The sequence below is a fragment of the Meleagris gallopavo genome, chromosome 5 (genome assembly GCF_905368555.1).
Source record: "Meleagris gallopavo chromosome 5, MGAL_WU_HG_1.1, whole genome shotgun sequence".
In the NCBI taxonomy this organism is placed as follows: domain Eukaryota; kingdom Metazoa; phylum Chordata; class Aves; order Galliformes; family Phasianidae; genus Meleagris; species Meleagris gallopavo.
This window is the reverse complement of record NC_139408.1, coordinates 55,092,244-55,343,018: the sequence shown is the minus strand read 5'-3', so window position 1 is coordinate 55,343,018 and position 250,775 is coordinate 55,092,244. Positions and strand designations below refer to the sequence as shown.

The 250,775-nt window shown below is 44.3% G+C and overlaps 4 protein-coding genes across 13 annotated transcripts; 1 reads left to right on the top strand and 3 right to left on the bottom strand.

The window, feature by feature from the left end:
* Window positions 1–26,736: 26,736 nt before the first annotated feature.
* On the top strand, window positions 26,737–47,390 carry NAA30 (N-alpha-acetyltransferase 30, NatC catalytic subunit). The gene is made up of 5 exons (XM_085225858.1): window positions 26,737–26,880; window positions 27,162–28,100; window positions 35,309–35,432; window positions 37,249–37,304; window positions 44,085–47,390. Exons 2-5 carry the CDS (start codon window positions 27,165–27,167, stop codon window positions 44,220–44,222), a joined length of 1,254 nt encoding a protein of 417 aa, XP_085081984.1. The 5' UTR covers window positions 26,737–26,880; window positions 27,162–27,164; the 3' UTR covers window positions 44,223–47,390.
* A 12,438-nt stretch (window positions 47,391–59,828) lies between these two features.
* On the bottom strand, window positions 59,829–66,359 carry CCDC198 (coiled-coil domain containing 198). Its single transcript, XM_010712096.4, has 6 exons — window positions 66,179–66,359; window positions 64,695–64,780; window positions 62,987–63,073; window positions 62,547–62,645; window positions 62,124–62,286; window positions 59,829–61,093 (listed from the first exon to the last, which is right to left on the bottom strand). The coding sequence occupies exons 1-6, from the start codon at window positions 66,357–66,359 to the stop codon at window positions 60,840–60,842; spliced, it is 870 nt and encodes a 289-aa protein (XP_010710398.1). The 3' UTR covers window positions 59,829–60,839.
* A 1,369-nt stretch (window positions 66,360–67,728) lies between these two features.
* SLC35F4 (solute carrier family 35 member F4) lies at window positions 67,729–170,916 on the bottom strand. 6 transcript variants are annotated; one of them, XM_085225854.1, is made up of 9 exons: window positions 170,838–170,916; window positions 170,328–170,488; window positions 89,102–89,290; window positions 84,767–85,064; window positions 77,770–77,989; window positions 71,770–71,895; window positions 70,274–70,466; window positions 69,002–69,091; window positions 67,729–68,166 (listed from the first exon to the last, which is right to left on the bottom strand). In XM_085225854.1, exons 2-9 carry the CDS (start codon window positions 170,428–170,430, stop codon window positions 67,925–67,927), a joined length of 1,461 nt encoding a protein of 486 aa, XP_085081980.1. In that variant the 5' UTR covers window positions 170,431–170,488; window positions 170,838–170,916; the 3' UTR covers window positions 67,729–67,924. The 6 variants fall into 6 exon arrangements, with proteins under 6 accessions (XP_085081980.1, XP_010710394.1, XP_085081981.1 ...); XM_010712092.3 differs by lacking the exon at window positions 170,838–170,916 and having other exon boundaries at window positions 170,328–170,613; XM_085225855.1 differs by lacking the exons at window positions 170,328–170,488; window positions 170,838–170,916 and adding an exon at window positions 100,847–101,146.
* Window positions 170,917–198,803: 27,887 nt separating this feature from the next.
* On the bottom strand, window positions 198,804–250,458 carry ARMH4 (armadillo like helical domain containing 4). Of its 5 annotated transcripts, none has more exons than XM_085225849.1 (9): window positions 250,350–250,458; window positions 243,785–245,181; window positions 242,070–242,282; window positions 240,620–240,838; window positions 230,711–230,962; window positions 206,962–206,993; window positions 205,625–205,729; window positions 203,375–203,509; window positions 198,804–203,167 (listed from the first exon to the last, which is right to left on the bottom strand). In XM_085225849.1, the coding sequence occupies exons 2-9, from the start codon at window positions 245,124–245,126 to the stop codon at window positions 203,099–203,101; spliced, it is 2,367 nt and encodes a 788-aa protein (XP_085081975.1). In that variant the 5' UTR covers window positions 245,127–245,181; window positions 250,350–250,458; the 3' UTR covers window positions 198,804–203,098. The 5 variants fall into 5 exon arrangements, with proteins under 5 accessions (XP_085081975.1, XP_085081977.1, XP_085081976.1 ...); XM_085225851.1 differs by having other exon boundaries at window positions 198,804–203,164; XM_085225850.1 differs by having other exon boundaries at window positions 250,304–250,410.
* Between the last annotated feature and the right edge of the window lie 317 nt (window positions 250,459–250,775).

Genomic DNA, 250,775 nt, shown 5'->3' with positions numbered 1-250,775 from the left:
TTTCTCTTTTTTCTATCTTTTTTTCCCAGTGGTAGTTAATACTTTGGCCATTTGTTAACAAGTAAACATTGAAACAACAAAGCATTAAACATTGAACAGCAGCTTTCCTCTATTTGTTCACGCCTGCCTAGAAATTTGCCACACTTAGTCCTATTTGTACAAGCCCTGCTGAGTTTCAAGTCATAACACAGCTTGTGGGTAAGCCCATGTTTGTCCTTCACCTCATTTGCTGTCTCCTTCATCACTGCCTCCCTTTACCCTTGTTCTCTCACCCTATTGCTATAGAAAACCCCATTCCTCTGGGCAGTCTATTTGAACTACTGTTCATAGCCTCCCACTGCTGTTTGGTCCTCTCTTTCTCATGCCTGGAGTTTCCCAAGCTATTTTTACTGTCACCATCTCGCACATCACCCTCCGCTGTCCTTTGGCTCCTTGTTCCACAGATGGGGCTCTAGACCTGGGACTGAGCATTCAGCACACACAAAATGCCAGGTATTGCCAACACTGCCACTCAGGTTGCCCAGAGAGGTGGTGGTGCCCCATCCATGGAGACACCCAAGGTCAGGCTGGATGGGCTCTGAGCACCTGATGGAGCTGTGAGTGTCCCCGTTCATTGCAGGGAGTTGGACAAGATGGCTTCTACAAGTCCCTTCCAACTCAAATGATTCTGTGATAAGGGTGAGAGCCACCTGTGGTTGTGTCTGTCCTGAGAGCACCATGGCATGCAATCCCTGCAGCCTTCAGACCTGCATGAGGCAGCAGATCCCAGTGTGTACACCAACATGCACGGGAACAGAATGATGATTCATGCAGGGGAGCAGGATATGAGACAAAAAAAGAATTCTTTGTGTTGCTAAAAAGAAGAATTCTTTCTCCTGTGAACAGACAGGCCGTAAAGGTGCCATATCTCTCTCCCCTGTACGCACACCCACAGGACTAAGTGTTCATCTCCTTCCACGAGACAGAGCACACAGCAGTGTGTTCCCAGAAGGCTTTCAGAAGACACGAGCATCCTTGCAGCAGAAGTGCTGAGCCCTATCAGGGAGGGGCAGCTGCTTTCCAAACCTCCCCTCACTGCCCCACATGGGGCTTCCTTGCCCAAGCTGCACCTGCTCCTTGGATCACCCTCAGCAACTCAAGCTGATTCCTGATGGGGAAGGCTGAATCACTACGGAGTTTTCTTTCAGCGACTCACATCCCACAGTACGACTGAAAACCCCATATTTTAGGGCAAAAGCCTTCCCTCTTCCCCTTCACAGAGCCTCCTAGTAACCTGGCTGAGCTCGGTACATATATATATTTAAAGCTCAGGGCCATCCCTGGCAACACAAAGCAGCAGAGAACCCAACCCAGTCCGTTTTCTCCCCATGGAGATCAGCTGGTGGCACTGCGGTACTTTTGATTTTCTCTAGAAACCTGTCTCTTCAGGATTTTTTTTTATATATATATATTTTTTTGAAGTCAAAGTCTGTTTCCCGTTTGGTAGGTGACCTGTTTAATGTTTTCCCTGTGTCTGGGAACTCCTTAGTGTAATTAGCGACCTTTGAACTCCACAACTAATCCTGAGCTATTTTGTATTCCTTACTCATCTTTAAGGCTGGACCTTTCTTTTCTTTTGAGTCCGCTGCCACAATTAAAGAAGAAACAGCTGCATTTCAAAGGGATTCCAATTCCAGAAGCTTAATCGTGATTGACATGTTCTTATTCTAAGCTATAAGAAACTCTAAGAGTCCTTTCTTGGGTTAAAACTTCAATCATTTTCTAAAAAATTATCTCAATATGGATTTTATTCATTTTCTTTGATAACCATTCTTTGCAATTTTTTTTTTTTTTACTTGAAAGATGCTTTGAGTTTGCAATGAATATGAACTGCGCCCTCTGAAAGAATGAATGGTGTCAGGCACATTCTAGATGCAGCAGTGGCTAAATTCCATTTATTGACAAAATCTGATTATGAAATCTGATGTCCACCATGTAGCTTGACATCCTCCCATACACCCAAAAGGTAGGAGAGGTGGAAGGGCTTGCAAATGGAAGGCAACAAGAAAGCACCTACCAATAATCTACATTTTTAACTGCTTTCTCCAATTTTTATAGCACGGATTATCAAGCCATTGCCTGACAGCCATGGAAGAGCCCTTCTCTCCTTTCCAATGTGAATAGATTGTCCATACACACACACCAAAAAAAAAAGTCACGATAAAACATAAGTAATTCATTTGGCTTAAAAGTGTTGACACAACTGCACAACAAGAACCGAACTTGGCTGATGTTGGAAAACGATGGAAGCTCATTGGGTATGGTTATTTAATTATTATCCCCGTCTCCCTTACATTTTACTCATTGGGACCTCAGAAAGACAGGCTGGAAAAAAAAAAAAAGTCCTGAAAATCTGTTTGTGCAGATAAATAGGTGAGATGGGCATACAGCTACGCGGGCATCGCTCACAGCCCTGCGGATAAAGCTCTGCTGAATGAACGTGGAGAGCCCTGGGGAAGGCAGCAGGCACGATGCGTTGTTTCTAAGACAAAGGTCAAATAAAAAAAGGATGTTAATAAACAGCCCTCCGGTTTAAGGGACTTTTTTTAAGGATTACATCTTAAATTCCAACAAATCAGATTTAGGAGTTACTGAAAGTGAAATTGATCCATCCCTCAACCAAACTTTGCAATACTTTCCTGTTCTGACATCATTTAGATAGTTAGCTGCATTATCAGATTAAAAACCATTGTACAGGGCCGCTGAAAGGCAAAGGAGCCAAAAAGCTAAACACTGGATGAATTCCGAACCTTTTAACCTGGCTGAAGTACGCGGGTCCCTGTTATGCAAATACCTTCAATCCTCTGCTAAGTTCAGTGGAAATAATTTTCTTGAATGACAGGTTTATTCAGCACGGATTCAGTTGGCGATTAATCCCCCTTTGATCTAAGGTATTTCACTTAACGACCAGTTACCTCGTTCTGACAAAGTGCAACTGAGATTAGCGAGATCACTAGAACACGACCAGGGTGTGCGCTTATTCTCCACAACCTTTCAAAGCGAGGGCCAAGAATGCAATCTATTTTCAGTATTTGAAGATGTGAAGTCCTGTCTGCCGAGTTAGAAAGTCAATTGAATGCCAAATAGGGTTTGTTTCTTACGTAACGGGACCGGCGGCTCCCCTTGCTCTTTAGCAATAAGGATTCAGGATGCCGGCTGCAGAAAGGAGATATTCCCATTCCAGCCAGCTGGAATTTCTGCTACTTGACCCATCCGGGACCGTGTTTTGCAGCCGGGCTTTTCCTTGCTGGTACAAAGCTGCTGCTTTATTTCAGATTAGTACACGGCGCATGTAAACGATCTTTCCTTTCTGAAAATCCGATAAGGCGCAACATTTCCCCATTTAATCTGTTCAAATATTGTTCCTTAGGATTCGCCTTGCCTTTTTTTTTTTTTTTTTTTTGGCTAAAAATGCTTTTTCTCCTTCTCCAGCTGCAGCCCTATGAGAACGGGAGCAGTGCTACAACCTTTTCGGGAAGGAAATCACATCACGAGAGATTACAAAAATCATTCTCAAAAATCAAAGATTTCAGGCCGCCCAGCATCTGAAGCAAGATGTGTTTTTCTTTGCTTTTCCCCTCTCCAACACGCTGTCTTTTTGCTGAATTATTGCATCGCTTTGCCCCGAGCCCCAGCAGCAGTGAGGTCCCAATCCATGCCTGACCGATGAGCACGGCCGTGCACAGAGCTGGGTGTCCTTCCTGCAGGTGGAAGGGAGGGACAACATCATCCATGGGATTGTTCATTTGGTGAAAGCGGCTGCCAGGATTTTCACCCAAGCTGCCTCATTTGAGGATGTTTGGTTGTATGTAAATGCTGATTATATACCCGAGAGGGGGAGAAAAATTTTTTTCCACTTATAGGATCTTGCCCACCTTTAGATATTAGGTAGTTGCCTCAAAGTATTCCCTTTCTATTAAATCACTCTCCTAAAGCTAAGCAATGCATATATTTTATTGCAGAGCTGAGTCTGAATTTGGGATTTCTACATTCCGCAGGCAGCCTTTAAGCCATTCACCACAAACACTGTGTGTGTGTTCACTTTCTTATGTTCTTAAAAAGTGAGCACCTCTTATAAGGGGGTCCCTGACTTCATCCCCTCTTTTTTCCCCCCATCTTCTATACACTTCCAAGCTTCTATACACTATACAACACCTCGCTCACAGCAGCCACACAAACCCCCCAACTCATCAGCAGCCCCATCACACTTCACTGGGGCAGTGATACACAAACTAAGAGGGATTTTCACTTTAGACAGTAACAGCTCCTTAAGAGCCATTACAGTGCCGTGGGTTTAAGAAAGAAATCCTTTTTGAGAAATGCCAAAATCTGGAGTAACACGAAGTCTGTAGGGAGCATTTAGGGCCTTTCTGGTGAATATAACGTTGCATGTCCTCATGATTCAGTGAAAATCAAGAGGGAAGATTTTAGACTGTTGTATGTATTTACCACCATGACTGTATGAACTCCACAAAAACACCGAGTGGGAGAAAACTGAGCTTTGATGATGACCCAAAACGTTGCCTGCCCAAAGTTACAGCACAACACAACACAGTACCCATTAATTGTCGATCCAACAAGCAGAGAGCACCGTGCTGATCCCTACACCATTCCACTGGGGATGGTAACTGATGACTTGATAGAGCTAAACACTGGGCTAAATTATTTAGGAAGATCGGGTTGAATTTATATGTGATACAGAAGATGCCTCAATCACATCACTTGTGTATATAAGCAAAAACAAAAGTGGGGGGATGATATGTCTTTGCAGTGCCTATGTGTGTATGTGAGTACAGTGCATATAAGTATGTATACAAATACGGAAATGCAACACAGAAATAAGATGAAAATTATCTGACAAAATATCTGGAGGGCATTAATTGGTTTCACTCACAGTTTTCCCCAAGTTGAGCAATAACAGATTTCCACCAAACGATATTGCATACATGATATAAGACGATATTCTCTTCTGATTACATTAAAGGCTATTTCCTAATTAACCACTGCAATCTAAATTTCCTAGCAAACAGCTTTTGTCCACAGAAGAGAAGACTGGTTCCCCACTCTGATGTTGCTGCTAATTTCCCTTCTCAGAGCATTTCTGGAGCACAAAGACCTTAAACCGCCTTCCGCTGCACAGCCTTCTGCTCAAAGCACCATGTGCACGACAGGGCAACCCCTTAATTTCAACGAAGGGTAGGAATACACGGAAAGGAGAACTTGCTTTACTTCGAGAAGCACTGCAGCCCTAATAGGAAAGGCTCACATTCAGCAAAGGCCTTTTCTGCCCTCCGGTGGTGACACCAAACCACTGCTCCAGCTGCAAAAAAAGCCTTGCAAAAATAAATCAAGGCTTGGTGATGGCGTGGTTTTGTGCTGGCTGCCCCACAGGTCATCGGTTCATGGGTGCATCTGTGTAGCTGCACCTTTGTATTTCATAAGCACAGCAAAACTCATTGTTTTGTTGCCTTGGGTTCTGCTGTCCCATCCCATTCTTACCCCTTTTATTTTACTCTTTCAAATGTTACTCCTCTGAGCAGGTGTGGGGTAGGGAATGGCTTTGTGATTGCAGCTTGGCCGTTGCAAACACCACACTTTGGGTCCCAGCAGCCCCAGTCTTCTCTGGCACATCATCAGTTCAGGCCACAGCAGCTCACAGTGTGGGTGAACAGGGGCACTTTTGAAATAGACTCAGGGTTATGCTCTCACATTGCTACAAAACGGCTCTACCATTTGCAGGATTTCTCTAAGGTTTCTTTCAGATTGCAGGTTCCACACCTGCAAGGCTCAGGTGTGCTTTCACCCCTAAAGCCTATTAGAAATGCAGTAGCAAACATGAGCTATGGTTTTCTTTCCATTAGTCTGGAGACGAGGATGCCCAGGGAAACCGTATTGCACTTCACAAACCCCTGAAAGGAGGTGGTGGAAAGGTGGAGATCAGCCTCTTCTTCCAGGTAACAATGATGGGATGAGATGGAATGGCCTCAAGTTGTGCCAGGGGAAGTTCAGATTGGATGTTAGGAGATATTTCTTAGGAAGAGAGGTGAAAGACAGGCACAGCAGCCCAGGGAATGGTGGGGTCACCATCCCTGGAGGTGTTCCAGAAGCATGGAGGTGTGGCATGGGGGGACACGGTCAGTGGGCATGGTGGGATGGTTGGGGTTGGGCTTGGGGATCTTGGTGGTCTTTTCCAACATTAATGATTCTATGATTGAATGATTGATTGATTTACCTATTTACTGATGGAAGCATGTTAATAATTAACACTATCCTTAACGGAAAGCCAGCAGGCTTTGCTGTAGCATAAGAATCACAGAACTATAGAATCAGAGAATGGAAAAAGGGACCTGGGAGATCTTCTGATTCCAACAAGGTCAGGATCCAGCTGATAACATCACTGGTGGAGCTGAGACCGCAGACTGAGCAATTAGAAAAACAGCACTTTGCATTGCTAAAACAAGCACATTCACCCTCAAGTCACAGAGACAAGCAGCACAAAGCACGTCAGCCCATTCCTACAGAATCACCTTCTGAATCACTGCGCCTTCAGTCCTTTTCCCAGCTCCACGATTGTGATCCACTGTCCCAAACCCCAGGTTGAAGGAGGGCTGCTGCAGGGAAGTTCCATTGTCAGACCAACCCGGGAAGCAAATCGGGGGCTATCATCAGGGGAATAAGTCACCTCCAAACATTTCTTCACCTTCTCAACAGGTGCACATATCTGTTTCTGCAGCCGAAGGGAGCGGGTTTTCTACATGAAACCGTAGATCCGCAGGCGAGCTCCTGGTGGCACTTCTTAATTCAATTAACTTAGTCAGTGGAACTACCGGAGAAACTAAATATGAGGAGAACAACAGGAGAGGCTGGGCCAAATTAATAGAGCGAGATCCTTTTACAGGCTCGCCCGCAATCCTGATCAGTAGCCCTGAAAAGCAAATTGGAACAAGCAAATTGCTGTTGAAAAATTCTTTCAGCACTCTGCCGTTGCCACTCAGGCGGTCATGGCTGGGAGTCAGAGGTTGAAAAATCCCGGGTTGGGGCTAACAAAGGAGGCATTATTATGACAAACATTTACATTTTATTTATTGAAGTGCTGGAGATAGATTAGCCTCATCTTCAACCGCTCGGGCCAGGCTGCCCCGCTCGGGAGGAAGACAAGCGGAAACAAGCGGTTTATTGTGGGGAAAAATGTGTATTTCCCACTCCCAGCTCAATGAAAGGAAATTCAGTTCTTGAGGACTGCACTCAGGAGAAAGCTTTCTTTCCCCTGGCCCATTTCTTTTTAGGAAAAGTGCCGTGCGGGGGATTTTTCCTCCTTCCAAATCGAGTTCTCTTGAAAATAATGTCATTTTGTGCATATGGCTGACTTGACATGTGTTTTATGCAACAGTCCTGCTGATTTGCTTCGTGGAGTCCGGGGTACGCAGCGAACAAACAGTTCAAAGTGTCCAATAAAAGCCTTATACAGATGCAGACTGGTGTGTGGGTATTGTTTAAGTGGTTGTGTAATTGAATATAGTGATCAAATATGCATGGGATATTCGTTAGCCTGTAAAAAGAATAATTGCGTGTTCATAGCTGCAATTTCCACTGAACCTTTTGACTTTGAATAAGCAGAGGAAAGGGAAAGGGAGGGGAAGCAGAGCTGGGGGAGCAGGGACAAGAAGGAAGTTATATGCACATCAGGAGGCATCCTGCTTCAGATCTATGTCCCAGGTTTTACTTGATAGACAATAAAGCACTAATGCACCTGCAGAATAAATTTTTTTTTGGGGGGGATAGGGAAACCATAGTAGCTAGAGTCCAATGGAATGGTTTCAGCTGGAAGAATAATTGCAGCTATTAAACACAGTAGTTTCTCTCCCTTGTGGCTGTGCTGGCTTTGGTGCAGCGTTTCCCATGCCAGAATTCATGATTTTGGACTTCAGATATCCAAATGAGGGGCACCACCACCAGGACCCTGACCCCACAAGCTTGGGGACTGCTGCTATAGAGAAGCAACTCCCACTGTCACCCCATTCCTTGGCTCTTGTGTGATGGACTCACAGAGAGAGCAGACCTAGTGCTGGTGGGCTTTGCAGGAACAGCCTCAAATCTAGCTCTGTCCTTGTCAGTTACGTGGGAAAGCTAAGCTTCAAACAATTTCATACCCTTCTGCAGCTCATGTCTGCAGAAGGGTATGAAATCTAGGATCAGCATCTAGGAGCTGAGGGAGCTCTTGCTCACGGAAAGAGATGTTCTTCAGCTTTTCTGTGGTTTCTATCTCTTCTCCTTCACATCTGGTGGCAGAGTGAGAATGAAAGTCCATGAAGGGTGGCAACCCTTGGTCCAGGTGTGTGCTGGCCCCAGTTCCACCTCAGCACCTCACCTGCCCTCAAGGGGCAGGATCTGCACGTTGAGTGTTCTTGGCCAGCACAGCTTGCATGCTCAGGTCCAGGTGGTGAACTCCAGTGATCTTCCTCTGCCAGGAGAAAGCATGTGTTCAATCTACCTTGATGTGTTGTCATGATGTCAGGTAGGGGCTGTTACACCGCAGTCATAGTGGGACAAGAAAATATAGGGGGAGATTTTTGCCTACTGATCCTGAAGATGGTCACTCTGTGGACCTCTCTCCAGCCCCATTCCAGAAGCAGGAGAGCAGTAAGCAAGGTGCAAGTTTTAGCAAACGTCCACATCCATATCAGATTGCCCTCTGGCTCTTCCTAAACAGCAAAGGCTAGGACAAAACCTTAGCAACACCAACTTGTGCTAGAGGTTTGATGCAACTCCCAGCCAGCCTTATGATCTGGGATAATGGCCAAGGTCCATCTTGATCTCCAAAGCTAAACCAGATCAAGCTACAACAAGATCACCCTGGAGAGCAAAGCTGCTGCTGCAATACTTGGGTACCTACAAGGAGGTGCTGCTTCATCTTCTTGGAGCATGTTCATACACTATGAGTGGGTGCAGAGGAGAGATGTGCACTGCATTTCTTCTGCATGATCACATATGGAAGGGAGTATTCCATCCATTTGAGCTGGGAATAGCAATAACACTTTACTTGTCCCTGAGGAATGGCATTTGGACTGTGCACCACTGTAAGCATAAGGCTTTCCCAGCCCTGTGAATAATGGGACTACTGGCACCTGGTCCAAAGAGCAAGATCACTATATTAAATTTTAGAATCATAAAATCCTTAGAGTTGGAAGGGACCTTTAGAGGTCATCTAGTCCAAAATTCTTTGCACCCTTGCAGTTCCAGTGACTTTATTTAGAGCATTCCATACTTTCTGTCATTGTTTCCACTTATTTTTAGCTGTTCTTTCACGGTCAAATATATTGAAGCTGACATAATCATCACTGACTTTCCCAAAGACATGTATTTACCTACTTGTTAAAAGGCTTTTTCCATGCTGCCATGCTGTTGCTGTGACAAGATGACTTTGAAGGCACAGTAGGTAAAATAATATTGTATATTGCACAGCAACCCCAACAATGAAATATTAATTTAACCAATAAAGTAACCACATCATAATTATAATAATCATTATTCCTTATCTCTTAACGGAGCTAAAGGTTTCACATTTGCCATGGAGTGCTTGTCAGCTCTGAAATTACTGCAAAAATCACTTAGAGCAGAGAAGTCAGTAGCCACACCATCTATAACTGATGGAAAGTGAGTAAAGGATTCTCTGGAGATCAACGTGGTTTCATAGCCATCGTCTTCCTCCTGCAGCTCCAGATTCAGCTTCCCATCCTGGTACTACTGTCTTGTCAATAAATGGGATTTACTTGGGAGGAGCATACGTATTTGTACCTTTTTACCATTAAAATCAAGACTCAAAGCAGCTGTGCCCAGGCAGGTCTTGCTCTTGTAGCCCAGTCACCCAGGAGATGTCCCAGGATGTGCTCTCCGATCAGGTGATCTGAAATCAGCCATAGGATGTAGCCATCATTCCTTTGTGCTTCCAAAACACTCAGCTGGCTTTGAATGAGGCAACGAGAGAAATTAAAAACAGAACCATAATAATTTTTGTTGTGATATAAGAGCTTGGGTCCACACTAGGGTAGTTTTTGAACTTTCCCTCAGGATTTTTGACTTTACAACTTACCTTGGAATCATAGAGCCATAGATTCATTGGAGTTGGAAGGGGCCAGCCCTTAAAAGCCATCTGGTCCAACCCCCTGTAGTGAACAGGGACACCTACAGCTCCATAAGGAGCTCAGAGCCCATCCTCTGACCTTGGGTGTCTGCAGGGACGAGACAACCACCACCTCTCTGGGCAACCTGTGCCAGCGCTTCACCACTCTTAGTGTAAAAACCTTTTTTCCTTACATCCAGTCTAAATCTCCCTTCTTTTAGGAGTCATCACTAAAAATTAACATATCTAACGCTTGCTACAAGCAGATTTTTGAGATTCATAGACTTTCCTCACCTTAAAAAGTCATGGGAGGAGCAGCATTTCAAGTAGCGTGGTGCAATAAGCCCCGATAACCACTGGGCTGCAGTCCTGAAGCTGTGCTGCTCAAACCACCCTGCACAAAAAGCAGCATCTCCTTGGGAGAGCCGTACCCATTACAACCCGTGGCTCAAACTGTCCACTTGAACTATAAACAAAACGCATGAATCTATCAAGACATCTCCTATATGTCCTGTTGCTGCTTCCAAAGCTGCTTTTTCTTCTTTATTCTCTGGGGATAAAGTGAATAAAGCAGGGGATGGACACTAGAAAATTCCGTCTAGCCACTCCATCCTCTACCCCAGCTAATGAAGCAATGTTCCGGTAACTCCTTTCCCTGCATTAAAAGAGAGGGGTTTAAGCCATCTCTGCACGCCTTCCCGTCACCCCAGACTCCCAAAAGCATTTAGCACCAAATCCCCACCACACATGGCATTTCATAGGTCCCAGTGGTGAGAAACGCTCATTGTCACTGGCAAATGCCACATTGTATGTTCTGGGAAGTAATGGCAAGCAAATGCAAGCGTGACTCTTTTTAATTTTCTCATCAGGTTAGAGGCATGTACATCATAGGGGTTAATTGTCAGGAACTTTAATTGTTACCCTATGACTCCTGCTTCCCTTGTGTGTTAGTGGCACACAGTCGGGGCTAATAGTGAGAAAATTTGACTGCAGCTCTACCACACTCTCTTCATTAGGCTAATGGAACATTTTCCTCTCATTTTCTCCCTAGGGTAGCTGTAGGAGTGCTACCTTATAATTGTTGCTCTTACTGTAATTGGCAGTAGTAGGAGTATGTATAATCTCATTGTCTTTCCTGTGCGGTGGTAGATTTATTTATGCCCTATTGACAATTCCCAGCCAGCAGCTGCAGCGCAGTGAGTGTTGCATTAGCCTTTCCCCCCCACCAAAGAGAAGGCAACGCAAAGGCTGTTATTAACAGAAAGAACACGAACCCGAGATGTCCCACGGGACCAAAGATCAACTTCAGGAACTGCTGACAAAGGTGTTGCTGACCCCAGGGATCCGTAGGTGGCACTGCCAGGAGTAGAGCCAACCTTTGTGGATGCAATGGTTTCAGCACCCAGGATCAAGACCTGGACAACAATGTTGGACTGTGCTACAGCAGCTGTGGTATGGGGCTGCTCCACTGCCACCTATGGTGGAGCAAATAAATAACCATGGAATTACAGAATCGTTTGAGTTGGAAGGGATGCTAAAAAGCCACCTGGTCCAAACCCCTGCAATGAACAGACATCCCCAGCTCCATCAGGTGCTCAGAGCCCTGTCCAGCTTGACCTTTGCTTTTCAACAAAGCAAAGGAAAGAATAAAAATAAAATACAATACAATACAACACAATGCAATAGAATAAAAAGAAGGATAAAAAGAAAATAAAAAGAGAAAGGAAAAAAAAAAAAGAGAGAGAAGAAAAAGAAATGCTGATGCAAGTTCAAAGGCAAAGCAGAAATAAAAGAAAAAGGCGAGGAAACAGAAGATATTTGCAATCTGCTTCTGCATTAACCTCTACAGCTAGGGTCCTGTTCATGTTCACATTGACCAGGCAGGTCTATTTGTGCTCCCACTTGTTTTGTGTCTGGAAAAAGCAGGGCTGTAGCTGGCCAAGGGCATCTCTTAGCAGGCAGGGTACCCTCTCAAGCAGGTGTTTGCCAGGCACACCCCAGAACGTGAGCAGGTAATGAGCTTTGCACTGGTGCTACTGTCCAGAGAGCTGTGGTTGTCCCACTCCTGGAGATGTCCAACATAAAGCTGGATGGGGCCCTGGGCAGCCTGAGCTGGTGGGGGGCAACCAACCCATGTCAGGGGGTGGTGCTTTTGGGGCTTTAAGGTCCCCTCCAACCCAACCATCCTTAGAATCTATGAAATCAAAGAGGGAACAGGCACTCAGCCTCCTAGCCACACACGGAGCTTTCCAAGTTTGAGATTTCCAACCCCTGTGAACTTTTCATGCCTCAGCATAGGGACCACCCTCACATACTCCTTAAATACTGCCTTCTCCCCGCACTGAGCCTGACCCATGCTCATGCCCTGGAGCTGATGCTGTAACAGAACCCAAGGCTCCCAGTCTGAGCCCTGCTGGGTGCCATTGGGAGCTTTGTATGCCCAAGAAGTAAATACTACCCTTATCAGCACAGGATCAGCCCACAAACATTAGCACACAGGTATCGATAGATGGAATGGATTTTCAGAGTCAGAAGAGAGGTTTTGCTTATCATCTGCTGCACACAGATGAGCTTATTATAACAAAGTAGGTCAGGCATATGCTATAAGAGCACAATCTGTGTAAAGGACCCTGGGAGGTGTTCATTGTGCAGAGACACCTCACTCCTGAGAGATTTATTCCTCTTTATATAGGATGCTCAGCTGGAGTCAAATCATCCCAATAGAGTTGAGGGACAGCAAACTCCCCATTCACTTCAGAGAGACCAAGACTGCAGCATCATTCACTGATTTCTAAAGAGATTATTTCATTTGGTCCACAAAAAGAAATATTCTGTCTCTGGAAAGTGTGGAGGGAAAGAAAAAGGAAGAAGGGAGGGAGGGAGGGAGGAAGGAGGGAAGGAAGGAGGGAAGGAAGGAAGGAAGGAAGGAAGGAAGGAAGGAAGGAAGGAAGGAAGGAAGGAAGGAACCCAGCAAAAGCCATTTTTCCAGCTTATGAGATGCATATGTGATGATGCTGCAGAGTTCACTCCTCTCTATTGCCCCTCACTAGTGGGCAGCTGGAAGAGGTTCCACTTTCAGCTGGTGCTACGTCCAGTAGAAGTCCTCTGCCTCCAGCCCAGAGATAACTTCCTTCTTGCTCTTGTACTCACAAGAGTGAGTCCCCATCTGGAGTACTCTGTCCAGACCTGGGGCCCCCAATACAAGAAAGATGGAGAACTCTTGGAGTGGGTCCAGAGGAGGGCCTAATGATCAGAGGGCTGGAGCACCTCTCCTGTGAAGAAAGGGCTTGTTTAGCTTGGAGAAGAGAAGGCTCCAGGGAGACCTCATTGTGGCCTTCCAGTACTTGAAAAGTGTATAAACAGGAGGGGGAACGGCTGTTTGTGAGAGTAGATAGTGATAGGACAAAGGGGGAATGGCTTTAAACTGATACAGGAGAGGTTTAGGTTGGATATTAGGAGGAAGTTTTTCACCCAGAGGGTGGTGAGGCACTGGAACAGGTTGCCCAAGGAGGCTGTGGATGCCCCATCCCTGCAGGCATTCAAGGCCAGGCTGGATGTGGCTCTGGGCAGCCTGGGCTGCTGGTTGGCGACCTGCACATAGCAGGGGGTTGGAACTGGATGAGCATTGTGGTCCTTTGCAACCCAGGCCATTCCGTGATCCTATGATTCTGTGTGCTCCCCAGCGACCTGCCCCATCACTGTTATCAAACCCTGCTGATTTGCCTGGCTGGCTCCTGCTCCATCAGCAGCTTATTTAGAAAAGTCGGTTTGCTAATTGGGAAAAGTTTAATGAATTTTTGTTGTATGAAAAAAAAAAATTATGATTATATTGCCGATGTGTTCATTTGAAAAATTCATTACATTTATGTATTGTGTTTTCATGTAAATACCTCTTCCAAAATGTATTAGCAAAGAATACAATATTATGGTTCATGGTTCATGTGGTATCTGAAAGGAATAATTGTATAACTAATCAGTGAAAACAAAGTAAATGTTCCTCTTGAGCTTGTACAATAAAAAACTGAATTAAAACTATTCAGGCTCAAAAATGCAAATATGCCGTGTTTTCCATCAGCAAGAAAATAAGAAATTAATATTTTGAAGGAAATGGAGGGTCTCCAGAATCCTATGGCCCAGCTCAGGCTGGACTGGGGGTGTTTTGGAGGCTTTTATGGCAACTTAGGCACATCTGCATCTCAGACCAGCTGCAGGGTACAGGAATTTGGTGGACTTGTCATTCCTCCTGCTGCTGGAGATGTGGTGCAGGATCTTCCTCTTCAATCAGTGCCATTGATTGCAATGAAATCTGCCATGGCCAGCTGCAAAAATCAGGCAGAAAGGTGTTTTAATATTGTGAAGCCATATATTCACATGTGTGTAGCTCAGAGTGGAAGCACAAGACAGCTTTTACCACTGATTTCACAGGGATCCCTGTCCTTACTGTTTTTCACAGCCAAATGCCAACACCTTTCTCATTACTCAGGTGCCAGCAGGTCTGAGGAGCTTTGTTCCTATGAAAAGGCAGCTTCCTTCAGCTGAACTACAAGAAGCAGAGGCAGAGGATGCTCAGCACAGCGAGGCCAGCTGCTGAGATTGTGGGATGCAAGATGGAGAGGACAAAAAAGCATGAATGGTGACACAAATCCCATCCACCACAGAACAGCCGAGGATGGCAGCAGCTCTGGGTCCACCCGACCCAACACCTGCTCCAGCAGGGACAACCAGAGCAGGATGCCCAGGACCACGTCCAGGTGGCTTTGAAGATTTCCAAGGACATCTCACAGCCTCCCTGAGCAACCTGTGCCAATATTGTCACCTGCACAGCACAGAAGTGCTGCCAAATGGTCAGAGGAAACATCCTGTGCTCCAGCGTGCATCCATTGCCTCTTGTTTTGGCACTGAGCACCGCTGAACAGAGCCCAGCTCCTTCCTCTCTGTATGTCCCTTCAGGTATTTATGGATGTGGATCAGCTCCTGCTGAACTTCCTCTGCTAAGCAGCCCATCTCTCCTCGCAGAACTGCTCCCTGGTGGCCTACATCGGACTCTCTCCAGCATGCCCAGCTCTCCCTTGTACTGGAGACCTTGAACCAGACCCAGCACTCTAGGTGCAGCCCCACTAGAGCTGAGCAGGGTTTAAGACATGCCTCCCTCGACCTGCTGGTGATACTTCACCTAACACAGCCAAAAATAGCATCAGCCTTCTTAGCAGCAAGGGCACACTGCTGAGTTGGGACCCCAGAACTCCACCCCACAATCCAGCAGCTCCAGTGCTCCTTCTCCCAGAAGTTCTTTCCTGCAGACAAGTTAATAGCTGCAGTGCTAAATAATTAACTTTCTCTGGACACACAGCACAGCACTGAGCTGAATCCAATTAGGAGCCCTCATGCAAGCTTTTAAAGCATTTTGGGATTTACTGCAACAGCTTGGGTCATTATGAACCTGCTGGCTGCAATTCACGAGCTGGTGCCAGCCCTGAGCAGGAGGAAGAGCCCCAGGGCCACCCCTTCTCCACTTGGCTACTGAGTTTGAGTGTGCACTAGCTGCCTTCAACCACAAGAGTGTGCCTGGATCACAGATTTGGGAAAATGTTAGCATTTTCCTAAAGGCTGCTGCAACTCTCCTCCTTCCATACCAAGGACCAGATGCAGTGTAGGCTTGGAGAGAAGCAAGAGTATGGAGTGGGGTCTTTATGAATTGAGGATCTCTGTCCCAAAGACATTTTGATATCTCCAGGCATATAGCACTGGACTATATGCTCCTTAAAGCTGTAAGTTCTGCCGATGAGTCCCTGAGTCTGCAGGGCAGCATTCTTCTCACTGCTATTTAATGGGTCACGAAACTGCTAATTTCATCTGAGCTGCTTACCCAGTCCTTTTAAGCAGTGGGAAAAATAGGGATTTATGTGGCAATACCCATTGGACTGCTTCAGCTGGTGGCTGTGGCATGTTCCAACCCACAAACAAGGAGCCCTTCTGTAGGTGTCTGTGCCTGCAGATGTTGGTTCTGGTCAGTAGATCTCACCTTCAATGTCTGGACTTGATATGTGTTTGTTTGATACTTTTGAGTAAGTTGTCTTCTGGGTGATTCTTTTAGGGAAAAATAAATTGATGTGGCAATTCCCTCTTGCTGTTTGATACTTCCTTTCCATGCAGGACAGGCACACACATATTTCACTCATGTAGCTGGGGGTGATCACCCCTGAGCAAGGCTTGATCTCAGATTATTTGAGCATCAATCTGATCCTTCCCTGCAAACGGATGCTCTGACCCATCTGGTGGGCTCACACTGAGCATCTGAGGCCTGAGATGGACACTGCCATGCCATAGAATCATAGAATTATCAAATCTTCTAGGCTGGAAGGGACCCTTAAAGGACATCTGGTACTCTGCAATGAGCAGGGATACCCACAGCTCCAACAAATGCTCAGAGCCCACCCTGCCTGACCTCAGGTGTTTCCAGGGATGGGGCACCTCCCTAGGCAACCTGTGCCAGTGCCTCACTGCACCTATCATAAAAACCTTTTTCTTTATATCCAATCTAAATCTCCCCCCCACTCTTTTAGTTTGAAACCATTTCCCCTTGTCCTATCATAACACACCCTGCTAAAGCATCTGTCCTCTTCCTTCTTACCGCCCCTCTTTAGACACTGAAAGGCCACTCTCAGGTCTCCCTAGAGCCTTTCCTTCTCCAGGCTGCACAGCCCCAGCTCTCGGCCTGTCCTCGCAAAGAGATGTTCTGCTCCCAAGACCATTTTTGTGGCCCTCCTCTGGATGCACTCCAACAGGTCCACATTTCTCCTGCACTGAGGACTCCCCATCTGGACGCAGTGCTCCAGATGAGGTCTCACAGCACAGTGCAGAGGGGCAGGATGCCCTCCCTTGCCCTGATGCTTTGGATGCAGCCCAGGGTATGGTTGGCTTTCTGGGCTCTGAGAGTAATCCACTGGTCTATGGGTAATATACTGCAGGAATCAAGCTGAGCTGCTAAGGCTCAGGCTTGTTACAAAGATGGGCTTCCTCAAAGAAAGGTGATGGGGAAGATGGATTCAGGCTGGTGACAGCTTCCTGTCATTTTCCATTCGTGAACAAAGACTGAACTCTTCTAGCAGCTACCATCTGTATTGACCTACTTGGGCTCTCAATGTGGCATCCAGGCAAAATATGAAGGTAAACATTTGGTTCAAAACATGCTCACAAGCCACCAGGAGCGAAATGACACATTGCTCAGCTGAAGGCCAGGGTTCCTCCTCATCCATCACCTAACTGTTCCAAAATGGGACCTGTGGCCTGGTCTGGTGTTCGGTGGTCTTAAAACCACCTTTTCTCATGCATATGGGAGGGAGGAGGGAGAGCATAATAAATGGAAATATTTGAGCTGAGGACATTTTGGGAGCTACCTCAACTCTTTGAAAGGGTAGATAATAGCAGGACAAGGGGAAACGGTTTTAAGTTGAAGAATGGAAGATTTAGGTTGGATGTCAGGGAGAAGTTCTTTACTATGAGAGTGGTGAGGTGCTGGAACAGCTGCCCAGAGAGGTTCTCCAAGTATCCCACTGTAGGAATTATGTGATCCATGTTGGCACTTTGCTTGTCAGAAACAGCACTGCCAGACCATGGTTCCCAGAGTATTCCTTACAGCACCTAGCATCATAACCACACTGAGTCACACTGATTCGACCAACACTTGTTTTTATCTCATCTCCAGCACTGGTCAAAGGGAACACCTAGGAAAATTACATGAACTGGATGAGTATAAGGTGGTGTTTCCTCTCATGCTATCTCCATCTCCAACAATTTGCCTCTCAGGAACTTCAGGAGCCAAAGATGTTTGCAGATCTTTAGTAATCATCAGTGAATGCTTCTCTCTGGCCTCTTGAACCCATGTAAGCCGTTGTCATTCACAGTTTCACCTTATCTATAGCCTTTTGTGATCCCCCTATGCATGTATGTACACTCTACACGCACTGAGGGACCAGAACCCTGGTACTCATGACAGAGTGATTCAAAGATTTATGCTATGGCATAAAAATATTTTAGAAGTGCTATTTCTTTCACCACTTTTCATTTCTCTGGTAAGTACCACTGTGTTCGTACTATTTTTGGTTAAATTTCTGATGCTTTGTTTCCTTTTACAAAACACAGATTTGGAAATTTCACGTTTTTCTATCCAGGGTGGTTCAAAAGATGCTGGAAAATATCCAAGATTCATTTTCTCACTTTGTTTTTTGGGCAGATTTCAGTGTAGCCTTTTTTCTTTAATGCGAATTAGAAGATCACACAACAGGTTACTTTTCCTTCTGCTTTATTGCTTTAAGTAATTAGTTTAATTTAGGCTCCTCTCGTGCTCACTTTTCACAGACTTTGTAATCAATATGCTTACCACCAACAGAATACATCAATGAATATACGTGTCTATTAGAGGATAAATGCAGAAATTGTTTTTAATTCACTGACATGAGCATGCACACCCACAACATGCCTTTTGAGAGTTTAATCAAGGAGCAAAAACTTGTGAGCCCAAATAAAACATCTTTGACTTTCTCATTTCAATTGCTAAATACTCACCCAGGCTGCATATGAATGAATTGCAGACCAGAAATTATGTGCATACATTATTTGGCAAACAAGTCTGAGTAACGAACAAATGTGGATGAATTGCTGTGTTGGGGAAGGGAAAGCAAGGCATGATTCATTCAATCACCAGCTCATTATGGCTGATTCCCAAGGCTCAAATTAGGTGATAATCAAGGATCTGCGGTGGTGAGCCTGCAGACATGGGATCTGGGAGCTCCTGCACAGCTGGGGCCAGCGCCTCCAGCACCTGATGCTCGTCCATGGCACTGATGTGTCCGAACACTCAGCCACCTGGGATGAGTCAGGGAATTACCACTCCTGATTTCGCTTCAAAACACATTCAGGTGTCTCTTTCTCTGTGCCAAATATTCGGCCTAATCCACACCAGCCACTGTCTTGTAGTGCGAGCAGGGCTTTCACATATGCACAAGTAAAATGTATCCCCTGTTGTATCCGAGTCTCAGTGCTTACACTGGATACAGAACATACCCTGAAATCTAATGCGGATGGCTCCTGCAAACTCTGCTTCCAGTCTACCCCACAGGCTAAGCCCAGCAGGGTTTTGTTTGCAGGAAGCCCTGTCCTCCAGAAAGGTCCGCTCCAAATACCCATCAGTAATCCTCGCCTTTGCAGAGTGGCATGGCAGATGGATGAGGGCTCTCAGGATGTGAGCCTACTCCTCCTGAAGCCTCCCTGCAGTCAGCCTGGCTGGGAGAAGCCAATACTCATGCTGGAACAGCCCCACCATGCTGTCAGCATGTACTGCCCCAAGGCTCCCTATCACACTCTCCCAAAGGTTTAAAAAGGACTTGGCAATGGGTTTCCTAGGTGCTGTTCCAAGATATATTAACCCTTTTTCTGCTGTCTGCTGTGGGATGACTACATCCTGCACAAAGGAGCAAGAGATTCTGTTACCATAACGCACATCCACATTCAGCCATTACCTGAAAATGTGAAAATGATGTATAAATCAAATCAGATCCTGTTGTTGTTGTTGTTGTTGTTCTTTTTTTAATACAATCATAGAATATTCCAAGTAACAAGGATCACTGAGTCCAGCTCGTGGTTCCCTACAGTCCCAACTAAACCCAATCCTACATCTGTGAACATTGTCCTAATGATCCTTGAATGCTGGCAGCTGGGGGCCGTGGTCAATGACCTGGGGAATCTGTTCCATGCCTGACCATCCTCTGGTGCAGAACAATTATAGAAGAGGTTTAGGAGTGGCTCAAGAGAGCTCTCTCTCTTGAATAACAGTCCTGATCAACCTGTGTGCATGTTTCTGATGTCTTGGGAGAAGCATTGCACTAGGTGTGCTAGACAGGTACTTTGTGTGTGCACATATAACAGAGCCTATATCCAAAGGGCAAAGATGACACCAGTGATCAACAGAGCACCCTCTGTCCTGAAGCTTTTCAAGAAAACACACATCCAACCAGACTTTCGGCTGTCAAATTACAGGATGTCACACACACTGTAGAGAGAACAGCAGGTGGATGTTTTCTATGCAAACACAGGGCTAGATAGGTTGTCAGCAGTAGCAAAAATGACCTATGCTCTCCTCTAGTGTGTCCCCAGTTTGTTTTCAGGGTCTGCCCCTGAGGTGCCTATGGCCATGGTTTGACTCACAAAGCTCACTTGGTGTTTAAGCAAGATGGAATATATGTTCACAGTGACTTGAATGAAGATGCTACCTACCATCTGCATTTTAAAGGAGAGCAGATATAAAAGCAGGAAGATTAAAAACAGAAGTCATGTTGTGGATAAACAGGCTTCCACTAGACAAGTCCATTTGCATATTGACAGCTTTACCATTAAATATTTGCTGTTATTTGCCAGTCATTTTTTCCAGTGCACAGATTTTAGATCAAGATGATGACTGTAAAACTTTTATCAAAATAATGAAAGTGCATCAGTGAAAGAACAGAAGAATAATATTCAGAGCACAAAAGGTCCCATTATTTTTCTTTCAGGAAAAATACATAGCCAAGAACAACTGAATATTAATCTCAATTTTGATTGTGCTGACCATCAGAACAAGCCCAAAGGTGAGATGTCTTGGCAACCTCTCCTCCTCATCCAGCCACCCCCACTTTCCTGAGTAGCACTAACAGGAGATGCACAAGACGCTGCCAACACTCACTTGGAAGATATTTTTGAAAGCATTACAAAAATTCCCTTGAACTTTTGTGAGAGCTCAACAGGCAGCACTCATCTGCTTCAAAAAGAAATCTGGACACTTTTATTCCTACCAAAAAAAACAAAAAAAAAAAAAAAAAAACCAACAAAATATATCTGGCCCTGTCTGAGCCAACCAAGCCTCAGCATAGAATGGGCAGTACCAGTTGAATTCTTTCCCTAGGAAAATCAGAGCTGAGTTATTGTTCATCAGCATCAGGATTTGATTCAGCATGAATGGGAGAAAAATCAAGGCATGGCTATGAGATCCCAGCCAGCAGTGTGCTTCAACTCACATCCAAGCTTAAGGCCATGAATAGTCCCAAATCACACACAAGTACCGTATGTACTGGTCTTAAGGGAATAAAATGGGTTCATGCATGCACAGCAATAAGTTCTAAGAAGGGTGATGTTTTAAGTTGCCTAATTCCTGCAGGATGTAGGAGTTTCTGTTTCTAGTTATCTTAAATATCTATATCATGACTAAGAGAGAGTGACAAGACCAGCAGTGTAGTTAGGAGCATGCAGAAGTTTCACTTCTCAGGCCAGACTTCTCCCTCTCTCCTCCCCCAGAAAGTCCCATTGGAGGGGGAATTTGGTAGTTCTATTTTCAGTGCCCTGCCACTGAAGTCAACAAACGGAGTGATGTGGCATTATCTTCCCATTTGACGCATGCGTCTGTGATTTAAAATCCACTTTTGGCAATAGAACATACTGCAGAAATTTGAGTAAAAGCAGGGCAAGAAGAGACCTCAAGAATCCTTTCTAATTTATTCATCCATCTATGTTTTCTGTTCTTAAAAGCTTTGCACAAGCTTCTGGAGCTTGTTGCAAGATCTCACTATCTTCACAGTTCACATAATTCTCAGCAGCTTAATCAGAATTCTTAATCAGAGTTCTTGTCCTGCCCACCATGAACATGAACAAAAACATGATTGTGGCCCATGTTAATGAACCCTTCTGTAAGAAGCCCAGTGTGCTCACCTTCCCATCACAGTTGTTTTCGAGCCTTCTGCCCTTTACTGGTGAGAAATTGAGAATTACTCTCTGAAACGCATTGTATGCAGCCCTTTATAATTTCATATTTACTGTGTTTCCTTGGCTTGCTTATGAGATTGTCCTGACAAAAGTCTAACTAATGTCAAGGCTCGTGACTTGAACTGTTTCTCTTTTGTCTCAAAGTCTGTTGCACTGTCACATAAGGAAATGAGATTGGTTTAACTTCATTTATTCTTGAGAAATCCACACTGATTGTCCCTAATCTCTTTGTTTTCTCTTAAATGCTTACAAATTGTTTGATTATTTGTTCCAGGATGTTTCGGGAAACTGAAGGGAAGCTGGTGTGTCTACAATTCCCTAACTCCTCCCTCCAAACCTCCCCTTTTTTAATAGGTTTCCATTCCCATCTTCCTCCTTTTCTACAGTTTTAGAGGTTCTTACTCCTCTAAATATTTCCTACCACAAGCAGCTCATCAGCAAACAAAGAATAGCAGTTGGCAGAGGGCCTTCTAAAAAGACAACCATGCTTTGATGACCAAATATGCTAAATCATATTTTAAGCAGTTTTAAGTAGATTATTACTGGGTTTTTCAAAGGTCTGTAGCATTGGTCTAACTCTGTTCTTGCTGAAATAAATAACAGATTTTGTGTTGGCTCCAGTGGAAGATTGAAGATTTTGAAAACATTTTTCCCTTGCTCTAGAGATGTTAAGACTAAATTGAAATGGTAAATGGTGAATCTGGTGCCTATTGTATAGCTGTCAGCAAACTTGAAATGTTACAGAGTCACGTGATTTCCAAATATACAATAACTACATTTTCTTTTTGCTTGACAGATATAAAACAAACCCAGCTGAAGTGGTCAAAGTGACCCTGAAACTGTGAGATAAACTTATTGCAAGGAAGTGTGCCTGAATTTCCTTTTGCATCGTAACGTAGGATGGGGCAGAGCATGTGGGTGAGCAGTTCATGCAAGAAGATCAACATATTGATCTGCTCAAGTTAAAATATCTCCTTGTGCAATACTGAGAGCTCCAAACGATGATGGAACAAGCAACCAGCTGGATGAGAAAACTAAAGGTGTGTAATTCTCAAGCACTTTTTCCCCTGTGCCAGAGGCTGCTCTCAGAAGACCTGGGCCTACGAGATCTCATCTACCAGCTTTAGATCTGCGATAATCTATTTAGTTTTCTCAAACCTCACATCTGTACCTTCCCCCGAACTCTTCCTTCTCTGTGCCTTTTTTTATAAGGAGTATGGAAGAGAAGAGCTGTGTCTGGCTGTTCACAGTGAAGCACATCATTTTACATCAGCTCCACTGGCCAGCTGCCAGACACTGTGGAATCATTCCTCTTCCACGAAATCACCTCTAAATAAGTAGCACTGCTCTTACATGCGTTTTCATTTGATTCCTAAGCACTAATCAAGCCCTGGTATAAAAGAAAGGCAGGGAGATTCCCTTTGTGCTCTCTCTACTATTTCTCCCACTGCAGTGTCCCCATGAAACTGGGAGACGTGAGCAAAGTCACAGCAGGGTAGCAAAGGCAGAAACTCTTCCTGAAAGGCTCTAGAGTTCCCTACTAGGAGTGCTCTTGAATGAGGCTACTTTTTACTCCTGCTGAGCCGTGACTTTTTCCTCCCCAAAAGACCAGGTACTAGAAAGAGCAGCCAGCTGCAGTTCATTATCAGGGACTCATGTGATTTCACCTGTAGTAAGGGAAAAAAAAAAATAAGACTAAGAAATAGAGTAAATATCTTCATGGTTGGATCATCCTGCACAGGCCCCTGTCTTATTTTATTTTTTATTTCCATCCCTGTCAAATGTCCCTCTCTATCATTTCACACTTGGTTTCAACGTTGCTGCAAAGGTGGAGACGGCAATTTCACTGCTGCACTCATCTTGACCCCACAAGACCCAGCCTTGCACAGAGACAGAAGTCATCCTCCCAGGACTGCTGCCAGAAGAGATGCAGGCAGTGACTCTTGAATCTTTCAGCACAGTGCACTTGGTTTGCGGCACAGGGTCACCGCTGCGCTGTACAACAACACCCCCTTGTGATTTCTCTTGCTAACAACACGCTAAAGTGCAGTTCTATCCGGAGGGATCATTTGGCATGAAACATTCCCTTTCTGAGCAGCACGAATCCTACCACTGTACAGCCAGTGTCCTCAGTGGGAACCGAACAACACTATTTGATACTTACACATACATTTTATTTTCAGTGAATTCCTCTTTTCCTATTTATGATTCTGTACTTGATGCTTCAGGAACTTGGACAGACCTGATAGTCCCATCTCTGCACATGTTGCACCTCTCCTCTGAATGCAGAGTACAGCGCAGAAATTCCAGAACTGCTTGTGTATGTTTGCTGACATCTTGCATTTATTTGAGGTGTAGACGATCAAGGCCAGGACGCTCTAATTGAATGACAGCATCTTTGCCCATGCAGTTCATGGTTCAGCTGGTGCAGTTGATGCAGCGCTGCGGAGATGCTGATCCACCTCTTGCCCCACTACAGCTGTATGAGTGAAGCACTCATCGTGAAAAACAATGGCAAGCAGGCATGGTTGTGCTGGCAGCCACCGGCTGCACTGTCTCACATCAGTCCCTAAGCCCAAACAGCTGGACCCCTAAGAAGGGAGATGTGCTCAGGGCCACAGCAGTAACACAGCTCACAGAAAACTGCATGTGCCCTCCCGAAAAATCAGACTGTAAAATGTCTCATCTATAATGGACTTTGACAAGTGGAAAAGAAAGAAAGGCGTTTTATTACTGTTTTGTTCATCAGCAAACACTCAGGTGTTTGAGTAACACGATCACTGTAACATGCAGGGTAACTGTTTAAAGAACCATTGCTAGTAACTGAAGAACAATTTGTCTTCATTAAGCATTGGCTGCTCTTCCTGTTTGTTGCCCAAATTAAGTGCAACTCGACATTCTGTCTGCAACATTGTGGTGCATCTGGGACGACATCTTTACTTTGACAAGAAACAGAGTATGTTCAGATGTCAATTTTCCACCATGGTTTCCTTGATATCTAGTGTAATATGTGCACAGATTCCCCTAAATACTTCAAAGAAAAAGAAGAAGGGCATTGACATAAATAAGAAAACGATACAGGAATAGTTTCTTGAGTGATCTCTTGATAACAAATAAATCAGCCACAGAAACAGGTAACAGAATTGTTGAACAATGAACTGGAAACAATGAGACTTGCATTCAACCTCCATCCCTCCTTCAGAAAAAGGTGTGGTTTGCAATGATGTGAGGCTGCTCAGGGTTGCTGGAGATTCAAAAAGCAGTGAGGGAAATCTGAGGAATGAAATACACAATTTTGGTTCAGAAAGTTTACTTTAAAAGCAATTGTCATCATAATACTTATAAGAAATAAGACAAATTTAAAGACCAAGTAAGCACTCAGACAAAGAACATATCAACAGTAGTTCTAGGACACCTTTCATCTAACTTCAGACAGCGTTAGCAGGGGTATCTGAGATGAACCAATTATGCAGAGGTCCCTTTATTTAATGGGGTGACATCACTACCAAAGCAAGATTTACCTGCTCTGTTTTAGAAATCTAAAAGATTTAGGACAAGCTGAATTCTACCACTTTTTCCTCTCCATTTGCTTTAAGGGGAATCAAAGACACGAGCTCAGAGCTCAGCTGCCCTATTCATGCCTACCTTTGGTCAGATGGATCCTATCTGTGGACAATGAACTGTTAACATGAACATCAGAACAAGGAGCCTTCCAAGACTGGAAGTGGGACAAATAGAGCACACAGTAGAGGTTTTTTTTTCCCATGGTACTGTAACCTCAGTGCCAACAACACAGTGTGTTTTCATAACATCACCCCATCCCACAGCTTTTGCTGGATCATCTTCCTAACACAGATACCACCATAATATGTGGCTCAGATGCTTTCACCACTGTAACATGACAAAGGAGAATTGAATTTTAGGCCATTACTATGCTAACATTTGTTTGCTTTTTCTGTTTAAAATACTCGAGGACAGTGAACCTCACTGCAATATCAGTGTGCCAGAGCAATTCAGGTCCACAGGAATACTTTCATGCCTGAAAACACACACACACACACACATACACACACACAAAAACACCACTAAATCCTTAAATGAAACTATGTGCATGAACACCTTCACAGAGCAGTCTAAAAATCCATCTGCAGAGCAACTGCAGAACGCATAAATGCAACGTGAATAGAGATTAGACCAATTTCAATCTCAAAATCTGAGTATTTCCATCATCAGTTGCTTTGGATTAAAGTTTTATAACTCGTTCTCTTTCAATCAGGTGGGTGGTTGTTGGTGTTTGTTTTGTTTTTTTTTTTCTCCTTCTTTACTTCAGGACTCTGAAGTTTCAGACTGAAACTCCACAGCCTGTTTCCTTCCTAATTACAGAACCCTGTTAGGGCACGCAGAGAAAAGGCTGGATTTCCCTTTTAAGCCCAGGCCTGTCACTTCCTTGAAAAATAACTGCAGCAAAGGAGAGCGAGCAGCCCTGCAAGGCTTCCTGGTGAGACAAGGCAGAATTCAGCCTTCCTCTGCATTTCGAGGGCTGCGTGTGTGTTTTAAACAAAACTTTCCCGTTTAAAGGGCTTTTCTGTTACGGTGAGATCCAGCGGGGCTGATCAAAAAGCGAAGAGTAAAGTGAGCGCTGCTGGAAAAGGAGGCAAGGCAATGGGTGGCAAAAGGAGCGCTCTGAGGAGCAGCCACGCGCGCCAATCTCAGGCCTGAACTCCCCCAATATTGAGCCGCGGGCTCGAGCTGCGAGGTCCCGCCCAGACCCGTAGTGAAGCCCGCCCCGCCGTCGCTAAGCTCCGCCGCCAAGGGAGGAAACGTCGCAAAAGCTGACAGGAAACTTGGCCGCGCGTTACGACAGCGGCGGCCGCGCTTGGCGGCCGCTGGATGAGCGGGGAGTGGGAGCCGCGGCGCTGAGGAGACGCGGGGTGAGCGGCGGCAGCGTTGGCGGGCGGGGGGGCCGCGGCGGTCGCCCGGGGCCCGGGAGGGACAGGGCAAGGGCCCCGGCGGCGACGGCGGGGGGAGCGGGACGGCAGGAAGAGGCGGCGGCGGGGCGGCGAGGCGGGGCCCGGGCACCGTCTGTGCCTTTGTTCGTGGCCCCCCCGCCCCCCCCCTCGGCCGCGGGCCGTGAGGCCGCTGCCTCGGCCTTTTTCCCCCGTCCGGTCTGACGCCCTCTTCCTCGGTGGGTTTGTGTCGGTCTCTCCCGTAGGATATGGCCGAGGTACCGCCGGGGCCTAGCAGCGTCCTCTCCCCGCAGGGGGACACGCTCTCCCCCTTCCCCGGAGGAGGAGGAGGAGGGGGGGGGGCTGCTTCCTCCTCCTCCTCCTGTTCCACCTCCTCCGCCGCCGCCGCCGCCTGCACCGGGGCCCAGGACGAGGAGGCCGAAGAGGAGGAGGAGGAGGAAGAGGAGGGACCCGCGGGCGGACGGGAGCAGCAGCAAGGAGGAGGAGGAAGCAGCGACGGCGGCAAGGGGGGGCCGCAGCAGCACCGCCTCCACCACCACCACCATCACCCCCCGCACCACAACCACCAGCTCAACGGCCTCATCAGCCCCGAGCTGCGGCACCTGCGGGCCTCCCTCAAGAGCAAGATCCTGGGCTCTGAGGCAGGGGCGGCCCCCGAGGGGTTGGAGAACAAGCGAGCCGGCAAAACAATGGGCTCCGGACAGCAGCAGCAGCAGCAGCCGTCGCCCCCGGCCGCAGCACCGTGCTCGTCCCCCCTTCCCAACCACCTCCCTCCCCAGGGAAGGACTGCACCCTCTCCTCCTCCTTCTCCCGCAGCAGCAGCAGCAACAGGGGACAGGAGCCAGCCTGCTGCCACAGCTACGACTGCTGCTAAGACTGCAGCCCGCAATGGGCTGGCAGGAGGGACTGGCTTGGAGGAGGAAGAGCAGGAGGAGGGGGATGAAGGTGGGGAGGAGGAGGAGTCCTTGCTGCTGCTCTCTAGGTCCTTAGCAGCAGGCTGCAGTTTGAAAGGCTCGGGAACGGACTCTCAGCCCGAGGAGGACCTAACGATACGATACGTCCGATACGAATCAGAGCTGCAGATGCCCGATATCATGAGACTGATCACCAAAGATCTGTCTGAACCCTACTCCATTTACACGTATAGGTATTTTATCCACAACTGGCCACAACTTTGCTTTTTGGTAAGTGCTGAGGGGGAGAGGGCAAGAATTGGGAGTGGTTTAAGGCTGGGGTGGAGGCATGATTAAAGGGCTGACATGTGGAAACGCTTCTAAAATTCTTTTTATGGCTAAGAGGAAAGGCCAAGCTTTTTGGAAAGTATGTAACACTAATGGATTCTCCTTCTCACCTGAGCCTGTATAAGCAAAGCTTATGTCTGAAGTTCTTACACACCTTTTTCAGTGGTGGGGAAAGGATTTGAACACAGGGCTAGGGTCCAGGAATTCAAGGCTTCTAATCTTGGTGTTGACATTGACTTCTGTGACCTTTGGTAGCTCATTTTGTTATTCTGCCTCAGTTCCTAGGTTTGTATTTAAAAAAGAAAGTACTTAGTCCACCGGTATCTTGTGAGTGCTTAGTAATTCTTGCACAATGGTTCTCAAACTGACTTCAGCATGACTGGCATACGAATGTTGACGTGAGTAGGGGCACTGTTGAAGGTTTTGTAGACTTTTTGATCTGCTTGCTTACCCTGAGAATTTCAAGTGCAACTATATAACTTTTCAGGTGTGGTAGTATATGCACTGTACAGAAATTCTCATTTTGTTCAGGCTGTCTTGCAGTACTAATGCTACCCTTACTGTTGTGTTCTTCCTTCTGCACTGTCAAAAAGATTGTTTTAGTTGTTACCCAGACTTTCTAAATATTTAGCACTTCTTGTGGAAAGAGAACAGCCAGACCATTTTGGAACGTGTGTCTCAGCTGACAAGCGTGCTGTCAGGATAGCTATCCATGCACAGGTATATGAGACTGAGCATAAATTGGTCTGAGGGATATGTATGCACAAGAGGGGGGCTTAGCTGTGTTTGATTTACTCATTGGAAAGTTTCTCTGTCAAACAGAATGTTTTGGGGAGCGTGTGGTGCTTCCTCACTCAAGTAAATGATGAATTCTTTTCTCTTGATGCTTCAGTTAAGGCAGGACACCACTCTGACAGATATGGTTTAGCCAGAGTCAAGATACCCTTTTATTCAATGGTACCTCTGTAAGATTTTAATTGGATAGGAGTACAGAAGGTGAAGCTAATGGAATCCATCTGGCCTTAAACTTCCTAAATGTTCTTAGTTTAGGATGTGGTGTAATTTATAGTGGGATTTATATGATTTATAGGAGGGTTTTCAGAAATGTGCCTCTTACAGTCCTGAAGAGGGAATACAGTACGATTGATTACAGGAGGTTGACCAGAGTGTTACCATCTGGAACAACATAAAAATAAAAAATTTGAAAATATTCTTCAATACGTAGTTGTGCTGATCAGAGTAGAGTGGTAATTTTTCAAGTGTAGTGCCTGCACCTAGCTATGTGTGTGACTGATTTGCTTCATCTTGGAAAGAAATGCTTTTGAACTACAAATGTCTGTACTTGCAGCATCAGGTGTGCCTTCAGTAATGCCGGCATGGTGTTGGATACTATTAGAGCATCATGCATCTCTTTACTTTGCCACTCAAGGAGCAGTGGCAAACTGTTCAATTGCACTAAAACAGCTTATTTCTAATATATTTTTGATTGCATTCCAGGAACAAGGTTTTACTCAAGGAAAGGAAGTTATCCTAAGTCTATTTTGTAGCGACAGCTTCTTTTAATAGTCTTAAACAATCAACAGAACTTTATTTGAACTCTGTAATTTTACTCAGTTTTGCCATTTTTTTTGAAGGGTGGAACGATAGGAAGCGTGTAAAACAGTAGAAAAGATGTCTAAAGCTGTTAGCAAATAGTTTTACGTGCATAATAATTTGAAGCTCTTCCAGTATCCTGAGTCACTTGATATATTTCTGTGACTGATTTTGGTGTTTTTAAGGCTTGTTTAGTGGTTGTCATGAAGACTTTCTGTTCTATAAAATTGAATTTGTTTCTGCAGTTAATGGATTCTCGAACTACTTCTATCTAATAACTCTTTAAAATATTTATCTTCAGCAGGAACTGCATATTCCAATTAGCAAGAACAATGTCAGGTTGGTGCTCGGAAGGATAGCACCTGATCCCACAGAATCATTTGTCTTTAATGCCTCACAGCCTCATACCCTTCTGGTTTCAGGTTTTGCTTTGGCTTTGATTCTTCTTGGGTACAGGGCTTAGACTGTAACTTGCTTGTATTTGAGGGGAAAAACTGTAGTATTTCTATCAGTTTAGTTACTGAATTTCACCACTGCTGCTGTTCTTGAGGTCCTCTAATGCAATACTCTGAGGTCTTCATTGCACTGTGATGGGGTCCCCTCCTCAACAGCATGAGAGGAAAGAACTAATTCTGTTTAAATGGACAGGATGTCTCTCTTCCTTAAATGATCAGCAGTTCTCCCTTGCTGATGTATTCAGTAAACAATCTTAAATGTTGTAATTCTGCTATGTGGCATTTTAGATCCCTGACAATGCAGAGCTTTTCCAGGCGAATTAATAACATTATTCTTCTGGATGATGACCTCGTGGGTTTGAAGCTTGCTGAGCTTTGGCTTGGCCTTTGCAAGGTGATGTGACTTAACAGCTAGTGCCAATCATAGGGCTGCTTGCTGCTTCTGGTTCAAGCATCTTGTCCTCACCTGTGCAAACTTTTAATTTATCTGATTTGAGAAGTTAAGCTAGCTCCAGTGCCCAACCATACATTCATACATGTGTGTTTGAGGGGATATAAGTGTCTTAGAGTTAAGTTTCAGCTGGTTTAGCTCTCTAAACATATTCATAGCAGTATGACACAAGCACTGGTGTTGGTGCAAAGAAGAGAGGTGAGAATACACAGCTGGGGGGAAGGCTGGGACCAACCCTCACCAATCGCTAGCATGGTTTTGCAGTATCAAATCATTTCCTAGCTATACACTCAAAAACAAGTTCACATTCTACTTTTAAAGGGTCTAGAAAACCATCAAAACCCATCATTTAACATCAGATGAATTTGTGTAACCATATTCCTGGCCTTTGAGTTAAAACATTGAGAGTTCGTGATAAATAGCTCTGGTATGGGACACTGCTGCATTATCTGACTGAGCTGTAGCAAGATAACAGCCTTCTCCTCCGTAAGTTGTGACTGGATGCTTAAGCTTAGATTCCTCCTGTCTTTGGAAGAGCAGGTGTGGGTGTGCTGGGTGTGGGTGCCCTACAAATGCTTGGGTTTTATTTGTTCCCAGGAGCTTTGTCAGCCCATTTTCTCTTCAGATGACCTACAGTAACCACTGCTGTCAGACATGAGAGAGGAGAGGGCTATCTTTCTGTTTCACTCTTTAAGCATTGCCACAGCTTTGTCCCTGTATTGATTGTAAGTGCATCTTTGAAGCTGTAGCTGTGTTTGCAAGTGTTTTTGCAGATTCTAGAAAGCGTTCAAACTCCTTCCATTTGGAACTGATAAGTTACGTATTGAAAAAAAAACTGTTTCCCAAATATTGTAGCGTGGGAGAGGTGAGCTTGGGAAACCTTGCTTGTTCCAAAGTTTGGGTAAGAGAGGATATAATAACAGTAGAGTTCTGACTGAGTGTTGTAATCTCTCCTTTATTCATAGCTGCAGAATCACAGCTCTGTTCAGCCACCTTTTAAGAAAAATCTGGAAAATGCATGCTTTTATTGGGTTCTGAACTTTGCCAGTAGCTATAGCAGCGATTATAATTTAAACTTTAACAATTTTAAAATAAGCAATTAATTCCATATACGTGGTCTTAGATGGGCTGTAAATCCTAAACAGCCATGGTTAAGATCCTTTTTTTTTTTTTTTTTTTTTTCTACTGATACTTCACTTTTTGTCTCATTGGATTTCATTTATGATTTTCTATGCTTCACGTTCAAATTAAAGACTTATAATAAATCATCTCTGTTTTTTCAGTTTTAGAATGCTTGGGGGAATAAAAGAAGAACCAGAAAAGTTAGGGAACTGCATGGGGAGTCCTACCAGCCTCATGGCAGACCTAGGAAGGCATTCTGTCGTATCCATATGCACTGCCAATTTGCAAACTGCTGCAATTCCTCTGTATTCCAGTTTCCTCTTGGGAATGATCACGGTTTGAGACGCTGTGCTGCTTCTTCCTCCAACAGGCTTTGTGAAGGGTTCAGACTTTGTAGTGTATGTGTATTTAACAGCAGCTAGTGGAGCTCTTTTGGCATTGAATTGCACAGGAAGGAATTACTCGTGTCCAGTTTCATAGAGTGGAAGCAGGGAGAGTGACTTTGTGATTTGCCCAGAGCTGTAAAGAGCTCTGACTGAACTGCCAGACTGCAGGTTAAAACCATTAGCCTAAATGTATTCCTTAATAGCATTTGGTAACATGATCATTAAATGTAAGCCAAAGATTCGTACCGAGCTGTTCCTGTGATACTCTGGGATGGATTTTAGTGCCTGTGTGGAAAAGGAACCTGCAGTAGTGCAGGTTCTACTGCATTTGAATTGCAAACTATTCCTCTTTTAGGGGCAAGTTGTTTGGTTTAGTCATCTTTAAGTGGAACTCTGAGTCCAAAAGGCACACTGAGGCAATGGCTGACAGATGCAGTGCCACCTTTGCCAATGAAACTGGTGCCAGTTGTTTAATTATAAGAGAGGCAATGTTCTTGCTGATTTATAAACATCTGTGTTAACTCTGGTCATGTGTGGTTGCAATACAAAGGTTTTAAAATCTAGTTTGATTTGAACTTATTCATAAGAACAAAGTTGATGTAAATATTAGATTTGAATATGTGTGTGTTAGTGTTGCTGAGAACTTAGGACTGAAGTAAATCTTATAGCACTCTGTGGGGCTTATGATATATCATGGTAAGTTGGGCTGAATTCTGTTTGTGGAAACCTGTGTGCTTAGAAGTATTTTCATGTACTTGAAAAGAATATTTGTCCTATGATAGTCTTCTCATACATGATGTTGTATAGGAACTACTTTTTCTCCTTCCTTCCCACAACTCTCATTCTTTTTTCTTTTCCCCTGTATTTACACAGCTAAACGTTTTTCCAAAGAAAAAATATGACCAAGTTTTACTTCACATTTTAGATTTGTTTCCAGCTTTAGGTAAGGTTGGAGAGAAGGAGAAAGGAGAAGAAAGGCAACAAGAAAACTCAGGCTGCAGTGCTCAGTATGGAAGTGGAGCAGTCAGAGGTGAAGGGGCAGACTCACCTGCTCCGAGACAGAAAGACAGATTTAAGTGTTCTAGGAAGTGGTAACGAAGTGATACTGTATGCAACTTTGTGGCAACATCAGTGGGAATTTCCTTTGATTGCTGCAACAAAATTATTTGCTGATCATTTAATGTTTAATGTGAGTACATGTTTAATGAAAGTAGGTTTTTTGGGAAGTAGTTCTAACAAGAAAAAAAGCAAATCTGCAGTTGTCTGAGATGGTGCTACTCCTGAATGGTGAGGAGGAAAAGAATCAAGTGCCAGTTCGTGCTCTTTTTTTCTTTTAAAGCAAAGTATAAGATTACATCTAGGTACTCAGCATAATTATAGCAATGTTATGAAGTGTCTGATGATACTCTTTAACTCCCTGCTTTTCTCAGGTCTGAGCAGGGATAGATTTGCCTTGAGCTGATACTTTGCATGCAGTTTTTGTATAAGTACAGCTTTTCTTTTCTACGAAATGAAGGTGTGTTTTAGAACAAACAAAAGACTGCTTGGAGGCTGTGTATTTCAGTCCACTTAGATCATGTTTCATTTGTTGTTTTAAAAATTACAGGTTTAGATTGTTCAGGGTTGTTTTAAAAATTACTGATTTATATTGTTCAGGGTTGTTCTCGGGTGCTGTTAGAAAAATATATATTTTTGCCAAATGAAAACTTAGCTATATTTATAATTATGTTTGCCTGACGAGCTCAAACCATATTAGATGTGTTGTTAGGCTCACGCTGCATCATAGTGTTACAGAACTGCAGCTCATTCATTTGGGGCCGTTTCCTGTCACCTTCTAATGGGCTTCTGGCTGACAGCTGGCTTGTTTAATAACCCACTGTCCAAATGGGGAGCTGGAAGCCATCACACTTCAGGCAGAAAACCTGCGGATTGGTGCCTGTGGTACCATCTCTAAGAGCCTTCTGCCTGTAGATTCTTATCCTACAAGCTGCACAGTGAAACGTTCTGTTTACAGAGTTCCTACCAGAGACTTTGGGGAGACAAGCACTGGAGGCCTGGTAATACTGGCTCAGGCAGGTCTTTTTTGTTTGATGTCTCTTAGTGCTGTGAATTTGGATTATCCAGAAGCTGTTGTGCTAGCACATGCTTGTGCCAATCATGTGCTGTAGGCCTGGTTTAGGAGGCACGCGTGAGCGGAAGGCTGGTTCTCCCTGCAGATACAGGTCTCAGAGTTCTGAGGATCCACTTACACACCATGCATGCAATCTTCAGCTTCTTTTTTATCTGTCAATCTTTCTCTGAATAAACAGTAATAATTCATACTCTTTTTGGATGCTGCCTTGCTCTGTAGCATTATTTACTTTACTGCTGTCGGTTCTAATGTCATTAGTCTCTCATGCTGCCTAGTCATTCAGTTAACATATGACTCTAATGTATTTCATGGTAGGTTTTTTTGTGTGTGAATGGTTTGATAAGGGGAGGGGTTAGGATCTTTGAGTATTTTTTTCTTCTTATTATTTCAGAATGTCTCCTTAACCACACATTTTGTGATGATTGGATCTGTCAGTGCATAGCTCGTAGTAAATAAAATCTCAGAACAGTGAAAATGTGTGACATTAACTGGATGCTTTTGTTTGTTTGTTTATTGCTGGGATGTCCCACGACTGAAAATGACCATTTCTAAAGATTAAATGCAAAGACATTTTTCTCTGATGTGTTATGACCATGACATAAACACCAGATAAAACTTAAGCATATTACCCACCCAGCCATTGCACTTGAAAATTCAGATCACAGTAAAGAGCTTTTTACTTTGTGGCAGCACATGGGGAAGGATCTATGTCTTAACCTGGTCTTTATCTCTTTTCTACCCCGTTCTGTCCCAGATGTTCATGTTGGTAGACTTCGTAGAGTAATACTGCAGTTCTCTCCTGGACAATTCGTTGCCTGTTGATGGACTGTAATTTTATTTTAAGATGATAGAGAAATAAGTTTGTAGCTCTGGAAACATTCTTAAAACTGACTTGGTTGTTGTACACAAGCAAATTTTGTACAGCTGTTTCATTTTAAATGTACTGGTTTACTAATTCTGGTAGCACTGCAGATCATAAACTGAGAATACATACCTATATGTTTGTCTTTAAGGCCATGGTAGGGGAAGAGTGTGTAGGTGCCATCGTCTGCAAGCTGGATATGCACAAAAAGATGTTCCGCAGAGGTTATATAGCCATGTTAGCAGTGGATTCCAAATACAGAAGAAAAGGAATTGGTAAGAAGAGCCTTTTTGTTGTTATTTCTTACTTATATCCTACATTGTTGGGGTAAACATAGGTGCATAAAGATTGAAGCAGAGCTGCACTTCTAGATGTGGTGGTTTGCTGTCATCCTTGCCTTGCTCATCTACACAAAGTCCCCAGTGTCTTTTTCCATTCAGCTGAAATAACCTGAAGTGCCCATTCCACACGAGCTTTACATCTGGTTTATGAAGCTAAAATGAAAGGCATTCAGCAGCCACTTACCTCTGCAAATTACCACCATCAAATAACTGCAGGAATTGCTTTTCATTTTTATATGTGCTTTCATAACTTTGTCTTTGTTGTGTTCAGTGTATTCATATATATATATATATATATATTTTTTTTTCCCCAGTGGATATGTCCCCTGGTTTTCCCCTGTGAATTATGTATATATTGCCCACTGGGGAGAACATATGTAGTTCATTGCTGTATTAATGCTTGAAAAATAGTTGTGTATTCCTGCTTGAACAACCAAAATGGAGAGCTGTTTTGATGGGAAGTCACACAATGAAATAAACAGCTCTTGGCAGAGAGATTTGCCTTCATTGATCACTTTTTGCTCTATTGGAAGGGATTTTCCTCCTTTAATCAAGCCAGCTAGGAAACGTGGTGTTAGGTTTTGAGTTTGTTATTATGAAGTTACATTTTGTAACATCTTTAACTTGAAAATTATCGTGACTCTTTTGATGCAGTTCAGAAGCTCTTCTTGGTGTCTGTAGTGGAGCAGAAGGAAGAGGATAGTGAGAAATGGTTCTCTCCTTTCCTTTTAGCTGAGTCATGAAGCAGCCTGCTGTGTTTTAGTTGCAGGTGCTTGGATTCATAAGTAAATAAGAACTAATGCTGTTCTTAAGATCTCTACAAGATTTTTCCTTTGCTTTAGTCAGATCATTATTTTTAGAGTTATATAAATAAAATTTATACTTAACATTTTGCTTACTTTAGTATTATGTAAATGCTAACATCTATCCTGCATTTATCATCTTGATGTTGCTCAAAGCATGCTGTTAATCTGAAGGTGTTTTATATGCAGTTTTGTTCAGTGAAAACCTTAATTGATTAAAGTTCTGAGGATACTTGAAAACAATCTCTAGATTCCTTGGGGTTCTTTTTCCTTTTCCTTAGCCTTCTTATGGAAGTGACATTTATGCAATTTCATTGCACAGCAGTTTTTTTCCAGTAATAACTTTGAAATCAACTTTCAATTTCACCCCAATTCTACAGACAGGTAGGGATATCGCATTCGTAGAACTGTCGTGAAATAGATGAGAAATAATGATAAATAATTCAATTTAATGCTTGACTGAAGGGAAGGGGTGGGCTTCGACCACTTTATTAGTTACTGGCAAATCCAAATGGGGAGTGAGCTGCAAGAAAAGTGGTTTCATAAGTTCTGTTGCTAGTAGAAGTATTTGTTTTAGTAAGAGGAAATTCCCTTGGAAGATGAATGCCCTTCGAGTACATGCCAGCAGATTTTGCCTTTAAATGCAGCAAAAGGGAATGAATCATATTTTGGAAGGCTATATATAACACCATGTTAAACATAGAAGCCTGTTTCTAATATCCTTGCGTTAGAAGACTTTTGCATTCAAGCTGAGTCTCTGGATTACTTTAGAGATGATTTCAGTATTCAAACTTGAGACTGCAACTTGACTGCAACTTCTTGTTACATTCTTTCCTCCCTAATTTCCCCTGATGTCACAGCACGTAGGTAGTACAGGTTAGTTGTGTATAAACTGACATTTCTTGCACGTCCATTCTAATTAATACTTACTGAAATCTGTGTTTCAGGTACAAACTTGGTTAAGAAAGCTATTTATGCTATGGTCGAAGGAGATTGTGATGAGGTAAGATCTCATAATTAAAAACTTTCATATTGTTTATGGTTTGTGTTTTCCCATGTATGAATTTGTTTCACAGATTTGTCTTTTAATTTCACAGGAATGTGTTTTGGGTGGGAGGTGAGTTGGTAATGCGCTCTTTCTTTTATAATAGAAGGGAAAAAAGCCTCAAAAACATATGGCATAAATAAAATAACTTTCTAAATTTGTCATAAATACTCAAGTGCAGTGTTTCAGGTTCTGTTTTACATTGCAAAGCTGCCTCAGCCTTCAGTTGTTGGCATATTTTCTTCTTAAGAGTCAACTTTAGGTTCACTTGACCAGTGTAACTTGCATGTTGTTGTAATATTTCCATGCTTTCAGAATACACAAGATATTGGAACAGTACATGCTGTAATAGTGCAGATTATAGTTTTATTGCAGCAAGTAGTCAGGTTACTTCAACAATACTGAAGCTGTATCACATAGCACTGAGTTCTGATGATTTAGCATGGCAGTGAAGGAAAGTGACTTAATTACTGTCAGGCTTTTTCTCTGGCCTATTTGTTAGTCTTATCTTTTATCAGATTATAGTTCTATGTGGTTTTTTTCTTATTTTTTTTTCTTTTTTAATGTATGAAGCAACTATCTTTATGTTCCCTGTTTAACTTGTGAGGAACTCCCCTTGTAACCAATCTCCTTAATCCAGTTAGCTGATTCTTTAACTTCCATCTGCTTGCTACAGTGCAGTTGTTAGCTTATTCCTGACATCTGAACACTATGTCATTTCAATGTATCATTGTTAATGATCCTTTGTTACCTCATCTCACTCCATTCCCTTAGTTGTCCATAGAATCATGGAAATGCTCAGCTTGGAAAAGACCTTCAAGATCAAGTCCAACCACAAGCTAACCATACTACCCTAACTCTAACCACCCTCTGCTAAATCATGTCCCTGAGCACCACATCCAAACTGTTTTTAAACACATCCAGGGCTGGTGACTCAACCACCTCCCTGGGGAGCCCATTCCAGTGCTTAACTACCCTTTCTGTAAAGAAGTGGTTCCTGATAGCCAACCTAAACTTCCTGGTGCAACTTGAGGCCATTTCCCCTTATTCTGTCACCAGTGAGAGGAAACTAACCCCTCTCTCACTGCAGTCATCTTTCAGGTATTTGAAGAGAGCAGTTTTCTGGTGTCTTTTTTTTTTTTTTTTCTTCTACCATTTGTTGTATCCAGGCAGTGTACTGCAGTCTAAGAGTTCTGTAATTGCTCAAGTTCTTTGTTTTGTCTTGATGTTCTTATCATATGTACTGTGCTTTTCTCTATTTTCCTACTTGCTACCTTGAACACATCTTTTCCACTGCTTTCCACTGTGGTTTTGAATTCATTTGCAACTGCTACATATCTGAGATTTGAGGAACGAAGGGGAAAAAAAAGTCTATCAGTGTACTGTCATCACACTGGGAGAAATAAGATGCAGGGTCTTGAAGCCTGCTGCTGTTAGAGAGTCAGTAGCTGAACTTTGTGTCTCTACCCAGGCCACCAGAGTTGCAGTGCTCCCTGTATTATTTATGTGTGTGTGTGTACTACTTCTCCCATAGTGTTGTTTTTATACTGGACTATCTTTGAGGTATACACTTAATGAGCTCTCCTGTGTCATTTTTCTTTCCCCCACCTGCTTTAATAATAATGCAAGAGTCTTTCTTACCATTACTTAAAATAGACGTGGTAAGGATTGCAGGCTACTCTGCAGTAAGACCTCATTAAGCCTTAGTCATAGATTTTCATCTTTAGTCTTGTGTAAATGCTTATAATAAAATCTTGGGTCATTTTTCAGGCTTTTTGCTGTCCCTATTTAATCAAATGTGCTTCAGTGCAAGCTCTTTAAAGTGTGTGCTGGACGGGTGCAGGCATGTTTCACTCCCAGAAATAACATAAGTGTTTGTGGCATGATGATTCTGAACTAATCATGCCATGCTTCTTGGGGGCTTTTGCATCAGCCTGGTTTTATACTGGTACAAACTTTTGAAATGGGAACTCATGTCCAGGCAATGAGGAGCACAAGCAGAGTGTATTTCTGACTTCCTATAACACCAGTTGGCAGAGGCATGCCCAGAGTAATACAGTGTGTTAATGCTTAACATACAGGTAATGTACAGCCAATAGGAAGCATATTCCTTTCCTTTAGCAGAAACTATAGGTTTCTTCCTGGTGTGTGGTACAACAATACCAGTGTTTACTTGTTGCATGTGGTAGATTGCTGAGAAATTGTCAGTGGTGACCAGGATTTGAAAGATCCAGTTAGCCACCTGCTATTTAAAGCTCTCAGACAGAGCTGAGAAATTTACCTTCACCATTTATTACAGCAGTTGCTGGGGGGGAGGGAAACAGTTTCTGTCCATCTGATTGATGCCTGGCTGATGAAGCAGTGTGTGACAGTGACTGCTCTTTGTGAGGTGTGTAAATAGTTTCTCTCTGCTGCTTTTAACTTGTTTTTCTACATCCCTTCATAAAATCAAAAGCATGATGGAAATACGAAGATGCTGTTGATACAAAAGAGATTCCAGAGAGTATTTTTGAATTGCAAACTCGCTTAATGATTTTCTATCATTAAAAACAGGAACATGGACCTATGATTGTCACTGAAATTTTCCAAAAGCTGTTTGTAATCTTTTCCCTTCAGTCTAATTACAGAATAGTTGCAATCAATTATTTAGTAACTTGTGACGTATAATCTGATAAATACTTGGTTCAGTGTAGTCCTTCATAAAGTATCACAGATTTTAGACTTCCTGGGAAGCCTTGCAAAAGATGTGTGTGCCAACTCCAGCAAATAGAGCATCTGGCTGCCTGTTGTACATTTGTTTGGCCTTTATGACAAGCACTTTTCTTAAGTTATGTTACTTAACATTGTCACACGGAGCTGCTCCATCCCTTAATCAGAATAAGGAAAGAAAGAGTTGTTTGTTCCCATGTAGACTTTCCATCTGTAACAAATGACTGTAAGTAATCTGCATATGATTATTTACCTCATGTTGCATTATTTTAGCACCATGTAACTACTAACCAATCAAAATAAGACTTGAATAAGTGGAGCTCTTCAGAACTTTTTTGGCAAAGCGTGGAAAGGAGTTATGACTTCTTCTGAGTATTCCTATGAAACTTTAAAATGTTTTAAAGTCAGATTTTTCAGACTTCAGCACCAGGTGTGTCTTTCTAATTCAGTGTCATGCTTCTAAGAGTGATGGATTTTTATATAATCCTATTTGAAATTATCAAACTCTTGGCATCTTTAGCTTTTTTGAATCTACAGATCATTTTGTATAAGTTTTATATTTGAGATACTGCCTGTCTTTAAATGGTAAGTCAGTCAATCTGATGAAGGATGCTGGACAAGCACCCACAGCTTGAATCTCACAATAGGCCAAGCTTATTTGTAGGAATAGCGGCCTCTTCTGTGAGTGCTGAAAGAGTTATTTTCCTTATTAGTTTATTTGATTTGGCTGTATTATGTGATTTGGTTTCTGAACTTGAGTGCATTCAGGATTTGAGCTGAAAAAGCAAGGAAGCTTGACCTCCTTTTTTTCCTTCAGTTCAGGTAAACTAGGTACAAGAAGGTAATAACAGGAAACATTATGTTCCATTCTTATAGGATATTCCTTTTTTCTAAAACCAGTTAAAATTGACCAGAGTTGAGATGGTAACTGTAAGTTTTTCTTATTTTGGGCATAAGAGAAAATAATGGCCTACAAAAAGTTGCAGAAAATCGTGTTCCAACCCGGTCAGACCTTACTGATCTACAGGAGTAGATGGGTTGCATTATGAGAAGACTTAATAGGCACGTTTGCAAAATAAAATAGACAAATATTAAAGTAACAATTGAAGATCTTGAGCTTGATTGAAGAGAAGAATCCTTCACAAAATCAGACTAACAGCGCACGTATAAATCTTAGGTGTTTCCTTACTAGATCCAGGAGTGTGTCTTAGCCCTCTGTGAGATCAAGGCACTATGTTGAGATCAAGGAATTATTGTTCATTGTGCTGAGTGTTTCTTAGAAATACCAGAACAAATCTGATGCATTAGCTTTCAAGATGAGCACTTGCTAGGATTCCAGCAAACCTGAATTTCAACATATAACCCCTCCCTTGGGTCTGCAGTGTTGGAAGTCTTCTAGCACTGCAAAGTATGCAAGCTTGCAGTTGAATACAGACATGTTATATCACTCTGCCAGAATAAAGAACTTTAGTGCAAGTGAATGCCATTTGTAGGCAGAGTTCAAATAAGAACTTCCTGCATTGTGAATTTACATGGGTCACATTTCCTGTTTGGCATAATGCTTTCTTTTAATTTGAACTAAGAAGTTGTACAGTGTGCAATACTCGTGTAGAAAAGAGGAACTCTTCAGGTAAACTATTGCATTGCCATAATTGGTGATAGCTTGAAAGTTATTCATTTTAATAGATTGAAGTTGGTAATAGTAATCAATCAAGTTGTAAGGCCTGATAGTACTATTGCATGAGGTGCCAGCAAGAGAAATTCAATCTCTAGTTCTTTAAGACAAGAATTTGCTTGTCTTAAGAGTGCAGGTACAATAGACTATTCTGTAATTTAAGAACTACAGCTATTAATATTTTAGTGTTTGTTCTAGAAAAACTTCTTTTAAGTCTTATTTTCCTCCAGTGTGTGTTGTTCACTGTTAGCTCACCCTTGCAGTTCTTACAACAATCACAAATTAAAAAGCACAGGGGGAATTGTCCATAGGAACATCTGAGTGGCTTGAAACTTAAGTAATGCTCAAGTACATAAAGAAAGCAGATTTTTCAACCTTACTGAAGGAAATCAGTGTAAATGCTAGTAACCTCAGATGCAAAGAGCAAACATGATGGGGAGAAAATTGAGTTGTTTTTCTGATAGTTTGCTTTATGAAGTAGCTTGGTAGTGAACCTAGTGAGCTGGCAGAAGAGCTGAGGGGGAGTGGAAATGCATGCCTGAAGGCCAACAGTCTTCAAGGTAGGTTAGCTTAAACTGCTCTACAAATACAGGCTAGCATTTTTAATTTAAAACAGAACAACAGCAACAAAAAACTTCCTCCTTTTGGAAGGTGAGGGAGTCTTAGGTTCTGAGATAGACTAGTTTACTTTTTTTTTTTAACTGGGATTTTTGTGTAGAGTGGTGGGCATCAAATACTGCTTTAGGTGTAGCCATTAGTGGTCTTGTACCTGCACTGCTCACTGGCTTGCTGCATAAATTTCTTGGAATGTCCTTCTACAGTGTCCATCAGCTCTTGTTTAATATGTGAATGTAGTTGTCTGGGGGATATTAGTATCAGTTTATTAGTTCTGCCAGTGTTCTTAAGCAGCTGTGGTCAATCCTTAACAGTAGAATCTCTCAATAACTGAGGTGGACAGCAGTGAACAAATTCTCAGTGGTTGGAATGGGTGTATTGCTTACCAGGTGAGGTGTGCCATAGCTCTGTTCATTGTGTTTGGAAAAAAATTGGCAAAAATAATTCAGAGGGATGTACTTCAACAGTTTAACTTCTTGTTAAACTGGTCTGGTATGAAATGTGGAGGTTGGAGGCCCTGCCTGTGGTAGGGGTTGGAGCTTCATGATCCTTGAGGTCCCTTCCAACCCAAGCCATTCTGTGATTCTGTGATTGTTAATGCCAGTGTAGTTTTTGGGCAGTACTTGAGGCTGCTGGGACACTTTTCAGTCTTTGCTTTCCATGAACTACACGTGGGTTTGGTGTGAGCTATTGGTGACAAGCCAAAAGAAAAAAAAAGAAAAGATATAAAAAGGAAAGAGCTGCTCTTTCTTCCTTGCCAAGCTAGTTGGGAACAATAAATGACCAAGAAGTTTTAATCTTCTGAAACCAATGCATTACTTGAAATGTAATGATGTGCCTTTTACTTGCTCGCTATAATCAATTACTTCCAGCTCAGGCCTCTCTTGCAACAGCTTTGCTCTCTGTAAGTTTTGATGTGCCCATTGGCATATGAGGAATTTTGGTATGGGCCATCCAAGAAGCCCTGAACAGGACCCTGTGAACCTGGGATCTGCCTGGTGTGTGCATTCTGGGATGAGTCTGAGTCCTTGTGCTGAGCACAGATATGCATTATAAACATTAGATTTGATGGCGGGGCACAGAATGAAGGAGTTTGTATCTAGGTCTAAATCCTTCAAATTAGAGGTGAGAGATGTTCAGGGGTGAAATATAATTCACTGCATACCAAGTTCTTATAATGTGTAGAAGTTCTGGGCAGGCTGGTGTGGTGGTTGGCGACCCTGCACATAGCAGGGGGTTGGAACTAGATGAGCATTGTGGTCCTTTTCAATTTTCAACCCAGGCCATTCTAGGATTCATTCCAAGTATGTGTTTGTGTTCAAGAAACGTGTAGTTGTTACACTGAGGGATGTGGTTTAGTGGGAGATATTGGTGGTAGGTGGATGGTTGGACTGGCTTTAGAGGTCTTTTCCAATCTTGGTGATTCTATGATTTGGACCCTGCACTGTTCAATTGGTATTCTTATTTTTTCTTATGTTTCATTGCTATCAGATAATGGTTTGAAACGCTGTTCACAGCAAACAAAATCTTGAGATGAATGAAACTTGCTTACAGCTACTGTTAACTGCTATTTTCTTTTAAATGTGAGGATTGAAGGGGGAGTTGTTTGTATAAACGAGGACTTGAAATATTGATTCCAGCAATTGCTCTGAAGTGTACCTTTAAATACCAACTTTGGGATTTGTTCGGTTGTGACGTAACAGCTTTCTCATACATGCTTTCTCTTTTTTCTCTTGAAGGTTGTATTGGAAACAGAAATCACAAATAAGTCTGCTTTGAAACTTTATGAAAACCTTGGGTTTGTGCGAGACAAGAGGCTGTTCAGATACTATTTAAATGGAGTTGATGCACTGCGTCTTAAACTATGGCTGCGTTAAAAGAATCCATCACATCAAGCAACTGACGTCCCAACAGCGCAGAGTTGTCCTTTGCATGCAATGCAATTTGTACAAAATTGCTTTGCAGGTGGACTTAGTAATTTCCATGCAGCTCTTATCTGTCAGTGTCTCATTTGAGTGTCGCACATATTTGTTGCACTTTGGCATGGCGCATTTGTTCCGAATTAAAGCCGATTGTTTCAAACTTCGAGTTCTTTTGGTACCAGCAAGATGTGCCACTTGATAGCCAAGATAGGTTTGTTTATTTGCAAGTCTACTGACTGTATTACATACACAGTGAACATTTTATTAAAGAACCTGTTATGTGGAACACAACTTTTGGTTCCCGAAAAAAAAAAAAAAAAAGCCAATGTAGATTGTAAAATTCTATAAGTATACTAACATTTCATACAAAAAAAGAAAAAAAAAATTGCCATAGTTTTCTGGAAAAAGGCTTCAATTTTAGGTTTTATTTTTCAATATTGAATTTTCCATTCTTAAATATTGGTACCTCAGTGATTAGTGAATGAAAAAATGTATTGTAGGGTGGGGTGTGTGTTACAATGAGTAACAGTAACAATTAAATTGCGTCTGCCAGTGCCTGTATAGATAAGTATATTTGTCTTCACCTCTAAGTTTGGAGTGCATGCTTTTATTCTTTTACTTTCTTCAATTGTCTCTGCAAGAAAAAATTCTGCTTTTATTTAAATTCTGGATTTGATAATAAATTATTTCAGATTTTTATGATTTGGATACTTCTCCCAAACGAGGGTTTGGAAGGCCCTTCTTTTCTTATAGCAGGAAGTGTAAGCTATTTTGAAATCCTTGAGTAGCTGCTAAAAGAGAACCTGATGTTGCCAGTAAATCTCTGCTGGTTTTGGATGCACTTTTTTCTTTAAAAGAGTGAGGGACTTTTAAAAGAAGATATAGAAAATTAATGTAAATTGGTATGATTTTATTTAATCAAAATTATCACTAGAAGCTCTGAAAAACAGCTATTTTAAAATAGTTTGAACAATTTTTTTTTTTTTCAGATTGCTTTGCTTCAGTGTTCTAAAATGCTTCAATCTTTGGTTCTTGGTCTTGGAAATAAATTTCAAGGTGTATTGTATCCATTTTTAGCTGCTCTCATTTTCTCTAAACTTACATGAGCTAAATTATTGGGGGATTTTTTTTTTCCTTCCAAAATCAAAGCGATGGGGAAGAGATTTCTCTTTCTCTTCCTCCTCCTCTCTCTCACTTTCTGTCTCAATTGGGCTTACATAGGTTTTACCAATACCCATCAATCTGTTCAGTAATTACAGTGTCTAGGCTTTCTTGTTCAGCGTGACTATATAGCTCAGTTCTATGAATCGGTTGGTTGGGATTTTTATTTTTATTTTATTTTTATTTTTCCTCCACTTCAAAATAAAATATTAGTTGACTTCTGGAAGAGTCTGGGGGGGGGGGGAAAAAGGATGAGCTTTCAGTGAATCTGCTCTTTGGTAGTTGAGCGTACTCTTCAGATTTGCCTTACTACACTTATTTTTTTTTTTTCTTAAGGGTTTGGTTTGAGTCTTTTTTTGTTGTTGTTTTGTTTATATTAATTACTGTACATTAAAAAAAAAAATACCAGAAACAAAAAAAACCCCTACCTCCATTAACATGTGGAAAAGATCCCTGTGCAGGAAAACTGGATTTAAAGGAAAGCCTTATTTTGCGCAGACCGATCGCAAGTGGTGATGGGCATTTCTTACCAAGTACCAATGGTGAGTTGTATTTGAAAATAAAGACTTTTAATAGAAATTGGCCCTTCTGAGTTTTCTGCCTGGAAACCCTGTGTTTCTGAGAGGGCTTGTTTCCCCTCAGTAAGGAAAACTCGCTTAAAATGGTGCCTGAATCAGTGCTGTGAACTGGAATCTTATTTGCAGAGTTCAGAGCAAAGCCTTCTGTTCAAATTTCCCTAACCCCTCTGGTTTGCCAGTTATTTAGAGCAGTTCTTCAGGAGGTGAAGGCTTAAGTGTTGGGAATGCTGAATTGATGGAAACAGGCTTTTCCCAGATGTACTCAAGTTGTCTGGGAAGTAACGCCTGCTCTGGCTTGCTTGAACTAAGGAGGCAGATAAGAGAAGCTTCGTTCCTTGTTAGCAGCTGCTGGGCTGCAAACTGCAGAGTAGGCTATCTTGTGTGTCTGCTGATGTTTAAAAACTGAAAAGCCAGACAAGCAAGTTTTCTGGAGGTTAATATTTAAGCTGTGGGTGTCTTGAGTTTGAGAGCAGACTTGAAACTTAACCTACGTCACTTTTTGTGACGAAAAATACCAGCACTGCTGAGCAAACTTCAGATACAGTTCTGTTTCTTGTAAGAAGTAATTCATTCTTACCATGCCATCTTCGAAAAGGCTGCGCAAAATAGGTGTGTGTTTCTTTTCAAAGAGCACATTGCCTGAAAGGTTCTCATTTTGCTGCTGTGTAACACACAGTTCACTACGGAAGAGACTGAAGCTGTATGCGTTGGCTTATATTAAATGGAACAGATTTATTCTCTGTGTTGCTTGGAATTGGGTCTCAAGTGGGAAGTCAAGAGTTGCAGAGAGATGAAAACAGATGTTCAAAACGAATCTAGCAAAAAGGAGTTTGGTTATTTCTCGTGTCTGTTGTTAAAACACAGTCCACTCCCCCTTACCTTTTGCATTGACAAATCTAACTAAGGAGTTTTTATTTGGATTTGCCCAAACACTGCTGTTTGCTGACATGTCAGGTTTGGATATTTGCGTTATGTTGGGTTTTTTTGTTGTTTTTTTTTTCTCCTTTTTTTTTTTTTTTTTCTTTTAAGGAAATGATCAGGTTCATCACCTACAAGAAAAGAAGAAAAGCAGGCATAGTCTAATTGGCATTGCATAGTGCATCACAAACTTTTCCAGGGCACCACAAGGCATTGCTCAAACCGAGTGCTTTGTTCAAAATGTTCAGGTCTTGTATAAGCATTGCAACCTGTATTGGAGTTCAGGTATCAGACGGGCATCTATGGAAATAACAAGTGTATCTCCAAATACTGGACTGCTGTTTTGAGTGGATTATATTCTTCTGTCCCTTTTTCCTTTTTGATGAGAACAAAAACAGTGGGGTTATGAAATGTACAAGCTGTCTAAATACAATGCAGTCAAATAAATGGTTAAGTTGTTTATCTATTTCCTTTTGGATGGAAATGTTCATATGGTTGTTTTGCTCTGTCTATAAAACAGTGAATGTGCAGTGTTTGTATGAACTTCAGTTTCATAGCTGAATTGAGATGGAGGCTTTTTCCACGTGTGCTGAGTTATGCTGAATATCACCGGACTTTTCCTGGTTTTATTATTATTTTAGTTGTAACAAGCGGGAGTTGGGAACTGCTTGCAAACCTTGCAGAGATGAAAACAGGCTGTCTTAGAAATGCATTGGGAAGCCTATGGGTTTTGGAAATCCTCTCTGCTTTATTCCCTCTGCAGTTGCACTGAGGTTCCTAATACCTGCCAAGAACTCAGCAGCAGGTGTTGCACATGTTTGGCCTCTGCTGGAAGTTGCTGCTCACCTGGCAGCAGCACCAGGTCTGTCCTTTCAGCTGCTTCCCTGATTCCTTACAACTCAGCTACCTGATCACTACAGTTTGTTATACTACTTTTCCATTTTCCTGTGGCTTGCACTGCAGTGTATTTTTAGGCCTAGTACGTCTAGTTAGTCCATGTGGGCTAGAATAGACCTGGAGAAGCCTAATATTGATTTCAGTGTGAAAAAATAAGGAGTACTTTTCTAACAGACAATCCAGGCAGGGCTGGCTGGGTAATATTTTTAGGAATGAATGTTTTATGTATTGCCCACTCATGCAAACTTTGAAAATCTTTAATTTCTTTAAAAATAGAGTGCAGAGGGATTCATACAGGGAAAAGGAGAACGTTCTCAGTGCATGCATGTTTGTGGTGAGGATGCTGAGGCTCTCTTCTTCCTATTGATATCTGATTTCCTGTGGGGAAGGCAGAGCTGTGACTACGCTTTGCTCTTGATTAGTGCTCTTCATTGTAAGGCTCAAGGGTAAGGTAAAAACAAGCAGTAATTCAAAGGGGTTTAGAATAAACAAGATATTGATCTTTTCAACTTGCTGTCCTCTGCAAGTCAGTTCTCCTTCAGCAAAGCTTGCCTGAGCCCCCTTCATGGGAACTTGTAGATGCTGGCAGCTTCTGTGTATTCAAGGGGAGGCTTCTTTAGATGATGCCTTGTTAGGTGATTACTGGTTCTTACACCTTGCTAGGATTGCAGTTGTGTTGATCCATTGCTGAGGTACACGTGTTTTCCTCCTTCACTGAACATCTGCTCTCACTTAGAAAGCACAGCTAAGGAGAAGAAATGTCCCCTCTGTCTCGCTGCCAGCAATTCCTATTGATCTTTCTTCAGCTATATACGATAGGAAAAAGGTCAAATCCAAGTTATGATTTATAGTCTGCACGGTCCTCTGCCAAAGCTTGAGAGCAGTTCACTGTGTGCTTTTCTCATAGCTGTTTCTGTTACCTTAAGCCCGCAGGGCCTTCATTTCAGGTAATTATGAGTAAGAAATAAGAAATTTTCCTGGTCTGAAAAGACCTAAGTAGGAAAAAAAAAAAAAAGAACATACTGAAAAGTTGTAATTAATGTTTGTTTCTTTTTTTTCTTTTTGAAATATTTTTAGGTTCCAAAGGGATAAAAACAGAAAACAACAAGAACAAAAAAAAACAACCCAACCTCTCAGATTTTGTGTTCATTTTAAGCAGGGATGGAGAAGGGATTGATTCTCTGAGGTTTTAGCCATTGCCTTACAGGTTGCTGAAACATGTAATTTGGAGATACGGGTTTAAATTCGACTTCTGCACTGACTAGAAGCTCTATCCCAGACCTAGGAAATTTTCTGGCAATCAAAAGGCAATTGATAATACCATACAAAATATTTCTTGAACTCTTTGTGGATATTTTTCCTTTTATTTTGTGTGTAACATGGCAGACTATGACAGATCCCAGTTCCTTACTTTGGTCCATAGAAAGGAGTGAACCACGAAGGAAGCAGCAGAAGAGCTCGGTAGGAACTACCAGGTGTGAAAAAGCATTGAAAGTGAAAGTTGAAAAAGTAAATGGTGGAGCAGCTTTGCCAAGGTAAGAAAGCTGTATGCAAAGCCCACATAACTACTGAAGGAGGGGACCAAAACTCTGTTAGCACTGCAACCTCTCCCACGTGGGTCTTAAGAAACACACTATCTGTCCATGTGGATCCACTCCTCTCCGTGAGTAATTTGGAGCAGACAACTAATTGAATGCTCTCATATTGCCACGGCTCCTTCCCTAGGGGTGGATGCACTCAGGAAGGCTCTTAGTCTAAGTCAGAATTAGTCTTTAATATCGGAAAGAACAGACGTTTGATGAAAATAGTTGATGTGCCATTTCTGAATTGAGCTGAGTGTGCTTCAGCCTCATTGAGTTGAAGCATAAGGGCCTGCTGGAGGAGCTAATTAGAGTGAGAAGAGAACCAGCTGCTCTTCAGCCAAATTAAGGGTGCCCTTCATTCTCCACTCAGCTGCGGATCCTGCAGCTTTCCCAGCAATGAATGGCAGTTTCAGGTGTGTAAAGCTGCCTTCTGCCTAATTAAAGACCTGCACCACTCATGGTTAATGCTGTTGTTTAATGACAGAGTTTGCCAGAAAATGTATCTTCATGTTTTGGGCAGAATTGAGCCAGAAGCCTGTAGGTTGCCTTAGGTCTGAAGTCTTTCTTTCACAGGGCTGGCACATAATGTGTTTCTGTAGCGTTGAGAACAGGAGACCTAGACCAGGATGCAGTTGTAAATTACCTCCAAAAAGTAAATACACAGCTCACTCTGCAAGTAATGTCTCCTGTTTATTTGCATGGGAATGACAACAGCTACAAAGAGGACAATAACACTAATTGATAAAGCAAATTCTCAGCAACAGAACGTGTTGGAATGTTGGTGGGAATGTTCAACCTCTTCTGCCATCCCACCAATAATGGGCTGACATAACAAGATAGGAGGCATTCCTTTTGGAGCAGCCCTTGTACATTGGAAAGCAATGCAAGCTGCAAATGGCAGGGTTCTGTTCTGCAAATAGCAGAGATTTCTATCATGCTGTTTGAAAGTGACATTCAAAGAATTGCTCTCTTGGGGCTGGAAAAGAAGTTCTTCATTACAGAAAGCAGGGCTGGCTATGATTAAAAAGAGAAAATGTTCTCCTTGGGGGTTTTTTGTTTTATTGAAGTGAAAACTGAAAAGCTGGCAATCTCTGGACTGTCCAACCAACAACGGCCTGAACGGTTTCATGTGTAAGTTAACAAATGAAACATACAGAATGCATCTACGTAAATATGTTACTTTGCCTCTTAAGAGACTGCATCAATGACTGTTACATGCTCAATCTTAAATACATTACTGAGATATACCAAAAATATGGTTATTGAAATTCCCCTGTTCATCACAGGGCAGTCACACTATAGATGATCTTAATGGTTCCTTCCAACTCAAGTGATTTTATGATCCTATGAGATGTGAAACATCTATGTTTGGGCTGCTTCCATGTGGGAATAGCTTTTATATCTCTCAGCAGGAATTCCGTAGTTGTTCTGTGATAGTTTTGCAGCAATCTGTGCTTTCTTGGAAAGACCTTTGGAGGAAGAGTGCTCTGGAAACCTTTCCAGTGTCACAATCCCTACAGCCACCTGCAGAAAGAACCCATTTTCCTCCTTGGAAGTGGCTCCTTGTGGCTCACCAGCTGAAGAGCTTAGTAAGTACTCAACCATGGAAATACAACTTACTTACATCACAGGTTTGGGAATGTATTTCAGAGCGTTCCTCAGCTCCATCCTTCTTCCAGTACTGTCCGAGCTTTGCAAACCTTTTGTTTTCAACCTGTCCTGGTATTGAAGGAATGAGTCACTGTAAGGAAGCTTTCTTTGGCAAACAATTCCCAGGGAACCCCTCAAATTTCTTCAAGCTGTGAGCTTCTGATCCTTAAAATTAAAAGCTTATTTTTGAGGTTTCTTTTTAATTATTTCCAGCCTCAAAAATATCTTCTGTGGTGAGTATCTAGCAGGGCTGTTTTATATATATGCTTCTAAGGTGTTCACCTGTTATTTCATGGTGCTTTTGGAAGCACTCCCTGGTGCTGCAGAGGCAGTGCTGCTGGAGGTGGGGCAGTATCCCACCTCAACTCCATGAAAAGAGTCCCGTGCTGTTGTCATGTTCTGGTGCACAAAGGTTGCCTGGCTGTCATGCAGGCACGAGATGCGTGATGTGCCATGGGTGTGCATCCCTAGGACATCTGCAATTTTCATCCTCTGTGCAGCAAAGGAAGGCTTTCCCTAGTATTATTCTACTTGGAACACAAGGTCATAGAATCACAGAATATCCTGAGTTGCTCACTGAGCACTACCCAAATCCAACCCTATATCTGAGAGCAGTGTCTCAGCACTCCCTGAGCCTCAGCATCTCAGGGCCATGCCCACTGCCCTCTGGGGCAGAGCCTTTCCCTACTGCCCAACCTGAGATCATGTGCTGGTGGAGGAAACACATAAGAACAGCAGTTTGTAAGCTATCCTTTATCTGTGCTTGGTTATTACAGGAGCATGATTTCATGGACTTGCCCCAGGGCAGGTTTTGCTGTGGACTTCCTGCAGAAGCAGGGATTAATCTTCTAATCTGGTTCTGACACAGAGGAAAGAGCTTCTGCCTTCACTGGCTTGAGGGCTGGACTGCCTCACTACGCTGAACAGAAACCAAATCCTTCCTTAAAATTAGTACTTCAGGAGGAAATGGTGAGCTGCAGTAAGTTATAGTATGCTGCAGATGTGTGGTAAGGGCATTGAAGGAGATGGGGAATAGCATTGGTTTCAAAGAGCAGCAGGAAAATGGAAAGCAAAGGGGGAAAAAAAAGGAGATTTGGGGTTCTTTTCAGCATCCATATTTACATCAGGTGTAGATAAATCAAATCCTCTTAATGGAAAATCAAATCTTAATTAGAAATCTGCCACTTTCCTACCTTGTTTGGCAAGCTGACTTTCCTCCCCAAAATTTTCACATCTCCATGCTGCCCCAGCCTAGCCCTGCTCCTCAGTATGTACATGTGAATTTAAGCAGTGAATAAAAGCCAGAAGAACCTCCTGTAAACATGAGGCTTTGTATGATTTAAATGCTGCCTGCAGCCCACTTCTCCTCAGACCAGCACAACTTGCTTAGAAATGAATAGACTTTTTTAAGTTGGAGGCTAAGGGAAAGCTGAAGCTTGCAGTGCACTCAATGCACAGAGTTTTCCCACTGATGTGTGACCACTTGGCTCACAGCAGACATTCAAGTGAGTGAACCTTCCCATAGAATGGTGTAGATTGAAACACTATCCTGTTCCACCCACCTTCCATGGGCTGAGTACCCCCCACCAAATCACACTGCTCAGGGCCCCCATCCATGGCTTTGAGGATGGAGTACCACAGCTTCGCTCAGGTGCTTGCTCTGAATTCAGAGTTCTCAGAAATGTCAATGCATGGACCCCACACAAAGAATTTCTCCTTCCAAGAGACTTCTCACACACAGGAGAGCAGATTTAGCCTCATATTATCCAGACACCTTACAAAGGCAAAATTCACCACAGCTCAAGCTTTACCCCTCGTGAAAGGTTCTGTACATCTTCCAGTTAACTCACAGCTGGCTGTACCAGTGGCCGAAGCATGGGGCAAGGACCCAGAAATACTGTATTTTCAGGCACCAAAGACTTCACAGGAGAGAATTTCACAGGTTATTTCAGTGCCCACCACAGTCCCTGTCCCAGTGTGCACAAGGCCTAGGCCTGCAGTGGCCCCCTCAGGTGGTTTAAGCAGATGGATAGATGTTATTGTGTTATTGAGAGCATGGATTTAATCACAGCTGACAAATCCTTCTTGGTAAAAAGCATTAGGCTCTAAGATCCCACCTGGAGGGCTGTACCCAGCTCTGGAATCTTGTGTAAGGCTGTCATGGAGCTGTTGGAGCAGGTCTGGAGGAGCCTTTTAGCAGTCTTTCCAACCTTACTGATTTCATGAGGCCCCTTGAAAGAACCTTGAGCACAAGACCACATACCTCCGGAAAACCACCTTAGGAAAAAAGACATGGCTATAAATGAGCAAGGACCTTTGGCTGCTAAGCCTGTAGGAAATGTTACACTGCAGCAAGAGATGCTACAGCTGTGTAGTCCTGGCAGAAGTGAATAACACAAACCAGTGTCACCTGGATGGACGGGGACAAAAAGCACCCACCCCATCCTGTGGTTCCTTCAGACCAGGCTCCACATTCCAGCATGTTTAGCCCAAGATCTCCATCTATCTGCAAGGAAAGTCCGTGTTTCACATTGACAGATTTAACTGCATCAGTCATGTTCTTGCATCTCCAGGTCTTTGTTACTCACCGCCCTTTGGAAGCAGAGATGTTTCTCCTCGAGGTCATGAGCTTTGTGTGTCATTCAGCTCACTGAAGCAAAACCTCTCCTCTCACCGAAGCAGGAAGGCAGCAGAGCTTTCTGTGCTGTGAGAAGAAGGATCAGTACAAAACATTGTTGGCAGCGCTTTGTTTTACGTTTCTTTTTGGGATCTTTTTGCTTGTCTCTCAAAGAAACGTCATCTTTCCCAGTCAGCCCTTTGAAACACAACACATGGATGGGTAGGTGCAGGAAGCATCCAGTCTCAGAGCATGCTTTGCATGCTAATCAATGAAACCAGCACTGCTGAACCATATTATGTTGGGACATCAAAACAGGCCATGAGGAAGCAGCTGGGAGAGACCTGATAGAAGCCACAGGCTGGCACTGGAGGCAGCTACAAGTGGGAGGCACAGCAGAGCAAGGCTGGGGCCTCTGGCTGGCAAAATCCTCTGCTGAAGGGATTCTAACTTCAGGAACGCTGCTTTAAAAGAATTTCATTGATTTTCAATACAACAGAAGCCATCTGAATAGAAGAAGTTTGGTATGTTGAGACAAATTTTGTATCAGCTTCCTCTTTGATTTTGTGAAGCTTCTGCAAAAAGAGCTTCAAAAATAACTTCTGAAGACCATCAGTGCCTTGAAACCCACAGGCAAAGGGCTTCATTGAAAGGCTGAAGTAGCAAATAAACAGGCTGGATTCCCATAGCAAGGTGTTTCTTTCTCAAAAAAGAGCCTGAACCTGGACACACTTGGCATTAGAGTAAAGATTTCCTTGTAGGGTTTTGTTGGCACGATTCAGTCCCCGATGCAGATCTTGGTGCCCCTCTCTGGTTCCTTCTGTGAGCACAAAGGCAGGGCTCACAGTTCATAACAGCAACATCAGTCACAAAATCAGAGCACTCAGAAGCTGGGGAGAGGTAAGACTGCATTCACTTTAACTATTTCCTCATAATCATAATCACTTACATGGCTTTTTTTTTTTGACTATAAATAAAAGTTTTTTCTATCTCTGCGGCTTCCTAATTCCAATTCAGACAGACACTGAAAGTTCTTTTCTGTTTTTTATAATTGATATAGATAAATATATATATATATATATATATATATATATAAGTTTTGAAAGCTTGTAATTATTTTTCTTCTTCTAACAGAGGTGAAGACCACGCTTCTGTAATTTGAATACACAGATCATAAAACTCACCAGTGTGTTGAGTCAATGGCATGAAAATAGTCAGTATGCTGGTGTTACGTGCAGCTGGAGAGCCACCTTCCCATGGTAAATGAAGATGCACCATGCTGGTTGTGCCCAACTCCATCATTCCCCCATCCAGAAGTGACACCTTCCTGTGGAGGACACGACCCTACAAAGAGGGGACCTTGGTAAGATGGGTCCCTGCCATGGTCAGGTGTAGGAACAGTTGGAAAGGCAGCAGCTCCTTGTCATGAACATCACTGCAGGTAGTAATTAAGTATCATCATCATTTGAAAGATGAAGTTGAGGGAGAAAATAAATAAATGAGAGCAGGACGTAACATGCCCAAGGCAACAGGAGGAAGTGGTTATCAACACCAGGAGTAGTAGCAGTTTTGTTCCCTGCCGTTTTCAAAGGGAGAGGGAAAAGGGCACTGGGGCACACACACAGCCTCAGTGGTGGCTGTGACATGAGGTCCTGGTGTCCACGTGCATGGAGAGATGGGGAGCTGCACTTAGGGTTGTTTTTTTTTTTTTTTTTTTTAAGACAGAAGAGCACTGTAAGGCAAATCTGCTCCAGTGAGAAGCTTCACAAGGGAGGCTCTGTGTGGCAAAAAGCTGTATTTTTAGGTCAGTTTGGCCAAGCTGAATGAGGTGGTTTGTGTGGTAAATAGAAGGGGTGCCTGGCTTTGAAACTCACTATTTTCACAGTACAGAAGTCAGTTGTAAGCCACATCGAGTATTCTGGGGTGGTGGTTGCAACAGGGACCAAATGGTGACCAGATAGAGGCAGATAGCTGGCCAGAGAAGTTCAGTGAGAGCACAAAACTAACAGTGCCCTGCTTTGCTTTTCTCCCAGAAGAGTTGTGAACCAGCATTTTAAGCAAGTTCTGAGTTAATGCAGTCTGTTCAGTCGTTATCAACAAGATCATATGCTGCATAGAGTCTGATTTGATTAAAAGGGTCATTTGTTGTACTACCAGCTAATAAATGCCAGCACAGGTAACTTGGTGTCTCAGAGTGACTACATAGGAACAGGGAATTCAAGGCTGGATCAGCAGCATGGCAGTTTTAGTCTATCCCATGACTTAAGTTGCATGTTAGCAAACCATAGTGCTGATGGAAGCTAAGAACAAAAGCTGAAATGAATGAGTGAAAGCCCCATCTCTGGAGGCATTCAAGGCCAGGCTGGATGTGGCTCTGAGCAGCCCGGTCTAGTGGTTGGTGACCCTGCCCACATTAGGGGGTTTGAAAGTAGATCAAATTTGAGGTCCTTTGCAACCCAGACCATTTTATGAACAGACAAAAGCGAGAGGAGCTCTGAGTAGATGAAGGGGGGGTCTCCAAAACCAACACAAATTGGAGCACTTCATGAGGGCTCCCATTTCCACTAAGAGTCACGGGGAGGCCAAGGGTGACCATGCTTAATAAGCACAGAGTGGACTCAGCTGAGCTGAGCTTTGTCAAACTGCATGAGAGAACAAGAGCCACAACAGAACTGCCCACAGAGATGACACATCATCTAGCATCTCCAGAAAAAGACAACAGAAAGTACTCTTGGCTCTCTCACAAGTTTTGAAATTCACTCTGAGCAATGAGTCAGCACTTTCAGCATCCTGTGTTGCTTAGAGCATCAGCAGAGGATTTAAGTGAAGCTTAAGCAACGCTCAGGATCCTGCAGAGAGCTTCGGGCCACCAGTAAGGAGGAGGAAGATGCCTTGGGCAGGGGCCAAAGTCAGCAGAGAATTTAGGAGTAGGTGGAAGGGAAAAAAATAGAGGAATAGGGGAAGAGATAAAAGGAGAAGAAGCCAAATGGAATGTCAGATTTCTCCCATGGTGCTGCTCTCTGGAAAGAAGCAGTAAGAAGTACTCAAGGTATGGGACAAGGAGGGAATATCCTGAAACCACAGGATGTCCTGAGTTTGAAGAGATCCACTGGGATCTTCAGCTCCTACATAGCAAGGAACAACTGATCAAATGCATCCTGCTCTCCCACCTGTGTGCCAAGGGAGGTATCTGCTCTCTTTTTCATTCTTCTGGACTGCTCAACAGACGCTGGCTGCACGATCAGGCTTCATGCAGGGATTTGCAGGATGAGCCATTCCCACAGCTCGTCAGTAGGTGGCAAAAAGCTACAACCCTATTGCTAAGCAAAGAATAAATGCTTGTTCTCTTGAAGAACAGGAGGGATCTGTGAGCAGCTCCATCCCATCAGAGATCATGCGCCTCCTGGCCAGCAGCCCAGCACTATCAACAGGGTGTGACACCCCAGAAAGTGCACCATCCCTTCATACCACCCCTCTTTTTTCCTCAGGGTCCCCCTGTGCCATCACTTGACCTTCCTTGAGTAACTTAGAGTCATAGAATCATTCAGGTTGAAAAGACCACTAAGATCTTCTAGTCCAACCATCAGCCCATTTAGAAAAGCTGGGAACCCAGAGGGATTAATCAATACTTCCAAAGTTGGGAAAGAAGAGCTTTAAGGCTGTGCTTCTGCAGCACCATCTGAGGTTACCTGGTTGGACAAATCAAGCAGATGAGCACTCCATCTTCGTGTACAGCCTGAAACTGAGCTTAGTTTGGGAAGGAAATTGAAACCATCCCAGCTGCCTGTCACATGTCCCAGTGAGGGAGGGAGATAAGGGATTAATAAAGTTAGTGGAAATATCCAAGAGCTATCGATGGTGGGTTTTTTCATGCTTTTGAATGTGTGCAGGTGTCGGGAAGGGAGGATGCTGCTTGGTGCTAAACATCCACGTTCCTATTCAAGGAGGTCTAGTGCTCTGAGTACTGGGTGAAAAAAGAGCTTAGAAAGAAGAGAAAATGGCATAAACAGAGGCTGCATGGTGAGAGCCAATTACAGCACAGCACTGAGCTTCGTTCAGTTTTCTTTACCAGCTGTTGCTCTTTGCTAAGTGTAAGGAAGTTGTATTTCTGCTGAAGAACAAGAAGAGAGATATTACAGCAACCTGAGCCTCCAGACCTCTGCAATAGCATCTAGCTTTTTTAAATATAGAGGAAAAGTTCTTCAAGATTTCTTCTTTTAAGTGGCACATTTAATTACTAATGATTTAGCCAGACTGACTGGTGCTGACTTTCCCCAACTCTGCTGCCTGCGGCTGAGCACTGTCATTTTGTTCGGACATTTCAGCAAAATCAGTTTTGTTAATCCCAAGCAAGAGAAACTTGTCTCGCTCTGGCCATTTGTTATGCAATGGAAAGCACACCAGTGTCAGTAGCAAAGTCCCAGGCTGCAGCAGGTGAAGATTTGCTCAAAATGCAACAGTCATGGATACAGAAACAAAGAAAATAATCTGCTTACCTTTGGAAGACAACAGGTATACAGAGATCTCCAGTGAGATATCCTCATCTCTGCTGCCAACTCTTAAATGAAGTTTGGGAAGGGGTGGATCCTGGCTTTACCCTTTCTGATCACTCACTTGCATTGCTTGCACCTGAGCTCCCTTGGGTTGGCCCTGCCTTCTCACCAGGTGCTCCATCACTGCTTAAAGCTGTGACTTAGCATTTCCACTACACCATCTCACCACCACACTCATCCTACAGCCCTTTCACAGGGAAAACCCTATGCTCTTGTGCCTCGGGGCAGAGATCTATCTGACCTACATCTCCTAGAATCGTTGAAAGGACTTTTAGAAGTCTTCTAGTTCAGCTCCCCTGCAATGGATGAGAATGGACAAATCCCACTTCACTTCCATGCTGCGGATCCTTGCCTCTTGGCACCACCAAAATCAACCCCTGCTCATATGCTGTCATTGTAATCCTTCAGAACTCATCCCATGCCCATCCCTGGCAGTTGGCAGGACCTCTCACCTCTCCAACCTCTCCTTGCTGTGGAGGCAACCTCAGACCAGGAGTTTCTTTCCATCATGATTTTCACAAGCACCATGTGCTCAGTTCTGAGCAGCAAACCTCATCCCCTGCATAGCTATTTGTAATGACTCATCCTTCAGATGATGAGTTGGTATCAAGCATTTGGAATAGGGAGCTTTTCAGAGAAAAACAGCCTCTCTGAGTTGCAGCCCTGGCATTGCAGTGTTGTTTTTTCCCCCCTATCTTCTGGAATTTGCAGAAAGGTTTAAGTTTCAACTTTAGTAATAGAGAAAACATTTTCATTTCCAGCCTCTGAACAGATGTTAGGAAACGTGAGAGCAGGACGAGTTACCACCTGCCTCTCTCCAGGTCATGATGAGTTAACACAACTGAAAGCAGAACAGTCAAAGGACTTTGAGCATGAGAAGCAGAAAGAGGGCTTCCCAGCTTTGTTGCCTCCAGAAAAGCAAATTCTGCACACTATGAGTTGATAAATGAATGCTCAGAGTCTCCACGCAGCCCGTGCAATGGATAGACTGCTTTGCACACTCTCTCCACGGGCAGTGCTCTTCCTAAATGCTGGCAACGCCATTATCAGGAAACAAATCAGCTCCATCTGAGATAAATTGCATTTACACCAATTACAGCTCAATTGTTGACAGATGGGAACACAGAAGGGAGATGCGTCGAATCATTAAGAGGACAGGTGTATAAAAAAATGCCAGATTAATTGTTCCAGCCCATTAAATCATTGACCTTTCCAGCCTACCCTCAGTGCTGAATTCAGAGCTCTCAGGATCCTCCCAGCTCACACACGATGACCACGTTTACAAGAAAAGCACACAGGGATGCTTTTAAAACACGTACTCCAGACACAGACTCATTAGCAAGTCTTCTTTCTCATTAAAAGCTGTTTTCTTACTGTTTTCTTGGCTTTTCCATGCACTCACAGCAGCTTTCTCCCCAAAGAACAGACTTGCTATACATCTAGAGAGGTTGCAAAGAGCGAGGGGATGAAGGCAGACAGATCAGTGCTGGATGAAGGCTCTGGCTTTGAGTTGAGGCTTTGGCTCCGATTTCCAAATCCTGCTTTCCCTGGGATTTTCAGTAAATCCTGGGAGAGACAAATAGCTAAATATTGCTGAGAGCAAATAGGCCATGGGTGTCTAATTCCCCTAAACACAAGTAGAAGTGTGCCTCCTGCTGAGAGCCAACACCAGATCCACTTATTCAAGATGGCCTGGCTTGGAATTGCTAAGGTTGGAAAAGACCTTCAAGATCATCAAGTCCAAACACAACCTAACCAAACTACCCTAACAACCTCTCCACTAAATCATGTCCCTGAGCACCACATCCAAATGGTTTTTAAGCACACCCAGGAATGGTGACTCGACCACATACCTGGGGAGCCCATTCCAGTGCTTAACAACAGTTTTTGTAAGGAAGTGTTTCCTGATATCCAACCTAAACTTGCCCTGGTGCAAATTGAAGCCATGAAAATTAAGGGGATAAGATTTCCAGCAGAGGGAAATTAATGGCCATGAGGGTGATGGGAGGAAGAGCAAACCCACCTCTCTTCTCACTGCTGTAAATGTTTTACAGCAGATTATCCATTAAAGCTGGAGGTGCATACTGAAGGAAAGTCATACATTTCGCCACCTGGCACAGAGGAAAGGAAATTAAAAAAAAATAAAATAAAATTAGAAATACCAGAATGCTTATTAAAAGACTTCTGATCCAATCACTGTGCCTTTCAATTTGAATGGATGTTCTGTGGCTTAGAAAAGGATGCAGGGTTAAAAACAAGCAGAAAGGCCAAGTGACCTTAAGGCAAGCAAAACACTTTATTTCAGTTGGAACTTAATATGGGGGTTAACCCAGAATATTCTCCAGCTTCTGCTTGGTGGTTCTGCCAGCCTCCTCCTCCTCCCTCTGCCCCCACGTTGTTGTTGCTTGGTCCACACCACTTTTCCCCTCAGATATTCTTTCACATACCCAGACATGTCACTTCTGTCCACACATAAGCCACCTCATTTCCAGTGCTCCTCTCTGCTGTTCTCTGTGTTCAGAAATGCTGCACATCACAAACATCATGTCTATGCCACGGGTGTATCCAGAGCAGAGATCACGGCTTGCTCCTTCAGCACATCCCAAGCCATGCTGCTAGAACTCTTTATCAAAGAAGTTATCAAAGAGTGAAACTCTCTCTGTCCTGGTTCTCACCAGCGGAGGTCTGCGGTAAAGCTTCTTTTCCTCCCTCTCCCAGTCCTCAGAGTCAGTGCTGGAAGTGTCCCAGAGCAAATCCCTGCTGCGTGGCTCCTTGCAGAACCACAGCCCAACCTTGCTGCTGCTGCCGCTGCCCAGGGGAAGCCCAGCTCTGGCATGCTGCCCTGCAAATCCTCCATCCCCTCTGTTTCCTGAGAGAGAAAATAACAGTAATTGCAGTTTTCCTCAGAGGTATGCCCATCCAGCTGGTAATCCCTATGAGGAAGATCCTGAGAAATCCCTGCAAGATCAGAGCACGTGCCTGGGGCTGGGCAGACCTGGCACAGTCTATTCAGAAACATAATCTTGGAACTGAGTGGGCTTTAATGTCCCTTTCAACCTAAACCATTCTGTGATTCATTCTGTTGGGTGAATTAATCAAGTCTGGCATGAGGCAACTGGTTTAGTGCTGACCCATAGGAATGGATGGTGGGATTTGCACATTGTGTCCCAGGGAGCACATTTCTGCCTGAGATGCTTTAAGACTCCCAATGTATGTGAGTAAGTGAGTACCATCTCCAGTGCCTTCACATGGCACTGTCTGATCTTTTGCTGGTGGGAACCTGCTCCTCGCCCTGGGATCCTTGGTTCTGTGCCTCTGTGCCTATTCCCTGGCTTCCACGGGGAAACTGACTTAGAGTCATAGAATCATAGACTGGTTGGGTTGGTTGGGACCTAAAAGACCACTGAGTTCCAACCCCTGCAGTGGGCTGGCTGCTCCCCCCAGCTCAGGCTGTGCAGGGCCCCATTCATGGCCTTGGGCACCTCCAAGGATGGGGCACCCACAGTTCTGGGCAGCAGTGCCAGGGCCTCACCACACTCTAACAATTTCCTCCTAACCTCTAACCTAAATCTCCTGTTTTAATTTAAAGTCATTCCCCATTACCCTACCACTATCAGAGGTCGGTATTCCTCCTTTTTATTTTGACAACCAGAGAGCTTGTTTTGGGTTCATTAGTATGAGAAAGAAGATTTTTAAGAATAGATGCGCTCCTATAAAGCTCACTTTCAGCTTTTTCCACCAGGACCCCCAAGTCCTTCTCGCAAGACTGCTCTCAAGGAGTTCTGCCAGTTGTACACATAGCTGGGATCGCCCTGACTCAAGACCTTGCAATGCAGCTTTGTTGAACCTCACGGGGTTCAAACGGGTTTTACATCTCCTTGGAACATGATTCTGCTTACCATTGTTTCCATCAAAATGCAGATTGTGCTCAGCAGGGATGAGGTCTTGGCTCCTGGTGCTGTCGCCTCTCTGAAGTGTGTCAAGGACCATCTCCGAGTCCAATTCCTCCATTTTTTGTTTATTGATTTTTGCCTCCCTGTGGAGATCCCGCTTCAGCTCTGCCTGGGTTTGCAAACAAGTCATCAGCACAAGCAGCAGTGGAGCAAACAGGTTCTAACAGCTCGGCACAGCACATCATTAGAGAGCTGGCACTCAAGTAATCACACATCCAGGTAGCTCAACCAGGGCAAATCATGTTTGCCAAAATGAGCACAAGACAGAACGTGACCCCATGGGAACTTCCTCACCATGGGGGGAGGCAAAGAGATGGAAAAACCCTTCCAATAATCCTCAGCCTCTCCCCAGGGCCATCCCCGCGTTACCTCTCGGCGCCGGCGGGTCAAGTCCAGCATCTGCATCTTGTGCAAGTGCTGCCGTCTGCCAGGGAGGGCTCTCAGGCTCTGCCCCCTTTTCTCCAGAGTCTGTGAGGTATTAAAAGCATCAGTCAAGACACCTGCGTTAGCTGAAAGGAAAAGAAACTCCTGCTTGCCAACCCACACCCGGTCCCTCAGGTGCTGCCCAGGTGAAGGCAGCGAGCGTTTTCCTGTCTGGCCGATGTGCAGCAATTTAGTGTAGGTTTTCAAAGCACTCACAGCTTATCTATCTCACAGCTAAGGGGCACGATGGAAAGTTCTCATTAAAGTCATGTATGCCTGCTCCTGCTCCCAAGGTGCTGCTGCTGTGCGTTGTTCAGGCTGACATCAGGAGCTGCACATGGTCGATTGTGCCTGCTGCACAGCTTGGCTCTTTGCTGTGTGCTCACCTTGGCTTTTGGGGCTCCATCCATCACTTGCTGGCCCCGGGGCTTTGCAGCAGTGATCCCCCTTGGAGTGCCAGCAGGTTCAAGCTTCTGCAAGCGCAATATTTAGTGTTCAGCATTCCTCTTTTCACACAAACACCCAACCCGATATGAAGATACCTAGACATTCCTCCAGCTCCAATTCTGGCCTGGTTGCTTGGGATACAAGGAGGAGTTTGGCACATTCAGCAAATGCTCAACACACATCAGTCTCATAATTGAATACAGTGTCTCCTGGAAGGCCACCCGAGGCCAGATCCTGGTTACCTGGCCCTGAGAACCATCCCCTCCATCCAGCCAGATTCTTTTGGTGGCTAAGACCTTACTCTGCAGGACTGCACGTGGTATGGAAAGTCCTTCCTGATGGAATTCAGCAGCTTTACAGGCTGCTCTGAGCATGGATTTCATCTCAAGAACTAAGATATCTCTTTCAGCCTCCCAAATAACACTGGCTCACTTCTAGCCTCAATACTCCTCATTTCCCCACCTATGATGGGAGCTCAGCCTGGCTTCCATAAAAATTAAAAGGAACATCATAGAATCCTAGGCTTGTCTAGTTGGGGAAAGAGACTTAAGAGCATCAAGACCAACTATCAATCTAACACTACCAAGTCCACCAATAAAACACATCCCACAGTGCCACATCCCCATATCTCTTAAATATCTCCAAGGATGGAGACTCCACTGGGCAGCCTGTTCCAATGCCTGAGCACACTTTATATGAACACCGGTTGGATATTAGGAAACATTTCTTCTCCAAAAGATTGGTGATGCATTGGGACAGGCTGCACGAGGAGGTTGATAGCAACACCATCCCAGGAGGTGTTCAAGAACCACAGAGATATGGCACTAAGGGACATGGTCAGTGGGCATGGTAGGATGGGTTGCACTTGGGGATCTGGGAGTTCTTTTCCAGCCTTAATGATTCTGTGATTCCATATGTTCAATCTAAACCTCCCTGGCACAACTCAAGGCCATTTGCATCAAAGACTTTATCAGGAAGACCAATCTTGCACTTTATATGGGACATCATTAACCTCTTGAATGTGAACAAGAGTGTCTTCTGAATGGTGACACGACTCTGGCTGGCTGCACCGAGCTGCTGCCAAAGTCTGGGCTGTAATCTTCAAGGATCCTGTAAATAAATCATGGAATCACAGAATAATTAAGGTCCAACCATCACTGTATCATTATGGGAGATTAAAGGCAAAAGTAAAGGAATCCCATTTCAAGCCAATGCAACTGGTAAAGGTTAAAAAAAAAGCTCCCTAGAATTAATGGAAATTTTCTCTATGGGTTCCTATGTACTTCAGCTCTGCCTATGGCATCCCCATTTTCCACCATGCCTCCTCCATGCAGTGCTGCATAACGTGTGCTTTCTTTTCATTCCCCAACCCTGGCGCATGGCTCATGGTCAGCTTCTGTGCGTACAAAGCTGAACATGAAGCTGAAAAATATGGCACTAGATGGCAGCATGTGACACCACAAGCTGCAGCCCGGATCACGCATTGCTCACATACCACATCCCACAGATCGTTGCATCCTGTAGGAAGCAGAGTTTTGGGCTTTCTGCTCAAGTTGTGCCATGTGCTTAGAAAGCAGGATATGTTTGCTCCCCTGTCCCCAGGCCAAGCAAAGCAGCCCTATGTGAATTTTCATACATTCACCCTACCTGTGGTTGCCGAGGTGGGTGCAGCTTGATGATGCTGCTGCTGGCTCCGTTCTCTCCAACCAGCACAGTGCTGAAGTCAAAGGGCCCTGAGGGGTCAGAAAAGGAGAAGATGAGGTGAGGTCATTTTTGGATGTCTGCTCCTGGGCTTTACTCAACTATAGCTTTCTACCATATTTTTAATTGGCATTTCCCACACCCATCTCTCCCAACTTTTTGCCCATCGAGGTGCTGGTGCCCCATCCCTGCAGACACCTAAGGTCAGGCTGGATGGGGCTCTGAGCACCTGATGGAGCTGTGATGGGTGCCCCTGTTTATTGCAGGGGATTTGGACCAGGTGGCCTTGAAGGCTCCCTTCCAACTCAAAAGAGTCTATGATACTACTCCAGTAACAGAAGGTATAACTTATTGTTACCCACAGAAATAACACATGGATGTATTTGCATCTAAGAAACCTGTCTGCCACGTGCCTCTCTTCTCTTCTCCCTTTACAGCCCCTCACACAGTCCATACGTGACAATGACCAACCTCTGTGTCTTCTGTAGCACCTCTGGGGCCTCTCCTACGCTCAGCACCTGGCTGAACTCTATGGCCACCCCACTCTTTCCTATCTTGAAGTAGGGAACAGGCAAAGAACTGGACCTCTTTTTGCTGCTCAGCCACAAAATCACACAGAAGGGACCTTAAAGATCACCTGGCTACCACCCACCAGCACCTGTTACTTATTAAGGCAGTGCTTTAACCGAGCTCAACCTGCCCTGAGCTCTGTGCTGTTCCTCCTGGGGGCATAGGAGTGTTATTGCTTGCACAATTAGACATGCACAGTAACTGTTACAGCTTCTCTGTCCTCCCCAAACCTGCCCCTGGGTGTCTGAATGCCATTCCATGTGAGTCACTGAGCTTCCCATATTTTGGCCTCATGGGAGGGGATATGGGGATAAAGGGCTGGGCAATGGCACAGGGAGACAGGAAAAAAGGTTCTGCATTGGTGTTAAATCCACATTTAACAGTTGCACAAAGCAGGAGGTGCCCTGATGGGGCTGCAGTACCCCCAAACCCAATCTGTTCACCCCAGACCACTGTCACACCAAAGCTTTGCGTGCTGTCAAAGCACCCTGCTGTTCCTCCACAGACAGTCCTAGTGTCCCACTCCAGGTGAGCACAAACCTCCTTCACCTCTGGGTTTGGGTATGGAACATCTGGGGCACATTGCAGTGAGACTCACCTTCCTCCGCCTCTTGCTAGTGGAGTCAGCCTGGTGCCGTGAGGCTCTGATTTATTTTAATGCTGAATTTCACATCTAATTAAAGTCTAACTCTAATTAAGGTAATGATATGGCTATGCCCAGCGGTGCACGTTATGGGGTTGAGATATGAATGCTGTGTCTGATGCTGCAGGGGTGCTGTGAGTTGGGCTCTGAGACCATCTCAAAAGGCTCTGGGAAGGGAAACAGTTGCTGGGAAAAGCCTCCCCCCCTTGCTCCATACCTGTGAAGGCTCTCCCATACCCAGTCTGGCGGAGGGGTGGGAGCTGCCCGTGGGTTATGGGATGTCCGTGCTCCATTGTGGCTGTTGGGTGCAGGCTGGGCTCCCCCAGCACCTCCTCACTGCTGAGCATCGGTGCCACCTGGGTAACCCTGGGGTGCGTCTTGGAAGAGCTGAGACCCATTTTGTAGAGCTTGGGAAGAAGGAAAAGCCCACTCTGAAAGCAGTGCTGTGATGCAGAGCTCCCAGCTGGCTGCCGAGCCCAGGGCCGAATCCCACTGCCAAATGCACTCATGTGCCCTTCCCAGCTGGATTAAACATTGACACAGCCCTGGCCACTGCTTTGTTTTTACCTCCACGCGACTTTCAGCAGCACCGCCTCAGCTGGTTGAGCTGGAGGCATTTCAACAAGTGCTTCTTTTGCTAAACATTCAGCCTTTGGAAAGAAATTTGATGCTCGGAGTGCCCAAAGGATCACAGCATCTCCAGAACCTCCCCAGGTTTATGAAAAGCACCCCCCTACCCTTGCTTTATCTCCTGGAGTGGCATTGCTGGAGGTAAAAACAGGTTTATCACAAACCCACCTAAAACATCAAAGCCAACGCCAAGATTCGGGTTGGATATTAGGAAAGATTCTCCAAAAGAGCAGTGATGCAGTGGTACATCTGCCCAGGGAGTGCTGGGGTCACCGTCCTTGGAGAGGTTCAAGGACTGCGGAGATGTGGCACTGAGGGACGTTGGCAGTGGGCATGGCGGGGCTGTGGATCTGGGAGGTTTATTCCAACCTGAATGGTTCTATGCACCAATGGGGTGGGTCAGATCCTCATCTGGAAGTTTGTGTTTTAGGGGGCGTGGGGCAGGCAGAGTGGCTTTGCTGGGGGTGGGAGGAAGGCACGGCTGCAGAATGGCTGTGTCTGAGCAGACACCGGGCGGTGGGATTCTCAGTTTGTATTCCTCCAATGGATCAGCAACACGGCTGTGCAGAACAGCCCTGGATTTCACATTATTTTCCTTGCTGAATACTTAATGAGGCTCCTTGAAGGATCCAGTTCTGGGCCTGAAGACGCTGCCGTGAGGCTGTGCGCCAAAACGCACTCGTCAATGCACGCTGAAAGGAAACGCTTGTTTTCCCTGTGTGTTTGGTTTGGCAGGAGCTGGAATTTCAGTAAAACACATCTCTACAGCTGTCTGTCGGTGTCAATGAACGTATCAACCCCAAAACCGACTTGAGGTGGTGCCCTTCAGCTACAAGTGTGGCTGATCCCAGAAATGCTGGGTCAAAACTCCCCTGTGGTGACAGGGAGGGAAGTGGCCGGGTTGGTTTGCTTTGGCTTTTGAAAGGTTTTTCACTGTGGCAGAAGAGAAGAACAATTGTTTGGCCCATTGAAATGCTCTGAGAAATGGGATCTGCCATTTCCCAAGGGTGCTGGTGGTTCAGGGTACTCCATCTCTCATGAGAAGGCTCTGGGAGGTACTGGGCTCATGATAAAGCTCAGCACCGTTGGGTTCAGTAACACAAGAGCTTAAATATTTGTGTTTTTTTTTTTAATTAGAAAACATTTTATTGTGGTTATTTACATCCTTTCCTCGGTAAGTGTATAAATGTAAACATTTATTATAGATCTAACTCTCTTCTCTTACAACTCATACCCAGTTCAGAGTAAATGGCATTTTTAAGCATACAAGGAGTGAGGAAATTTAAGCTATATTCACAGAATATACATCTGCGTGCAGTACAGTCCACCAGCCCTAAGCTAGTGGTATAGACACTGTGCCATTGGCTCTACTTCTGCTTCTCGTGTGTACGCTGGAGTCTGTGATGTCGTCGGCGTGATCCTCACTTTTCTTCTCCTTCAAGCTGTTGATGAACCTCAGGGTTATTTCGTCCCATTCTTCGGGGAGCAGCATCAGCAGGAACCCAATGCAAATGATGATGGTGGCTCCCAACCTCACCACGCTGAAGATCATTTTGTGCTTCAACAGATCCACAGCTGCGAAGGAGAAACAACAGCACCATCAAAACTGCAGCAGCAAAAAGACTGTGGCAACAGATCAGCCTGGCTTATCTCATGACATGCATCTGAGATGGCCACGTTGTCTGCCATCCCCTAAAGTAACCAGATCTTGGACAGTGTAAAAGACTTTTCCTTGTATCTAACCTATTTTCTTGAAGCTTGAAGCCATTTCCCCTTATTCTGTTACCACAGACCCTGCTCAAGAGTCTGTCTCCTTCTTCCCTGTAGTTCTCCGTCAGATATTGAAAGGCTATCAGCAGGTCATGTCCTTGTGCCACATGGATCAGAGAGGGCAGCAAGCTGGAGGTGATGCCTCCAGGCCCAGCCTGCCAGCTCCACAAGCATAATAACAGCACATCTGAGCCCTTACAGGGCTGACAATCACATCGTGCATCTCTGTCCTGCATCCCCCTATAAATAGATGTTTCTTTGGAAATGTGCCCAGACACCTGGAGTTGCAGGGGGGTGGAGGAGGAAATCAGAAGAGCAGAGACAGCTACTGAAGAAGAAGGAAGGACTTTGGTGTAAAGTTCCATGTGTACGGGCTGCCCTCAACAGTCACCAGCTCTGGGGCTGCTGCCTGCCTCTCTGTGCTCAGTATGGGTACAGCCACCAAGAAAAGGAAGACAAAAGAAATGGCTTTGGCTAACCAAAAATCCCACCATCACCAGGAGCGTGCGTGGGAGCCAGGCAACATCGAAACCCTTCTGAAATACGTGGCAGAACATTTTGACCATTTAGACAAAAAACTGCTTCTGCTGTCCGCATGCTGATGTGCTTATCTTCCAACCAACGAGCACAGGACTTGTACCTGCATTCCCAGGGACGCTGAGCACTGTGCCAATGGAGATCAGAATGGGGTATGTAAGCACGACGCCAACGTTAACCAGAATGTTGAAGGCTGGGGAAAACAGATAAAATAATACATGATTATGCAGAAGAGCATAGAATGAGACTCTCCTCCTCCACTCTGACCCCAGAAGCGTGATGGGAATTCTATAATTACAGAATCATTAAGGTTGGAAAAGACCTCTAAGATCATCTAGTCCAACCATCCACCTACCACCAGCAATGCCCACTGACCACATCCCTCAAGATAAAGGGGCACTCATGCAATTAGGCTATGAAGTCAGCTGAGCAGGCTGTACTTAGACCAATTGTCTAAGTACTGGTCTTGCTGCAATGTTGAAGGCAGTACAAATGCTCAATGTGGATTTATGGGATGTTTGGGGTTTTTGTTTTTAATATAAGTCGTCCTAAACAGCAGAACTCTGGGTGGTAAGTTACCACTACTTTTTGTCTCTTTGATGCTCACGGAGAAGCTGCCATTCAGCTTAGGAATGGCAAGAGCTTTGCTCTCAGCACCTCAGCTGTCAGACCCACTGTGTTTTAGCATGGCTGCATTGATGGGCTGTGTACTGGCAATGACATCCTTTTTGTTTCCCTTTAATATACTTGTAGTGGAGACAAACCTCTACAATTATGAAATAATTGAGACTTTAGCAAAGGAAAGGATATTCTTATACCTGCAAATTAAAACACCCCTGGGCTGAATCCAACAGCTTTTCTGCCTGGCTAGAGGACAGCAATTGTGGCTCTGGAAGAAGAAGTGTTAGGGGAGAGTAGAGGGGAGGAGAAGGCTGCAAGAAATGAAACAGACAGCACCAGCCTTTGCAGACCCCCAAAAAGCTGTGCAACTTTTGCCCAGAGCCTGCAGCACCCCCAGAAACATGTCCTGCATCAGTAGGTCTCCATGTCAGTGCTGCATGCCTGCAGAGCCTGCCAGGAGCTGCTCGGCTGTGTGCAGCCCTTTGAAATTCCATTTTTAGCAACCAATCTGGGACAGAGAAAGTGAAATATCAATAACACCGCTGTAGGAATGCAAAGATGAAAAGTGAGCAATTAGTACGAGCGCTCTGTCTTTGTTCCCTTCTACTAATGTTAGTGTTAAGGCCTCAAAGGAAAGCGTTAATCATTCTTCAAGGAGTACCAGTGTGCACTGAGGTCAGATTCCATCTGGGAGAGCTTTGTACTAGGTGCAAAGGGATGGGACAGAAAAACGAGCACCTGTTTTTTCACATACCTAACCAGAGGCCAGCTACTCCACACAGGTAGCCCCATGGCACAGCAGAGAAGGGTGACCAGTATTCCACCTTCGTAAAATACAGTATGATTGGGGTAACAGAGATGAAAATTAAATTGAAGAAGCCCAAGGTGGAAACAAAGTGAGCAGCCTCTCCAAAGTTCGCACTGCCAAGAAACATCTTGAACAAAACCTGCGAAGGAAAGAGGGGGGTTTTAGTCTCGTGGCTGTTGTGGAAAGCAAAGTCCTCCTGCACAGCATCCTCCATTTCCTTGGGAAGAATGGGGCACAAGGACAGCCCTGACCAGGACAGGGTGTCACATCCCCCAATTCCTTCTTAGCAGAGCTGCCCTCAATGAGTTCTTCTCCCAGAGTGTACACACAGCTGGGACTTCCAGACCAAACTCCAACACCTTGCATTTGGCTTCGCTCAATCTCATTAGGCTCACATGGGCCCAACTTTTGAGTTGTCCAGGCCCCTGTGGGTGACATCCCTTCCTTCTGTTCTATCAACTGCATCACTCAGCTTAGTGTCAACAGCAAACTTGCTGAGGGTGCATTTGATGCCATTGTCTGTGTTGTTGATAAAGATGTTGAAGAGCACCGGTCCCAAGACGGACCCCTGGGGGACACTGCTTGTGACCAGCCTCCACCTGGACATAGAGCCATTGAGCACAGCCCTCTGGCTGTGACCTTCTAGCCAATTCTTTATCCATCTAATAGTCCAGCCTTCAAACCCATCTCTCTCCCATTTAGAGATGAGGATGTGGTGTGGAACCACATCAAAGGCCTTGCACAAGTCCATACATACAACATATCATGATGTTTATTATAAAATGCCAAAAAGAGAGTAACTCAGAACCCAAATACATAGCAGTCCATGTAAGGAGAATTACAGGAGTAAACACAGCCAGCTTAGCCCAACCTAGAAGGTGGGCTATTTCTAGGTCAGCCATGTCTCTCCTTTCTTCATCTCTCACTTCCAAGAGCAGCTAGTTCTTTCAAGCAGGAGTCAGAGCCCTGCTGTCTCTAATATACCAGGCAAACAGGGGCTCTGAGCCTGGCACGAGAGTGGAATACACAAGAGCTCTGCACTGCAGACCAGGGACGAGACGTCTGTCCCTGCAGAAGGGACACGGTGCTATCTGCTCTCACCCTCTCCTCCCTGCTGCAAATGGCCCACTTGAAACAGTGTCAACGAATGGCAGTGGCAAGAAATGGTTAAAACATGATCCTAAACTCCATGCAGCAGGATAACAACAGAGATTTCATCAAGGGCTCGTAAAGCAAAGGCAATCTGAATATTTGGCAGCTACAGACTAATTACTCTGGTAGTAAGATTTCTGACATTGTGACATCGCCTCGTCACAACACAAATAACACATGAGGGGTAAATAAATTGAAGCATTGAATTCATAGGGACCTGCTCTGTACATTCACATTATTAACATCTAATGCTAACTAAATAAAAATATTAATAAACAGTGACGACCCACCTTATACAATGCAGATGTAGAGGCTGATCCAACAGCATATGCTACCCCGATAATTGAATCACCCTGGAAACCATCTGCATATGCCATCATTACGATTCCTGTGATTGCCATTATTGCTGCGACTATCTGCACAGACAAAGCAAAGCAATGTGAAGCTCAGCACAGTTTCATTACACAGAAAGAGATTATCACTGTGGGGGGCTTTAATGAGTGTCACTAGCTATGTTCTCTGACTTCAGATCTTCCCGACTTCCCTTAAATAGTTGGTTATATACTGTTGGGAGAGATGTAAAACATAATGAAAGTGTATGCACTGAGAGTGATATGGATCTACAGCATTGCAAACTGTCCTGGGAGCTACTCACATAACATCCATCACTGCGTATTTTATAAGCTAAAGACCCACTTCAAAGACGTGACTCCAAGACCAAGAGATTTCTAAGATACTTTGCTATGCAAGAGGATGAATATTCATCAAAGCCATCACTTGGACCTGAAATGTAAACATTTGGATGGGAAGCCTTCCTGGAGATCAGCCCAGGAGAATAAATCTTGTGTTGGGGAACAGCTGTACATAACTGGGAGCTGCATACATTTCCCAAAGGCTGCGCCAGCTTTCTTGGACAGATGTGGCCAAATGTCTTTAATAAGCCTTTACCTTTCTGGTCAGGGTTTGTAGGGGTGGGTTGTTTTTTTTTTTTTTTTTTTTTTTGCCTCTTTTGAAAATCCAAGTCAGAACTTCTAAGAAACTCAAAGGAAAAAGAATAGAAATATGTATCTACGTAGTATGTGAAATCCTGGGTCCTGACTCCAGGAAGCCTCATGAAGTACCAGGGCTCACTCCATGCTTTATTCTTTGAAAAACTCCTCTTTTCCTACCTGCCCTCAGCAGGTAAATACAGTGTCTTTACCTTATTTTGCTTTCAAAGACGGTGACTACCTAACTTCCATGGACTTCAGAGGGAAATGTTTTCTCAGACCTGAGGAAAATCACAGCTTCATTTCTGAAAGATGGCTTTTTAAATGGATTTTAAAAAGAATAAGTATAGCATTAAACACCTTGCAATTATAAATAAAAGACTGTACTAGAGCTTGGAACAGTCAGAAGGTGCACAAATGCAGATCTCTAAAGTTGGCTGTGACAGAGTCATCAGCAGTTTGCAAGGCTAGATGCTTTTCTCCTATCAGATACCCATTAAATCGCAGTGAGGAGGACAAGGAGGGCCCTCTCCATCCATACAAACAAATATGGTTATGCTCAACAGCATGCCGTGTTGGAGCCAGCTCCTGAGCAACCTGCTTGGCAGGCAGGGCTTTCATAGAATCACAGAATCACAGAATGGCCAGGGTTGGAAGGGACCTCAAGGATCATCAACCTCCAATCACCCTGCCAAGGCAGAGCCACCAACCTCCACACTTAATACCAGCCCAGGCTGCCCAGGGCCCCATCCAACCTGGCCTTGAACACCTCCAGGGACAGGGCATCCACAACCTCCTTGTCCCTGGTATAACCCCAAACCAACACCAACAAGACATAAGCACTGGGTTAGGAGTTCTTTCTGGAAAACCTGACTTAGCTGCACATAAGAAATGGTTACCACCAGATAAACTTGAGTTTCACGTGCTTCACACACTCACAGGCAAAGATTTCTCCATAAAACCACCTGCCCTGCTGCAGAGCAGTTTGACTTTCAGTTCTCACAAAGGTTCACCAAGAGTCCTAGAAACCAACTGATCCTTGTACTGAGCAGATATGAGTTACACTGAGGCAACAAACACAAAACCCTCATAAAACAACTTCAACAGCACCACTCAGATGAGCAAAGCCATGTCTCAGGGGACACACAAGATGAGGACGTGTAAATGTGTCCATGCATGGGACACTACTGAGAATCAATAATCAACTCTTACAGTGAAGCCAAATCTCTGAGACCAGAGCTAAAATGTTAGCATTCCTAAATCCCAATGGCTGGAAGGTACCTTTTTACAGCCCACTGGGTCCCACCAGCTCAGGCTGCCCAGGGCTCCATCCAGGCTGGCCTTGGGCACCTCCAGGGATGGGGCACCTACAGTTTCTCTACGCCAGCATCTCATCACCTAATAGAGAAGAATTTCTTCCTTATATCTAATCTAAATCTCCCCTCTATTAGTTTAAAGTCATTACTCCTTCTCCTGTCGTTGTACTCCCTGACAAATTATGTAATAACTGTCTAATACTGCTATTCCTCCTTATGGTTTATCCTAGCATACCAATACCACAGCACCCAGCCTTGAAGCAGTGCAGAATCATACTCAGCACTTCTCTGAAATCAGCATGACACGTCCTGTGATTCTGCAGAGCTTCCCTTGCCCTGCTTACTGCACATCTGGTTTCATCTTGGACTGCATCACACATCCCACCTCGTGCATAAATTCAGATGCAGCATTTCAGCTGTCAGCTGGATCCTTCAGCCACAGTATTTCAGGCAATATCTCCCATAAGACAAAACAGGGGAATCTGATGCAGTTATCCCCTTCTTCAGATGGAAAGGATCAAGATTAAAACAACACTCTGACCCGGTAAGTGAAGCTTTTCATGGTTCTGATGACCAGTAGATTCATCATCCCCACAGAAAGGATCTTCCTTGTTGGGAAAATCATCTTTCCAGCCTGACTACATCCAATTCTGAGAAGCAGTTTCCTAATTTAATCAACAATTTAGAAAGCCAAGCACCTTTTCCCCTGAAACAACCACAGCAATGGACAGACATGGGGCATCATTTCGTAAGACTTCAGAAACATATGACCTGATATGGGAAAACAGAGAGAACATTATTTCAACTCCATGTACAAAGCTCTTCCTGCAAATCACACTGCATTAGCACAGCTGACCTTGTGTGTTTGCTTTAGAAACCTGAGCACACATCCTGCAGACAAGCAGCAGCAAGGCCACGGCCAGGCAAGGCTGACAGCTCGTTAAACAAGGCTTTTAATTAATGGAAGAGTGGAATACCTTTCTTTCAGATCTTTGTAGGTAAGGAATGAAATAAGCTCGCCTTTTTCTTTTTCCTGGAAGACAGCTAGGTCAACTAACAGTTAGGAACAATTGCTTTTCTGTGTGCAGCATATGGCAAAATGGGGTGCTGCAGTAAGGAAATCTGTGTTTGCACTCCAGCCAACCTTTCTTTGGGGGGGGAAAAATGTCCCCAGAGCACTCTGCACCTACCCAATAAGCTGCACTTACTCACTTCAGCTGCCAACTTCACAGAAGAAATACAACCATGGGCTCAAACTTGGGAATGTTTAACATGTGGCTACATCTAAGCATCATAAACCCACAGAACTCTTCAAAGATGAGAAGTCATTCACACATCCGTGCTTGCTCTGAGCCACGGCTGTCCAGCCTTCCACAAATCCCTATGTAACATGGACACAGGGTGCATCTTATTAATCTGTAAGGCATTCATAAGTGTCCAAGCAAACCAGGTTATGGCATAGTAGGGTCTGTGTGATGTTCCCTGTGCAGACAGTCACTGTGGCTAAGGGTCTGCCTCCAGTGAAACTCTGAATCCTTACTCTTAAGTAAATAGATACACATTCATTGCTGTGTATATCAGTTTCGTACAAATATTCTTTCTCCAGTGTGTGCTTTATCATAGAATCATAGAATGGTCTGGGTTGCAAAGGAGCACAGTGCTCATCCAGTTCCAACCCCCTGCTGTGTGCAGGTCACCAACCAGCAGCCCAGGCTGCCCAGAGCCACATCCAGCCTGGCCTTGAATGCCTCCAGGGATGGGGCATCCACAGCCTCCTTGGGCAACCTGTTCCAGTGCCTCACCACCCTCTGGCTGAAAAACTTCCTCCTAATATCTAATCTAAACCTTCCCTATCTCAGTTTTACTCTCTCTGGTTGCCCCAAGCTCCTTCAGCATCACTGCAAAGCACACACTGCAAGTAACTCAAATGCCAGAGGGCTGTGTGGAGCCTTCCTGCAGCTATTTAATGCTTCCCCACCCAAATCTATGCCACGCCATATGGGCAGCCATCACACCACACCTGTCCTTTTGCAGCCCACCTGAAATCCTGCCTGCAGCTGCATTCCACCCCAATGCAGTGCAGATATGCCCCACAGCTCCCAGGCTCTGACAGAACAAGTAGCTGAGCTCTGAAATGCTGGCTGGGCTCCAGGCTGCTGTGTGCTTCTGCATAGGGTATGCAATTACCCTTTTTCTTTCCATCCCCTTCATGTCCAAATAACCAAATCATGCCTGCTGTGTGAGATGCATTCATAATACCAAAGGCTGAGTCCACGCTGCTTTGCTGTGTTTTAGTTCTCATACACTCTCCTGCGTGGTTATTAACATCATTAAGTGTTACTCAGGCAGGAGGGCTGCTGGAAAACGCTGCTAATTACCCTTCCAGCACAGTGCATGCAGAATCTGCCACTTAGCAGCAAAAGCAGGATTTGCTGTTGGCTTCCTCTGCCGGCTCTTTCTTGTACAAACCTCACGGTGTTTACAGCATTAATACTAATGCATATTTATAACGACTTTGTATCAGTCAGTGAAAAACAGCTAATAACTGAGAATAGCTTTAGTATTTTTTACCTGCTTTCTTTAAGAAAGTGGGCTACAGAAATGCAGTAATTGTGTTTGCTCTTCTAGAAAGAGGTTGCTTTTAGGAAGAAAAAAAAATAGCTTAAGAGTCCCAAATTTCCTTTTTTTTTTTTTTTTTCCCCAGCTGGGCTCAGAATTACCTTATACAAGTGAGGAATAACAGCAGGAAGATGAGATGATCAAGGGACCGAGGGGGGAAAACAGCCTCAGAAGTCACCGCTCCTATTAATTGCTGTGCAGAAGAACTGAGGATTTCAAACCCTGCTTCTGTGAGCCAGCCATCAGCATGATGGGGGTATGGCATGCTTAGATATCTGAGTTTTTACATTTTTAATTATATATGAAATAGATATGCAGATGCCTGGCATTAGCACTGCAAGGTGAGGGGTCCATGCCCTTACCTTCATGGCACGGACCCTTTGCTGAACTCATCCAGCAACAACCCCTACCCAAAGGAGAGGTTCTCATGGGACAACATGCCCAATGCTCCATGTCGTTACAGACTGCATAGCCAGTCCTGTCCCTTCAGGAAACCCCAGAACTGTTTTACTTTAAACAATTCCTTTTTCTGTCCCCAAAACCTAAACACAGTGACTGGGCAATGTGCTGCTGTCTGCTCCAAATGCCTGTGAGTTAGGGTGCCTTCTCCTTTCACTTCTGAACCAATTCTATCACATTGCTAATTAAAACAAAGCTGTTGTCTTTGTCATTTTTTTATAAAAGCGGGCCACTTGGATAAACATCCTGATCCTTCAAGCTTTCCATGGAACTTCCACTCTATTGACCCTCCTGGTTATGGAACTTCCATTCTATTGATCCTCCTGGTCATAGAACTTCAATTCCATTGACTCTCCTGGTCCTAGGCACCAGCCTGGCCCCACACAGTCACTGGTGGGGCTCAAGGTCCAGAGGGATCACAACTAATGAGACCACGAGGCCTTGGACCACCACTTCAGTGGGAGAATCTGCACAAGCAGAAACAGAAGACTTGGCAGCTCCTTAGCCAAGCTATAGAACACAACCATTCAAACTGCTGCACATCAGGAGATCTCAGATGTGGTGGTGGTTTATGCATGTGTACTTGTGGAATAAATATGTATTTTACATATCGAGTACAGCTGCCTGCTCAAACAAGGAATGAAATCGCTTTGGCTAGAACCTAAGCATTTATCACAAGGTTTAAAATAAAATTAACTGACTGTACTTAGCCCTGTAACCCAATCAATGTGGGGGATCTTCAGGCTCACATTTGGGCCACAAAGCTAAATGGGAATGGTTTCATGGTATATGCATACCATAATGTGGTGTACGCATACCATAATGCAGCAGGACTATGGTAGTGCAATAGCTTATGGTTTGAGGTAAGGATGAAAATAAGAGAGGTGAAAATCAGGCATGCCATTACCCTTGCTCCCATGAACCTGTCTTTCAGCACAATCCAAGAAAGCAAGAAGACAAAAGCTTTGTTACAACAGAACAGAGCAGAGACGTCTGTGGCTGTCAGCTTCTTTAAAGCCAGTAAATACAAGTAGTTAGTCAAAGTCCACAGAATAGAAAAGGGAGCAGTCCTTTTAAGAAAGAGTTTCAGCGTCAGACCATCTTCACCAAAAATCCGACTGCATTCCCTAAGAAAAGAAAAGAGAGTTTAAAGCTCAGCTAGGGTTCTGCTTAGCATTCACTCCAGCACAGCAAACATTCATTAGACTTTTATCACACTCAATTAAGTGCTTTTCTTAACTACTCTGCACGCCCGTAAGAAAGTATTGTTTAATTCGCAGAGAGAAAATAACCAATATTTTTCTCAAAACAGCAGTTTCACAAATAGAAAAGAAGTAGCTTACCTGGAATAATCACACTCTAAGCAACAGTAATCCCAGAGGTGCACACGTAAATGAAGGTCATCTATAAAGCACTGACAGCTCTCAGCTTCTGCCTTCAAGGCCATGAAAAGGGTGATTATAACTGCAGTTTTTCTCTGTAGCTTGACAACTGTTCTCTTGCTTTGCTCTGATACCTCTTTTTATTTCTATTGAAATATATTCTAGTGTATGGCCAAGCGAGCTTTAGGGATTGCCTGAAAGATACCCACTGGCACGTGAAGCTGAGCCGATGAAACGAGAGAAGAGGGAAGGGCAGGGTATATAACTGCTGTATTTTACAACAGAGTGAAAAGTGTGAATGCATCACAAAACCAAAATGCCAATGGAGCAAACCAAGGTGCCACCAAACTGCAACACATCATTCCATGACAACACTAAGGGACTGTGACCAAAATTCTCCTAGGTCTTGGGTCCCCAGAACTTTCATAGCTTTGGACAATTCCTAAAATACCAACTACCTGGAACTAACTAGTAACTTCAAAGACTGCATTGCAAAATAAATCAAGTAAAAACTTAGGTTTTCTGTACTTTATTGGGAAGTGGTAGTGGGAATAATAATCTTGACTTAATTTCCCATTTAAAGAGTTGTGTTGGGGTCTCCTTGCCCACTGCTACTAACTCTGGGGAAATCTGCTGTTAAAAAGGTTTCATGTTTTTTACTATTGTGAATAGAAACCACCATTCTCCATTAGAAGAAAGGAGAGTAATTACATCTGTGTAATATATAGGATAACCTATGCCTTACTTCATAGCTATCAATTCCCTCTGCTACTAAGATGAGCTGGGGTACAAAGCAGTCATTTTTGGTAATAACACCAAAAGTGGGATGTGCACCGAGCTGATGATGCTCAGGTTCGCAGATCTGCCAATCCTCTCCTTCAGTCTGTATGAGCTGAATGCTCTCAGAAGTCAGCCTGTTTCTAAGGAATGTTCTGCACAGAAAGAGAACAGCTCATGTTGTGTACCATTTATCATTTGCTTTGTACCTCATTTATCTGAGGTAAACTGAGGCAAACGGATAAATGTTTCAGTTTGAATGCAGGCTGTTGTACCATTGCTTTCAACAGGAATTAAATGTGATGAATTTCCTTGTCTGGGAACGGCCTTGCTGGCAGCAGAAACTTGACTACTTGTTGGCTTGCAGATACAGCAGCTGTCACTTAAGAGATGTTTTTCTCCCCGTGAGACACAATGGATGCAGAGATGATGCTAAGCTCAGATGTGTCTCACTTCAGGCAGGTGTTGCTGACCTGGATGCACCAAACCTGTGTTAGCATTACGAGATGCCAGAGCTGGTATGCCCTGTCTTGTCAAGAACAGATCTGAACTGTGAACTATAGACCTGCATGGATCCTGATGTTCAAACTAGTGGGAATTCTGCTGTCCATTGAGATGCACAATTGGATTGTTACATGGATCTAAATCCAACCTGTCTCAGATGCTGTCAGAATCTGTCTTAGAGGGAACAAGCTTGTGCTATATTAAAATGAGAGAGATTGGTGCTTGGGCTGCTCAAAATAATGCAGGGCACAATTAACTATCCCAGTGCTATGCCAATAGCATACAAACAGCAAAATCATCCAAGTGCATCACTGTGTCTGCAAGGCAGCAAGAAAAACTCTCTTCAAATGTGCCATGGAAAATCATGTCCCCATCAGCCCTGCACCTGGCAAGGCAAGGCACTGAGAGCAGGCAGATAAAATGGAGCAGCAGCACAGCTGGAGAACAGCTGGACCTGAGTGATGCAGGAGATGCTGGAAATACACCCAGCACTTCTGCCCATCTATCCACAGGGAGGGGAGGGAGTTTCCAAAGCCAAAAAGGGGAAATGCCAGAATCACAGAATCATAGAATGGTTTGGGTTGGAAGGGACCTTTAAGATGATTCAGTTCCAACCCCTTGTTATAGGCAGGGATATCTCCCTCTAGAGCAGGTAGCTTACAGCCCCATCCTGCCTGGCCTTCAAAAAAGAATGAGTCAGGCTTTGTTGTCCTATAGATCTCCAGGATGTTTGCACCCAGACAAACACAGAGCAGAGTCAGGTCCGAAGTGCCCCAGCTGAGTTCGTGGAAGGAAGAAGCTTCAGAAAGATTTCTGTTGTTCTGGGATGGGCTCTATGGGCTGGCCAAAGTCTGGGAGGGACCACCAAAAACATCACTTATCTCTGAGTTCCCAGAAACAGTGGGAGGGATGCAGACAGGATCACAACTAGCAAAAGAAATCTGAAAATTCAGCGTCACATGCCCCAGGCAATGGACTGCTTAAGTACATGGAAGAGCCCTCATCACACACAGGAGGAAACAAGGACCAGGCAAAACAGAGGCCAGTGCTTCATCATCTCTCAGTTGAAAAAAGAAAAGAAGAAGAAGAAGAAAAAAAATGTGACAGGGGTGTGCTGAGCAAGAGAGAGACCTGCTGAATTCACTTCTGTGCCTAGGAGAACTCCGTGTTCCTGGTGAATAATGCTCAGTGAGTGAGGAGCTAGGAAGAATGCCTTCTCTTTCCAGCCATGTCTAGAGTCATTGCCTCGGGCTCTGTGAGGGCTGGTTGCTCTGTGGTTAACACAGCCTCTTTGGCATGCAACTAAAATTAAACCTGCAGAAGCCATCAGGACATGACAGTGATTAAAACCCTGTGCTCAGGGGAGAGGCTCCGTGGATCCACCCTGATATAGATATCTGTAGGCTGTTGACTTACAGACAGAGACATATCTAAGGGCAGCTGACCCTGAAACTATGACACAAACTATTTCCAAACGCACAAGAAGTCTATTTAAAACCTGCCCTCTAACACAAACAGCTCTTTTTATTTGCAGGTAGCCCTCAGCTCTGGGCAGTGTGCCATGCTCTCAGGAACTGCAGCACCTCAGGCAGTCGTGGAGCTTTTCTTCTGGGTCACACTACACACACTGCATCCCTCTCAGTTATTTCGATTCCAGAATTCTCATTCCATGCAGAAGAATAGGTTTGCTCATCCCTGACACACAGCAGCTGCTGGAGCGTAATTCAGCAGCTGGTTTTAAAACAGCTTACAGAGAACAGCTAACAGACACTACCTGGAGTAACATGAAGATGAGGACTGTAATGCTCACATCTGGTCCTTTTTGCTAGGCAACCAACTCTTCACAACACGTTCATCTTTCCTTAAGCACACCTACCAACACTGTTCCTACCCCGTGCCCCAAGGTTGCAGAGCACCTGCTGCTGTAGTATGGCAGTATTCTGGCAGAAAGCTGCTGAACACTACAGTGCAAGCTCCTTGAGAAGCCAAGACAAGCAGACAGGGAGGCAAATTTTTTTGACATTGGAAATACAGAATTATAGAACAGTTTGAGTTGGAAGGGACCCTTCAAGGCTATCTGGTCTGACTCCCTGCAGTGAACAGGGACACCCACAGCTCCATCAGGTGCTCAGAGCCCATCCCCTGACCTTGGCTGTCTGCAGGGACGGGGCATCCCCCACTAGTCTGGCAATAACTGTGCCAGTGCCTCACCACCCTTATCATAAAAAGCTTTTTTTCTTACACCCTGTCTAATTCTCTCCTCTTTTAGTTAGAAATCATTTCTCCTTGTCCTACCACAACAGATCCTTCTAAAGAGTCTGACAGTCAGTAGTTCCCTTCCACCTAACCCAAGCCATAAGTCTAACAGGATCCTAAGCCACAACTGCTATCAGCAGGGTTGGATTTCCTTTTGCAGAGCTTACCAAGCCTTGGAACATTTTGTTCATGGCTATTGCAAGGACTCTCACATTTATCATGTGGAACTGTTGTCTGCAGTACCAGGAAGGTACAAAGAGCTGTGCCTTCCACCTCAAGACAATTCTTTACTGAAATCCAGTGGGGAGGTAATAACTGTGAGTTAGTTTCTGAGACCACAAAATTTAATCTCTAAGGTAAAGTGTGAAAGGTAAGAAATACACAATTGCCAATCTTAAGAAAGCCAAAGTAAAGTTGAAGACTGAGACTTTTATCCTTCCAGGTGGAATTTATTTTTTTTAAGAGATAAAAAGCAACAGTGGCTCTACACAGCTTTACCAGCCTGGGGCAGCTCTCTGCCAGTCACTGGCATCATCATTGGTCTCTGCCAAGATATCATCAACACTGTTTGTTCTGATCCTCCGGGACTGTCTGTGGGGCAAAATGTCATTTGTCTTTAAAGCCTGTAGTGAGGGACTACATCCTCCAGAAATACAATCTCCTCTGGACCTGAGGCAGGCCTGGAACCGTTATACAACAGGCTTTACTGACAAGAATTACTCCGCAGAAATAAAACCATCAAATGAAGCGATAAGGAACCTTAGAAAATGCAATTTAAAAAAAAAATAATAAGGACTGTATCAAAAACACAAAACAAGCTGTTAACCAAGCAGTTGACCAGCCTGGAAATTAACCCTGCTGTGAGAAGGAGGCTGGATTACACGACTCCAAAGATCCCTTCCAAATTTCTATAACTCAGAGTTTAAAAACTCCAGAAAAATTTTCAATTCTTTAAGTCATCAGAAAACCAAACACTCATCCTGGAGAGATTGCCATAGCCAAATCCCAGCACAAAGAGCTCATCCAGCTGTAATGCAGCACAGACCAAGCAGGCTGGTGCCCATGACAGTCAGTACTTGCCAGCAGTCACTTCTCCCTGGGATCTGAATTCTCAATACATCTGGACTAGGAAACGCTCTGGAATGTGCCTTCCCATCACCAAAGTCCTCCTTGCACACTTCACAAACGTAGCTTCACATCTGTGTCAGAAGTTCCTCTGGGCATGTACACATGCCCTCAGACCTGGCTGAACTTCATCAACAGCTGGGGAAATGTACCTACTGTTTAAGCATGCTTTTATTAATCACTGCCACAAATGCTTTGCTCAAAACTTGGCTCTGGTGGATGCCAATCAACTAAATGCAGAGGCTCTATCTGCGGGGATATTTAGTCTCACCTTCTTCCTTATTTGCACTGCACTCATTATTACTTCACCCCATACCCAGAAGCCAAGCTGACGCTGTTAATGTTCTCACCAATACTCCAGAAAGAATCTGAATGAAGGCATCCTTAACACGCAAAGCACTGCGTTTTCAGAGGAAGACTTAATTAAGTGCAACCGTTCAATTTCAGTCACGCTGATTTGACAGAAATGATAAATTTAAGGCCAAATTATATCTCAGATCCTGGAAAAAGCAGCCAAGGGAAGGCTCTGGCCCTGCTACACTCCAGCCCTGATGGTCACAAATTGAATTCCTCGTGTTCTTGGGGACAGCTGTGCTGAGCCCTCCATCAGAGGGAACAAGGTGTGGGCCACACACTGTAAACATCTGGCAGAACAGATCACTCTGCTGCAGTCAGTAATACTGTTTTCAAAGCAGCTCTACAGTGGAGTAACAGAATAGGGTCCCACCTCAAAACTACTCTGTGAATACCCTCCCTTCACAGACAAGGTCTGGTATATTGTGACAAGCTGAATTTACCTCCACCCTTTAAAACAGCTTCTACTTCACTGTTGGATGAGTAGAATAATGGAAGAGGAGGAGGAATAGTCAAATTAATTGCCCCAGGAAGAAGTAGTAATTCCAAACCCTCAGATATGGCTTTAAGTACCAGCCAGGGTTGAACTGAGCCAGTCTGGTCCTTCTGCAGTCCTGCTGGTTGGACTGGATGACTTCTTTGGGTCCCCCCTCCAATCCTGAATTCCTGTGCTTTCAGGCTGGCCACTAAAAAGGAATGGGAATTTCTACATCTGCACTAATGCAGACTAATACTGTAGCAAACACTATGCATTCCTTCAGCCTTTGCACTTGAGGCTGGGAGCTCGAGTGCAACTCCCAGCCACGTGGCATATGGAAAGCCTAGAGTCGGAGTTGTTCTCCCTAGGCTCTTGTAAGAGAGAGGAACAGTTATTTCCATTCAGAACTTTACAGAAGGACAAAACCTTCTGTAAACATCTTCTCCCCAGCACGACAGCCACTCAGCTATGCCAACTTGCTCCTCAGAGTTACAGGCAGAGGAGAGCCAAGAGCCTACCCCATGCAAAAGAGCAGAGAAGGCTCCAGAGGTGTTCATCCTCCCGGCTGTGATCTAGCAGGAGGAGGAGGAAAAGACAATTTTCAAGCTGCAAACCAGCATAGAGAGCAAGCCATCTCCTTACCTTGAAGCATCTTTTATTCTCTACAGCTATGAGTTGCTTTGATTGCACCTTACACTAGCATTCTGTCAGGAGAGATTAACGGTCAGTGGAAAACTGATCCAGGCAAGAACACAAATTATAGAGATTTTAGATAACAGCAAGATTATAAGCAAATAATTGACCTTTTCAACTCAGTGAAAAAAAAAACCCTCTAATGATCAATTATCCATTTATTCAAGCATATGTCACTCATCTGTTAGCCTTTTAAAAATTATTTATGAATGTGATTCTCTGCAGCATGACCTTCGTTCTGTCTTCTGACACCATGGGTCAAACTGAGAAGTGCAGTGATTTCAGTCCAGAGCAATCAGGCTGCTTAAAAGTGATATTGCCACGATAAAGCCTACCTGAATTTTTTGATTGGAGACTGCTTCTCCTGTGCAGTTGCAAGGTGCCCAGAATAATAAATGGGAAATACCATAATGTTCCAGTTTGTTGAGAACCAAGTCATGAAAAAAGGACAGTCAAATGTCTCATAGGTGATTTTGACAAACTGCGTTGTCCCAACCCAGGAGGAAGAGACGGACAAAATGATCAGAAATCTCCAAATGAGCTTAAGAAACGTGGATGTGCAAGACTGGCATCGTGTCTGTCCCTCAGCTTCTTGGCTGCTGCTCTCCGTGTGCGCTTGTGTTCCTTCTTCTCCTGGATAAAAATGATACAGAAAGAAAGAAGAGTTGCACACATCATTAATGCATTCAAAACAATTCTTAGGAAAATCTCGCTTTGTGATTCAGCCAAGAACCACTCCGTGCCTCTTCTCATTTAATTCCTGCATGTCCTACAAACACCAAAATCCCACTCAGAAATACTTAATAATACTATCTTCAAGAGAATAGGAACAAAAGATAAACACAATAGAGGCTGGAGGTAACAGCATCATGGTTAAGCTGTCTGCTTTATCAGCCCTTCTTCCCCTCTGTCAGCCAAACCTCCAGAACACAGCTACCTCTCTTAGAACCAGCTACATTATAAAGTCAATTACTCTGCATGTTTGCAGCATAAAAGCTATCTGACCCTATACTTCTGGAGCCAGAAAAAAAGCTCTTATTATTGAATATTTTAACTCAAAAATCACTGTTTTCTTTGAGAGGTGAGGAATAAACAGTCTGGTGGTTTGATGTTCCAAAGCAAAGACAGGGATTATTTCAGTCAAGTTTCTGTATTTACACTTTTGAAGTTAAAAAAGGAAACTGAACAAAACTGAAGCTTGGCATGCCTGGAAATAAACCTCTAAAGATAAGCAAGAGGGAATCAGAAAGTTGCCATGTTCCATTTTCATACGGTACTTTTCAGACCCAGTCTCCAGATCACTGGAACCAGCACAGCGGAGCACCAAATCCCACTGACTGATGACTGGCTCTCCAGATTTACTGATGCAGCCCGTGAACCCAATTGTGATTTCACAGATCCCAGCTGAAAACAACGGATCCGACTGCAGCAGCAGTTCTCTGGCTTCATTTATGCCCATGAGCTCATGCAGCACCAATGAGCTCTGATATTTACTATGTTAGAACATAGCACATAGTTTGATAGGAGGAACAGGAGTTCCTTCTGAAAACCATGACCTGCAGCTATTCTCAATATTCTATTCTATTCTATTCTATTCTATTCTATTCTATTCTATCTATTCTATTCTATTCTATTCTATTCTAACTGCATCAATACAATGTGATATAGAGTAAGAAACTACAAAGCTGCTGATGCTAAGGGGAGTTATAGATCTACTGCAGTGAGAGCACCCACACACTTTTCTATGTTCAACCTAAACTCAGTTCTGACTTTCCTTCTTTACTACTGTTTCTGCTACAGTCATAAGGAAATGTAAAAGTGAGCTTTTGAGTTATTAAATTAGACCAACATTCTAAAACTGATTCATCATAACAGAGAGTAAAATTTGCAGTCAAGAATTTACCTAACTGGGACATGAAGCTTTTTGTAATTGTACGGTGCATTTTTTCCCCTTAAAAATAACAAGTATTTAGCTGCTCCATTGTTGTGTGATGAATCAAGAACTTAAATAAAATTACAGGCTGATTTAAAACATATAGAAGATAATCAGACAGAACTCTGAATAGAAAAGCACCACTGTAGCATTATCTTCATCTACTGGGAGAATACAGATATTTTGATAGCACTAATAATGACTGTTATCTTCTATTAAAAAGTAAATTGCAGTTTATTTGCAAGTTAAAATGGTTTAGAAAGAATGTATTTCATAACATCCTCTTAGGGGTTTTCCTGCTAAGCAAAACTACCATGCAATTAGTCCTTCTTCAGCTAGCAGTGAAAGCAATCACACAATGATGGAACACTAAAGCACCTTTATCTACACATTACATTTTCCAATTACCAAATAACACTGTAATTGCTGTTACAATGCATGACACTATCATTAGCATTTGACTTGGTTGTTACAGCACCAAATGTTGGGGAAAGGCACAGAAACATAGACTTTTTACAAGTCCTAGCTTGATTTAAAAGACCTGTGTGAGATTTAGCCTAATTAAACGTACAGTAGGGAGGTTTTGTAAGTGCTTAATTGACAGGATTCACCCCATGTAACGTAGTTAGCAATTGTTTTTCAGGCTAAAAATGTTGTCTAGGCTCCCTCTATACTTGGTGAGAATGGACAGGCATGTTGAGAAGGTGGCTGATCTCACCCTCATGTACCGAAGGGAGGTGGGATGTATGACCCACTGGAGGACCTTATCTTGCCTTAGACTATGTGAAATTCCAGGCAAAGTGGCACAGTAGCTTGACAATTGCTTTTGAAATCCATGAGATGCTTATACTGAAAATTTGGTCAAAGATCCACAAGGGAGAGATAAGAAATATCTTTAAAAGAATCACAGGACTTGAACTCAAAGAGGGTAGGGACATATGGAAAGCAGACACACAATTCACACTAAAAAGGCTGGAGAACTTTCAAGTGATGAAGTTGGGTCTGAATTGAGCTGGAAAGTAGAATTTGAGTCCAGACACTTAATGCTGTGCTGAGAAGAAAATGAATTCATGAGCCAAAGTGGTATGCAGATAGCATTTTACAATTAGAAAGGCCATAGAAATCCTTGGTGACTTCAGTTTGAAGCTAACCAACTGACTTAACCCGTCAAGAACATGGAAGCAATCTGAGAACTCAGTAAGGATGAAAAGAGAGGGAAAGAATGCAGGTGACACCGCAGGTGACACATGCAGATGACACTGGTCAATGGCAAACTGTGCTGAAAGTCAATGACCAGAAATATCTTTGCATGCTCCTTTTGTCTGTCAGTAATGTAACTTTTCTATGTGATATCTCCGTAACAAGAGGAACAATCTTTTTAGCTTTTGTTTTCAAAAGAATGAGATAAATAAAATCAAAACCTACAGTTTTTCTTTCTGAACTCCTAAGTGTTTCATAACTACATCCTAGAAAATGATATTCTTTATATTTGTTCACCTACCTGTCAGGTCAGTCATACTTACACCTCACTGACGAGGAAGATCTGGATAAAAAGGGGACTAAAAAACTACAAAATAAACATTTGGATGAATATGATGACACAGTACTATTTTTTTCTCAATAGGGCTACAAGTCCTTTCTTAACAAAAGATAGATTCTGATTTGGATGTACCCTTGTGCAAGTAAATATGGAATTATTCATCCTAATATCTGCAAAAAATGAGAACAGATGATTGGTTTTCTACTATCAGTATCTAAGTTCTTCACTGCAAGATGCTGTAACACCCACTCCTTGCTGCAATCATCACCTTTAGTGTCTTTCTGAGGGTTTCCATCAAAAGAGTACTCCTGGAGTACAAGATTCCTCTGTTTTCCATCCACCTCAAGGCAGAAAATAGCTGACTCTTGCTGCCATCAGTGATGAAGTGACAAGATAAAGGTTCATCTCCCATAGTTCCAGTGTGCAAGGAGATCCAACCTGCTCTTCCTCTCCTTTTTGCTCACAGTATCTACATACACTGTTATCCAAAGTACTTGGTACAGTTATATTATTTCAGCCATTTAACTACTCTTTCTTCAGCAGTACAATCCAGCACTCTCAAAGGTTTCTGGCTGCATCCTGCAACTGCTCCCATACCACCCCTGTTGATGACAGATGGACATCATGGTGAAGAAGCCAGCATTCTCCATACGTACAGGTTCATCTGAGCTAAACTTCTGCAAAAAGTGTGTGACACATTCCCAGTGGAAGCCCTGGTGTGCAGCTGCTCGATGATCTGAACTGTGATGGTCTTTTCTAGATATCCTTCCACCCGTCGCTCCTTCTCTTCCTCTTCATCAGATTGTCCAACGGTACGAGCTGAGATTGTCATTGCCTTTGAGAAGGTAAATGGCTGGTTTTAAGGGTCCTGGTCTCTGGCCAGGCTGAAGCTGAGGAAACACAACCATCTCGTAAGACTAATTGGTGCGCTAATGTTAATCATCCTTCTGTGCCAACAGGATTTCTCAGATAACGCGTTCTACGTTCCTACCGAGGCCCAGCACTTCCTCTCCCATCCTTGCTTCCTTCTTGCCTAACCCCAGTCTGCACACAGGTACAGGAAGGACTTTCACAAGGCCATGCAGTTTGCAGCACCGAAACCCAACGTCAGCACTCTGCACCGTCTTTCCAAAAACCAGACAGGAGAGGCCTTTAGCAGGCATGCTGCGACACCGGCAATGCGGCCGTTATGCCTACCTGATCTGCTCTGCCTCTCGACTCTGCTGTGCCGACAGATTCCCGAGGGACTTCGATTCTGCAGCTCAAGAATGGGAGCAGCAGAATCTTCAGCCACAGATAGAGGGGAGAGCTGCCTAGTCATGCCTCTGTGTCTGCTGGGGCAGTTGCCTCCTGGCTTGCATTGGATGACAGATGATCGTGAGGCACCTGAGAAGAAAGAGTTTGCATCAGTTTGGCTGTAAACTCCCTGGAAGAAAGCGGGGCTTTCAAACACTGTCAGCAAAATGCATACAAATGAGTCAGTGGGAGAAAGGAAGCACACTGCAAAAATCAAGGTTTCAGCTGTGGTCAGAATAAAGTAAATAAGTAAGTAAATAAATACTTAACTCTCTCCCCCCTTCAGATAAATGCTGCTGTACGAAAACCAGCCTTTCCCCTGAAGAAATGAGAGCCTTATGCTGCAGCATACTCTCAGCCATGCAGCTCCATCCACAGGGTCTGAACAGTCAAAGGAATTTGTACTCACGTGGGCCCCTCCTGAGCACTGACACTGAATGAGGCAAAAGGAGAGGTCACCATTCCCCATAGGACAGAAAGAAGGGCTGAGGAACAACTGGGGTTGGTGCTGAGAGACTCTCAAGGCAAGAGCTTCCCCTTCCATCCTTCAGAACCACTCTTGAGATTCTTGCATCGGATGAAGCCTTGCTCACTGATGGGTCTTTAGGATGCAGGCAGTTGCTAACTTACAGCAGAGGTCAGTTTGCAGGCTTTAAGTGCACCGTGTCATAATCTCCACATCTTCATGCATGTTGCTTTCTCTTCTGCTGTGAGGTGCAGCCACCCCCAAGACACTGCATGTCAGAGGGAGACTTTACAAAGGCACAAGGCAGTGGACAAGCCCCAGTTGCCAGAAACACCAGCAACACCAGATGAGAAGTTTGCTGGTGAGAAGGATACAGCATTTTACAAGTAAGTGCTTGAAGGACTGGACGAAGCACCAGAAAGAAACAGAACAGAGCACAGTGCTGAAATCTGGCCATCTGGCACATACTCCCAAACTTACTGAAAGGGTCCGTTGAAGAGGTCAGCATGTGAGCAGCACATCAGAGTTCTCTTCTGAGTCAGTAAGCCAAGATGACTGGCCGTTTTTGATAAGTGTGTGTGTTCACGGTCTGTTGAGATCACCCACCTCTTCTTTTGCAGCTGCAACTTCAGTTGGTGACCACTTCTCCCAGCCTGACACAAGTCACATATACTCAGAGCAGCCACTGATTTTGCCATGATTTGGAGGCTTTAATACAACAAACACTTGCCTCACACTGAAAAGCACAGAAAAACTGCCACAGAACTCATGTGTAAGGTGCTAAGTATGCAACAAATGCAGCAACAACCTCTTAGAAGGCAACACTCTTCATTACAAAACGAGCCACTTCAGTGTGCTTGGAGCAAATAACACCACATAACCAAATAACAACATGGAAGCATTTCCTAAAGCAGGGATTGTATTCAGGGTAACAGAGGAATCAACTCAACACTCTACTGCCAGAGGAGGCTGAGATTCATATAACTACACATGAATTACAAGCTGTGTTTGATTCACCTGCTCTAACGACAAAGACCACAAAGGAGACATTTAGAACACAGTCTATGACAGTATAAACACTGAAGTTGACTTTCAAGGACCAACACCTATATTGTTTCTAGGCAATAGATTGTTTCTCCTCTTTTTTTTGGTGAGCGTCAATATCTACAGAGCTTTTTAGAGCCTACAAGACATTTTCAAACCCTTAAACGCTTTTCATCTTCATATATTTACTTTTTAATGGAGAAAATATTGATCAAATAGCCACACAACTCTTCCTATGACCTTGTTCTACTCATTTCACAAGTCCAAGCCTTGCTCTTTCCACCTGTCACCCCACAAGAAGCATCATCACACCTTTATTTGACAGCTGAAAGTTACTTCCCATCTCTGCAAGGTTAAGACAAGCAGCATCTTCTGGCCTAAATATCCAAAAAGGCACTTCCAAATCTTCCAGTCCTTAACTTAGGGAAGTTTTATTTTCACTTGCTGACTGCCTGTCCTCCACCACCAAGGTGCATCAACCCAAACCACTGCTCACTTTGATCCGCATCATTTAAAGAGATTTCATTATGTTAAAAGACACATGCTACATCTCAATTAATGTCATTTAGAGCAAGCTCAGGATACTCAGCAGAAGTCTATCAGATGATCTGCAGCCAAAATTTCAAGGATGCCTATTTTTCTCGTATGCAAAAAGAGCTCAGAGTTATTTATATCTGGTACAATAAAGGAACACCAATCTTTTCCTGTACAATGAGAAACTCAGCAGCTGAGACCAAAACTGCAATTCAGGAGATTGCATTTAATCGAAAGTCACTGCTTGATTTAGTGAGATCTCCTTTTATATTTGAAAGCAATCAGATAGCACAGCAATTTATCAAAATTTCCTTGTTACAGCTGGAAAGGTTGGGCCATCTAATGCTACTGAATCTGATCATATTTTAAAGAGATACTTTGACAGGGAAGGTGAAGAGTAATATGCTGGGCTAATTTCTCCAACCTCAGTTTCAGCTGCAAGGACAACAAACCACCATTTACAGAGCACTCCAACAAAACCTTGCACGTGTGCTTCTAACCCACGTGTTAGAGGAAAGGAAAACAGAATGTTGTGTAATTAATTCCCATTCTTTGACTCACACAATAATTACTGGCGCTCAAGAAGGGATCCACTGAGACCCACCAAGCTTAGACAAAAATCAAGAGCAGCATTTCCCACTGAATTTTTGTGTATGTGAATCCCACATGCCTATGGAGACCTTGTAGCCTCAGGAGGTGAGAGCATGACCTCCCAGAATGGACAACAGGAGGGTCCTACCATAACACGGCACGTGAAAATGAAGGAACAACTAAAATGCTCCCAAAATACACTTCCACCAGAGCAAAAGTGGAGCAGCACTGTTAGGGTCACAATCTTTTGACTTAATATAGACGTAAACCTCAGGATGAGTGCCTGATATAAGGAAGAACAACCATCTTGAGTCGAAATATTCACACTGGGTCAGACTCAACTATTTACCTGATTTTATTTTTTTTTAACTGAAAGAAAAATCTTGCTGCTAGAAGAGTTCCTTGCCTGTTTGGAGCTTATAATTGAGTGCCAAAGTAACACTCAGCCCATACACTTGACAAAGGAGGGAATGGAAAACACGAAAGGGGCACAGGATCGTATCAAGCATTTAATGAATCAAATCCATCTGGGTGACTTTCCATTACTGGATAAAAGCTACCCCCCACTCTGCCCCATTTTTAAAGATTATTATTTTTTTCTATATCAGTTAAGTCTTTTTTTCCCCCCCTAGAAATGTAGACACTTTTCTTTAGGAAGTAAAGCAATTTATATATGTAGACTAAAGGAGACCAGCAAGGAGAACATGTGGCTTTCTGCATGCTTCTATCAGAGTCAGTCCATGTCTTATATTAATTACTATATACTTATTCCTGTGTCGTTCAATTTAGCAAGGTAATTATGCTTGTGACTAACCATGATTAACATCACTGAAGCCCATGCCTTTCCACATTCTTTAACACTGCTCTGAACTCAGGCTGATGGAGGAGGTGAGCCACCAGAAGCTGCTGCTGTCTTGGATCCAACCAGGAGCCAGCAGCATATGGCTTGTGTCCCAAGAGCCATTTTCACCATCCATCTATAACCTGCAAACAGCTCCCTTGCCTCTTGACTCTGAGAGATGTGAAGCAAGACTTGTGGCTTTCCATTTATACACGGACTTTCACATGCAGTTCACACAGTGAGAATATTTGTCCCTCCGTGGCTTCGGGCTAGACAAATCACTGTTATTATGCAGGGGGGTAGGAGAAAAGGGATTTTGCTTTGAGATTCAAGAACAGTGATTTTCAGATTAGTTTTGTATATGTGCAACATATTTATTGAGTGACAATACTGCTTAGAATACCAAAAAAGATGCCATTCTGCATCTTTTCATCTTTTATGGCCTCAAAGTTGCTACTAAAAACAAAGTGAATGGACTACCAGTAAAATAATGAATTCATTGTAAAAATGCAGCCCTGGGAAAACTTTAATGGCCTCATCAGCAGATAACTGATTTTTTTTTTCCTTTTCTTTCCTCAACAACTGCCCCAGTGGAAACGAAGAATCTCTCAAATAGATAATCAAATTCTTTCCATAACCTCTGCATGTCCATGATACAAAGTGTTTGTTAATTTGGAGACAGCAACATTTGCCTTGCTGGCATGTGCCAAAACATGTGCTTTGTTGGTTTGCTGGTTTTTCTTTTTATTACAGAACTAAATTGATGGCTAAATGGATGACATGCTTATGAGCTGGAAAGTTTCTTTTGTTTTCATAGTCCTGCAGAGGAGGGAGGGATCATCCATAGCTATCACTGTAGTCAGGCAGTAGGCAAGCTTTGCCAGAAAGTCACTCAAGGCATTTACAGTCTTTCTTTTACTCACACAGTATTAAAATCTGTTTATTCTACCGTGTCCTCAAAATCTCAGCTCCTAATATGTCATTGTTTGTGCATCGACAACATGATGTCTTCACGCCACTGCCGCGGAAACAATCGCTGAGCTTTGACAGATGGATGGAGGTAGAAGCCAGGCTGGTGCTATGCGAAAAGTACGTCAATCGAATGTTCCTGCTAAATTGGGCACCAGTGAAAGAATTGACAACGCTTCCTTTGTGTTGCAACCTTACCTGCTGGTGAGCATCCGCTGCAGTGAAGGACGAGCTCACACATCACCAGCCCACTGCTTCCAGCAGCCCGTGTGCACATGCTCATGTTGGTAACAGTCAGCACACAGCCATGAGGGCTGGAGATTCTTGCAGAGAAATTCTGGTCCTAATATTGTGCAGTAAGGAGAAGACGATGTAAAATTTGTGGCTGGAGAAGCATTGGATGAGCACAACTCAAAAGAAATGGGGACTGAGTTGCAGTGCCATTGTATAGGAAGACAGCTTCTTCTGTCAGTTTTATAACAAGAAAACCTCATCAGAGAGCATTAGCTATGGCTTTCATTGGATTGTTTGCCACTGCTACCACACAGCTGCGGGCAGGGCTACCTAGTGGAGTTAGGTCCATAGTTTGTTTAATTTCAGCCGAAGGGACTCAGTGTAAAATCAAATCCTGCCCTTCATTACACTGGTATAGACCCACAGCACCTGAGTACAACCAGCAAGGCTGTTCTGCAGACACACCACTGCACCTGAAGATATTACCACTATTAATGTGAAATTAGAACCCAACAGCAAAATTTCCCCCATTTTTAAAGAGTTCAGAACTAGCAGTTCAACTCAGGACATGAAGCCATAATGACATTTATGAAAGCCAAGCAGACCAACTCTAGAAGGAGAGTCTCTGCGGATCCTACTACACAGGATTCAGGAGCAAGCACCTCCTACTTTGCTCAGTGAAGATAAATTATTTCACCGTATCTCAGACCTCAGTGATGTTCTCCATTTAAAGACACCCTTTGGAGACACAGAGTTCTGTGTATCAGAGCTATGCACGTATGAGCAGTCAGAGTAATGCCCTGTTTATTCACTCTTTGCTAGCTTGGGAAGTTTTTATGTCTGAAGGGGATGAGAAGGTTATGACAATTATTTTTTTGCCCTGGGAAAAACAAGATTTTCACATCTTAATGAAAAACAAATGACTCAGTGATGGTATACAGCATTTCTCCTGTACTATGATTAACTGTTGTCAAGAGCAGAAAGCAAAAGTGCAGACATTTTTGTTGTAGTTCAACAGTGACGTCCATCTGCAATTCCTGCCAATTATCTCCTCAGTGTCTGCACGCAGCCATTCATTTCAAACTGACAGAAACTTCCCCCACAATTAGGAATCTCCATAATTTCAACATGCCCTCCTATCTTTGCTATAAAGCAAACAAAGAGGGAGCAAATAAGTTAAATTTCACCATCCCATAAATAACGCAGTGCCTAACGAGGGACGTGTCACCCTAAAAAGAGGGAAAAGCCTCACTATGGCTGTCATTAAGTGCCTGAAAAATGGTCTCACAGCAGAGACAAATGACAGAGACGCCCATCAGGTGTGATGAAGATGCATCTTGCTCTGCCTTAGAGGAGAGGATGCAAAGAACTTCCTGAAGTCACCATCCAGCCCTGCACCTCCTTGGCTTTGTGATGATAATAGCACAGGGAGCTAGAAGCAGCATGCCTAACGCTCCTGATTTAAGATATAGGCTGATGAACACCACCTCGATTAGACTTACATGCAAAATCTTGGAGAAAAAAAAAAAAAAAAGCATAAGCTAAATCATGTATAAACATACTAATTCATAATAACTACAGACTGAGGATGTATCTCAGAACCAAAGAGGAAAGATGTCTAACTCTAACTCTGCCAACTACAATATCACAGGTTAGCTTTGAGTGAAAGAAATATGAGTGCATCTGAACCTCCCAGTATGAGATGTGGCAAACGAGGCACTCAGAATGGAAGGAAAACAATCAGAATTGGGCAGGAGCATCCTCACATAGCACAAGCCACTTGTGGAAACAATATGGGATTCCAATTTGTCCTTGCACCTGCAGTGTGTGTTTCCTTCCAGCTCTTCTGATTGCTAGAGAGATTGCTACTGCCAATGTAGAAGTTTTGTCATGATCCTGTCCCAGTGCCTGATGTGGTTGGACTGCAGATTTCATCTGTGACATCTGCTCACATAAACTGCAAGGTCTGTGAAAGCCACCTGGCAAAGCAAGGTGCAGTGTCTGCACATCCTGGCTGTGCTTGGGATGGCAAGGACACGAGATGTGCACACAATGTCTGTGCACATGTACCTGCTGTTGCTGGAAGTAGCTACAGTGTGAATAGCATTGAGATTTACCATATGTATCAAAGGAACTTCCATTTAAGCTCAGTGAAGCCAGGTAACATGGGGTGAATATATACAGTTATTCTTCTTTTGCAAATAAGGGAAGATAGAAACTGTCGCTAAGCCAAGATGCACAGAGGTTTCTACTCATGCAGTGGTTGATTTTCATCTGCAAAGATCCTCATAGTTGGCTGCTGATCCCTTAGACTAGCATTCCTGTATCAATTGCTGTATAATTGCCTTGCTGCATGCCAGTCTGATAAACACGCCTGCAGGTCTGTACATCCATCATTCTGTATATCAGGTGCATGAAAAAGTCATTCTGAGATGCAGGCTCTTTGGCAAACCTGGGAATATGGCAAACCTGCATGGTCTACAGCTGCTGTGTCCTAAAACCTCCAAATGGGGACTGCAGCACAAAATGGATTCAGGCTGCAGCATCGTTATGTTCAACAGCTGTAACAATATAGAAAAAGAAAAAAAGAGCCCTCTGCAGGAGAAAATAAAAGCTTTTCTGGCTGTAAACAAACCTGCAGAATGGTTTTTGGAGAGCTCTGATGCATGAGCATAAGAGATAGCCATCTCTGGAGGACAGCAGAATTTGTTTCTTACTGTAGTAAAGGGCCACTGTGTGCACTGCTGTGCTTTTCCCTGTTTTTTCCTCCTTAACCACTTTATCAGACTTTTTTTTACCCACTTTCATTCCAACATAACTCAACTATCACTGCCTCTGTTTCAGCACAGCCAAGGAATCCCATTGATGTGACATCAGAAATCAGCACCAATCAGCACCAACGTGCGGGTGTCAGAACAAATTTTAGAAATAAGTTTATTCGATAGCATCTGAAGTGCAAACGGCACCTAGAGAGAGCAGCAATGTGTTCTGAAATGTCATGGCTACATATATATTACAGTTACTGGTCATAACACAGCGTATTTAGAGGTCCCTAGAGGTGTTCAAGCCAGATTGGATGGGGCCCTGGGCAGCCTGGTCTAGTATTAAATGGGGAGGTTGGTGGCCCTGCATGTGGCAGCAGGGTTGGAGATTCATGATCCTTGAGGTCCCTTCCAACCCTGGCCATTCTGTGATTCTATGATTCTTAAAGGATTCATTTGTGGCCCTAACTCGTATCAGTCCAGGACACTAAACTGAACAAAAATTGGAAAGAGCAACACAGCAACTCCCGAACTAGGCTTACTCCGGATATACAAATGTAGAAACCAAATCATATAGTCTATCATTTGCATTTGTACCAGGAAGAGTATCAGGAACAGTCAACTTTTACATTTTACTCAAGGATGGACAAAAATTTGGGAAAGCAGAGAAAGCCATGCAAATGACTTTTGTATGTTGAAAGTGAAAATTCTGCAACTTCTACAGAAAATGACCTATGCACATTTACAAAACATAATATAAAGCAATTATTGGGAGTGGAATATTTTGGATTGAATTCTGTCATCAGAAAACATTGCTGGCATCCCCATGTGCCTAAAAACACAAGGCTGTTGTGTGAGGAGCAAGAAGCTGGGGGTCAGAGGTTTTTGTTCTGGTGATCTCCCTCTGAATCATCATTAAGGTTGGAAAAGACCACTAGGTCGTGTAGTCCAACCATCAACCCATCACCACCACGCCCATGCACTAAGCCATGTCCCTCTGTGCCATTCATAAGCCAACATCCATCTGTCTGAGAGAATGACCATAAGGGGACTTGTGAGCCTTGGTGCCCTGAGTTCAGCTTCAGAGCAAGGACTTCATTTTAAGCTTTTGCTGACACAAATATTCTGTGTGAGATCACCTCAATGGCAGTTTCTGCCAGAGTCCTTTGAACACAACCAAGAGGAACATCCTTCGCTACGACACGTCCATAAGAATCATAGAATGGCCTGGGTTGAAAAGAACCACAATGATCATCCAGTTCCAACCCCCTGCTATGTGCAGAGTCATCAACCAGCAGCCCAGGCTGCCCAGAGCCACATCCAGCCTGGCCTGGAATGCCTGCAGGGATGGGGCATCCACAACCCCTTTGGGCAGACTCGCTTTTCCCCTGATATGCCAGACCCAGAACCAACCAAAACCAGAGGATTCTTGGGCCTGAGATGAGATCTATTTTTCATCACTTCAGCACTGACTGAGCAGCAGATAAGCATAAATCACTTCATTTGAAATCACATATCATTCCATTACAGAAAATCTCTCTGACAAACTTTGTAATAAATTACACCAGATGTGCCTTCAATAATTTCACAGATTTATATATTTTACTCTGAAATAAAAAGTTATGAATCTTACCAAGAAAGAAGAGAATCCTCTGAAATGCCAATGAATCTTGTCATTGCTAAAATGTAGTGACATTTCCAAAAAGCAACAGACATTATGAGTTAAACTCTCATTTTACTTTCACTGCAGCACATCGACAATAGCTTCAACAAAAGCCATGAGGCTGCTTTGACATAAAGTCATTGTACAAGGAGTTCAGACCCAAGACACTCCTGAAATCACTCATATGCATCTCATTATCAACTAATTATGAGATAGTTTCTTTTCAAGAAACACTGCAATAAATCCAAGCTGGTTCATCGGTCTCTTAAGATATGAATGTAAAAGCAGTCAGCACACTGACACATAACTCAATATCAAATTGCTTATATTCATCTCCTACACCAACTATTGCCTCTCCTGTCTGATGGGTGCCTCCAGAGAGTGATTCATTCCAGCTCCCAGCAGTACCGATCCAAGGAGATGAATCACCTTTCAGAGGCATCCATCTCTCCTGTTGGCTCCAGGAAGCTCAAACAACTTTCTCAGTACTTCCAGAGGCTTACACTGAGATGCATTGAGATGACTCCAAATCTGTCTGCCTCCGGCTTGAGGCAGCACTTCGGTACCTGCCATGCATTAAGCAGGTCCTTTGGTTTCTTTGTCTGACTTAGAGCCTATTTAAATACTTTTGAGGAGCAGTGGGGTAAAAGAACATAAGGCATTGCTCCTGTTCTAATCCCAGTACACAGGCTCAGGGCCCAAGGCCCTGTGGCATCCTCTCCACGTGCTCTCCTGATGCCTGTGAAGGAAGCAGAGACAGCTGCAGCATTTTTGGGAAGCTGGCAGCTGCCCTATCCCATTGGGATTCACTGGAAATCCCCGCTAAAATCTTTGCTGCTCTGTAAAACCAGCTGCACACACATTTCATGTCTAGGTTAGCAGGGCTTAGTATTAGTTCTGCCTGGTCAGCCTCATCCCCAGCAAGGACCTTTCCATTTTCCGTCTGTCGGCTATGACAAGTGCTGTCATGTAGTCACTTCCAGTCTATTGCCCTTTCTTCCTTCGATGACTGGATTTTCCTTCCCTAAGGTAACAGATGGTGCCATTTTTGAGCATGGGGAGCAGGTTAAGACTCCTGAACAGCTGGATGGGGCTAGGCAGTGGCTAGCCACTGTCTCAACAGCAGCAAATCACCTTGTTAACCAGCTCATCCCAGCATCTCCTCAAGAACCAGGTGAGGGCAGGGATTACTATTTCACACTTCCTAAAACCCAACAGCAATGCACCAACATAAGCAGCTAGCTCCATCCGCTCCTTCAGCTTTCTTTAGGGCATTTTTCCCCTCTAGAAAGAAACACCAGCTAAGTGTTCAGACTGCAGAATGCTCCGTATTGCACACATACTCCCAAGAAAAATGACAGACAGTTGCCTGCTGTACCAAAACCCAGTCCTTTTTGTAATTTAAGCTAGTCTGATCCAGGTAGATTGAAGAGCTGGAAGTCACGCTCTGCTGTGCAGTGCCTCTTGCTTTGCTTTTATGTAGTGCCGAATTTAACTCACAAAAAAAAGGAATCACAATTTTGCTGCTGGTCAGAATAACAAAAATCAGGACAGAGACAGCACACACCTTGCAATTTTCCAGCACGAACGTTCCTAAGAACACAGCACACCTGGCAGGAAGCGAATTCATTTCGGGCAGAACAAGCAACTTTGGGAAGCAACACTCAGCGCTCGGAAACGTCTGACACTGAGTGTAATAAACTTGCAACAGCACAGTTAAAGCCTGAGATTTCTACAGACAATAAGAAAACAACACCACGTTGAACCTGAACATTAGGAATATTTTTTAGAAAGTTTTCCTTTCAACTTTTGATTTATACTACACATATCCCTGCTGTACATTCTCACCATCCTAAGTGCAGCGATCTCTCTCGCTGGACATCTCCAAGTTTCCAGCTGACACTGAGCTGTGCTGTGAATTTGGCATGCACTCTGCAGGGAACAAGCCGTGTTTCTGCACTTTATGCTTGGCTGTCATGTCAGCGAGAGCACAGCATGGGCTTCACAGTTTCTATCTTGTGGTTTCAGCATTAAGGCATTGCTTCAGAGCTGACACCTCTGCAAATAAGGGGGGAAAAGTGCAAGGGAACAATTGCCATCTCGAGATAAGGGACAGCAGGCACAAAAAGTTGGTGCCTCTGTCTTTAAAACAACGATAGATCTGGGTTATTAAAATACTAACTAATACTAATAATATACTAACTAATAATAAAATCAATAGCATAGTACAGAGCTAATTTCCCAGCCTTTTGAAAAGCCAGAATGGAAGCACAAGAACTTTTTTTTGGCTGCCGTTCTTTCAACGTTAGTTTCTTCATCAGAAATCACTCACATAGCAACTGAACACACAAAGAAGAAATGCAACTGCACTTATCCCAGATGATATTACAGTGTGAAAAATGCTATCAAAGCATTAGTTAATTAAAAAACATAGAAATACATCCACACACACACTCACGTTCCTTTGCATGGAACACAGCAGGAGCAGCATGCAAAGTAAATTCCTGCCTAGCCTTAAATATAAAGGAAAAAAAGCATTTACCGTCTGACACAGGCGAATTTAATTCAGAAACACTGTAGGATGGTAACGGTGCCACTCTTGCTGAATGTTTCTTCATCCTTTGGAATTGCTCCTACTCACACGTTCCCTTGCCTTTGGTCTGCATCACTTTTGGTCCCAAGTACTATAGTAAACACGGCTGGGGCTGGTGGCTGGATGTTGTTCTGAAGATGCTGCAGTAGGCTATGAGTACTGATTTGCTGTTTCCCTGGGAAACCATTTGCAACACATTCAAACAATGCTTGACCTCTGCTAACACTTTTTTTTTTTTTCATTCGATTGTTAAGTATAGCAGATAAAATATATTTATATTTGCTATTGCTCTTCTCTAACTTGAAAGCACTGCAGTCCCTTTGTAGGAAAAGAACGATTCCACATCAGATATCTGCTCTGTGTTAGCAGAGCAGACAGGAGATTTCTCAGACAACTGCAAGGGAATTATGCAATGCAATTTTCTGGTTCCTTACACTGTGACAATGTATGTATGATTACAGTAGTTGTTTTAAGAAACTTTGAATAATGCAACTCCAAGAAAGCCACTAAACCAGAATTGCACTGGGCGAAAGAGCCAGTAACATCAAGCTCCTTCTTCATCAGATAACAAAGCAGTGGTAGTGCAGGAGTCTCTCCTCTTTTAATGCCCCACAAAAACTGTCACAACTAGCAGATATATATAGGCCACAGTTAGTCTAGATTCTTCCCCTGAATCAGCCAGGACATTTTAACCCTCTTTCTTCTAAATCCAATCTCTTCAATCTCATTATTATTTTTATTTCTACTATTGGATGTTGTACAGAGCAACAAGAAAGTTTCATTGAGCAAACCATTCCATTTCCATTCAACATATTTATTACAGCAATTATGAAAAACAAATTTAGAACAGATTTCCCAGACAGGTGGTGGCACCCCATCCCTGCAGACACCCAAGGTCAGGGAATGGGGCTCTGAGCTCCTGACCAAGCTGTGGTGTCCCTGTTCATTGCAGGAAGTTGGACCAGATGGCTTTTGAGGGTACCTTCCAACTCAAACAATTCTATAGTTCTGTATTTCCAATGTAAAAAAATTATGTTTGTGCCTTTGCTAACAACTGGAGCTTGGTCCTTCATCTCTTCCTATAGGGAGGAGTTATTGGAAGGCAATACAGGAAGGCAATAAAGTGATTTGAAAAAGACAAAGAATCTCCAACCCAGAAGATCACAGCTAGGCTTCCTAAAGGCAGTCAGCACGCATCTCAAATGTTTTACATTGCAACAAGAGCCTCTTTCTGGGCACAAAATAGTTATTGCAGGAGACATCAGCTATGGCAATTCCTCCCCTGTGTATTGGAAGGTATCAGTCCATGACATCACCATACCCACAGGAGATAGGAAGCAGCTTCAAAGTCTTCAGGGCAAAGAAGCCAGCAGTGTAGGATATTATCTTAAATGCACAATCTTGTTCTGCACATCTTTTACTTCTGTTTGTGTGATCTGCACTCTTTATCATCAGGAAGCAGTGACACAGTAAGAATCAATGGCGAACACTATGGAAAAGAATGAGATCTCAAGGCTTTCTGTTCCAGTGCAGAGAACAACAGCACTGGGACACGCTACATAAGAACAACAGAGGGAAAAAAAAAAAAAGATTACAGTCACCTGTTTTTCTACCCAGCACATCCTCTCCTGGAATGCTTGCAACTCTGCTCTAGTACCTTCACTTCATCCCCTGGGACTGATAAGTCTCACCACCCTGACAGTTTTTCCCAAAGCATCATAATGCATCCCATCAAGCTAACCAGCTTTTACTGCTTATCTGCATTCAGAAGATTTCCTGCACTGTGTAACAAGTGCTATTCCAAAGAAAATTATCTTCCCAATTTGCAGAAGGAATTTTATTCTCCTCTCCAAAGTGCTGAGAGTCAGCAGACTTTGTGATAGAGTAATCACAAGTTAAGTAATTGCTGGCTCCACAATCACAAGGCTATCTATTAATACACGTCTAGTCCTTGAGCGTTTATATTACATAAACAATACAACACGGATGGTTTTTAGAAAACCATTTCTGCAAATAGGAGTTTGTAATGGAATCATTAATGAACCCTAACAATGGAGAGGGTGAAATGCATGAGATGATGTCAAGCAATTTAAGACGTTTCTTTCAGATAATTTGAACGTTACCGGCAGAACGTGGATGCATCGAAAAATAGCCTGCTTGGTTTTGTTTTTTTTTTTTGAAGGAAGATCAGCAATTGTTTCAATGCAGTAACTCAGAAGACAAATTCAAATTCAGAAAAAAAACCTTTCAAGTATCTATTCCAGCAATCTCTGCTTTGTACAACAATTAGAAAAGAAGCAGGTATAAAACCTCTTCAAAAACACGTGACTGGTAAGACCCTAACCAAAGCTCTAAAGCCAGGTGAAATATCCTTTCTCTGGTTTTAATGTAGATGGTAAGCATTGGATTAGCGTGCTTGAGTTCAGCCTGCAGCCTAAGGATATTGGTTGAGGCCTAAGGATATTGGTGAAGCCTCAGAACCGCCTTCTGCCTGGTACAGGTCCAGTGTGTGCTGCCCACCACAGCCTCTGTCTCTCAGTAAATACTAATGCAGCCGAGCACGTGGAGAAGCTGCAAGGCTGCTGACTCATGCACCTGACAGCAAACCAGTGCTGCAGGCAGTTGGAATTAGGGAGTCTGAATTACATTTGCTGACGAGGGCTCCACACTCACACCAGAATGGGACTGATGCAGTCAAAACATCTACCATCCTCCTGACTTGCAACAGTAGCTAGTTACACATACTTAAGGGACCAACTCTAAGAATGAAGACTTTATTCTCCTTCACTAAAATTGCAACCTACATTCAAAGCAGTAGCAGAACTTTGAGTAACCCCAGGTTTATCTGAAGCGTCGGTCCTACAGAGACAGATGCTTGCTACACTCCAGTCTTGGATGTACTTGGTTCCTGCTGACAAAGCTGGTAAGAGACAATAAACCATTTGGAGGTTTATCTTGGGGTGAGATACAAATAATGAGGTCCCCAATAAGGACACTCCACCACCCTATGTCACTAGTTCATTAAGACTACAGAGAACATAACCCATAAACTCATCAAGCCATGCCAGGTTTGGTTTGGAGGCCTTTTTTTCCTTCATATGGGAAAGAACTGACAACCAAAATCACAGTGTTAATACAATCCCACTGAGAAGTGATGGAATATTTGATCCCAATGAAGATGACAAGTGTGCTATTGCCCCAGGGAGACAGAATCATCTCAGCTAAAGGAAAATAGCTGCAGAGGTACACAGAGCACTGAATTTCAACATAGATAATGGGATTCATCTCACCTGGCTTTGAACATTAAGGTCTGAAACAGCTACACCATAAACCTTTTAAAGGTGAATGGTAAAAAACTGGTATCTCTAGAGGACAGCTTGCCTGGTCTCCCTTACATGTCTGTTGCAATCTGAAATTAGGAACTCACTTGAATGCATTCATTTCTATCCAGTGAGGTGACTTGCTCACCCCTGACCATTTTAGATATTAAGTTAGGGCAGATGCTTCTAATGGGAAACACTGTTAATGCTCACTAGAGCTATGAAAAGACCTTCTTCGACTCTAATTGACTCTAGAACAGGGTTCAGATCCAAAACTGCAGTCACTGTTTGTTTTGAACAAAGCTAGTTACAAGATCTATATGCAATCCACTTCCCATAGGCCCTGCTGCCAACAGGTCAGTCTGTTCCCACTTACCAGACCATAATACTCTCATAAACACGACTTTACTGGCTCTTGCAGGCTGAGCGTGTGTTTTAAGACGACAAGCTAAAGGGCTGTTATCAAGCTCACTTTACCATGCTGGAATATAAATTAGATGCAAGATGCAGAAGAGATAAACAGTCAAACTGACATCAAAATGGATGGATCCTACAAAAAGCATTTCTATGTAAAAGAGAATTCAAGGCTTTAGTTTGAACATTCACCAGAAGCAAGAAGCTTCTGTTACTTGATTCAAACAGCAAACTCGGTCTAAAACAGCTTCCAAAGCATGCAAAAAAAAAGAATTGTAAATCTGTCTGCTGCGCCAAGTCGTATCATATGGATTATAAAGAATCATATCCTGAATTCCTTGTTTTGTCTTACCTCAGACAAAATCCTCACTGGCTTAAATACTGTTGGGTCCCAGAATATCAAGCCTATTCTGCTAGGAACCCTTAAAAACCTTAGTCATGATCCTTTGACCCCCACCCTACACGTGCACATATCATATGTGGACAAGACGATGCAAAATACTTTTCTGTGTGCTTGCTGCAGGAGCGACAATTGCTTCTGCACACATCCAGTGGCTGCTTGACCAAACACCTGCCTCTTCCAACACAGAAACATGACAGTTCATCAATCCCCATGCTCGGGTTGTGGATACCAGACTCACATGAGCCCAGGAGACGCAGGACAGCTCTGACTCAGAAAAATACTGAAGTGCTTGGAGGGTCCTATTCACTTGTTCAAAGCAATTGTATTCTCAAGTGCCTCTCTGATGAACAGAATAAAAATCAACACTGGTGAGTTCCTGGCTGTCATGTCCAAATCCTCCATCCGTCCAGGCCAGAGCTTGATGAGTGATTCTGCAATGGCATTCCAGCCTGGGAACTGCTGCTCCTAGCCATCCCCTGGCTTGTGGCAGAAAGACTGCCTTACCCTTGACTTCTCTATCATCAGACATACTCTATTTGAGAACATTCATACTGAAGACACACCGAAGTCTCACATATTATGCTCACTGACACAGAGATACAACTTCATCCAGCTTTTCTGGTGTTCTGCAAATACCTAGAAGCAGAGGACTCATTTCTGACTAAAATACCACCTAATCACCACAAGCAATATTGCTAAGTTTGAAGGAGATTTTAATTCCCTCGAGGGCTGAGTGTTTATATACTGATCTCCAGAGGCTCATGTTAACATGGGTTGCTATTTTCAACAAATCAGCCCAGGAATTCACTCTTTACTACCCACCATGTTTTCTAGTGGGAATAATAATAATAAAAAAAGCAATACATTCTATTTTTGGGCTTCCCAAGCAGGCAGTTTACAGAAATAAGATTAATGGCACCAGCTAAACATCTACTCAGAGATGATAATAGGAAGATTTGCAGTTTGCTGTCACACAGAGTAGGAAAGCTTTTCTCTGCTGTTGCAAGCCACTGCTTTTCCACCAAACCCCAAAGAGCTGTAGCTAAGCAGATGGCAGCTGGACCCTGCACTACTGGCTTGACAGCAGCATGACACCAGGAGTTAAAATGCTCAGATCATGGATGGACAGCTGTGCTGCAAGAGGCCAGCTCATATAATTTGATGTTACACATTACACAATGCTGTGCTGCTTAGCACCAAACCCAAATTATCTGATGGCTGCCCCAATCCTAGCAGCTCCCACCAGAAGTAATTCCACAATTCTCAAAGCAGGAGATCTGTTCCATCCCTGGATGCATTCAATAGCAGGATGCAGGGGGCCCTGGGCATCTTGATCTAGTGAATGACAGCCCTGCAGGGTTGCAGCAGGGCTGGAAATAGATGATCTTTTAGGTCCCTTCCAAGCCAATCCATTCTATGATTCCATGACTTAGAACTACTAACATCTGTAGCACTGCTTTTGGAAAGCTTTTTATTCACGATAGGATTTCATAGGCCTGACAACTAGTATTTCTGAGCTTTCCTTGGGAATAACAGGAAATTGAAAATTTCATTAATAAAATAAACTTCAGATTTTCCTTAGCCATGTGACTTGTAGAGCAGAAAAACCTTCCTCTATAATCATCATGAGATATGCACTGACGTCCCCAGAGCTGGCAATCAGGAAACACAGAATGGCTTGGGTTGGAAGAGATCTTAAAGATCATCTAGTTCCAACCCCCTGCTGCAGGCAAGGAGACTTCTTAAGTTTTTTGTTCTGTTGTGAGAGGAAAAGATCAAGAAATAATATTTTCAAGCAATTAAATAAGTTAAGAAGAAATACCAATGTTGAGCATGGGTAACTTTTCATTTTTAAAAAGAGTCACTCACTGTTTCATGGGAAGAGAGTGAATCTACATCAGCTTAGATGTATCCTCAGCTCTTTGGCATCACTGGAAACAAGACTTAGATTTCAGGCTGACAAAATTATTAGGTGTTACCTCCAACGTTAGGAATTCATTCTCGTTCATATTTGCAGAACAATAAGAAGTGCACAATGTAACCCAAAAAACGATTTGTGATGCCTGTGGCATCACAGCCTCCGTCAGGTTGAATCGATCCTGCTGTCCTAATCCTGAATCAGTAAGGCAAAGTTTGTTTAGCACTGCATCATAAATTGCAGCCTACAGGATTTTCTGAGAGCCAGGCACAGCAAAAAGCAAGAATCTTAGGAGTAACACACACACATTTCATTTGTAGCATGCATAGACCTCACCAGAAGGATTCAATCTCAGCATTCCCTGCAATCCAGCCTCCCTACTTGAGAAGCAGCACTGGCATAACTGTGAGCCTATGAGATCATGCTTTGAGCTTCTGAAGCACTGTCTGAATGAGCCTGGGCAGCCCTCATCAAAAGTCACCTGAATTTCAAACTCTTTGCAAGTCTAAGAGAGGAGAAGAAAGGCTCCCACTTCAGCTTGGCCACTGAAACCTGCTGGCGTAAAACAGCATGGGGAGATGTCCAGCTCAGAGTCTGCAGCAATAGCAAAGAGTGAGACTGCTATCAATTCAAATACCCAACACAGACAGAATAATAGTCAGAAGCTCAACACTTATTGGGGCTTTTTTTGTTGCTATTTGGTGTTTGTTGGTTTTGTCTCTTCTCACCCCATGAAAACAGTTTAAACGTAATTGCATGCCAGATTATTACTTGCCTTCCCCATGCATTATTAACAAAACTGCCACAAATGAAATAAGCTGTCTACGTTTTCTAATTCCACAATCATGAAATGCCTCTTCTTTACCACAGGAGAGCATTTGAGTTGAGACAATTTTCATTTCGAGTTTGTCATCATGACTGTGGTGCATGTCAATGACAAACTAAATCACTTCTCCTATTTGCTATCTTTTGTGTAGCCAGCAGTTAATGAGATTTCTTTAGGCTTTTTGTAATACCACTACCACATCAGAGCAGAAGGCTAGGAAGCCAGGGCTGGCTAGTCTCAAAATGCCACCACCAGCACTGCAAGTTCTGCAATGGAAGCAGAAGCTTGCACCATCCAACACTGCAGTCCCCACCACTCAGATGACAGCACAAAGGTCCTTGGGTGGAGAAACTCAGTATTGCTTAGAATCAAAGCATGGCTTGGAATACAAAGGACCTCAAAGACCATCTAGTTCCAACACCAAAAGTGAAGGAAAAATGACCAATTCTTAAGACAAAGAGATAGCATTTGTTTTCTCGGTGGTGGTGCTTCCTTACATTTCTAATTTTATATTTCACAGCCCCTCTAATTTTAAAGGCTGGGTGCAGCATTCACAGAGATTTTGAAGCAAGATCTAAAGCTTCAGAAAAGATCTGAAAAAGGGTAGAGGGATCAGAGGTTGAAATAACAGTGTGTGTGTGAAGATGGGAAGAACCGGGGTCAAGCACTTAACGAAGGCAGAGGGGAAACAGCAAAGCAGTCTTCATGTGTGCAAGAGGTCCCTGCATAAGAGAAAGGATTAATTATGGACAACTGTGTTGACAGGGCCAGGGACAAGAGACTTTAATTGTATTAATGAAAAGTTCTGTCAGCAGATGAACTGTTTAACAAGGAGAACAGTGAACCGCTAAATGGGATGATACCAGGTACAGAATTCCCACTGCTGGAGAGTTTTCAGATGAAGCTGTCTGCTGTGTTTGAAGTGGAGCTCATTCTACCTCAGAGCACAAGGACAGACTATGTCCACTTCCTATCCTAAGATGACTGTGAGAAACAGTTCTACCCCCAGTGAAGACCACAGCTCCAGCTAAACATGCATTTAGAAACTGGGTCCTTCAAAGTGACCACATTTAGGTACTTATATCCTCATGGCTGTGCAGGCCTTGGATTTCAATTTCCTTATCCCATTCATTCACTGAGTTTATTTTCAGCAAACAGCACTGCTCTAACAACAAAGAGGTGCTACTAATAAAACTAGCCATTATTAGTTGAGCTAATAATAAAAACTAGGGTGAAGGAAACACACTGCTAGCTCAGAATGGGTCTCAGAAGTAGGATGCTCTGCTGAATTCCCAGCTAAGCACCCCCTTATTGCAAGCAAGTCATTTAAAGTTGTGTTTTCCAACCTGTGTAGCACAGGCAGCTCAGGACCACTCCTAAGGACAAGCAAAAATGCTAAAAAGAAAAGCAAACACAGTGCCAGCAAGCCTCACTTACTATTTAGGATTCTGTGCCATTTTTGGAAGGAACTTAGATCTCTAAAAGTCAAAATAGTTTGACACCCACCAGCATCTGGCACAGGACTTTAGGAAATCCCCAGGCGGATGTGAAACCTTGCAAAGATTCCCAAAGCAGACAGTCAGGGTTTCTCATGGAAGGGACCCTTCGGGAGTTGATGCTGAACACTGTGTTGTAGTTTTCTAAGGAGACAAAGCAAGTCCTGATTTAATGGGCAATATATTCAAATTCAATTCTAGTTTAGGTCCTATACTAGATTAATTTCCTGGAGCCCTGATGGTTACATATAAAATCTGCTACCTCCCATTTTCTGCTATTTTATTTAAAAGCATTTTTATTTTCCATTTTTATTGCTGATCTGCTGCCAGCGTGGCTTTGCTTCTGCAAAATTCCACAACATTTATTTAGTGATGATGAAACAACAGACCAGAATCTCATCTGCAAGATATCAGTCTTAGTCTACTGCAGCCAGTGCATGCAATTAGGTAATTGTGGTTGTAAAGACTCAGCACAAAGTGTCTTCCACCACCTGCAGAACCCTTCTGAAATCAACAGTCTCTGCTGGGTGCCAAAGCCCATCCATACACTTCTAAAGGGGTACCACAGGGATGTTCATGTATCCCTAGTCCAGCCGAAGAAGGAGCTTAATTCTTTTCTTCTCCAGGAATTTGGGTCCACTTAAAAGCCACAGATAAATCAGATGGTTCCAGTTCTGTTAGCATGAGTCTGAAAAGTAACCAGTGCTGAAATTCAAGATAAGTCTTTTGAACAGTAGAAAAATTTTCAGTTTTACAGTAGAAGTTTTCTACAATTTTTACAGTACAATTCTTTTGTAATAGAAATTTTAAAAATTGGTAATAAAATCTCCAACCTTTTGTGAGTACTTCTTGTCTAATCTTCATATAATCCCCCCTAATGCCTTTCAGTGTAAATCTCCACTATGTGCAGCATCTTATTAGCAAGACAACGAAAATAACACAAGAAACCTCTATGGAGCAGCATAAGGGGATTAAGGAAGGATTAAACAGTAGCGACACAATGAAAATGTTGAAGCTGTGTATTCACTGTAAGTACTCTGCTTTTAACACTCTCACTGGTTCAGTTACCCAAGCCTTAGGATTGTCCTTCAGGGATGTGTGGTAGCAGGTCTCAGTCCTATATCTCATGAGTTGGGGCCAGTTCTCCAACACAAGAGGGATAAGGATATCCTGTTCTTAACATATATGAAAAGCTGAGTGCAAATGTAGCAGAAAATGATAGTAAAAGTTAATAGGTTCTTTCTAGACAGCAGAGCTTTGCATTTCTTTAGGATGATGAGACACTTTAAGCAATGTGAGGTTATTACTTGAAAGGTCTCCATCCCAATCACAGAGTATCTCTTCCAGAGATCCTTCTGGAGCTCACTCTCCTCAACACACATCTCCAGCAGGGGAAGCACACACAGAACTAAAGAGACAGATTTTGAGGTCCAGTCCCGTGCAAACCCATTTTGTCTAGCAGTCACTTGAATGATAACTATCCTCAGGCCCTCATTCCACTCACAGCATTCACTGCTGGTACTAAATGAAGTGGTTGGAAGTGGAATCGCTCAGATCAAGCCCCTTACCAACATCTCTGCCAAGGAAGAGACATGCCTTTGCTTCTAGCAGCTCCCCAAGCATGGGGAGCTGAGATCTGCAGCCTGTGCAGAGAACAGCCACCCCTAAGCTGCATCTGTAGCCTACAGCGGGCTCTCACCTTGAAAAACTGGCCCTTAATCCAAAATACATCCTTACTGAATACTTAAAGTCAAGCCTATTTACTGCAAGACAGCACACTATTGATCTGGCAATGGTTTAACTTGTCAGAGGTAAATCAGGGCCCGCGGCAGGATTCTATTAAGTTATTGGAAGACCCATCACTTCATTAGGGAAAACACTGTGCAATTAGCACTACATCCACAACACAAGTAACATGGCACCAAGTGTTCACGTACAGCCTTTGCTGGCTTGTGGCATCTTCGAGCTGAGGACAGCATCTCTTTTACAATAAACTATGTGTGCATCACTCACCAGCTAGCTCGTGGAGGGGTAGGAGCTGCCATCTCTGGTCATAGAATCATACAATCATAGAATCATTTAGACTAGAGGCTCCAAGATTATCCATCTTACTGCCAACCCACTCCCACCATGCCCGTTAACCATGTCTCTCAGAGCCACATCTCCACAGTTCTTGGACACCTCCAGGGATGGTGACCCCTGACCATTCTTTTGGAGAAGGAATTTTTCCTAATATGCAACCTGAACCTTCCCTGGGCCAGAGCAGGCCCAGCATGTCTGTCACTAAACTGATAACTGTGGGGGTTAAAAATGCAGAGTCTAAAACCAGGCACGTGGTGAGAAAACATGACCTAAAGAAGAAACCACTCTCCTCAGCAGGAGATCAAAAAGCCACTGCTAGGCATGGTATGGCTTCCTCAGGTGCAGTGGGCACTTGGCAAAGAGTCATCCATAACACAGAGCAGTATCAACGCTGCCAGCTTTTCTACAGAGGTCTCTTAGCAAGGTGGGGTATGGCAAAAAGGGCCCTTCGGGAGCACTGCTCCATGGATAACAGGAATGCAGTATCATGGTGCAGAGGCCCTGACAAGCACACAAACTTCTCCTCCTCTTGGCAGCAAAAATTTTTGCATCAGTTTTTTCACGCACACAAAATGCCTGCAGGCTTCACTCTGCGGGAGCTCAGTGCAGATGCAGCTCGCTGGGAGAGCTCACTCTAACTAAGAACCTTTCTTTTCCTCTCCATCAAAACTTCAAGTGTCTGGAAGAAAAAATAAAAAAGGAAAAAAGACTCCCATGTGTCTGCTCAACCCTCAAGCCTTTCCAGCCTGCAGATCGGCTCTGCTGCGGCTCACCCAGTGATCTGCATGCACTGCACACACAGCCTGCTCTAACGATGCAGCCTCCATGCACTCACCCTGGGGGAAACACACGTCCTTCTGTGTCACACCAGCTCCCTTCCAGGAGGCTCTTATTTGAGCTCCCCTGACCTCTGCTGTGCTCTTACTTAAACGGAAGCCTTTCCCTCAGGGATTGTCCCATAACAGGTATTTTGAACTCTATGGAAGACTCATTTTTACTGCAACACGTCGCCCAGGATGTCTTTCTCTGCTCTCAGGAACCCTACTCTGGCAGAGCTTTGCCAACTATCACCTCCTGGGGTTCGTAAAGAAAGAAAAACTCATAATGAATCTAACTAATTACTTCAAAATGATGCTGCATAGGGTTTCATTCATTGTTCTTTCATCTCTCCTTTCTCTTTTGTACGTATTCCCCTGTCCTCCCCTCTCCTCTTTCCACTGCTGGATTCTGAGTGTTTAGCTTGATTTCCACCTGAATGCCAAAAGCAAAAAAACACATGAAAGAACAGAGATACAAAATAGCCCACTGCAGACAGGGGTTCTCTACACATTACCAAGCTGGTCATTAAAGTAGAGTAGTGCTCTAGCTAATGAAAAAGGGTAGGAGGAGGCTGCATGGTCTTAGAGCAGCACTTCAGCTGTGCCCTCCTAAGCCAAGCCCTCTGCCAGACACTTGCTACACTATTAGCATGGCAGGGAATGCAGCACAGATAGGAGAGCAGCTCTCCAAGATAAACCTTTGGGAAGTCAAATAAGTCAAATTCTGCTTTGACCTCCTCTTCTGTAATCCCAGCTGGTTTAAGATAGCTATTTAAACACTCTCACCAAGGAGGGAAAAGCACATGGAAAACGCAGAGCAGAGCAGCTGCTCTCTCCCCAGTATAGCTCTGTGCAGCAGTGCAGGATGCCAAAAACTTGTCTTGGCATGTGAGCACACAGCAGGCTTTGGAGAGAGAAGCTGGAGGCTCTTGAGCTAACAAAGAAAAATTATTTTGAGTGCTTTGCAAGCAAACACCTTTCTACTGGATAGTCTATGTTTTGGTTTTCTAGAGCAGAGCCTTGGGTTACACAGCTGTAGAAATGAGAAATCTGGCAACCACATGCTCTGCAGCTTTTATCATCACCTGTGCCTTCCTAACCAGAGGCTCAGTTTAATTACAAAAGCTGTGCTAAGCATAGGTTCCAAAAGCACAGTCAAAAGCCCAAAAGTATTTTCCTGGTGGCAGATGAAGAACTCTCTCTTTGCAGATTCAAGAAGCATCTATCAGAGTGGCCTCTTTTCTGTCACTCCTCTCTGTTGCTCCAGCTGCAGGCAGTCAACACTGTTGAGATTTTTCCTAAAGCACAAAGCAAATTAGAAGACAAAAGTGCAGTGAGATCTGGCTGCTCGTTCCACTTGCAGAGCCCATTTCCCAGGCCAACTCTCCCAGCATGGCCAGGAGCTCCTATGGCACGTGTAAAGCAGTCACTGGCTTCACCTCCTTAGGGCCTTTCCTACAGAGCTCACAGATGTCCAGAAACTTGAAAAGATTGTTTTTTTGCCAATTTCCAGTACTTGCCTGGGTCAGCAGGGCTTGTAAGCATGAAAGCTCAGCCAGGTACGGAGTAAGTAATATGTCCTATGGTTATGGGTCAACGCAGGCTGCAAGCAGTGGGCAGAGTCCCAGCATCATCTGTCTCCGCTTTGCCATGCAGCAGCTGCACAGAATTGTTTGAGCTGGAAGGGACCTTTAGGGTCATCTGGTCCAACTCCCCTGCAGTGAGCAGGGACACCCGCAGCTCCGTCTGGTGCTCAGAGCCCATCCAGCCTGATCTTGGATGCCTCCAAGGATGGGGCATCTTCCGCATCTCTGAGCGTAACTCACCCCAACATGACTGCAGTGCACACAACCTCCCTCAGCAACAGTCAGATCAAGCTAACAGCCCCAGCATTTGACAAATGTCTACAATCACGTGCAAAACAAAGTAAACAATTAAACAAAGCCAAGGACTCATGATGTTTCACCATGGGAACAGAAGAGTGTCTGTGGTCACTCACTGGGAATCTCCTATCCCTTAAAAACAGAAGGGACCTTTCCAAAACTCCCATTGCACTCAGAGCAAATGACTGACCCAGAGCAGCTGTCAACCCTTCTGTAATACCCTGCTGGAGGTCAGGCTTTTCCATCCATGCTCAAGTCTCAAACAGAAGAGTGACCTGATTTCCAGGATTCTTAAGCACCACAAATTCCCATTGAAATCAAGGATAACAACAACAGTCAGCACCTTTGAAAATGAGGCCATGTACTCTTCGAGGTGGTTAGGCACACATTTAGAAGCGAGTTTGAAAATCTGGCCTGCTAATTTTACTTTCCAACAAACTGCTTCTTATTTATAGCTCAGACTGTATCAAGTATAGCACGTAGTATCCACCCAGGAACTGGGGTGAAAGGCAAGAATGAGGACAAAAACTGCAAGAGGAATTTAAAAGATTTGAAAGGAGAGAGGGGGAGGGAAAACAGTGATTTTCTTCAAGCAGAATTACACTGGATATTTGAGAAAAGGACAGCGCATCACTCAGGGCAGAGTCACAAAGCAGCAGAGGGGCTGCTGGCAGTGCTCAGCACTATAGACCGCCGGGTAACCAAGCAGTGCTGTTATCCAAAATGTGGATTTTGAGCTGTGAATGCAGAAACTGGAGGCTTTCCTTGCAGATCTATAAACAAATACTCCAAATCCTGTGAAGTCCAGAATAATTACATGTTCAGCAGTCACCTTGGAGGAAGACACTGAGCTGGATCTCTCACTTCCTGCTAAGTGTTAATTGTGAGGATACAATACAGGTAGATGCACTGCTTCTCCTTGGCGTGATTTTGAAGCCAAGTGTTGTGCTGTATGTAAAGCTCCTACTATGAGATAAGCAGCTATGCCCCTGCCCGTGGCTGGCCCTAGAGAAGAGACTGCAGAGTAGCAAGCAATGTAAAGGGCTCAGACTCACACAGCAGCAATTTGAAGCCACTGGCAATCTCTGCTGGTGAAACTAAACTGGTCCTAATGGAACCTAGCAAGGTTTTGGGACAATCTCTGCACAGCTCTCACATCCTAAATTCCCCATAAATGTCACTTCCAGGTTCAGGCCTGAGGAACACAGCTTACACAGCCCACATGAATGAGCAGGGTAACTCCTGTTCCCAAGACCAGCATTTTGCCCTCTGGGCCATCCTTTCTCCTGCACAACAAGCATCAGATAAAGGAACAACCATCTCTTATTTTTTTCCCCAAAGGAAGTAGTGTTCCTTTCCATCTTCCTCTCCAGCACACTCAGAGTTAACTGGCACCCAAACAGCCCCAAGGAACAAACACACCAGAGCCTGGTTTGTCTTTCCAGAGGCTGCTGTGCTCCAGAATTTATTCCTCTACCCACTCAGTATGCATTTCTGCCTGGGTGAACCCTGCTGCATCTCAGGAGAATCCATAGCTCCCTCTTGTGTCGCTACGGCACTGCTGGTACTTGCACCGAGCGCCTCCAGCCACCTCTGCATCTGTTCACCTCACCTTCAAGCACAAACTCACTTTGCTGGCACCATAAATTCATGTGACCCCCATGAAGCTCCCGCTTTTCTGCCTCCTGCCTGCACATGGCACTTCCCAGGCTGCAAGGTCGTAGATCAGTATCTCAAGGCAGCGCTGATTGGAGCAGAGTGAACAGATAAAGTCGGCTTCCCTCAGGATGCTCTGGGGCAGGCGCTGTATCTGGGTGTATCTGCAGGGACACAGGAGCAGTCTGCAGTGACATACCGCTGTGATGCTGCACCCAACGAAGCTGCTGGCTTGGAGGTTTCAAAAAGTGCATTTTAAGCCAATCAGAGAATAGCGTTTCTTACGTTTTAGGAGCCTAAATTATTCATTAGTCCAAAGAAAGGAGCTCATTTATTTATTTATTTATTTAAGAGTTTGGAACAAATCCAGAAAGAAAGAAATCAAATAAAGATGCTTCAAAACACGCTTAATTGAAGGAAAATATGTTCAGCATCCCACTTCTTACACAAGAGCTATCCGAGGGCCTGACCGCAGCTACCTTAACACGGAATATTTTCACCATCGTTCTCCCACTGATGCTTTTCACACCCTGTCCCTTTCTAACATTCATCTTCAGATTCAGAGGAAATGAAGGACCAGCTGGACCAGAGCCAAGATGCATTTGTATCCATTTTTCCCCATTTCCTCTTGTTTTATATCACCAATTATGCGGTACCGTCATGTATTAAATAGAATTAGCTTCTTGTTGAAAGGCAGTGACAGAAGGAAAAGAGATTTATACACTGCACTGTTTTCTGCTAAGCAGCTTGGCTCTGATGGATGTTACCAGATATCAGTCACCATCAAATGAACCTAATTGAATCACATGGTCACGCAGGTAATGAACCCTGCAGCAGGAACTGCTCTTCAAGGTGACACACCATCAGAACCACAAGAATAAGGAGGGATCACGGTGCCAAATTCATCTGAAAGAATCAGAGCTGGCAAGCCAGCAGCACCTTCCTGCCTTTGGTCTCTGCTAGGACACTGTGCACTCAGAGCCAGTGATGACATACACTGAGTGCAAAACCACACTCTGGGTTTTGCTTTAAAGGAAGTCTGTCGCAGAAGTCTGAATGCCCGGATGGGATTTTCAGTGAAAAATGCACACTCAGAAGAATACTGCAGAGTGGAGAAAGATGGTTACTTCTTCGGGAAAGCTTCATGTGACTTCTAGCTTTTATACTCAATTTTAGCTCTATTTACCCTTGAATCTTCTGTGTACACGTACAGCATTTTGGGTCACTGCCTTTAAAATGCACAGCTATAGGTATGTGCAAGCAGGGGGACACAGCTACTGTTTGCTCTGGGAATCTCCACTGAATTCCCCAGATTTGCTGCAATTAAAAATCTTAAATTACCTTGGAAGCAGCTGGCTTTTTTTTTTTTTTTTTTTTTTCTTCTATCATTCTAATGGATGATTCTAACTTTAGGATAATCCCAGGAGATTGGGTAATTATTTACCTTCTCTTTTCCCTTTAGGAAATTTTAAAGGGTGACTTCTATTTTACTTTGTTTGCACAGTGCTTTGAGTTGTAGCAAGAGAGCTGCTGTGAACTGATAGCTGGTGTTAATTACACACCACATTAAATCCTCTTGGAGTATTTAGCAGAAATTGAAAACTAAATTATAGAAGTTTGGTTACTTTCAGTTTTAGGATTCTATTAGTCATTTATCCACTAAAAATACTGCATGGAAATTGCCCAGCATTGAAGCTGGACAAATACGGACAGCATAACCCAGAGCAGGAAGGCAGCACTGATTTGCACCCAAAGGACAATGCACGAACACTACAATTCACCCAGAGCACCATCAGCTCGTTCCAGACTCCATTGGGAGCCCTTAGGAAATAACGAGTGTGACAGCTTGTGCAAATCTATATGGCAGCTGAATTTGGGCAGCCGAGTCTGGATGTTGGGCCTGGAACTCCAGAGTATAATCTCACTAACATGAAAATTGTCAATATAGGTATTGTTAATTTGACAGATCTCACACTTTGTGCTCCAGGACCATACTAGGCTCTTAAAACTCTTACATTTTACCTTACCTCTGCTTTCTGCCAGCTCCTTTTAGCTTTCTAGGACTCAAGCTGTGCCACCACTGAAAACTAAGCAGGTCTGCAGCTGTCACACCATGCAGTTTCTTGTCCCTGCTGTAACTCATGCAAGAGTCAAAGCAAGTCTCTGAGAAGAGAAGCAATGACTGCAATGCATCCCCAAACCATTCTCCTAGAGACATAGCTCTACCAGCTCTATACATTTCCCATATACTGAATGAGAAGATTCTTTATAAATTTCATGCAAGTGCCTGCGTGGTTATTAATAGGGAGAATTATTAGATTTTGAAGGAAGAAGGTTGCTGCATTTCCCATCAACTCTCTGCCATCTGATTTCAGCTGGTTTGTATGAGGCACGCTGGAGCCAGATCCCTGGGCAGAAAGTGGTTCAAGCAACTCATTACCATCTCAAGCACAGACACTTGATAGTCACAACACCTAAATTCGGTATCTGTTGTAAGCAGCCTACGTGAGACCTCAAGTCAGTGTGTGTGAACTGGGACAATTCAGCTGACAGATGGGCATATGCTATTTATCTGCCTCCTATGCCTGTAGGAAAAACCAACAAAGTCCCAGGAACTGCTTTGAAATCTACCAGCAGAGTCAGAAAAACAGCATTATCACAGTTTTGGAAAGAACTGGACATCCATAGGTTTATGGAGATCAAGGTACCAATAAAGTTATAAAGCATCATAAACCTGATCTTTGAATATACATCTAATGAGTCATATTATCCACATTTATCAGCTGACTATGTGAGTACTGTCTCAGAATTTACCACTGCTTTGAACAATCTTAGCATGTTCTTGCTAGCTTTGCTGGCATTTTAAGAGTTGCATTGTTTTCCTTCCAGATTTCCAGAACAAGAAGCACAGGTGCTTCCAGGCCCTCCAAAAGCCATCTTATCTGGCAGTGCTGACCTCTGTGGCTCTGGGCAGCCTGGTCTGCTGGTTGGCAAACCTGCACATAGCAGGGGGTGGAAACTAGATGATCATTGTGGTCCTTTTCAACCCAGGCCATTCTACGATTCTATGACTAAAAATAACCAAGAGTCTCATTCTCTTTCCCCTGATAGTTGTTACGTGTGACACCTGTTCCAGAAACATGTAAAGCATTGTACTCTTCTATCTTGGCACCATTTCATGCACTCCTGATGCACACTTTGCACGAGAAGAGTGAAGCAAATGAATCTAGAAGCTAAAGGGTTATGAGTCAGACCCCTGGAGTGGAGAATCATAGAATGGCCTGGGTTGAAAAGGACCACAATGATCACCCAGTTTCAACCCCCTGCTAGGTGCAGGGTTGCCAACCAGGCTGCCTAGAGCCACATCCAGCACGGCTTGTTCCTACTCCAAAGCACTGAAAGAAAAAAGAAAAGCCTCTGCCCTCCTGAGGTTGATGAGTTGCTGCAATTTCTAAATGCCTAGCATTCATCTTGCTGCGTTTAGGACTTTGACCCTAGATATCTTTTTCTGCCAGCTAGCATACTGCAGCAAGCAAGACGCTGCCAGTCAAAACACAACTTGTTCTTTGATTCTGTTTTTCTCCAAACTTTGGGAGGAGGAGGAAAGACAGAAGTGCTGCACTACAATCCACACATCAGTCAAAACAACAGCGAAGCTGTCCCAGGGTGCTCACTACATAAGCAAGGGCATCAAGTACCTGAAGTGCCTGCTTTAAAGATGCCTTCAAGGCAATGAGGGTAGCACAGCTCTGCACTACAAACCCACCTGAGTGCAACAACTCACTCACCTACAGTACAGGCAGTACCACTAGGGCTCCCTTTTCTGACCTTCTTAGAAATCACAAAGAGCAAAGTGCTTTAAAGCAAGGTATGTCAAAGCCAAACTTTTCTTTGTATAAAACATCCACAAAGCTCCACTTCATCACTGCCTATATTCAACCATGACAGTAGTTGGTACTGCAAGTACACCAAGAAGAGCTGGTTGCCAGCCCAGACAGGCTGTGTGCAAAAAGATACAAGAGAAACACATAAATTGGGAGATAGCAGAGGGATAGCTATCTTCATATCAGAGAGAACACAGTCTGACATTAAACCTTTGTGCCCTTCCAAAGATAACCACATACTTCATTCTCATCAGCTGAGAAACCAAGTCATTTTGCAGTCCCCCCACTCTTGACAAGGATGAAGATAGGACAAAATCAGAACCCCCAAATCACCAGGCAGTCTGAAAACTTCTGCACACATTCACATCTTCTGCTATCTGCAAAGCCCTGTATGAGCACATTGCACTCCTGTGACCGTGGGAAAATGAGACCCATCTGTGCCCCAGCCACAGGACCAACTGCAAGCAGCTGCTTAGCACAGCCATGCAGCTGTCCCTTCCTACAGAGATCTACATCACAGCATTGCAGAGGCACCCAGTAGTGGGACTGTGGCGACAGCTTCAAGGGAGAAGTTATCACACCTTTAGGGTTAGCAGCATTCAGCCAGGAACCTACTGGAGCAGCAGGTATAGGGAAGAGATGCTTGGGCTCAGAGCACAGCCTCAGCAGTGCCAAAGCCTGAGAGCTGTTCCCTGTAGGTGCCTGTAGCCAGAGCTGGGTGCATTTTTAAATCAACTTACCCTGTGCTCAGCTCAAAACCTCATGGATCAGTGCTTCAGCGAGAAAAATCTGAACAACTGTGGGGAAGGTGTAGTTTCAATCCTTCTTGTTTATTCACTTCAGTGCTCAGCTTAGTAATAGCCAGTGCCTGCTGAGCCGGTACAACAGTCTGAGCAGCACATCATATGCACTGTTTTGACTCTTCGTGCCAGGGAGCAGGGACTGCGGACACTCACCAGAAGGGAGAACTTCATTTTCTGCTATTTGCCACTATTGCAAGTTGACAAGAACAACAGCTGACAGGGAAGTGCAGGAGGAATTGAGGTTTTGATGCTCCCAGGGAGGAGGGACAGGGAGAAGTCTGGAGATGCACAGGAAACGGCTGGAGCCAGAGACATGACTGGCAGGAGTGGTGCTGCAGGAGTCCCACGATAGCCACGGTTGAGCCACGTTTTGCTTTGCAGTCAGAGCCTATTTCCCTGCCTTCCTCTTCTCTCCCCTCTCTGCCTCTTCTGTCCTTCTCAAAGTTTCTTCCTCACCAGAATTTGACACTGAGGTGACCTTCTGTAACGTTTACTCAAGCAGTTAGAAAGAAGACTTACAGGTGACTGTGCTGGAAATAGGAACCAGCACGCTCAGGATCATAGAATCGTTTGAGTTGGAAGGGACCCTTTAAAAGCCCTCTGGTCCAACTCCCTGCAATGCATAGGGACACCCACAGCTCCATCAGGTGCTCAGAGCCCGTACCCTGACCTTGGGTGTCTGCAGGGACGGGGCACCACCACCTCTGGGCAGCCTGTGCCTGTGTTTCACCACTGGATCTTGCACACAGTGGCAATCCAGCTGCAGAGATATGTCTTTACTTAGCAAGGCTTATAACTTTCTCTAGTCCTATTTGGGTGTCACTCTATCATACCTGTGTTGGTGTTGTGCAGCCAGTGGGCAAAGAATACAGCTTCACTTCAAGAATTAAAAGCTGTTGTTTTTTTGCTGGGATGTCTTGGCTATTAGCATTTTTCTCTTGTGGCCAAGAATCCCACTCAAGTCTGTACGTACCATTACAACTGACCTAAACGACCAGGTTTCTGTTTCAACACCTTCCAAGTGGAGTACAGTTCAACACCATTCCAGGATGTGACTGTTGTTCTGCTCCGGATGAACTCCAAACTCAAAACAGGGAAGCTCAGACAGAGTGTATGACCGTATATTATATTAATCTGTCTTACAAGGCAAACTCCACCGTGCTAACCATGGTCCAAAAAGCCTAGCTGGAAACATTTCTGATTCCAAGCAGGAGTTTCAAGTAACGTCTAATAAATTGATAACATTTGGGAAAACTAACATTTTCCCTTTTTGGTTTTTTGTTTTTTTGGGTTTTTTTTTGTTTGTTTTGTTTTGTTTTAAAAAACCACTTGCTGTGGAAATTACCCAGCTTAGTGCTTTTGATCTTGAAGGAAGTAAGAACAGAGCATCTGGTCAGTCCTGAGAAACAGTCCAATGAGTTTGCCTGTGAATATTATTAGGTGACAGGCTACAGGACCTGCTCTGGAAGTGAGCATGCACAACAGGAGATGAGATTTCTAAGCAGAGATCTGAGAATGAGAAGAAGGGTTGGGGCTGTTAGAGGATGCCTCCCTTGTACAAAGGGCAGCAGAGGTGAAAGAGTGAGGGTACTTCATGAGAAGTTGTTTTAAAAGCATAAAAAAGAGCAGCTCTGCAGAGCAAAGACAGCCAGGAGATCGCAGCCAGAAGCAGCCAGGTCAGCAGAGCCCTTACAAAGGCAGGCACATAATTTATGTCTGAGACAGGAGGAAAGAAAGGAGGTACAAGAACAAAGACGCTGTGGCTGCACCATTCCAGGACAGTGCACTTACAGCAGTGTTTGGAAGGGCACAGAGGAGGCAGAGGGCAATAGGCACTCACACAGATTCATCAAGGCTCACATACATTCCAGCTGCTGCAACTGAGTTCTGTCATTATGCAGATCTCTCCAGGTATCTTTCCACTCGCAGAGCTCTAACAGTGATGGATTTCAGCTCCAGACACTTCATTCACGACCAAGGTTAACCATGTTCTGTACTGTTCGTTTTTCTTCCAAAGTGCTGCTTGCAATGGCAGAACAGGTTATTTCTGCACCAGGCTCCTTCATATCTGTGTTTCCTCATTTCTCTCAGCTTACTGGCTCATGATGATCAAAATACCAACAGATCTGGTACCTCGTGACTGGTTTCCACAGATTTTTCTCTGGCTGTTCTGAAGTCAAGCCCAGCTAAAGACAAAAATCACAAGTCTGGTGCTCTTTGCTGTCCATACAGCAGCTCGAGCTTGCTCTGCTCTCTGCCTGCAACTCTGAGGAGATCAACAGTGACAACTCCTAAACGGCAGTGCAGAGCCCCTGCACAGCCTCTGACCCTGGCTCTGGCTGCTTTGTGCATCTCTGCTGCCACAGAACAGCCACGGAGTGGCAGACGTGGTATCCTGAGAGCACATCAGCACGGCCCCTAGATAGTGACAGCCTCAAAGCAACGTGTCTGCAGCACACAGCTCCCTGCTGTGAATCAGCAGTGCCCCAGCCTTCCTCTGTTCTCCAGATCTAAAAGGGATCAGCAGCAGCCCTAGGATAAGGCTAGATTTTGCCAAAAGCACCTGCTCAGCTAGCTTCCTAAAGCCAATGCTGTAATTAACCAGCAAGGAGTTGCCAGAGTGGGACAAGTGGTAAGGACAGCATCCTGCAAGCCTCCACCTATCTGAGACACAGCAGCTGTGTTCTTCAGAAAGCAAAAAACAAGGTGACCCCCAAGCAGGGGTCTGCAAACCCAGAAAGGCTCAGTGTTCCCCATGCTGTCTGGTTGGCCTTGCTGCTGGCACCCTGCTCAGCAGTACCCCAACCCCCAGCACCTTGCTCCATCCTGCAGCACCTGCTCCAGCTCACATCCACCTCCAGCTGCACACAGCCACCTCATTGCTTAAGCCACATATGGCTCCAAGCCACAAGCTGGCTGTGCTAACTGCAGGATTCAACCTTCCACAAACCCAGAGCAGAACTGGACATCTTTTCCCTGCCACACTGAAGGTGAATTACACATGTAAGCCCATAACTCAAATACCCAGTTTTTTTCACCTAGTCAGTGGAAAGAGCTGGCTTCAAATAAAAGCCACATTATCTTCTGGGAAATATCTGTGCCATAATATGCATGAGCCAGAAATAGACAGAAATAGCAGAAGAAAAACTGCCTCTGGTAACAGGCAGCTGCACCCTGCTCCAGCTCTATTGCATCTCTGCATTTTTCCACTGGTACTTCCCTGCTCAGCTGTCCCATGACAATAAGAACATGCTGGAATATGTTTCTCACCCAACAAACTTCATTACTTTATATTCTTTATATCACCTAAGTGTAAATTGGGGGGTTGGACTCAATGATCTCTGGAGGTTCCTTCCAACCCCTACGATTCTGTGATAAATATTAGGAGAGCTACATGAAATGGTATCTAGATCACATTTCATCACTCCTCTCTTTAAGGGAATCTAATAGATGCCTCATTTCAAGTCACATAAACAGAACGAGAGAATGCAGGCTGCTTGTTTCAACAAAACGACCACAACAACACAAGCAAAGAGCCAGACTGCAAATGTCAAAACAAGCGATTGGCTTTGAAATATGGGGAGAAGTTTGTTCTAATGATCCAAACAGCTTACATACTTATGCAATGCAAAGAAACAAAGCACCAAAAGCATTCTCCAACTTTCCTTCATGTAACGAGGTAATGGCAGATGCACAACAGAATGTCTCCCTCTCATCCCAGCCAGATGAGAAGGCAGCCTGCTTCTAAGATGCTCTAGAGTGGTAGGGAGCTTGTGAGGATTTTAATATCTATCTCTGCTACAAATGCTCTCTTGACTTTGTCATAATACATTCACATCTCTGCAACTGCCTTGTCCACTTGAGCTGGATGCTTCTGGGAAGGATTCATGTCTAAAAGTCAAACATATGAGCGTGGTTTCAGCACAACACACCTCACAACCAGCCTCCCAGTTGCTACTGCAGTAGAAAGAAAAGCAAATATCTGCTGTAAGCTTTCAGTACCACGGGATTTAAGTTGTCAGATACTGCTGTAAAAGCAAGTCAAAAAACTGAAAACCCCACAGGCTGCCCAGATGATAGCTGATCTCCTGTTCCAGCAGGAAGCCATCGAGTTAGCACTCCCAAAATGCACTCAGAACTTAAGGATGGTGCTGGCAGTTGAAAACACTGCTGATGGCAGCGACAGCCCAGAGCCAGGCTTGGTACAGGAGCTGGGAATGTGGGCTGGGACCTGAGCTGGATGCTGAGAAATGCTTCCATCAGGAAGGCACCGGCTGCAGACCATCCGTGCTCAGCCCAATGCAGAACCACAGGGCTTTCTTCCCTGGGTAAAATTCCAGCACATTTTTCACTGCTTCTTGTGAGCCAAGTAGCTCCAGTAGGTGATATAAAGAATATAAGTTAGGAGCTGGTATGGGCTCATACGGCTCTGAAGAAATAATTATTTTCCAAAATAATTTAAGCTTACAGTTAAAAACTGTTCGTTTTTCTTTTTTGGAGATGTTTACTTAATTTATTCACTTTTCACCCATGACTTGTTAAACCGGGACTACATAATATATTTATTTCATTGATTAATAATGGATTAAATTAGTCTTTACTTACTTATTGCTTAATGACCCAGCAAAGGCCTCAGAATTTGGCTTAACAACAGTGCAGAAGATGCTTCAAGTGATTAATTACGGCATAATAACTAACATCCTTGCAGTTGTCAGGCACAAAGCCCAGTGATGTACGAAGCCTCTGTGTACACAGGATAGAAATGATTCCAGGAACTCAGTTCAAAGTGCTTATGGCTGTGACACCATAGCTGACATTCAGCTCAGAATCATTAAGGTTGGAAAGGACATCTAAGATCACCCAGTCCAACCTGGACCCATCCCCACCATGGCCACTGACAATGTCCCCTTGTGTCACTGCTTTGTGAGAAACACAATTAGGAATGGTGGCAACTGATGGTATCCAGAGCTGTCTTTTAGTTGTCAAAGCACTTTCCTGGCCAGGTCTCCTATTATAGCAATAAGGAAGATTGTAGAAAAGTCCAGTGGGACTTAAAGATCCTCAGCTTGGAAGGCAAAGAATCATCTGGGTGTTTCTATTCGCTTGTTAAACAGTACAAGTAAAGCCAGAGATGGCCCAAGTTTCACTTAAATGGATAAAGACCATGAGACATGTTCAGCCAATAGGAAAAACAGCACAACAACATCAGGACAGTCTAAATTGACTGTATGCAGCTGAAACTAGCAATGTCTTCAACTCAGAAGCCTTTCCACTCAGAAGCCTGCATGTCAACCAAGTTCATTTTAAAATCTGACCTTGAACAATAGAAGAAAGTGTCCCTCTTCAAAAAAAAGAGTGGTTCACATAAATAATCTCAGCTCATTTGGCTGTAAAACAACTATGCATACACAGTTAATAGGGATTCTTCTTGGAAGTCATACATCTCAGAACTCCTGCTCTGAGGACGAGCCAAATACCCAGGGGTTCACTGTAAGGGCTATGCAAGATGTCCAGGGGTCCTCCAGACACCTTTCATTGATATTCCCCATGGAAAAGGACCTGGGAAAGTGTGTGGGGATGGGAAGGTCAGGGAGAAAATCTAGAGCAAATCTATACCAAGCAGATATTGAAATCCATCTGTTTTACCAAAAGCAGCAAAAATGAGGAAGGCAGTAACACACCTCCTAGAAACTGCATCTGTTGGAGTGTTAAGAAACCAGTCAGAGCTTCAAGACAAGGCTAAAAGAAGTAAAGGCTTGAGCAGTGTCTTCAAACCACGTTTTTCTGACCAGGATGGTTTGGCAATTTCAATACCTGGATAAAATACTCCATTGACATTGGTGTGATTGCCCATCTTGACTCACTGGTGCAGTTCCCATTCCCATCAGCAACAGCACAGGCAGCAATTGCCTGCACCTGCTTCCACCTTTGCCTAAAGAAAGGTTTAAATTCAGGAGTGCAATTTCTAAGAAAACAATTAAAATTGAAGCTTTGAGGCAGCTCAGGCTACCAGGGAAGCTGTCAACCATCATGATGCACAGTTGTGAGTGATCTTTCCAGCCAAAGTGGAGACAACTGCTGAATTCTGGTTTCACTCACAAATAGGACTCAATTGGCCTCAGCTCGAATCTCAAGCTGTCAAGGGCAGAGCACTGACTTGCTGCTCAGGCTTTACCATGTACCTGATGCCAGTACTGAAATTATGCATACTGGATAGTTGGTGGCTCTTTCAAGTATCAAGTCTGGCAAAATTCAGCCTTTTGAATGCTCAACTCTGAGCTCAAATAAGTCCTCCGCTTTCTTAAAAGAAGTCTAATGAATGAAAAGGAAGCTTAGGCATCCTTAAGTTTCAGGGATGATCCAGTTTTGGTAGCACTTTCCTCCCTGAGCACGCTTAAGCAGAACATTTAATCAATCCATTTAACATAAAGTGACAGTTTGCCTGCACATGCAGAACTGACAGCACTTTATTTTTAGGCTCAAGTGGTAGGGTTTTCAACCTGACAATGGGAAACATCACAGTGATTCAATGACCACGTGATTTTGGCCAACGGAGCAGTTTGCTGATATTCTGCTTGTAAATGTAAAGCAGATGCTCCTTGGCTTTCTTATAATGATCTTTAAAAGCAGAGATTTTAAATGTACCTATGACAGATAATGGGTCCAGAAACAACTGTGAAAACAAAAGAAAACATTAAAGAATACAAAAGACAGCTTTACAAATACCACCAGAATGGCTGTAAATGTAGTTCAGGATGTGACTGCAGGTGTTAGCACATAGGACATGTATCATGTAGGTCAGAAAGATGGAGGAGATGCAAGAGGGCAAAAGCAGAGATGCCACAAAAACTGACTAAAAGACAAGTGAGAGATAGCGGAACTTGGCATGAGAGATGAGTTCACAGAAAGAAGAGAGAAATGGGAAAGGAGAAGAAATTCTGAATGAGGATAATTATCTTGAAGAGCAAGAGCTCCAAGGGCGAGTTTCAGCAGAAGAATCTGCAGTGATTTTGCGTGTAAAGATTAGAGACAGAACACCGGAGCCAGCAAGTCAGAAGTCATCTGGGACCAGCTAAAATAACGTGTGCTCTCCCAAGCCCCCCCAGCACAGCAAGTAACAGTCCCATGGAGCCTCCAAGCACCGCCTTGTCGCTGCCCTGTATATATGCTGCAACAAATCCATTCCAGGGTAATGCTGCAGGCAGGTTTTGTACACCCCAAAGACGGTGCTGTCAGGGAGGTCCTTCAAAAGTAGCATTTGCTATAGCCATACAATGCACTATATAGATTTCATATCAGTCCTGAGGTCACCATTCCTCTAAAGATGTAAAGAAAGCCAAATATTTAAGCCTCCTTCCTTCACAATGGCAGTAAATTTGGGGAAAGGCTTTCCTGGCTCATGGTGTATTTTAGAAGATGCAAGCAGTTCAGTCATCCAGCTTCTTTCAGATAAAAAGCAAGAGCTTTTCTTGAGAATCTCACTCTGCTCTCATTCCTCCCAATCTCAGCTCACAGGGAGAAAGCAGCATTCAGTCCCCAGCCACTACTCCACGTTGCAAAGCATCAAGCAACACCCAGAGATCACCTCCCTTGCTGAGCACAAAATGTTCTTGCACCAGAGTAGCTGGCTCAGAGTTCAACCAGCTCTCCTACTTTGTGACAGGGTAACACAACATGTCTTGGGTGTAACACGCAAGGATGCTGTGTCCTCATGAAGATGGGAAAGCCACATCCAGCCCCGGGCTACACACAAATCCTCCAAAGCACCACTAGACATAAGGCCAGTAGCTCCCTGCACTGTCCAGAAGAGTGGATTTGGGGATTCTGACAGGACTACCAGCCATCAGCTTCCTGGCAGATGCCTGTTTGGCTCCAAATCCCATAAGCTATGCTTGGCTTTCTGAGACATTCTCCTTACGGTCATCCCTCGGTCTGTCACAAGTGCAATGTAACACATCAATATCACACCCAATTTTCTCATTTGTCTAGCAGCACGCCAAAATAAGTGTTCAGATGGATGGAACAAAAACATTTCCTACTCGATACCTAGCAGTAAATTTCCTAAGGTGTACTCAGAAAAGATAGAGCACAAGCATTGATTTTGGTCACGCTAACAACCACTCTCAGGGTGAAGTCTAAATGCCACTCGATCCATAGAGAACTTCAAAGGCAGACTGCCCCATCACATGCACACCTCAGCAATACCCCAAGGATAAAAAGCCTGTGAGACAGCAGTATCTTAGCAATGAAGCCCCAGTGCTCCTTCAACATTTATCCCATTGGGAAATTAAGTATTAAAGAGACGCATTTATGCCTATTGGCTTCAAATACTCAGAGAAGTACATTCTTCTTCTACTCCTTTTTTCTTTTTAGTTTGCAGTCATCTGGCATTAGGCAAAGGCCAAAGTTCTCTGTCAGAGAGGAGGTGATGTTTCACTGCCAGGTTTTTTGTTTTCAGAACAGCCAAAACACTCATTGCTCCAGTTCTCAAGAGAAAATGCTGTGAAGAGGTGCTGACATAGCAGGTTGTTCTGACAACACCTTGTACTCCAGGTTACCCTGGTTCAGGTGTCCCCAGAGATCTCCATGGGCTTCTCAGAGCACAGGGAGAAAATCCCCAGAGCAGATCAGAAAGAGGAATGACAGCTAATGGTGACACTCCTGTTCCCAGGATATAGGGACCATCCACAGCAGATCTTTGCTCCTTCTAATGAGGTCTCAGAGGAGATAAGCTGTGACTGCCTTTTGGGAAATACTCAAGGCTATTTTACAGGTAGCAGACTAGCCAAAATACTAAAGTTTGAAAGCTGAAGACCTAAAGTGCCTTTGGACCGAAGTGCTCAGTGCATTTTAAGAGAGTTATTTTGGCAGGAATCTTCATAAGAAAGGACAAATTGCAGAACCAAAGGTATAGCCCAAAGAATTGGCTGGTGGATCAGTGTCCCCATAGCTCTAGCTGATACACTGCAAGAAGGCCCTGGGGATGACTGGGGTTGTAAAGTTCCTGTGAACCTCCTGGCAACAACCATGGCTCAGGTGCGTATTGGGTTCAGTGTGGGAATAATCACTAACTACTATCAGAATACACTGATAGTTACAAATCCTCAGAGCCAAAGCTGCAAAACACCTTCATGCTGCAGCACAACAAATGACAGGATTCCTTTTTCAAGAAGAAAATGCTACATGGCTGACAGCAGACTTACCACGTGCAAATCACAGTAAAAATTAGTGTAAGGAAGTCTGCTAACAACATCACTCAAATCCTTCCTTGGAGATATGCTGTAGCATAATAGAATTTCTCAAACCTAAGATAGGGAAAGCAGGCAGTCTTCTCTGCATGCAGATTAGCTAGAAGGATGGCTTAATCTTCCTTCTGGGCTGCTTAAATCCACGTTTCTCTTCATGAATCCAGAAGGCAAAGTTAAACACAGATAAGGTCACTGTCAACATAAGCAGGAAACAAGTGAATAAAAAGCCACAAACTCTTGGAAGTGTCTCCATTAATTATAAATCACTGGAAAGCGTTCAGCCAGTTAACAGCTGAAAGCCTTTTCCTGGCTGCCAGCAGGGAAGTTTGAAGTTTACTTTGAAAATTTACAGAAAGGGAAAGATAGGGTAAGGTCTCCTGGCCATGACCAGCCAGAGCCACTAATTGCTTTAGAAGCCTCTGATTTCCCATCTTAACTGATGGGAGTAGATAGCGGCCAACTCATACAGCAATTCAAGTCATTGAAGGATGAGACACCATCACCCAACCAAGACTGAGAAAGATCCAAATCTTTCACAGACACTGGAAATAAAAGTAGACAGACTTAATAAACTTGGTCATGGACAGAGACTAACAACCCACAATTGTTCCCCATCTAAATGGGGGCCACAGATGGAAGGCAGACAATTTGCCTAAGCTTTACAGGAAGCTTTAGAACATTCCCAAGGTCATACGAGGTGCTTGTGGAACAGCAGGAACTGAAACCGAGCCGCACAGATCCATTTCCAGTCTCAGCCCCCAAATGATCCTTTGACTCTCCTGTAAAGCTCATCTGAACAGGTCCAAGATCATCTGCAAGCTTTAAATAGAGAGTGTAAAGAATGGAAAATAACTCTCAATGCTGGCAATATTGTCCCTATTTCGCTAACGAGTATCGATTTCTTCCTCAGCCACTTGAATGCAGATGAAAGCAGCGCAGATTTGGTTCTTTTGTTTAATTCCCTCAGTCCAATGAGTGTTACTGATGCTATCACCAGACTCTGAGGACTGATTACCCATGTGCTATTTAAAGTCAGAGAGGTGCTTACTTCTCATTTTATTTAAGACCAATGGGAATTGTAGGTTAGGGAAAGATTCTTTTTTTTTTTTTTTCCTCCTTTTTTTTTGTGTTGATAAAGCTCTCCCTTATGAAGGAACAGATCTCTGAGAAAACAAGCTGTTCTCAGAGCAACAGAACACATGGTGCCTTATTCTCCTACAGATTTATCCCTTTTCTATACCGGTGCAGAGAACGTGCTTCTCCTTTTGCCATGGTTCCATCTTCATGAAATTTTGGATAAACTATCTTCCACAAATCCCCTTATAAAACTCATTTCCATCCGTTTCAAGTTGAAGGAGCTCAAGCGGTCATACACCAGCTACAACTGAAGCTTTCCACCTGTGACCCAAAACAAGAAAGCAGCGTGGAAAACAACTAGTCTATGTATTGTTTATTCTTTCTCCTTCTCCTTCTCATTTTTAATTCAGATGCAACCTGTACCTGCAAGGTGCCACTCCAAGCCTCACAGCTCTACAGCTGAAGGCAGGAGCAAACTGTGGTTATTTTTTCCAATCTTCACAATTTACAGTCTTCTTACCTTCAAAGAATTGTCCATGGGAAAATCCTCTTTGCCTGCTCATAAATATAGGCTAGAGAAGCTAATATAGGGCTTTTTGCTTCAGCCCGGTTTGGGTTTTGTGCTGTGAAATTGAAGATATTAAGTCTGGATGTTAAGATTACAAGTGACAGAAGTTGACAAAGTGGGGAGGTAATACCTGCCTGCCTGCAACACACACATCCACCTGGCATCACTGAATCCTATATGGGCTCATGTACCAGCTGCATTTGCTCTCTCTCTGCAAAAATCTTCCCCAAAAATCAGGCGCTGCATTACTTGTTTCTCTTAAACATCTGCTAGTTTGCCACACAGTTCCAGTCCAGGACAGGATCACAGATGGGGCCATCACACAAGCACATATGTTAAGTTCCCAGACACAGCTGTCACCCTGCTGCAGCAGCACCCCTGCATTTCTGCAACAACTTCAAGAAATACAAAGAAATGCTACAAAGAAAGAGCAGCAGCAGAGAGCCATCTAAATTCTGTACCTGTCACCACACTCCTTTCTCACAGTTGTAAATCTATTACCAGTCATAGCCTCAGACACAATCTGGGCCACGTGCCTGACACACACGGCATCAGGCTATAAATAGTCAGATATGGACACTCACGCTAGATATTCTGAAGATTATTTGATTAAGCTGGGGCTTCTGAGCAGCCTGCGTTCAGCAGATACCTTGCAGAAGCTGGCTCAGACCAGCACAACCAGCTCCCAGGATGCTGAAAGCTGCAGATATACCTGGTGCCCCTGGGCAAGAACCAGTGGGGACCATCTGAGCATCCGAGCGGGACCGCCTAGAAGGAAGAAATCAAGAGATCTTGATACACACTGTTCTCATTTATCCAGTATCTTGGTACAACCTGAAATCTTGTGCATCCAGGGAGCTGCACTGCTCTTTTAGAAGTGACATGTCAAGCACTTCAGACTATATGAACCCCAGTCTGACTAGGCCAGCACAGAGCAGGTATGCAAGCACTGTGCTGACTGTGTGCTCAAATGCAGACAAAGCTGAGCAGATGCACTGAACATGTGTGTCATACCTGTGTGTTTACCTTCTGAGAAGAAGCAGATTTGATTCCCCACTGCTTTGTATTTAGCACTGTCACCCACACTACCACAAACCAGCATTTACCTTCTCACAGATTCACCAGAACACTTTTATCCCATATAAATATGACAAATTTTGCAAGCCAAGTGTAACAGACCCAAAGGCTCAGGAAACTCATCCAGATTCAAGGCAGGAGCAGCACATTCAGAGCATTTAAAACCCATATTTGAAGCCCAGACTGAAACTCCCAGCACGGAGCCGCTCCCTGTCTACAAACCATAAATTATATATAAACCAAACTACCTGCTGTGAGCATCCACAAGCTGTTGCAACTCACTCTACCACAGTTGGGGTTGCTTAGCTCAGCTGAGCTCTTGGCTCGTCGCAGTGGTGACTGCACTGGGACACAGCCAAGGGACAGTCAGGACAAGTCATGGCAGCTGTGGTTCTGTTGTCCACACCAAGCCCACGAGGCTGCAGAGGTCTGACACTCACACTAGGGACAGTTTGATAAGGCTTCTTGCATCCAGTTAGCCACAAGAAATCATGAAAGTGTAAAATACACCTGAAGAGAAAAAGCTGCTTGATCCACATACGGAATTCTCTGCACTCACAGGTTCAGCTTACAATTAGAACACACTGCAGATGGAGAACCAAAGGCTGAACTCACAGACATTGCCAGAATCCCTGGGAAAGCGAACATTACAAGGAAAATGTAGCTATGCTATAGACAGAATGGGAAATTCCTTGCAATAGACACTGACCTGATGAAATGGGCTAATGGGCCGTGCAAGAAGCAGTTTCTCTGCTTGCTGGACGTTTTCCCAGTCTGCACCAGGATGAAGAAATGACCAGCCAAAAACTAAAGAGAAAAAAAAAAATCCCCCCAAAACAGCAAAGGAGAGTCAGTATGAGGGCAGGAAACACCAGCCCTGTGGAAAGCCAAACAGCTGTTCCCATAAAATATTTCTGCTTCTATGGATAAATCTTTCCAAAACAAGAAAAACCTATCAGGACATGCCCTACTTCATTTCCAAAGCCTAACACGTTCAGATTTCAAATAGATGGTGTAAAGTTATCCTTCCAACACAAAACCAATACTAAGAGCCATAAACACTTCTGTTTGGCCTGCTTCCTGGCAGTATCACTAATCACATGCTGCAAAAAAAAAAAATAGAATCATAGAATAATTTGAGTTGGAAGGGACTAAGAAGCACAGAACAAAGTGACAAGTAAAACTCCAGAAAATTCAGAACCCTTTTCATAGCAGGAATTAACATACTCCTAGGGAAAGTGAATGTTCACAAAAGAACAATTCTGCCATTCTGCCATGTGGATCATGGTCCATGTGAGCAGAGGTCCACCTAGATAGGGAACCCATCTCCAACAATGGCTGATAGCAATGCCCAGAAGACAACCAGAGCCAGGTGCAGTGGGATTCATTCCAGCATCATCACTCTGTGATTTGGGAATTAATAGCAATAGCTTTAAAGACAAGATCCCAGTCTGCATTCAGTCCTTCATATTGCTACAACCAAAGTGTGAAATGGAACTAATCAGGCAGTTTGGAGTTGTTACATCCTGCATGAAGAATGCAAAGAGAACTTCAAGCCACCTTCTCAACATGAACAAGGAGAAAAAGGGAACCCTTAAGCAGCACAAAATACTGGAATATCTCAAGCCATCTAAAGAGTGCTCTGAATCCTGCAGGATACAAAGTAGATCCCCACACAGGGGAGGTGGAAACTGAAAAACATCACGTCCCATTTCTGTGCTAAGCACAGCTTTGGGATGCAGCTTTGTATCACGAATTTAAATTGTTTGATGTGAACCATTCAAAAGAAGCACAGCATATGGTTCCTTACTGTATTCAGAGCTCTGCTATACACCAAATTCTTCTTTAGCAAACCCCACAGATGAATGCAACTGCAATGCACAAAACAAACAGCCCTGACAGTTTCTCCAAGTGTGGCATTTAACTTGCTCCTAGGACCTAGAGCAAACCCAGGTTCCAGTTTCACTTAGCATCACACAAAGCAGTGTACACCAATTCAGAATTCAGGAGAGGAGATTTGTGATATGCACACAGCAAAACGAGTTTTGTATCTTCTGAGAAAATGAGTTGGAAAGAACTATTGTAACTAGTGTTTGAAAACCTTAAATGAACAGTCAACAATGTATAGGACAAGATTCTGAAGACATTCAGTAGAAAAGAGTTTAGTTAAGGCCAGAACAACACCCACTAATAACAACAAGAACTTGTGTGAATCAGTGTAAGAGAGCTTCTACCATCTATAATCCTTGGAGGGATGTGTCAAAATTGGCCTCCATTTTCTTACCATCTCGCCAGCAGTTAAAAAGTGACAGACATTATGGATGCAACATTCTGGTCTTGCAGTAAAAATATTCATTAGACCCAGGAAACAAGTTGAAGCTGTCATGGAAAACAGGGTTTTCTGTCCCCTGGAGAATCCTAAAGCATCAAGCAGCGTCAAACTCATTCAGCAATTCTCCTCGTTTGATACAAGTTCATTTCTTAGTAAGCTGCAAACCATCTGCAAGCAAACCTTTTAGAGAGAGCATCCTGGTTTTGGCTGATGGAGTTAATTTTCTTCGTAGAAGCTGGTATGATGCTGCATTTGGGATTTTTGATGAAAAGAGTGGTGATAACACACCTATGTTTTTAGTTATTGCTGAAGAGCGCTTAAACTAAGTCAAGGACTTTCCTGCTGCTCGTGCTGCAGTACCAGCAAGCAAGCTGGCAGCACACAAGGTGCTGGGATGGAACACAGCCAGGAGAGCTGACCCACACTGCCCAAAGGGATATTCCATATCACATGGTGCTGGGATGGCATATGGTAAGCTGGAGCAATGATGGATGAAGGGGAGAGCGTTAAGAGTGATGGCATTTGTCTTCCCAACAAACTGCTACACATGATGAGTGCCCAGCTTCCCTAGGAATGGCTGAACACCTGCCTGCCAGTGGGAAGTTGTGGATTAATTCTGTTTTGCTTTGTTTGAGTGCATGGATTCTGTTTTACCTGGCCATCTGTCTTTATCTCAGCCCATGAATTACTTTTACCTTTATTCCAATCCTCACCCCAACCCCATTGCAGGGGATTGAGTGAGCAGCTGGATGGTGCTGAGCTGCCCTCCAGGGATAAACCACACCAGAAGAGGTCCTGTCTGTCATTAGCCAAATGGATACACACTCATTAAATCTGACACTTGAGCACTTGCAGCTACTGAGGGTCAGGGATATTTTTAAAAAGTATCATTAACCAGAAGTTTCTCCAGCAAACCACTAATGTCTTTAGGTAAAGCAGCTCACTGCAAAGAGCAAATTGGACCCAAGAAGTTTCTGTCTTTCCACGTATTAATCTTAGTGATTAATTATTTTATTTAAGGCTTAGCAATATATATATTTTAAAATTGTATGCAATTTTTTTCTTTATCACGTTCATAACATGTTTGTGCAGCTCAGCACGAGCACATGCCCCATTCCCTAAATTAATAAGTTGTGTGCCTTCTTTTGTTAGCACTTGGAGAGAGATGCTGCATTCTGGGAACAGAAACTCATCATTAGGATCCCCAAATCCAATCCCCACCCTACCATGTCCACTGCCCATGTCCCTTAGTGCCACATCTCCATGGTTCTGGACCATCTCCAGGGATGGTGACCCCAGCGTTCCCTGGACAGCTGTGCCACTGCATCACCACTCTTCCCGAGAAGAAACGTTTCCTAGTACCCAACCTGAACCTCTCTTTGTGCAACTTGAGCCCACTACCTCTCATCCTCCTTTTCGCCAAGGATTAACTGGAGCCCAGAGGTTTTTCATCTACGTTTCCAACTTAAGAAGAGCTCAAGACCCCTGAAGTTTCCTCAGCTGCCTGAAGCAGCTCCCAGCACAGCCACATCTCCGTGTGTGTTCAGATATCTTCACACTGGGGCAGGAGGGGAGAGCACAGGGTGGCACTGCCTGTGCTGATTTCCCCTACGCTCCTAACTGCTTTCCATGCAGAGTAATTTATCAACAAGATTAATCGGAGCCATCGGAGCCTGCCTGAGCTGAATTATCTTCCAGCAGCTCTTCCTTGCAAGTTAGAGAGAAAAAGCCCGAGACAGCACATTAATCCTTAAAAAGTCAAAGTCTTCTGCACACATAGCTGAGCAAAAGCATAAATAAAACAAAAACCAAGTACCGTTTAACCAGCTATGTAAAGGTTAGACTTTTGGAAGTACTCAATACTTCTCCGCAGCCATTCTAACCATTACAGGCAGCGTGGCCATGACTGGGTAGCTGGGAAGTCTGACAGGAGAGGAGTCCTTTTGAGAGGACTGATTCTTCTCGTGGCTGCTGAGAAATATCAGGTATTTGGGTCACAGTCTGCACACAATGAAGAAGAGGAACCACAAGCTCCAGCATTACATGGCCGTGGTCCTTAAACCTGTACAACTACTACAGATTCTTCCTTTGCAATGGATCTGCCTGTGCTCCACTAATCCAGAACTGGCCTGTTTAGCAGCTGGTAGTAAAAAGAAAGTGCCAAGTCATCTACTTCCACATTTAGGGATGATGAAATGCACTTGAAAATGCTCAGCACTTCTGCAATAATTATAACAAGCACAAGTACTCACTTTGGGAAAGTATAATGTATTCTGGTGAGCAGAATGACATTGAAGTGGAAGCTTTCAGACACTTTAAGGAGGAGAATGTGAAGACATATATAGAGACAGATACAATTACCATCATGGTCACAAGTCCCTCTTAGGGAAAGACTGTAGGAAGGAGAAGCAGGTGCATAAAACAGAGGACATAATGCTGAGGCCATAAGTTGGCATAATGTAAGTTATTGCTTAGATGTGGAGTAAGCTGGGCTGCTACTGCAGCACTGCCACTCATTTTTCATAGTTTTCCTAACTTACGAGGTGCTGTAGCTATTCAGAAACCCCTTTTTCTCTTGGGACAGTGTTCCACAATTGTCTGCTTTCTCTGCTTCCTGCAAAGGGCTCAGAGCTTGTCAGCATCTCCAACACAACTACAGATTCTTCCTTTGCAATGGATCTGCCTGTGCTCACAGACTCTTCAAAGGTCTCACTGTGAGCCTCCATTTCCTCCCCCCATCCTCCATTTTGCTGCACACCAGCTGTGTCAGTCTGAATGAAGCCTCTGCCCCACCACCTAATGGATGCACGTGTGTACATGAGATGAAGTTGCATCTGCTGAAGCTTCTGCTGGCCAATCCACATTTGGAAAATCTGGCTAAGTCTTCATCGTTTAATCAAGATAAAAACTGGGAACTTAGTTCAATCAGCTCAGCTTCATTATCAATACCTGATCAGAAGTCTCATGTGAGGTTCCCACTCCATGCTGGCCTCTTGTGCCTGATTTCTGACGTCCCATGTGGAACAGAGCTTTCACTGCAGCACGGGCATCAAGCATGGCCTCCTCTCTTTGCTTAACAACTAACTACTCATGGAACTTATAGGACCTTAATACTAATTTGGAGGATTTAATAACATAATAATCTAATAACAAGATCTGGACCTAACTTCCTTGCAATAAGGCAATGGAGTTAAAAAGTTACTAAAAACAAAAAGAACTACACTTGCACACAGTCTTCATCATCACCAGGGAAACTAGTGTTGAAATATAACAAGGAAAGAAATTCCCACAATATCAACAGCAGTCTGAAGCCAGGAGTTATCAAAAACACTGCTGTTTCTCAGATGCATTTTCTCTGCAATGTTTCATCTAGCAATCAGTTCTTCTTCAGATTAAGAGCAGAGGTCACCTGCAGAACACTGAGGCTGGCAGCTTTATCTCCTTAGTTAACCACAGAATTCCTTTGCCTGGCAGACTACAAGCATGCAAAGACTAACAATATTCAACTGAGATGGGGAAGTGTTATCTTATCTGAATAAGAGGAAGGTGAGGGTGAGCCCAGAAGGGATAAAAGCACATTTGCATAGAGAAACAGCTCAGTCCTCCCTCACAACCTTTCCCAGACAGTCAGGGATTTTTATTTTTATTTTTTCCTTTAAAACCTCAGCCACAGAAAGAATGAGATGATGATGGCACCGTCCCAAGCTGAGTGCAGCAAAGATGTGTTCCTCCCTCATCCCCAACTGGCAGCTCTGCAGATTCCAAAGGATTTACAGCAAGGCAGCAGGTGGCCAGCTCCACGATAAATCACATCTCTACCCCTCACCCAACAGGTCTCCAAAGGGCTGGATGGCAAATCCAGCTCCTCATACAGCTGCCAGCTCTTCTCCTATTTTCTGGAAGCCTTAGATCCTAGCGCAAGGCACTTGTGAGATCCCCAGCTTGACCTGTGCACTCAGGTGCGTTTCTGAACTCTCAAAGCTAGGCACTGTCTGCTACCAGGAAAGGTTCCTACCTACCACCTGTTCCTGCTGGTTCTCCTATAGCAATCCTGTCTTGGATGGGGAATGGATATTTTAAAATGCTGCTACAGAAGAGGCAGAAAACACTTAACCTTGGACTTGGGAATGCATTGGACAAAGTAGGGCCACAACATCCATAGAACAGACAGCCACACTGACTGCTCATCTTCCCTTGTGTCCCATGAGATGGATGTATGGTCACTGCATCACCACCGTCCCTAAGGAGGACCTGCAGGAATTTGACCTGCTGGGGCAAGGATACTGAGAAGTCCTGTGGTCACCAGGATAAGACTCTGGCAAGGGGACTGAAGATAGAGCCTGATTCTGAGTGTTGGCACACAGAGATAAGGATCATGATAAGTGTGTGGCTGGCCCTGCATCATTAACACACCTGTTTGTCTGTATTTGCTGGACATAAAACACAGAACAGTAGCAAAATGAAATCCAAAAGAAGAAAACAGAAATTGATGACCTTCAGCTCTGTTGAAACTCCATCAAGTTTCAAAACACACGGTACATGATAGCACCACCTCAAAGACAGATGGAAAGTACAAGAGGCATTTCTCCTGCATAAATTGTTGCATTTCAGCCACAGGAGATGCTGCCAGTGGGAGGAAGAATGTTCCAAAAGGCAGGCGCTCATAGACAAGTTTGAATCCTTGCCCTGACACAGATTGCCTGGGTAACCTTAGACAAATTACTTCATCTATCTGGGGTGCAATTCCTCATCTGTAAGGTCAGAACATCAGAGGTTGCTCCATAGCATATCCCGGAACAGCCCAGAAGGACAATGAGTCACCAAAGTCACAGTTTTGATAGATGGCATCTCCACAGCATCAAAACAGCCTCAACAATCGCTGGTATGAGCACACTCCTACAATAAAGACCTAATCAGAAGAGAAGTGACCACTTGGATAACAAGACTGCCCTTCCAGGAAGAAAAGCAAGTCACGATTCTTTACTTTCTCACTTTACCATCCATAAATAAGTCCTTTAACTGGGAAGTAGAGAAAGCAACTGCCTTTAACCTGGTGCCAGAATTTGGCTCTCAAATCAACTGTGCAACAGTATTTCCTCCCAAAGCAGAGCATTTCTCAGTATTTCTCTGCCTCATATTTGTAACAGCTTAGTCATCTCAACAAGCCTGGGCTAAAGCCACCGTTTTGATTAGCATCAGAGAACGAGCTGGATGACAGGCAGAAGAGCTGCTCATTGGCGGGGCCATTTGGGGGCCTGTCACTAGCAGAGTCTTCCCTCTGAGGGACCAGCCCCCCCTCCAGATGCTAGTGAGATCTAAGGCATGAATTTCACACAGACAGCTGGAACCAGTCCATCTGGAGCATCTGCATTGTGTTTGCATCTCTAGAGGATCTTTCCATTGGCTCCTCCACTGCTGAGAAGCAAGCGCTTACATCTGGGCTCCTGGCTGTGGTTCTAGATGTATCTACCTGTCTTAGTCAGTCTCTGTGATAATCATTCAAATAATCACAGCAAATATCATGACAAAGACTTAAAATCTACTTTTGGTGAAATCTCCTGCAGGCGCCGAATAAAGTACAGGCTTGAGAGCTTTGCTGTAGCAAGCCCTAAATAATGGAGGTGGGAAGGGAACAGCATCTACAGCTCCCATAGCATCTTGAAAAGCTAAGTGAGACTTTGCATGAACGCTCAGACAAGACAGAGTCCAAACATAACTGCCTTGACACACTGCTATTCAAAGCCTAAAAAACACAGCAGAGAATGACACCACCATAACAGTGCAGGCAAGTGCACAGGAACAAAAACCTGGTGCATTAGCCCTGCCTCCTGTAGGCAATCAGTACCATAAGAATACTCTAAAAGAGCCCCTCCCTCTGCTCATTAAAAAGCAAGAGTAGAAGTGAAGGAGCCAGACATTCTTTAGTCTGGTGTTGTAATTCTGATGGTAGCTTATCCGGGGCAAAGGGAGAGAGCAATTTGCTCATTTCAGTCTGTCTTTCTGACCATATCCTGGATGACACAGCTGCGAGTAAAAAAATAAGGACATCTATACTATAGCTGTCAGAGAAAGGCAAGAACCAAAGTATCTCTTGCCCTTCAGGAGCTTCCATGATGCTTCCATCCCACACACATCCTACCTCCTGCCCTCACTGACTGTCTCTTCCACTCTACAGGAGATGTCAGCAAAGCACGTGATCCCAGTGACTGTTGGGGCACTTCTGAACAAGGGATTGCCCACCTACGCCTCAACACTTGTGAGGTGAGGCAGGCCAGATGCTTGGGGCCAGCTAAGTTAAGGACAATCTAAGATGCAAAGTAGAGGACAACTTACACAGACAAAACTACAGGAGGCCGTCAGGCAGGAAGCTTGTAACTGTCTAGCAAGGAATGTTACGTGACAAGGATTTCAGAGGTGACTTCTGTATTCATTAAGATGGAAATGAAATCACGTGGGGCAGTCAAAAGACAGGAAAGCAAACTCTGCTGAAGCTTCAGTATCCATGAAAGCCATCTCCCAGATCTTCCAGACTTTGGTCTTGGACCAGATGTTGGGAAGCCCTTCAAGCTACGGCACTTCTAGCCAGGCATGCTTGCCGCAGGGTTTTCAAAGTAGCACTGGGCCAGAATCTCAAAGCCATCCTGGCAGGGATTTGCCAGACTGAAGCACTGAGAGAAGAGAGTGAAGGCAGCTGGCTTACATCTCCAAGGCCATCTCCATCACCCAGGCCAGCGGGATCCAAGAGGTGAGCGGGGGGCTTGCTTGGACCAAACAGATGGAAACATGAAAAAACAAGGACAGAGAAAAAAGAAACTAACTTCTTCTCAACCGGTAAAACAGTATCAGTAGTTCCTCAAAGAGGCACTTGCAACAATAAATTCAAATCACACCATCCCCTGAGCAAAGAGGCTATAAAAACACAGATCATTAATGGCAAGCAAGCACTTCAGACGCAATTCAATCTGGGCTGCATAGCGTTTAAGCAAAAGGAGGTCATCTTTATTTCCAACTCTAAGTGTTTTTTTTATTATTATTTTTGCTTTTTATTAGCAGCGTGGGACAGAAGTGAAACAAACTCCCATTTTGATATGAACCATGCATATCACAAGCACAAAAGCATGAGGCCAAGCTGGGAGGACTTCAGCCCTTCCCCATTAGATCTGTGGGGTTGGGGCTAACGACCTGAGGCTGAAGTGTGGTCTGAGACATGGAGCAGTGCCTGGAGCTCAGCTGTCCTCAAGCCCAGCTGCTCAAAAGCAGAAGTGTAGCATGTCTGTCTGCCTCCCTGCCCTTCCTGGGCAGTGAGTCCCTCTTTTCTACAGGAGGAGCAGAAGCCCTAGCCCAAATCTCTGCAATAGCTGAAGAAAATAAAATAGGACCAAGCCTTAAATACAAGGAAAGCCTCACCAGGAAAACACTTTCTTCCATACCTCCTGAAAACACACAATGGCACAGAGCAGTCCTGAAGCACTTAAAACAACAAACTCCCTGGCAGACTGAGATCCAGAACAAGAAATCTCTTCTTCAGAGGTAATTTTTTACTAAGTTATGAGCAGCCTGAACCGTGACTATGAATGAAAGAGCTAACTCAGCTTCCACTGGAGCTCCAACACTGCAATGCCAGCATAAATTTTAATAAAGTAGCAATATAAAAGTAGTCTTTTTACTCCTTGAAATGTTGCTGTACATGGAATGAGACTCTCAGGTCTCTAAATAACAGTCTATCCAAGCACTACAATGAACTACTGTTTTGCCCTACTAAGTAGCTACTCTACTGCAGCAACCTGACAGCGATTCAGAGAGCAGCCTTTCAGTATTCAGAGTCATAATGCCACTCCAGATAGCAATAAATTGATTTGTCAGGTCTGCTACTACTATTTTTTTTGGCCAATTAGTCTATGCCCCCATCATCAAACAACTCACGAAGAGCATTAAAAGAACTTAAAAAACAAAACAAAAAAAAAAAAAAAAAAACCCACAACGGCTTCACTTCTTGCAGTCACTACACCAATTTAAACTGAGATCAATGGGAGAGATCAAAGATAGTTTAAATACACAGTGTTCCCTGTACCTGCTGATGCATCATAATGCAAACCAGCCTCTAACCAGAAGGGGAGGCTGACAGAAATATTATTCCTTTGAGGCAGGAATTATTGTGGGGTTTCCTGCATGCTGCTTTGATGGATCTGACCGCAGCCACTTTCAGACAGAGCCAGTTGTGCCTAAAGGATTGAACAGTGGTCTGTAAAGATCCTTCACTGCCTGTGGCAGCTGCAAGCAAAGTCCATGGTACGTGTATGTACCTTTTTAAACCCATTTAATGTTATTCTCTTGAAATTATGGGACAATCACACCCATTTCACAGTTAAGGTAGGAATAAATATTAACATTTAAAAGAAATATTTATTTCTAATTTGTCCCAAAAGGCTGCTTTCCTCATGAATTTTCTTCATCATGTCTCTCTAAGCTAAGTAGAATTTGGCTTGCAGGGACTACCATAAATCAGACAGCATAACAGAGAAGAGGTTCTCTTTCATATAAATACTCTACCCTGAGTGCTGTACCTCAAAGAGATCAGCCTAGAAAACCTACAGCTGCTTATTTACCAATCCTCTACAAGAGACAGCATTTAAAGATTCAGAGCTAAAAGAAGAAAATCTCACAGTGTTCAATGAAAAGTATTGGCTGCTAACAGATTTCCTTTATGAGATGTACACAGATTCCTGTAGTAAAATGATGACTCATGACAAGTCAGCATCACCCCCACCAGGAGTGTGCTGAACAGAGAGCAAAGGAAAGGGGAACAGAGCATCACTGAGTAAGTGAATGGATAACCTCTTTCCCTTGGATCAGGCACACCTGAGATCTCCACCCAGCATGGAGATACATTACATAAAAGTGCTTTTTTTTTGGTAACTTTTCTCATTTTTCTCAGCATCCCTTGGGCTCCTGAAAAAGCATCAGCATCAACTGCAACAGGGAGAGGAAAATAGCTTCTCTTGACTTCATCCATGAAGAGAGAAATGGGGGAAGACAATACAAAGGTAAATAAGGGAAAATTTCAGTAAGAAAACTCCATAGGCAGGATACTGAAATAATTCAAGTGATGCTGTAAGCGGAATACATCAGCAGGAAAAGAGACAGAGGTCACTTGGATAAAGCACTGGTGAGGGCAGACCATGAACGCACTCATTCTGGATTTCCCTACGGCAGAGCACAGCCCCAACACCTTTGCTTTTTGTAAAGCAGCAGATTCATTTCAGGACAGAGCTGGCTTTGATGCCCACATCATAAATTTGCTTCAGTCAACTGAAGCAGAACAGCTTGTTCTTCTGTCCACATCTCTCCCAACTGTGCAGCCTCAGGAGATGTCAGGCTGTCTCATGGTGACGGATGACCTCGTATCCAACACCAGCTTTCTGGAGGATGGCAGGACCATGCTAACTCCACCTGGATGACTGCAAACCTGGAGAATGAGAGATACAAACAGTGCAGTTGTTGTCCTCAACACTAGAGGCGAGACTAGGCCCTACACAGCTTTGGCCTGCATCGTTTCAGTGAGGAGGAAGAACAGACTCACAACCAACTTCACCTTCTTGTTGTATAGATACCAACAGATCCATAGAAATAGCAAACAGCCACAGCAAAGGGTGTTTGTGGCTCTGTCTCCTGTCCACTCCCACCTCAGGCTTCGTGCTATAAAGGCAGGAGTCCCTCAGAGCATGCACACCAGTCAGATGAGGCTAAAGCAGAAGACAGTAAAGCTCTAACATATTTTTGCCACCTGTGTGTGCATGTGATCATTATGAACAGCAAATCTATAGTAAATCTACAGCAAATCCCTTTGCTTCAGGGCAATATTTACGGTACATCCTCCTTATTACAGCACCAGATACAAAGCAAACATATTCACTTTTGAGTTAAGATTACAAATCCAAATCTCTGATGGATGTGCTGCTCTGCACACTAACGTATCTTTAACACTTTCCTGCCAATCATACCAAGCAACAGCCATGTGTGCAGAATGAAGATACTTCAGCAATGTGACAGTAGAACAAAATACACTGGGAAGTAGGGTTTAAATTGCCTTAATTCCCTGACTCCCATTCCCCAATTCCTGCCAGCCATGACAGTGAGAATATAATCATTCTGCACAGCAAGAACAGGAGCTGTAATTCTGTGCCAAAGATCCTATATTTTCCAATCATAGCAAAATATCCACACTCTAAAAGAGAAGTATTTCACTTGCAAGACCAGATGAAGAAATCCAAAGCGTTTAGGTGGTTTCAGAACAACAAGCATAGCAAAAGCACAATTATTTCTGAATTCTCCTGGGCTGTCTCTTTGTTAAGCATTTAGATAACTAAGAAATGCACACAGATGCCAAACCCCTTGCAATGGCTGATCACTCCCAAAATTCCCACTATACAGAAATTAGTGCAGATCCCCAGAGATCCATCTGGCCACACCAGAGGAAGCAGACTGGTTATCACTGATCACCCAGAACGGTGCCACAGTTCTGTGCAAAGAAGGCTGAGATCAGTCCCAGACCACGTTATTATATAGGAATACTATAATCAGTGTTTGCAGCTGCTAGTCTCCTCTTTCCATTCAAGAAGTGCACAGTACCAAATCAGACTCAGAGAGCTGTGATCTTCTTGGACCATTTTACATCACTACAGATCTGAGTGTGAGGTTCTTTTGAAGATAACCATAAAATTCCCATCGACACCAATAGAAGCAGGTTAAAGCCCTGCCATACTTCTATAATGCGTTTTCTTCCATTTAATTGCAAGGCAAGAATAAGTCCTCCAAATTCAGTTAACTTTACAGCTAATGTGCTTGGTTTTACAGTCTTAGCTGGGCAAATCACCAAGGTTTGTGTTGGTCTTAATATCTATTTTACAGCCTGTAGGAGCTTATCTGCATCCAGTAGTGAAAGAATCTACTTCCTAAAGAAATAAAGAATCCATCTTTCTCAGGAACAAGCACTTTATGAATATTCCAGCAAAAACATAAGAACCTCACCTAGTAAGGACTTCAAAGCAGCACTGATTTCTGCCTTGCACGCTTTTAACTCTATAATCAATATGTTTGAAAGCTAGAAATTTAGCAGCTGCAGTATTACAACACAAGTTATTATTATAATTAACTGACAACCTGATCCTAAACGTGAACTTTCTTTCTTGAAACCTCACAAAAACATAATTAAATAACAAGATATGAAAGAAAAATACAGATATTACACCCCAAGTCATTTCATGACAATACAAAGTAAAATCCAGGGAAGTCAGCTGGGAGGAGTTCAAAACCAGAACCTTTGTCTGCATCAACCAAAACTGACAGCAGTTCTGTTAAGGAAAAAAACACCACAGGAAACCAAAGCAATAGTCTTAATTTACTGCTGAATCTTTCAATTCTCTTTCCTTTCTTTGCCTTCCTTGGGAAAAGTGCATGTTTTATTCATGCTTAGAGTAACATCCCCTGAAGGGCATGTCTCACCAAGATTATCTTCCAGGGGACAATATAAATTTAATACCAACTTCGTCTGTTTCAAATTGCCAGAAAGTTAAACGAGTCCATACACTTATATCAGGCTCTCTTATCAATTTCCTGTGCCTTGGTTAGGAAGGAAGGAGCAGGCCCTGCTGCTAGGACTAGGAATAGATTACTTGCACTCCTTTCACCGAAGACTTCTTGCAGATAAAATAGTGAAAATGCAGACTGATGGGAAAAGGAGCTTGCATGCTACCAGTACAGACAGCAGAGTTGATCTCCAGACAATCTCAGGCTGGTATTTAGCTCAGGGTACAGATGTAACCAGGAGTTAAATGGAGAGTGAATAAGTTTCACTGGAGGATGGATATTTGATTTAATTAGCACATAGTGGGATTCTTCATCATCAAGGACCATACCTAAATGAATGTTACCAGGTTTTAACTTCTTTGGCTCCATACCAAAGTTGAATATGGAAGGAAGGACTACAATATTCTCCTCAGTACATCGGTTCATTTGTTTCCTGCCTCTAGCAGATGAAAGTAATCCTACCATAGGCTGATGACTAAGTAGTTCAAGAGACAAAAAAAGAAAAAAAAAAGAAAAAAAAAACCCCAAGATTAGTTCTATGAAGCTGGCCTTTCTGGAGCTAATCAAATCTAATTTGCTTTAATTTGATCCTTATTGGACTCCGCACGGAAGATTTTCCTTGGGCCAGCTAAAAGATTCCTTTTTCCTTTTTCACTGCCGTGCTGTTTGTAAGAGAATACATTTACATGCAAAAAAGCAAGCTATCTCCAGATTTTATAGCAAGCCAGAGATGCTGTCTGCACATAAAATCTGCTATGAGAAAAGACAGCGGAACTGAGAACACCTGCTCAAGCCCAAGCATAAGCTGTTACTCAGTTCTTCATCCAAGTGTGCGTTCATCCCATTAGAGAACTCTTTACCACTTGCAAACTACACTATTATGTCCCTGCCAGGACAACAACTTTCAGTCAAATGCTTCGCTATACAAGATAATTCTCTAATTAACCCTCCAGCTCCATGCTTCCAAATTTCTCACTTTCATCACATCAGCCTGAAGCCATCCTAGCTCTATCAGGGATTGGCACTTAGGTATTACATCATGGCCCCAACAGGCAAAATGGAAACACAAACAGTTCTTCCACTGTGCAGGCTTTTTCACATTACACAGCTCATATAACTCATCATATCTCCAGCTTCTTATCTCAGGACAGAGCAGAAATGCATACGAAATAAGGAACAAAACAAGCAAAATACTCCAAATGCGAGGAATGAAGTCAAACCTGAAGGACAAAGAGAGGAAAAACTGCCTCATTCTGAAGGTTGTAAGTGTGTGCTCACACAAACTCAGATGCAGAACCAAGCCTATGGCATATATTCTTGATACAGTAGCATCTCTTCTGCTTTACTGCCCATCAGGCAGAAAGGGGCAGGCAAAGGATTAGTAACAAACTCGAAACAAAACCCATACCACCACACAAACACGAGCTCTTCCAACACAAAGCAGTGGCATTATTGCCAGAAACTCACAGTGGTGGTCACTAATTAAACGCTTCTCGTAAATCATTGCTTTATATAAAGCAGCTGTTCTGCACCATGGATATAAAAACGCAGGAGGATGAGGGATCATTTCACCTGGCATCTGCAGGCGCTTCCATAAAACAAGTAACAATTCGTTACTGGGCACCAAAACATCCTAAAGGCTTTATGAAAAGTACCAGGAATTTTGCCTTCAGTAAATTACTAGTAGCACACAAAGCACAAACTTCATTTTATTTTTTTTTAAAGCAAACACTTCTTAGCTTTGAAGCATGAAATAAGTAAGCCCCGTAGAGAATGGTATTTTTAGCTCCCAGGATCACATGATGTGCCAATAGCTTCTGTCAGGATCATCAGTCTTGCAAATTTAAATTGATTGAAGTAATAAGAGGACTTGGCAAACATACCAAGCTGAAAAGTATGGAAATCCAACATTTCTCATCAGACAGCACGAATTAAGCACAGTTCTTTTTATTTATAAACTCCTAAACGATTCATATCGCCAGTGCTGAAAAGAGCTGAGAAATGCTTTGCAACACAGTGGAGTCTTTTTTTTTATTTTAATTTATCAACACAGCAGTTAACTTCTTTGTCAGCGTTCTGCCCTTCCCTTCCAACTGCTTCCTTAAATCAGTCCTTTCTGCATTAAAAACTAATCAATTCAGTATTGCACAATAATTTCTACTACAAACAAACAGCCTAGAGTTATTCTTGCGTTGTTCTTATCCCAGATAGATGTGGGATGCAGCATGCAAAACTGGCAGAATATGATAGAATACTCTTCCAAGCCTAGACTTGCACTGATCAAAGACAGAACAGTCAGAGAAAAACTTGAGAGATCTCCTCTGGATTTTTTCATTGTGATCAGACACGATGGCCAACGCACACACAAGCATCCCTCCCACGAACACTAAAAGGATTAAGAGTAGGAAAAGCTAAATAACTGAGGATGATAGAAGAACACGTATTGGTCAAGGTCAGTGGAACTGCAAATGAAAACCAACCAATTCGCATGGTTTTCTAGGATTTTACATTTCCTTCTGTTTTAATGATTTCGTGCTCTGGGTTATGATGCAGTGACTAAAATACATAGGATGTGTTTGGGGAAAAAAAAGGAAAGAGAGCCACATGGGCCAGATTTTCTTCTTAAATACCCCAGGATAAAATGCCAACAATTCCAGTACACTCTGTGGGTTTCCACTGAGGTAAAAGAGTTGAAACCTCCCTAATTCCATTGTTATTCTTGAATTACACAGTAGAGGTAACCAGAATTTCTGATAAAGGCTGATGCCTTCCATTTTGAGAACGTGAAAATAAAAGCTTCATTCAGAAGTACAGTTTGTCAACTACAGCACATAATTTTGCTCTCATCCAATTGCTAAAAGCAGATGTCATACGGGCAGACTCCACTGACACAAGCTGGAGTTAGGACACACCCCAAAGACAAGGGGGGTAGAATATGTAGAATGAGTCTGTATGCCACAAACAAGGTTTGTGATCATTCACATGACTACAAATAACTACATTCCCTTTCTACTTGATCAATATCTATAGATACCCACTCTGAACCTGAAATGACCTTCCCTTAAGCAGGGATTGACTAACTCATGTCCATGAGGCTCCACGTTCTCACATAGGCTTCCAGGAGCTTGGCACTGTGTCCATATTCAAGTCTGAGGTATAAATCTTCATGTTCTCTCCCTAAAAGCCAACGGGTCCAGCTACAGCTCAAAGTTACCCTGATTTCCCAAGGATCTGTCATAGCTTAAAGAGAAAGCAGCTGACAACTATCCAGTAGTTTTAACACAGATATTAACATCATATTCCACACAGGTCATGTTTCTATGTATTAAATGTTGTACCATATAATAATGTATACTCGTACATAATGTAATATAAGAATAAATGAGATCAGATTAAGTAATTTTAAATGTTCCTTCTGGCCTTATTGATGTCTGTGAATCACAAGCATCAACAGCACATGAGCAGAACCAGCTGATCCTGCTGCCAGGCAAACTCAGCCAAGGGAAAACGACCAAGCAGTTCACTGGGCCAAGCGTGTCCAAACTCTACAAATAACACCAGCATCGTAGAGAAGCAGAGATCATGATTCACAACCTCCAGATTGACTCCAAAGGAAGCACTATACAAGATTGCCTGTGATACTAATAGGTGAAACTCAGCAATTTCAGAAGTCCTTCTCAGCCCTTGTTTCTGGCCAGATAGCTTCTTTACTGGGAGATTTCCAGTCTCAGTAGGATTGCCATTCTCTGATGGTACCACGATACCTGCAGTAGGCAAGCACCAGAAGAGGTAGAGGCTGAGCAAAGTTGACACCACAGGCACTTAAAAATTTCACATGTCATCTCATAGGACCATAAGTCACACGCAGCAAGGAGACCTCTGGGACCTAAACACTAAACAGAAGAACTGTTTGAGAAATGGCTCTGGTGTACAGCTGTCCTCACAAAAATTCAACAAGATCCCAGAGGATCAGTGATATCTGGGAGGCCTTGTTCATTTCGAGGTTATCAAAACCCTCCTTTCCCAATGCTTTCCAGCCAGACAGAGTTGGATATCCCATAGGAATTGTAAGAGCTATTCTAACTTACACATAATGCTCAAGTATGTTACTCAAGACCCTGGGCAGTACTTTGATCCTCATTACATCAGCATAAACCTGAAATCACAGCCTATGCTGTGAAGGAATTGTCTGTAAGCAGTTAATTCAGGCTGAAGCCAAGCTGACAAATGGCTACATTTCAAAGCATGGAGGTGAAGGTGACAAGTAAAAAGGAAATATTAAAAAAAAAAAGTGTTTTCAACTTGAGCAAACTCTCTGTGTTCTGCATTTAAAAGGAAAAAAAACCCAAATCCTGACTGTCCACAGGAGCTTATGGGTCAGATGCTCAAAAGCTGTACTATAAATAGACTTTAGCAGTCTTCTGAAAAGCATCCAGACCTAAGAATCATCAAACACAGACAGAGCACCTAAATATTCAGTGATCTGATTTTGAGCTCACTCACACAAGGTACACAGTGGTGGAAGGCCCTGTTGTTTGTTTTTTTTTTTTTGATGGAGCGAATTGGGATTTATCTAGGCACAAGATTACTACCCTATATTTATTTCTATTTTTAATCCTTGTGATTAATAATTAATGTTACATGGCACGTTTAAGATGAGAACATATTGCTGCTCTAGATAAAACTAATAGAGCAGGCTTTCTGGCTTTTGCAGACAAAAGAAGATAACAAATAAGCAATCTTTTCTAATTTCACACAACAGCACTGTCTGCATGTGATCCCTAAATTAACAGTGCTACTATTGCTGTGCAACAGTATATAAACTTCAGTGTTATTAGTCAGCTGTTTGTTGTTCTTTTTTAATAAAAAGAGAAAACCTTAAAGAAACAAAGCTCTGCAATAGGGCACAGAAAACCTGAATGCATCTCTATGATCTGCTCTCTGATTCTTTCTGGTTTGCAAGTTCACTGAGCAAGGCAAGGGCAACAATTATAGGCACAGTGCTCATCAAGTACCTTTAAATAAGTACAAGCCAAGATCAAAATTAACTCACTTTATGCACCAGCAAGTACTGTCTATTTGCAAGCAGATACACATGAGACAAAATGCAAAGAGAGGAAAAAATGACCAGTGCCTCAATTCTGTAGACCTGACTCAAGACAAAACTTCCCATTAATTTCAATGGTTTTGCTGGAGTCAGGACTCCAGCACTGGAGCCTTAATTGCAGCCAAATAACCAACCCACAAACAACTGTCAGCAAATCAGTACCTCTCTCACTGAGTAACAGAGAGCAAGATTTTTCCTTTCATTAGCTTCTTCCCCATTCCACATGACACAGTGAATGCTTTGTGCCCAGCAGCTTCAAGTGATGGGAAAGTCACAAAGTGTTTGTCACCAGTATCAGAGACTGCACCTCGGGGGCTCAGGCTAACACAAAAACTAGATGGTTCTCAAGAAGACAGTCAATGGACAGCTGACTTACAGCAGCATTTCCGTATAGTGCAAAATGGGATTGTGGCACACATTGCCAGAGGTTTTCATAGAGGCTAAAAATGTTTTTTAAAACAGTTTGTAGTTTCAAAAGTGCTCGATAGCCTACTGCTGGGAGAGGGTGACAAAAAAAAGTCATTTTGTCCGTGTCCTGTTTTGTTTCCTTACAGCATCTCCTACCGGCTCTGCTAAATGAGGACCTTGTGCTAAACAGACTTCTGGTTGAAGATTCTGTGAGCAGTAATGACAGCGGTTCCAGGAGCCCCACAACTACACCAGACTGTTAGTTCCAAAACATTAACTTCTAGCTTTCAAAATTATTTATTAAAAATTAAAAAAGCAAAAAGCTGACAGTTTGATCAAACGGTTATCACACAAACCACACACCGCTATAGTCTCTGAAAAGATAGGAACAGCAGTTTTAGGATAACCCAGTTGTTGTAACCCTTGGGAGTTTTATGCTGAGTTTGTCACTTAGACCAAAGCTAGGCCATCAGGAGTACAACCCTCAGAGGATGAATACAAAGCACCAGAAGAACAAACTTTAATTTATTAGCAAGAGGCCCACTGTTGTTTATGAGCCCAAAAAGTGATTTTCAGAAGTTAAGAAATCCATATGATCATAGCTTATAAAGATAGGGTTGGTATGAAGCAAGTGTTGAAGAGTTCAGCTTCTTTGGCCCTTTTCCCAAGATGGTAAAGGGAGAAAAGTGAAGGAGAAAAAAAAAACACAAGAATAAGAACCACATTCCCGCTACCATTTGTAGATTTCTAGCGTGCTGAAGATACTCTTACGCAAGGTAGGAATTAATACATGTTTATATCAGAACCAACCAGTGGTCTGCTCCAACTTTACCCCCATCACTCATCCTCACTCTCATGTCCTTCAGCATCTACTTACAGGTTATTCAGATTTTTCATACTTGGGTTGACATCAGTTTTGAATCCTAGCCCCAGCACCCTTCAGGCCTCACATGGCCACAGCTGCAACTCTTGGTCCAACTAGAGAGTGTTTTCATGCAGAGAGATGAAGGAGGCGTTTGGCTGGTGGACCCATCTGTTGTTTTAAAGACTATTCTTGGCTTCTCAAGGCCACAGCACAGAAGGCAGCGGTCCAGATGGCCTGGATGGGAAAATTTCAAGCAATCACCTTCATATTCCTGAACTCATTAGTTCAATGGGACCGTGAAATACTATTCTTGTGGTATTTAACCAGTTTCCACTTCACTATTTATTTGGCCTCCTGTAATTTGCTATGTAGGTTCATTTTTCAACCTGTAAAAGATCAGGGCCGTGTCTATAGAGCACTCAAGTCTAACTCCAAATGGTACCTGAGCCTTTGCTTGCCATATACTGCATCTAAGAATGTCACCATCTGTGAGCAATATGCTGAGATGACTTCACTTGCAAAATGCTGGCAAAACACTGGAGAGAAGCATCACAAAACAAGTTACAAGGACCATTTCAAAGTCATTGCCAAGTTTGCCAACACTTTTTTCCTCATTATCTGCTCAAGTTCTGCCCTTGCTAATCTCTAATATAGGCAAAAATTAGAAATTTATCTTAACATAAATTTCAAGTTCTTAGTAAAGAAATGCAGTCTTTTATATGCGTCTCAGCAGTCGCTGCTCTGCAGAGCAATATATTCTGAAGCATAACAAGATGGCACTGAACAAAGGTTTGTTTGGAACTTCTGTATCTAGAGGGATAAATTTCATATCAACAACAATTTGGTCTGATGATATACCCAGGAAAAAAGCACTGATGTCAGTTCCTTGTCAGTTATGCAGGCAGCTAACGCTGCTACAAGAATTTCTGACAATTCTAGGAAGCTACAAGAAATTCTGGAAGAGCAGAAAACCAAACTTAAGTTGAAAAACATATACAAGCAGCTGGAAATAACAGGCAGGCTGTCCACAGATCCCACAAAGATAAAAGACCAAATTGTCAAAGGGGCTACACAAAAGACAGTGAGGAGAATGATCATCAAAGGTTCATCAAGGCTAAATCACATCCCAGTAATGTTGTTTCTTTCTGTGGAAGAGTAATGGGTTTGTGAACAGAGAAGGACAGGAGAATTACAGTGGGTGAAAAAGTATTCATGAACCAGACCTGGAGTTGCTATCAGTGCCTCCCTGTTAAACAGAAAGATGGTAAGTGAGGGTCCTTTCACCATATGTTATTTCCATAATAGAGAGATTGATCACAATGTCTAAATTATATATGAAAGAGGGAAGCTAGAAGTATGTTGGAAAGAAAACAGAGTGATGTTAATAACCCTGAGAAATCGCCCAGAAAAAAATAAATTCTTAATGAAAGTGAAAGGCTATTCCCAGCTAGAACAGAGGACCAGAGGATAAGATCAGGGAACAGCCACAGTTTTCTAGAGGAGGAGCAGGAGTTGAGAGGAATCCCCAAGGTGATGCTGCCTTACCCACTGCTGCCAAAACTTTAGACATAGAATTAAGATGGATAATCCATAGCATTACAGAAACGAAGCAGCTCTTCTCTGTAAGGCTGCACTGGTGAGACTTTAACTGAAGACCTGAGTCTAGTGTCTAATTTGAGGAACCTGATTTTAAGAAGAATATGCTCACTATGGAGAGTCCAGAAGAAAGAAAAGTTAGGCAAACTTCTACAAAGCATGGCTCTACATAGAATGAGTTGAAGGATGATCTTTGAGATCCTTTTCAACCCAGGCCATTCTATGATTCTATGATTCTGTGAATTGGGTTTGTGCAGTACAGATGAAGAAAAACAAAACAAAAGTAGTTAGAGCCATTGTGTACTGCTGCAGAGGAAGAGATCAGTGTTCCCCAGGTAAAAAGTCCTAGTATGCAAACCATAGAACCATGCAAAGAAAAAAACCAACAACCAAACAACATTTAGCCATTTCCTCATATTTCCATGAAGAAATAACATGAAAACAAAGCACCACAACAGCCTACCTTGAAGGACAGTCCATCTCCACCACTGATGTTTTCAAAAGGGATCAGATAAGCGTCCATGAAGAACGACATGAGTAAGCCTGCTCATTAGGGCAGATGCACCACCTATCTCTCCATAGCTATTCCAGTTCTGAGGCACTCACGGCTCAACCCAGGCATTTCACAAATGAAATTTTTTAAAAACTGCCAAATCTCTGACATTTTATTCAGATAAAACTTCTCCTGACCCTGGAACCTGGAGCAACAGTAACAGTGTCAAGGGCCACATCAAGTTCTGCCACTCTTCATCACGTAACTTCATCAGAGAGCAAAACCGTATTCAATCTGGGTAGCGACCCACTTGAAAAAGAAGACCACAGCAGACTGAGTCATAATTCGGATTCCTGCCCGTGATTTTGTCAAGTTTTAGGATTATCTTTATGGTTCTACACTTGCATACAATCTCCACAATTACTTTAAAATGTTCTGCTGTAATGGAATAATCAGAGGCAATTATGGAAGGTCAGAGAAAGAGCAGGCATAACGCATTCTGTTAGCTCCTTCTAATAGTTCATGATGCGGAGCTTTATTAATGTGTCTGGGACAGGTCAACCAGCCCACTTCAGAAATCCACTGCGACTCAGGGGATGGAACAGAAAGGATTCATAGCTTTCAGATCTGTCTACAGAAAGGTGAGGATGATGGCTTGCAAAGTCAAAAGAAACTGGAACAATGGCAACCCCACAATGAACTCAGGGCATGCATCTCTGTAAGAACAGGCCCTGTGGCAGAAAGATTAAGATATCCTTTCTAGATAAGCAAAGTTTAGTTTTCATCCAGATTTGCACCAAAGACTGCATCTCCAGTTAATCCAGCTGTGAGCAGCTCCTTGCACACTCTGGTCAAGCACTGAAAAGCAGTTGGAGGTAACAGTAGCCACTTTCTAACCCTATGTAGCAAGGATTGTAAACCCTGTTGCGCTTTAACTCCACTCATCCAACAGCACCAGGACCAGAATCCCCAAAGCAGGTTGAGGGGGAAATTCAAAACTTTATTCTCTGCTTATCACACACATCCATCCCAGGCAAGGGCTGGTTCAGATTTATGGGCTGGTTCTCCTTTTTGTTTGATCCATTCAACAATGTTCTATTTCCCTTGCTTCTTGTACTTTTATGCTCCAACGGAGAAGGTAGAGATGCTAGAAGATCACCCAGAGGACATGGAGCGTCTGATACTGAGGCACACTTCACATTAAGGACATGTTTATGAAAAAGTGTGAACAAGTTACTAATTACATCCTTAACAAGCAAAATCAGAAGATCACCTAATAATGTCTTTAAATCCATCAAGTCACCTGCTGATGTGCTTCCAATCACTTCTTTGCATGTCTGAGCCCTTGACATTCATCAACACTAGCTGAACGTTTATGGAGACCAAACAGTGGATGTGAACACCATGAAGCAGTGGGTGGTGCATTTCAACAGTGGCACCAGTGCTGGCGCTGATTTGTGCCAGGATGGTGTGCAGGCTCTTGCTCATTGCTGGCAAAAATCCAGAGCAAACGGTGAAAAACTGTGCTCAAAGACAGTGTTTTGTAGCTGAGGATTTGTTCTATCAAATAGGTGTTATTGTGCTCTATGTAGCTGTTGTAGTTTCCATAAAAATAAATGGAAAGCATTATTTTCAGAGTGACCTATGTACAATTACAGTTAACCCACGATTTTTAATGTCCCTCACAACCTGAGCCATTCCATGATTGCCCACAGCCTTTTGCAGGTAGATATCAGCAAGCTGCAACCTCACTCACAGCATACAGCATAATTCAAAACTATGAAAGCCACAGGACTTACTAGGACTTACTCTGCACAGAACTGCCAAAGCGCTGTGTTTTTTAACTGAGAGTTGTCTTACATCCACAAAGCCTAGAGCATGAACAGAGCAAATTCACCTCTATCCAAAGACTAAACATCCAGGCAAGAAGTTAAAGTCAAATCAGCCTAGAACTCTGCCAACAATGGAAACTCATTAACTGCTCGTGCTGCAGCTGTGCATCCATCACCATCCCTAAACCTTCCACCACAAACTCTGCTCTAGTATCCATTTACGATGTTGGTGCCAGAAAGAAGACAAAGTAATTCAGAATTGCCCCAGACTATTGCTGCTCTCAGGTTATTTAGGCTTCCCGGCACCCTCTGACAAAGTAGAGAAAGCCAGCTCTAATTTGTTGACCAGCTGCAACCCTTACTTTCCAGTATCCATCAGCACTGGATCACCACTTGATAGAGCCGTTATAGGCAGCTCTAATCCAGCCCTTTCCAGACACTGTAAAGAATGCAAGCAGTGCAGAGAAGTTGCATCACTAGGGTTCAGCACAGCTACACACAGCAGCCCTCACTTGTTCTTATTACACTGGGAGGGTTTAAGCAGCACAGAAGGGGGATGACAGAATCACAGAATGGCCAGGGTTGGAAGGGACCTCAAGGATCACGAAGCTCCAACCCCCCACCACAGGCAGGGCCACCAACCTCCACATTTCACAGCAGCCCAGGCTGCCCAGGGCCCCATCCAACCTGGCCTTGAACACCTCCAGGGATGGACGGGGCATCCACAGCCTCTCTGGGCAGCTGTTCCAGCACCTCACCACTCTCACAGCAAACAACTTCCCCCTGACATCCAACCTCAATCTTCCCTCCCTCAACTTCAAACCATTTCCCCTTGTCCTGCTGTTATCTACCCTTTCCAAGAGTTGATTCCCCTCCTGTCTGTAGGCTCCCTTTAGGTACTGAAAGGCTGCACTGAGGTCACCCCGCAGCCTTCTCTTCTCCAGGCTGAACAAGCCCAGCTCCCTCAGCCTCTTTGTAAGAGAGGTGCTCCAGCCCTCTGATCATCTCTGTGGCCCTCCTCTGGACCCTCTCCAACAGGTCTCTGTCTTTCTAGTATTGGTGGCCCCAGAATAACTAAGGATAACTAAATAAAACCAAGTTAACATCAGCAACAACTTTTACAATCTCCTTTTCTTGGGGCTGATGATAACATCAGGACTCCCTGCTCAGTTTTTCCTTTGTGCTGAGAGAGCTCAAAGACCCAGCCCAGGGAAACCAGCTGGTAGCACCTGATTGTAAACCTGCTCACATGTTCCCTGCCTGCAAGGAGTCTCTCCAGACCTATAATATAAAAGCCGGAGATAACTTCACAAGCCAGCTGCCATAGATGTGCAAACATTATCTCATTATCAGCCACTCCTTTGCACTTAGGCTTATGAAACAAGACCTCCATATTTTACCTCCAAAGCAGAGCAGTCATCCAATCCAACGGTGTTACATAAATGAGCTTCACACCAGTGGGGAAAGCTAATAGATTTTGTAGGTCAGTGCTGCTGGCAGATATTTCTCTGAAGACCGTGTTGCAAGTTCAAGGGGAAGGGAAAAAAAAAGCATTCTTCAACTAGATTTCTGAAGGCAGGAGTCCAGTAAAAGTTAATAAGAGTGAGGAAAAACCAGGAGAAAGATCTCCATTGATTTGTTGTAAGCTGACCTGAAATTGTTTCAAAAATTCGGGGCATATGAGGACAAAAAAATATTCTAGCAGAGAACAACTCAAAAATAAAAATAGCAGCAGTGGCTAAGAGCAGTTCTTCAAAGGGATGTCAGACTTTACAATACTTTGTGCAGCAGCAACTAAAAAGGCTTCATGTTGTCGCTACACGGCAATATTAAAAAACAGCACTCAGTTCTTTGGGAAGAAAAAAAGAGCACAGTAATAAAACACAACCAAGGGAAATCTGCTTTAAATCCTATTTAGAAAACCCTGAGGCATTTTTCCTTGTTCACTGCGGTCAACACAATGTCAAATTCTAATTTTCAGCACAGGTCAGAAATGTTGTAGCTGGCAGTTGGATGCATGGTGTGGGTAACAAAAATAATTTCTAGGAATTTGGCTTTTAAATAAACAGAAGTGGTGGCAAGTCTCCCATGTTTTTTGGTTGCTGTTGTTTTTTAACTTATTTTCTCAATCTAAGTGTTACAAGGAGTATTAAACTTGCTGTAATAACAAGCGTAATGCTTTCTTGCTTTCTATGATTCCTTCTGCACAGCAGTGCCTGGGCTCTTAAAGAGCCAAAATATCTGAAAATGACTGCAGAGCCCTCTATTTCCCTAACCTGCAAGAAAGAGGGGAAAGCCTACTTTTCATTCTCCAGGCACCATGACATATTTGTGAGCCTAATAACATCCTTGCAAAGTAGATAAAATATTATGCATTATCTCTACATTACATCAGCAAAGATATAGAGGCCCAATAGTCAGCCACCGGTTTTCTGCAAGTACAAAATTAACCCTGGATTTATTATTTCAAATAAGACGAGATGATCATTATGAATATTTTATAACATTTTCTGTAGCCTTAATAAAACAACTATGTTCTCTCCATTTTTTTTAAACTGAAAAGGGTTCACAGCCATCGTCTGGGAGGCTCTACAGGCTGTTACCAATAGTGTGGCTCTGGAAATTAGTATTTTATTCATTGAATTTCAGATGAAAACCTGAGACTGTCCTGTAGAAATGTTTTATTGTTTTTACTGCATCATCTCAAAGATCCAAACAAAGGGAGGTATATTACTCTGTGACTCCTGGCATCCCAGCATTCAGGAAAAGCAGGCAAACAGTGCAAAGACTGTATGTCACTCATCAGTATCCTACGCATGTGCTGGAATGAATTATGGAGCAAAGAACGTGTTCGCTTCAGAGTGTGCTTATTTACCTTTAACAGGCCAATACTTTGTTCTCCTTCTCTCCCTCTGTCTCCATAAATACTTGGGGAAAGGGTAAGGCTCCAAGATTTCATGGGTGTTACCCTCATTCATCAGCTGAAGTACCAGCAGCAGCAGAAAATACCAGGAAAAGATATACCAGGAAACTGAATTATATGGAGTCCTCAGTAGAGATGTAGACCTCTTAGAGCACATCCAGAGGAAGGTCACAAAAATGATCCCAGGGATGGAACACCTCCCTATGAGGACAGGCTGAGAGCTGGGGCTGTGCAGCCTGGAGAAGAGAAGGCCTTGGGGTGAGCTGGGAGCAGCCTTTGGCTGTCTATGAGAAAGAAGGGGACAGGCACGTTAGTAGGGACTGCTGCGATAGGACAAGAGGAAATGGTTTCCAACTAAAAAAGGGGAGATTCGGACTGGATATAAGGAGGAAGTCATTTACAATAAGAGTGGTGAGGCACTGGCACAGGTTGTCCTGTGAGAAGTGGTGAGTGCCTCTGCAGACACCCAAGGTCAAGGGATGGGCTCTGAGCACCTGATGGAGCTGTGGGTGTCCCTGTTCAGTGCAGGGGATTTGGACCAGATGGCCTTTAAGGTTCCCTTCCAACTCAAACAATCCAGTCATTCTATGATTCTATGCTGCTCTGCACATCTCCTGTTGACCTCTCTCTGAAGCTGGATGTAAACTAGATGCTGTTCCTGTAAGGCCCCAGAAATGTTACTAAGTACACTTCTTCAGCAGTGAGCTACACTTACAGCTTTCCTATTGCGGGAGAACCAAGAGGTCTACCTTTTTCCAGCTGGTCCATTTTCACATGGTCCATCACATTACTTTGTCTTTCATGCTCTCCTATTAAGGTTACTCAAATTCCATCAAGAGACTCAAAAGTTACAGACAGAGGGGATAGGGACAAGGACATCATGTTCACATAAGCCTTGTTTCCTTAAGAAACCAGGTTAAAAAAAAATCCACAGATGAAGAGTTACAAGACATTCTGTAATCTGCTTTTAAAACACCCTGGAATGAAGTGCAAAGTCCTAACAGGGCACACGCGGATGTGTTTGACAAGGAGCAAGTGCTTACATTAGGCAAAACAGCATCATCTTTAAAAAATGCTCCCACAATAAGAAGAGACCCAGCAGCGCCTCCAAAAGCAGGAATGTGCTCTCTCATAGAACTACCACAAGACCCAGGGATACTCTTTCCTTTTTTAAGATCAACCCTTTTTACTGTCTTCCAGACCTTAACAGCCTGCTACAAAAATATCATAAATTATAGAGTATGAATGATGTCAAAGCCTGCTCTCAGAGGGAGGCTGGGAATAGTAATCATGTATTCTTCAGTTTGGGAATACACAGACAATTTCTGTTCACAGCCTATTAAAAAAAAAAAAAAAAAAGACTGTGCACATCAAAGGCACCAAATATATTTCATTTAGATCTTCTCTTCGACCAGCCCAATTTGATGCTCAGACACAGGGAAAGAAGGGAGCCTGACAGGATGAAAAGGGAATGTCAGGACCAAGTAGAGTAGCTTAAGTCACTGAAATACAAAGAGTAAATGCTGCAGATGACTGAGTATCTAGGTACTGTGTTGAAACTGCACTGCATTTGTCCTGCTGGCTTCCAGAGGCTTGTCCCTGAATACATGAATGGTGCAGGTGATAATCACCATAACCCTCAAATGAAGACATATGAATCTTTTCCTCATGCTTCGTATAAAGGATATGTGGCAATTCAAACAGCCCACTGCCAGCTTTAAACCACCCCTCAGAGAGGGAAACAGAAATATTTGGGAACAGAAACCAAACAGAATGACTTGTTTCATTCAGCCACACACCGTCTACCACTCGCAGAGACGATGTGAAGGGCAGTCATTAAACAGCCACATGATTTTTCTGCTGTACTGTTACCTTGCCAAGTAATACAGCAGTAGAATCACTTTTATCCCAGGGGTTAAAAAAAAAAAAAAAAAAAAAAAAAGTAGAGGAAATATCAGAACATTGATGCTGTTCTCCAGAGCTGCACCGCATCCTTTAGAAAATACCAAAAAAAAAAAAAAAAAAAACCAAACAAAAAAACAAACAAAAAACAAAACAAAACAAAACCAACAGAGAGACAGACAGAAAAAGTACAGAAAGAAATAAGGTAAAAATATAGGAAAAAAAGGCTTACCGTTTTCCAGAGCTAAACCAAGAGCATCCTTGGTTGTGAATAGCCCCTATCTAGGGCCAGCTTTTGCATTACAGTAAATATGAACCCAGACAACTGAGGTCTGTTCCTTACTGTTACTTGTATGGCAAACCTGAGACCCCTGCTCAGGTCGGAGTCCAAAACCAACAGCTGTTAGCGCTGTGCCAAGTGATAGTGATGGATTTATTCTACCCTGCATTCCTTTACACAAGATAAATCTGAGAGCTGTGCTTCCCATTTTGTTTACTTTACCACCTTAAACCAGTAAGCTCCAACGAACATCTTACCTCCTCAAAGTGCTATGAAACTTCACTTCACTCTATAAATATTTTACAACAATAATAATCAAGGGGCACATTTTCAAAGAACAGGCTCTAAAAGTTATATCCACAAAATGTGAGAGCATTGCAGCTAAAATACAAGCACACACTCACCACAAAGCATTTCATAGACTCACAGAATCACCGAATGGCTTGGTTTGGAAGGGATCTCAAGGATCATGAAGCTCCAACCCCCCTACCACAAGCAGGGCCACCAACCTCCACATTTCATAGCAGCCCAGGCTGCCCAGGGCCCCATCCAACCTGGCCTTGAACACCTCCAGGGATGTTTAGGGCATCCACAGTGCCTGCATACGTGCACAGCGTGAATCACCAAGTTTGAGCACGCTCTCTAGAGCCTTCCCATTCTTCCAGCTGAATTCTCTGAGCCCACAGCTGAGGATGCCTGTCTTCATAAAGATTCAGTTGCTCTGAACTGGCTTCAAAGCAGATGTGCACAAAGGCGCTGCACACACTCTACCTACAAATAAAGTTGTCCTGATTTCATCAAATTAACCTCTTTTCCAACACTGAATGTGTGGAAACAAACAGGCTGCACTGGAAAACCCAACTCCAGACCAATCCATGCCTGTTACCCAAGAGTCCCCCCAAGAGGAATGGCAGAGGACAGGCCTGGAACTGGACAGGTCACCTCCAAAGGACACACAGCTGCACTCCAACAAGAGCTCGACTACATTCTTCAGCTAAAAAACAGCTTTTGTTTCTTCTTCCAAAGCTTTTTCAACACGTATGAAAAACAGCACTTCTTTAGTGACATTCCAGACACTTCATCCATCCAAACTCTCTCTTTGGAAATATTCTTAAAAACATTTAAAGTTTTCTTCTTAACTCTCCACTTTTTTCTTTTTCTCCAGCACATCCTGCTCTGGAAAGAAGTAAGAAATGACAGAGAACCAGGAAACTGGCTCTTCTTTCCCATCTTCCCAGTAAGCACTAAGTTCAATCATTTTCCACCTACTCTTTATGTTCCCAGCCTCAACTATTACAGAGAACTGAGTAAGTGTCTTCCCATAAGCAAAACCAATCCTCCTCAATTAGAAGTGCAAGCCATGCTATGGAAACACCACACAGAGTTCATCTTCCTACCATCCATGCTGTTTGCACTGGAGAATTCCCTCTGGGGGAGCACTGGGATGCATCCCACTTCCACACAAGCTGCTACAAATTTTAGCCCCTGTAACACACCATACAACAAGTTATTTCTGGCACTGCAAAGAAAAACCCCAATCTGCACCCACACAGCTCCAGTGCTTCAGATTCCACGTGGTAAGTTTTGTGTAAGAAATGAAAAAGTCTCAGGTTTTAGACATATGAAGGGAAAGGGACACAACAACTGCACTAGAAGATGCCCTTTTACTTCAAGATGCTGAACATAAATCACACTGTGTTAAACTAATGCAATCACTTTTCTGTGTCCAAACACAGTGACAGAGAACATGTGTTCTAGCCCTGCTTCTTGCTTATCTTACACAGCACAGGATTTCAGTATTGTCCTCAGACATCCAAGGATATGATGCCCATTAGCAGTAATGGATCTACATAGTTACATCCCTCTGAACTATATGAAAAATCAGTTCCCCAGCAGGAAACTGCTTTTCAGTGAGGTGCACAGCATCTCCAAGTAATCCGTTAATAATAATAAAGGTGTGCATTAGTCCTCACCAAAAACATCCCTCAGAATACCTGGTCTCTGTATCTTGCTTCAACAGGTAACTGCTCAAGCAACGCCGTGTCAGTCCCATAAACACCCACTTCCCAGGTGCAAAGGTAGTCATAATGCCAGCACAAAGAGCCGTGAGGTTGGACTCACACTACAATTTCCTTCCCATTGTGGATGGAGAGATCGTTGCCAGGCTGATGACTGATCTAGCAGTGAGTGGGTTTAGTGTAAATATGATTGTATTTACCCATGAGATGCAATGACACTGCTTGCCTCCCCTCCTCCCTGCAAAGAGTAAAACTGGAAATGAAAGTAGACTTAAACAGGCATGGGAGCCTGCACCAGCCAAAATAGATGGGACACCTCCAAGACAAGGAATTGCTCTGAGATCACCAGAAGCACTAGGAAACATCTCCCACCCTGGGACTGAACCCTGCTCCCCCTCCTAAGCTTGTAAGTGAATCAGAAAGGAGCAAAGCAGCTTCCCATTGCCTTTACAAAGGGACAACTGAGACATTTCTCACTACCTCACTCTGCTGCACCTGATCCAGATGCTGTAGGAAAGGGCAAGTCTATTTTATCAACAATATTCGCAGGTGAAGTCTGGGAAGAATCAGTGTTCCTAAAGTAATAACAGAAAAGTCTCCTCAGTATGGCAGATATACTGAGAGCCTGTGACTTGAACGCAAGCTGCATGCCTTTGAATAAATTCACTCTTGTCACTCAAAAATGCTGGGGATGCTCCCACTTACAGCTCTGCCACTGCTGTGTGAGCAGTACCCTGGGTATGGGCTAGGCACAGTGTTACATCTTTGTCCTATGGCAGCCCAAAACACAGCCAACAGGGAGTCCCACTGCACCTTACTGCAGGGAAAAAAAGAGATTTTCCTTCTTACTTAGTAGAGCTGGTCCAGTTTCTGTTGGTGAGTAATTTAAACGGCCAGTTAACCACTTTCCCCCCCCATCCTCTTTGCACATTTGCCACAGAAAGACAGATTTTTTTTCCAGGCATTTTCAATATTTATTATGGCAATCATCCAACAGCAGGTTTGTGAGGAAAAACTCCTGCCACCCGTTGTTCAACAACCAGCAAGCCACGAATTCACTTTCATGGGTGAATGACTATGCAGGGAATTGAGCAAAAGTCCATCAGCTTCCAAATGTGTAGAAGACATTATTGCAAACTTTCTAAAATACCTAATTTAAAAAAAAAAAGAAAAAAGTGTAAGCTTGAGAAAGACAAAAAGGTTGCTCAGAACTATATGGCACACTGTAATGTTATTTTACCACATTTAACCAAGATCAGAGCTGCAACTATCTGTCTAGGTAAAAAGGGAAGGCAATCCAAGGGAATGTAATTTAAGAGAAGGAGTGCTAGGCCAGTCAAAATAAGGGCTGCATCTTCTGTGCACTCTAGAACAATACTAAAAAGCTGAAAAGCACCTCCAAGCAACCTTAGGGGCAGGTCAGGTTCATCTCAAGCCCTACTGTGTAGTCACCAGCACTGGAAGAGACTGCTCCATCAAACATTATGTCTTGCTCTGTGCAATCTCTGGCAAATTAACATCTCTCTCCCCTACCTTACCATCTCAGATTTCCCTGCCAAATAGGAGTATTTTTTCTCTAAGTCCTGGCAAACTTATTTATGAGACATCTTTACAGCTTGGGAACTAATTCTTGTTTAGATACATAAGACTGGGAGAGAATTTTTGGCCATTAATTCCAGCCTTCTGCTAATTTTCAGCCTTAATTTATTCATGGACTGTTCATACCCATTTGTATATGTGCCAACACGCTGTTTCAGTTTAAATAACTCTTCTCTCCTACATCTCCCTGTTCGTCCTCCCAAGGTGTATTTGCAGCAGTGGCCACGTTCCCATCCTGGCTGGCCCAAACAAGCCAAACTCTGAAATAAACTTTTTCCAGCTAAGCACGCATCTTCAAGTCCCTGAAGCCCAAGAGCTATCAGCTGGCACAGGGGCTGCTGCTGCTAGCTGAAACAGCCCTCAGACCTCTTTAACACACACAGAAGCTGATTCAGGCACCACTGACTCCTTTCCAGATTCCCCAGCTCAAAGAAACCACCAAAAACTTCAAAGCCTCCTTTCCTCGACTGCTGCTTTCCATTCTGTCCCACTGTGTGTGCTCTGTGTGGAGAAACTGAGGGGTCTGGGAGCTGCTGGAGAAACAGGAGGGTGCCTCCAGTAAATAGCCTGAGACTTTGTTCCTTTCACTAAAGTGATGAGCCACCAGGAGGGCATGGTGTTCAGCAAGCACAGAGATGATCTCGGCCTGCCATGTGATTTGTACTGCAGCAAGCTGCTGGCACAGCTGCTGTAATAGACAGGAAAAAATTCCCTCTGATGTTTTGGAGTTGGATTTCACCTCTATGGCCTTCTACTCTGTTCAGGGAGCAGGGAAGCAGAATTGTCAAGCCTCAGATACTGGCTCACCGTGCCTGCAATCCCAGTTTTATTAAGCAAAGCAATTAAGCATTGGACTTAACTTTAAGCACATTGTCAAAGCCCAACGGCTTAACACAAGTTCAGACTTAAGCAGGTGCTTAAGTTCATTGCTGACTTGAGGCTTAACTTGTCAAATGAAACCACAGAACCTTGCTTGAGCTGCTCTAGCAGAGTACCACAACCAAAAGCTTATTCCCTACAGCAAGTGTGCTACTGGGAGGGGCAGGTTCAGCATTTCTCCCAGCTCCAAGCCCTGCTAAGGAAGGACAGAGCTGTGACAGCACCCCAGCCCTGTAGCAGATGGAGGTGATGATGTGGACGTAGTAGGGGTGCTCAGCCAAGGCCATGCTGCGTGTCCCATCACTGCCAGTCATTGACAGCAGTCCTGCTTCCAGCAGCTTGCACAGGTCCAGGGTATCAAGGCAGGGCTGAAGAAGAGAAGAGGGCTTGAAGGAGCATGAGAGAATGTTAAAATGAAGAAGTCCCCGCGGCTGGCTGGTATTCAGAGCCTGTTGGGGTGAGATGCAGGCCTCCAGACCCAAACAAGAGCAGAGAAGGGTGGAAATAATCTTTGAGACAAGCTCCCCAACTAAGAAAGATACGGTGACGGATCCTGTGAAGAACCAGGAGAACAAGTGCAGCTGCTGCAGTTTCAATACCATTACGCTGTGGTTGTCTGAGCCAGAGAAAATGGTGCTCCAAAACCCAGCTCTGCAACGCTAACAGCCAGGACAGCACCAACCTGACTTGGAGGTGGGCTTGGTGAAGCTGATGGAGATTAGAGATTAGAAAGTTCAGCTGGAACATTTTTAATCCAGAGGTAGGCACAGAAAGGCTGTTAGTTCAGACTGGAAGGAGAGGAACTTTGTGTCATAAAACTAAGAATACGTTCAGAGATGAAAGTCAGATGAGGTAGCATTTGGAAAGAATCAAAGGGGGGAAAAAAAGCCAACATATACTCTTAAGAACAGAGGCACTAAATATGATTGTATTAGCAGTAAAAAGAAAAAGGAGAAATTATGGCAAAGGAGAGGGAATAGGGACAAAGACTGGTGCCTCTGTTCTATACCAGCACAGAATCAACATTTATGCCCTGGGAAATTAAGGAGTTACTCTGAGGAAATTCACTGGAAGAGAGACAAGCTGTTACAGAACTTCCTCAGAGTTACTCCATAAACACACAGAGACCTCATATATACCACTCTATATATTATTAATGCAGGAACTGAGGGACCGAGCCATATATCCAAAGATAGAGGGTAACTGTAATCAGGAACCATCCTTTTGATCTGTGGAAGTGGTGGGCAAAAGAAGGAAAAAAAAGACAAAACATCATGTCTTGGCTCCACTGCCAATGCTTTATTATGCAGGATATCTTCTTTTGCTATATGCATGGATGCAAATACCAGATCAAAACCCACGCTTCTGCTTAATCAGATGGCTCACAGAAGCAAAGAAGCTGCTTTCCTTCTCTAACAGCTTTTTTAAGGATAAATAAAATTATAAAAGTGCTTGACTTGTAATTAACAGAATCATATGCACACTCTGAAGTAAGTTAGTGCACAAAAATACAGAAGAAGCAAAAGAAGAAATACTTCAGTTCCCTTAAAAACAGCCAGTCTGCACTACAGACATTCGATGATAGATTTCCTGAGCATTTGTGATCAGTCCTGAGCCTTCACACAGAACCCTAGGCATGCTTTCCTGATGAACTACACAATGAATGCCAATTAGATGAAGAGGGGTGTAATTCACAAGCAGAATTCATAGAGCCTTGGGATCTTGGTCATTTTTCCAGGATCCACATCCCAAGAGTCAGCAGAACAACTGCTACCCACACCAGCCTTCCTCTTTTCTCCTCACCAAGAGTCTCCCTGCCTCTAGCTGGACACAGCAGGTGGTAGATAGAGAAAAGCCTCAAGGAAGGTTGGTGACCAGCAGCAGAACACCATCACCCAAATATCATCCCCACCTGGTGCCTGGCCAGCTCCTAGATGAGACCTGACGCTTATCAGAGAAGCAGAAGAAAAGCAGACAGAGCAAAGGCCTCCTGGGCACAACAGCTTATCCTCAGCTGTTCTCTTCCCAAGCACGCTTCAGACCTGGGCAGGAGCAAGGTGTCAGTGTAAGGAGATAACTCCATGTGCTACACATTTGGACATGTGACAGAACAACAGTTCTTTTATCACTGGATTTAGATGCAACCTACCTGAAAGTCGGTGCACACTGCACACCACACTGCAGCTCTCCAGCAAAAGGCATGGGCATGGTTCAGCTGCACTAAAACTATTTGAATAGCAGTGACATAATTATGCCCTCAGAAATAAAACGAGAGCTCGTGTACCTTACAAAGTCCCCTTTGAGGACTTACACTTTGACAGAGCACAAAACAATTAGCAGAGAACTGTCAAAAGCACTTGGAAGCAGCCACTCCTGAAGGCTATGTTTCAGCCTAGACACAGAAATGGAGTAAAATCTCCAAGCCAGGACCTACCAGAGGACATGCTACTCTCACTGTTTCAACGCCAAGAGCCTGCAAGAGGCTTGACCCTCATGAAAGATACCACAGGTAAGGTAGAACATCTTTGCGAAACCCTTACAACATTAAATCACTTTATAAACCCAAAAAATCACAGCCATGAGGAAAAGTTAAGCCATATGCCAACTGCAAGCACTCCAAAGAATTACGATGGTGTTTACAGAACTTAAGAGACTCCCTGAAAAAGTGCTTGTGGTTTAGTAGGAGCACACACTTTTCATTCACCTGAGGACGCTTCACACTTGCAGGTTTTCTCATTAAGTTTGGTGACCACAAATCCTACTTGTTTTCTTCAAACAACAAAACCTGAGATACTAATCTTTCCCCTCCAGCAAACCGCCTGTCAGCACCTAGACTTCCACAGAGGTACAAAAGGCCAGGAGATTTGCAATGAAATCTCTAGAGTCAGCAGTTTTGTGAGCTTTCCTCTCCAGGTTCTGTTTAATTCCAAATGGTTGCAGCTTGTAGCATCTGCAGACCCGCTCCTGGACCGAGGAAGCTCCTGTACTCGGGCAGCCAGTCTTCTGATGCACCCATGCAGAGACAGTCACACTGCCGGCACTGAATTCGGGTCTGCATTTTGACAGAGAGTGGGAGTGTTGCTGCAAGCTGAAAAACTGCATTCTGCAACCAAAGCAAACTTGTGACTAAGTACAAAGCTGGTGCCCTCACCCTTCTCTGGTCCATCTGTCAGGCTGCTGCAGAATGCAGGACAAAGTCCCAGCCGGCTCAGAACTCCCATGCATCCATCCCTGCAGATGGCTCTCAGCTCCTTCCCAACTACAAGACAACAGACCTCAGCAAAGGGCCCTCACACCCACCATCTCCACCACCTGCTTTAACGACACACAAGGCAATTTTATTACTATTTTCAATGCACGGCTTTCTTCTCTCTCTTACAAAAAGCCCTCAGAGGTGACCATCTGCCAGGAGCAGCTCGGCTGTGCTGCTGTTTCCCGCTGTACTACAACTGGAGAGCACTGCGCTGTTCTGGAAGCAGCTCACCTCCGTTGATTCCAAGGGGAGTTCACACACGCAGAGCCAAGCGTGCTCCCCGCACCTCACCGGCTGCTTGGGGGTTTTCAGTTCTCCTTTCCTTTTTTTTTTTTTTTTTTTGCCTTTTCCTCTTTTTTTCTCCCCTCTGCCTCCATTTCCCTTTCCTAAGCGTCGGCAAAGTGCAAAGTAACTCTTAGATCACGGAACGGATCGGTTTCCCTCCCGCGGTATTAAAAAAAATGAATCATTTCTTTCATTAAGAGGAACTTTCACCGTAGAACAGCTCCTCGGAGGGCTGGGACATCCCCAACCCCACAGAAATCCGCTACAGCCCTAAATCCTGACCCGGTTAAAGCAAGGCGAAGCCGGATCTCCCAATCACCCCCCACCTTTCTGGAAAAATCTGATTACTTTGGCGAGGAAAACGAACCATCGGGGGATGCTGAGGCTCCGAGGGCCCCCACCGCCACACAAACTTTCCCGGAGCAGCGTTGAGCTGGGAGGGAATGAAAAAAAACAAAAAAGCTCCAAAAAAGGACCAAATCCCCGCATCCCTCCCGAGCGCCGCTGCAGGATGGCTGTGCCCCCCCCCCAGCATCCCCCGCTCGGCACCTGGCGGGGAGAAGCCCAGCACGGAGGTAGAGGCAAGGTGGAAGCCTTACTTTTCTGGCTGGAGTAGCCCGGGTAATATCCATAGTAGCCCGTGATCCGTAAGATCCTGTCCTCGATGGTGGCCACGCCGTTGGGTGCTGCTTTCCCATCCATAGAGGGCGGGAGCCGCGCGCGCGGGGCGGCCGGGCGGGACGCGGAACCGAGCCGGGCGCTGATGAGGAGAAAAAGGAGGAGGAGGATGAAGAAGCACGGCCGCCGCAGCTCGTGCCGGGGCTGCCTGACTCCGCCGCCTGGTGCAGGACGGGCTCCGCAGCGCCCAGCGCGGCCGCTTCCCCCCCCCCCCCCCCCCCCCCCCGCCGCTTCCCTCCCGCCCGTGCCCGCCCAGCCCCGGCGCGGCGCTGCGCTGGAGGGAGCGGGGAGGGCCGCGTGGTGGCTGTGAAATGGTGGGCGCCAAAAAGTGAGCGGGTGCCCGGCGCGCCGAGGGGTATCAGCACAATGCTGTTTCCCTCTTGTGCTATTACGACAGCCCCCGATAAGGAGCCTGTCCCCTTCTTTCTTACAGCCTTAAGACACTGAACTCGGAGCCTTCTCTTCTCCAGGCTGCACAGCCCCAGCTCACTCAGCCCGTCCTCGTAGGGAGGTGTTCCATCCCATTTCTGCGCCCCTCCTCTGCATGCTCCGTGGCTCTCCATGTGGGATGGAGAGCTGACACAGCCTGCGTCCTGGAACGGGCCCACCTGCAAAGCTCAGGGTGCAAAAGCCACTGCTGTGAGCAGGGCTGAGGGTTGCTCCATGTGCTGGTAGCTCCAGCCTTAATGTCAATGAGAAAGGTGTCCTGAAATGGTGTCTGCAAAGCACAAAACTGTGGGTCTCCAGCTGCAGAGGGATGAATCCCATCTGTGGGATGACTCAGCATTTTGTTCTGCCCACAGGTATTCGTTCACTCAGACCTCAGAGTCATGGAATTAAGGTTGGGAAGATGCTGTAAGATCATCCAGTCAACCATCCACCTACCACCAGTATTGCCCACTGCCCACATCCCTCAGTGCCACATCTCCACAGTTCATGAACACCTCCAAGGAACGTGTCCCCATCACCTGCCCGGGCAGCTGTGCCACTGCAGCACCATCCTTTCAGAGAAGAAATATTTCCTAATATCCAACCTAAAACTCTCCTGGTGGAGTTGAAAGCCATCGCCTCTCATCCTGTTGAAGCAGAAGCAGCAGCTGCACTCTGTAGTGCTCCAGGAAGGTTCAGAGTGTGGGTATCTACCCACTGCCCACAAAGAGGTTGTTCACCTGCTTTAAGTTCCATCCAAAGCGTGTCCTCCAAATCTTTTCCTGCCTTTGAAAAATAGAGATGAGAAGTTCATCATTTGGTTTTGTGACTCATTCCAAACATTAATCCTCTCATTGGTAAAAATCAGGCTTTGAATTACTTGACTTTACCTGCTACTGGTCCTTGTTATGCTTTTCTCTGCTAGACTGAGAAGACCATTAGCACCCAGCCCTGAAGATATATTTATATCTCATAATCAACTCAGTATTTTCCATCCCTTCCATGGTTTTATGGCTTTCAAACTTCATCTTCACCTGCTCCTTTTCTGTCCAGCCATTTCCATTAACTGCTGTACAGGGAACCTGGTCAAACCATTTCACATCCGCCGCTTCCTTCCCTCTCCACATTAATTCTTCTCCCTTCCTTGCTTGGCTAAATAAGCTCATGGCACAAAACAGCCCTTCATGGGCACAAATGAAAAATAAGTGCATTAAAAATAGCCATCACGGTGACTTTGCATGGGGAGCCATTAGCTGGTTAGTGTTCATACAATGTTTTGAAGACCAATGTTTTCATGTGTATGAATGTAGATATAATAAATGTACGGAAGGTCTTTTGATCGTGATTTCTCATCTGCTGTGCTGCTACATAATACTAAGGGCAGTTACAAATCAGTGTACAATCAAACACCTATAACTCAGGACTTCAAGACATAGCTCATTCCAAGTTTCTTCACGCCCTTTCAGGCTAGTTACACGAGTCAAGATTAATGACTTTTAATGATTTTCAATTTATGGATCTTTTTTTCCTTATTTGTCCAACATGAGCACAGACTCCCACGTGGCAAATTTACACCTACTGACAACACATTTCTCCTTTTCCTTCTGATCAGTAAATTGTTCCAAGTAGCTTCACAGAATCACAGAATTGTAGGGGTTGGAAGGGACCTCTAGAGATCATCGAGACCAACCCCCCTGCCAAAGCAGGTTCCCTACACCAGGTCGCACAGGTAGGCGTCCAGGCGAGACTTGAATATCTCCAGAGAAGGAGACTCCACAACCTCCCTGGGCAGCCTGTTCCAGTGCTCCGTCACCTCACCGTGAAGAAGTTCTTACGCACATTCGTGCGAAACTTCCTGTGCTGCAGCTTATGTCCGTTTTCCCTCGTCCTGTCTCCACGTACCACTGAAAAGAGACTGGCCTCACCGCTATGGCCACCACACCTCAGATATTTATAAACCTGGATCAGGTCCCCTCTCAGTCTTCTTTTCTCAAGGCTAAACAGACCCAGTTCACTTAGCCTTTCTTCATAGGGGAGATGCTCCAGGCCCTTCACCATCTTTGTGGCCCTCCGCTGGACTCTTTCCAAGAGATCCCTGTCTTTTTTGTACTGGGGAGCCCAGAACTGGACACAGTACTCCAGATGAGGCCTTACCAGGGCAGAGTAGAGAGGGAGGATCACCTCCCTCGACCTGCTGGACACGCTCTTCTTAATGCACCCCAGAATGCCATTGGCCTTTTTGGCCACGAGGGCACACTGCTGGCTCATGGCCAACCTGTCGTCCACCAGGACGCCCAGGTCCCTCTCTGCAGAGCTCCTCTCCAGCAGCTCATCCCCCAGCCTGTATTGGTGCATGCAATTATTCCTCCCTAGGTGTAAGACCCTACACTTGCTTTTGTTGAACCTCATCCGGTTTCTTACTGCCCAGCTCTCCAGCCTGTCCAGGTCTCGCTGAATGGCAGCACAGCCTTCAGGCGTGTCAGCCAATCCTCCCAACTTCATATCATCAGCAAACTTGCTGAGGGTGGCCACTATCCCCTCATCAAGGTCACTGATGAAGATGTTGAACAAGACCGGACCCAGCACAGACCCCTGGGGGACACCACTGGTTACAGGTCTCCAGCCAGACTCTGCACCACCAACGACGACCCTCTGCGCTCTGCCAGTCAGCCAGTTCTCAACCCACCTCACTGTCCACTCATCTATCCCACACTTCCTCAGCTTTGTTATAAGGATGTCGTGGGAGACAGTATCAAATGCCTTTCTAAAATCAAGGTAGATTACATCTACCGCTCTTCCCCCATCCACCCAGCATGTGACAGCATCACAGAAGGCCACCAAGTTGGTCGAGGACGACCTCCCCTTGGTGAACCCATGCTGACTGCGCCTGATAACCTCCTTTTCTCCCAGTTGTCTGGAGATGGTATCCAGCACAAGCTGTTCCATCACCTTTCCAGGGACGGAGGTGAGGCTGACAGGCCTATAATTACCCAGATCTTCCTTCTTGCCCTTTTTGAAGACTAGAGTGACATTGGCTATCCTCCAGTCTTCAGGGACCTCCCCTGTTGTCCAAAACCTCTCAAAAATGATGGAGAGCGGTTCGGCAATGACCTCCGCCAGCTCCCTCAGCACACATGGATGCACCCCATCAGGTCCCCTGGACTTGTGGACCTTAGTACTGCCTAGGCGCTCACGCACGTCCTCTTTCCTGACTAAAGGGAAGTCTCCCATTCCCCAGACCCTCTCACTAACCTCCATGGTGTGGGATTCCTGCGGGAGAGCCTTTTCACTGAAGACGGAAGTAAAGAAGGCATTCAGTATCTCTGCCTTCTCAGCATCCCCCGTTACGAGAACCCCCCCTCACTTAGTAAGGGGCCCACATTCTCTCTAGTTTTCCTTTTGCTGTTGAGAGCTTGCACCTCTCCTGGATTTCACAGATGGTGGGACAGCAATGGCTGAGAGCCATTTGTTGGCTTTGGGAGGTGCTGGGTCAGGAGGAGCTGGTAAGCCTCTAACCCCTTCCACAGAATTCTCTGTCCCAGTTAGGGAAGCACAGTTCATGCAAAAATCACTTGCCTGCTGTGTTGTGTGGAATCTCTGAATAAACCACCAGTCTCCTCCTTCCCTGTTTCACCTCCAGTGGGAGTTGGTGTTATGAGAACATTACCAGCATTGATCTCAGCCTCAAAGTCATATTTCGGGACTTAAAAGCGTTACTTTGCTGAGAAGGAAAAATATGACTGGTTCATTTGAAGGTTAAATGAATATGCCTGGATATTACTCTAAGCTTGAAATTCTTTCCAAATCCCTTAGTTCAGGCTTAATTTTTCATCTCCTCCCTTCCTTTTATCCTTAGTCTTTCAAGGACACTCTCTGCATGCCTAAACATCACTAGATGATAATATAAGAAAAGCCATTCTTGAAATTACTCGTGAACAGTTCCTTCCCAAAATCACTCTGTGCAGTGGATGTTCAGTGGCACCCTCTGTCTTTCTGAAAGCTTACAATGAATTGCAGTGTTGTATTGTTTCTGAATTCCTACTATGCTGACAATTTTTCTTTTAAGAAAAATGAAGCAGATTGCTTTTTTTGCAATTAGGCTTTTTTCAAGTTACGGTTAAAGGAGTACAGAGAAGCCCAGCTGAGTAAGATGTATGAACTACCATTTATTACCAAGAAAAAAAGACACTAAAATGATGAAGGGCACATGGGGACTTATTTGTTTCATCTTTTCACGATAACAGGCCCATCAAAGTTGCTAGCTGCAGAAATATGCTGAAGAGATTTTGCAGAGATTTGTATTTTTACCACTTTGAGACTAAAATCTGAGGGCTGATCCAGAAAAAGAACTTTAAAAGCAGCAATTAAATGTGAAATTTGTTGCTGTGCAGCTCGAACATCCCCCTTTTCTGTACAAACATAAATATTTCTCTAAAGAAAAAAAAAAAAGAGACACCATTAATGGACACAGAAATCAACCGTAGTTAAAACCAGTGTTTAACTCCAGGCCATATGTTTGCAAAAATAACCTCTCAAGTCAGAGAACAACGTAGATGTCTCCTGACCGTCTTGCTGATTCTGCAGACAGACACTTCTGGTGTCTTTTTTGCTGCTCACAGCTTTCCCAGACAGCCTCAAATAGAAAGGAACAAGGTTCTGGGTATATTTCACAGCTGTCTTTCAAATCCCACAGGATGGTGCTGAAACTGTAAAGACTCTTGAAAGAACGAGTATCCTCACACGAACACAGACTGAAGAAGCAGACCTCTCCTTACCTGCCTTTTTTGGGGGACCGTGTTGGTTATATTTTTTCTCCACCAGAGGAGAACCAATACTTCCTACTTTTCAGATCCTTACTTGTGTTGCAAGATGCTCTAAAGACCCAACAGTGACCAAACCCTGTACGTCCTCACACTGGACACAGCCCAATGAATTTAAGGAAAAACAAGGGGCAAGAGGGCAGCAAATATGCTTAGAGCTGAAGTGATCTGCCTAAAGCAGATCAACAACAGGCTTAGGGGATTACTGCCCAGCTCTCCTATTTCCCAACATAGAGAGGAATGTTTAAAGGAAAATGGCTCTTTCGAGTGAAAAAGTAAGGACAAGTTAATTGTTCCAAGTTAACCATTTTCATTCCAATATTCCACTGGGTTTTCTAAAAGGATTTGTCAATTCAGCTTGGATTGCAACTCAACACGTGTCTTTAAAAGGGCATGGGAGATATAACTTCTCTCTATATCATTGCAATGGAATTACTTTACAAGTTATGGGCCCTGTGCTCATTTCCAACAAGTCTTGAAGATGTAAAACTAGCAAAAAATGGGGAGAAGGTGGACCCACAGGTAGGGAACAAAGTCTATAACACTTACAGGTCCTCTGACTGTCACTGGAGATATCCAGCTCTTTCTCACTCCGCCTCACACCCAGAAAGGATGAAGAATGGACTAGCCTCTGTCTTGACATCAAGGTCAAAAAGGACTCATTGACAATATGAAACCATTTAGTGTAAATATGCTTCAAGCTGGCAGCTTGGTTTTAAGAGCTCTCCCCCTCTGTTTGAAAGCTGGGGAGCTTCCAGTTTGGAACAAAATTTGTGGGCCAGTTCCAAAATATTTCAGAGCATCACCAAATATTAAAAGGTTTTGATGTGGCCGTGAGCAAGGCAGTTTTTTTAAATGCCAGTTGATTTCATTGAAGGAAAGCAGAACAAGAAACAATCAAGCCTTCATGAAAATAAAACACAAAGATGGTATTAGGGATGGAAGAGAAAGCTGCAGGAACAATAACCAAATGAAAGTAAAAAAAGCAAGGAAGAGAAGTGGAAGTGTGTGGGAAATAAAAGAACTGAAAGAACCAGGAATTTTGAATAAAGGATGCAGCCAACAACTGAGATGTCACTGTTTCAATATTTGCACAGACAATAGAAAAGAATGCCTTCCTGGTCCCAAACTTAGCTGTGGTTTCCACTCCTGGAAGGGGACCAGCCTACATCTTAGAGCACAACAGGGGCAGAAGATGCACTACGAGGCTGAGCATGCTTATTCTGTGGTTAAATCCTGAAAAAGCAGCTTGTGCACATCTTTTAAGGATGCATCTGTTGAGCACAGAAACGGTGCAGCTTGAAACCATCTCTGTGCTCCAAAGCAATTTGTATGAATGTTATGAATGTGCATTCTGTGATCCACTTGGGACACTAAGAGACAGAGGGATAGTTGGCATTTGCTCCTAAGATGTATAAAAATGCAAGTCTTCAGCTCTAGCCAATTATTATAAGTAGAGCTAGCAAGAAAAGAGCTTTCACAGTGCTCATTGCTTGTTTCCAAATAACGAAGGGAGGTAGTTACTCTTCTGACCCATGTTATCAATCATTTCCTGGAAGCATTTATTTAGCAGTAACATTGCCAATGTATTGATGTCTGTTTCAAAGAGAAGAGAAAGAGCCTCTCAGAACCACAGAATGACTGAGGTTGGCAGCACCTCTGGGTCCATCTGGCCCAACCCCTGCTCCAGCTGGGACATCAAGAGCAAGGTGCTCAGGCCCACATCCAAGTGGTTGTTGGAGATCATCAAGGAGACTTCACAGCCCCTGGGCAGTGGCTGTTCAGTAAAAGTAAAGAAGTGCTTCTTGATGGTCAGAGGGAACCTCCTGAGTCTCTATTTGTGCCCACTGCCTCTTGCCCTGGCACTGGCACCACTAACAAGAACCTCTCCATCTTCTCTACTTCTCCCTTCAGGCATTTATGGACACAGATAAGCTCTCCACTGCTCCAGGCTGAGTAGCCCTAACCTTTCCTTTTAGCAGAGCTGCTTATGGCCCTATGCTGGGTTCTCCAGCGTGCCCAGGTCTCTCATACTGGGGTGGGGGTCAGAACCAGACCCAGCACTCCAAGTGTGACCTCACCACCACAGAGCAAAAGGGAAGGATCAACTCCCTCAATCTGCTTTGCCTAATGCTATATTCTTAGCAGCAAAGGCACACAGCTGGTTCCTGTTCAATTAAGCATCCACCAGGACCTCCAGCTCCTTTCTGCAGATCTGTGTTCCTGGTGGGTGCCCCCCAACATGGGAGGGCTGTCCAAATTGAACTGGTTGTTGCAGGTATTTACTCCCCAAGAGTCATCCAAGTCATCTCTGTTCATTCTTAATGACAAACGTATGTATACATAAATATTATGCACGTACCCATACACACACATTATAAAACTCCATACAAATAGCACAAGTTTTATGTTCTACATCATGGAATATATGCAAAAAAAATGAGCCCTTTCTTGGCATTTTGACCTAGCACTGATTGTGACTTGCCTCCCTTCTTTGGTAGCTCAGTTCAACATAGAACATTACAACTCATTTAACAGGAGACCATGGATTGATTTATACCCACTGCTCTACATTTTCAAACCCTACTGCTGCAAGGTCTGAAAACAATCAGTGTCTCTCACCAATGGCCACAGCCAGGTTCTTCTACTGTTCATAATGGAGCTATTAACATTTAGACCCACAGAAGAACTTTGTTGGGTACAGTGGGAAGCAGGGTAGATAATATTCAGCTGGACTGTCAGATTCCAGACCAACTGCAGCTGCCCAGGGAGGTTTTGGAGTCACTATACCTGGAAGTTTTCAAGGAAAGGGTAGATGAGGCAATAAAGGACATGGTTTAGGGAGTATGGTGGTGATGGTTTGGTCGTTGGACTTGGTGATCTTAGTGGTCTTTTCCAACTTCAACTATTCTCTATATCTGAACAATCTGCAACATTTGAGAGGCACAGAGGAATTTGAGTTCTACAGTATGACTCAGAAATCAGCTGTGATAAGACCCACTCTGATTTACTGAGCATCTGGTAAGATTTGGATACCTCTCCCTATCCCTTGAATTGGTGGCTGGTGCCATTGGAAATTAAGGACACTGATGCACTGACACGGAAAGTCCTGAGGGCTGGCAGCCAGGACAATACTGACTTCATACATCAGCATCGGAAACCTCCTCTTTCCTGTGATCTTTTGTGCCAGTTTTTCAATTGCTTTTAACACCAGCAGGAAGCACAGCAGGACCCACAGTGAGCAACAGCCCATGTAACACAAAAAAAATCTGCAACACTAGTAGTCTCTCAAAAGAGCTCTTTTTTTTGCAGATGAAGTCCTGGTGCTTTCAATACATCTATACTTGTAAAGTCTCCCAGATACCGTTTGAAGGAGGTAAGAGAGTTCATGAAAAGGTACTTGTAAAAACCTAAAAATCTCTACTACCTCCTGGTGGCAGAGATTTGTTCTCCGTACACACAGCAAAGAAGCTAATGGAATGAGCTCTTCATGTGGCATCACTATACAGACTCCAGTCTTCAAATCAGCTCAATAAGCCCAAAAAACTCCAAATGATACGTAAGGCATTACCTGAGCAGCAGCTGTCAGTCTGTCCTCAGCTCTTTCCTTCCCACACCTCTCCCTGACTATCTCAAGTTCATTCCTTTAGGCTCCTTTCTCTGGTCACCTGAGACAAGAAGGAAGATCTTATCCTCTACCTTTCATTTTGGTATTTCTCTCTCCCAAAAGCACAGAGATGAAAACAAGCAACGTGACCTTGTCCCAGCTGTAAGATTAGTCCTGAGCCTTGGGTTTCCCAGATCGTTTAAATCAGTACCTTGTAGAATAATAGAACCTCATCTCCTCTGGATATCCTAGACTGAATCTGTGCACAGTGCTTACAGAGAGAGGTTGATCGTGTCCTGCTCGGCAATGAGCAGCTGGGTGACACATCTGTGCATGTCCCCAAGGCTCTGCAGTCCCAGCACTCAGACAAGAGCTCGCAGCTTCTCCCCAAGGGCCTTTTTCATGATCAGTCCGCCATCACTCGCACTTTCATTCCAGAAGGCAGAAACCCTTAATCTAAAACAGGACTCGATCCATTGACCTGAACATCATAATCTGGTGCTGACTGTGACAAGAGCAGATTGCTGGCAGGTTTGATAGAGGATCTAAGGATAGATATGTTCCTATGCTGGAGACCACATCGTGTACCCTAGCACATAGAATCACAAGGTTGGAAACAACCTATAAGATCATCTAGTTCAACAGTCTTATTACCACTGCTACCACAAGCTACTAAACCATATCTCGCAGCTCCTCATCCAGACAAATCCCAAATATCTCTGCAGTTTTGCACAAAGCAAGCCCTCAATGGCTCCACTACATAACTTTTTTCACATTAAATTGTACACGTACTGGTTAAGAGCCATCCTGATGCCTCTATAGGAAACTTCATCAATAGGATACTACATCACATGTATGTCCAGGAGACAGAAGAACAGTCTGTTGCACTGTCCTGCATTTGACAGATTTGCTGACTGCATGCCTTGGATTATCTGAATTGCATCTGGGAGGCTACAGAGCAGTACTACTCAGAGGCCAATGGTGAGCACTCAGATTAGCTAACTAAGCGTGCATATCTTTGAAAATATGCTTGGGTTTTAGATAAATCACACGGAAAAAACAGTCTGTCCCAGGATTGGGACAGTCCCCTCAGCCTGTTCTCTGCTTTCCTTGCTGGCCTCAGGAGGCTGGATGCATCTCTTTTTGTGGGGTTCAGTTGCAAGCTAAACCTTTTCACTTTTTAAAATTAGGGTTTTGTAGTTGTTGTGAACTGCCTGTAAAGATGAATTGATTTTCATCCTTTTTTTTTTTTTCCCCCATCTGTTCACCATGCCATGCTAAGTTGGCAATTGGTCTTCTCTGCCCAGCTTCAGCACACACTGGCATATCACCAGCCCCCCAACCCTTCTCCAGAAGATCATCATAGATTCTGACCCCCTGCATTTCCTCCAGTTGGGTTTGTCATGGTTTTGCATTTTGCTTTATCAGGATCTGATAGAAGCTCCACACTCCTCTTTTGGCTCATATCTGCTGCATTTACAGCCCAGTCCTGTGACCTCTCTTGTGCCCCACAAGCAGAAATGCAGGATATAATCTGCAGTATCAGCCACAGACCCTGCAGAGGAACCTAACGATCTGCCTGGTGGGTGACCAGCTTGGCTCAACCCACTTCCCAGCTCCTGTCCCACAACACAGCCACATCCCAGAATACTCTATGGCATTTCTCTCATGTGCCCCAAATCTAGAATCACTCATGACAAGTGATTTAAAAAAAATAATACCTGGAAGGTGCTGACCAGTACACCAAAAACATTGAGTTTTTTCCACAGTAGTCACTACAGTGCAAATTTTCAAATTTGAATTTCATACTTTGCAGCTGCTTCACATCCATGGGAGAAAACTTACACCAACTGATGCTTTCAATAAGCAATCAGAGGGTAAGATATGGCTTTTAACATTTGCTTTCCCTCTGGAAACTGCTTGGGTTGAATGCACCTGTAAGGAAGAAAACTGGTGTCCCACTCCCTCTGCTGGTACAATTTTTCAGCCATTCTTCCATACCAAAGGGGAAGCTGGCCCAGGGCTCTATTTCCTAACGCCAACCACTGGTTTGCCATTTAGAGATCTATCACTGCATGCAAGAAGAAAACTTGGGAGAAACAGCAGATCTCTTCTGCAGTTTTCTAATTACATCCAGGCTGTTGCACTTGGCACTGTGTGTTTTATGGCTCTGCCTTCTGCTTGAGCTCTGCTATTTGGAGATTTATTTCTGTCTAAAAAGACACACCCCTTGCTACCCTAACTGTTCTGTGGGTAATTTTTCCTGCTTCCATGAACATTTCCAAGTTCATATTTCTTCCTTCAAGGTCACATAACCTGGAGCTTTTTTCATTTGAGTGCTTCAATTGTTAGAGTTAGGACCCTGGTGCACACATCTCATTCTCTTCTCAATAACATTGCATTTAAAAAGAGCTTTTCAGACTGCTAACAGGAGCTGGGAATCCTTTCAGCCTGATATCCTTCTTTATAACAAAGCCCCTTAGCCTTAATGTTGGTCAAACAGTACATAGAATACAGTGGAAAATGAACTAGGCTGCCCAGTACCAGCAAGCAAAGGCAGAGTTCTCTGAGAGCTCTGGATACTTTCTGCCTGAAGGCAGTGTCAGTGAATTTAGGACTGACCTGATCCAGGTGTGCATCTGCATGGCCCCAGTCTTCAAGAATGCCAGGGGTCCCCAGCTCCCAAAGCCACTGAAATCTGCACCTGAATCAGCATCAAGAGGTCATTGCATCAAGTCTCTCTCTCTGGGCAATCAGCTCTGTCTGTAGTCATTCCTTACCTAAAGACTCCCACAACAGAGTCCATCTAACCCCAGAACAGGGAAATGGTCCTAGATGCTGTAAGGATAAAAAGAAAATCATTTTTTTCCCACCTTCTTTCCCACAATATCAACCCTAGTTCTAGCTAGTTCTGTTTCCTTGGACAAGCTATAATCAAATGTGACCCATAAGACCAGAAGGAAAGCAGCAGTCTGTTTTTTCCCTTAACAATCTTACATACAGTATTGGTGCCTTTTAAATATGATCTTTGATGTTGACATGATCAGTCTGGCTTATATAACTAACAGGGCTTGTCAAATCTCAGCATCAACCTACGTATTCTGCAGCCAGAACAAGCTATCATATTGAAATACTGACCTGGATAACATCAAAAATATCTGCTATTCATCACAGAAATTACTAAATCTTTCATCAGGAACAGAGCCAGCTGTTACTGTCTTTAGCAAAATAAATTGTTTTTAAATTGTAGTACTCTTTTCTGTTTCCTAAAGCACTGCAACTTGCCATGAATATTTTGAGTGTTTGGTGGTAATAAATTTTCCTCCTCTCCCTCTCACAGTATTTGAGTCTTTTTCTTTATGAGATCCAAGTATTTATTTTTTTTTTTAAGTAAATAAAAATAAAGAAAAAAAAAAGTTCTTTGTGTGGCACTGAGATCTCCTTGAAAGAGTTTTCAGCCCTACAGAAGGTCTTCTGTTGTCTGATGGAGCAATGGCATTGGGCAGAAGTCACACTGCAGGGCAGGAAAACTCCTATTGCAGGCAGTGCCATGCTGGCTTTCTGCTTGAAATGTAGTGTGGAACTGACACATTTGTTAGCCTAATCTCCTAAAAGAAATAAGCTTGCTAATCCCAGAGCTGTGACTATTACTGTATTGAAAGCTAGAACAGTAATAAGTATTTCCCAGCATTCTGCATGAAGGATAAGGCCTTCCAGTCACTTTCCTTTGTTTGTAATAAATTACCTTCCTGCTAGCTATTTCATTATGGTATAAATCAAATGTCTCCATTTCAAGGGGATGCTTTGTGTCTCTGAAACTTCTGTTGCTACCTCTCAATTTATTACATTGAGAACCCAGTTCATTACTGTTAAGGTCACAAAGTCAAGCATTAAAAAGTTCAGAAAAGCCAGGCTAGATGTTGTCTGTGCCACCATATTTTATCCACCTATTCAAAACACATCCCATACCCAAACTAGCTATTAAAAAATGGCCCTGGCAAATCCCCTGTGCAGTTGCCCCACTTCCAAAACCTACATAATTTAGGCTAAGTGATATAATCAGTACATTTGGAAAAGACCACTAAGATCACCCAGTCCAACCAACAACCCTCCCCCCCACCATGCCCACTGTCCACATCCCTCAGTGCCACATCTCCATAGTTCTAGAACACATCCAGGGATGGTGACTCCACCACTCCCTGTGTAGCCTGTCCATCACCACTGAGAAATGTTTCCTAAAATCCAACCTGAACCTTCCCTGGCGCAAATTGAGGACCATTCCCTCTCATTCTATAACTGTTACCTGGCAGAAGAGGCCAACCCCCTCCTTTCAGGGAGGGGTAGAGTCCAATTTGTTCTTCCTCCTTATCCTCACCATGTGCCTACATGTGCTGACACAGTGGGGACAAGATACCAAGTCAGTCTTTTTCCACACTGTAAGAGCTGAGACTGTTTTCTGCACAGCATCAAACCTCTGCACTGAATAGTGTGTAAATAATTCCTTGTTGGCTTTTTCTAGGACACTCATCACAGGAGAAACCGGGAACTTCACAAAGTGCGGAAGTCACTTGTTTGACTTGATTTCACAACACACTGCTAACATCAAAAGGCATTGCTGCCCTGCTTTTACACTCAGGGAAGCAGGTGCAGAGGCAAGGGCCCAGTTGTTGAAAGGATGCTCACAGAAGCTGTGCATGCCTTTGGGCAGTTTGGTCCAGCAGGAGGTGCCCCTGCCCATGGAAGGAGTTGTACTGGATGTGCTTTAAGGTCCCTTGCAACCTAGACTATCCCATGATAAGAGCTCTCTCCATCACTCCTTCTTCTGCTCTGCTTGCCTTGCTGGCACAGCTGGCAATGGAATGCCAACAGAAGTAATAACTGACACTGAGGCCCTGTCAGTTGTGCACCAAAGGCCTGGGCCGCTTCCCCCTGCCCCTGGAGCCATCCCTGGGACTGCTTCGCATCTCCTCAGAGCACCAACTGCTGTCCCATCATTGAGCCAGAGAAGTCAGCTTCTTGTTGACTTGTTTGATTACAGCTGGCCTCATTACCTTGTACTAGAAAGAATTTCTCTTCACACAGGCCTACATTACAAGAAAGTCTTTAACTGCTCGTGCCCACACTACTGACACTTTTACAAACTTCCATCATAGTCATTCCCTCTCTTTTTTCTTGCCATTTTTCTTAGCATGTATCTTGTTCTATACCTTCATTCACCTCTGATGTCTTTCATTCTGCCTTTCCCTAGCTCTGCCTGTCTTTTCCAAGGCAAGGGAGCAGAATTGCACACATTGCAAAAAGCAAACATACTGCGCATTACAGAAAAGCCACAAGATATTTTTTGATTTGTTATTTATTCCTGTTTAATGATCATTCCCATGCTGCTGTCTTTGTTGATCGCTGCTGAGGCTGGAAGTGTTTCAAAGGTGTTGCCACAGTTTGAAGATCTCTTTCTGAATGGTTGCAGCTAACCTTGTGAATGTTTTGTGACCATATTGCTCTTTATTTACTATCTTTGAATGTCATCTAACATTTTACCACCTCAGTACCTAAGGATCCTTTATCGTGTGTGCTTGCCTTGCATTCTTCCCCCCCTGAAGGGAAGGAGCATCAGTGATAGCCATAAATACATCCCTGCCTTTTAGGATCGGAGTCCAACCTGAAAGAGGATTAAACAAAAAATCTCTGAAAGCAACATGACAGCTTCCATGACTTGTTTCAGTGGAAACTTCTGGCTGACACTTTAGGCTGAATTTCAACTCCTCTTGTTTCAGGCTTCCATGGCTAGAAAACAAAGACATCCATAAAGAATGGCAGAGGCCAGGAAGCTTCTCCTAGCAATGTGCATCATCAGCTCTGTCTCCCTGAGATTTCTCCTCATGGAGAATAGTGGAGTGACTTGTCCAAATAGACTGGTACTCCCAGTGTAGAGGAAAAAGTCTTCATATAAAGACTCAGCTTATTAAACTGCCTTAAAAGTTTATTTCCCTTTGTAATTAGGTTGTAGATCTGTAGATCCTGCAAGTCTAGCAGCAAAGTTAATCAGTTTTCCCTAAAGGCAAATACTCCTCCAGCCTAATCAGAGTATGACAGGTGATAGTAGTAGTAATGCTTTGCACAACCTTTGAAAGAAAACCCATATTTCCTCTAAACATCTCCAGTATTTCTCATCCAGAGCCTTATCAGTGGTATCCCATCATCTGAGTATGCAAACTCTCAGATCACAGCTTAGTTCTATAACAAAGGGATGCAAACTCTCCATCCTGCTGCATTCAAAAGTATTTTACTTCCATCTACCAGAAGGCAGAGGTGGCCAGCAGCCTCAGCAGAGGCTTCATATTCAATACAGGGTTTCAAGTTCAACCTATGAGGAACATGCCAGCCACTCCACCTACCAGGCCAACTCTGCACAAGCAGGGTCTGAGTGAGCAGGAACACCACTGGACCTCTAGTCCACAGTCAAGCTCCATGCACTCTTGTCCAGCTGATGCTTCACATTGCCTAAGAAGAAAATCCTAGCAGGTAACTCACGTAGGACTATTGGCATCCCTGCCCAGTGACTGTCCCTTCACATCTGCTGGCTGCAGGATGCCCTGTTATCAACAGACAAGTGGCAGCATACAGTGATCAAACCCAGCAGCTGAAGGAACAACGTCAATACAAGGTAGGCATGGCTCCGGTGGAAACAGCACCCCAGCACAATGGAGGAGGGTGCGCTTTGGGCTCCATTTTAACCCTGATTTTGTCCGAGTGATCAAAGCTTCCTTGTCACACTACAGGCAGGAGCTGCTCTGTTTTGTCTGCCCTGGGTGATGTGCAGACAGTGATGTGTGGATGTGATGCTGTGTGTTATCAAGGATGTGGAAAAGAAATCAAGGAGAAAGATCACAGGATCATGCCAGAAACTGGCACCCAGAAAGATGTTACACCACCAGGAGATGGTTTTCTTTGCTACAGCCTATCCTGGGTCTCATCTCAGCTCCAGGATCTCCCTGGACTTGAGGCTGGATCCTTAAAGACACACCAACACCTGACTCCTACACATGCTGCTGGCACAGAAAAGTATTAGGACCCTTCTTCTGTCTGGGAAGAATCTGTTGCTCTTAACATACAATAAATTTCATACCAAGAGCGGACAGCAGGCTAGTTAGCTGGGCATGGACATGCAAATATTGTTCTTGATGCAGTCCAAATCAGAGCCTCTCAACCACCAGTACAGTAATACAAATCATGGCTGTTCCCCTCTCTGAGAGCTGCTCTGAACAAATAAGAAAACATTCGCTGGATGATAGAGAAGAAAATAAAGAGAAGAATGCTCTCTAACAGAAGGTCTGACATCCAGAAGCAGTGTGGGTTCAGATCTTCATTCGTCCAGGATCAGAAAGCACACCAGTGGTATTCTGGGTTCTTTTCTTTCCATGGTGAACATATCTGTTGGTCAGAACAGATACCTCAGCTGATATTTGAAGTCAAAATGAAAACGCAATACAAAATAAACAAATTCAGATGGAGACTCTAAAGTCTTCTACAGCTCTCAGTAGCTTTGGTTGAAGCCAGAGAGCAATTTGCAATATCTACGCCCTGACTTGAGTGTGCCTGATGTGAACTGAAAGGCTTTCTCTACAGATTATCTGCGGAAAGACAAAAATGAAAACTACTACTTTTAAAGGAAGGGAAGAGGAATCCCACACAGACGTTGGCCATCACCAGCTTATTACTCCTTTTGCTTCTCCAGCAGTGACTCTGCCAAATGAAATCCTCCACAGAGACCATCTGTGCAGCTTTAAAGCATTTAGCACATCCCAGCACTGTCTGGGGAATGATGGAACACATTAGTAATAAGGGAGGAAAGAGCTATATTATAGCAATGCACACAGAGGGAGTTTATGGTATCTCTCCAATCAGCATCAGAATTTTTACTAGCACAGGAAAATGAAATTCGACTGAACATATTAGTCACAGCTGAGATGCTTAAAGCAACAGGGCACCTCAGACAAGAGCCCACCATACTCTTCCTACCCAGCAACCACACATGTTTTCCTAGTAAAGTGAGTGCTGTGTGTGCATCATCCCAGGCTGGCCACTCACAGCACAAGTGCTGCTGTATCTGTACCAGGAGCAGCTGGTATAATCACTGTGTGAACAATAAGGTTGAACATTTGGAAATGCCCAAAAAAGTATTACCAAAACTCCAATAGACACAAAAAGTAAAAGAAAGGAAGTTCAGACTTCTTCCCTCCTTGCATGGCACAGCTTGACCTTGCCCATCTTTCTCAGCCTTGGGTTCAAGATTTATTCACACGAATAGTGAACAAACAGGAGCAGTTACACTGACTTCCACAAGCGTTTATATTTAGAGTTCAGACACTGACAGTATCCACAAATGGGCACTAAGCCTTTAGGTAATTCAAAATATTACAGTGCTCGGAGTAAGGTAAGCTGAATAAGAAGCCAGAAGTATACTTATGCAGATGGTATTATCTGAAACATTTAGGGAGATTGCATTTGTAAAGAAAAATGTGTACAGCCAGTTATTAGCCAATAAGTGGAGCAGTTCATTGGCACAGACAGAGGAATACACAGCAGGCTGCTGGAGCTCTTAGGGAAAATACAATTAACTCGATAACAAAATTAAATATAGGAGATCTATAATAAGTGTGAGCAGCTTATAGTAAACCCAAAGGGAGCATTAAGAATTCAATCCATCAATCATCGCAGCACGTAACCACCTCTGGACAGCGTTTCTGAAAACCTGTTTGCAGTTTTATGTCTGTTCCGGTTACTCTACATTTGAATAAAGGCAATCTTTCCTGATTTTAACTGCTACAGCTGCTTGGACTTCAGTGCAGAAGTGCTACTTCGTGTCTCTCATTTTGATCTGCTCCATCTTCATGCTCATGTTAACTATTGCAGTTCTATAGCTAGAACACTCAACTGTTTCCACCTCTGCCAAGTGATTTTTAACAAGATTCTCACTCAAACGTGACTCATTTTCTCAATCTATACAATGCAGATAATGGCATTCCTTTCCATTAAGAAACAGTGGAGCCCTAAGGCTGTTTAATAGAAACACATTGGTAGTGCTGCAGCCAAGTGTCCTTTTACTTAACTTAAAGCAATCATGAGTAATGCCATGAACTCACTGACGTCATTGTGGTAGAACCCAAGCATGACAGACTACAATCATTCTAAAGAGAAAAGCACCAGAATATTGTTGCAGCTTACAGGAAACAATCCAGTGTAACAAATTGCTGCCTATCCTGTATTACTACAAGGATCGTGCATATGCTCTGCAGCGATGATTTGAAATTCCAATGTGTCCACTCAAGAAAACGATTAATTTTCAGCCTCCCTTCTCTATCAGAGACAGAAAAACACACCCTGCCACAGGAAGGACCCTTAGGCCAGCCAGTCTCCTCTTCCATAAGGATTTTAACCAAGGGGTAGAGCTGTGTAGAGACTGTGCACAACACAACTGTCTTCTGAAGCTGGAGAAATTTTCCATGGAAAATACAATCTTTTCCCCTCAAGATCACATTAACCCAATTTCAAGACACTCATAAGACCATCTCGTACTTCTGAAGTGGGCAGCCCTGGCGTGTGCTGGTTACCAAAAGAAACTCCAAGAAACTGCAGCGCTGAGGAGCTCACTTTGTTGGGGGAGGACTTTGAGGGACTAAGGACCTTCAGAAGTGCACACACTTGAAAACACAGGAATACTGCCAGTGAAATCATAGAATGGCCTGGGCTGAAAAAGATCTCAAAGATCATCTAGTTTCAACCCCCCTGCTATATGCAGGGTCTCCAGCCACTAGACCAGGCTGCCCAGAGCCACATCCAACGGGGCCTTGAATGCCTCCAGGGATGGGGCATCCACAACCTCCTTGGGCAACCCAGAAGAATTGCCTCTGGCTGCCCCCCAGGGAAAGTGAGGATGAGAAAGATAAGGATGAGGACACTGAGGACAAAGATATGAAGGCCAGGGGGAGCCCAGCCATACAACTAGCCCAACAAGGCTTGTAGGTTCAAGCTGTTTTCACATTCACTCCCATTCATAACACACAAAGTAGTAATATTCCCACCACAGGAACATTTAAAACACAGTCTCCACATAAGGCAATTACAAGAGGAGCTGTTAATCACTGTGCAGGACAGGGTAACCTTTGTGAACCACGTGATGAGTATTTGAGGAGCTGAAGTGAAAACATTCGCTCCAAACATTTTGACTCCAGGACTGCTTTTCCTTCAGAAATATTGATTGAAGGTGCACCTCCCCATGTTTTCACCTCTAGGACTGCTCAGCAATCATCCAGATAAGAACCACCAGAGCCCAGCAGCCATGGGCATCATAACACTTCATTCAGAGGAAAGAATGAAATAGTCTGCACCAGTTATTCTTCCAGAGAGACAATTCAAACGTCTGGAAAATTACACAGGGTATGGAAAACTTAGAAAACATACACACTGAATCAACTCAGTGCAAAACAGAGAGCTACCATTATATCACAGAGCACAGGGGTTGCTTATGCGCCAGTCCCTTCCTTCAAGGAAAGAGGACTGAAAAATCCTAAGCACAACAGATCCTCCTTGACCCCTTTGACCACTGCTGGGCTTGGAGTTATTCCTGGGGATCTAATCACCACCAAGGGAAGCCTGTGTGAAATACACTGTTAACATCAGAAAACAAGGATTCATTTTTCTCAGTACAATAAAGGCATGAGGCTGACTAACAACACAGAGTCTACTTACACTCTGTGACAGAGAAGTTTGCAACCTGGGACTGTTCTGTAGAGTGCAGCTCAGGTGAGGTATTCAAACAGAGCAGCCTCTCATGTTTAATAGAAACAGAAGCTTAATCACAGAGGAGCCCCTCGGCCTCACACGTGATGTGAATAGCATGAACTGAGATACAGAGATTCAGAGACACCCTTCCTTTTGCTGCTGCTCATTAAAGCTTAACTTAAAGGCCATTTGGAAGTGCCAGCAGAGATTATTCGCGTGCGCACGAGAGAGGGAATCGCACTGCTTGAATCTGGCTTTAGATCACCCCCTAATGCACTCAGTTAAGCTAGCTATTTTATTAAAACTCTTTGCCAGCACATGCATACATGGATCTTGACAAGTTAGAAGGAAATTAAATTTCATCAAGGAGTCATAGCTTTGACAATGAAAAGCTATCTGTGATATCTAGCAAGGCTGCCATGCCACAAACATCCCAGTAGCACCTTGCCAGCTACCTCCAGGAGCCCCTCAGATGAGGAACTGGTGAGGTGAGTTGGGGAGCACCTGCCTCACTACAGAGCAAGAGCTACATGCTTTGAGTCAGCATGGGATCCCAACACCAGAAGTGATCTGAAAACACAGGCCTTACACAAGGCAACACATACATAAGCTCCCATTACAACCCATCCTGCAGCCAGTGCAGCAGTCACCCCTAGGTCAGCTTTTCACAGGGTGCAGCTGTCCTTTCTCATTTTTTCACCTTTGATCTCAGACCAGCTCTGCAAAGAAGATGAAGCAGAGCTATGCTTATTCTTTGTCAAACTGAGCTAAAGAGACTGATTTCTAAGAGCTTACCCTGTATTTAGAAAAGGGAACTTGTAAAAACCATCTCCATTTCACCTGGAAACCAAGAGATCAGCTACAGCTCTTCCTTGTGAGGAGCAAGAGCAAGACCAACTGTGCATCAGTCCAACCAGCACTTCTTCAAGCACCTCCTTGCCCACCCAGCCAGCAGTGAGGGTAGAACAGCCTGCCTATAAAGCACATGGGACAATTACACCCAGCTGGATCTTTGCTGGTGTGAATTGCATCAGTTCCATCACAGCTGACGCAGCTGTGCTTGTTAATAAAGTGTGAAGGTACTGGAGGAATCTTAGTTACAGTGAACACTGTGGGTTTTTTTTTTTTTTGAAGAGACATGCTACAAGGGCTGGGTCTCAGCTACTGGTGGACTTGTGTGTAGGAGGGTGCCAGAAACCTGGAAACCAGCTGAGATCCGTGCCTTCATCAGTGCTGCAGCCCATTCTGCCCAAGAGCACCACTCCTATCATCCAGGCAGTTTGCTGCAAGGAGGTGCAGGCAGAGCACATCTTAATTCTGCGAAAGTCTATGGCAGAATTCCACTGACCTTCAGAGAAGGCACAAAAGTATTTATTGAAAAAAATTAACATGCATGCTCTGAGGGAAATGATCAGCTGTCAGAGCAGAGTTGGTCAGAGAAGTATTTGATGTATGGACTCTACAGCTACTAGTGGACATCGTGTCCTTTACAGGCGATTATATGCTGCTTTTTGTATGTATCAAGCAGTATCTTTCAACTTGCAGCCATTAATTTGTTTTTTCTTTAAGGACTGTTCTTTTAAATAAACCATTGAATTAATGAATCAGGCTCCAGCATTACCAAGAGCCACCATCAGTGAATTGATGTGCTGCAAGGGCAGCATGAACAACATTTGTGGATGGCCTGAGATGTGACAGCAGTTTGCTGATGTCCTGCAGTAGTGTCCCCATTCCAAATTAGAGCTTCTCTGGGGGAGAAAAAGGGTCCAAAATGGGGCACAGTTGAATAGTGGAGCTGAGACAACCAAGGCTCAATTTAGCCACCAAGTCTGATGGATTTACCTGCCAATGTATCCAGCCAGAGCAGAAGGGTTTTCCCCATCATTCAGGCAAGACTGCTCCAGTTTTTCTCTCCCACCACCACCAGACACCTGTGCTCCCTCCTTTGCATCCCCAAACCCACAGTGGATCCCATAGCAGTCACTTCCTCAGCAGGCATTGGATCCCTTGCTGAGAGCTACCAGTGGTAAGGTGAGGAAGTAAGGGCAGACCTGTGCTCCCCACGCAAGACCCAGAAAGTCTTTGACTCTCATTTCTAACGCACTGCTGAGCAAAGAAAAGGGTCTGGCTTACCTTGAAGCAGTGGGAGATTGGGTTTTGTACAGCCTCCCCTTTTCCCATGAAAAGCCTTTGTTAATAGAGGGGAGCATCAAAGAGATCTCAGAAGCAGATCCTCCCCATCACTGGAGCTGCCACTTGCTGGGAGGGTTTCTCATGCAGCCTGTAATGTGCTGTTATATTTTATGAAAAGAACAGAAAATGTCAACTTAAGAACAGAAAATGTCCTTTAGAACACCTCGATTCTTTCCAGTCAGTTTATACCATTTCAACACCGTGAAGAAACGCACTGGATCCTACTGCCATGTTCCCAGGCAGAAATCTGGGAGCCAGCTCTTCAAGGTGGCATCTGAGCCAAAATACAGCTGATCCCAGGCTGAGGAAGGAAGAAGGCATTTGGCTCAGGTAGTCCATCTTGTTTGGGTACCACAATATCAGAAGGAAATAAGGCTATTAGAGAGTGTCCAAAGGAGGGCTGCGGAGACACAGAAGGGTCTGGAGGGCAAGGTGTGTGAGGAGCAGCTGAGATCCTGTGGTTTCACTGAACCATAGAGTCATTAAGGTTTAAAAAGACCTCATAGATCATTTAGCCCAACCATCTGCCTACCACCAATAGTGCCCACTTCACCATATTTCTAAGTACCACATCTCCTCTTCCCTTAAACACCTCCAGTGACAGTGACTCCAGCAATTCCCTGGGCAGTCTGTTCCTGTTTGTTTGGCCCAGGACAGTCCCCAGCTACTAAATCATCATCCCCCTTGGAAAGGAGCTCAAAGAGATCCCCTAAATTAGCTGCTCTGTTTTATCAGACGCTCTGAGCTCTGCATCCAGCTGCTAAGGACACCAGCACACCAACATCTTCTTTCTCATCAGGGATATCGTTTTAAAGGTCAGAATAACCAAGAGTCATGGAATCACAGAATGCACAGCTTTTCCTTGCGGTGTCTGAAAAGAAAATCTCTCTTTAATCTGAGATAGGAAATATTCTGATCAGGTATAGGAGGAAAAAAAAAAAAGCAATAACCCCCACCCCCACACACAAAAAAATCAAAGTCACAACCAAACAGATCAGAGAGATTTTCTTCCACGTGGCTACAAGATAAATCATTGTCCAGGTCACCAGGAAGTAATTGTAGCTCTCCTTGGAGTTGTACAGAGCATCAGAGGTCTGCAAGGGCTGAGATTGCTCGATAGCTGCTGCACCTTCCAGACTCCAATTATCCTCCTGGCTGCTTTCATATCAAAGGCAAAAAAAAAAAAAAAAATTATTTCTTTGCAATAAATGATCCACAGAGTGGAGCCAGATGGGCAAAGGAACTTGGAGAAATTATTGCGGGTTTGGCTGTGCCTGAATCTCATCTATTTCTCTGGCTCCGCTCAGGAGGAAAGGCTGAATGGAAGGTGTGGGGCTGAAGGTGCTGCTTTCTGCACTTCGTGCTCTCCTGATAAGCTGGTTATGAGCTTTAGGCAAAAAGAAAATTAATCTCTGTTCAGTGTGCTCCTTGGACTCTTCAATATTTCACAAAGGAAGAAGAGAACTGTGGAGCAAACCCATTTTTTCTTCCAATACTGTGTTCCCTCTGGGGAGCAATGCCTTCCCCTGCAACAGAGCTCCAGTAGAGACATTCTCCCTTTTTAGAAAGTGGGAAACTGAGGCACAGGGCTGGTGAAATTAATCTGCTAGGGGGTCTCCCAGCAGTTCTGCAGTGTGTGAGCAGCAGCCTGCAGTGAGCCAAGGCCCCACATCGTACTGCCCTCCAAAGGCAGACATCTCCTTGCCATCTTGCCCATTCCCAATAGGGTTCCTTCTTCCTTTGCAGAGCAAACCTACCAGAATGCTCAGCCAAGCAGCAAACTGCTGTCAGGCACTTGTACTACCAAGGCACATCTTCCCAGTCTGCTAAAACAACATGCAATGAATTTGGGCACAAGCTGGCTTGACTTCCCACCGGCTTCCATGTTTTCTCCTGCACAAAACCACATCTATATGGCCATGCAATGCCAGTGGGCTGCACTGCTTGGGGCTCCAGGCATCCTGCAACAGCAGAGCTCTTACGTATAACATGATGACACCAAGGTATCCATCACTGCCTAAAATGCTGCTGCTCCATTCCAGTATCCTATGTTTGGTGGATCAAACTTTGATTGATAAGTAGTATTGGGTGAGGATTTGCTATGGCAGTGGAGCTGACAGCAACTCACTCTAATCTCTATGATTTTAGCTCAAAATTTCTCTTGCCCTGGGGTAGCAAGAAAAGAGTCACTGTGCAGACTCTCAGACTCCAATAGCACTTAACACATATGAATTTCCCAAACGATGCATGCTTATAACCCTGACACATTTAGGATCATAGAATTACTGAAACTAGAAAAGATCTGCAAGATCATCAAGTCCAACCATCAACATACGTTGGTGGGTGGACGTTATACCTAAACCCCAGTGTGGCTCAGAGCGCTTTGCTTTATTGCAATGAAAATGATGAATATTGAGATTCTTTCATCCTTTCTCCTGAAAGTCCGTACTCTACTATCTAAAAATACATGTTGCTTCTAGCTTAATGCTTCCATTGCCTCATCTCCTCCCTACACCCAACTGGGATCGTTTCAGTGTTTCAGGGCAATACCATATATTTTTAAGCCAAGTAAGCTGGCTGCAAAATATCCAATTAAATGCTCATTTTTAATAGATGCTGTGCTGCTTGTGCACAGCCAAATCCCTTTACTAGCCTTCTGCTTTTAATGCAATTAAACCACATTATTCAGTTTCAATTTAAGGGGAATTTCTTCTCTAGGATGTGTTCTACCAGCTTATTCACCACTGTTGAGACTTTAACAATTCACACTGCCCTGTACCGGATATGAGGATGCATTGTGTTACTTCTGCCAGCCTTTGTCTTGGAGCTAGACATGCAAAGAGATGTTCTTTAGTTGAACCAGCAGCAGAAGTTCTCAGCATAGCAAGCTCTGTGCTGCTCAAAGGATGCCGTTGCCACACATGAGCTGAACTCCATCCATGTGGATGTAACCCTGAGGAATCCAGCAGTGACGGGTTGCTGAAGTCTTCCTGTGGGGTAAGAGCAAGTGGAGGCAGTGGCTCTGATGGAGTCACTTTCTCCTTATATCCCATTTAAACCTTCCCTCTTTTAGTTAGTAACCATTTCCCCTTGTCCTATCACAACAGACCCTGCTAAAGTGCCTGTCCCCTTCCTTCTTACAGCCCTTTAGATACCAAAAGGCCACTCTCAGGTCTCCCCACAGCCTTCTCTTCTCCAGGCTGAGAACACATGAGAGCATTCAGACGCATTACCTCTTTAATTTTTGCTCCCTAACCCTGGAGCTGAGAAGTAGCCACATCCGGAAACTCATTTAGCACCAAAGTGTATCACCCTCTATGGTGGAGATTAAATATCATCCTTTAGATTAAGTTTGACATAAAAAACAATTACTCTTGGCAACACTGGTTTAAAGTGCTTTTGTTCTGGACTGACCACAGGCCTTGCTGGCCTCCTGTAGACAGGATTAGTTTCCATAAAGCCTCTTCCCAAAGATTTGGCTGGAGGTGCCAGAGAAGGATCCAGAGACCCATGTGCCATAAATAAGCTTTATGAACCCAGCACAGCTTTCTCTCCTTGGAGCCCTGTCTCAGTGGTGCATTTTACTACTTCCCTCCTTTTCATTTCAAACCCAAGAACAGCGCATTTTTCATCTAGTTCTCCTTGGCCACAGTTGTGCCTCTGATTCAATATTAATCTGCTTCTCTCCAGCTCTCCCTGCCCAACCATTCTACAGCAGTCTCCACGGGATGCAAGGACTGAAGATGCTCAGCTGCTATTAACCTCACAAACCACGACCCCGTGCACCTCTAAATACGGATTTGTCACAGTGAGCCATCCCAATTATTTGCAGGTAGTCCAGCAAAACCCCTGGCCTAAATTACAACCTGGCATTGGCAAATGATTCTGTTATGGAGACTTTACTAGCATCATAGCAGCTAGTTGAATTTTCCTGCAGAAATTCTTGGCTTATTCCTGGATATCCTTTTATATGAACACTGCCACCTTTTTTGGCCTTTTTTGCATCCTTTGAGCAGCACAGAGCTTGCTATGTTGTGAACTTCTGCTGGTGGCTCAACAAACCTTATTTGCAGGTTTTTTCTTTCCTCTTTTCTGCCATATTACCAATTTGTTTTCTGTTAAAGAAAAAAGATTGAAACTGAAGTGCAGTGAAGCTCTGGTAATATCAGCCTTTTCCTTGCCACCAAATTCCATTTTCTCTGCTTCTGATGAAAATCCAGTTCCATTCGTTTTTATGCACACAGTCCCAGGCATTCTGCACTTTGCTCTGTAGCACCCTATGGATGATATAGGGAGGCACAGCTCACTCCTACTGATCCAAGAAGAAAATTTTCAAGCCTACCCCCCCAACTTGGGTTCTGCTTTAGTCCTCTGCCCTCCCAGCAGCCTTCCTCCTCCTCTCATTGCCCATCACAGCTGGTGCTTGCTTTGGAAAGACCTCTAAGATCATCCAGTCCAACCACCCGCCTATCACCAATATTTCCCACTAAACCATGTCCCACAGTACAACACCTACACGTTTCCTGAACACAATGCCATCACCATCCCTGCTGGCTGCCTGCTCACACCCACACCCTCTCCTTGCAGCCAGTGGCTGTCCTACTCCTGTGCCCTTAGGGGAGCACCAGACAGCTGCTGAGCACACATCAGGCTTCACCGCAGTGCACGCAGTGCCTTTTGTTTTGTCCTTCCAAAATTCATTTATTCAAACAAACCCAGCTGAGCTGCCCATGTTGCTCTGTGTGGATTGGAACCTCTTGGCTGTCTACGTGTGTGGTCAGATTGAGCCCCACATTGGCATGACCTTGGGCTTTGCTCAGCCAGGTAGTCCACACCAGCCACGTCTGCCAGTGATGCTGGGGAGCTCAAGGTCATCCCCTCCATCAGGGCACATACAGCCTTGCCCACGTGGCCCCAGAATGGATTTCCACGTGGTTTTCACAGAATCATAGAATTGTTTGACTTGGAAGGTACCTTTAAGGGTCATCTGACCCAAATCCCCTGCAATGCACAGGGACACCCACAGCTCCATCAGGTGCTCAGAGCCCCATCCAGCCTGACCTCGGGTGTCTGCAGGGACGGGGCACCATCAAATCTCTGGGCAACCTGTGCCAGTGCTTCACAACCCTTGCCGTAAAAAACTTTTCCTTAAATGTAATCTACATCCCTCTTTTAGTTTGAATCCTTGTCCTGTCACAGCGGACTCTGCTAGAGAGTCTGTTTGCTTCTTTCATGGGGGAGTTGGAACAAAATGATCTTTGAGGTCCCTTCCAACCCAAGCCATTGTATGATCCTATGATTCTTATAGCCTCCCTTTAAATACCATTTCTTGTGGAAAGTTTTCATATGACCTCTCTCCCCTGACCCACGGCTTAGCCAGCAGTCAGGGACTTTGGGGTGAGACCTAATGAATGGAAGACAGAGGCTCTCAGCAAGGCAGTGTGAGTGCAGAGAGTAACTTCCTTAGAAATATAACTCTGGGGGCAGAGGGAATGTCATCACTTATCTTCTTTCAGCAGGTTTTGTTTCTTTTCATTGGAAACGAGTCAGACATGAAGCAAACAGCTTCATGAATATACAGATTGCTTTTAGCAACTACCAATTAACAAAGGCTGTGCTGGTACTATCCCCAAGTGGCCATTTCCCTGGGAGCTGCTTATTTTGAATGAACCGCTTTTCATTAGAGAAGATACACACATATGGACAAACAGTTCTTGCTGGTTCTCTGAATGAGACTGAACCCAGCAAAGGATGGGTGCCCCACAGGGTCCACAGGACACATATCAGGACCATGCAACGATGCAAGCTGTGCAAGGATGCCTGAAAACAGGGCTGAGGAGGCCACTATAAACCCAGCCTATGTGCCTTCTCTCAGCCCATTCGTGGAACCACTGAATGGCTTGGGTTGGAAGGGACCACAGAGATCACCCTGTTCCAAACCCAATTTCACAGACAGGGTTGCCAACCAATCAACTGGCACCAGATCAGGCTGCCCATGGTCCCATCCAACCTGGCCTGGAGCACCTCCAGGGATGGGGCATCCATGACTTCTTTGGGCATTCTGCTGCTTCTTAGACCACAAGTCCATGGAGGTCCATGAGATGGTGTTCATATGCAGTCAGCCCTGTTTCCAGGAGTCATTTGCAGTACCTGCATCTGAGACTCCAGGCTCACCTGTGATGTATCACTGAGGTCTTGAAAGGTTTGTGCACAGGCCTTGCCTCACGAGTCACACCAGATGGGAAAAAATATCCTGGTGTGGACAAAGAAGCTTCTGGCTGTAAGTTCGACATCATAAGCATGTCAGTGTTGGACCCCCTTACAGCTCCTCAAAGTCTAGCCAGAAGAATCTGGTTATTCAGTATAGCCCAAAGCCAACACCTACCTCCAGGTAAATCTGACCCAAAACGTCCCAGGCTGAAACTCCTCAGTGCGTTCCACTTCAAGCCCAGCTCTCATCTTTGCACCAAACATAAAAGAAAAGCAACATTTGAATCTCCAAGCAATCGCTTGGCAGCTTTACCTGAGACAGAGCACGCAATGAACCACAGATCAGGGAGACAAGGTGTTTAAAGTCAGCTATGATGGCCAGCTTTTTATTTTCCAATGTTTTACTTTAACAAAGTGCTACATTCCATAGTTACAGTATGAGGAGTTGGTCTTGTCCAAAATTGAAAACCACAAGAAAGCACAAGGACTGCTAATATCCCTCTATGGAAGCAGCGCTGTCCAAAGGAACCTCATCTAGGGTGAACACCTGGCATTAGAGACACCATAAAAAATCAGCAGCTGTGGAGTGCAAGAACATTTCATCAGGACAAGGGCTGCACGTCAGGCAGGCTGCTTCCTCCCATTGGAGATGGGGCTGTGAATGCTGAAAGGGTTGCGTGTTGCCTACAACAAATTCTGGCTTGTGCTATCAAGAAATCCCAAACTGGGCATCCATGGGAAAACAGAGGTGAGCTACATGTCTTGTGCCAAGTCAGGAGAGGATTATTGCTGCAGCAAAGTCATCCTTGCAGCTGTGCTGTCGCATGGGGCTCACGCTGCATAGCAGTGGCACGACCCATCTCTACATTCAGGTCACCCAGCACTGACTGTGCAGGGCCAGAGGGCACTTCTGCCGCTTCTCTTCTCTCTTATTTCTCAAAAGAATCTGTTTGGCTTTTTATTTTAGAAATGCAGGGATACAAATCAAACCAGCAGAGCTTTAAGAGATACGAGGCTTCGGTTCCCATTGGAAACCCTCTCCCCGCCCCACCTGTGATCTGATCATTTCCAGCAAATTAATCTAACTCCAAGAGTTGCCCAGAAAATATTTTTAAGAGCCCAGTTCAAAGTCTACTGGTCTTGGATGAGAGGAGAAGGAGCTGAATGCTGCTTGTGCTTTAAAGACCTGCAGGAATCCCACTGACATCAGAGGCTCTGCAGAAAACCCTGTCTGTGCTCCAAGAGCTTCTGGAAATCTCACTGGGACATAAGGCTGCTTGTGGCCACCCCTCTGGCCTCCACCCCAAGGAGAAATAAACTGGAAGATATGGGGAGTATCCAGGCTCTTGGGTAGGTGCTTGACCAAAAATAACTTTTAAAGACCTCTACTTCTAAGGGACATTGGTTGGGATCTTTGCACTGCTGAGCCACTCATAAAGTTGGCCTACAGTAAGCTTCCGCTGACCAGCAGCTCCCAATCAAGGCACCATGTCTGTGGGTAGCAAACCCAGGAGCAGAGCATGGTAGAGTGGGGGTCAGAGCTAGAGCCAGGACTGGAGTGAAGCTGAAGCACAAGCAAAATCTTTGGGCAGCCCTTCTATCCACAGATCCAGATAAAGCACAGACTCCAGAGCCAACACCGAGCTGTGCATTTGGCTGGACATCCCATTTGGCTACAGCTTGCCCAGTTTGTCCCATCATACCTGTAGAACAAGCAGTCAGATACCTGTACCAATGCCATCCTTACCTGTGGCACAACTGACGTCCAGCATCGCAGCCACCCACTGTGTGTCCTCACTGGGAGATGCTGTGGCTCTCACAGACTACAGTTCACCCACATTATGCCCCCAGATGCCAGCTCTGTCTAACAGACCATGCTGCCTTTAATTTAAATTCACTATGTCAAGGACTGAGAAGAAGAGAGACACTGAAACTGATTGCCACTGTAGAAAATGCTTCCCAAACCGAGGATTAATTAACGCAATGAAAGGCCACATTGCCTCCCCACCCGCCTTTTCAATCCATCAAACTGACAACCCACCCAAAAAACCCTGCCAGGGCTGCAGTATCTGCACTCACACCAGCAGCCTTGCTCAGCCATCCTCCTCCTCCTCACTGCCTAGGAGCTCATTGGTTATCAATGTGATGTCTGCAGTTATCACAAACTGCACAGGCACGTCACTGTTAACAAGGAAGTTGAAAAGAGGCTGCCCTTCACAGGCTGCTGTTGCACAAAGCCCTGCTGATCCCCAACTGTTTGCATCTTGCTGGTACCCCTGTTTGCATCTTGCTGGTACCCCTGCTCTATGCAGCAGTGTCACTGGCAACTGTTCCTCCAGGCTACTTGGCCCTCCAGGCTACTTGGACAATCAGCTATGCTAGCAGGCTTTTAACACCTCCCAAGAGGTGGCTCCAAGAGAGACAGGAATGAGAAGGAAACAAGGAGAGATCAGTCCAGAAGGGAAGTTCTTAGCTTGGACTGACCACTTGTGATAAAAAAAAAGACTTCAGTTTTGGGTAGGGACTTAACAATGGGCTCCCAGGCAGTGGCTGTTTAGAGATCTGGGGTTGCTTTTAGCAAAGCAACATCTTCTGATGAAAGCAGGAATGAAACGGGAGAGAGACAAACACTGTGGAATCCTGGCTGGGAGAGCCTGTCCTAGAGGGAGAGAAGAATGGACACTGCCTGGCACGCTGATGCCTCTTCCCCCAGCCTGCTTCCCACCACCCAGTGGGATGAACACGAGGGCCATGCACAGCTCCAGGACTGGAAGACTAGCATTGGCAGCAGCATTTTGAATACAGGTAGTCCTGACTGTCCTTCTCCAGGTGACTCACTGGATGGGAGGGGAAGGCTGGCAGAAAAGTACCTGGGCTCTGAAGAACACTGCTTCCTTGGAACTGGACGTCCATCTGATGACTTATTGTTCAGAGGACCCTCTGAAAAGAGAACTGAGCATCAGACTCTTCTGATGTGCTCTTCCGAATGTTGTTTCTACCAAACAAACCCATTCATAGACCCACGAGACATAGGCTTACCATCAACTATATCCTTGGCAACCTGACAGCCTTTTCACCTTCACTGAGGATGAAGTCCTGTATGGGTGTCACCTCATTCACTCCCCCCTCACACCTCCTCAAAGACTCAGTGGGACTCATCCCCATCTGATCTCATTTCTCTAACCAAGTCTCCTTCGGTGACAGATGCTGTTCTCTGTTTGAAGGATGACTCCTCACAAAACAGTGATTTCCACCTTGGAAACACGGATATTTTGCATAAACGTAAGATTAAAAAGTCATTGCACAACTGGCAAGAGAGATAAGTCATGCAGCCCTTTTGTTATTTGCTATTTTGACTGTGCAAAGCACCATTAGCTTCCCCTGCTCGGTTCAATGATGTCAGACACTGGCTGTTTCCCTATGCAACTTGCTGCCAGCAGCACAGTCAGCTTGCCCTTGTCCCAAGGCACCGTTAGGATCCATCTCCACAGCCCTCCACAGCCATCTGTCCTACAGCTACACATCTTCCCCATGACCAAGAGTTCCCAGCTCAACCAGCTCACCCCCCATGGACCTCCAACTGGGGCTACTGCTGCTTTCCAGCAGCCAGGAACCTCATGACACCCTGACAGCTCAACCTTTGGTGCCTTCCTTGTGTTTGGTGGCATAGAGACAAGACCCATCAGATCTCCCAAAAGTTCTGCCATTCATGGAGCTTTCAGGGGGCTAAAAATGCAACTTGCAGCTGGGGAAGGAGACATGCTCCACTGCCATCTCAATGTGAACGCAACCAGGAGAAGCAGTCTCTAGTGCCTAGAAACAGGCTGCAGAAGCTGAGGAAACCTCTGACCTGGCTTTCCTTTTACCTACCTGCACACTGAACAAAAGCTAAGGGATCCATGCAAGACTACCCATCAGTACGTGAGCGCTGGTATTTATTGTGCTGTAACAGACGGTGCTGGTAGAAAATGGACTAAAATTTTTGTCATGAATCAAGAGTTGAGGCCATTCCCACGTGTTTCCAAGAAGCGAGGAGCAGAGCTAAAGGCAGAGGTTGTAAAAGAAGAGGTGGGAAGTGGGAAAATGAGCGTAGAAATGTGCTTCAAACTGTATCAACAACACTGTACTCGGGCACTTCTCAGGTGATGAGGGATACAGTTCAAGTGGGTAATTCATTAATTAAGCAGAGCAGCTAATCTCAGCACTAATGAACTCTAGCTCAGGTAATGTTAACATTTAAAATTAACAAATTGGACAGAAGTCATTCACAGTAAAGATTTCCATTCCCGGATTAGGTGAGAGCTATTGTTATGATTAGATTACTGCCAGCCAGGTCTGAAATAGTACACCAGGATAATAGGAAAATAATCATCCGTACAGATCAGCTCCAGCTGCAACAAGATGTGCTGTGGATCTGAGTGAGGCGCCGGGTGCAAATGTGAAATCTCACTACTGTATCAAAACAAACATCACTGCGCAGTACACGTAGAGCATAGCATGCTGGTTCGACAGGGTGGTACCAACCACTGCTCAGTGTTTGGGGTGGCTGAGAGCAGCGATGCAGCAGAAAGTTCTTCCTTCTCTTCTCTTCTTTTCCTCCCCTTCCTCCTTTTACAAGTCACTGGATATCACAAGGGCACTGCAGTTCAATTCAGAATTCGTCTTCAGAGCTGTCGGCTAGGAGCATTACTCGGTCTTGCATGCTGTTAAATTCCCTCTGCTGGGGGTAAAAAAGAAATATTAAAGGGCTCCACCTACAAAACTAAATGGAGCAGCATCTGGATCCCTCTCCCAGCACTCCAACTGAGAGCTCCAGTGTACATCGCTCCAGAGAAACCACCCTCCATCACCAGATTACAACCAAGATAATGAACTGGAAAGTGGTGGGGACAGATCAGGGTTTTCCCTTTCTTGGCAGTTGCTCTACCTTTCTTTTATGCCTCTTCGAGCCGTTCCTCCTCCGGCGATTCATAATCTTAATGCTGTACAGTGCTCCGAGGATAAAGAGGGCTCCAGCTATCCCGACTCCTACAGGAACCAGCATCCCTGACATGTATCCTGCCTGTGGGAGAGAGACGAGCTGACCAGCACTCACAACAGCATCCTTTCAGAATCCTTTTCCAACCTCACGCTTTTCTTACACTTCTCTGTATTTGAAACCTTATCATCACCTGCATGGGATGAGGTTTCCAGGAAGGGACACAACGTCTGGGTCTCTGAAAGAGCTGAAATGCCAAACCAGCTGTGCTCACACACCTTGGGGTGGAGATGAGGGTAGCCCTGGCCAGCCCACCTGGAAACCCCTTGGCTTCCATGAATAATATGGAAACATTTGAAATCCTTTGGAAAATATTTCCAAGTGCTTATTATTTTACTGTTGAAGTGAAAATTAAGATTTAAACTGTCAAATTGCTACAGCATCCTCACTTAGCTCAGGCTGGAGTCTCAGTGGAGCAGGGCAGGCAGCCACAACTCACGTCCTGTCAGTGCTGTCTTCATTCTCTGCAGTTTTACCATTCCCCATCTACAAACCTAGAATAGATTTTACATCTACTGAGGGACAGATGCACAATTCATGTGCTTATCTGGAGAATGGAATCAACTGCTTTCATCTGAGACAGACACAATGCTAACGAGGGCTGTTTGGCTCTCACAGACCCCTCCAGATCCTGCTGGGCTCTTTAAATTGGAACACCTTCATGCCTGGATCCCAGGGCTCACGGCTGCATCCTGCAGTGCCTCCCAGCAAAGCCAGCCCTGCTCAGCACTGCACTTTGCAGGGAGTTCTGTGTGGCACCTGAGTTCCCAAGAAAGGAGGTGTGAGAACATGGCAAAAAGCCTGCATCTCCACCAGGCAATTAAGGCACTTTAATCGGGTGACCTAATTAGTGCAGCGTGGGTGGTTCTATTTCTGGGAACAGTGCTGCTGGCACAGGAGGCAAGGGGAGGTTGGAAATGCCTTTTTTGCTGCTGTCCAGCTGAGTTTTTGCAACAGAAATCATTGGTTTTAATATGATGAACTCTCCAGTCTGTCCATGAGTATTTCCAACCTTTTGGAGCTTGTGTGGTGCTGCTGGGTAGCTCTGGTGTGAGCAGGTGACACACGTGCATGCTGCAATCCCTCCAGGCACCCAACCAGCCTCAGTGTCTGCTTTTTTTTACCTTCGCTGGGAAAACCATTCTCTGTCCTTGCAACGCTCGTTCTGGCTGAATATTTCCAACCTTGTGGTTGGAAATGCCCTTTTACAGCCTTCCTCAACAACCACACCAATGGTTTGTACCCCAAATGCCTGCATTGTGAACCAGCTCCAGGATCTGTCCTCCCAGCCTTCCTGCATCGTGTGGCCCAACCTGAGAGGGCTTTGGCATTTGCTTGATATAAAACTCCACTCTGCAGGCAGCTCAAAAGCCACTTTCTCATCCACTGCCCACAGGGAAGATGAAATTTCTTTAGGGACCCCAGTTCCTCATATTGACCTTCCTGGCAGAGAGGACAGGGGAGAATCAGTTGGATACCAGGGAAAGGCTCTGCCCCAGAGGGCATGGCCCCGAGCTGATGAAGTTCAAGGAACATCTAGACAATGCTCTCAGACATAGGGTCTGGTTTTTGAGTGGTGCTGTGTGAAGCCAGGAGTTGGACTTGATGCTCCTTATGGGTCCCTTCCAACTCAGGATGTCCTGTGGCTCTTTGATAGGGCTCTGCCAACAGCACATGGAAAGGGCAGGTATTAAGACTGGTGCTGACAATAAGAGAAAGGAGGAAACAGTGTGCAGGCGTGATTTGTGCATGGTTTGGTTCATCACCACTTGGTTGGTGGTGAGGAGTGGGTTTTGCTGGGCTTTTCTGGGGGAAAAAATGAGCAAGATGAAAGATCTGCCTTCCCCAGTGCCATACCCTGCAGGAAGGAGATATCTCTCTTTTCAGTGCACACCAGCAGATCCCTGGCTATACCAACACTGCAAAGGATCAGACCTCAGACAGCAAACCTGCTAAAAACAGAAACATGCATCCCCCTCATGGGGACATAAAAGGGTCAGCAGGAAACAAACTGAAATACACAGAAGGCACATGGTGCCCCTTAGCTTGTGTGGTGCTGCTGGGTAGCTCTGGTGTGAGCAGGTGACACACATGCATGCTGCAATCCCTCCAGGCACCCAACCAGCCTGCTTTTTTTACCTTCGCTGGGAAAACCATTCTCTGTCCTTGCAACGCTCGTTCTGGCTGAATCCCAGGCCAGGATGCTCTGCTATGAGCAAAGTTGACACTAGACATGTCTCCTTCCTATTGTGGGCAGAAAATCAACTCAAAAAGGGCTGGGCACAAATCCTCCTCAACCTTTTTACTCCTCAGTCCTGGAAAACTGACACCCAGATCCATTCTTTCTTCTCAGATTTGGTGCTGCTTTGTGGAAGGGCTTTGTTCACTGGGTGACAGTCTGCTCAAACTCATCCCTGTTGGAGGACAAACTTTTAACAGAGGCAGACAGTGACAGGAAAAGGGGGAATGGCTTTAAACTAAAAGGGAGGAAATTTAGATTAGATGTTAGGAAGAAATTCTTTACTCAGAGGGCAGTGAGTCACTGGAATAGGTTGCCTGAAGAGATTGTGGGTGCCCCATCCCTGGAGGTGCCCAAGGCTATGGATGGGGCTCTGGGCAGCCTGAGCTGGCTGGGGCACCCAGCCCACGGCAGGGGGTGGAATTGGATGGGCTTTAAGGTCCCTTCTAATCCAACCATTCAATGATTCTATGTGTTTTCAGGGGCTAAAGCTCTTCATTCTTTGTCTTTTTATCTGTATTGTCTCCGATCCTATTGAAGAGTTTCTAAGCCCTACTGAGCCACAACATATTACTGCCTTGAAACACTCCTGTCACTTCATTTCTAGCTTCATTGCTTTACCACCGTCAACAAAGCATTTGGAAGGTTTCACAATCATTTCAAAATGTTAATATTTGCCCTAGGGTAGCAGAGCCTGAAAATTTATCGGTCTGTGGCTGGTACAACTCATTATTCCACATACCCTCACTCTGCAATGTCAGGGAGAAAAGATCAGGGTCTGGTATCTTTTCAGTTGCCCTATGTTCACTCCTTCTAGCTCCAGGAACTGGCAGCTCTTCCTGTATATGAGGCAGGAGAGGTCTGGCCCTGAGTTGATGCTAAAGCACACAGCCAGAGCCAAACTTTGGGCTGAGAGAAAAGGGGTGGGGGAAACTTAGAGGGCAATAAAAAAGTACCTCTGGGAGTTAGAAGAAAAGGTGACCATCTGGTGCAGAGAAGTCCATCCAACACCTCTGTCTTTCATTTTGCTCTTAGCTACCTGTCAGTGATATGCTGTGGATTTACACCAATCTACACAACAGCAGCAGCTGGTTCATTGTCTCCCAGTGGAAACGTTAAGCCCCTTCTCAATCATCTTTGTAGACAGAACAAACTGCACTGGCAAAAGCTTATTTATTCCTGCAAGTAAAAATGTTTCTGTTTTTAAAGTCATTGAGAGAAACACTGAGCCTCCTACCTTATCTTTCAGCTTCTCCATCCAGCTTCTCACTGAAAAATAAGACAAAAAGAAGTTAGAATCATCTTACTTATATTAATTAGTAGCAGATAATAATCATAGTATTGAAATAGACACTAATTAACTTGACAAGCTGATAACACTTTTCATTAGATTTCCACTCTTTTTGTTCATGAAGAAGAGAAAATGCAGCAAATCAACAAGAGAAACTCTTTTTGAACTAGCACTTCTCATCCACACACTGGGATGTCAGACAAGGAGATAACCCTACAGCATGGCTGTCTCCTTCACTGGCCTCCACACAGATGCTCTATCCTCTGTTAGACATAAGTCTGTACTGACACCTAAGAAGGCACTATTCCTTGCTTTCTATTATCCTGCTTTTCTGGAAGCAGCCACTGTCTACTCTGGGTTGCCACCATGTACAATCTGTGGACAGGGAGAGTGCTGGAGGAGCTGAAATACCAGGCTGCCCAGAGCCACATCCAGCCTGGCCTTGAATGCCTGCAGGGATGGGGCATCCACAGCCTGCTTGGGCAACCTGTTCCAGTGCCTCACCACCCTCTGGCTGAAAAACTTCCTCCTAATATCCAACCTAAACCTCCCCTACCTCAGTTTAAGATCATTTCCCCTTGTCCTATCACTCTCCACCCTCACAAACAGCCGTTCCCCTTCCTATTGTTGCTTCAATGAATTCCTATTCACAGGAGAATCAAGAAATGAGTTAGGGGTATCAGAGTTCAGCAGCTGTGCTTTAAGCCCTGAGCAAGGATCTCTTACTCCAAGGGGACACAAGTGGAACCTCTGCTGTGCCCATATCTTTCTGTGGGTTATTTCCCTCAAAGTATGTTAGATCCCAAATGGAACGTGATATTTATGGAGGAAGAGTCTACTTCCAAGGCTGCCTTCTTATAGGAGCACCCTTCAAAGCTTTTGTTAGCAATGTTAGGGCTTGCATGTTAGTGTACATGTGTGTCATTAGATCACCCTTAGGTCTCACATACCATACCAAGAAGCACAGTGGTTAGGAGGTAATAAGAAAAACCACAAATACTACAAAGCAAAGGAAACCATCCCAAAACTCTTGCCAGAGGGCCTTCTGCTGACTCTCATTTTTTCATGATACAGTTGTGTCACATACCAGGAGGACCACTGACTGTGAGTTAGGGACACACAAAAATGGTTTCAAAATCACAGCACGTGCTTGGAAGATCTTGACTAATGTCCTCAGTACACACATACAGGCAGCTATGTGTGTCCCTGCAGTGCATACACAGACACAGCTAAAGCTGCCACGATGCTCAGCCGGCCACAGCTCTAGCTAAGCAACAAGCCTATTTTTATATGGCTTCCACAGTAATTACATTGCATCAGTGATCTTGTCAATAGTCGACCCACTTTCTTGCAGCTGAACATCAGTGCCTCTAAAGCAGCAATTAACTCCACAGTATTTCTGACAGTTTGCATGTAGGGGCTGCTACTTCCACCGGAGAGATCATCTAATAATACTCTACTTTCAACAAATACAAATTCTGGCTTCGTTCCCCTCTGCTCCACAAAACAACATCAGCATGTCCAATGGGACCCACAGATGCTACGGTACAGATTCACATTTGCTATTTATACAATTGCCTATTATTAAAACCAACCTTGTTTTCAGCAAGGTAGAGCACAAATCAGACACCTTCGGGAATCAGCCTGAGAACAACACGATGTGGTACGTGCCAGGCTGGACACCTCTGTGAGATGCTTTCATGTGGCCACAGGCTGCTGGCTGGCTCCTGTGACGAGTTGGTGTGCACCAGATTGCTGAGTGTGACAAACACTTTTGTTGCTACTCATGCACGGAACTATTTTAACATCTCTGAGGAAATGACAAACCACTGTGGCACTGAAACCAAGCACTTTGTGTTCCAGTTATTTACATATATGTGGATGCCAAGTGTGGGGAGGAAACAGGGCTCTTTATCAAGTCAGGATTTATATCTATGCTTAATGGCTACCATCGATTGATTCTTGACTGCAGCCTCTCCTTAGGCATAATTATACATCATGAGTATTCTGAACTTGGTCTTGGAAGAGGAACACTATGGATTGCAATTTCTCAGAGAAACAAAAAGCTTTCCAAGAACACTAGGTGATTTGCCAATAATGCCAAGCAAATAATCACTAACAAATACTCTATTCCATGTATTTTTCATCCTCTTTTTTTTTTGCCTTCCCTGATCATTCAGTGTCCTGAACAAATGGCTTCAGCCTCTGGGTGCAACATCAATCCTACAGGTCTGCAGTGCCAGCTCCTCTCCTATGGCTTTTTGAGGATAGTGACCAGCACCGACTCTGCCTTTGCTTAATGCTGAGCCCTGGGCTTCACAGGGAGTTGAGTCAGACCACTGTGGAGCACTTCTGAAAATTGCATGCATAATCTGACATTTCCTCAGTGATTTATATAACATCTGCATCTCCTCAAATTGATTTTAAGTAACATCTAGCTTAAGATTACCAGCACAGGTCAGCCTGAGCTGCACAGGGGATGACAGGCCTATGCCAAACACAGAGCACAGCTGGAATTGGAATCTGAGCAGCTGGGATGAGTTCAGTTACAGATGCATCGTGCTATTTTTAGTCCTTTTTGCCCCTCAAAAGTGTGCAGGCAGCCATTAAGAAGCCACAGTGTCAACACTAAGGACGCCGTGCTCCTTGGATGAGGTAGGCTGCAGTCTGTGGTGCTGGCACAGTCCTTTTTTATGTCTCTGTTCATTGCAGGTGGGCTGAACTAGATGATCTTTGGAGGTCCCTTCCAACTCAAACAGGTGTATGATTCCTTGGAGGACCCCAGCCCGAAGGCAGAGTCAGGAAGACCCGTAACCAAACCCTTCCTGTGAGTCTGGATTTGGCCAGAGACAGGCTGAAGGCTCAGAAGACAGGCAAGAGGTAATTTTACATAGCTCAGATGGTCCAAAAACGCCTTTCACCAGTGGACACCATAACACTAGGAATCCACATTAGCCCCTGTGAGAGATGGTTCTGCTTTTTGCATCAGAGACCTTAAAATCAGGGGCTGCAGCTCCTTATGTCACCCATGCCCCTCCAGAGCCTTCTCCCACTGATTTCATCCGTGGTTTCAGAGGAGAAATCAGGCAGTTGGAGACTACAGATTATTCTCCTCTGAGATATTTTTGAGCATATTTTCCCACCCCTCAGCTTTCCACTGTGTCCCACGGCTTTGCAACCCCTATAAGACTAGATTCAGCCAGCATACACAAAGCTGCTCATTTGTTGTTTTTTGTTTTGTTTTTTTTTTTTTTCCAGGGCTCCTCTTGAAAGAGGGAGTGATTGGGTATAACTTACAACAGAGAACTAAAGAGGAATAGGCTATGAAGCTGCTCGTCCCCTCCCTTCCCTCAATACTTGCAGGTGCTCTTTGCCTACAGTCTCACTTCTTGCTTCTATTCAGAGGTCTGATCATCTTCAAATACACTCTTCCTCACTGGCCAGGCCTCTGGAATCCCCTTCTGCTCTCATTTCAAACCTGCTGCAAAGCACCAGTCTCAGGGTTCACCCCTGATCTAATGCACTGTTCAATGTCTCTCCACAGGCTTCTTCCTGCTTCCCCATTAGCGTCCTCAGAAATCAGGAGCACAAGTCCTCCGGGCTGCATGCTTTGTCCACTAGGAATAATCCTCATTGCCTAATTATCCACTCCAACACCATGATAAAGTTGCTTAATAATTCTGTTCACTTCTCATTTGTTCTCTCCTTTCCCGAGATAAGAAAATGCAATGACATCCTACTGGTGAAGATTACAATCAATAATTCGTGCCCTCACCCTATCGGTTCCAGCTCTTCCTTCTTGTCTTGAATGCCCTGCTATTTTATCTTGTCGCTTCGGTTTCCAATTTATCAGCTTATTTTAATCATATTTCCCTTTTTATCAGCTAAAGCGATTCTGTTTTTCCATGACAAAACAGCATATTCTCCCTCTGACCTGCACACCTCGGTGTATTTTCACACCCAGCCATCACATCTTCAACCCAGAACGTGTTGATAGTGATCTATACAGCAAGCATCTTCCCTCTTAACAGTTCTCCATCACAAACACAGCAACTAGTTTTGAAAGCGTGGCACCCAAGTTTCCATATACACTCCAAAGGGCAGAGGCAAGGCCTGAAGGACGGCATCTTATGCTCCTCCTGCTCAGTCTCCTTGCTATGCTCCAGTACAAGCAATTTGCTGTAGGCAGCTCCCCTCCTCCCCACTTACACGCACAAAGGCATGCACAAACCCCAGCTGCACACCTTGCTCCTTCACAGGCCTTAAAACCTTAAAAATAAAGAGTAGATCGATTGCTTTAAATCAGCCTGGAGACATCAGGCAATCCATTCTGTATGTCACAGATTTCATCTCTTTCTCTTGCAGGTAAAACTTTCTTTTAAATGAGAGTACGGAGAGCAATTTTGCAGAAATGCTCCATGCTTCGTCTGCTCGGCTCTGACAACTTAATGGCACTAGGCTGCATCAGCTCCCTTTCCTTAGAAAATACAACTGCCAATTTACTTACAAGCACAAATAAATAATAGAGAAAATGGCATTCTGCTGGAAGGCAGCATATTTTTAATTCCAGAAGAAAAACTGTTTCTACTTGACAAGAATTTTGATGAATTTCTACCACAGCCATACGAAGAAAGGGAGAAACAGCCATGCTCACCCCAGCAAGCAGAATCATAGAACCATAGAATCATAGAATAGCTTGGGTTGCAAGGGACCTCAAAGACCTCAAAGAAGCTCCAACCCCCTGCCACAGGCAGGGCCACAAACCATCATATCTAATAAACTGTATCTAAGAAGCTGAGGTGCACTTCCTAACTCCTTCCTCTACCACAAAGATCCTTTCCACACTGCCATCTCCATGGCATGCAGTCAGCTTCCTCCTGATTTTTCCCTTTTTCAGCCAATTTCCACCTTGATCTTTGAGGCTGACAACGGCTCTGCCTTTCAGCCTTCGCATTTCCCTGTAAACTCAGATCTGCAGTGCCTCAAAATCACTTGGCTTAGATTAACTGTTTGTTTTTCCCTCATTGATCCCAGGCAGGCACAAGACGTTAAAGCGCAGTGAAGGTAGAAAACCTCTCAGCATCAGCAGGATGCTGCTGTGAACGGGCTGTCACAATCACTGTACGATCACACATCTATGGGATCACACAGCATACAAAACTACACGCGCTCTGGGAGGTGAGATGCAAATGTTGCTTATGGGAATAGCAATGCCTCTGCCAGTGCTCACATTGGGCCGAGTTCTCCACCACTCTGTACAGCTCCTGCAGTGAAACATGGTCTTATCAGCAGCAAGAACCCACTCTGCTTTAGTTGATCTCACCTGCCAAGCTTATGTAGTAGTAATTGGATAGCAATATGTAAATAAACTACATGCAGAAGCTATTTAGGTTACTAAGCTGAAAAGTTCGTAAGTAAAGAAATGTCTCCCAGTAAAAAAATTATTGCTGTATTTTTTCCCCTCCTTCATTTACCATAGCAGCTGAACTCTTAACTAAAAGCTCAGAAAGTATGGGGCAAGTAGCACTGAAAATTCCAGTCCCAGAATTTAAATTTGGCAGGCAAAGTTGTAAACAACTGGAATTTAACAAGAAGCATCAGAGGTGTAATGGTTGGCATGGCCATTATTCCAGGCAAGCCACACATGCACTGCAGAATCCCATGGCCATGCCTTATGGGAAAAGCATCACCATTCACTTGTAAGCATCTCTCAGCCTTAATGACAGGTTTTAAAAAATGCTTTCTATGGTCTATAGAGATCCTTAGCTGTCCACTTCCTGACTTATAGCAACCGAGGATGTGACTTTAGAATACAAATTCTTTGCAGCATCATAGACTCATAGAGCCATTAGGGTTGGAAAGGACCACTAAGACCATCCAATCCAACCAACAGCCCATCCCCACCATGCCCTCAGTGCCACATCTCCACGGTTTTTGAACACCCCCCGGGACGGTGACACCGCCACTGCCTTGGCAGCCTGTGTCAGTGCCTGACTCTTCTTTCAGAGAAGACATTTTTCCAACAACCCCAGTTCCTTTTCCTCCGTGCAGCCTTCCAGCCACCCTACCCCAAGCCAGCAGTGCTGCATGTAATTGTTGTGACCGAAGTGCAGGACCCAGCACTTGGTCTTGTTGAAGCTCATCCCATTGGCCTGAACTATCTAGACCCTGTGAAGGCCCCTCCTATCCTCAGGCAGATCAAAGCTTTCTCCCAACTTGTTACCATCTGCAAACTTACTGAGGGTGCACTTAATCCCCTCATCCAGATAATCAATAGAGATATCAAACAGGTCCAGCCCCAACACTGGAATCCAAGCACGATTGGCACCATGTTTGTGATCTGCCCAAGCTATGTTAGGGATGGCAAAAAAGGCGGCACGGTAAACAACAGTCCTGCAGTGTTCAGTCCCTTGTGTTGGACAGCAGAGCAACACAAGGGAAGCTGCAGAAATGGTCTGGGGTCCCTTTTACTTCTATAAGCCACTTTTTTAGCTCTTTCTGACACCAAGTGGCTTAAAATCAGTGGTTTAGGCTGCGTTACAACTGTCAGATTTAACCCCATAAGTTAGCACAAAACAAAATGGAAATTCATCTCAAGCTACTTTTTAATGGCCATTTTTCAACAAGCCTATTTTGCACTCCATAACCCAGCATCATTTTCAGTAATCTTGGAAAGACTGCTACCTTTTAGCAAATTAAAACTGGATGCTGTGAGAGGAGGAGCAAAAAAAGCCAGAGAGAGCCTTGCATATCTTTCCTCTACCAGCGTTCAAACTAAAAGAGGAGAGACTGAGACTGGATATAAGGCTTTTGACACGAAGGGTGGTGAAGCACTGGCAAAGGTTGCCCAGAGAGGTGGTGGGTACCTGTCCTTGGAGACACCCATGGTCAGGTTGGATGGGGCTCTGAGCTGTGGTTGTCTCTGCTCGTAGGAGAGGAGATGACCTTTAAAGGTTCCTTCCAACTCAAACGATTCTATGATTTCTTTGTGCTGCTTCTCAATCCACCCTTCACTGCACCTTTCTCTAAGTGCAAGCCACCAGATTCCCATGTCCCCTTAACACCTTCTTATCTATCTTAAAAGAGCAGCAGTTAAACTGCAAAACTGCTCTCTGTATCTCAGTTAAAGTCTAATACTCATCAGGTTCTGAAAACGTTCTTGGCTTGGTTGTTTTTCCCATCTATATAGAGCAAATGTACTTTTCAGAATCATTTTTCCTGGGGACACCATATGAATGATCTGCCTGCAGCAAGCAATACTGAAATGGGGCATTTTCCATTTTTGTATTTAAGACAAATAATTTATTTTTCTTATTTCGAGATTTGGCCTTTATTTTGGCTGGAAAGATGCAGCATTCGTCAAGAAATGACACAAAGATCAATAAAGTGCTAAATGGTTGGAAATAAAAATGATGGAGTTGGCTTTCAAAGGAAAAAAAGTAGATATTGAACTCTGTTTTCAGCAAACAATTATCCTAGTAATTAAACCACAAAGCCCTGAGCATCGATTAGACACCAGAAATAAAATCTGATTATCTCAAAGACTCATTTTCATGCAAATACTAAGGAAAAACAGCAGACTGAGCACTGCACACTTAGTCTCCAAAGGAAAATGCATTTGCCCCCATCTGGTAACAAAAAAGAAGGCTGATCCCACATTTCTTTTGCATCAAGAACTGAACATCGATTCTCAGTGCGATGCAATGCTTTTGTGTTGAAATACCAAACGGGGGCTGATGGCTCCTGACACTGGTTCGATAGCCTTGCAATTGACTTCTTGTACAACTACAGGAAAATAAATTAATCCTTGTTACTCCTTTTAGTATCCTTACCATGGGAATACTAAGGGTATATATGATAGATTATGTTTTGTTTCTCTGTTTCTGTTCAATTCTGCTGCAGGAGTAGGATAACAAACCAAACTCAGCCTTCTCCTCAGTGGTAAAACTTCACTAGCTTCAGCAGAATTGCAGAACTTCTACCAGAAAACGTGCCCTGTCCAGATATTCTGCCACATTATATGCCTGTAGGGTCCACTGATACCTTCAATAACATAAGAAGAACTGTGCATGCACCAGAAGAAGCCCAGCTCCAGGGAGGAGGTGACAACACAACGGCTATTCGTTAGTGTGAGCCTACCTAAACTTCATACTTGGTGCTAATGAGGAGTTTGTGAAAATACACTGCTTTATTTAACTTGCATAATGCCATACCAACTGTCCACAAAGGTCGATATGAACCTGGCTGAAGACTTGGACTATATATTAAGCTCCAGCTGGTTAATATCCACTTCCACTTATGGTAAAATTCACAACTATGAAGGCTGAAGTTCTGTTAAGTGAAGCTTTATCCAGCTGAGGAAGAAGAGAAGAAAAATTCAATAGTTTCAATAGGGAGACAAAGGAAGCAAATGGGTTTTCTCAAAAACTCTCCCAGCCCCTACTGATGTTCACATCAGATCTATGGGGATGGCCTCTAAGAAGGCTGCAAAGAGAATAAGTGCAAAGCAGTGGAGAGAGAACATGGAAATTGAAGGATCTCAAAAGTACATTGATCTTACACTCCACAGTGATTTCCATAGTGAACTGGCTAAACTGGTTGTCCAGAAAAGTTGTGGATGTCCCACCCCTGGAGATGCTCAAGGCCATGGATGGGGACATGGGTAGCCTGAGCTGGTTGGGGGCACTCAGCCCTCAGCAGGGGGTTGGGGCTGGGGGAATTTTCAACACAAAACATTCTGTGACTCTGTAATTCTAGGCTAGCATTCTAGGATTCTACAAACTAGAAGTCAAACAACAGGATTTGATACATCATGAAGTGTTAATATAGCACTGACCACAATGAAATATGGGGATCCAAGCCCCATCCTTGACGATGATGATAGCATCTGCTTTATCACTGAGCAGCACAAGCTTGGAAGCCTAGTGCCAACTGAAAAGCTGGCTCCAGGCTCTAAGCCAGGTTCTGCTTTGTAGGTGATGAAGGGAAGATGCAGCCCAGCAGCAGAGGTTCAGGCTAGGCTCCAGGGCAAGTTATTTCACGTGTCTGTAGCTCAGATCCCCAAGTGCAGAACAGGGCTAATGTGAGCAGACTCTTTGTGAAGCATCCTGCACTGCAGAGGGAGCTGGCCACCAGTGCTGGCAGAGCCTTCTCCAGAGCAGCACAATGAGGATAATTACTCAGCTCTTCTATTTCTAAAGAAGCCAACGCTTTGCATGTACTGGAAAATGATAATGTGTTTGCCATAAATGCAGTAACTATATCTAAAACTCTTCATTAACACAAATGTCAAATAACAAATTAGAATCAAGTATCTACAATTAGGCTAAAAACCCACAACAATTTGTTGTTCTTTGCATGAAGTCATTTTTCATATTGTTTATTGCAAATGAGGTCTCATTACATAATGATATTCAGCTCTTCCACTACTTTGCAGCTTTATTAACTGCATTCACAACAGCTCTCTTATATAATATAAACAAGCAACATTATCTTCATCTATTGACTGGGAAGCCAGATGTGATGTATGCAGATTTGGATAATTACAGACAAAAGGAGGCAGGATGAGCCAGAGTCAGTGGATAAAGCAGGGACAAACCTCTTCCATACAGACATAGGCCTTCCACCTGAGAAGCAGAATTTCCATTTCAACACCAAGAGGTTCAGAGCAGTGCTGAGTTCTATCAGCCTCACCCAAAGCTCTATTTTAATGTCATAACACAATTATCCAGATGACACTTCCCTTTTAGCTAATAGCAAGGCTTCTACTGCAAGTTGGGCCACGAGAGACAATGAGTGCTTAAAGTCAGTGGATACTTCTCAGAAATAATGACTTAGATACATGATGACAATCACACCAAAATGGTTTCACTGAGTCTGTGCTGGCTGGGGATGAAGCCAGGCTGACAGAAAAAAGCTCTCCTAGGAGGCAGAGCACGACAGTCTGATGATGGGTTATCCAAATGAAGGAGCCACATCTTTATTTGGTAGACAAAGCTGGACAAGCCTGAAGAGGGGGAAAGATCTCAAAACATCTTCACAATGAAAATTCTCTCAATGAAAGGCACTGAAGCAATTTTGTTTTATGACTGGACTAGCAATTTCAATGTATGCACCTTGGCAGGACTGTTTTTCTTTGGTGTTTTGAAATACTATGAGGTCAAATTCAACACCTGAACAAGCAGGCCTGGCTCCATAAGGTTGATGGTGGGAAGCCCTACCACCACATCTTTCTGGCACTGTACTTCAACCTCGGTCCCTCCAAATTAAGATTAATTGCAATGGCTTGAAGGGCTGCAGAGAAACAAAATCTCTTTTCTGCAGTACCCATCAGTAGTTACAGAGGCTCTGAAGACAAATGAACATCCCAAAATCTTGTTGACTTTTGCTCTCACACAATAGGCACTGTAAAAATCATCACCTCCAAGCCAGCTCTGCTTGGTCCTACAAGCGAAAGGGTTAATTTATCCTCAAACTGACTCTTATCAGCATTTTCCATTTGTTTCACTAGATCAGCTAGCTACCTGCACACCACCTCCATGGTCCCACCCATGCCTGAAGAAAAATCTCCCCCTCTCCCCCCCCCAAGAACAGGGATGCATTAAACAGGCTAGGATGTCCTTGTGCTGTTTACACTAACAGTGTTCTCAGCCTTCAAAATGCCTCAATACAAAATCAGTGAGTTGTCAGAGGATGTTTTGTGTGCTTTGCCTCTCTGATCTGAAATGAATGGGTCTGTTGTTTCTTCAAGCAGATTTAGATAATCTCAAACAATTTACTTACACTGAAAGTGCATTACTCTGATTGAAACTGGTGAAAGACCATTGTCTGATTAGGACAGTGATTAGATACGTCTGTAAGAAGACATTTTGGAATATGAACCTCTCTGAATTTGCTCCTGATTTTGCTGCCATCATCTGTCCAAATAACAAAGAAACAATCTGATATACAAGGATAAAGCTTCAGAACCAAATTTGCCTTCAAAGTAGCAGCAAATGTTTATTATCTAAAGGCTGTTGGCCACCATACAGCTTCCAAAGCCCATGAAACAGGACTGAAAGTTTTCTGTTCACTTGACAAGTGTTGGACCAGGTCCTCTAGGAATGCAAACTCTGCAGAAACAGACATACAGAGAAGTTACTGACATGTCCCAAGGAGCACACAAGCAGAGGACAATTTCTAAAATTATTTTTGTTCAGGATTGATTGTACACTGGTTTTAAAGGACAGCAAATACATTGAAGAACTGAATTCACATATACAGGCATTCCAACAACACCTCATTTCATCAAATGATAAAATTACACAGAATCACACAGAATGACCGGATCATGAATCTCCAACTCCCCTGCCACATGCAGGGCCACCAACCTCCCCATTTAATACTAGACCAAAATTGTTTGAGTTGGAAGAGACCTTTAAAGGCCATCTGGTCCAATTCTCCTGCAATGAAGAGGGACACCCTACAGCTCAATCACATGCTTAAAACCCCATTCAACCTGACCTTGAATGTCCCCAGGGATTGGGCAACCTGTGCCAGTGCTGCACTACCACTATTGTAAAAAAAGAATTATATCCACGCTATTGCAGATGACACTAAGTTGGGAAGATTATATCCACGCTATTGCAGATGACACTAAGTTGGGAAGAAGTATCAATCTGCCTGAGGATAGGAAGGTTCTACAGGGATCTCTGCAGGCTCTATTGCTGGGCTGAGGCCAGTGGAATGGAGTTCAACAGGACCAAGTGCCAGGTCCTGCACTTTGGCCACAACAACCACAGGCAACACTACAAGCTTGGGGCAGAGTGTCTGAAAGGCTACACAAAGGAAAAGGGTCTGGGGGTGCTGATCAACAGCTGGCTGAACATGAGCCAGCAGCATGCCCAGATGGCCAAGAAGGCCAACAGCATCCTGGCTTGTGTAAGAAATAGTGCAGCCAGGAGAAGCAGGAAAGTGATCATCTTCCTGCAATCAGCTCCAGTGAGGCTGCACTTTGAGTACGGCATCCAGTTTTGGGTCCCTCACTACAAGAAAGACATTGAGGCCCTAGAGTGTGTCCAGAGAAGGGCAATGAAATCTGGAGCACAAATCTTCTGAGGAGCAGCTGAAGAAACTGGGATTGTTTAGTTTAGAGAAGAGGAGGATCAGGGGAAACCTTATCGCTCTCTACAATGACCTGAAAGGTTGTGGTGAAGTGGGAATTGGTCTCTTTACCTGTGTAATTAGTGACAGGACAAGAGGTGACGGCCTCAAGTTGTGCCAGGGGAGGGTCAGGTTGGATATTAGGAAAAAAGTCTTCTGTAAAAGAGCGGTCAGATGCTGAAATGGGCTGCCCAAAGAGGTGGTGGAGTCACCATCCCTGGAGGTGTTCAAGAACCGTAGTGATATGGTACTAAAGGACATGGTTAAGTGGGAAAATATTGGTGGTAGGTGGATGGTTGGACTAGACGATCCTGGAGATCTTTTCCAACCGTGGCGATTCTATGATTCTATTTGATTCTATGATTCTATTCTTGATTACTACATCCCCAGCTCACCTTGACACATATACGCCAACAGACCAGAGCTCCAAATTCTCTCCATCTCCATGGCCCCATGCACTGGGCAGGTCTCATACTTCCCAAGCTGATCAGCTGCTTCACAACCATTAGTTGAGATGTGAAGAGGGCCGGGGCTCTAAGTAATCTTCTCCCAGGACCCATTACCAGCTGTGGGGCTCTCACTCCTACTGACATCCTCAGGTCCCTGTCAGGTGTTGGGATGTGTCAGGCCCACATGCTCCATCCTACAGAGACTCACTTGGAGGGAGATCTTTGTCTAACTCCAGTCTGTAAGGTCTTGCAGGATGCAGCATCATCCACGAGGGATGTGGATGCAACAAAGGTCAAAAAGACAAGATGCAGCAGCAGAAAAAGGCACAACAAAATATTTAAAGATCTTTACCAGCATTTTACGTCTCTTGGCATGCAGATAAATCTCCACATAACATGCTAAAAGTAATCAGCCTGGAGAAAGATGCAGGCATTTCATCAGACTTATAGCAGGGGGTTCGTCGCTTATCTTCCAACAGGTTTTGCTAAATCCTGCAAGCCAGTCAGTGAGCAAGCTCTAATCTCAAAGCCAACACTAATAGCCTTCCCTGAGAAAGAAACTGTTATCCAACACCGTGTTTGAGAAATACACAAAGCTAAAAAAGGTTGGGAACCAGAGTTTTCTCTTGGCTGTTTTGGAAATATCACAGCTTCTTGGCCAAGGAGCTCTGGGCTTCAAATAGTTCCATTTATTTTTACTTACAACAGCAAAGGTTCTGCCCTGGGAATTTTCTGCGGAAAGGTTTTTTTTTTCCACAGCATGAGCAAAACCTCTTTGGATCACCTAAAACCAGCAATTCTTTGTAGGCACAGGAACAGTAAAGTCACGGAGTACTTCCAAAATTCAGTCCTAAACATGGAAGACAAATTGTTGGCTTGTCCTGTAATGTTGTGAAGTGGTTGACAGATTCAGGCAATTACTGCTCAAACCTGGTTAGAGGTTTGATGAATGGACCAGGTGAGCTGTTGATTTAAACATGTTCATCACAACACCCCAACTTATAAATCTGTCCACTGACTGAGAAATGCCATTTGTCCACATTTATTTGAACTCTCCTGAGGCATAGAGGAGCTTAAGATTCCTTTTTGAAATTATTTTCTACAAGATAACAAGCAGATCCATGAAGCCAAGATGAGCTTTTGGAGTCTTTACTGAGGCAGGTGTGGGAACCCATGTGCATTTTATGCATACAGAAAATTTTCCATCCCAGTATTTGCAAACGTGAGAAGACACTGCAAAACAGAGCGGAGCAAATCAGAAAATGCCACTGCTTTCTGTGCTACTAGAACCAGCTCCTCAGCATTGAGGACTCGAGATATGATGCTGCCTGTGCTGCAAGGGATATGAGCTCAGCCCAGCAGCGACAAGAACTGTACAGCATACAAAATGAAGCATCAGCAATAGAAGAGAACGACATGAACTCACTGATATCTGTTCTCAGCTACACATCTTTGGGCCCTGAGCTAAATTATCAAGCTCAGACCTCTAATTTCAGTTTAAGTGCTTTATGTGGAGCTTTGTGTACTTGAAAGACAGTGTGCACTTGGAAGGTACCTGTGGTCACAACGATCAATACTTTTTGTTTGTCAGCAAAAATAAAACAGGGAGAAAGAGGAGGAATATATAATTAATTACTCTTATCACTGCAATACCTGAAAGCCCACTTGAGATGACACACTCCCGTAATAAGTACTCTACAAACATGTAAAGAGAGACTGTGTTTGCCCAAAAGAACCTGAACCAATATATCACCACAGAAGCCATGAAATCAGCCCACCGATGGATAACAAGACTCAGGAACAGAAGGAAGGGATTTGTGCAAGGTCACATAACAAAGCAGTAAAACTGGCAGCAATGAAGCAGAGGAGACCAGACTCTGCTTACAGCCAGTCTAGGTCAGACTGAAGGTCTGGCTTGATTAGTAACTCGGCATCTAACAGCATCTGCTTTGGGAAAGCTTAAGGATGGGACAGTCATATAGCAATGTTTCCCTCCTTGCAAAGAATCTAATTTATTCTTTTGCTCACTCCTTTCAGTTATCCTTTGGTTCGTCTTCCTCTTCCTTGGATGTTTTCCAGCTCTACTGCATCTTCTTCTAGATGCAGAGTGGCACAGAGTATTTAGGATCAAAATGACAGCTGTCATTTTGCTCTCTTTTCCTCCGATCCCCCCAACCCACCAGGCCCATGTTTCTACCGTAACATCCTCTATATGGTTCTCTGTGCAGTTGTTGGTATCTTCAGGATGGGATGCAAGAGCAGATACTATAATGGATGCCTTGAAGCAGATTCAGAATACACGAAGAATTATGAGTTCCAGTTTTTTTTAAACCCTCATATTCATCATCAGAGCCCACACATCAGTGACTACTCAGAGCTTAATAACTAATCATTGCTGCTGTCAATCAGCACTACTGAAGAGCTCTATCCCTGCAGCAGATGATTCAGACTTGGGGATGCCAGCTCTGGTTTGAGAGATGCTGCTGCAGTGGCCATACAGGTCCATGCTCCCAGGGACAGCTCTGGGAGATATCCCAGGAATAGAGACACGGAGCAGCTGGGGGAGAGTCCTCAGCAAGCTAGACTGGGGTCTAACGCTCCACTCAACCCTCTACACAACACTCCCTGCAACCAAAAAACAGAAAAGGACTTCATTTAAACACTTTTTACAGATATAAGAAATACTAATATCCAAGAGAAAGGTTTTTTTCTCATAGGATTTCACCTGTCAGGTCAAATGGGTGGCGTGGGGAGAGGGAGGCGATCTAGACCCTCTGAGATCCTCCATGGGCGTTAGACTTGTCCTTGAGAGAGACCCAGGTATGCAACACTGCAAAATCAGTCTGTGCAAACACCTGAGCAGTCATACTGAAGAAAGGGAGATGTGGGAAAGCAGCTTAGGAAAGGAAAAATAATGGAGAAACTTGGGGGAGCTCCTGGCCTCGCTTCACATCAATAAAGCCTCAAGTAAAATACATTAAAAGAAATGATAGATTATTGGGAACAGCCTTGCTGAAACCTTTTATTACATCCTAGGCTAGGATGAGGTTGTTATTAGGAGTTATTCAAACACAAAAAAATAAAAATAAAAGAAAGCAAAAGCCTCTAATAATTCTCACCGTATCGACCCTTCTCAGTGATTAATGCTGATATCCAACATTTTTGCAAAACACCAATTGCTGGTGGTTTGAGATAATTATTTTATTGTCAGCCAAAGTCCAAGCAATTTACTTATTTCCAATACTGGTCCCTAACTCACTCTCAGGCATGGCAGGATTTATTTGTTTATCAGGAGAGAGCATCCTTTCAGGAAGGAACTTAGATCTCATTTGATCCTCAAGTCGTCTTAATTCGAACCAACACCAGCAGGGAGGCAGGGTTAGCATCAGTCATCTTGGCTTGCACTGCCTAAGCAGAGAGAGAACTTATCTACATTCTCATTAGAGAGGAATATTTTAAAACCATCTTCTCCACAAATTACCATCGCTCTCCCTGGTAATGGCTGCAAGGAGCTCTTTTTCCTACAGTTTTCTCTCACTCACTTTGTAGTCAGAACCAATACTTCAACCCAAAGATCAGCCTCTGATGCAAATCCCCTGAAGAGGAGACGCAATTCAAGGCCGATGAACCTTCACATTCTCTTTTTGTTTTTTTTCAAGGGCTGAAATGCCACAGAAACAGACAGATCTTTTGCACCATAGCTTATATCACTATTAGAAAATAAATGTGATTTCTGCAACATAAGGACAAGGCTTTTTGTACAAGGCAAAAGTCATCCAGGTGAGCACATAAAGGAAAAATTAATAACTCTAACCCAGGGAGAGCTGCTAGCCTGCCTGCATTCTTCAATCAAGCTAAGTGATTACCAAAACCCAATGGGAGAGAGGGCTGAAAACCTTGTCCTCTGTCTAAACGGAGCCAAGATTCCTGACGTATATAAAGTGAAAGGGAGAGGGTGAGGCAAAGAACTCGAAAATGTGATACACGCCACAGCACACTGAAACTGAAACTGGATTACTGCAGATTAAAAAGACAGCCAGGACACCAGGATTCCTGTTACAGCGGGGCTGACAGATAGTGGGATGCACACACTGTCCCAAAGGAGCTGACAGACTCTGGTGAGATGCTGACAGTGCTTAGTGCACACACACATAGTGCTGGGCTTTGCTGTGCCCATACTGGACCCCAGCCCTTAATTAAGGCAAAAAAAAAAAAAAAATTGCATGAGTAGCAAATACTGAGTCATGCTTGATGAGAGAGAACAGCCTCAAGTCACAGCAGTGGAGGGTCAGGTTGGATATTAGGAAACATTTATCCTCAGAAAGAGTGGTAATGCATTGGCACAGGCTGCCAGGGAGGTGGTGTGGTCACCATCCCTGGAGCTGTTCCAGAACCATGGAGATGTGACTCTGAGTGACGTGGTCAGTGATGGGGGTGGGCTGGGGTTAGGGGGTGTTTAAGGACTTTTCCAACCTTATTGATTCTATAATTCAAGATAGGTCCATCCCAAGACTGCAATTAGTGGATGGATGAAGACAGAGTTGGAGAAGGTAAGAAATGCTCAGCTGCTGGTAGGATCCTTTTGTGGGCAGAGAGGAGGAGTGCATAGCCAAATCTGGCCCTGCACAAATGAGCAAATCCCTCTACACCTGCCCCCAGCTCCAGGAGGCAGCACCTGAGGGCTGATAACAAATGGGCTCAGCTAATCTTACTCTGAGGTAGGTTTAACCAGAGATACAAAGCTCAAGCCAGGGCTGCCGCTTCAAAGTAACGCATCTGAGGTTGTGACAGTGCATCCACTTCCCAATGCATTCTAGTAAAAGTATCAACTAGAATTTCCTGCTTGAGGTTTTTGTGTAGAAAGGCCCCTGCTGCCTTCCCTTCCTTCTGACAAACTGCAGGCACACACTTTTTCAACATCAACTATAGCTTCATTGCACCCATTTCTGACAGCCTTTTGCTTTCAGAGCTGCGTAGGACCAACCAAGCCTCCTATTTTCTGCTTCACTTCTCGCTATTCCCTTCTCTGAGAATTTATTTCTGCTGTGAAGACAACATCTGAATGTGACACTGCCAACTTCTCACACTTAACATGTGTGGGCTGTGCTGGCACTCCTGTGCTGTATGTAAAAGCATAGCAGACATTCCCCAAAGCAGCTTGGGACAAAATGCGACAAAAGGAAAAGGCCAACCCTGATGTGAATGATGCTCTTTAGGGAGCTGCTCTGGCACTATAATAGCATGTAATAGCTGTTGAAATAGCATATGTCAAAACAAGGCGGGGAAGAGGATCACTGTTGTTTTGGATGCATAATTTCTTTTAGCAAAGCAAACCTGACTGAATACCGTTCTGCTCTGGGATTAAGGCCTGATCACAAGCAAACTTAAAACGGTTAAAAAGAGGTGATTCCAAAGTGCACGTTCTTCACAAGGAACAGAAACACAAAATTTAGCCACCAGCCTGATGGTGGGAGCTTTGTTACTGCTTTGGAGAGGGAAGGGAGCTGGTGAGGAACACATGAAGGAGGGAGGTCTTAAAGGCACAGGAGAAGGTTATCCCCTGGGCTGCCAGATGAGCCAGAAGGGAAGAAAACCAGCATGGATGAAGCGAGAATTTTCCCTGAGGCTCCAGGAGAAAAAGAGAATCCCAGTTGGGATTCTCCTGTTCAGTAGCTTTGTTGATAATGGCATTGAGTACATCCTCAGTAATTTTGCAGGTGACACCAAATTGGCAGGAAGTATCAATCTGTCTGGGTGTAGGAAGACCCTACAGAGTGATCTGGACACACTGGACAGCTGGGCTGAGGCCTATGGGATGAAGTTCAACAAGATCAAGTGCCAGGTCCTGTACTTTGGCCACAGCAAAGACTATGTACAAATTTTAGAAACTGCATATTGAGAATTATATTGACACACTTCATAATCTCTACGACTTTCATTTCCCATCTACAGAGATGGTCCAAACTCCACTCTGTGCAATATATGTACACCATAAGTAGATGGAAACCAATAAGAAACGCTGTGGAACCAGACATGGGATGATGTGCTGAGGAGCACAGGTATGGGATGATAAGGAACAGGACACAGTGCTGGCACTGAGGCCATTGTGGCAATAAGCAGTGTACCAGATGTCAGTTAGATGACAGATGTAGACTGGGACAAAACTGATTTAGAGTAAAACAAATACAGTATTTAACATACATAAAAGCCACCATATACAGCAAACTGAGGTACATCAAGCCAGGAATAGGCACAGAAACCAAGAACTGTGGGCGTTGCAACTCTAACTGCATAATTATTTCTTTTTCTGTAAAAGTAACTACGTCTAGACTAATAACGATTAGACTGTGAATAATACAATTGCATTAGCAATAAATTCTTGGGTCTGGATATATATGGAATGTGCTTTTTTTTTTTTTGCCTATAAAACATGATTTTGAGCATAACAACAGCATCTTCTCTGTTAAGATTTCTGGTTCAAATAGAATCACAGAACTGTTAGAGTTGGAAGGGATCTTTAAAGGCCATCTGTTCAAGTTCCCCTGCAACGAACAGGGTCATCTACAGCTAGATGTTACCTCATATTTGTGGTGGGCTAGGATAAGCAACCAACAGGCTCCACGAACATTTTAAAGAACCAAAGTGCACCATACCAACCCCACATCAACAATTTCAACCATACACTCAAGAAGTCACAACCCTATAAAACCTCAAGAAGCAAAAGCCACAGCTGCTCCAAACAACTCCATGCATTCTGAATGCACAAAACAAATTACTGCAAACCTCAGAGCAGCAAAATCAAAGGCTGAGTAAATGTCCCAGTCCTCCTACTGCTATCATACTACAGACAGCAGGATCTTCCAGTTACACACACTGGGACATGGAAGATTGGCAAACACTGTAGCATTAACAACCAGCTTGGGAGTATTCCCTTGTTCTACACTAGTTCAAGTGTAGAAGTTGCTGTGTCTTACCCTGTAGTCTGTACAATAATGATTGGGTGGTGCTGCCACATACAGAGAGAGCATAAACACTCACATGAAGTGGGTAAAGAGAATGGTCACAGCAGCCATCGCCAACACAGAGGTAAAAGGTTTTGATCTCCATGGAAGTGTACAACAAAAGTAATTTGTTTTAACATTCATGAGGAATAACTAAAAGAGGACCCAGGAAGGTTTGAGTTCATTAGGTTTGAGTTCATCTAAACCAACGGCAGTTCTTGTTGTAATGCATGAACAGTTAATCCCAAAAGAGGGAGAAGGGGAAGAATGATGCATTTTTATTCATTCTCAGAAAGCTTAAGTTTCCTGCCCCTCTGATATTCTCTAAACACAAAGTTTGTGTTCACTTACTATGCACCACTCAGGGAAACTCAAACAAGCAGAGGAAGGTTGAAGTCATCTCCCACAGTTCAGAGAGGTCCCAAAGTTCTGCCAATATCCCTTTACATCTGAAGACAGAGCATTAAAACACAAACAGAGATCCGAAAGCACATACAGACCTTCCTTCTGCAGAACCAGAGGCTATCAGAATATTTTTTGGAGGATCAACTTCTGTTTTGATGACATCATTTATTTTTATCAGTTAGCTTTATTTTTGTCTAAATCTTGCTGGTTAGAGAGTCAGCTGATAGACTGTAAAGCTGACAGCCTCATTACTGAAGCATATAAATTGCTTTGGCTCAGCTGGAGTTAATGTAGGACCATCTGACTTCCCAGAATTGACATTTTAATGATTCTGTTTCTCTGGCACTTTTTCACTGACCACTACAAAAATTTAAACTGTCTCTTTGCTTTGCCAAGCTGCCTGTGGATCAAGTTACTCGTTCTCCAGGGATTTTCAGCATGTCAGCCATCAGACCAGGTAAACCCAATAATAACTGAGCTGAGAGTACCTACTCCAGTACTTCTCACTCTTCTGTACTATGGATGTTAGAGATAAATCTCAAAGTTCTGAAGGCCACTGGACAGAATATCTCCCCAGAAGAAGGAGATGTGTGAAACATTTTAAAGATGAAAAATGTCAACTGTAAAAGTTTGGTACTTATTGAACAACAAAAAAGTAAGGAGAGAGAATCAAGAAGAAATAACATTTAATCTCCATTTAAGAGAATCGTGACAGAATCAAACACAAGGCTGACAAAATTGACTACTGTGGGTATTCTGCAATTTGCTTCAGATAGGTATTCAGTTATCTCCTAGAGAAACTTTAATAAAGCATCTGCTGCAATCTATCAAGCTGATCATCTGCAAACTGAAGTATACAAAGTCATGATGTTCTAGCTGCAGAACTCACTGCCTTGTCTCCTCTTGTGTGCCCTTATCTTGCACCCTGTTGGGTACCATCTTTCTTCAGGTCTTCCCTTGCTGTGCCATATACCAGGTTAAGCAGAACAACATCCCTCTCTAACCCGTATTTCGCTTGTACAGAATGGGAAATTAGTCACTCCTTGGCACTGCTTGTGGAATCCCAAGGATGAGCTCTGCACCTCCCTTCCTATTCCCAAAACTCACCATGAGCTGAGACAGGCAGGAGCAACATGCCCTGACCCAGCTGAATTGAGACAAACTGCAGATCCATCTTCTCAGGGGCTGTGATGAGGCAAGTACAGTGGTTAGGAAGTTGTCTTAAAATGAAAGTCAAGTTAATTTCAGCTTTAGAAGAAAAGCACTTAAAGGAAATGTATTTCAGAGGTCTAGATTTAGTTGAGAAAGCACTTAGAAAAAGAGGGTCCATGAACATGTCCAGCAGATTCTAAGTTTTATAAGCCCTGTCTGGTTTGTCCAGATGCCCCAGTAGAACAATGTGGGCAGTTCTTTTGGTCTCTTGTCAAGTTTGGTGAATTTCTTTTATTCTTAACAACACACCTCCTGCTGACACAAGCTACACATGTTGTCCATCCCTCACGTTCTCTTTTTAGTGCCCCTGATAACACACCACACAAAGCAGCATATAACAGGGCCAGGTACAGGGCACCTCCCCTTCCCCACTCCCAACAAAGGACACTCTGAACACTCAGTTCAGTTCCTTGCTTGACCTCAGGTTTTTGGTATGAGTTCATACACATCCTTGGTTTTCTTTGTGCCTCTGTCTGAAACAGATCATTTCCCTTCCTCTTAAAGAACATTGTAGAAGGGGAAGGAAACAATATCAAAGAGTCATTTAGGTCATCTAAACAGAGAAAGAAGAAATGATTCTTTATATAAGTGTTTACCTGATAGAAAAAGATGGGTGATGGGCGAATCCGAAGCAAAAAGACTGATCCCATTGCTCCTTCTCTCTACTCCCAAAAACAGCACAGTACAAAAGTCCCATCTAACTCTTAAAGCCAATGTCAGCTCAGCTTCTCCCTCCTGACTGCAACAGCTCCAAAACGCAGGCAGTCCAAACTATTTGGACCGGGTGAAACACAACCCAGCCATGCACTTACAGACAGCACAGAAATTCACACCTGCTCTGTCCTCCAGGTGCCTGGCTCAGCACCTGGCTGCTGACCCAACCTGACAAGCTCCGCAGCAGGCTTTTCCAATTTGCACAAGGATAAATAAAATATAAGTGAGCTAGGAAAAAAAAGAAAAAAAAAAAAAAACTTCTCTGGCCACATGATTTATTCCACGTCTGAAATTTTGGGAAAGACAGCTTTTTCAAGAAAAAGAGGAAAGGTGGTAGAAGATGAAAGCTGCAGGATGAAATAATATTAATGTAAAACACAAAAATAGAGCTGAGTCCTTATGTTTAGAAAAAGCCACCTAGAAAATACTGTAAGGAGCATTCTCCAACAAGGTTCTGCTCTAGGGCAAGGAGCCCTCACATCCCTGAAGAGGAATCAATGCCATTTTCCTCCTCTTCCTGCATGACACACCTTGGAGTTTGTCAAACACCACATTTATTGACCACAGCAAAGCACTGGTACCCTCAGCCAGGACTGATTCATCCAAAGGCAGAGCCATCCATCCTGCTACACACAATCCTGACCCAGGCAAGTAGTTACAGTTTTTTGAGTACAAAAAACATGTACTTTCCTTAAAGGCACCAAAGATCCTGCACCAGTGAAATGTGTAGAATAACAGCACAAAGCTTCCAAAGCAACTCTTACCATAACTTTACGTTTTCTACACTCCTCCTCCAAGGCTTCTCAAAGCCAACCAGAAAGTCACTAAAGACTTAGAATTACTTCCCTTCTTGCACAGCTCCTGCCCAGCCTGGTGAGTTAACAGGACGTGTGAAACAGATCTGACATGCAAATCATCCAATATAATGTTTTCCAAGAAAGAGTTAGTGGGACAGCAGATATCAGGCCTGACGCAAACTCAGTCTGCCCTTGGAGAGCAGCCCTCCCACAGGGCTTTTTAAATATGCTCTTAGATTTATTTCAAAGGAAGCTAACAATGCTCAAGCAAGCTGGAAATGAGACTACATGGAGAGAATTAAATATCTAGGGGAAGCAACAGTTCATATAACTCAACACATAAAAGGGGTTTGGGGTTTCTGCCTCTCAGTACATTAAGATCATTAAGAGCCACGCACATTTTCTGTATGGATGTGGTTCAGCTCTCACTGATTCACCTTTCTAGGCAGAATAAACTAACACAGCCATAAAGCACAGGGTCTATACACATAGCAGGAATAAACTGGTTAATGCTTTACACGGGCCTTAAGGGTTTGTCTTGCTTAGGTCCCAAGACTGGAGCACACAACCCTGAAGAAATGTCAGTGGTGCTTACAAGAATGCCACTGAACTAGCAGATTAGCAACTCCCCAGCAGTCTCCTCAACAGGACTTGTATGCCTGCACCAACACATCTCAAGCAAAAGGCACTAAAATTTCCCCAGGAATTTCAGCTGAGACATGCAACACTAAGCTCCAAGAATGATGGCCAGGCCTGGAGTATGCAGAGAGCTTTTCTCCCAAGCATTGCTTGAGACTCATTCCGATTTGAACAGTTGTTTCTGGGGCCAGGGTTTTTTCAGAAATACAGCTGCTCCATGTTTAGCCAAGTATGTTGGAGGCCTGCTGAGACGTCCCAACACAACAGGCTGTCCTGTGCAAGATGAAGAGGAGATGTCCTCCACGAGGGTAAGTGAAGAAAGGGTTTATTCACTCACCCAGACCCTGGTTCTGCTGTTCCCACTCAATGGTATCAGGAACCTGGTAGGACACCCCGGCCAGCTGTGCTGCAGGGTTCTCCAGGCCAGCTATGGGCTCCTGGGAGGTCTCGCCTGGAAGTGTGAAGCCTGGCAGCTCTGTGTCACCCTCCATGCTTTCATCCATAGAATCTATCTCTTTGTCTTCTTCATCTTCCTCTTCCTCCTCTTCTTCTTCCTCCTCCTCTTCATCCTCTTCCTCTTCCTCGGCCTCTAGTCAAGAAAACACAAAAGCAATATCAGGAAGTGTCCCACAGAACAGAAGGTTCATACATCCCTATCAATGAGTTCATAATCCCCTTTCCAAAGGCAAACCACCTTAACAAAGCCCAGCCTGTTTTCTGACATGAGAGACACCCAGAGAGGTTGATGTGGAAGAACCTAGTCCTGTCTCAAGTTTCTGCCTCTACCCTATTCCTGACCACAGCTACCAGCAGAGAAGAGCAGCTATAAGAACAGACCGTACACCCAGCAGGGCTTCCCACAGTGCCTCTTCCCAGCTTTTAGTTACAAGGACCCAAGATCTTCCTGAGGCAGAAGTTTTGCCCAAGCTACTAGTGGAGCTACCCACTGTATGGAATAATGACATGCTCGGGATTTTCAATGGTTAACTTTTCAATGCCAAAAAGATAAAACACAGCATTTATGTGCTTTGATGATCCAGCCAAAGTGGTGCAATGCACTGGAGTGGCTTTGATAGGAGACGTGCCGAATGTACACATCATACCTGCTGTAAGTAAAGCAAGCTGCACCTTAGCAATTGCATGATGCTTCGCTCTCCTCCCTTCTGCTGTGGGTTGCAGTGGCACAGCTGCTCCTCAGACAAACTGAGGGAACTTCGGGGAATCTATTCAGCGTTGGGTATCCATCTTACAGATGGAACTGGCCTAGGGAAATTAGTGCACATTAAAGAACCAAGGCATTCACCGTGCTGTTATGTGGTGTTACTGGTTGCCCAAGGAGGTTGTGGATGCCCCATCCCTAGAGGCATTCAAGGCCAGGCTGGATGTGGCTCTGGGCAGCCTGGTCTGCTGGTTGGTGACCTGCACATAGCAGGCGGTTGGAACTGGATGAGCATTGTGCTCCTTTTCAAGCCAGGCCATTCTATAATTCCATGATAATTCCTTCCAAATCAAGGATTTGCTTTAAAACACAGTATGTTTTTTTACAGCTCACCAGACAGGACAATTGTACTTGCCACCTTTTAGTTTTAGCCCTGCATTTCATACAGATGAGCTGCTATTTGAATTTAGTTGCGTCATCCTGCTATAGCATGTCTTCCAGTATCTGGAAAAGAAGATGCTGCAAACATTTATACCATGCAGAGCACTGAATGGAGCTTACAGGAATGTAGTTAGACCCTTATATTCCCTTTATGTTTTAGAAATACATTCTATCTTACGATGTGCCCATAATCTTAAATCAAGATAAGAATTTTCTCTATCAAACCATATGCTTCCATGCAGAATACACAGCCTCTGTAGTCCTGAGTATGGCACCTGGAGCATGTTTGCAGGAAACCTGCAAAGATAAGTTAAAGTAGGTCTTGTGCCTCTGCTGAGAGCAACACAGCTGAAAGCAAAAGATTTCCCAAATGAAACAGCAAAGGTGCTAAGCAGCCAGCACTCTGGAGAACATGACCATGACCACATTTTCCCTGAATGGACTGGATGGAAGAAAAAGGTCAGAGAAAACAGCGATCAGATTGTATCTGAAAATCTACCTTGGAACAAGGTTTTTTAGAAGGCTCCTGTGATTTTAGCAAGCTAATTGGAGACACCTGCCAGGAGCTGGCTTTGAGAAAGCAGATATCCATCTCTGCACTTCCAAACTCCAGCAGGCAGCCAAGCTGAACACCTGAATTGAAAGTGCCAAGACTACTTATCATGCCTGAAAATCACCCAGCTCCATCCATCACCCCACAGCCACAGCATGAGGACGAGGATAGCACAGCTCTCACAGCACAGCTGCACCAAGGGGAAAAAAGGGCTCATTCACATGTCTGAAAACAGCTTTGTAACCCCCTGCCCCAAAATGCCATCAGCTTGCCTTGATGCAAAGCACAGTGCAGAGCACCACTTGGTGGTCACAGATAGGAAATTGTGCTTCTAAAGAAATGCAGACCACACATATTAGAGGTCAGGGGTAGACAAGGAGGATGGCAGGCACAGGCAGGCTGCTTACAGCACCCGCTGGTCCCAGGGGATAGGGAAGAATGCATGCTAGGATGACAGGCAATGGCCTTAAGCTGCACCAGGAGAGGTTTGGGTTGGATATTACAAAACATTTCTTCTCAGAAGCAGCAGTAACAAATTGACACATGCTGCCCAGAGAGATAATCAAGAGCTACGCTGCACTCAAGGATCTGGTGAACTGGGATGGGTGAACTGGATGATCTCAGAGGGCTTTTCCAACCTTAGTGATCCTATAATTTTGTGTGTCACACAGCCAGACCCCAAAAGCTGCAAGTTTGGATGTCACATCAGAGCCTCTTTGCAAAATTATGTTTTACCTCCTAAACCAGTCCTGCTTGGCACTTCAGAGACCTCCACAGCCACTCCAAAGAGGAGACTGAAAGGACCAAAACTGCAAAGCCCAGCAGATGTGGACAGCATTTAGATTGACGTGTAAACACATCAGCATCCCCTTGTGAGTTAGTTACTTTGTGGAGCATGCTTGCAAGTACTGAAGGCTAAGCGAAGGTTCTCCTAACACAGGAAGCAAGATAATCATACAGTGGAACCTAGCCCATGGCCAACATGCTAACCTCTAATAAAGAAATGCAAACAGTTCTCCTGGTACTTGTGTGACACTATCCAAATCATGCACTCAGGTATACCGTAGGAGCACTTCTGCACACCTGGCACTCCTTTGGCAACCAGAGCAGACATAACTGGCACAGTACTCCTACTGCAAGTTCATCTTCCTCTATGGACCTTCTTCAGTGTCTTGTTGTTTTCTTAATAGTCACCAAATTCTAGATCTCATGTGTCACATGCAATGTGACCCTAAGAAGGCCTAAGTAGAGAAAATCCTGTCTCCTTTCACTATGACACCAGGACTGCGGCAGCAAAATACCATCCATTACATTCCTATTTCCTCCTGCAGTAAGGGTGATGCATAAGCAGACAATGGAAGAGTTACCTCATCTCCACATGTTGATAAATGCAAAATCTGACCCTCTGACAGACTAAATAAGCACTGTGTTCTGTAACGGGCTCAGTTCTGCCTCAACTGACACAGGAAGAAAAATTGAGAATTTTAACACTTCCCTGCTGTGACAGCAATGCAATCTAAGCAGCAGGAATCCCCATAAAAATGAGATTCCTGCTTCACCTGTCAACAATTTTGGTTTTGAAGGACCTGACAACCTTGTAACAGGCATTGAAACGTCGAGTTTTTGAGAAGCTAGAAGAAGGCATCAAGAAAGTATAAGACAAATTATTTTTTTTTTTGCAAGCTTCCACCTTTATTATTTGCCAGAAGGAGCAATGGTTCAGTTTTACTATGGGGCACCCACACCACTGTTGAAACCCATAGCATAGGAGGCTGCCCATACCTTTTAGATATTTTCCCTTAATGTTTAAATGTCACTGTCACATGTGCACTGGAACAGGTTGCCCAAGGAGGTTGTGGATGCCCCATCCCTGAAGGCATTCAAGGCCAGGCTGAATGTGGCTCTGGGCAGCCTGGTCTGCTGGTTGGAGACCACCATGAAGGGTGCATGACTACAGGAAAGGAAGAGGCATTTAGAAGTCTCCACTAAAGGACTTCTATCAGTACACTTGTAATGTGGGAACACAGCCCATTTTCTGCACTGCTTTTGTAATCACAGATAGCTGTCAAGACAGAAAGACCTTTCTAGGAGAACTCTTATTAATCAATTGCTTTCATGTGATCAGTGATAATGCCACCATCTGATGTTTCTAAGGTGCTGCCAAGAGCTATCACTTGTGACAAAGCCCAGCTTGGAAGGAGATGACTGGCAGGAGAGTAGAAAGGCTGTAACCCTGCCCAGCTTTCTGGGTTGCATAGTGACACCTGAAGTGGGAGTAGAAGCTGTACAGGCTCTGAGTTGCACAAACACCTGCTGTGAATAGAGGTATTCAATGCCTGGCCTGCTGCACAGGTGAGAAAACAGAGCGCTGAGAAGAGTACATCAGTTGGATGGGTTCTTATCACACAAAGCAAGGCACTAACCTTAACTCTGCACATTTAAGTTTCACGATAAGAGGAAATGGAACTTTACCCTCTGCAACAGGGAGCATTCCCTGCTACATTGAGGAGAGAAAACAGGACAGCAGGACTGAACTATGAGGTTTTCTTATGAGCTGCAGAAAGTTTTCAGCATCCACATGACAAAAAACAGACTGCAGAAAGCACTCCCCAGCAGAGGGCTCTATAAAGATGGTAACGATTTGCATTCTGATCCTAACCTCTCATATCTGAGGGGATTCACACTTCCTCTTTGACTCCTGGCTTCTCTCACCACAAGGAAACTGATGCACTTGTGGGGGAAAAAAAAGAAGAAAACCATTCCAGTAGGAACAACAGGTCCGCTCCTGTATTAAGATCAGAAACAATCATTCCCAAGTGCAGCATTTCCAGCTGCATTCACTACAAAATTGCTTTCACGCTGAGTCTGGCTAGAGAAAGGGCTCAGCAGCAAACAGTTATTTTAAAGTTAAAAAAAAAAAAAAAGAAAAAGAAAAAGAAATCAGAATACTGCAGAATACACAGCACAAACTGTAATAAGTTAACACAGTAGTTCACTGCTGGAGTAGGGAGCTGCTGAGCTGGACAGTTTTAAGAAGTGATTTATCAAATGAGGGCATTTGAATCAGTCCAGATTTACCTACCACGACCTGTAAGTTGATAGAATGGGAGAAGATGAACACAGTTTACTTCTCTCAACAAAATGGTTTCCTACAGAAGAGGCCTGTGAGCATGGTACTCCCCCCTCCCCCCCAGTTACAAAAGAGTTCCTATATGCAAATCCTTCTTTCCATTGCAAAGAAAGCCATTTAAGGGTCTCTCTTCAGAAGTACATAATTTAGCTACTCTACTTGGGAAAAGAGTAACTAACAGACCAAGGGTTGAGAAAGTGTCTGATTTAAGCCACTTTCTAGACAAAAGCACAGGTGTAACCAGCATGGATCCATTGCTGATGACATGAACTGTGGGTGTTATTACAGGCAACAGCCTCCAGGATGCCAAGGTTAACTCCAGTCCTACCCAACACCAAAGGGGAGGATGACTGCAAGCCCACTCATCTCTAGACAAAGCCTCATGCCATTCAAAGCCCAAAGATCCAGGATAATCCTGATAAAGAAGCTAAGTCATCTGGGTGGTTTTCAAAGAGCCAAACCATTCTGCAGCATTGCCTGCCCTGCTCCCCATGCCCAAAGGAGCATGGAGAAGCTTCACAAGCAACAAAGCCCTACATGTGCTGAGATCCCAGGTAGCAGCAGCTCAGAAGAGCTCCTTGCAGAGCCCAGAAGGAACTACCACATACCTGCTTAGCTGAATCCACCTCACTAGAGCTGTAGTGTGAGCTAATCCCCAGATTAGGAAACAAAAGCTTCATTAAAATCTTCACCCAGAGCCCAATTACCTTTCAACAGCATCTGTAGGGGGTTTCTGTCACTTTTGTTCAACGGAGGGATAAACATGGAAAAACTACAATCTTAAGATATTTTTTAGACAAATGACAAGTCAGATACAGCTAGAAATTTAAAGGTGCCTGTCCAGAACAGTAGAATGAGTCAGACTGAACCAGGCCACCTAGCCTGCAGAGTGGTAGCAATCCGGATCAGGTATCTAAGAAAGAAGTGCTAGGATTTTTTAAATACATGGTTCTTTGGTACAAAGTACGAATGAACAGCCATCCTCCATGAGGAAGATCAAGGTCAATCTATACTAAAAGGACAGCAGCTCTCAGCTTCAGCAGCAGAAATGAGCTAGAAGCAACAGGAAGTGCACCAAAAACATTATTAATTCATTTTGCATGTGCTTTGTTTTAAATCTTCAGATCCTTGCCAATTCAGCTGATATCCAAAGAACTGGTGGGGAATTATAGGCTAGTGTGGTTAACTAGCCTGCTGCTAAGTGCCCTTCTTATTTACGACCCTGCAACCTCATTTAAATTTTTAATGGGGTTGCAGAGATTTAATGAAGCAGGTCTTAATCCATACAGTCAGGGCCCAAATAGCAATTGAACTCAAAGCCTTGATTTCCATTTAAAAATAAGTAACACTTCACATCAGAAAAAAGGTGCCTTGTACTGCAATGGCTTAAAAGTGAGGAGAGTTTGAAGAACCGTTAAAAAACTGAAAACCAAGGACTAAGTATATCCATGGTATTTTAATGGCACATATTTTGTGCTATATGATATGCTCCACTGTTCTGGAGAAGCCATTAATGTAATCAGTGAAGCAAAACAGAGTTAAACCTGAAGCCAAGATGCAGTGATCAGGTTCCATACAGCTGCAGGACACAAGATTTGCTAACCCCAAAGCAAGTCCAGCCCCATATCTTAGAACTGCTGAAGGACTTCTCAGCCAAACGTTGCATTACACAGGCATACACCAGCTCACCAGGAACAGTGCTGCACTCTGTCCTACACAGCAGGCTCTTTGACATAAATGATCCAAACATCCTACAACTGATTTTCCCTATCCAAGTCAAAAAAATGTGGAGCTGCCCAAAGTCTATGCTTTACTTAGCTGTATGTTGCAAGGCTCGTGAGAGCAGTCTCCCCCTTGCTCAGGGCCTACTCCCAAGCTTGTAACTAGCTCATTTTTTATAGTGTCATTAATGGTGGAAAAGATTCATGAAGATCACTTAGTCTAACCATCCACCTACCACAAATATTGCCCACCTCCCTCAGTGCCACATCTCCACAGTTCATGAACACCTCCAGGGATGGTGACCCCACCACTCCCTGGGCAGCTGTGCCAACGCATCACCACTCTTTCTGAGAAATGTTTCCTAATTTCCAATGTGAACCTCTTCTGGCACAGCTTAAGGGCATTACCTCATCCTATTTTGTTACTACTATGGAGCAAGGCTCCATAAAAACAGACACAACTCTAGTATTCCTCACACCAGCACTAACCTGTGTTAACAACTGCGTTCAATTTATAGTTTGAGAACCAAGGTGAAGTCCTATCCTTAGACTATTATTAGCCAAGAGAAGCTGCAAATCAAGGCTGACTATATCTATACTTATATATTTGCTCATTCAACACAATTCTTGGCTGAACTTTTCCTCCTTAGTGTGCCTTCCCAACCCCAGTATTACTCCTCCACCATAGCAACAAGGATTTCAACAGCTACATGTTGAGAGCAAGCCAGATTCATCAGGAGCACCTCATATTCAAGAGCTATACAGCTCAGGCTACAAGTTGCCTGTTTTCAGAGCTATTGGCCTGCTCCTGACATCACACAACAGGCAGAGCATCTCCCACAAGCATCCTATGAATGCTGACCTGTGAAAACAGCTCAGCCCCAGCAGCAATGCTCAGATAAGTCTAGATGACTGAACAGAAACCAGCCCTAGGGCTTACATGCTGTTATAGAGCAGTTTGGGATGTTTTCTTTTTATAGATGCACTTCAAAAAGTGCTGGGAAGCTTACAGAATGATCCTGAACAGAGAAGTTGAACTAGATTTTCTCCTTGGATCCTTGAAGTCCTCTAGAGAAAGCTGCAATGTAGGGCTTTCCAGAGAGATGCTGAAATTTTGGGCACAGGTACAAAATGCAGCATTAAGTCTCACAGACAACTAAGGCTCATCCTCAGCTGCGTCCTGTCCCCAAATCCTATAATCCCCTTATAGGATTTCTTTAGCTAGGAAGGGCAAGTAGAACCAGTCTCACTGTACAGTCCAGGCAGGAATATGCTCATTACTCTGCTAATCTCTCCAGAGGCCGTAGAGATGAGGACAACCCTATCTAGAAAGCTATTCAAAACGCCTCATGTTTGTCTGTGCAATTTGAGATTTTTTTTTTAAAGTTATATCCAAGCCAAGCAGGTGAATATACTGATGCAATTAACTGCAGGCAGTTTGGCACAGATGGTCCCCAAGAAACAGAACTCTGAACAGCAGGGGTCCATATTTAATGATGAGCCAGGCCCTCAGCAAGGCAAGGCGGCAAGGCAGCAAGCCACACTGAGCACTGTGGGAGCCAGCTGAGCTCACCCAGCTGCCTGCACTTCTTCCACTGGTCAGCAAGCAGCAGGGCCTCCCCAGGACCTTCACTATGTCTGCAGCAGTGATGTCTGATCTTGCATCCACATGTAGTCTGGGCACTCTGGGCTGGAGCTCAGTGTAGCTCTGTAGGAAAACACTCCCGAGCATAATGCACTTGCTAACATGTGGATATTTGAGAGTAAGAACTAGATATTGTGATTTGGGAAGGAATACATCAGCCTTCCCAACACCACTCCACCCTGAGGTGGAGGTGCTCATTAACTGCCACTACAAAAAAATATCAGTAAACAATTGCAGCTCAAAAGCTTCCTCTGTGCTTAACTGGGGCAGTAGCATCTCCAGGCAGAAAGCCTGTCCTCAAGTGGAATTTGTCCCACATCACAGAGCATAGAGTGGTGATCCCTAACACCAGGGGAAGTTCTGGCTCACCACAAAGTCTAAGTTATTCCAAAGAGTTTTAGACCACACACACACACACAAAAAAAAGCTGTGCCAGTTGTCATAAACACGCAGCATAACAAGGAGCAGCACATCCCTGGGATGACAGGCACCTGCAGAGCCGTGCCTCAGAGCCAAGGAATCCACATCCTTGCACTACTAGAGATCCATCAGGGTAAGGAACATGTGCTGTCACTCCTGGCAGATTTTAAAGCCAGCAGCAATCTGATAAAGGGCAGGAGCTGCAGCATCCTGCACATAGAGGGAAGGGCTCCCTGCCTTTGCTGCCCTCCAAACTAAGCAGGAATTCAAGTTATTGCTTCATGCAGAGAAAAGATGCTGATTAGCTGTTGTCTGTGGCACCCCACCTCTGATCAGAAGAAAAATACCATCTGGCATGCCACCCCTGGAGGACTGCCAACCTTTGCAGTAAAATATGAAGGTAGGAGAAGGTCAAGATAAAGGGAGGGGAGCAAAACAGGCAGGAAGATTAATCCCTGCCAGGTGGTGTAGGCCCAGACACTGGAGTACAAAATAGGGGATGGATGAGCAAACAGAAAAGTCAAAGTGAAAGAAACAACAGGAAGAATCGAAGCAATTCTCTACAGGAAAGTTATGGATGAGCCAAAGAGATCAGTGACAGAGCTGTAGATAGACTCTAGAAAAGGACCTACTTCATCAAAATCTTGTGTGAATTTGCATCAATGAGTTTTGGTGAACAACTGATCTAGAAGAGCATCTTGAAGGGGATGCATTCTTGGCCTTCCTTGGCACTGCCACAGAGCATGAATATGGCACCACTCATTCCAGCAAGGTCTGAGGAGATGCACACTGACGTGGCCATCTCATGCTGAGCCTTTCCACTCACAAAGGGATCTCTGGCTGTATGAACATGCTCCCTTGACTGCTTGTTTGGTAGAGGCTCTGCAGTAGATGCCCAGAAGTAGCCAATGATGATCAAACCCAGGCTACTGCTGTTGCTTCCCCAGGAGAAAGCCCATGCCTCCTACCACAGCCACTAGGAATCAAGTATTCTCCACAACACCTCACTGCTCATTTCCTGTACCACCTGGAAAGGGACAGGTTTTCCAACAATTTTATTATCAGTAACACATGCATAGCCATGTACCAGACAGACCAATTGGAAGCCCACATTATCAAGGTAATTGCTTCTCTCCACAGGAAGCTGCCTGCCCTTTAGGCTTGGGAACAGTGGTACCTTCTGACTCCAGCCGATCCAACCCATAGGTTACAGCTGTACTGATCTTCCTCACAGCTGGAAGAGCTGTTCTCCTGACAGATGATGCCACTGATGCTGGAGTCACCAGGACCATTGTTTTGCTGGATGGTTCCTCTGTTTGCCCAGACTGTGTAGCCAGCAATCCACCCAGAGATGAAACAGCCTTCTCACCAGTGACCAGGACCACGTCTGTGAGATCTGCAGAAGACAAGAAATTTGGCACAACAATATTTAAAAAAAAAAAAAAAAATCACCATTAGAGTTGACACCGAGGGACACGGGTTAGACTTGATGATCTTTGTCATCTCTTCCAACCTTAATGATCCTATGATTTAAGAATGAGCTCCTTAATGAAAGCTTAAGCTCAGGAAAGAAGCTAGCAGACACTTGTACTCCTTGCTACATTAAGTGATTCTCCTGTAATGAGAACTTCTCTTTCAGGACAGCCAGCATAGGAGGTCCCCTTAGTGAGAACAACGCTAAAGTTTTACTTCCATTGTTTTGAGGATCCATTGCAAGATTAAAGCACTGAGGCACCAGATAAAAGTCTGAATCAAGCGACAGGTCTAGTTGTTTATTGCAAAGATGAGAGTTACTTGAATTTATAATTAAATCCCAGAAGCAAATTAATTAGTGGTAATTGCTGGAAGAGCCTTCTCCCCCTACAGAGCAACCTTACTTTAAGGGATACAGTGCAAATTGATTCTTTCCTTTGATGCCCTGCAATGTAAGAACTAGCAGAAGTGCTGCCCAGCAGCAGTTTCATTGCGGCAGCACCTACTACTACAAAGGTCATTTTGTGCTAAGGGGGCCCTTGCTACACTCCTGTCAAGAAAACAGGCTCCTGTGCATACTTGCCAAGGTGACATCAAGCCAGCAGCTGGATAAACATGACAGCTTAAAGCACTTCTCTATGAGCTACATCAACCCTGGACACAAGAGCAAGAACTCGCCATCACTCAGATGTCTCAGGGCAGGCTTCCAAAGGCTTCCTAAATTCTTACAAGAAAACCCCCTTCATTTCTACATTCTTCTCTAAATAAGCTTTTTTTTCCTCCTTTGGACCAAACATCAGCAAACCAGAAGTAATCCCCCCAAAAAAAGGAACTGGCTTAAGTGATTAAGGCTAAAAGTCAACTTGTGAACAAGGATGGATGTGAGGGTTTCACATGGTGGTTTTGTTTAGGATAGCTACTTCATTTTTACTTGGGACAAAGATTATGACCTGCTGGCACATCTTAACACGACTGATATGCATGGGCATAAAGCAGCAGCAGCCCAGGGCCAGAAGGCAAGTAAAAAAGGAAATTTGACTCTGGATGCTGTGTGAAGACTTCAGTGTACAAGCACCAAAATTGGTGTTATGCACCACTGTGCCTTTGTGGGAGAGAACCTGCAAAGGTTCTCCTACCTTCCACACCAAACCTACCTTCCACACCCGAAGTTCTCACTGTGGAGGTGCCTGCAGCTGTCAGCATCTGGGTGGCACCAGGGGCACTCAGCATCTGGGTGTCCTCCCCACTGGTTTCCTGGGGAAGGCTTGCAGCTCCTGTCCCCTGGGCAGGAGCAAGCAGCAGTGTCACAGCTGTCAGAGCAGCAGAAGCCGACTCCTGGGCAATAGTTGTCACCTCCTGAGTAAGGCCTGCAGCAAGAAGCAGCATCAGCACCAACTCACAAGACAGTAACAGAACAGACATTTGAAGGACTGGCATCATTTATTACTTCCAGAGTCAGTGTAAACAGCAGATCTAGCCAGTTTGCAGCTTAGAAACATACGATGCCCCACGTACAGCACAAAAGAAAGCAGCAAAATCAATCCTTGATTGGTTAGCCACCCCTTTATAGACAAGTAGATCTACCACAGCACTGCAAGTCTATGGTATGGTAACAGGAAAAAAAAAAAAAAAGAATCAAACAAAGCTGCCTGCATGGCATTTTTGGTGACTAACTCTCAGAGCTAAGAGACTCAAGTTGTGTAGAGTTTATTTTCTACTGCGCAAGTATTATTTATAGCTGATGTTTTCCCAACACCTGGGAATAGCAGAAGGGAACCTGCTGAGAAGTCAAGTGGCTATAAATTAATCTAGAAATTAATCAGTCTTGTTTCAGCACCAGCATGCAATTAGCTTTGCATCTTTACAGCAGGAAAGAAACATCTTCTGGATGTAGCACAGAGGAAGTTGTCCCTTTGTCTCTATAGCCCAAGGGACAAAATTAAAAATGCCCAATAGACATTAAAAAGTCCTTAGCCACAGCTCACATTCCTAACCAGCCTAGGCACATGTCATTGCCCCAGAGAAGCCCCCAACATTTGACCCTAAAAACCACTTAGAAACATTGTCAGTGGGCTGAAGGTGTCACCTATGCAGGTAAGGCTACACAAACACTGCAGAATCAGAGCTTTGATGAAAGGTAAGAAGACAACACCAGGAACTTCTGTAACAAAGAAAAACATAGATCTCACCACAGATTTGATTTAAAATCTTTGCCTACGCAAGGATGGTCAGAGCAGAAGATTTAATTCACACTTTACTGGTACAACTTGTTTCATCATCTCCAGTCAAGGGAGAGGCACACTAGAAGACTACTCAAAGCAGAATTACATTTGATCAAGGTGAAATGTCTACAGCCAAACTATGGCTTCTCAACTGCTATGGAAGCACACTGCACACGAAAGCTTTGCTAAGTCATTAAAATAATCTCCTTAGCAAGCATTAAGTTTCTGATGATGAGACTTTAATTTTCTACTGAGACTTTCACTTTCATCCTTCATCCCCAGCTGTCACAGCCTCTCCAGTCTCAGCTCTTGTTCACTACTAAACTCATCCTCTCAGCTCAAGGAGAAGGCACAGTTTAGGGCAGTTATTTCACATCACTCAGGGCAGGACACCACCTAAAAGACTACATTAGCTTGGGGTAAGGGTCACTGTACATAGGAACATCCAACACGAGGAGTACCTGATGTATGCAAGTTACCCATTTAAGCCACTACCCCCATACAAAGGTCCACAACCGTTCCTTCCTAGAGGAGGTAGATCACACCTTTTTCCACTTAAACTCTAAAAAAAGGAAGTACAGGCTCTAAGGAGCATCCCTCCTACATTAACACTTAGAAACAAGCATCTGTGAACAGACAGCTTTTACCTTCCAGTGAGCTCTCCAGAGTAGAGGAGAGATCAGGTGTTATGTCTGTCATCACAGGAGCCTCTGGCTGTGAAGGAAGGATGCTCTTCTCTTCTGCTGTGACCATGTTTTCCAGAGAGTTCAGCCCACCTGTGTCTACATCTGGCAAGTCCCCTGTGAAGGAAACATCACTGCTGGCCGTGGAAGCAACCAGTACCTCTTCCTCATGCACTGCTGCAGGGGCTGTGCAGTTGATCTCCTTCATAAGCCCTGGAGTTGGTGGAGCAGATGCTGGGGATGGCAGCACTCTTGTCACATCATCCTCCTCTTCCTCCATATCTCCCAGTGGGATCTGAGATGTTTCTGTTGCCACTTGGTCCTCTCCCATCTCCTCATGCTGCGTGCTTTCCCTTTGACTTGCACTCCCCAGCTTGGTGTCATCCCAGTCTGGGGACATGGAATCAGCAGGGAGGCTGGAGGCAGTGCTTGCTGCATTGGGCTGCTCTCCTTGCCCCACAGTTGTGTCTGCCCCCAGATGAAGGTAGGCCTCAGTGGTCACAAGGGGATGGTTAGCAGCAGTGGCTCCTTGTGAAACCAATAACCTTGGAGCACTGCCTGTGTTGGCTTCTGGCATTCCCACCTCAAAACTCTCACTCGGGGCCTGTGCCATTGGGATGATGAGGTAGTCACTTGCCCTTTCCAGGCTGGGAGTGCTGGGCTGTGACGTGGGCACCTGCTCACTGTGGGGCTGAGGTGCAGCTGAGGGGTACAAGCTGCTCTCTGCTATGTCCTCCTCTGCGGCAGCTGTGACAGAAGGAGGGTTTGCCAGGAGGCTGGCAGAGCTTTGCCCCACCTCACAGTCCTCTGTGGTGGTCACGCTGATGGGTTCCTCCTGGACAGGAGGGCTCAGGGTGGTCACAGCTGTAGTCAGCATGGCCTTGAACTCTTCATTTTCATTCAGTTCTGACTTGGTGGGACTGAGCTCCTCTTCTACAGCAGCCAGTGCCCCAGGCATGGTGGTGCTGACATCCAGACCCTGGCTGCCTAGGAAGGTACGGCTTGGGCTTACAGGCCACATTTCTCTTTCAGAAGTGAAAGCTTCACTTAGGGGAATCCCAGATGGCTTTGCTGATGCTCCAGATGGCTCCTCAGAGAGGGTTTGCTCAGAAGGGCTCAGCTTGTTCATTAAGTTTGGCATGCTTGTCCTTTCATCTTCTACCTCATTCCCTGCCCATGAGCTGTACTGGGCTTTTGTCATGTCCCTCTCCTCCAGCAGCGGATATGCAAGGCATGGTGGGCTAGAGGATAAGAGCAGGATGCAGCAAGTGACCACACAGATATTAAGTCCTATTGATCTACTCATAGCTGAAGAGGTGTGCGTAGAAGTCCACAAGGCTGACAAGTCCAAAAAGTAAGACCTAGAGAGGGAAAAAAGAATCCAGATTACATATCCATAAACGCATATTGACCCAGTGCTATAAGTAACTGGATGACATGGACTTCCACGTTTGGAACTTGTCAGTTTTGCACAGATCCCTCCTACGCATCCCAACCAACGGATCCCTGTGCCTCATTTTACTGTTCCTAACCTACTCAAAGCCTTATGCCTAACAAAAAAAAAAAAAAAAAATAATAAAATAAAATCTCAATACAGACCTTGCCAAGCCCTAGCCCCCATGGAGCACCCTAGCTGTCAACCCAACAGGCATTAGACTTCCAAGTTGGTGATAAACCTGTTTGTTCTCCAAGTACAGAAAGGAGGCATGATGCTTGTCACACAGGTAGGCCTAAGGCTTGTGATCAGTTATGTGTACAGTCGCAGAAGCTAACTACAGAAGGTGCTAGCACTGCAAGGCTGACCTATCATGTACAAGCGACCATAGAGCTCCCCTTCATTTGGCCACTTTAACCTGCAAGATGAACAGTGGATATGAGGAAGGAAAGGCTGGGACTGTCGAAACCACCCCTTGATCTTCATGGGAATAAGCAAAGGTCACCTTTGCTCAAGGACACCAGGGTGAGTCATCCTTCCCCACCTCACCATGCTCCTTGTTTGCACATCCAAACAGCAAGCACATAAATAGTTACATTTGTACACACAGCGCATTAGTTGTTACAAGGGTGTATCACTATCAATCACTCCCCCACACTGCATCACACGGCCATGCAATGCTGTGTGAGGTAACCTCCGCCACAGGGGGAGGGATTTCAGAAATACCCCATTTGTGCTAATGCATCCAACACAAAGGCCCTCTGTGTCCTGCTGCTCATACGCATTTGTCTCTTCTTTTGGAAGTTATTGTGTATGTCCAATCAGCTAGAGACAACCAGAAAGCATATCATAGTAGGTCACACAGCTATTTGTGTATTACGATCAGAAAATGGGCCTCTTACTCCACACAGCACAGATTTCTCTAGCTGAAGGCACTCAGGAGGGCTAAGCATCTCAGGATCCATAAGTTTAGCTGTAGCCTAGAAGCCCATCTCAGCATTCAGCTACAAACCAGGTTGCTAGAGTCAAATGCTGCAGCTCCAGACACACCAAGTCACTTTTCCAACACTCCCTACAGCCTTGTTCATCCACAGCTAGGGCTGCTGGAGGCATGGGCCACACACGTACATACACCAGGTGCTCAGGCTCTAGACAGAAGCCACCAAGAAGATGTCTGTGCTGTTGCTGGTGGACACCTCCCACCACTTCAGCACTTCTTACCTCCAGAAGACCAGCATCCACCATCTATCTCCTCTACCTCGTTCTTCACTACAAGATATAATAATGGAGAACTGACATCATTCAGCAACTCTCTTCCAGGTTAATGCTTTACATGCTTTTGTAGTCAAAAAGCACCAGGGCTATGTTGTACAAGCAGTATGCATCTGGTTTGCTGTATGAATATAAACACATTCACATCACACCTCTCCAGTAATGGTCAGCTAAGGTCAGGCTATGAAGCATCAAGATTTGTTTTTTATACTTTAAATGAAGCGAAGGTGCAAATTAGATTAAAATACAGTTTTCCTTGAAGAAATGGGTGGTCTTTAGGGTACACAAGACATTTTAGCAATAGTTAAGCCTGAACATCTTCAGATGTACATGAAAGATGACCATAGATTAATATCCTGCAGCCAAACACATTATAAATGTGTACATACACATCCATAGGTTTCCAGCTCTAGGTTCTCCAACAGCCTAAGACACTCAAAGAGGATGTTAACAGGAATATTGAAAAGAATCTCTTCCTGGACAAGCTTATTCAACCCTCAATAGGACTGGGAATAAAGCAAAAGGGAAAGCTGCTCCATAGCAGGCTGGACCTTAAAGACCTGTTAAACAGAATGTTAAAAAGAAGCATTAAGAGCCTTTCCTCTTCTGGCTAGGAGATAACATGGGTAATACTCTGTGTAAGCCTATCACTGCAGTTCCCAGGGAACTTTGGGCAGCCTCACACTGTTTCTCCAGGCTGAGAAGCACTGTCAGCCAGAGCTCTACATGGGTAAAGGGCAGAAATAGCAGCAGAAAGTTGTGTTAAGGACGTCTACAACCACCAGATCGAAGCTAACCTAGATCTCTACACCTCTACACTCAATAAGATATAGAGACAGTGGCACAGAACACACTGCAGGATAATGGCACAAGTTCATCTTCAGAGATTAGTCAGAGCTTAAGATCTACTTTATAAAGAAGCTGGATTACACCGTGTATGAACAGCGGTGACCCAGCTATCTACTTAAGCAGAGTTTAACACCTTGCTGTAGTACTTCCACTTAACACAGAATTGATCTAGGGCTTAGCAGCTGGCTGCGGTAGGCTATACATCTCTCCTCCTGCCTGACTACTTATATAGTCAGTTTGCTCTACAGCCTTAGCCCAGTGATAAAGCAAGCTGCTCTGACCAAACAGCTCCTCTATGGTAGAATTAAGGCTTTTCCTTTCTAGCTCGCAGCTGGGGGAATAACCCAGTATTCCACTCCGTACCCAGCTTTCACTCAGAATCCTCTAAGCTAAAGCCCTGGAGAACAGCTACAGAGCAGCAGTCTGGCTCTGTGGAAAAGTAATCCTTGCTTCCAATAGGAAGGAGGCAGGAGACACCACCAGCCACTTCCCCTGCACATAATAACAAGTCCCAGGAGATGCAGCTCCTCATCTGCTAAAGCAGCACAACCGCAGGCAACCAAATAGCTTTATCTTTAGCACAGAGAAAAGTGGCCTTTAACACCTGGTGAGCCTGAAAGAAGCACAAAGGGCTGCAAGGCTAGAAGAGGTGCCAAAACAGGGCATTTCTGAGAGCTGCCCATCAGACTAAGAGCCACCTACTACCACTGCAGGCAAGTCACCAAACTGGAGGACAATGTAAACACTTCACATGGTGACTTAGTCTCAGACTCAGCTTTCTCTTTGAACCAGGCTACCTCCTTTCTCCATACAAAAATTCTTTACAGGTTCTATTAAGTCATTAACTCCCTCCATGGAGTTTTGAGACCTGTTTGTAGAGTCAGCTCAGGCAGAAACCAAGTCTGGCACCATCACTCCAACACAGCAGGTTTGAGGGGGACAAGCATTGAGTAGATCAAATCCCTCTTTCAACTGAACTGCAACCTACAGATCCACATTGCAACACATGAAACCCTTTTCTACCCCAGCTGCATGCAGCCATATCCTGGAATAGCTTCTCGGGGTCTTGCCCAGTTTACTTGATGAAAACCTGCATGACCACCGTTGGCTTCTATTTCTTACTACTGGAGAAATACAACAAGAACTTGCCAAATTGTTGAAATAAGGAAATGATCAGGTTTTGAATTAATAACTCTGTCCTAACAATTCCTCTTCCACATAGAGAAGACACTTGCACACTGAAGCTGAAGTGGCTGCATGCATGGTATAGCAGAGAACACAAGAGATTAACAGGTCAGCTTCAGACAAATCACTGCCTTCTGCCCCTGCGGAACACAGCTTTTTGCACCTCCAGTACAAGCTTGATAATGGTAGCTTTGACTGGCTGTACAGTTCTAGATATTCAGCCCCGCAATTCATCTACCAGTTGGTATGGAAAAAGGACAAAAAACTCCACAATGTGAAGATTTAACGTGAAGATTCAGCCAAAATGCACAAGCCAGCTAGAAATCAAGTGCTATGTTACTGGAGTGCTAACACATGCTATCCAAGCATTATTACTTGCGCTGAATACAAAAGCCAGCAGATAATACACAATACTGCAGAGCTTCAACTCCTACTTTTATACAACAGGGAAGACTGCCTTCATTTAGTCTTCTGTTGTCCTCACACAGTTACATCAAGCCAATTGAGGAGCCAATGCTCTTACAGCCTCCAACAGCTCAACCACCTCCAACAGCTCTTGATGATTTCCCAATGACACAGCCCCACGCTGGCACAGCCAGAGATGGATGAACTGAACTATGCAAGCACAGCTGCACATCACCCAGAGAGACACACCTTCCTCTAGCTTTGAGGACAAATCATTAGAAGAAAAGAGATTAGATTATTATTCCTTTAGGGATGGTAGGAAGCTGGCCTTGCATGGCACCTTAATGCATAATGCATTACCTCCACTTAGAGCACTTGTGTCTCTTCTCAGAGTGCTACTGCTGGAAGACAGCATGTTTTAGGCATTATTCCCCCAGCTGCGAAGCAATGCTTGCTTTGTTCGGAAAGGCACTGACCACCTATGCAAATCCCTGCTCAGCTTTGCAATTAGAAGCTGCACTCAGCCCTCTATGGCTCCTGTCCCATGCCAGGTCTCAGCACTCCAGGAGTCAGAGGTCTGATAGATTTCTGAGCAATTAAAAGGATGGGAAGAAAGAGTGTTAAGAACAGGGCCAAAGAGCCTAACAGTTTGCAAACACCATAAGTGTGGCAATGCCATCCTCCAGGTTCACTGAGAATGGAGTTGTAGCATTTGGGTTCCAACCAGTGAGAAACAATCAGAAATATCAGTGCCCAACACAACAGACAACAAGACACAATAGATCACCTGGGAGACCACGAAGCAGATTAACTCAACCTTTTCGGGCCATTTTTACGTAGGGCTCACTCTGCTTTTTGATGAAGGAACGGGATTAGCAGTGGCTTAAGACCCGACTGCACCAGCACGCCCGCTCGCCGCACACGGACTCACCCCATTGTTATCCCTAGTTGCATTTCCAGGTTAGCTGGGTGTCAGCACAAAGCCCAACACCGCCGCTGCCCATCGCCATGCCGCACCGACAGAGTGCCGTGCCAGGACCGAAGGTCCCTCCCAGCAGCCGCCGGCCCCAAAGGCGCCGGGACCGTACCGCGGAGGGGGGGATGAAATGGAGTCGGCGGCCCCAACCCACTCCCTCCCCCCCCGCAATTCCCCATCCCCATTCGCAGGGCCCAGCCCCAGCGCTCCGCTCGCTGAGAACAAAGAGCCTGAAGGCGGGTGGCAAACCATAATAATCAATTAGAAACGAGCGAACACCGGGAGAAAGGGGGAATAAATAAATAACCTCTTTAGGAAGAGAGGGATGTTGCCCAGCCGCCCTCGCCTCATCCCCACGTACACAAGCACGCAGCCGGCTCCCCGAGCCGCTCCCCCTCCGGGCTCACCTGCCTCCCTCCGCCCGCAGCTCCGCTCCGCAGCATCCCGGGGCCGCGCGGCCGAGGCGGGGCGGCAGAGCGGGAGGTACCGCCCCGCTTGGGCGGACCGCTCAGCCCCGCCCGCCCCCGAGCAGCCCTGGGCACCCCGAGTCCCTCCCCGGGACCGCAACCGTCAGCCGGAGGTACGGGTGGCTGAGGGGCTCCGGTGCCACGCTGCCCCAGTGAGTTGCACCGAGCGGACGGGCTCGGTATGGTGGCAGCCAGCTGTTGTCCCCAGTGGGTTTTAACTCACCTCCAAAGGGTCCGGTAACTGCATGGGAAAAGCAAGCAGTTGATGGTTATAAGGATTGCACGTGCTGCTGCTAAGCAGAGGGCACCGATGTGCTCCACCGTGAGGTGGATGGTTCTTCATACTGCTCTCATCACTCAGGACAG

Bases quoted from the DNA above. Each gene is read 5' to 3' on its own strand.
- SLC35F4 (XM_085225854.1), bottom strand. From the start codon at position 170,430: ATGGATGGGAAAGCAGCACCCAACGGCGTGGCCACCATCGAGGACAGG. The intron at 71,896-77,769 runs GTAATGGCATGC...TTGTCTGTGCAG, and splicing joins ACAGGTTCATGGGAGCAAGG to ATAGTCGCAGCAATAATGGC. The intron at 70,467-71,769 runs GTGGGTCGTCAC...TTTCCTTCGCAG, and splicing joins CTACATCTGCATTGTATAAG to GTTTTGTTCAAGATGTTTCT.
- NAA30 (XM_085225858.1), top strand. From the start codon at position 27,165: ATGGCCGAGGTACCGCCGGGGCCTAGCAGCGTCCTCTCCCCGCAGGGG. The intron at 28,101-35,308 runs GTAAGTGCTGAG...TTTGTCTTTAAG, and splicing joins GGCCACAACTTTGCTTTTTG to GCCATGGTAGGGGAAGAGTG. The intron at 37,305-44,084 runs GTAAGATCTCAT...TTTCTCTTGAAG, and splicing joins TCGAAGGAGATTGTGATGAG to GTTGTATTGGAAACAGAAAT.
- CCDC198 (XM_010712096.4), bottom strand. From the start codon at position 66,359: ATGGGTCTCAGCTCTTCCAAGACGCACCCCAGGGTTACCCAGGTGGCA. The intron at 62,287-62,546 runs GTAACGCGGGGA...TTGCAAACCCAG, and splicing joins TGACCCGCCGGCGCCGAGAG to GCAGAGCTGAAGCGGGATCT. The intron at 61,094-62,123 runs GTAAGCAGAATC...TTTCTCTCTCAG, and splicing joins GCATTTTGATGGAAACAATG to GAAACAGAGGGGATGGAGGA.
- ARMH4 (XM_085225849.1), bottom strand. From the start codon at position 245,126: ATGAGTAGATCAATAGGACTTAATATCTGTGTGGTCACTTGCTGCATC. The intron at 242,283-243,784 runs GTAAAAGCTGTC...TTCTTGCTGCAG, and splicing joins TCTGGAGAGCTCACTGGAAG to GCCTTACTCAGGAGGTGACA. The intron at 230,963-240,619 runs GTACCACTGTTC...TTTCTTGACTAG, and splicing joins GGATCGGCTGGAGTCAGAAG to AGGCCGAGGAAGAGGAAGAG.